Below are 288,358 nucleotides of genomic sequence, written 5' to 3' on the forward strand. Positions count from 1 at the left end.
TGCACGGCAATGAAGGTTCCTGCATTTGTAAATCTGTAATAATACACATTCCCTGCCATTATTGCAGATTGCCTTGCTTCTTCATAAATTAGGTGAATATCAGCTAATTCTACAGTAGAGAATACCTACCTTATGCCAAAACTGAATTTGAATGCTTTCTGCAAGGCTAATGGCACTAGACAACCTGGGCAGTAGATCAGGTATTGAAGTGCTGTCATGCAGAAACAAAGCAGTACTGACAGTAGTAGTCCACTCTGCAGTGCAGGTATGAGTGTACAGAAAACATTGGGTAGTAAATTATGTGATGTTTTTGTAGGGAGAGAAAAAAAAAAACCACTGAAATGTACAATATATGTACCAATACCTCTTACAACCTGCATGACTGAATGATGGAGATATTTATTTGCCAACTAGGTTTCTGGTTACTTTCTTTGACTTCTTGAAAACACAATTTGCTGCTCTACAACTTTTCTCCTACAAAATTTTGCATAAAATTTTAATCAAATAGTGTAGTTTTGGCACTCAGTGGAGAATTTAATGCTCTACTTTTTTAGTAACCTTCACTTTTTCAATTAAATGCTTCATTTTGGAGAGGGAGGGAAATAAAAAGTCCGAAATTTTGGTGGTCTTTTCATGGTGGGTGAATCTCCTTTGAGTAACTGGGGCAAACTCGGATTGTTTATATCAGAGACCTGCTTGAGTGATTACAAGTTTCCAGACTTCCACAATTTTTGGAAGGCAGCCCTTGTTTCCTTGTTCTGTCTTATTTGTACAAAATCTCTCATTGTCTTCTGCAAACTTAGGAAATTAAACTAAACAAAATAAAATACAATTATTAAGAAATCTCAAGGCCACAAAGAAGTCACTGTTTCCCATTTCTCAATCAATAATTATTCCCATTTTCACATGTACTAAAGTCTACTGAAGTAAGTACAGATCTTATGAAATTAAAGAATGTATATTGCTAACCGGTGACAGCTAAGGGAACTGAATTTGGTCAATACTGGCTGGGCATGGGTCTATCCATCTTTCTTGGCTATTAATCATAGCAAAATTTTGTAAAATATTGTACCAGCCATACTGTGAGTGCTGTCTTGAGCATGAGATGAGTTTACTTGCTTTTTTTAAACAGCTGGAAATCGCCGTGACTACTACCAAGCAATTGGAACCTGCATGGGTGTTTTGGGAAGACTACAGTACTGAGAGTGGTGTACCCGAGATACAAAAGTACCTTAAGTATTATTCTCTCCTGTGAGTGCTGTCTCCTCTACAGAAAGTACAGGATCTATCACTACTCATGCACTTGATTGAGTGGCACATGAAACTCACTTTTCCTATTGGGAAATATACTATGTTCTGTGTCAAGAAGAGACAGACACAAAAAGGTAGGGGTCTGAAACATCAGCAGTTCAGACTGCAGCAAATAATGGTACCCCATAGAGAAATAGCAGCAAGACACAGGAAGGAATGCCGTTTGTGTTCAGTGTGTATGCCTTTGAGCCTGATTCAACATGTTGAAGAGACTATTCTGGCAGCCATTGAGGAAACAGGGTGAACATTGTGGCAAATTATGCCTGTCACATGGTCTCTGAGCTCATACTTTGATTATTCCAGTGACAGCCAGAGAAGGTTGAGAACGTGAGTTTTCTTCACAGAACTCCAAAAAATTTAAAAAATAAGCAGCACTATCCTCAGAACTGATTGTGGTCATCTGGTTCTGAGTCAGAGGGAAGGTTCAAACCAAAGACCGGTTCTGTGGAAAGCTAAGCTGCAACTTTATGGACTTGGGCCGTGGATTTGAGAACTGTAGGATCCCCTTAAATGGGTCAGGCTACGCATTAGAGGCTGCTACGCAGGTAGCTGAGTGTGTCAAATGCACCCAAGGGGGCTCTGGAATATTTTATGAGGCATAGAATGTATATGAGAAAGACAGATTAGATGCCTGACAAAAAATATTGTGTCTATCAAGGTCAAAATTAAGTCCGATTGTAAAGCTATCTGGAGGCGAGTAATTATGTGAACTCCGTTTAACCATTGGATGTTTTTACTAACCCAACAATTACACTGTAACAGTTGCAGAATCATTCAAAGTCTATGCTCAGTAGCATGAAAGTAACACAATCGTGCAATATGAGTTGGACTGAACTAACCTACCAAGTATACACTGGGATATCTATGGATTCATTGCAGATTGTACAGCAGACAATCTTGTGAAGAGTTTCTGAACACATTTTCCAAAAACTGTCCTGATTAACTAGTTTGAGAACCCCCACACGATGCAAATATTTTAGAACCTGCATCTACAAACAACAGGACTGATGTTATTAAGAGTCCCAGTATAGAGACAAGGATTAATGATCATGATAATAGAGTGAAAATGGTTACTAAAGTTGATAAATCCTTCAAGAAGGCTAGGAGAGTTTTTATACTAGAAAGAGTGCATATAAGCAGTTGTTAGCAACATATTTAGACAATGAATGGACAGCACTGAGTTCCAATATGATACAGATAAATTATGGTCAAAGTTTAAACTCACTGTAAATTGCACTCTGGAGAATTATGTGCAGAGCAAATGGATTTAAGAAGGAAAAGACCCACCAGGCTTCAACCTCTTAACACAAAGTTCTGAGTTGCCTCAGTATTATTAATTTGGGCACTTATAATCGCAAGTACACTAAGGCAACTTAAGAACAGAGCTTTTGGAAAAATAAAACCTCCCTTACATCCATTTCAGCACTGATAGCTAAAGTGTACAGCAGGTAAGGAGCATTCAGTCCTACATTTGTAGCCAGGCTGTCTAGTATTGGTTGAAGTGGTTGCCACTAGATTTTGTCTTTACTGTCTGCAGATTTGGGTACTTAACAACAAAAAGCATTTCTTCAGCATCTGTTCTGTGTTACTGTTAAGGTTTTGCTTCAGAAAATGGATGACTGTAGTGACTGTACATTTGACATAGAAATTATCGGCTCAGAAAGTGAAGAAAGGTGTGATGTTACTGCAATACAGATGAAGTAACAACTGTGTCAGATGACTGATAGGTTCTTGGCAGCTGTACGAGATAAACACATCTACTCTGATTCAGCCAGCTCCATGACTTCTATTCATGGGAAACTATTGTGAAATAGATGATTTGAGTTCATATCTTTATAGCAGCTAGTAAATGGCCAAGTTTCAACTTATTTTAGTCAAAGACCAGTGCACAAGTATACTAACCACTTTATTAATGGTGATGTCCGAAGCTATAAATATATATCTGTATCTAACATTAGTAATTGAACAATGTTTCATTTCAAAAATCCTAGTTTTTGGAACAAGTTTTAAAATGAAGTAAAGAACACAGAAATGGCGACAGGCAGAAGTTGGCACAAATTCATGCATGTATGAAAAGACTTATGTGTGAAAGCATATTACAACTTCATATATTAGTGAAGGGTCTTTCCCAGAACTCAAGAAAATTCTGGACCTACGTAAATCGCTGATGGGTCAAAGACTTGTATGCAATCACTCATCAACCAGTCTGATGTGGCAATAGAAGACTTTGAATTTAAAAAATCATTCACACTGGAGGATCATACAGACATGCCAGCATTAGACCGCTGCACATAGTCCCTTATAGCAGACATAGAAATAGGCATTCCTAGTATTGAGATTTAAAAACAAATAAGTCACCAGGTCTAAATTGAATCGTAGGTTGATTTTACAGAGAATACTCTTCAGCATAGGCATCTTAGCTTGTACTTATTTACATGCTGTCCAGCACAGAGTCTCAAGTGACTGGAAGAAAATGCAGGTGACTTCCGTATACAAGGAAGGTAAAAGAACGGACCCACAAAATAACACACCAGTATCCCTAGCATCAGTATTCAACAGAAGTCTTGAGCATATTCTATATTAAAATAAATTTCCTGAAGATAGAAAATTTTCTGTCAGACAAATAAGAATAGATTTCGAAAGCACGAGTCGGGTGAAACTCAGCTTGACCTTTTCTTGCACGACAGCCTATGAACCATGGATGAAGAGCAACAAGCAGATTCTATATTGCTAGATTTCTTTAAAGTATTTGACACAGTGCCTCATTGCAGATTTAACAAATGTGTGAACATATGAAATAGGTTCTCTTAGGTATGTGAGTGGCTCAAAGATTTAAGTACTAGAACCCCATTACATTGTTTTTTATGGTGAGTGTTCATCACAGACAAGGGTAACGTCATGAGTACCACAGGGAACTGTGATACGACTATTTATGTACTCTATACATGTAAACAGTCTGCAACTGTTTCCTTAAGACACTGTAGTTTGCGTCAAAGTGTTGTCACTGAGTAACTGCAGGAGGATGCAGGATGACAGACAGAATTTCTATTTGGTGTGATGAATGACAGCTTGCTCTAAATTCAGAAAAATGTAAGTTGATGCACATGAGTAGAGAAAACAATCCTATAATGTCTGAATACAGCTTTAGTAGTGTACTGCTCGAGACAGTCACATCAATTAAATATCCAGGCATGACACTGCAAAATGGTATGAAATAGAACAAGCATACAAGGTCAGTAATAAGAAAGAAGACCATATAAAGAACACTGATGCAACCAAAAAAATAGTGAAAACCTCACTTTGTTAATACATAAGTTCCCACTGTAATCATCGGAAGAGATTTTAATCACCTGCTAATCAATGCAAATAACTGTAGTTTTGATAGTGGTATGTGTGGCAAGATATCTTGCAAAACATTACTAAATGCCTGCTCTGAAAGCTAACTAGAATAGGTAGTTCGGAACCCTACTCAGGATGAAAATAAAACTGGATATGATGGCAACTAATACAGCTGACCTCTCTGAGGACGTCACATTGAAACTGGTATCAGTGACCATAATGATCAAAGTGCAAATGATAACTAGAACAAGTAGAAAGGTTTGTACATTTAGAAAACTATAGAAAGGTGGTGCTGTCATGTCTCAATGCAGAACATTAAACTTTCAGCTTAGGCCTGGAGTATGCTCAGGAACTACAGTTCAAGTTTAAAATAACTGTTGACCATGCACTAGATAGATATGTACCTAGTAAAACAGTTCATGACAGGAGGGATCCTCCATGGAATACGGGCAATGTAAAGGAACTTCTAAAGAAAACAAACTGCTCCATAATAAGAGTAGGGGAAAAACAGAGGCATATACTGAATGAATAAAAAAGTTTGGTTGTTAAGAGAGGAAGGTGTGAAGCCTTCAACAACTACTGCAGCAGAGTAGCATCTAAAGAGTTCTCGCATAACCCAAAGAAATTCTGGTTGTATGTAAAAGCTGTTAGTAGCACAAGATAGGAACTGAAATAGAGGATGGCAAAGCAAAAGCAGAAATACTTAACTCCATTTTCAGAAGTTCCTTTACAAAGGAAAATGTAGGACAATAACCCCACTTGAATCCTCACATCACAGCAAAGATGCGCGATTTAGATATTAAACAATGTAAAGCCCAAATTGGAATATCAACAATATCAGGAAAAGGACAGACTGATACTCACCGTACAAAGATAACATAATGACTTGCAGACAGGCACAATGAAGAGACTGTTGCACATTTAGCTTACGGCCAAAGCCTTCTTCACAAAAGAAAACACAAACAAGCATACCTCACACACACATCACCACTATTTCTGGTAGTACTGACCATAATGCAACTGTCGTGTCAAATGAATGCAGCAGTCCGGGAGTGAGCCTAGGGAAGGGGAAGGGACAGTAGGGTACGGGTGGAGGGAGAAATGAGTGTTGTCTGGCAGAGCATGCAGAGGCTAGATAGCAGCATGACATGACTGCCACCAGACACAGCACTGGGAAGCTGTGGAGGAGGGAGAGGGGTGGAAAAATAGAGGAGCAGAGAAGGTGAAAAGATGGCCGAGTGCATTGGCAGAGCACGGCACACAATGTGGGTGAGGGATATGTTAATAGGGAGGAAGTGATAGGACAGAGGGGGGGGGGGGGGGGGGCAGAAACTGTTGGGTGGAGGTTGCTGTAGGTTGAGGCTGGGATAATTTCAGGAGCAGAGAATGTGTTGTAAGAGGGAACTCCCATCTGTGCAGTTCAGAGAAGCTGGTGGTGGAAGGGCGGATGCAGATGGCTCTGGTAGTGAAAAAGTCATTGAAATAAAGTGTGTTATGTTAAGCTGCACATAATGCCACAGGGTGGTCTACTTTCTTGGCCACAGTTTGGTAGTCACTGTGCATCCTGGTGGAAAGCTGTCTGGTAGTCATACAATATAAAAAGTCGTGCAATGGTTGCAGCAGAGCTGGTATACAACATGCCTGCTTTCAAAGGTGACCTGGCCTTTGATGCGGTAGGACAAGCTTGTGGACTGGGTTAGGAAGTGCTGGGTGGATTGGGCAGGTCTTGCACCTGGGTCTTCCACAGGGATATGATTGCTGTGGAAAGGAGTTGGGATTGGGCATGGCATAAGGATGGACTAGGATGTTGTGGAAGTTGGGTGTGCACAGGAACACCTGTTTAGGAGGGGTGGGAAGGATCTTTGGTACAATGTGCCTCATTTCAGGATATGATGATAACTGATAGGCAACCAAAGCCCTGACAAAGATATTAGAGTTATTGCCATCACGGAACATCTCAAATTTTTGAAACTGAACAAAGCTCTGGGGCTAGACGTAATACCTAACATATTCCACTGTATATTGAATTTGCAGCCAAGTTAGCCCCTCTATTAACTATAATAACTGATGATTCCTCCGAAAAAAAGCTGTTGCCAGTGGTTCTAAGGAAGCACAATGGTCACACCCTTCTACAAAAGAGCAGAGAAGTGATCCATAAAACTCCCATCCAATATCCTTGACATCTATTTGTTGTAGAATCTTAGAACATAGTCTTAGCTCAAATGTATAGGCCAGTAGCGTAAAACCAAAAAATTATACAAATCAAAAATAAGTGCTACAAAAGTTTTATTGTTTTAATGGTTTCAGTTGTGGTCCAATATGCCTGTCCTAGGTTTTGCCCCTTCGCAAAGTTGTGCTTAAGTGGTGTGTTGCTCAAAAGGGTCATTTTTGTGGTTTGCGGCTAACTCTCATAAAGGTCTCACAATATTGAAAATATGGCCCTATCAAAAGTTGTAGGGCATTAAACTCTGCATGGAATACAACCAGTCACAAATTTTTTGGACCACCCGATCCCACAGTAGTGCTCATCAAAGTTTGACCAATATTATATACTCATGAAAAGTTTGCATTTTAACCTCTGCTTTTTGGTAATATTATTTAAACTAGCCCGTCTATTAATAAAATGGTCCATATAAAAGTTATAGAGAATTAAATTCACCAAAAGTGAATTTTTTGGACCATCCATTCTGTACAGCTCCACCTTAAAGTTGGATCATTTCTCAGAATGAATGAAGATTGTTTAAACTGCAGTTCTCCAATGAGTGTTATTTACACTAATATAATATGACATAATTACACTAACATAAATGTAGTACTATAGCATTCCATTGCACTAATATTGTACTTAGTAAATATAGAAATACAATAAAATATCAGAATTGTAGAATATATAAAAAGATTATAATTAAGAAATGGTTTCATAAGGAATATGAAGAGATCCATTCCACTGATTTGAAGATGGAGGCAAGATAAGAAACACAATTATTGAAATCAATTAGTGAAGATTACATTTTATACTAACAAACAGAGTAGTTAAAGGTATGACGATAAAAAGGAGAGAAAAATAAGTAGGTACATAAATTTCACAGATGTCGACGTTTGACTGTCGCTGGGCCACTCGGCTCCCCAAAGTCTGTAATTTCCAATTCAGAGTCCATTGCCCCATCACTAGGCTCCTCAAAGTCTGTAATGTTTGCCATCCCATATATGCAGTCTATGTCTTTGCCAACATCTGGTTCGTTTGTTTCATCCCATAGGAGAGAGTTAGTGCAGTAGTTCCCCTTGCAATTGGAACAAATCAATGACCACTTAATCCAGCCTTCCAACAACCACAACAGAAAACTGTCGAGAGAAGAGACTGTGGAGCTGTTTTCTAGGAGACAAGTTTTCAAGCAGTTTTGGCGAGCTGCTTTGAATGTTGGTGGTAGGGATGCCAGGATGAATCTGGATGTCAAGAGGGCTTTGGAAAACAGGTTCAATTGCAATTTATCAAAAGTATCTCCTGCCCTAACTCTGTAATGGAGTGTTAAAAACCATAGGCCAGCTTCGCCAATAGCTTCCGCTTGATTGTCAAGCTAAAAGAAAAAACACCACAACAACAGTTTCACTACCACATTCTTGCTCTGCTTGAAGAGTGTTGAAGTTGTGTCACATCCTCTTATTGTGTGGATGAATATGAGTGGCTTTCTGATGATGTCTGCCTATCTGAAGCTGTTGGGACCAAATATTTTTGATAGGGTCATTCCTCTTCTAGGTTTTGAGAAATATATGTTTGCTCATGATTTGGCTAGGGCATTCAGCATGCTGAAGAGGCCCGTATCCTCAACTACCACAACCTACTCACGCTCCCGTGATACCTCAAGGCTATGGCAACAATCAGGTGGGCTGCATTTTCCTTAGCTTGCTTTACTGTGAATCCTTCACCTTCAAATCTCTCAGTAAGCAATATTTTGAGACTGATTTATTTATATTGAGACTGATTTATTTCTGTGGATGGAAAGGAACTGACCCTGAGTCATGGTCCCCACCATTAACTTGATAAATATGACCTCAGGGGTAGTGTGTCTTTTGCTTTATAAGAGGTGCTCAGCATATTTTGGTGTGCTGGGCTTCTGGGCAGCCATCAAACACCACACTTGTAGCTCTTTGGTTGTAGAGTCTTTTCAGGTAATCAATATATTTGGTTAGGATTAATTGGAATGTTTCACCATTCTTCCACACAATCCAGTGGAGAAGAAACCCGCCATTGATGACAAAAGCTGCTACTTACATATTTATCTCATTCTGTGGTGCGAACAAGTCACATAATACTGACTTGGGAGTCTTCCTGATTCCAACTGCATCGAACAGAGAAGGGAGATATGGTGGCAGCTCATACTGGAAGAAGATCAAACTGATGATGCCTTAGAACAAGAAAAAGGCGAAACATATCTGGGACATATAAATTAAGTGGCACCAGGAAAAGGCAGTTTTATTTACAAAACAAGTATTCTTCAAGTTGTTCATCTGAAGCTACCTGGTGGAAGATGGTTTCAGGGTTCACTGGTATATCCCCATCAATGGTAATCTTCATTTGAATCCTTGTATTTTCACCTCTCTCTCTCTCTCTCTCTCTCTCTCTCAAACCTGACGTTGTCAAGGTTTGACCAACCAGGGTTAGCATTGAGGAATTGCCAATTTCAAAGACTCTGTGGGCTGTGGCAGCTGATTGAGTCACCTTCGACGATTCTTGTGCCGATGGACACAACAAATTAGTAACGCAGAAAGAATCGTGGAATAAACTTCTGAATTCTCATGCTGCACTCTAACATCCATCGCATCAACATGTTCCACCCCACAGAACTCTTCAACCCACAGGGTAACTGTAATAACAGCTGGCATGGTCAGAATCCATCCACTCACAGTACTGCCTGAGCATGACAGAGCCCTCCAGTACTTTTTAACAAATGCATTACAGTCTGCTCAACTCTCAAGTCAGACCATAAACCACTCCAAAACTTGTCATATATTCTGATAGTTAACTACCCACGGAGTCAAATTTTAGTGAAATAACATATTACTATATTTACTAGGCACAAGACTAGTACCATGGTGTGCTACAGTACTATGTTTTACCCTTTATCTAACTTCAATACAAAACAGGCTGCAACAAAGATATTCCCTGCTCTTCCTCACAGCCCATACAATCAATGTAAGTTGGTCCAGCTTTAAGGTGGAGCTGTATGGGAGCGAGTCGTTCAAAAAAAATTTCACTTTTTGTCTCGCTCAATGCAGAATGTGTTCCTCTGTGACTTTTGTATGGACCATTTTTATTGATAGATGGGTTACTTTGGGTGATATTACCAATAAGTAGAAGTTATAATGAAAATTTTTATAAATATGTAAAATTTTTCCAACTTTGATGAGCACTAGAATGGGAAGGGGTGGTCCAAAAAAATGTGTGTTTGGTCTCGTTCAACACAGAATTTAATGCCCTACAATTTTTAATAGGGTCATCTTTTCGATATTGTGAGTTCTTTACAAGGTATAACTGTAAAAATACCCCTTTTGGGGTTACATTTTTATACCCCACTCCCACCACCACCACCACCACCACATCATCATCATCCACCATTTAAGCACAACTCCGCCGAGGGGTAAAGCCTAGAACAGTTATACGAGCCACAAATGAAGCCATTAAAACAATAGAACCTTTCGTAGAAATTATTTCTGATTTCGATTCCAAGCCCACTGGCCTAATTATGAGGTATCTTCAACAGGATGACCTCATTCACACCAACCAGCATGGATTCTGAAAACATAGATCATGTGAAACCCAATTCACAGTTTTTTCACATAAAATCCTGAAAGCCATGGATCAAGGCAGAAAGATAGATGCTGTATTTCTTGATTTCAAAAAGGCATTTGACTCAGTATCAGACCTATGCTTATTATTGAAACTATGACTGTATGGGGTATCAGGCAAAATCTGTGACTGGATTGAGGATTTCTCAGGGGGGAGGATATAGGTTGTTATTTTGGATGGAGCGATGTAGAAGAAACATCAGCTGTCCCTCAAGGAAGTGTGTTGGGACCTTTGTTGTTCATGTCGTATGTTGGTGAGCTTGCAGATGACATCAGTAGTAACATCAGACTTTCAAGTAGATGACACAGTTATCTATAATGAAATACTGAGAAAAGCTGCACAAATCTTCAAAATGGTGTATAAATTGGCAACTTGCTTTAAATGTTCAGAAATGTAAACATTTACACTTCACAGAAAACATAGTATCCTATGACTACAATATCAATGAGTCATAATTAGATGTGGTCAACTCGTACAAATACCTGGGAGTAACATTAGTGAAATACGGGGCAGGCAGTGACTCATTGGTAGAATACCAGGGAAATGCAGTCAGTTGACAACAGAAACTTTATACAGAACACATGTGATCCACCTTAGATCATGTTCTATTCCATGGGGATGATTGTGCCCTATGACCATGATGTCATCCAGGACAGAAAGAAGGTCAGCATCAGTTGTAATGTCATCTGTCTTTTTTATTGCATTGCAGATCTAGATTTCAACTGACAGTGCAGCTATCATCAGTGCTGTAGGTAAAAATAATACAAGAAACAGCACACTGATCAGTCATGTACACTGGAGTAATTATAACAACATATATTCCAATGTAACTCAGGCATTGTACAAGTATTCATTCAAATGCTGCTGCTGTTTATAGATACATACAGCTAGCCTCGATTTACATCATACTAGACAGCCCTCTATTTATTGCCTGTACGTAAAAGATTGGATTAAGATAAAAAAAGTTATATACATAAAACTGCAGGGAATTCAAACAGTAATAATAATAAATTATAATTTTGTCTGAAGGCATAAAACAGTATGACAAGTGTTACACTATATCTTGCTGGACAGCCAACACCCTCTATTTTTATTGCCTAGGTGCAAAAGACTGGGTTAAGATAAAACATTTATGTGCATAAAAAGACAGTAAAATTAAATAGTAATCACAATAAAATACAGTTTTACACAGAAGCATATACATTCGAAAAATCATTACAATAATGTTACAGGATGCTTAATCATGAAGTACTTTGTAATATTAAATTTTATTCTCATAAAACATTGAACCAGAATTAACAAGTTGGTGTACAAATTATAATTTACCATTCTAATAAATGAAGAGCACCAGTTTGCTTTTGTTCTACAATATTACTTTTAAAACTTTTATCCATTCTGGAGATTTCAAAAACTGCGACTGTCTTGTTCAAGGTTTCAGGAATTACTGCAACCATGTGGGAGTCGCCATCGGTGGAAAAGTGCCTGTTTCACTCGATACACGACCCCCACAATACTCCAATTCGAAACCAGTCATGAATAAATAAAAATGGAAGAAAAAATGGCGATTGGTTGCGGTAATTCCTGCAACTTTTAAATATTACTTTTATTGTGTCAACCCGTTTTTGGCTTACATTTAAATGTCTAATGATGGCCTTGTAAGCCAAAAACCAGTTAACACAATAAAAGTAATACTGTAGAACAAAAGCAAACTGGTGCTTTCCATTTATTATAAAGTTGTTCTACCAAGAACCGACTGAAGATTCTAACATAATTTACCACTCTTTACTTAATTTTATAGCCTAAATGTAAATGTATTAGGAAATGTGACATTGGCAGATAAATTTACACTTACAGATCTTATCATGGATTTAGCTTTTGGTGGAGGAGGAGATTAGCGTTAACATCCCGTCGACAACGAGGTCATTAGATATGGAACACCAGCTCGGATTAGGGAAGGATGGGGAAGGAAATCAGTCGTGCCCTTTCAAAGGAACCATCCAGGCATTTGCCTGAAGCAATTTAGGGAAATCATGGAAAACCTAAATCTGGATGGCCGAACGCAGGTTTGAACCGTCGTCCTCCCGAATGCGAGTCCAATGTGCTAACCACTATGCCATCTTGTTCAGTTTAGCTTTTGGTGTTATTAAGTTGTACATGTATGTAGAAACTATGTGATGAAATTTTGAAACAGGTGTCTTAGCTGCGCAGCTAATGTAACACACAGTAAAATGTTTATAAACCAATTTCAAGCAACATAAATGGCATACATTGATGTTAAAAAACTATATTACGAAATGTACAATGTATAAATGCCAGAAAGATGGCTTAGATATTTGGTTACACCATTTGTACTCATTTGGTACACTGTCAGAATGTTACTCCATAGGAATGGATCCACTAGATTGAAAGCATTCCTCCTGGGTCATAACATGCCATCTACCAAGAAGGCAGTTTTTAAAAAGCTTCCAAAAATGGGTGTTACTCATTCGCATTTGGTCATTCAGCAAGTAAAAGAGAGATTTCTGATGACAAGAAATCTCAATCTCCTCCAGCAAATCCAAAAAGGTACCCTTCTTCCCACTACAAAGAAGTTTTAATTGTGAGGTCAGATCCAGAACCTTGTCTCAGCTGTGGGCAGCAAAATTACATTTACAAGCCACTTCTTTTCAGCACCACATGTTCACGAAATCTGGCATTGAGTAATCTTCCAGTTTGATCCACATGTAATTGTTATTTCTTTCGATATGGGCAATAAGAACAGAGGGGCTTGGCTGTCCAGTATGATGTAATGCAACACTTATTCAGACAAAATTGTATTTTCTTATAATTACGATCTGAATTCCCTGTATATTTACACCTATTAATATTGTTTTACCTTAACCCAATCTATTACATATGGGCAATAAACAAAGACGCAATGGCTATACAGTATGGCATAAACCAATGTTAGTTTTATGGATCTGTAAACAGCCACCTCAGTTGGACTAATGCTTTTACATGCCCGAGTTAGACTGGAATATGTGTCATTATAATTATGTTCGGACTACATGACTACCTGTAACAGCAAGTAATTGTAATTGTTTACAACTGTGACATGGTGTTTGCTCAATGAGCTGATTATTGTATTATTTGTATTTGTAATACTGATGATAGCTGCACTGTCAGTTGAAATCTAGATCTGCAGTGCAATAAAAGAGAGACAGACGACATTGCAACCAATGCTGACTTCCTTTCTATCCTCCATCTCAAAATATGGCTGAAACGTGTGGGGCCTATACCAAATAGGTTGGCTGCACAAAAGGTCAGAGGTTCGTTTGACCCATGGGATAGTGTCACGGTGATGGTGAAGTAACTTTTACTGGCAGATGCTTGATGAGAGACAAACTGTACTTGATGAGAGACAGAAACTGTAGTGAGAAAGCCTACTTACAAAGTCTCAAGAACCAGCTTTAAATAATGAATCTAGGAATATACTACAACCCCCGCATATTGTTCCCAGAGGGGTTGTGAAGACAAGATTAGACTAATCACAGCACACACAGAGGCACTCAGGCAGTCATTCTTCCTGCACTACATATATGAACAGAAATGGAAAATTCCCTAATGACTGGTAAAATGGAAGTACCCTTTGCCATGTCCTTCAGAGTGGTTTGCAGAGTATAGGTCAGGCATGACTTTTAGTTAAACACTCTGAGGCAGAGCTGTCCCAAAATATATTTCTCAGTAATGTATCGCAGAATTTAAATTATCAAATGCGTTTCAAATATCTCCCTCATGAATAATGAGTTAACTTATTTTATTTTTTAAATTGTTGATACTGACAGACTTTTTTTTAACAGGTAATAGCCAGTCTTAAGGCAGCACTTTGAAATACCTGTGATCTCTATGTAGCAGACATTTGGAGTCACAGCTTCTACAGATAACAGCTCTTATGGATCTCCCAAAGGGTAAACTAGCACAGCCTAAGTGTGTCTTACCAACTTCCACGCAATTTTCATGTTCCACTGCTTACATCAACAAAAGGGAATGAACGGAGTGGCTGAAACTATTGTACCCCTGTCTCTCTATCTCTTTTAATATGCTTTGATGCATTGTTAACTGAAATTTAATATTAATGTTTTGATAGTGTTTTAGATAGGTTTTGTTTCTGTTATTGGCCATTTGATCTGCAGTAGGAATAAGTCTCTAAATATATGGTTGGAGAGACCTAGAATGTGGTAATATTAAGTGTCACCACCTAGCAGGAGTTTCACAGATGAAAAGAGGAAATTTGTGGCTGCAAAATGCCCTGTTACCGGCATTAGCACATTTCTTTTTGTGAACATGCTGTGCCAGAGTTCCAGAGACTTATTTTCTTTCAAATACGTACAGCATTACCACAAGTCTAAAAACAGCACAACAGGAATTCATTGTGCAATTTTGTTAGCCAAAAGCCTGGAACATGAGCTTGAAACCGAATTGCCCAGATTTTAAAGAAATGGTTATAAACCATTTCGGAGCTGAAAAGGGAAGATGAGCCAATTTCATCTATAAATAAATTATTTATGGTAAGGAAAATGTGGATTAGTAGGTGATAAGAGGCAATTAATTACTAAAAAATGTGTTTTAACATGTTTAGGCACCAACATCAGCTTTTCTGATACTTTAGCACAATAAACCATACTAAGAAATAAGAATTTGGCGAGATCTTAAATGGAGTTTATTGTTTGAACTACATATTTTCATAACACAATATGAAAAACAAGAAATACAATATGCTAGCTTCACGAACATATCCCTATGGTTGCTGCTCAGTTTTCTCCTTTCAACCAATCACACATATTTTAGTACGATTTGTTGTGATAAAAGTATCGGGAAATGTGACACAGGCAGATGAATATATTACCCATAGATCTTATCAAGGATTTAGCTTTTGGTGTTATTTAGTTGTTGAGAATGGAAAGGAAAGAAGACACAATATTAAACCTGTGAGGAACGTCAAGATTTCCCATCAACAGCTGCTGATAAAATTTCTTTATTGAACAACCAGTTTTAGTCCATGGACCTAGGTCAGGTTAATAAAAGCATATACATCATACTAGGCGATATAAAATCAGTGCATCAGATAATAAAATCCATGCATTTGTTACTCTTGTCACATCATCATGATGGACAGTTTCCAGCCTCTGGCCGGGTCTATATGGAACATAGGCCTCTCCATCGTCTTCTGTCTTGCCACCATCTCTCTATATTCACCTTGGTCCAGTCTTCTCCTTTCTTCTGGACGCAGTCCTATACTCCTTTCAGACATCTGTCTCTCGGTCTTCCTCTTGGTCTCTTTCCTTCCAGTTTCTTCTCGTGTATCCTCCTGGGTATCCTCTTCTCCTCCATTCTCTTAATGTGTCCATACCATCTCAGCCTTGATTTCACTATCTCCTCTTGTAATGGTTTCACCTTCATTAACACTCTGATCCTATCGTTTCTTAACCTTTCTATCTTTGTCACTCCAATACAGTTTCTCAAGAATTTCATCTCACTAGTTTGTACTTTGCTTTTCTCTCTTCCTTTCATAACCCAGGTTTCTGAAGCATGTCAGGATCAGGAAATAGTATGACTGGTATATAACCTTTTTAGTGATTTGGGGTACATCTTTGCTCCATATCAGGCTTCACACTTTCTGAAATACTTCTGCTTTTCTCCCCTGCTTATTTATTTCTCTGTCATTTTTTCCATCTTCCTGTATCAGGCTTCCTAGGTACTTTAAACTCTCCACTCTCCTCAATTGTACCCCATCAATTGTTATTCCCATTGTCTCGCACAAGTCCAACCCCTTGTCCAAGTCGTGGGAGATGGGCAAAAGCATGAAGTAGGGGATTGCATGTAGCAGCGAGGTACAGTGGGGACTGTGTATGCCCTGGGACCACTACGGTAGCTGTGAAGGTCCAGGAACCGTGAAAAGTGACAGCTAATGGGGCTCTGGTGAAGCTATGATAGACCCAGCAAGCCAGTAGTGGATTACGATTTCTTCTTTCAAAAATAGGGAAGGCATCAGAAAGGACAGATTTAATCAACAAGGAACTGGCTATAAACAATGACTAAGATTTGGACCATTAAATATACAAACACTGATTGGAAAGGTGGAGGAGATGGTAGACATGATGGAAAGGAGGAAGTTAGACCTATTGGGGTTAGCTGAAACGAGATGGAAAGGAGGACGGACGGAGAGAACTGAGGGAAGGCTAAGGACTGTACTGGAGTGGAAATGAGGAGGGAAGGAGAAATGGAGTCAGAATAGTAGTAAGAGATGCATTAAAACAGAAAGTGAAGAGACTAAGTGATAGGATGATGAAGACCTAAATATCATTCAAGGGGACCATAGAGGTAATACAATGCAGGTGGGTTGCACTTCTGAGGAGAAGCAAAAGTTTGAAGAGGAAATGCAGAAGCAGATAGGAAGGAAGAATATGATAGTAATGGGAGATTTAAATGCATACTTTGGAAGAGAAAGACAAGGGTGCTAAAGTGTGCTTGGACCAGAGGGTTGGGGCTGCCGAAATGAGGAAGGTGAAAGACTATTGGAGTTCTGTCAAAGGAATGGCTTGCTGGTTTGGAACTCTTGGTTCAGGAAAAGAGAGCCACAAGATTACCTGGTACAGTCAACACTTAAAGAGAAAGTCTATAGTTGACTACTTCCTGTAGACAGTGAGATGAATAGTAACATCATTGACATTAAGGTAATACCATCAGAGGCCTAGGATAGCGACTACCGCTTACTGGTTATGAACCTGCAAGGGACTAAGGATAATAAAGGGACAGAAAACTAGGAAAGACGTTTATGGGTATGGAAGTTGGAGGAGGAAGAAAGCAGGCTACAGTACCTACAAATAGTAAAAGAAAGCATTCCAAAGGATGAACCAAAACGGTAGAAGAGGAATGGGGTAGATTCAAGGGAAAATTAGTAAGTGCGGTGGAAGCAATATGTGGGAGGACAAGCAACACAAAGAGATGGAAAAAAAACAACCTGGTGGAATGATAAAACAAAGGATATAGTACAGAAGAAGAATACAGCCTTTAGGGGATAGTTCCAGAAGAGAACAGTAGAGACAAGAGAAGAGTATCAAGCAAGCAAGAAATAAGCATAAAGAGTTGTGGCAGAGGAAATAAGAAAGTGGATGGAACAGTGGACCAGAATGATGGAGGAGGATAGCGAAGGTTCAAAAATGGTGTTATATGGGATGATTAAAAGTAAGAGGAAGAACGGTACGACAGATTATGCTCGAATGGTGAACAAAAGTGGACAAGATGTAAAGAATAAGGAGGAACTCAAAAATATGTGGAAGGAGTATTCTGAAGAACTTTTGAACCCGAATGGAGACCTGGATGAGGAGGAAAAAGCTGAGGAGAAAAAAATAGGAGGAACAGCAAACAGAAAAAGCCTTACATGGGGAGAAGTGGAAGAGGCGTTGGGCAAGATGAAGGGAGGGAAGTCACCAGATCTGGAGGAGCTAAGTGTAGAGATGGTGAGAGCAGCAGGAGAGGTGGGGATACAATGCCTATATCAAGTAATGAAAATTGTGTGAGACAGAAGATGATCCCACAAGACTGGAAAAAGGGAATAATTGTCCCAATCTTTAAGAAGGGAAATAGAAAAGGGTGCAAGAACTATTGGGGGATAACATTGTGCAAAAACTTTTGAGAAAATTTTGGAAGCACGAATTTGGCCAAAATTAGAAGGAAGAATGAGACAAGAGCAACATGGCTTCAGAACAGGAAGGTCCATGGTGGATCTAATTTTTGCTGTAAGACAACTGTAGGAACAGCACTATGAATATGGAATAGATCTACTAATGAACTTCCTGGACATTGAAAAAGTGTATGATAGTGTACGTAGAAGCAAAGTGTGGAAAGCCTTGGAGAACAGAGGAGTGGCAAAACATATTATTTGGAAAATAAGGGAAATGTACCATGGAAGTGTGAGCTGTGTGAAAGTTGGAGTAGAGAGATCAGCTTGGATTGAACAGAGGAATGGCTTGAGGCAGGGAAGCGCACTTTTACCATTACTCTTCATTGTAGTGATGGATGATATAATGAGTACAGTAGCACAAGTAATTGGTGAAAGGAATATGAAAGCTATGGTGTTTGTAGATGATCTGATGATTTGGGGAAATAAGTAGGAGGAAGTACAAGAGCAGTTGGAGGACATATGGGAACGAACAGTACAAGAATATGGGATGACATTTAGTGTAAGTAAGAGTGAGATGATTATCACAACAAGAAAGAGGGAGAGAGGAACAATGGGAATAACTCTTATCACATAGTAATACAAATTACACTGCCAATCATAAAATGTGCCAGACATTGTATTCGTTCATGCCTTATTAACAACCAGCACCAACACTACAAATGGTGGCATTAAACACACTGCTGATTGCACAGCTGATCACATTTCAACAGTCATCAGCTGAGTAGTCAGCCACAGCCTCAACTCATAGTGTTAATGCTGAAAGTTGATCCCTGTTAAGACTGTGATCAGCAGTGCAGTCAGCACTTTTTAAAATGCAATTTGTAGCATTAATGCTGCCTGTTGATACAGCACCAATGTGTCTGGCACATTTTATGATTGGTGATGTAGTTTATATCACTACATGGCAACAGAGATGAATTCATGGATTTTATTATGTGATGCCTTCAATTTTATATTTCATGGTATAATGGTGTAGATGCTTCTATGAACCTGATGATGATCAGAGGAAAAATTGGTTGTTCAATAAGGAATTTTTATCAGCAGATCACCTGACACCTGAAACTGGTAATGTAACCAACTCCTCAAATCTATATCCTATAATGTGGTACTAAGCACACTGCAATCAATTTAAATTCATGTAGAATAGCTTCAGTAATATGGCAGCATATGAAGGAAAGAAGATTTAAGCTTGAACAAGATTTTATACTTTTATCTACCACTACATTTGGGACTGTGGATTTCTGGATAATAACCATACCGTTATCTTTAAATACTTTTATTAATTTCTTAAACAGTTATTTAAAAATCTGAACATTCTTATAACTGAAGCAAACATCTTTGGCTGTGAGTATTTACATATTTAGGAGAAACTTCCTACGTCATCAAGGAAGCAGTAATAATAACACAGCAGCAACACAAATACCTATGATTGTGCTGAAGTTTAACATTCTCTAAAATGAGAAAGAAACAAGTATTACATTTCACTTAGCAGCACTACTATTATGTAATGCATAAAAACATTAAGGAAATATGCTGACAAAGAAAACTGCCAGAAGTAAGACTTGATATAAAGGTAACTTAGTTAAGAATAAAGAATTAAGTAAATGCATTATGAAGTACATAATTTTCTGTCTTTTTATAGTGCTAACACTATCATCAGACTTGCAGGTGATCAGCACATGAACACAAAAGATGTCTAATGATATATCAACCAAAATTAAAATAAATGCATTTTAGAGAGTTATTTATGAAAAGCTCTCAATATAATTACTACAACAATGATTGCAAGTAATATTTAAAATATAAATTTTGGCAGCATCGATACTTTACTAAATTAATTGGTAATGTAACACATTCAATGGGTGCCATACAGCTCTGAATTTACAAATAAAAATTTAAAAAAAGGAAGAACACTTTGTACTGGTATGGCAAGACATCTCCAGTGGAACAATGTTACACCAGTCTTTGATCAAGTTGTCATGATATGCTTTATAAAAAATTTCTGAATCCCATTAATGAGGGGGGGAAACAATGAGAGAGATGTACAAAATTACGCAGGATTTATTCACAACACAAATCAAAACTACATGATAAACCTGGCGGAGATTTTACATAGGGAGAAACTGCGGTATTCCTGCACAAAAAGACAAAATTGTTTCATTTTATACTTACAGAAATCATTTTCTGAGATTACCTCCCTTTCAGTTCCCCAAAATAAAAAAAAAAAGCTTTTAAAAACACAGTTTTCTTCTTAACTAACTGCAATACAATGTGTTACCACTGTATACTTCATCACATCCATGTCAGAACAGAATTTTTTGTAACTATCTGACAAACTACATTAGGTGTCTATTTTCTTCAATGTGGTCCATAAATTACCACATCATATCTTTGCACAAATGGAAATGGGCATCTAAACAACAAATGCGATGGTGACTACATGTAGTTTAATACAAACTGTTCAGGTTTCAAATTATTCATGAGCCATACAACTCTAGTACTACTCTGTGCCTCCCAAGTAAAATTTCATTTTGTTTCGGGAGACAGACATGTACAGAAAGAAGAAAGGTGATTACATGTACTGATAGTCTTCTCTTCTGGTGCATCAACTTTTACCCACAGGAACATATAAACATAAAATGTTTAAAGAAAACCTGTTGCTGCACAACGCTACTGTGATAACTAAGGAACAAATTAGCATTACCATGCACATTCCCATCCGTTACTCAGTCTTTTTGGTATCTCCCTTAGAAGGTTTATCTTTACCATAAGATGATGATTTGCTAATTTTTGTGATTCCAATCATCTTGTAAAGAACCACGAAAACTGCAAAATAAATAAATAATCAAACAAACAAATTATTATTGTTTTTGCTATAAGAAACATTTACTTTCTAATCAATCACTGTAATGATTGAATTCTCATACTTACAAATGGCAATGATTGTTGTACCAATCATAAAGTAGACAGTAGAGCCAGAGGTGAGGAGTTTAAGTAAGCCATAGCCAATCGGTACCAACACAACAACTGCCCAGGACAGAGTATTCAACAAACTGCAGTATCGTCGAGGGAGACGAAATGGTTCAACGCGCTGAACATCACTTTGCGTGAAATAATCACCAGTGTTGAAAAAGCTATCCATCATTCGATCCTGTTGACAATGATACACAGCTTATCCTCTTGCACATATCAATCCAATCAAGTTTCCATGTAGTTATTCAAAGTTTGAATTTGTTATAATCATGAACAGACAAAGGATACCAACACAGACCTGGAGGAGGCACAACTCCCAGAACCAACAACAGACACACACCAAAACAAATTACATCTCAAAATCACCTCAATTTCAGAACATAAGGTTCATCCTCCTTAGGGAGAAAGAGGAACTCTGTATGTTGAACCAGACAGGGCAAAACTCGAGCAAAAAAGTGTCCATCTGTAATAATAATGAAGGAAGAGGATACGAAGACCCGCTGTGCCAGCTTGAGAGAGAGAGAGAGAGAGAGAGAGAGAGAGAGAGTGTGTGTGTGTGTGTGTGTGTGTGTGTGTGTGTGTGTGTGTGTGTGTGTGTGTGTTGGACGGGAGTGAGGGAGGGGGTACCAATAAACAGATAGTAATGACTGCAAAGTGTATAACAGATACCAATATCTAAATGAAGTCAGTGGTATTAGGCTAACTGACATCCAGAAGTGCGGTGAACTGTAGTGTTGGGCAGGACAATTCAAATTGCTTGCCATGTCATAGCACGAATTCTGCTCTCTTAATGCCGTCTGTTCCAGCTTAAGCATCCACATGCAGGTAACGGAGCACCTGTGGGCAGCAATGAGCAGGCGTGGACAAACAGCCAGGCCATAGCTTTGCAATTGTATGCCTTAACTGACCGTGCACAGTCTGCAGTGGGTAAGTGGCTTGCGCATGCACAGGACAAGGCTTGAACATGGTTAAATAGGAGCTCCTGGTGGGTGGCCTATACCAGCTGCACCTACCCAAAGGGAAGCGACAGCTGCCTGTGCCCCTAGGGTAGGGTGCCAATCAATGTTGCGTGACAAGTGACATGATGCCTGGCATGACAGATATATTGATGATGTCACAGCACACATGTGACTCGATATCAAGAGAAGTAATATAGCACCGTGTCTTCTTCAGACAATAAGGTGTTCTGGCTTTAACGAGCCTAATGTTCCATGTAAATGATGCGTAAGTACAGCTATCACTGTAGTCAGTTTCTCAGTAAAACTATTAATTTTTGCAGAAAATTAAGAACCACTGTTGGGATTCGCATGTTTTCTGCTATACCATCTTTCTCACTTTATTTTTAAGAAACCATCTGCTAAAAAAATTGACTCTTTCACACATTATAGTCTCTCGTTAATGATAGTGAACTGGCTTTCTTTTTGTTATTGATCAAAGTTATTATATAGTAAGTTAATATTTCAGTAAACTGCTTTCACTAATTTCAAAAATAAGTCCTGCATTGGCCCCAAAAAAATGTGGTAGTATGTCCTGAGATGGATCCATAAAAAAAAAATTGGTACGGCAATCTTTAAAAAAACAATAGTATATTAGACTTTTTTCCAGTATCCAACCCTTGATCAATCATGTTGGGAATGTTTCAGAAATCACATCATCTTGAATTTTCATGGTTATTTGATCTACCTTCTCCTCAGATGCATGTTAAAAGGCTCATTATCAAATTTCATCATAAGTGCAATTGAATTTATTTATTTATTTGGTAGATTGTGTAAGAAAAAGCATGATGCAACATGTCAACAGGAAGATAAATGAAGAAATTTATGAAACCTTAAATTTATGAAACCTTAAATGAAGGAGTACCTCAAAACTTTACCGTGTACCTGACGTCCGACAAAAATTCCTCTCATTTGAACTCAGATTTAAGGTGTTTACAGTGTTGAATATGTATTCTGCTTTGTTCTGTTGTTATAGGTATTCTACTTTCCTTTTATTTTTCAGAGGACACACTGCCATACAAAGAATTGTGGCTAAAACATCAAGGCCACTATAAGAACATTGCAGACTGAATATTTACCAACAACAGCCTAATATTTCTGGAAGGAAACAACTAATCATTACTGGGAAACATGGAGTCTACCAAACTGTATTGGTAGCTTCAGGAGAAAGCACATCTGGGTTAAAGCTCCTGTTAACTCAACATTTTATAATTCCCATCCTTTCTTGTTAGCAGTTTTTTCATGCAGATGGATTATGCTGATCAGTTGACATTGGGAGAATATTAAAATGAAGTTGTTTCAATGAAGCATTTTTTGGAGGCATGCTCCCACTTCTGGAACCCAAACCTTTGTCAGAAGAATGCTGCAACTTTCAATATTGCTTTGCTGTGGATGAAACTTTTCCTGGCCATATCAAAAAGAAACAATAAGTTAATCAAAGGCATATATTTAATAACAAATTACTCGGGAGAAGGGGGTCGGTAGAATGTTCTTTTGGTATGTTAGTGTCGAAGATGAAGGTGTCCAACAATTCAGTAAACTGTGATATGGATGAAATCAATATGAGAACTGACACTATTTGTTTGTTTCATAGATTTAAACAGTCTCATGGTGGTGTATATCATAAGCCATCTGTGCAGCACATTGCAGAGCACCCTATTTAGAGCTCACATCAAAAACCAGGAGACTAACAGTGACCTACAAACAATGCTATTGGGTTCGGTAAGCTGCTCTGTAGTTCCTTTCTTAGCCAAGTGGAGAACTGTCTTTTTAGAAGAAAGAATGTATGTGGCTACATACTGAAAGGGTCTGATATTATATTAGATCCATAAATAGATTTGCAGACGTGTAATTCTATTCAGTTCTATATCTTCATTCTCTTCCAGAAACAAATTAAATGAATTTCAATAACATATAGGTGACATCTATCTACATCTACATCATACTCCGCAAGCCACCTAATGGTGTGTGGTGGAGGGTACTTTCGGTACCACTATCTGATCCCTCCAACCCTGTTCCACTCAAGAATAGTACGTGGAAAGAATGATTGTCGGTAAGCCTCTGTATTGGCTCTAATATCTCGAATTTTCTCCTCATGGTCAATACACAAGATGTCTGTGGGAGAAATAATATGTTGTCCAACTCCTCCTGAAAAGTGCTGGTACGGAATTTCAATATTAAATCTCTCCATGATGCACAATGTCTCTCTTGTAACATCTGCCATTGGAGTTTGTTTAGCATCTCCATAACGCTCTCACACCAACTAAACAATCCTGTGATGAAACGCACCACTCTTTGTTGGATCTTCTCTATCTCCTCTATCAGTCCTACCTGATAGGGATCCAAGATATATGAACAATACTCAAGAATCGTGTGAACAAGCGCCTTATAAGTCACTTCTTTCTTTAAGATTCTTCTGATGAAGCCGAGTCTTGTGTCTGCTTTTCCTACTATCTGTTTTATATGGTCATTCCACTTAAGGTCGCTCTGGATAGTTACGCCTAGACATTTTATGGCAGACGCTGTCTCCAGCTGTTTGTCATCAGTAGTGTAGCTGTACAGTAGTGGATTTCTTTTCCTATGTATGTGCAATATGTTACATTTATGAACATTAAGGGTCAACAGCCAGAGTCTGCACCATTCATCAATTCTCTGCAGGTCGTTCTGCAAATTCTTACTGTCTTCTGGCATTGCTACTTCAGTGTAAACAACTGCATTATCTGTGAATAGCCTTAAAGAGCATCCGACGCTTTCTACCAGATCATTTATATATATTGTGAACAGTAACGGTCCTATCACACTTCCCTGTGGTATTCTGGATATTACCTTTATTTCTGTTGATTTAGTTCCGTTAAGAGCAACGAGTTCTATCTGAAAGAAAGTCTTGAATCCAATCGCAAGTCTGCTCCAATACTCCATAAGTTCGTATTTTTTTCATTAAACGGCAATGTAGGACACTGTCAAATGCCTTACTGAAGTCCAGGAACACGGCATCAGCCTGAGCGCCATTGTCCACTGCGTTGTGGATCTCATGGAGGAACATAGCGAGTGGAGTTTTGCTATAGAGAAGCTGTTCATTTTCCAAAAACATCATAATTCTTGAACATAAAACATGTTCCATAATTCTACAACAGATTGACAAGTCATGGGATACCTCCTAATATCATGTCGGGCCTCCTTTTGCCCAGCATAGTGCAACAACACTATGTGGCATGGACACAAGAAGTAGTTGGAAGTCCCCTGCAGAAATATTGAGCCATGCTGCCTCTATAGCCATCCATAACTGCAAAAGTGTTACCGGTGCAGGATTTTGTGCATGAACTGATCTCTCAAATATGTCGTATAAATGTTCGATGGGATTCCCGTCAAGTGATGTGTGTGACCAAATCGTTCACTCATTGTCCAAAATGTTCATCAAACCAATCATGAGCAATTGTGGCCCGGTGACTCTTTTCTAGAAGATGCTGTTCATCGCCACGTATATGGATATTACAAAAGAAAAGAACACCGAACAATTAAAAAATTGTGCATTATTCTTCATAAGGCAGAGTTATTCAGTGGTAGCAAAAAGTCTTTGTTAAGTTGTCAGAGCCCTCAGATAAAAAAATTAATGGATGGAACATTATAATGGAGAGAGGCAACATTGTTACACGGCATTGTTGATTTTTTAAGAACTATCGTTAAAGTGCCATTTGAAGACAGTCTGTGGCTCGACGAAATGTCAATAAATGTTGGTCATTCTATCAGAAAAGACTGGACAGATGATAACTTATGTGGAAGTCCTCATATTCTGTTAGGAAAGGACACAAGAATTATTGTCTTGCATGCTGTAACTGCATCTGGTTTCATATCTAACTATCTCCTCATTTACAAATTGGGGGAAACAAATGACTACCACAAGGAGATATGAACCACAATAGTTTTCTGAAGTGGTTCGAGGGCAACTACTCACAAGCTTAAATCGGCCATCAGTCACTGTAATCGATAATGCCCCATACCATTCAATCATTAAAAATAAAGCTCTAACAATGGCAATGAAAAAAGCTAACATTGTTGAATGGTTGAAATGCCACAATGTGAAAATTCAGGATGATTTATGTAAGGCAGAGCTCATGGAAATACTAAAGAAAAATAAGCCACAATATCAACAGTGTGTTGTGGATGAGGTAGCAAAAGAACATGGCCACAGTGTTCTTAAGCTTCCACCATACTACTGCCACTTTAACACCATCAAAATGGTTTGGGCACAGATTAAAAATTATGTGGCAACAAATAAAAGGTTCACTGTGGCAGAAATTCAACAACTGTTAGATGAAGCAGTGGCACCAATAACACCTGAGAATTGGAGAAATGTTCTGTGCCACACAGAAACAGTTGTTAACGAAGTGTGGAAAAGTGAAGCGAGAGTCAAGAGTAATATATAAAATATAATTATCTCGTTGGGCAATTCCAGTGGATCGTCCATGGACCAGAACTCAGACAATGACAGTGTAGAGGTAAAAGGTGAGTCTGAACTAAGTGGCATTTACCCTGTGCCTTAATTCATCTTTATTCTTGTGTTCGTATTTTGTATTTTTCACTGAATGGTGGGTACTCCAGACATGGTGGAATGTGGCAAGTCTTCTTGTAGATATGTGAACTGCATTCACTCCAGTTATTGCTCATTCCACATTTTGGGCAAGACTTATACTTTCCTTGGTTAGGGTTCCTATCTTTTGATGAACTTCCTGAATGTTGCCTTCTGAAGCTGTAGTGCAAGTCGAAAAATTTCGAGTGAATCTCCTGTATTTTCAAGCTTGACTGTTTCAATTTGTTCAGCAGCTTCATATGTTTCAACAATCTTTAAAACTTCTTCCAGAGAAAGATAACTTTGTTACACGGATGAATTCCACATGTATCATGAGGGCTATGCAGTACAATGACATCTCCGATCAGTCTGTCAATAAAAGCAATCTCTTGACCGTCATGTTCAAAAATGAAATTGCAATCTCTTGCAACACCACGTGAATCAGCCACCCATTCTGAAAATGTCTACCCAGGCTTCTTTTTTCTACTCAGAAATTTGTAAGTGGCCACCAGCACATAAGTTTTTGCTTTAAAACTTATTGCTATTTCCTTAACCAGCTTGGAATAGTTTTACTTGCTGACGTCCTTCTGTCCAAAGAGTTCAGTCAGAAGGTCAAACATGTCTGTCCCGACCCAAGACAGAAAACAGTCCTTTTCTTTTCCCAGGTGTGCCTTGAAACACCGATTTTGGTGGCACAGGTACATGTCCCATTGCTTCTTTACTCTACCTTTCAAGCGCGGTAAATGCTGGTACATTTGATTTTTTATCCAGAGCAATAGCACTGTATTTTGTCAGCAACTGTAACAAATCACATTGTTCTTTTGATGCTTCCTGTTGTTCCATAAACTGACACTGTTCGAGTGTCAACATCTTATAAGCTCACAGTTCTGCTGTTACCATTTTGGATCATCTTTATAATTCTCTGAACACTCGTCACCAGATAGTATGTAATTTTGTTACTTGCCACATTAACTATAGTTCTTCAAATAGCTGGTATATTAACAACCATGATTATTATTACAAAACAAAAAGCAGTAATTGTGTACATTCACAGTAATTTAACAACAGATGAATACAAAACATAGTCATGCCACTTTGAAATTCCTATTAAAACGTACAAAAATTCAGATACAAATGGATCATTTCTCATTTTCAGGTACAGGGAAACTCGCATAACCAAGGCAGCCATGTTCGTTAGCTGTCAATAGCACAGACATGGTGTGTGGCAAAAGCAGAACACACCACTTCCATCTAGCAGTGACATGGTGTGCCATACGCACACCAGGTGGTATTGCCCCCATTGGATTGTGTATAACCATTTGAAGTTGGCTCTCAAGACTAGTCAACCAACTTTATTGGTCACCATTTGACAAGATCTACAGACTGTAGCTCAAGTTACAAGAATGACAGAGCTGCAAGTTTACATTCACACACAGTTTTCTCCAGTATATCGTGTGCACCCCACATCCATCCCCTTTTACACCTGAACACAATTCCAGAACAGTTTTACTCAAAAATATGTTTCTGTAACACCAGGTTCCTTCAATATTTACATAATTATGGAAAAATTAACAAGAGGCTTAGCAACATAAAAAAGGGCTTAGTTTAGTGACCCTAAGAAGTGTACTATAAACATGATTAAATACATGTTGGCAGAGACCATTGATGGAACCACAATCACCAGTCATTAATTCTAAGTTAAATTTTGTGAATTTAACAATTTTCTGCTTCCAGTCTAATGTCTGACAACATCAAACATGTTGGTATCATTTTTTTTATCTTCTCTGCTGTCCAAGGTAGTCTATATTTTCTCATGTAGTAGCAGCTCTATTTCACTTCACGTCATCATCCTTGACGTGTGTACTCAGGGCGTATAACGCAGACAAGTAAAAAAAATTCCCAGATTTCCCGGTTAAAAGTACACTTTCTCCCAGTGTATTCATGTTAAGTGACAGTATACTTTCCATCGGAACTGTAAAACTTATCAATCCTTTGAATGGTTATGGTTTTATACACTGGTGTAGAATTTCCCACCACTTTAGAAAATGAAACTCAGGGATAAAAGACACGTTTTTGAAATATCTTTGATGTGCAGGAACATGTAAGGTGCGTATTTTCGTATTACGTAAGTTTAAATTCGAATTCCACAAAACACCGCATAGATTGTGATGTGCTTTTGTAAGCCAATTATCGCTCATGTCACGTGATCTCACCAGCCAAATAACAGCAGATATTCAGAGCATAGGACATGTGATGTAGTCAGCCAATAGCAACATCACTGCCGAGTAAAGCGAACACACAAATAGGAAAAGTTAATGGTTTAAATTAATATACATAGTGTTTCTACAAAAAAAGCAAAGCTTTCACACATAATATCGGTCTTGAATATTAATAGGCTGCAAGAGAAGCTAAGTATTCACATATGATGATGATCTTTTTTGCACGTGTTATGCTTTACAATACATCACACAAATTTTTAATAATGATGTAAATGTCTGATCTGGACTCTAAATTCTTCTAAATGGCTCGATAGTTCATATTGTGTAAAAGGAAATTTACTTTGAAAGTAATGCTTTTCAAACCACCATTCGCAATATTTTACCACGACCTGTTAGAAACAGGTTTGTTCCAGCAGATGCCAGAGCGCACCAGATAACAGGTGTCACTGCGCTTGCGCAGGTACGATGACGTACAAAGCCTGTATGTTTGCACATGTAAAACATTAAAATATCTTATGTGAGGTCATAAAAGAAACAAGAGATCAGAGGATACTCCAAGAGCATCGGAATTTTTCTGAACCATACTAAAATGCATAATTTGGCTTGAAGTGCACATTCGTATGTCCAGATTCTCAATGAAGTAGGCCTCGACCTGATATTAAGCTTTTCAGTTTGGTTTTTGGGATGTAAATTTTCTTGGTGTACCAGTACTGCATTATGTTTGGTTCTTTATTATGGTATAATGCCATACATGCTAGAAGACAAACATGCACTTGAAATGCAGTGAACAATTGAAACTAGCCAACAGTGTGGAATTAAACATTTCACTTCAAATAAATTGACTGCCTCAGCAGAAAACATTAACCATTGTTCTGCAAGGTGATTAACACTAATAACACATTTGAACCTTCCGTTATTATGTGAATGTGTTCCGATTCACTCGACAGCTCCCGGCCACAGAAATCCGTTCTGTTTTTATTTGACATAAGAGCAGTAAACGAAGAGGAAGCACCAAAATCAAAATATGGGTCACATGGAGACTACTGCACCTCCCCACAATTCAAGATTGCTCTGCACATTAGCCCTGGATTAAGACATTTCCGAACCGAGGCAATACTAGATAGTACCCCTTGGCTCATCTGGGTGGTGAGTTGCTCAACAATTGTACTTATATTTGCTCATACAAATCTCCACAGTCATCCTTCATCCCCATTAACTTCGGCACGATGTGCACCACAGTTGCCTCAGTGCCAGTTTTGGGCAGCATCGTTTTGCCATGCATGGTATACTTTATACTTAGCCATTTCAGATGTGCTTTCACTCTTGGCCCGGAAGCAAATGACTGTCTTTTGGATGTCAGATAAATCACTTGTTTCTGCATTATGGCAATGAGTGCACTGTTTCCCCACGGCCCCTTTATATACTCTCCTCTTCTAGTGCTGCCACCTACAGTCTGTAAGGGGTTACTGCTTGTTGGTGTCAAACATGGGCACTGGTCACACAAATGTAAATGGACCAAGTAGTGGTAGAACATTGACTGGGATAAAGTAACAAAAGGGAAAGTTACCCAACAGACTTTTCCACACAGCCAATTTAGTCACTGCTAGCACTAGGTTTAAAATCATTAAAGAACGATGTACAGGTAGGAATATCGAGACACCAGCAGTTCTCAGATTATATAATGGTAAGATAAATATTTCAAAATCACGTTTTAAACACCAAAACCACATCCAGGAGCAAATATGGTTATGAACACAACTCACTGGTCTTAAATTGTAGATTAAATCTGATTAAACTACACAGGCAGAGAGGTAGGAAGTTAAGGAGAATAGAACAGGGTTACATTTCAAAAACCAGAGATGCAAAGTGAGTATTATGGTACAATTTACTGAACTACATGAAATAAACACAGTCTAGGGTGTATGGTTAGCTCTGAGAGGTGAAATATGAGGGCAACAGAGGATCAACAGGCAAAGAGAAAAATTCTAGTAGGAATCCTTGGATTACACATGTGATAGTTTTGATTGATGAAAGGACAAAATGTAAAAATGCACCAAATGAAGCAGAAAACAGGGAATACTGACTTAGCTGCTAGTTGTGCTTTGCAATAATAGTTATGTAACAATATTACAGGACAAAATGGATTTTCCACATGAAACATAGCAAGGGTCCCAGACTATCTTCATTAGTATTTCTCTGGAATGTAGCCTTATATGGAAACGAAATGTGGACCAGTGCAGGCAAGAAGAGAATGCAAGCTTTCAAAACACTGTGTTCCAGAAAAACACTGAAGATTAGATGGGTAGATTAACTACAGAAGAGGTACTGGATCTAACTGGAGAGAAGAGAGCTTCATGTCGCAACTTGCCTCAAGAAAGGGATGTGTTATATTGAAGCAGCAAGAAATAGTTAAATTAGAGAGACAGAGAGACAGAGAGACAGAGAGAGAGAGAGAGAGAGAGTATAGGTTCCAGTAGTTATGCAGAGATGAAGAGATTTGCAGAGGATCTACTAGAATTGAGAGGAACATCAAACCCATTTTTGTAGTGAAGACTACTATGACAACGACGATCACTATAAGGCTGTGGTACAAGGCATAATTATCTGCGTAACATTTCGTCTTCCACTGCTGTAGATTTCACAGGTTTTAATGACTCAGGAAGCTGTCACAGACTCAAACAAGCTCAGCAAGTGGTCAAATGTACACAGGAACTACAAAAGTAAGCATTAACACCCACCTCAAGGAACACGAGCAATTGATGCCTGAGCAAGATGGATAAATCGGCAGTAACAGATAATGCACTAGGACCATGAAACCACCAAATTCATTTCTCTAACACTGACATTTTAGCATGCTCTATTAATTGCTACCCTAGGATATACAAAGAGGCCACATAAATTCAAAATCCAAAAACAATTTCAACAGAAAAGGAGAAGGATTGAAATTAGACAAGTTATGGGTCCTAGTGATAAAACAGTCAGCGTCAACTGTTCCCTACTGTTAAGTCCACAGTATACGTCAGCATGACTCCGTGATCTTAGGCAGTGGTCTGATGATGTCATGAACTGACCGTTAAATGGATACATATACACAGGTTGACTTGCTGAGCTTGTCTTAGTCTGCAACAGCTTCCTGAGTTGTTAAAACCTCTGATGAAGTCTCCAGTAGTCAAAGACAAAACATTAAGCAGATAACTATGTCTAACTGTTGCCTTAGGCCCAGAAATCAAATATCAGCAGTTTTTATAATATTCACCTTAGTGTACATTTTAAAAATGTATATCACCAAATAAATAATGTAATTGTATTCAAAATTAATGCCTACTACACGATAACAAGTGTTTGTTATATTACTTGTGAGTGGTAAATACCTTTTTCTGGTACAATTGATGCAACCATGCAGCACATTCTTCTTCTTTTGTAGGTACTTCTTCTACAGGAATACGATCAATGTAGAGGTGAGCTTCCACACTTTTGCCTTGTAGAAAGTTATTGATAGTAGGAGTTTCTGTTCTGGAGGAATGATGAATAGGGCATTATTAATCTCAAAAGTGAAATATAAAACACACACACACACACACACACACACACACACACACACACACACACACACAGAGAGAGAGAGAGAGAGAGAGAGAGAGAGGAATGATATTCTTCTCTTTTTTTCCTGGTCTTATTCTATATCTGCGCAGAGTCGGTATGTTAACCTGGTCTTGGCAAAGTTAATGGTAAAGGGCAGAATCCCATTCCTGTTGCCAGATGACAAGAAGGATATTTCCATTAAATCATGCCCAATTTGAATTAACAACTTATGATTTATTTAGCCACAAATGCAACGCAGGTACAAAAGTATTATCATCATGGATAATTTAACAGGAAAAACTGAAAACAGTCATTTTGACTGCACTTTCCGTTCCTACAGAGGCAAACATATGACACAAGTACACAGAAAATTAAAGAATGAGACCAGAATCTGGAGGGGGGAAAAAAGAGAAAAAAAAATCTTTGGAGAGAATAACTTTTGGAAGTAGAGGTTCCATCAACTAGAAAAACGGAGGACTCTAAGAACGTAACTACTCCACGGATTCAATAGCAAAGTTACCGTGTACATTAGGTGAAGACAGATGTTACTAATAGTTTTCTGTTGAGGACTGGAAAAGACAAAAGGACAATTGTTTAGCTCTATCATTATGTCGATGCTAACACCTGGCTTACTCCTAATACATGTATAGTCTTGTTTCCTTAAACATTTTCCCCTTTTCTGTTAAACAAGCTCAGTTTCTGTTTATTTGGTCATTAGCTATCAAATGATAACAAGAAAGTTCCTATCTTTATTCAATGAAAGTACCAAATACATAACACAACATATGAGGGGTGTGAGAAAAGTAATGAGACTGGCAACATTGTGAGTGATCTGGCAATGCCATGTTGTTCTACTTAATTTATGTAGATGGGAGTGTTCATCGATTCCAGAGGTTCAGTCCAAGTTTCAGCTCCGTATAGGCATCATGTGATTTTTGGGTGCACCATCAATGAAGCTGTTTTTTGTTGTGTATTATGAAAATGGAACAGCAGAATTTAGAGCAACATTATGCAATAAAGTTTTCTGTTACACCTGGGGAATCAGTGATCTCTGAAAAGGTGAAACAGGCCTATGGGAAACATTCCTCATTAAGAGCACACGTTTTTGCTGCCTCAAATCACTTTTGGAAGGCCGAGAACACGCTGAAGGTGAACCTCACTCAGGGAGACCTGCAACTTCCAAAACCAATGAAAATGTTGAACGTATGCATGCTCTAATGAGATCAGGCCAACATTTAATAATAAGGTTGATGATTGACTTGTTAACTTAAACACACTCACCGTACATTAAAAGTTGTCCAAATATTTGCATATGCGAAAGGTTTGCACCAAAACAGTGCCAAAAGAACCTCACAACTGACCAGAAGGACAATCTAAGGAATATGTGCATTGATCATCTTGAGATGATTGTCCATGACCACAAATGGTTCAGTCATATGATAACAGGTGATGAATCCTGGATTTCTGAGTATGGTCCTGAGACGATGTGCTAAAGTGAGGAGTCACACACTGAGACATCTTGACTGAATGAGCAAATCAAAAATGAAAACAATGCCGACTGACTTTGACCATACGGATATCATGCATAAGGAATTTGTCCCTCCAGGAAAAAAACTGTCAACAAAGTTTTTTACAAAGATGTCCTTGAAAGGCTCAGGAAAAGGGCACTGCAGACAAGTGGAAGATATATCACGACAATGCCCCATGTCACACGGCCACTTCCATCTGGAATTTACCTCAAAAGGCATTCCTGTTGTTCCACAGCCCCATGTTTATCTGATCTGAGTCCTCGTGGCATCCTTTCCTTTCTCAAAATTCAAAACATCTGAAAAGGATGTCATTTTGGGACTCAACAGAACATTCGAGTGAAAGTGACCACCATGTTAAAGGACCTACCAGATGAAGCCTTTCAGATGCTACCAAGACGGAGAATGACAACTCCGCCAGTATGTAGCTTGTAATGTATCATATTAATAATAATAATTTTTTTTTACAATATTGGCATAGAAACAAAAAAAGTATAGATACATTCTACAACTGATGAATTTTTATATATTCACCTGTTTGTCTCAATAAGTCATAGCAGGCGGACATATTACGATTTCCGTCGAGTTAACATTGTTAAAAAATGTGTATTCCAATCGTACATTAAAAATTATTATAGAAAGTAATCAGGATAGCAAAGTTTATTTGCACAGTAATATTCTGTTCAATATTTCGTGACGCACCGAGAATCCTGCATCAGGAGAATGAAGCTAACAAGAATAATTTGCGTGAGCAGAGGAGTGGCGATCCGGAACCAGTATTGTCATATTGTCGTACCAATCTCTACACAGAATAGTGCTAAAAAGAAAATGATGAACATAATTTACAAATGTTAATCTAATAATGTATTGAATATTGAAGGTCTTTGATATTAATGCCAGCTAAAGTTCACTCAGGATATGAGTACTTCCCAAATTTTTTTCAATTATGCTTTCAAATGTTCTATTTTTAATCATTTAAGCAGCAATTTTTAATCAGTTTCCATTATATGTTATATTTTATGCAGGACCCCCTATTCTCCTATTCCATCAGCAACTATTCAATGGCGACGGTTCAAAGGACAGTGCCGAGTGGAATATGAACAGACCATTCAATTGTTGAGATAAAAAATTTTTGAGATAAGGGATCCATTTTATCGTTACAAGAAACTAATGAGGCCTTTGCTGCATGTGTTATATGTCTGTAAGATTGGAACTATTAACAACCTGAAGAACCAAATTAAAATTAAATACTGCCTACAAACGAGGCACACCAGGAATGCTGATTTCAGCGGTAAAGGTAGGATGCTGCTTTGCTGTATGTAAGGCTGCACATGGCGCCGTCTCTCTCACAGTACATAATCTCTTTTCCTTCCAATTAATGTCTTTAATGGAAAGAGCATTTCTATACGAAGCTTTGTGTAACGTCAACATTAAAGTGCAAAATAATTCATTCAAATTCTGTAAGACTATATCAGAGAATAATCAGGTCTATTAGTGATGAATACACATATAAATCAGCTTTAATTTAAAAGTACTGATACAAACAAAATTTCATGTTTAAAATTTATTCTTTCTTTTCATAATTTTGTCAAACATTGTACACAATGGAGTCAACGGAAATGGCCATTGTTGAAAACTCATTACAAAATGCAATACGCCAAGATGGCAGAAATCTAAGCTTGGCAACAGTTGAAAGTAATGGGCCAACTTGTGAACTGGCTGATGGCTACCAAAACAACCAGGTTGGTGTCCCACCATTAAAAATTGATGACAGTGGTGATATAACTTATCATGATGACACTTTTATGATGCCCAATGACACACTTTCTCAGTTCTCACTGGGATACATTTTTCCAAATAGTGAAACTGAAGTGCGCGACAGTGAAACTTCCTCTGACTATTTGCTCACTGTGTCACAAACACAAGAGCAGAAAACAGTTTGAAAAAGCAATGAAAATACTAGTGACACCCACAATTTGACACAAGTCGTGCAACTAATAATACAATAGCTGATATCAATATAATAGAGGGAAACATTCCACGTGGGAAAAATATATGTAAAAACAAAGATGATGTGACTTACCGAACGAAAGCGCTGGCAGGTCGATAGACACACAAATAAACACAAACACACACACAATATTCAATCTTTCGCAACAAACTGTTGCCTCATCAGGAAAGAGGGGAAGGAGAGGGAAAGACGAAAGGATGTGGGTTTTAAGGGAGAGGGTAAGGAGTCATTCCAATCCCGGGAGCGGAAAGACTTACCTTATGGGGAAAAAAGGACAGGTATACACTCGCACACACACACACACACACACACACACACACACACACACACATATATCCATCCACACATATACAGACACAAGCAGACATATTTATTTAAATATATTTATTTAAATATGTCTGCTTGTGTCTGTATATGTGTGGATGGATATGTGTGTGTGCGCGAGTGTATACCTGTCCTTTTTTCCCCCTAAGGTAAGTCTTACCGCTCCTGGGATTGGAATGACTCCTTACCCTCTCCCTTAAAACCCACATCCTTTCGTCTTTCCCTCTCCTTCCCCTCTTTCCTGATGAGGCAACAGTTTGTTGCGAAAGCTTGAATATTGTGTGTGTGTTTGTGTTTGTTTGTGTGTCTATCGACCTGCCAGCGCTTTCGTTCGGTAAGTCACATCATCTTTGTTTTTACATATAATAATACAATAGTTTACACAGCAGTTCACAAGACATCAGGAAAATATAGGACAACAGTTTACACAGCAAAATCAGGCACTTAATGATTTTAACAATAGTATTAGTCAACAGTTCAGTGGTGTGAGGTGAGCTAAACTATACTCACTGAATTATCCGTTAAGTTCACAGGGCCCGCTAAAGCACTAAAACAAGAAATAATTACCGACATGTCCCGCAATATATAAGGGTTGGAACTTAGGTCAACTATTTATTCAGAACGATACAAAAGAGTTACATTTTTGCACCTGTTACTATCCTTCAAAGTAGTCATCAGCGTTGTGTAGAACCCGTTGCCAGGAATGTGGAAGGCGTAGCATACCATTAGCAGAGCCTGTTCTGTTGATGGTGCGAATGGAGCGGTCTACTGCCTGTAAAATCTCTGGAACAGTCCTGAAGCGAATGCCACGAAACCAAAACTGAAACGCCAATCCAACGAATGGCGTCATTATGGGTCACCAAGAAAGTCAAAAGTGCACAACAGCCTAAGTATGATGAAAGTTGTGGTGATTCTCGTGTACGACTGTGATGGTATTATCCTAAGGCATTACATTCCTCCACAGCAGTCTATCAATACACAGTACTCCTGTTCGTTTTTGAAGCATCACCTGTGGCCAGCTTTGCGAAAGAAGCAGCGACCTTCTCTGCGCAACCCACTCATCATTTTGCACAACAATGCGCAGACGCATACAGCGCAAGCTGTGGCTGCTCTGTCTGGTCGATGGGACTGGGAAGTACTGTTCCATCCACCATACTCCCTGGACTAAGTCCTTGTGACTTTGATTTGATTCCGAAGGTGAAGGAACCACTTCGTGGCATTTGCTTCCGAACTGTTCCAGAGATTCGACAGGCAGTAGACCACTCCATTCGCACCATCAACAGAACAGGCTCTGCTAATGGTATACTACACCTTTCACATTCCTGACAACGGGTTCTACACAACGCTGATGACTACTTTGAAGGATAGTAACAGATGCAAACATGTAACTCTTTTGTATCGGTTGTGAATAAATAGTTGCCACTATTTAAGTTCCAACGCTCATAAATACATTAACAGACAAGGTAACATCCATAGATTGTAAACAGGACCAACTTGCAGGCGAGCTGCAAAACCTTAGTGAAGCATATTCTCAAATTCAGGAGACTTAATCCCAAGTGCATGCATCTGTAAAAAATATGATGAATGCAGTCAGAAAGCTGCAAGACATATGCCAAAACCTCCCTACAGAATTACACAAGTTCAGTCTAAGAGTAGATCAGTTAAGTTTAGAGTCAGAATTAACCAAAAAACAGATCGATAAGTTAACTGCAGATGTAAGGGAAATAACTGAAAAAGATGAAGCCGGGATGCTGGATAAGGGCAGCACCTTTGCTGAAAAGGTAGTGTCAGAATGCAAAATTTATGTACATACTGTAGAAGAAGCTCTAAAAGAGAAAGGAAGTCAACTTCTAGCTAAAATAGACTCGGGTTTAAAGTAAGCAGAGGAAAGGTTACAAGGCAGTGTTGCCAAGACTACTGACATTACAAAACAATATAGGAGAGAAAACAAACCTATGCTTTTAGAGATATTAGATACCTTCATTCGTTACCCACAATATGGGGTTAGTCCGTTTAAGGGAAATAGCGAAGGTTGCACAATGCAACAACACTTGCCAGCAGTTGCACCTGTCGAGCAAGTGCAACTGCCATGCACTACCCCACAAGCGAACATAAACATGCCTGTCACTGACAGCGTGGCATGTTTGTCAACATTACTTGCAGATGAGTGACTACTTAGGCATCGACAATTTCCAATATTTACTTCTGAAGGGAAAAGAACACACACTGTGGTCTTTATCAGAGCACTTAGAAATGTTTTACCTCATACGTGGACCAAAGCCCAGAAAATTAGATTTGTTGTTGGATACACACCGGGTGATATTCTGCTATGGACTATGGACATGGCGGGATGTTGCCACCATTATGAACAGTTTGAGAGAGCATTTGTGGATAATTATTGGTCTGAGGCCATACAAGACAGGCTCAGACGTGAAGTATTCAACCCAGTTCCATTCAATAGCAAGTATGGAAGCTTAATGGGCTATTTTGAAAAATATTTGAATAAAACCAGATACTAAAAGAACCCAGTGTCTTAAGTACACGTGCTGAAAATTTTGAAGGGCCGTCTTCCTGCCCACATTAGGGACATCTCATTGCCATCCTGGAACACAACACCGAATACTTTCTATCTGTACTGGACTCAATAGATTTAATATATGAAGAGAGACCAGTACAACCCAAGCCTGTTAATACGCCGATAGTGTCACAGATATTTGCGGACCAACAAGTAAACAACGGATTCATAGTACAACACGGATGACAACCTTACCCCACACCGGCATATGGTAATGGTAACCACAATGGCAATGGAGAAAGCCATAAATACAAAAGTGGATGTAAAAGAAATTGGCAGAGATTTAGCGAAAACAACTACAATGGATGAATAGCATATGACCGGCCTGTACAATATATACAGACACAAGCTACCAGCAATAATCAGCCGATCGCTTGGCAAATGCAAAACAATAACATACAACCGAATAACCCGCACACAGCGGAATTTGGCCAGCAAAGTAACACACATATGATGAATAACACGCAGAGGCAAAGAGAATTTCAGTTGAGAGCCTCTTAGGACACTAGTTGGCGTAACCAAACACCAAGGGTCAACATAGTGGAAGTTGTGCCCAACCCAGAGATCAATGCCACCACGACGCCAGAAAACTTGAACCGGTCATGGTAGGCCCCCATTCTGTGACCTTGGAGGGGAGAGGGGGGCACGAGCTTGATCGACACTTGCTGTATCAGATACAATCAATGTATGTATACCCCCAAAGTTGTAAATATGCATAATAATTTTACAATTAGGATGCTGGAATATCACATTCCAAAATTTGTGTTGTTAGTTGATAAGGAAAATTTTTGTTTGTGTTTTTTCTAATACGTCAAATGTGTAAATGATAAGGTGAGTGGATGTAAAAAGGAAAATTTTACTTTTATATGTCTAGATGTGATGATACTTTAAAAACACAATGCTTCACCTTGCGTGTAGCCGAGTTGTAAATGAATAAACGGACTTGTGAAATGCACGGTAGTGTGCAAAACACTACACAACTCTCTGTGACGTTAGTGGTAACAGAGCAACACAGCGCATGCACATTGGGGAGAAAGCTAGTCAACCAACCGCAAGCATGTGCACGCCCGACAGACAGCTGAAAGTGTTGGAGCACCCAAAACAAACCAAATTACTCAAAATTTCTGTAGTGTCCTTTCCAAATACTATACACATAACAAAAAATTAAAACTACAACTACAAAAATAAATTTATCCCATTCACTTGCTGACATGCCATTATCATTGCTTATAGACATTACAGTCTAATTGTCATATTGTCTAGCACATTTTGTTAAATCAAAATTTCGTTACATTATCAATTCCAATTAGGTGAGTACACATTTTTCTCTCGTATGGTTTTACATTCTTTACATAACATTCATACAATAATGGATTAATTTTCCTTTTATGGCATAAATTAACTTACAGTGACTTCTTGTTGGAGCATATTTATCAATTTCAAAGAATTGAAGAAGTAAACAATAGATACAACAACAATTCTACATGCTGCTTAAATAACTGTGTGTGGCCTCACCTCTCTAGCATTCTCCAGGATAGATCTACACACTACAGGGTTGAGGAAATTTAATGGAAAGGCAGTTATATGCTCAGTTACGCCTCATTACTAGACCTAACTGTGATCCCCAGAACAAAATAGCTTGTTGTTTATAAACATAATGCAAACCTGACGATACCAATAGTACTGAATACTTATTCAGTGTTTAAAGTGCACCTCAATATTTACTTGTTATGTTCATTGTATAAAGGATAAACGTTTCATATGCTGAGGTATACAGAGTTGTATCATCAATACTACATGTTATGTACAATGAGCATAAAATAGTGTATAATAAGTAGCAAACATATATAAAAATTTCAATGAAAATAAGGTGTTGGGACACTTATATGGATAGTCAACGCTCATAGTAGTTAGGTTTCGACCCCTTGATTATTTGGTAGTGCTCCACCTTAGTTCAGCATCGTGATATGCGACGTACTGGAACTGTATTCTTCTACACACATTTTCGCATTATCACATCCATACATATCATAAACTTACAACTATATTTACTTGCAGTGCAGTCCTTTCTTAAGTTTATATGGTACCCAACACTCGACAAGCATTTATCTTTCTTCACTTTAAGATGTGCCGATGCATCGTTCCCCGGAAGAAAAAAAACTTAACAGTAACTTAAAACTAAATCTTCATAGATAAGCGCACAGTGACTTAATGGTCACTAATACCTCTTTCATATATTTCACCATGTATTCACTTATTTCAGTGTGCAGTCGTGCTGCCACAAATTTAGTATCATGTGTGTGTCGGTACTTGCCTTGTAAATCTAAAAGATAAAGTGTATTATAAGTGTGGTGTGACCTCCTATTCCATTTGACACTTATATTGCACTCGCCCGTTTATCTGCAACAAGGGTTTTCTGGTCCCTCAATTATAATTAATGTGTGTACTTTCAACACTTAAATTTGTAACTATATAGATATAATGTACATAGTAGTGCAACTTTAGTAAATATTTCATAGTTTAGGATCCCTTTCCATGTATATAATCCCTTAGCTTATCTCTCTGTGTGTATTGTGTGGATAGTCATAGTTGTAGAATAGGCTCTCCATTAATTTTCTATTTCCCTTTGTATGCAACAGGCTTTATAAATGTCAGTGCAGGCTGAAGCTCATAGGGTTGTTTTGTTTTGGGTGCTCCAACACTTCCAGCTGTGTCTGTTGTGTGCGCATGCACTTGCTGTTGGTTGCCTAGCTTTCTCCCCAATGTGAATGTGCTGTGTCGCTCTGTAACCACTAATGTAATGGCGAGTTGTGTAGTGCATTGCGCGCTATCGTGCATTTCACAAGTTCGTTTATTCATTTACAACTGGGCTACATGCAAGGCAAAACTTTGTGTTTAAAGTATCATCGTATCTAGACATACAAAAGTAAAATTCTTCCTTGTTACATCAACTTACATCATTTACACATCTGACGTATAAGAAAAAACAAACAAAAATTTTCCTTATCAACTAACAACATAAATTCTGGAATGTGATTTTCCAGCATCCTAAGTCTAATATTATTATTCATGTATGCAACTTATAGGGTACACAGCCCTTCTTCAATATATAAACATTCGCAAGTCTTTGTGTGGGTAAAGGCCCTTGTCTTTACCAGTGTTCATGTGTGCGCCAATCTGAATGCTCCAGGGTATGGGACTTTGGTAATTATGTATTGTCCAGTATTATAGTAATTGCCACTTACGGTTCAGTTTTCAAATTCTTGTGGGTTTGGGATGTGTTCTATGTAACACCTTTTGTCCTATGTTAAACTGTGTTGTACGTTTCATCTTTCTGTCGTAAATTCCTTTCCTATATTTAGCCCACATTTCAAAGTTGATTACTGCTTGTCATATTTTGTCATCCAGTGATAATTCCGGTATCGTTATCTTGGGCAAAGGTTTTTCCCATTCCTCATTTGGTGTAAATCCAGTTGATGTATGGGGAAGGTTGTTAACAACTTGTAAGAAAGGAGTGGCATATTCTATCCACTTTGTATGTTTATGAGGTATATAGGTCCTCACAAACCTGCTGAATTCCTTAAACACCCTTTCTATGTGGGACACCTTGGGATGAAATTTGGATACTAAAATGTGTTTGATTTGGTTGGAATCTACAAACTCTTTCCATTTACATCCCACAAAATATTAGGCATCTGTTAACATGACTTTTGGTTTTCCTACACTTGCAAAATAATCCTCTTTAATTCGTCTTATAATTGAACTAGCTGTAACTTTCTGTACAGCATACAGTTTTACGTATTTAGTAAAAATATCATACAGGCCTACTATATATTTTACTCCCCCTTTACCTCTGGGATAAGGTCCAGCCACATCTAACGATACCTTTTGTAGAGGTTTCTTAGCCACAATGTGATGTAGTTCTATCTGTTTGGAGATGTTAGAATGTTTTGCTGTCTGGCAAACAAAACGCTTTCTTACCACCTGTAGTACTCTTCGACTAAGGTTAGCTATTTTATCAGTGCATTTTGCAGTGACATAATGGCCCCAAGTATTGTGTGTGTATAAGATAAAATCATCCACATATTCCTCTGGCAAACACACATGCCATTGTTCTAGTTCGGGAGGGTTCCTATGGAACAGAACACCTTTGTGAATAGTGAAGAACCTTTTTATTTTTCATCACCATTATGTGTAAGTTTTGCTCTTACATTACTCCAGCGTGTGTCTAACTGCTGTAATTGCTCCATATGTTTGCACATGTGAATACAGTATGGTCTGAGTGTTTTGTCCTCCATCAACATAGCTCTTATTTCACCCTCCTGCTCTAAAAGATTGTTGAATTCCTCTAAGCCTTTTGGTAGTTGAGAAAGAGCATCAGCTATAATGTTTTGATTTCCTTTTATGTATACTATTTCAAAATCAAATTCTTGAAGACACACACACCACCTGGCTATCAATCGGTGTAGCAATTTACAAGTTAACAAAAACGAGAGGGACTGATGGTCACAGTACACTTTTGTGTGCTTACCCCAAATGAAATATTCAAACTTTTTAAAGGACCAAATCACAGCCAAACCCTCCAACTCTGTGGCTGAATATGAACATTCAGATTCGGATAAGGTGCAACTGGCGAAGCTAATCGCTTAAGGGATGAGATATCCCTCTTCTTCTACCATTTGAAAAAGGCATGCATCCAAACTGTGAGAAGACGCATCGGTGCATAAACAAAAATCTCTCTTCATGTCTGGTTGAGATAAAATATTTAATAAGGCTCGCTTGATGTTTTCGAAGTCTGTTTGATATTGCTTGTCGCATAAGCAAGGTCTGTTTTTCCAGAGAAGATTGAGTAAAGCATCACTGTTCATAAGTTGATTGGGGATGAATTTCCTGGAAAAAAAAATGACACTAGGCCTAAATATGGCTTTAATTGCCTCTTGTTTTGAGGAACAGGACAGTTCCTTATGGCATCAAGTTTTTTAGGATCTGGCGTATGCCTTCCAAAAAGATTGTCTCTCCTGAAAATTTTACCTTTTCTTGTCCGAAATAAGATTTCTTGAGATTTGCTGTTACTCCATATTCAGAAAAATGGCTCAATATTTGTTCAATTAATCGTAATTGTTCTACCCAAGTGGGTGTGGCGACTAAAAGTTTACCTTACTCAAAAGTTCGGACCCTAGCACTCTGTCAAGTGCAGAGATAAATACACCTGCACTGTATGTGTTGACAAACATAACTACGGGACTTCAAAGTTGTGAGTAACTTCAGTTTTACATCTATTAGTACTTCCCCTGATTAGGTCTATTACCAATAATTGGTTATTTACAGTGAAATAACATTGGCCTTTTCCTATATCAGTTTACACTTGGTACGTCCTAAATGTATCCATACCAATTAAACAATCAACTATTAATTTCTCTACTATCAAAAAATTGCATTGTGCAGAAAACTGTCCTAATTGTATGGGAATTATGTCTTGTATCTTGACTCCTTTCTAGTTCTGACCAGTGTCAGTTTGTACCTTGCAATTTTGCACTGACAGTGTGGGTATAAGTCCACGTTTCTTCAATTCTTTAAACAATCCTCGTAACATCAAATTAGTCGTAGCACCTGTGTCAGTCACAATAGATACATCAAGGTCGAATATTTTGGCTCTCTGTCAAGGTTTTTTTTTTTTTTGTGTACCCTCATTACCTTGATACAGATCATCTCTCACATCATTATCATGTTCTTATCTGATAAAGCAAGTCTCCACCAACCTTGTGCCCCCACTCCCCTCCAAGGTCACAGAATGGGGGCCTACCATGACCGGTTGAAGTTTTCTGGCATCGCGGTGGCATTGATCTCTGGGTTAGGTGTAACTTCCACTATGTTGACCATTGATGTTTGGTTACGCCAAATAGTGTCTTAAGAGGCTCTCGACTGAAATTCTCTTTGCCTTTGCATGTCATTCAGCATATGTGTGTGCTACTTTGCTGACTGAATTCAGCTGTCTGTGGGTTATTCGGTTATGTGTTATTGTTTCGCGTTTGCCAAGAGATTGGCTGATTATTGCCAGCAGCTTGTGTCTGTACGTATTGTACAGGCCGGCCATTCGCTGCTCACCTGTTGTAGTTGTTTTTGCCAAATCTTTGCCCATTTATTTTATATCCACCTTTGTATTTACGGCTTTCTCCATTGCTGTTGTGATTACCGTTACAATTACCATAGGCTGTGTGGGGGAAGGTTGCCATCAGTGTTGTGCTACGAATCACTAGTTTACTTGTTGGTTCACAAATCTATGTGTTTCTATCAGTGTATTAAAAGGCTTTGGTTGTACTGGTCTCTCTTCATATATTAAATCTATTGAGTCCAGTACAGATAGAAAGTATTCGGTGTTGTGTTGGGGTTGGCAATGAGTTTTTACCTAATGGGGGCAGGAAGATGGCTCTTAAATTTTCAGCACATATACTTGAGACACCGGGTTTGTCCAGTATCTGGTTTTATCAAATATAGCAGCTTAAGCTTCTATACTTGCTACTGAACGCAGCTGGGTTGAATACTTCATGTCTGAGCTTCTCTTGTCTGGCCTCAAACCAATACTTATCCACAAATGCTCTCTCAAACTGTTCATAATAGTGGCAACATCCCACCATGTCCGTAGCCCATAGCAGAATATCACCCAGTGTGTTGTTGTTGTTGTTGTTGTTGTTGTCTTCAGTCCTGAGACTGGTTTGATGCAGCTCTCCATGCTACTCTATCCTGTGCAAGATTCTTCATCTCCCAGTACCTACTGCAACCTACATCCTTCTGAATCTGCTTAGTGTATTGATCTCTTTGTCTCCCTCTATGATTTTTACCCTCCACACTGCCCTCCAATGCTAAATTTGTGATCCCTTGACGCCTCAAAACATGTCCTACCAACCAATCCCTTCTTCTAGTCAAGTTGTGCCACAAACTTCTCTTCTCCTCAATCCTATTCAATACCTCCTCATTAGTTACGTGATCTACCCACCTTATCTTCAGCATTCTTCTGTGGCACCACATTTCGAAAGCTTCTATTCTCTTCTTGTCCAAACTGGTTATCGTCCATGTTTCCCTTCCATACATGGCTACACTCCATACAAATACTTTCAGAAACGCCTTCCTGACACTTAAATCTATACTCTATGTTAACAAATTTCTCTTCTTCAGAAACGATTTCCTTGCCATTGCCAGTCTACATTTTATATCCTCTCTACTTCGACCATCATCAGTTATTTTGCTCCCTAAATAGCAAAACTCCTTTACTACTTTAAGTGCCTCATTTCCTAATCTAATCCCCTCAGCATCACCCGATTTAATTTGACTACATTCCATTATCCTCGTTTTGCTTTTGTTGATGTTCATCTTATATCCTCCTTTCAAGACACTGTCCATTCCGTTCAACTGCTCTTCCAAGTCCTTTGCTGTCTCTGACAGAATTACAATGTCATCGGCGAACCTCAAAGTTTTTACTTCTTCTCCATGAATTTTAATACCTACTCCGAATTTTTCTTTTGTTTCCTTTACTGCTTGCTCAATATACAGATTGAATAACATCGGGGAGAGGCGACAACCCTGTCTCGCTCCTTTCCCAACCACTGCTTCCCTTTCATGCCCCTCTACTCTCATAACTGCCATCTGGTTTCTGTACAAATTGTAAATAGCCTTTCGCTCCCTGTATTTTATCCCTGCCACCTTCATAATTTGAAAGAGAGTATTCCAGTTAACGTTGTCAAAAGCTTTCTCTAAGTCTACAAATGCTAGAAACGTAGGTTTGCCTTTTCTTGATCTTTCTTCTAAGATAAGTCGTAAGGTTAGTATTGCCTCACGTGTTCCAACATTTCTACGGAATCCAAACTGATCTTCCCCGAGGTCCGCTTCTACCAGTTTTTCCATTCGTCTGTAAAGAATTCGCGTTAGTATTTTGCAGCTGTGACTTATTAAACTGATAGTTCGGTAATTTTCACATCTGTCAACACCTGCTTTCTTTGGGATTGGAATTATTATATTCTTCTTGAAGTCTGAGGGTATTTCGCCTGTCTCATACATCTTGCTCACCAGATGGTAGAGTTTTGTCATGACTGGCTCTCCCAAGGCCATCAGTAGTTCTAATGGAATGTTGTCTACTCCCGGGGCCTTGTTTCGACTCAGGTCTTTCAGTGCTCTGTCAAACTCTTCGCGCAGTATCTTATCTCCCATTTCATCTTCATCTACATCCTCTTCCATTTCCATAATATTGTCCTCAAGTACATCGCCCTTGTGTAAACCCTCTATATACTCCTTCCACCTTTCTGCTTTCCCTTCTTTGCTTAGAACTGGGTTGCCATCTGAGCTCTTGATATTCATACAAGTGGTTCTCTTCTCTCCAAAGGTCTCTTTAATTTTCCTGTAGGCAGTATCTATCTTACCCCTAGTGAGACAAGCCTCTACATCCTTACATTTGTCCTCTAGCCATCCCTGCTTAGCCATTTTGCACTTCCTGTCGACCTCATTTTTGAGACGTTTGTATTCCTTTTTGCCTGCTTGATTTACTGCATTTTTATATTTTCTCCTTTCATCAATTAAATTCAATATTTCTTCTGTTACCCAAGGATTTCTATTAGTCCTCGTCTTTTTACCTACTTGTTCCTCTGCTGCCTTCACTACTTCATCCCTCAGAGCTACCCATTCTTCTTCTACTGTATTTCTTTCCCCCATTGCTGTCAATTGTTCCCTTATGCTCTCCCTGAAACTCTCTACAACCTCTGATTCTTTCAGTTTATCCAGGTCCCATCTCCTTAAATTCCCACCTTTCTGCAGTTTCTTCAGTTTCAATCTGCAGTTCATAACCAATAGATTGTGGTCAGAATCCACATCTGCCCCTGGAAATGTCTTACAATTTAAAACCTGGTTCCTAAATCACTGTCTTACCATTATATAATCTATCTGATACCTTTTAGTATCTCCAGGATTCTTCCAGGTATACAACCTTCTTTTATGAATCTTGAACCAAGTGTTGGCTATGATTAAGTTATGCTCTGTGCAAAATTCTACAAGGCGGCTTCCTCTTTCATTTCTTCCCCCCAATCCATATTCACCAACTATGTTTCCTTCTCTCCCTTTTCCTACTGACGAATTCCAGTTACCCATGACTTAAATTTTCGTCTCCCTTCACTACCTGAATAATTTCTTTTATCTCGTCATACATTTCATCAATTTCTTCATCATCTGCAGAGCTAGTTGGCATATAAACTTGTACTACTGTAGTAGGCATGGGCTTTGTGTCTATCTTGGCCACAATAATGCGTTCACTATGCTGTTTGTAGTAACTAACCCGCACTCCTATTTTTTTATTCATTATTAAACCTACTCCTGCATTACCGCTATTTGATTTTGTATTTATAACCCTGTAATCACCTGACCAAAAGTCTTGTTCCTCCTGCCACCGAACTTCACTAATTTCCACTATATCTAACTTTAACCTATCCATTTCCCTTTTTAAATTTTCTAACCTACCTGCCCGATTAATGGATCTGACATTCCACGCTCCGATCCGTAGAATGCCAGTTTTCTTTCTCCTGATAACGACGTCCTCTTGAGTAGTCCCCACCCGGAGATCCGAATGGGGGACTATTTTAGCTCCGGAATATTTTACCCAAGAGGACGCCATCATCATTTAATCATACAGTAAAGCTGCATGTCCTCGAGAAAAATTACAGCTGTAGTTTCCCCTTGCTTTCAGCCGTTCGCAGTACCAGCACAGCAAGGCCGTTTTGGTTAATGTTACAAGGCCAGATCAGTCAATCATCCAGACTGTTGCCCCTGCAACTACTGAAAAGGCTGCTGCCCCTCTTCAGGAACCACATGTTTGTCTGGCCTCTCAACAGATACCCCTCCATTGTGGTTGCACCTACGGTACGGCCATCTGTATCGCTGAGGCACGCAAGCCTCCCCACCAACGGCAAGGTCCATGGTTCATGGTTGTGTATCCAACAACAAATCTAATCTTCTGGGCTGCAATCCAGGTACAAGGTAAAACATTTCAAAATGCTCTGATAAAGACCACAGGGTGTGTTCTTCTCCCTTCAGAAGTAACTATCGGAAATTGTCGATGCCTAAGTAATCAATCATCTACAAGTAATACTGACAAACACGCTGCGCTGTCAGTGACAGGCATGTTTATGTTTGCTTATGGGGTAGCACATGGCAACTGCGCTTGCTAGACAGGTGCAACTGCGGGCAAGTGTTGTTGCATTGTGGGTAGCCAGTGAAGGTATCTAACTTCTCTAAAATCATAGATTTGTTTACAGTCTTAAGTTGTTTTGGAATGTCAGTAGTTTTGGCAACACTGCCCGTAACCTTTCCTCAGCTTCCTTTAAACCAGAGTCTATTTTAGCTAGAAGTTGACATTCTTTTTCTTTTAGAGCTTCTTCTACAGTATGCACATAAATTCTGCATTCTGACACTACCTTTTCAGCAAGGGAGCTGCCCGTATCCAGCATCCCCTCTTCAGCTTTTTCAGTTATTGCCTTTACAACTGCACATAACTTATCAATCTGTTTTTTTACTAATTCTGACTCTAAATTTAACTGTCCTACTCTTAGACTCAACTTTTATTTGTGTAGGTAGGTTTTTGTGTATGTCTTGCAGCTCGCTGACTGCATTTGTGACTTTTTTACCAATGCATCCACTTGGGATTGCGTCTGCTGAATTGAATATGAGAATATGCTTCGCAAAGGTTTTGCAACTCACCTGCAAGTTGTTCCTTTTTACAATCTACAGATGTTACCTTTTAGATTAACATATATATAATGCAGGACGTATCTACAATTATTTCTTGTTTTAGTAATTTAGCGAGCTCCATGAACTTACTGGATAATTCATCAGATAATTCAGTGTGTATAGTTTTGCTCACCTCACTGAACTGTTGACTAATACTATTGTTAAAATCCTGAAGTGGCTGATTTTGCTGTGCAAACTGTTGTCCTATATTTTCCTGATGTCTTGTGAACTGCTGTGTAAACTATTGTATTATTAGTTGCATGACTTGTGTCAAATTGTGGGTGTCACTAGTATTTACATTGCTTTTTCAAACTGTTTTCTGCTCTTGTGTTTGTGACATAGTGAGCAAATAGTCAGAGGAAGTTTCACTGTCGCGCAATTCAGTTTCACTATTTGGAAAAATGTATCCCAGTGAGAACTGAGAAAGTGTGTCATTGGGCATCATAAAAGTGTCATCATGATAAGTTATATCACCACTGTCATCAATTTTTAATGGTGGGACACCAACCTGGTTGTTTTGGTAGCCATCGGCCAGTTCACAAGTTGGCCCATTACTTTCAACTGTTGCCAAGCTTAGATTTCTGCCATCTTGGCGTATTGCATTTTGTAATGAGTTTTCAACAATGGCCATTTCCGTTGACTCCATTGTGTACAATGTTTGACAAAATTATGAAAAGAAAGAATAAATTTTAAACATGAAATTTTGTTTGTATCAGTACTTTTAAATTAAAGCTGATTTATATGTGTATTCATCACTAATAGACCTGATTATTCTCTGATATAGTCTTACAGAATTTGAATGAATTATTTTGCACTTTAATGTTGACGTTACACAAAGCTTCGTATAGAAATGCTCTTTCCGTTAAGGACATTAATTGGAAGGAAAAGAGATTATTTACTGTGAGAAGGACGGCGCCATGTGCAGCCTTACATACAGCAAAGCAGCATCCTACCTTTACCGCTGAAGTCAGCATTCCTGGTGTGCCTCGTTTGTAGGCAGTATTTAATTTTAATTTGGTTCTTCACGTTGTTAATAGTTCCAGTCTTACGGACATGTAACACATGCAGCAAAGGCCTCATTAGTTTCTTGTAACGATAAAATGGATCCCTTATCTCAAAATTTTTTTATCTCAACAATTGAATGGTCTACAAAATTGTTGAGGCTTTCGTGGCCACTTGTTGACAAACTGCCTATTGGCTTCTCTTCATATTCCACTCGGCACTGTCCTTTGAATCGTCGCCATTGAATAGTTGCTGATGGAATAGGAGAATAGGGGGTCCTGCATAAAATATAACATATAATGGAAACTGATTAAAAATTGCTGATTAAATGATTAAAAATAGAATATTTGAAAGCATAATTGAAAAAAATTTGGGAAGTACTCATATCCTGAGTGAACTTTAGCTGGCATTAATATCAAAGACCTTCAATATTCAATACATTATTAGATTAACATTTGTAAATTATGTTCATCATTTTCTTTTTAGCACTATTCTGTGTAGAGATTGGTACGACAATATGACAATACTGGTTCCGGATCGCCACTCTTCTGCTCACGCAAATTATTCTTGTTAGCTTCATTCTCCTGATGCAGGATTCTCGGTGCGTCACGAAATAATGAACAGAATATTACTGTGCAAATAAACTTTGCTATCCTGATTACTTTCTATAATTCTTTTTAATGTACAATTGGAATACAAGGGAACTACTTTGAAAGGGACAATATCATTTTTTTTTTTAAAAATGAGAACTCTGGTAGATAAAAAATCAGTCATTACTTTTCTCTCACACCTCATGCAAGACAATACATAATATTTATCAGGTCTATGTATGCTTTGCCTGTAAAGGTTTTAAATTCTACTGCAAGCCTTATTTCCAGAGAATATCCTCCAGCCGAAATACACACTTATCTATTAGACTCAATGCATTCAGCAGCTGAGAAAGAAATTTACAGTATTACTGTTACACAGAAAGTGGTTGAAAACATTCGCATTGCAATATTTTAGTAATGTCTGATATGTATAATATCTGTTAACTATATGAAATTCTACTGATAGATAGTTATTGGCACATTTTATCATAACAACGTCTGAAAGAGGTATCGGTAAAAATAGAAGACTGGATGAACATATTTGCTGTCTTACTGGCAGAGAGCATTAGCAAGCACATTACTTTTAACTATGAAGTTTATTTTAGCAAATGTTCACATACTTTCCTTAATTATTACACCAGTTTCCATCGACTAGTCATTACTAATAGCCTATAAATACTTCCTGGCTGATGGCTTTGTCAAAGTGTGCTACGAGTCAACATTTCTACAAGTCTTCTACTGGAGGACTCTAGAACAAGTCTCATGGAACTTCTGACTCCTCGCATGCTTTGACGCAGCCACTGGCCAAGAAATATTTATGGGCTATTGATAATGACTAATTGGGCCAAAACTGATATAGATATTAAACAATTTATGTGAGCACTTACTGAATAAACTTCATTGTTACTACCTGCTGCTGCTGCTGCTGCTGCTGCTGCTGACATGCCAGCACGAACTTGATCCATTGTCTTTACTCAAGAACAACATTATTTCTTATTTTTGCAGCTCACCGATGTACAGAAGACACGCCATCATTTCCTAGTATGGCAACATTTTTTGCCTATAGCACATTTTCAACAATAGTTGATTCTATACTACTTCAGTAACCTCCTCCACCTCTTCCTAAATATACACGTCTAAAGCTTTACATTCTTTCTCCATTATCCTATTGAGAGATGATATCACAGAAAAATAGGACAGTGACAAATTATGTATGAAATCAGTTTCTTAAAAATATGAAAGTTCCCAATAAAATGGGTGACTGTGTAACAATTGGCATTAACAAATTGATACTACTACTTTTTACTTAGCAAGAGAAATATTGCAATATGTTATTAAAAACCATCATGTTAAGAAATCCAAAGAACAGATTCTTCACTTGAAGGACTAAAAGTATGGGGAGCTAAATGCTACAGAATTTAATGACTAATGAACTTAAACTTAATTACTTATTGTGTATTTCTGAATCATACATACTACACTGCAGGACATGTTGGCTACATTGTTCTTGTTAATATACCCTGGTCATTTAATACTTACAGTACATTTTAATTACAGAGGGTGTCCGTAAATTATGAAGCACTTACTTTTTGAAAGCAAATTGTACATCATATATTGCTCCAACTTTTCCCTTTAAGTAGGGTATACTTGCTGTAAAACCCTTGGTGCGTGGTGTCAAATGATGCTTTAATTCAGGCAAGCCTTTTTCCCTTGCAAATTTGAGGCTATTTACATGCTTTTCTGGTGTAAAACGTGTCCCTTCAGCAGTCAGCAATAGCTAAAAAAAACAAATAATAAACATGCTCAAAATCCTAATTCTGAACGAGCCAAACACAATGCCGCCGGGATAAGAATCTACAACAGAACATTTTCTATTGCAATACAACTGCACACCTGCTAAAACAATCCAGCTGTACATTCAATAAATTTCCACGCATGATATAAACCATGTAAAGTTCACAAAGCACATCTGCTGCCTGTAAAAAATGGAGATATACAGTACCATGAAGAAATGTGACAAGCTGTGCTCAGTACTCTCACTTCCGATTCGAGGTGGTGTGCCAAATTTCATAAACATCAAGCATCACGACAAACACATTCATGTATCAGTCTGAGAGTGAGTATGGCATCAATTCAAGGTAGGATATGTTATACTACTCACAAACTTAGATTTGATCTCATCCGCCCTGTGGAAAAGGTTTTTGCTAAACTTCCTTCTGAAGCAGTTTAGGATGTTAGAAGGGAAACATGATGTGCTTTAAAATATGCCAAAGCAATGAAACAGAACATCTTAAAACAAGAGGCAGTGGTCATGCAAAACTGAGGATTGATGATAATGTAATCTTTCCAGTAGACAAAGGCAATGCAGGAAAAGATGCAGTATCTACCTATAGAAGATACATATACTAGAGAATGGTGATATTTCTCGGACATGTTTATCGGTAGGGTGAAGTTACAAAGGCTAAGAGGTATTGGAGATGCTGGAAAAAATTACAGAGAGCCATGTACCATGCAAATGAAAGAGTGCCTGATCCAATACAATGGCTTATGGAATGAGCCTTGGGTGACCACACAGTCTTCAGGAATCAGTCCATCAGTGTTTCTGATGAAGAAAATTAAGGCTGTTAACAAAATATTGTGTTTGCCCACTATAACGCTGTAGCTATTCCCCAGAGAACTCTAATATACGATACACACCTGGAAAAGCTGAAGAATCAAGTAAAGATGTAAACCGTATTATACTCAAGAACAACAGAATTATGAGATATATGCCTAATAGCATATAGTACTCCCCATCACTCCAATACCAGAGTCAACACACTGTGGTACTAACTCCATGAAAAGCTGAAAGCATTCGAAAGGTATTTGATCCATGACCTCAACTGGCACCCACAAATTGTGGAGACTGATCGGAGTTGGGTCCTATACTCGAATCAATGTAACAACATCCGTTACAGTTGCAGTGGGTTGGCCACAGCAGCTTCACACACCTACACCAACAACTCATGTAACGCAATTCTTTAAACATTTCTTATAGTAATGTCACAGCTAGTATTTTCACCTACAACCATTATCGCTGTGCATCGGAAAACTTGCAACAATACTGCTACTTGTTAGGGATCTTCTTATGCTGACATGACTATAGGCTTGCACACCTTGCTGGATAAGACTGAGTGGAGTCGAGTCCTACCTTGCATATCTCGCCGAATATGCTGTTGAGAGTTTCTCCAACTGTTTTGACTCAGTTTGGGAAAATGGTATGTTGCATTGTTTTGTTAAAGGAGCACCTAATCATCATGGTATTGTAACAGATGCACATGATCTGACAGTAGATTCTTGTTTCATTTGCTAATAAGAGAAATTTCCAAATTTATCAGAAGCCCTATTTCAAAACAAGTAAATACATCCCATGAAAGAATACATCCACCACCTACCTGATTGGAAGCCCTTTTGGCAATCAGAATACATATCTTGCCTAGTTTATACACTTGCATGTTGCAACAAGCAAATACCAACATCACAGAGCCCACCCACTTTTTCCTATGCCTTGAAGACTGAATGATAGTTGTTCCAGTGCCCTGTATTGCACAGTAAGCAGAGGTACATGTGAGGGACAATTATTTCTGTGCTCCATAGAAAGGTAGTGATTCTGAATGGTACAGTGCTTGCAATGATCTGGGCTCCCATCAATGTATGTGGTGCACATCTCTTGTTATACCTTGCCATCAAGAGATAGTCAATGTGGAGTCAACAAAATAAGTGAGAAAGTCAATCTGAATTCTGTAAAGTATGAATGTTCTTATTTTTTCATCCATATTTCCAGGGCACTTAAGGATGACATGTCTTCCATGGTTAGCAAACATTACATCTACTGGGATGGCACACCAAAGTAATATTGGCTGCTTTTCTGTGGGTATAGAAGCTCTGGACTGTGACATTCTGGTGTGGAAGAGCACTGAATTTGTTGGCATCTGCCAGCAATTAAAATGTTTTTCTTTTTTAAATATAAGAAAGAAAAGAAAAAGTAAGAATGGGATATAGAGACAGTTCAGGTTTGGATCTGCAGTAAAGACAGCTGGTAGTTGTTTTGTGATAAATAATGAAAACTAACAGGAAATATTTCCTGAATGGTTACAGCAATTTTATTTTAAATGCAACACTGCAATCTTCACCGAAGGTTCTTGGGCACTATCGAAATGCCAAGTGATATGTTGTATTGTAGCCTATCTATTCCCTATTTCAAACTGTGAAATCTATGACTTGTTTCCCCAACAGTTGCCTCAGGCAATGCTGGTGTTTTCCAACCAATGTGCACTGGCTGCAACAAGCAACCATCATTTATTGGAATACCAAAATAGCAAGCCATGCACTGACCAGTGGACATGCCCTCAATATTCTGCAACTGTTTTCCATGAAGTGCAGCTTCAAGCAGCATATATTCTGTATAGTGAAAAACCCAAGTCTCTCACATGCACAGACAATCAGTAACTATTAAGTCCGACAGAAGCACAGACTATCAGAAATGCAATTCCAATTGTTCTGTTTTTATTATTTTACCAGGCAGAGTGTTTTTTTTTTTTTTCTAAATCTGTATTGTGTGTGTGTGTGTGTGTGTGTGTGTGTGTGTGTGTGTGGGTGGGTGGGTGGGTGGGTGGGTGGGTGGGTGGGTGTGTGGAAAAGGGGGGGGGGGGGGGTGCTCGCTCCCAGTGTTCAGTAACATACATACTGTGTTGAACCCCACCACAAAAGCTAAATAAGATCATGTGACCAAAAAGAGAAGTAATTTGAAATGCAATCAATATAACTGATAACTAAGAGAACCAACACCACTAAGAACTTGCTTTAAGTGTGTGAATAGAATAGAAGATTTCATGGTGTTCAGTGGCACTGTTGTCAGTGTCCTTTTACAATATGAACTAAATGCTCAGTGAGACTCAAGTCTTCCCTATTTCTAATCTTCCTGGGTAAAGACACATAATTGAGACTTAAGAGGTTGGCAATGATAATGCAGTGATTGTTTAGCTTCAGCATAAAGAGGGTAACCAACTCTATTGCATTAAGCATACATGATAAATCTGTGGACTGTGTAACAAATACCTATAATTTTTTTTTTAAGGAATGAACACTGATTGTTAGTTAACATGGAATAAGCACAGAATGATACTGGCAAAAAGAATGTCTTCAGTATGTTATGTGCTTAGGGGTGTTAATATCACTTTAACAGTCAGTGTCTTGTGGTCACATTTTACATCTACATACACTAAATTCTTACATAAGGGATTCCTTTCTGGGGACTGAAGACACAAAACATGGACACAGTTTTTAAACTGCAGACAATAGTTATAAGAATAATAACTGTAACTATTACTCAGACTCAGTGTAAGGAGCTAATTAAAAACTTGGGCATCCTTCCTGCACAAAGTAAGTACATCTACCAATCTGTGGTGTGTTTCAGAGTAGCAAAAGAGCCAGTTTGGAATTACAGCAGAGTCCCGCTAATCCGAACCCCAATAATCCGAACGTTCAGATTCCCACTAATCTGAACCCCCAGTAATCCGAACGTTCAGTCAATCTGAACAATCAGTTTTAATGTTTGCAGTATGCCCTGGTTCATCGGCTGTAGAAGTGGTGTAACATTCGGCGGCAAAAACTTCGCCACAATTTCTGCATCCCATAATTCCTCAGTGCTGGGGTGAGATGGCGCGTTATCAATCAAAAGGATTGCACAGGAAGACAAATGATTTTCCTTAGAAAACCTTCGAATAAAGGGAACAAACTGGCCGTGAAACCATTCTCTGAACAGCTTACATCCATCCATGCTTTTTTCTGGTTGTGATAATATATGGGCATGGACTCCATGTTGCAGTTTTTAAAACATCTGGGCCTAAGCAGATTTGCCAATCAGCTTAAAGGCAGATTAAAACTGTGTGCGCGACCGAGACTCGAACTCGGGACCTTTGCCTTTCGCGGGCAAGTGCTCTACCATCTGAGCTACCGAAGCATGACTCACGCCCGGTACTCACAGCTTTACTTCTGCCAGTATCTTGTCTCCTACCTTCCAAACTTTACAGAAGCTCTCCTGTCTCCGCAATATCCTTTCTTTCAGGAGTGCTAGTTCTGCATGGTTCGCAGGAGAGCTTCTGTAAAGTTTGGAAGGTAGGAGACAAGATACTGGCAGAAGTAAAGCTGTGAGTACCGGGCGTGAGTCGTGCTTCGGTAGCTCAGATGGTAGAGCACTTGCCCGCGAAAGGCAAAGGTCCCGAGTTCGAGTCTCAGTCGGGCACACAGTTTTAATCTGCCAGGAAGTTTCATATCAGCGTACACTCTGCTGCAGAGTGAAAATCGCATTCCAGCTTAAAGGCAGCTTGTGATTATCAGCAGCATTGCTGCACACTAATCAAGTCACACAATCTTTGCACATTTTAAAACTAGGAGCATGGTCATCTGCCTTTAATGTCAGGCTTTTTGCTGGCAATGCCCTAAAATTAAGACCAGTCTCATTAGAGTTATAAATTTGTTGGGGAGAATACTTTCCCTCTCTCATTATTTTTTCAAACTCACCCAAGTATTCCTTCACTGTACCACAGTCAGAAGAAAACTCATCTCCAGTAATTGTTGCCTGACTGATTCCATGACGCTATTTTGAATCTGTCCAACCAACCTGTACTCGCACTAAAAGACTCATCACCATTTATTAACTCGTTCAGATAAACAGCCTAACATAACCAAGCACTTTGTGAGCCAACTGGCAGTGAACTGACCGCAGACACTACAAAGGCCTCAACAATGTACAACAACATGGGCAGGGAGTGAGAGTGAGCCATTGTTCCCACACTTGTACCCATGGTGTACATACTTATCTGCTTGGTATACTTCATTCTAGGAACTCGTCACCATCATTTCGGCTAATCCGAACAAATCGGTAATGCGAACAAGGTCTGGTCCCAATTAGTTTGGATTAACCGGACTCTACTGTACTTTTACCCACGAAAAACAAACAAAAAACTCAAATCAGCATTTTACATGAGGGGATAAAATCTTACGATAAATTGCTAGGGGGGGGGGGGGGGGGGGAATAGATTACTTCGAGTAAACCACCACCTTGTCACATATCAATACGTGATCATGGTTCACTGCTTTCACAAGGAAGTGACGTGTCAAGTTGTAAAATGCGTGACAAAGTCTGTTGACTCAGTTTTTCAGGTGGACTGAGAAGCATAGCTGAATATGGTGGGAATGGAGTCTAGAGTTGGTGAAAGAGAGACAGAAACAGCCTCTAAGTCCAGGAGTCACCCGTGGGTGTCCTTATTGTGTGCAGCATTGAAGAATGAAACTATGTTTTATGTTACTAGTTACCTGAAACAAATAGTGTGGGTTCAAGGAATGTTATAAAATAGGGACTCTCCAAATGAGGCGGTGCACCTGTTAAGACACTGACCTCACATGTGGGAGTATATAGTTGCTCTGTCAAACCACCCTGATTTGGGTATCTCATGGGTTTCCTGGCTCACTGAGGCAAATGCCACGATAGTTCCTTAATCAAGATCATGTGACGATCAGCTGTTCTACCCTCTCGCGTACTACATGTCCTATGAGTGCTGTATATATACTGTATGTTGTATACTTTGACCTATTCGTTTTCATTGTATTACCTTGACAAATCCTACATTATAAAACTGTATGTATGCATGTATGTCCCACATCTTCAACACTGGACCGATTTCATCCAAACTTTGCACACATGTCACTTTCTGTCTGGAAAGAACCACTGTGAAGTTAAAAACCACCTACCTCTCAAATGGGTGGGTGGGAAAAAGAAGCATGGCTCACGAGATGCTAACAGCCAGACTATATTCAACCAGTATTTGAGAATCGGAACACTTAATGACTGGCAAACAACTTTACACACAATTTCAAACCATTGCCAGACTTTTTCTCGCTGACATCCCATGAAGTAGCGAAAGAAAAAAGTTTACTGAATGTACCCCCAAAATTATACCGTTGTACGACAGATAGTTGAGGAGATATGAGGTCATAAACAATGAGCTGCGTGAAAAGTAATTTGCTAGACACAGGTGAAGTATGAAAATATATATGTGTGAAATATGTTAAATACAAATGAAATATATGTGACGTGTAATACGAAGGGTAAAAAAGCTCCTCCTAACCTCTGGATCGATTTCAACCAAATTTGATACGTGCCTGTGTTTGATGTGTAACTGCCAGAAGTTTCAGCATTGTACGTCAGTTAGTTATTATTCAGTGCTGTAATGAATAGTACATTGTGCCACACAGTTTGCAAATTTCGAGATGGCAGAATCAGAGGAGCAACATGTCTGCATTAAATTTTGCGTGAAACACTTTGCAGAGCTATACCAAATGATGTACGAAGCCTACGGTGATGAGTGCTTAACCCGTACTCAGTGTTAAAAATGGTTCATATGGTTTAAAAAAAGGCTGGACGGAAGTTAAAGAGGACCCTAATTCGAACGCCCTTTGACATCTACTGACAATGCTCATGTCAGGGATGCCAACAAAATTGTGTGTGACAATTGAAAACTGACTGTCCGAGAGATTGTAGAAGAATGTAGCATATCTGTTGGATCATGTCATGAGATCTTGACACAGCATCTTGGAATGCATTGTGTTGCCGCCAACTTCGTGCCGCAGCTCACGACTCAAGACCAGAAGGACCTTCAATTCCCAATCCATAAAGAGCTTTTGAACTGCACAAATGAGAACAAAACTTTCCTTAAGAGAATCACAACTGCTGATGAGACATGAGCCTATGGTTATGATGTGGAGACCAAGGTTCAATCTTCCCAATGCATCGGGAAAGTTTCTCGAAGACAAAAAAAAGCTCTTCAGGCCAGGTCAAACATTAAAGCCACGTTGACAGTTTTTACTGACTATGAAAGAATAGTTCATCATGCATTCATGCCACAACGACAAACTGTTAATCGATGGTACTATCGGGATGTGCTGAGAAGTCTGCAAGAAAATGTAAAGAGGAAACGGCCTGAAATGTGGCAAGATAATGCATGGCTCTTGTATCACAATAATGGATCTGTACATTCATGCATGCTGGTGCGTGATACTACACAAGAAACAAGATCACTGTTCAGCCTCACCCTCCATACTCTGCAGATATGGCCCCTACAGACTTTTTTCATTTTCCAAAGAGGAAAACCCTGAACAATAGATGATATAAAACAAAATTTGCAGATGGCTATATCAACTGTGGAGGAGCATATTTTGAAGAAGACCAAGCACAATAAGTGAAAGGTAAGAATAAAAACAAATTGGTGGATGAAGTTCCAGAATATTTTTAACAGACTTCATCTATTATTTGTCTATTACATACTATTTGGAAAAAATACTGTCGTAATAAGAAACAGCAACCTTATATTTGGGGGGGGGGGGGGGGGGGGGTTAATAGGTTAATAACACGGAGAGAGAAAGGGGAAGAAGGAGATGAACAGGAGAAGGGGCGGGTGCGGGGGCGGGCAGAGCACGAGCGCGGGGGCGGGCAGAGCACGAGCGCGGGGGCGGGCAGAGCACGAGCGCGGGGGCGGGCAGAGACAGGTGGAGTAGGAGACGGGCAATCCCTTATCACCAGTGGTAGCCAACCTTTTCATGGAAAGGTACAAAAAGGAGGCACTTGCATCAGCCGCTTACAAACCCAAGTGCTTTCTCAGGTATGTTGATGACACGTTTGTCATTTGGCCCCATGGCAGGGAGAAGCTAAATGACTTTTTGGAACATCTAAATTCACGCCACCCAAGTACAAAATTTACTATGGAGCGAGAGAAGGATGGACAGCTCCCATTCTTGGATGTCCTGGCCAAGAGGAAGGCAGATGGCACTCTGGGGCACATTGTGTATAGTAAGCCCACCCACACTGACTTACACCTTCAAGCCAGTAGCTGCCACCACCCAGCACAGAAGAATGGAGTCTTGAAAACATTAGTTACATTAGATACGGAAAGTCTGGCCACAGAGATAGAACATCTACAGCTAGTGTTCAGCAGAAATGGATACTCCTCCACAGACATTAAAAGAGCACTTCGTGCTACCAGCCAACCACAGGGTACAGAAGAGGAGGCGAAGGAGGTGGCATACCTGCCATATGCTGGACCTATTTCGGCAAAGATCAGCAGAATTCTTTCAAAATATGATATAAAGAGTATCTTCTGTCCACCTTCAAAAATTGGGACAATGCTATGGAGTGTGAAGGATGACCTGGGGCTACGTAAACCAGCCATTTACAACATCCCGTGCCAGTGTGGAAAGTCATACATTGGCCAGACATCCAGGACAGTGGACGTCAGGTGCAAAGAACACCAGAGGCACACCAGACTCGGACAGGCAACCAAATCTGCCATAGCGGAGCACTGTCTGGAGCTCGGTTTCTCAATGGACTACAACAACACCAAAATTGTGACACAGACGCCAAGATTTTGGGACAGTGTCATAAAGGAGGACATCGAGATCAAGGTCACAGACAACCAAATAAACCGAGACAGTGGTTACCAGCTCAGCTTGGCATGGAGTCCGGCTCTGGAGCTTATCAGGGCCCAACGAAAGGAACTAAGAAACTCCTCAAGAAGTTGTGACACTGCAGGAGCAGCGCCAGGTGGGTGTGGACCGCAAACGCAACTCCCGATGCAGGCTGGGCCTCTGACAGCTGCCAGGACCACAGATGGTGGACAAGTCGGGCGCGGACGTCCGTGGGAGCACCAGGTAAGGGCCAAAACCTCAGGAGCAGCACCAGGTAGGCGCGGACCGCGAATGGAGCCTCCGACACTGGACGGGCCTCAGAGAGCTGCCACAGATGATGACCAAGTCGGGCGCAGACGTCTGAGGGAGCACCGGGCAAGAGACAACACCTTACAAGCAGCGCCAGGCAGGTGCGGATGGCAAAGAGAGCGCCCAGCACCCTCTGGACATAAATACTGGACAAAATCCTCCAATACGGCAGTCTCAGGTAGCACCTGAAGAAGGCAACGAGTTACATGGCCAAAATATTGTGCCAGAGCGACACAAACATCCGGCAGTAGACCCGATTATTCTACATGTCAAGAGCTCGCCGGGAAAGCCTGAAGAGTTACACAAACAATCCTGTTGGAAGAACATCCGCAACTGAGCTTTATAGCACCACTTCAGTTGCAAATTACTCTATTTTCACATGACCGGTTTCGGACTGTTATAAGCCCATCCTCAGATATTGTAGCTGTGCTGTGGTCCCCAAGTGCCACGTGTACCAGTTTATATCTGAGGGGAATTACATTGAAGGGGACAAAGCTGATGCTGATGATAAGTAAAGATTCTTTCAGATAAACAAAAATTCCCATTGCTACACTCCTTGTATTACTATGATTCAGGGAACAACTCATCACAGTTTTGGTACCGAGTCATCAATAGGCACATAAACAAGACTGAAAACAGTGGATAAATTGTTATCAAGAAAAACTGCTTCCCGCTCATCAGAATGTAAAATGCAGTGCACATGCGTACTTGTGCATGTTTGCATGCTTTTGGAGCCTGCAGGCACTCAGTACAGCAGTTATCAGCACCCTTACACACTTTAAAAGAAACGAATGTGGAAAAATATGAAAATGTTATCATGGAGTGAGGAGGAAACCAATAAAATGACACTCATGCACTCACATGCAGCTCATTCGAGTTGATCCTACAATCACCATCCCACAAGCCCTAGGACAACGGAGAAAGGAGAAAAGCTGCAATACATGGAATTAAAACATAAATAAAACAACAGTGGACCTAAAAGAAAGGCACAGGGAAATGTGACTGGTTGATCACTTATAAAAAATGCAGGTGAGCCAGTCACACTTAACACATTAAAAATACACCCCTAAAATTTTTGGAAACATGTTGGCCAAATTGCAAAATGTTAAAACCCTTATCATATTTGTTTGAATGTCACCTAAAATTGAGGGCAGATCCATTGGCAAATCCTCCACAGCCTACTGGTTGGAAAATAGAACACAATCTAATAAAATCTGGCATACAGTGAGTGATCTGGAGGGTCCTCTCACCGGAGCAAGAAACCATGCGTCATGGGACTGTGCCCTATGCAAAGACACGTAAGGAGGACCTTGTCCTGTCAGACAGGCTGGAAGGAGGTATGCCATGGTCACACTGTGGGATTTACTAGATGGAGCTTATTGTCTGTCACTTCCAACCACTCATCCTCCCACTGACGCACTACTCTGTATCTCAACAGCGAGGTGATAGCATGGCATGGAGATGGCACACAAAGCTAATAATGCATCATCTCCCCACAACACTCGTGCCCTGGCACCCGGCAGGAAGATACTTCCTTTCCCAGCTGTTTTAGTTGGAGGAGGGCATCTTGGATATTCTGGCTACTACATTTGCTGGGTACAAATGTTGTGCAGAGTGAAGGACACTAACAGAATTGAAACAAACAAGGATTTTAGCCCTCCATACCCGCATCCAATGATGCCTGTGGGCTGAGCATGACACAGCAGCTAGTCTGTACTGGTGGGCCTTCATGGCCTGTTTGGGCAGAGTTTAATTTTTTAAAGGATTTTAGCACTGGAAGAACATCCAACCTGCCCCAGTGCCCACAAGATTGCATATAATTATTCAGCAAAGATATTACAGTCTTGAGGCAGTTGGACCTTGAGGGCACAATCTGGGAAAACAATTGAGCAACCAACAGAGTCCCACTGCTTCAACTGTCCATAAAGATAGCCACATAGTTGTGGTGCTTATTTAAAATGTCATAAAATATCACTTTAAAGGCGGCAGCAGCAGGAGCACAACTTCTCCTGTACTGCACCAAATCTAAGACTACACTGGGCCTCTGCAGTAACCAGGTGGACCAAGTTATCCACCATAGAGCGGCCACAGCAAAAACGACTCTGAGTCGATGACAAAAGTTTGCAGGATTCAAGGATCCAAAACAGCCTCCGACTCACCATGCGTTCAAGGAGCTTGCAGAGGGTGTTAATAAGGCTAACTGGACAGTAGCTATCCAACTGAAGAGGTGGCTTCCCTGGCTTCAACACCGGAACAACAATGCTTTCCTGCCACTGGGTAGGAAAGACTCCTCACTCCACAGACGGTTGAAGAGGGTCAGTATACGATGGAAGCCAGTCACCAATAAGTGTTAAGAGTATTTGGTTATGTACCTGATACAGTCCAGGAGCTGTGCCGGAACAAAGGGCGAGGGCACTGGCAAATTCCCACTCGCTGAATGGGGCATTATATGGTTCCGAGCAGCGAGAAACAAAAGACAAAGCAGTCGTTCTGAGCGCTCTTTCAGGAGAAGGAACATGGGCGGTTACTGAGCCGATGCCAAAGCTTGAGCATAGTGTTGAGTGAAATTTTCTGCTACAAAGTCCGGACTGGTAAAGACAACGCCATGCACAGAAATTCGTGCAACCCCAATGGGAGGATGGTGGCCAAAAATTCGCTTGAGTTTTGCCCAGAATAACGGTGGTTAGGGCAAGAGATGTGGGCAGCCTGTCAGTTGGGAGGTAGAGATTGCAGATTGTGATTGGAGTGGCCAGATGGACCCTGACAGCAATGGCTTCCAGAGTGGTATGAAGGGGAACCCATTTACTAACAATGTCCTTGCAGACCAAGGTGCAAACACCACCAGAAAATACAAGCGACAGAGTAGAAGGCAAGAAGGGCTGAAAATCTGTAAGGTGACGCCAATATCCATTACAAGTCCACTGGAAGATTCTCAATCTGGAGTCCAAATGGGAAGCAAACAGACCGGAGTCAATCATGCTGCCAAGTCAACATCCGTCACTGATAAAAATGGGGTAATATCCATATACGTGGGGTCAGACTCAGTTGGTTCATTGACTGGAGGAGGGCAAGGCTGCACCTCAGGGGGTACCAGAGGGGCCTTGCCCTTGTTCTTGGGTTTCTGCTGCTTCCCTTGGGAAGGAAGAGAATGGCAGACTTCAGCGAGGGCAGGCACAGAATTACACCAGGCAATCTTGGCACCCACCGGCCGCGGATCGCGCTGCCAATGTGGAACAGCAGATCGCCTTTCAGGGGGGGCGCCGGGAAGAGAAGTCCCGGGAGGAAGCTCCAGTACCGGCGGCCGCCGAAGGAGGGAAGCATTTCTCCGGCAGGGGAGGGGGAGAAGCACCCGAAGGGGTGGGTATGGGTACTGATGGGGAGGGGAGGCTGAAGGCATGGGACGAATGGGGTGGGGCTGGGAAGAGGAGGGGGTAGGAGGAGGAATGGATGTAACTGAAGCAAAAGTAGAAGTCATAGGCACAGGATGGAGCCAGTCATACTTTTGTCGAGCCTCAGTGTAGGTGAGCGATCTAAGGTTTTGTACTCTTGGATCCTTTTTTCTTTCACAAACACCAGGCATGCAGGCGAGAGTGGAGAATACTGTCCATGACAATTTACACACACTGGCGGGGAAGCACAGTCACTCCCCTCATGGAGGGGGCACCCACAGTCACCGCAGAGGGGATCAGTGGTGCAGTGGGAACACATGTGTCCAAACCGTAAGCATTTAAAGCATCTCATCGGTGGGGGAATATAAGGTTTTACCTCACACTGATACACCATGACCTTGACCTTCTCTGGGAGGACATCCCCCTCGAAGGTCAGGATGAAGGCGCTCATAGCGGTGATATTGTTTGGAGGGCCTTGCTGCACATGGTGAATAAAACGAACCCCTCACCGCTCGCGGTTAGCATGGAGCTCCTTGTCAGTTTGGAGAATAAGATCTTGGTGGAAAATAATGCCCTGTACAGAGTTCAAAGGTTGGTGGGGTGTGACAGAGACTGGGACGTCACCAAGACGGTCACAAGCATGCAGGGCATCAGACTGGGCAACAGAAGAGGTCTTTATGAGCAAAGCACCGGACCGCATTTTATTCATCAATTCCACTTTGCCATACTTATCTTCAATCATCTCCACAAAAAACAAAGGCTTGGTCGTGGCAAAACTTCCACCATCTGTCCTGGTACAAACCAGGTACCAAGGGAAAGATTTCAACCCAAGTTGGCGAGCTTGACCCTCCTCCCAGGCGGTGGCCAGGGGAGGAAGGCTGAAGGATCAGAAGGAGTGTCACACAGAATGGTCAGGATGGTGAAGTTTTTGTTGTTTCATGCGCAAGGCATCTGCCCTAGTACCACCCACTCCGATCAGGGGCTTGACCCGTGGGCGCCACCCAGCCACAGCAAGGTCCATCTAGCACAGCAGCCATTGCCGGCAGTTCTGGAGCCCCAAAGTGATGAGCATCGACTCCTGGGTATACACGAGGCGTTAACAGCTCAGGTACTAGTGTGATCCCTGTGGTTTCAGGGGGCTCAGCCAAGTGGGTACTTAACAGCCCCACCACACAGATTGGCTACCATGCTGGTGACCTAGCAGGAAGAAGGGCCAGGGTGAAAAGGGTAAGGGGAGGGGAGGGGGGGGGTAGGAACTTGCACCATGGAAACTAGGTAGGGAGTTCATCCCCAAATGGCTCACAATGAATGGAAAATTTTGGAAATCGCCGAAAAGGAGATGGAAACAGCAAACCAAACAATAGCACATACCAAAACAAAGCCAGGAGGATAGCCAGGTCGACAAAGAAGTCCATTAAAAGGGAAAAGAGTGGGCAGAGACAAAGGAGCAAGGACAGGGAGGGATAGGAACAGGGATGGTAATGCAGCCTGGAAAGGAAAGGAGACTGCAATAGCTCGGGGCCCCGTGCATGCCACACACATACCCATAAAAGGACTGTGGGCCCCCTGGGAGGCTTATGTCAAGAGGACTGTGCCCTATTCTCAATTGTATTAAAGCCAGTTCTTTCCAAGTGTGTAGCTGCAACAATGTTTACTATGGCAAAACTGTAGGCATCTAGCCTTAATTTGTTATTTTGTACCTCTAGTCAGACATTCTCACACAACTCTCCCTTTTAGAAAAGAGGCAGTAACATTCATGGGGATAGCACAGAGCAATATGTGCATGTGTCCCTTGCAACTGCTTGCTCATTTTCCATAACATGGTACCCAGCAGAATGGTATTTCCTTCCCCTCAACATTTTAACGTGCAAGATGTGTGTTCTATGCTTTTGACTATTTTTGCTTCTGGGTACATTTAATGAACTGTCTGTAAGGTACTTATGGAATTAGCGAGACTGAAAAAGATATTCTGCTAATTGTGACTTATCTGCTACAGAGTCTTTAGGATGAAATTTTAAATCAAATAATTATGAACATACAGATTCCATAAACTTACCCACATGGGATCAGGATACTCTACAAGTTCTCTTAGCTGTCTGCCAATGGTTTCCTTATCTTTTTCCCAGTTTCTATCAAGAAACACACATTCACCAAATTTGAATGCCCACCCCATAGTTGGAACATACTGGATTGATTTCTTGGCAAAAGTTTTACAATTCTGAAAACAAAATAAAACAAAACTCATGAAACTTCAGCTAGGAAACTATGACCTAATATGCCATGAACAAACCTTTACAATTTCTCACCGCCAGCATATGTATTCGATCACAGAACAGCAGGCCCATAAGCCAATCAATTTCATATCGATGGTTCATGCATAAATAGCCATGCTCTTTTCCATAATACTTCTCAAAGTCATCTTTATTTATGTAAATTATCAGATCAGTACTGCCCCACCACTCCGCAACAAACAATAACTCTGCAACACAAAATTATTACAGGAATAACCATGTAAAATTATAACAATAAATAACAAATTATGTTCATTTTGAAACATCTTAAATATGTGAAATAACATAGGCCAACGTTTAATGAACTGTCTGTAAGGTACTTATGGAATTAGGGAGACTGAAAAAGATATTCTGCTGATTGTGACTTATCTGCTACAGAGCCTTTAGGATGAAATGATAGCTGATCTTTATAGATTTTTATGAGCTGAATCCAAATTTAGCCTTTTTTTTGTATCATCCACAGTTTTCAAGCAATATGCTTGTTATTCTATAGTATACAAATCCTATGCTATAACAGTACATGGGGAAATTAATGAAACACTTTGTTACAACATAAGCATGGTTTGTATTTACAGTAAGCTACTTAAAACAATGTGTGTTAAAAGAGGTTTCACTTGTCAGCTAGAATTGGTTTGTATTCTCTCTCTCTCTCTCTCTCTCTCTCTCTCTCTCTCTCTCTCTCTCTCTAAGCTTCTTGTGTAGTTTTTTCTACGATGAGTCGCTTGCTGGACTTCTCGGTGAAGTGACCAACAGCAGTCCCCCCCATCATGTTGGTGTTCCAGCAGCCTTGGTAGTGTTTTTCCATCACTTTAATGTCCTGGTGGTACCACTCTCCTTGCTCCTCACTAACATCTCCCATACTGTCCAGGAAGTAATCAAGGTGACTGTTCAAAAAGTTAATTTCTTTAACATTGTAGCTATAATAGCAACATATTCGGGGTCTTTTCCATGTCCTAAGAACTTTTTAACAATTTGCTTGAATGATACCCATGCTTCTTGCTCATTTAAGGTCATTTTGGATTCAAAGTTAACATCAAACATCAATTTTCTAATGTCAGGTCCGACAAAGACTCCTTCTTTTAGCTTAGCGTATGAAAGGTGTGGAAACTTTTGGCAGAGATACTTAAAACATGGTCCATCTTTAGGCAAAGCCTTTACAAACTGTTCCATTAGGCCTAACTTTATAAGTAGAGGTGGTAGGAGTACGTTTTTTGGATCTACAAGGTTTTTGTGTAGAATGTTTTTCTCACCAGGTTTTGAAGACTCCCTCACAGGCCTGTTCTTTCTGTACCTGTGTTGATCCCTAGCCCTACTCTCCAATTCACACAAGAAACACGGAAATTTGGTAAAGCCACCTTACTGACAAAGGAGCATGGATGTTACTTAATTAGACTGCCACATATCATCCACCCATGAGCAGAATAGCCTATTTTATTTAGCACTATTTCTAGGTTTTCATAGCTTTCTTTCATATGTACAGAATGTCCAATAGGTATAGAAACATACATGTTACCATTGTGTAATAAAACAGCCTTTAAACTAATTTTGGATGAATCAATAAACAGCCTCCAGTCTTCCTTTTTGTATTCAATAGCAAACTCATTCATCAGACTGGAAATGTCTGAGCAGTACACAAAATCACCTTCTTGTTGAAAAAACTTGGAAAATTGCTGTTCTTTCTTTCTATACATATATGTGCTGGTCTACTGCCAATAGTTCTTTTCTTTTAATCTAGTGCCAAGCAATTCAGCTTTTTCTTTTGTTACGCCCAGATCCCTAACCAAAGCGTTAAGCTCAGTCTGAGTAAACAATCTGGGCTCTAGACTTCCTGTGTTACAATGGAATTCATCATCACCTGGTTCATCTAAATCAGATCGTACATCAGAAAATACTTCTGTTGGGGCAAAATTTAAATCGTCTAGTGGTTCAGGAACTGGTAAATCTACACTATGCTCTACTGGTCAGATGGCAGGTGGGAGGTTTGGGTAGCTTATTACCTTCTTGTTTTTTGAATTATGACCAGTAATATCAACACTGCAAAAGTAGCAATCATCAGAATGATTTCTTGGCTCCCTCCATATCATAGTAAGAGCAAATCCAAAGGTTTTTTCCCTCCTTTTTGGACCATTTTCTCAAATCTTCAACACACATAACATACCTTATGCAGTGCCCAAGATTTATCTTGATCACCAAGTTTAGATCCAAAGTATGATAGATAAACCTTGTTCACAAAGTCTGTAACGTTTCTCTGGTGTTTTTTAATCACAAATATAACAAGAACTGTCAGCATAGTTTTTACAACCACGATTAGACATTGTACTGAGCACATGTACAGGAAACGAGAAAGTGAGGATAGGTTGACAGTAAACAAAACACCATCTGTTAACACAAAAATAGAATCGAACTTTTTCTGCCAGCAAATGTTTTTTCAGCGGTGCTACCAACATCATCTACATTCATTACACCTCCTTTTCAAATTATTTTAGCTATATAAAAGCTGTTAAATTATTTAAAAATCGCTTAATTTAATAAATTTAACTGAAAATGTGAAGAAATGGTTGGTGATACAGTTTTTTAAGTATCATATTTGGATTTTCTGCCCTAAAAACATAATAAGGTATTTTCAGCAAAAAAGTTTTTCCACTGTTCGCCTGTGTAATTAAGGTATGTGCCAATGCAGGCAGCTCCAGCATATTCTTTTCAGTAATGGCCAAACATGTTGCTATCAAACAAGTAATACCTCTTTATTGATCACAATAAAATGTATCTAAGATGTGGTTCCTACTCAGTGATAGATACAAAGAATATTTAATGACACACTTTCGTTAAGCGAAATCAATATAAAAGCTTTATATATAGAGTTTGGAAATCTATGAAAAATTAATTATAGCTCTACAGCAGCAGATGTTTGTTGAGGTGGATCAGAGTTCAATTTAATATTAAAACAATTACTTCTTAGTTATTTTATAGGGTGAAGCAACTAACTTTTTGACTTCAAATAAATTTTAACACAATGATATTTGTAAGTGTTTTCACCAAGAGAAACAGCCTCAAGGAAATCATAAAATAATTGCCTGCTGTTGCTTTAACCACACTTATCACCAAATTAAAGATTTTTTCCAAATCATAAAATACTGTTTTTGGCTCCAGAAGATGAGCTCTTCATGAGGCAAATATTTCACAGAACCGAAGAAACAAAAATGGTCAAAAAATGTATTTAAAATTACGTTTCCTCTGCTTGGTTGGTTAACTGGGAGGTCAGAGGACTTAACAGCCAGGTCATCAGTCCCTCACTCCAGTGTTAGTTCATCCACAAATAGTGATATCCATGGAGTTTGTGTTCTGATGGAAGTACATAGGAGTGGTAATACTGAGGCACTGAAGCAGTACTGAGGGCAGAGCTTAGAAAGAATCAGACCAGCACATACATCAGAGCAGACAAGGGATCTCTCATGGTTCATCCAAATGTCAAGAGAAACCTCACCCCGCATCCAACCCCCACCATCCCGATGAAAGGTAAAGACAGTTACAGAGCAAAGAATGTCTTCAAGTCAGCAGATTTGGAACAGTAAAAGTGAGAAAGCTAAAGATGTAATGGATATCAACTGGACTGTCAATAATAAAAACAACAGAAGACAAATAGGTAAAGCACACATGGGACTCTGTATGTGGCAGGTATCACCCTGCCCATGGCTGTCCCACCCTTGCTCCGGTGCAGTCAAGACGTTAAGGAGCACTCACCATTCAACAGAGTCCTACATCTAAAATAGAAAATACAATGCAAGACAAAAGGAGGCAAACCACGTCTAACAGCTACGAAAACAGAGTAAGAGAGGGATGAAACAGCAAGGTGATCAAGAAAGTAAGGTCGGCAGCTCCCAGACCCAATACACAGCAGGGGACGCCCCAAACCAACCACTCCGCCTGACTCAAAGGTAGCTTAAAATCTTATACCTGAAAATAAAAGTCACCTTCACAGAGAAAACAGAGACCCAGTTACACCATCTGTAAATAATCTGCAAGTATTTGAAGCACAGAATGGAGGGCACAAAGGGGGCATTTCACCACATTAAGAGCTAATGACTAAGCCTCTACATCTACGAAATGGGGATGGCTCATTAAGTAAAATAAAACTATGGGTTAGCCTGGTATGACCAATGCGGAGTCAACATAGGGCAGTGGATTCCTTCTGGGAGGGACAGAAGGAAGAGTGCCTTGCAGCAGCAGTAATCCTCTTGATAGTGCGGAGTTTATTAGAGAGGGCAGCAGCCAATCAGATGTTGCTATCTCTCCAAGTGAGCAGAGGTCTTAGTTCCACCTGCACATCCACACCTGGAACTGATAAAACGAATGGGAGGCAAGTAATTTCTTCTCTAGCCAAATGGTACAGATGACGAAGAAACTGAAGAAATGTATGATGAAATAAAAGAAATTATTCAGATAGTGAAGGGAGACGAAAATTTCATAGTCATGGGTGACTGGAATTCGAGTGTAGGAAAAGGGAGAGAAGGAAACGTAGTAGGTGAATATGGATTAGGGCTACGAAATGAAAGAGGAAGCCGCCTGGTAGAATTTTGCACAGAGCACAACATAATCATAGCTTACACTTGGTTTAAGAATAATGAAAGAAGGTTGTATACATGGAAGAACCCTGGAGATACTAAAAGGTATCAGATAGATTATATAATGGTAAGACAGAGATTTAGGAACCAGGTTTTAAATTGTAAGACATTTCCAGGGGCAAATGTGGACTCTGACCACAATCTATTGGTTATGACCTGTAGATTAAAACTGAAGAAACTGCAAAAAGGTGGGAATTTAAGGAGATGGGACCTGGATAAACTGAAAGAACCAGAGGTTGTAGAGAGTTTCAGGGAGAGCATAAGGGAACAATTGACAGCAATGGGGGAAAGAAATACAGTAGAAGAAGAATGGGTAGCTTTGAGGGATGAAGTAGTGAAGGCAGCAGAGGATCAAGTAGGTAAAAAGACTAGGGCTAGTAGAAATCCTTGGGTAACAGAAGAAATATTGAATTTAATTGATGAAAGGAGAAAATATAAAAATGCAGTAAATGAAGCAGGCAAAAAGGAATACAAACGTCTCAAAAATGAGATCGACAGGAAGTGCAAAATGGCTAAGCAGGGATGGCTAGAGGGCAAATGTAAGGATGTAGAGGCTTATCTCACTAGGGGTAAGATAGATACTGCCTACAGGAAAATTAAAGAGACCTTTGGAGAGAAGAGAACCACTTGTATGAACATCAAGAGCTCAGATGGAAACCCAGTTCTAAGCAAAGAAGGGAAATCAGAAAGGTGGAAGGAGTATATGGAGGGTCTATACAAGGGCGATGTACTTGAGGACAATATTATGGAAATGGAAGAGGATGTAGATGAAGATGAAATGGGAGATACGATACTGCGTGAAGAGTTTGATAGAGCACTGAAAGACCTGAGTCGAAACAAAGCCCCCGGAGTAGACAACATTCCATTGGAACTACTGACGGCCTTGGGAGAGCCAGTCCTGACAAAACTCTACCATCTGGTGAGCAAGATGTATGAAACAGGTGAAATACACTCAGACTTCAAGAAGAATATAATAATTCCAATCCCAAAGAAAGCAGGTGTTGACAGTTGTGAGAATTACCGAACTATCAGTTTAATGAGCCACAGCTGCAAAATATTAACACGAATTCTTTACAGACGAATGGAAAAACTAGTAGAAGCCGACCTCGGGGAAGATCAGTTTGGATTCCGTAGAAATACTGGAACACGTGAGGCAATACTGACCTTACGACTTATCTTAGAAGAAAGATTAAGGAAAGGCAAACCTACGTTTCTAGCATTTGTAGACTTAGAGAAAGCTTTTGACAACGTTAACTGGAATACTCTCTTTCAAATTATGAAGGTGGCAGGGGTAAAATACAGGGAGCGAAAGGCTATTTACAATTTGTACAGAAACCAGATGGCAGTTATAAGAGTCGAGGGACATGAAAGGGAAGCAGCGGTTGGGAAGGGAGTGAGACAGGGTTGTAGCCTCTCCCCGATGCTATTCAATCTGTATATCGAGCATGCAGTAAAAGAAACGAAAGAAAAGTTCGGAGTAGGTATTAAAATCCATGGAGAAGAAATAAAAACTTTGAGGTTCGCCGATGACATTGTAATTCTGTCAGAGACAGCAAAGGACTTGGATGAGCAGTTGAACGGAATGGATGGTGTCTTGAAGGGAGGATATAAGATGAACATCAACAAAAGCAAAACGAGGATAATGGAATGTAGTCGAATTAAGTCGGGTGATGTTGAGGGTATTAGATTAGGAAATGAGACACTTAAAGTAGTAAAGGAGTTTTGCTATTTGGGGAGCAAAATAACTGATGATGGTTGAAGTAGAGAGGATATAAAATGTAGACTGGCAATGGCAAGGAAATCGTTTCTGAAGAAGAGAAATTTGTTAACATCGAGTATAGATTTAAGTGTCAGGAAGGCGTTTCTGAAAGTATTTGTATTGAGTGTAGCCATGTATGGAAGTGAAACATGGACGGTAAATAGTTTGGACAAGAAGAGAATAGAAGCTTTCGAAATGTGGTGCTACAGAAGAATGCTGAAGATTAGATGGGTAGATCACATAACTAATGAGGAGGTACTGAATAGGATTGGGGAGAAGAGGAGTTTGTGGCACAACTTGACCAGAAGAAGGGATCGGTTGATAGGACATGTTCTGAGGCATCAAGGGATCACCAAATTAGTATTGGAGGGCAGCGTGGAGGGTAAAAATCGTAGGGGAGACCAAGAGATGAATACACTAAGCAGATTCAGAAGGATGTAGGTTGCAGTAGGTACTGGGAGATGAAGAAGCTTGCACAGGATAGAGTAGCATGGAGAGCTGCATCAAACCAGTCTCAGGACTGAAGACCACAACAACAACAACAGCCAAATGGTCAGCCAGTTCATTCCCCAGGATACCTACAGCCTTGGGACCCAGAGAAGGACAACCAAGCAGTCAGTATGGCTAAATTCAGTGACCACAGGGCGACAAGAGCAACAGTGTTCAGTGATCTGAAGATTGCGCACTAAGTCATTATATATTAAAAAGTGGTCAACACAGGCCTGTTAATGGCTACCAGCTCTGCTGTAAAAACACTGCATGTTCCTGGCAATGAATTGCAGGGGATGCAAAAGCATTTCCCATCTTACCTAGAGTTTTTGATCCATCTGTATAAGACATGGTAGAGCCCTGACACTCCTGAAGAGCTCAACGAAACAGATGCTGAAAGATCATGGGGATGGACTTTCGGACCCTGAAATTAGATCGGTCCTAACTTGTGGTCTGGGCACCAACAAATAGGGGGACAGTGGGGGGCAAGAGGAAACACAAGAAGCATATTCCAGGAAGGTGAGGCAGATATAATGGCAGAGAAATGCGACGCATTACAACTGGCAATCTCAACCAAGTGTAGGTATCACTAGCTCAATGCCTCTTGTATGCAAAAAGAATGTGATTCGTTGAATAATCAGGGAACTGTCGAATGGCAACTGCATAGGAGACTGTGAGTTAGTACATTTTGAACTGAGGCAGTAAGATCCCGACTTTAGCAAGGAGACTACCTGAAGGACGAGTCTGGAAGGCACCAGTCACCACTCAAACTCCATGACAGACTAGGTCTAACAGTTAACAAAGCCAAAGCTGTTGCCAAGCCATAAAGCTGGCAACTCTAGTCCTGTCTGGATGAGACCTGGGCCCTGTAATTATAGAGAAGAGCAACATGATCTGCACCCCAAGAGATGGGGCAAGGAAGCTTCCACATACAGTCTTTAGTTGACAAAAATGGGAGAACAAATCAGCTAATTATCAAAACGAAGGCCCATAAACTGGAATTGTGCAATAACTTCCAAGTGGTGGGTACCCAAGTCAAGTTCCAGGCCAGGATGGGCCGTGTAATAAATACATGGACCACATTTTTGCAGGAGAGAACTGGAAACTGAGAAAGGGTCCATGCACAGCCCCATTAGATGGCACCTTAAAGCTAGCGTCCAACCAAGGCTATTGAGTGGAAGCTGTACCAAATGGGAAAGTTTTCAATATACAGTGGTCTCTCAGAGGTCACTAGCCCACTAATGGTGATGAGGACGAGAACAACAAACAGGACAGGTCAATGCCATTCTCCTTGTCCCGTGGAGAGCTGAGTGAAGCATCCCACGGAACACTAAACAACTAGCTGATAAAAACTAATTAATAAAAATCAACTGGGAGTCTCATAAGCCACAGTTATGGAGGTTAAGTAAAAGGTTACGGTGCCAAGCAGTTTCTTATGAGTTTTATAGGTCAAAAAGCTTGCAACGAGGTGTCGGCGTTTAAAAAGAGCCTCTCAGATTTCTTTTTCAAACTGGATCAGATGGCTGGTTGTGGATCGTCCCTCATGGAAACCACATTATAGTCGGACAAAAGGCTAAAAGACTTGAGAACACTGCATAATCTGTGTGCAACCATCCTTTCAAGCTGTTTGCGGAGCACGTTGGTGAGACTAATAGGTTGGCAGCTGTCGAGAGACATTGGGTTTTTGCCTGGATTACGAACTGGGACGACGATACTAGGAAGCAAATGCAAAAGGAAGACACCTTCGAGCCAAACATGGTGAAAAACCCTGAGTAGATGCAGCTTTGAATAACATTCAAGTGTTCGTACATCCCATTATGAATTGAATCAGGGCCAGGAGTCATATTGTGAGATGAGATGCACCTGAAGCAGTTCCCTGTCAATCCAAGTCTCATTATACGATTCAGATTGGCGAAGGTTGAAACATATCAGAACATTATCAACTTCTCTTTTTCATAGCAGAAGGGTAGCTGGATAAGAGAGGACAATGATTGTGTTGCAAAGTGGATTGCAAGGCATTCAGCAAGAACTGATGCATCAGTATAAAAATCACCCTAAAGGACAAGACCTGGAACAGTTGATGCTCAGAGGTGTCCAGGAGACTATGGAGCTTGGCCCACACCTGGAATGAAGAGGCTTATGTTCTCAGGGAGGAGACAATGTGCCCACCATTCCTCCTTACTGCATTCAATTAGATAGCAAGTCTTCACACGAAGTCACTGAATAGTGATAAGGTTGCCAATACAATTGATGGGGCAAAGGAAACAGCAGAGGCATACAACTGCCAGTTGCCACTTCAAAGCACTCAGTGCAGCAAGATCACTGGAAAGTGGTCGCTGTCACGAAGATCATCATGCAGTGAAGCCACGAGACTGAAGGAACAGATCATTAGATTGATAGCTGAAAAGATACCATGGATTATACTAAAGTGGTATGAGTACCATCTTGAGAAGACACAGATCATGGTTGGTAAGAAGCTGGTCAAGCAGAAGGCCCCTACAACATGCCAAAGGTAGTGGTAGGGATGGGGGGAGTTGTTGAATTAAAGTGGTCAACTAGAGGTAAGTAAGGGCCTACCTGGAAGTATGTAAACATTGCAAATTGTGGTCCTTGAAGATGTTTGCACTCACACCTCTATTGCTTCCAAAGTGTTATGAAGTGGAATCCACTGGCTGAGCACATCTCTGTCATTGAAGAGACCCTGCAGATGCCCTCTCAGAGCCAGTGCAATTCTGACAGAAGGCATGATAACCACAGAAGATTGGAAAATGGTCAGCAGAGAAGTGTGTTTCTTTTAGAACAACACACATTGCAGAAGAAGAGGAAATACAGTATTGTAGTTCCGGCAGGTGACGTTAGTATGCATTACAGTTCCACTGAATGATAACATTACAGGTGTCCATGTTAGGCGTGAAGGGGCCAGGAGAACTAGTCACACTCCTCGTTCACCGCCTGTCACCAATGACAATGGAACCACATCAATGAGCATTGGTTCAGAAACCGTAGGCATGGCGGGACCAGTCTTTCGCATAACTGGGCATTATATCAACAGGATGTAAGTGTTCATGTTTTTTACATTGCTTAGTATATGACAAGCAGTCAACAGATTGTTTTCCTGTATTTGCAGTTCTTTCTTGAAGAGCAGGCAAACTGGTGCATGTGTAGGATGGTGTTCTGAGCAATCGACACACAAAGGTGGTTGTCCACAAGGACTACCTTCATGGAGTGATCGTCTGCGGTTACCACATTTTGAATGTGCTGTGGAGTGGGATGACATGAGCAAAGCACAAGCTTTGATGCACCTACTGGGTTGTGGGACATAAGGCTTCATGACACACCTGTACATCATGCTCCCTTCACTCCCTTCAAAGGCTAAGATAAAGGAGCTAGTACCTATCCTATTATCTTTGGGACCTTTCTGAAAGCGTCATAGACAAATGGGGTTGTAAATATGTGCAGTAAAGTTTCCATTCCTGTCTGAAGAGACAGCCAGATCAGAACGGACAATATTCTGGTGAAACTTAAAACCATTTCATGTGCATAAACATCCACCATGATGCCACCTACTCCTATCAAGGGCTCTCCCCATGGGTGCTACCCAGCTACAGCTAAGACCATCTAGCATGATAGCTATTGCCGGGAGTCTTGATGCATCTACTCTTTGGCATGCATGGGGAGTTAGCAGTTCAGGCATCTGCTCAGGGGCTGATAACTGTAGATGCAAAGCTGCAATCCAGTAGCAATAATTATTCGAAGCAGGCCACATTACTACGAGAAAGTTTCGTGAACTACTCTCTTGAAGATGGATCTGTACTGTGACAACATTCCACAGTACTAACATTTGTGAATGGGGAGCACTGCTGTGACATTTTAAACAAATGAATATTGAATAAAGAATTCAGTTTTCAATATTTGTGTAGCATTCTCTCCTGTCAACAATTTTACTTATACAAAATCAGTCAACTCAAGCTATAGGATTTTGATCTTATAGGCATGAGGTGTTCCACAGTAAGATGTTTGCTTGCGGATACTTTCTTAATTCATTTGTATATGTACTCCCAATTTAATTAATTTTGCCCTTCAAGCTCAAATGTTATTAATCCATCATGTTCAGATTGCATATGACAGTCTACAGCACAGCAACATGTCACTGCTTCTTTTTGTAATCAACATCATTGAAACTCCACCAACACCTATGCAATGCATAGATATTCAAAAGGTGAACAATATCCTCCATTCCCAACTTCATATTTCAGTTTGTTTACACTCTACTAACACACCTAACATCCAGACTCACGCAACTACTGTCGCCGAAGTTTTAAAAAGCTGATAGTTCACCAAAGAGTTGCGCAAGTGCGCGACATGCATGCGCAGTGGCCAGTTGCATAGTTGCATGCAACCTAGTGTCATCATGTAAGCTAGGATTAAATCAATTACACAGTCAAATCATTACTAATTAGTATGCCTTTTCTAAGCACACAATAATTTTTAAAAACAAAATTATTAACACAATACTAATTTTATGGAAACAGTGATCACACTACATCCAGATGAACAGATTTTATGTATAAAACTTCCAGATGCACTATTCCCATATCTGCACACCGTCACAGCAATACTGTTAAAATTCTAGACAAGACAAAGTTTTGATCCCAGGAAACATACATAAGCTAAGAATGTTTTACATTGAACAGTAGAAGCATCAGTTATTTAAACTAGTGCTGTAATGTCAGAATAGTTAAATACTAATCAAATAAATTTCCTGGATATTTATTTTTCTTAGGCATAAATATTTCCCACAGCATGTCATTACAACAAGAATGTTGTGGCAACAATTTCCAAGATTGTTTAAGATACTGTCAATGCTATAGTTTGAGAAAAATGTACTGTAATGAATTACAGCATAATTCACAACAATTATCATTTGTATTGACAATGGTTCGACAGCTATTCATTCTAATTCTGTGAAAACTAACAGGTAACTCAATGTATCTCTTCAGTGGTGCACATTTCCATTGACAGTAAGATAAACTTTCAGGTAGACTGCTATTGAATCAGCTGAAAGAACAGAAAATAAATAATTCTAGACACATATTTAGTACAAAATAATTAAAGTAATTATAGTATTTCTTATTGAGAGCTAGTGTTTCACAATTAAGAAACCGCAGGATTCCAGAGCTGATGTCCATCTGCTTGATAAACTTGGTTATGAAAATCATTGACCATTATTTAACAGCCCCTTATGCTATCTATCTACATGAAAACAGACTCCAATATTATTAATTCAGAAAAAAATAGTCCCCTATGTGTTGTACAGACTACACCTTATGTGTCTGCTGGTCCTGAAAGATAATCTGGAATCCACCTTATAATGTAGAATTCCAAATCACTACTCCCTTCATCTGAACAGCTCTGATTATTTACTATGTTTTCCGCATAGCTCTGATTTCAGACAAAAGGAAGTATATGTTATGAGGGAATGCAGTATGTGACATGCATTCAATTCTCCATTTAGATAAATGTTGAGTAGGCCTATCACTGTTTATAACATGACACTTTTTATAGTCTTGTCAAGCAACTCAGCGCAGACAGACTTCTGTTTGAAAATTATGATACAATGTTGCTTAATAAGATCTTATTTTACGATATCTGTTGACAGCATACACACTAAGGGCGATAGACGGAAGTTCCAGCAGAGGATCTCAAGCCATACACCACCTGGGAGGAACAGTGGATTAACAAGCCCCTCTATGGGGAAAAAAAAAGAATTTGTTACAGCAGATGATTAGGAAATAATCATATGGTGATTTCATATGTGAGGAAGAGTTAGTTTGTCAGAACTGGAATGCTAAGATCCTCAAGCGAGGAGACTGTCATGTGAGTTAGTCTGTAAGGTACCCTATAGTGTACTGGGTCCAATAATTTCAAAGCTGAAGATGCCACTGAGTCATAAACCTGGCAACTACAGTCCAGCCAGGACAAGACTAGGGCCCAGTAAGTACAGAGTAGAGTAACACAATATAGAGAGATGTAGGAGAGGACGCAAATAGCATTAAGCATCTGCACATGGCTAGTCTTAAGATGATGTATGCAGGGCTCCGAAGTCAGCTTTTCATCGAAGAGAAGCCCCAAAAATTGGGACTGCACAATGAGATCAAAGCACTGTGAGTCCAACCAGAATTCTGTTTAGTGGTGAACTACAAAGTGGGAGCAACACCAGGTGCAGAAGTCTTTGATATACTGTGAGGAAGTAACCGTGGGTCCAATGGAGGCCACTAGCCTATTAATGACAATAATAAGGAGGAGAGTAAGAGTCGGCATGGATCCCTGAGGGATGCCGATCTCTTGTATCCACAGGGAGCTGAGTGATGTGTAAACTCTTAACCTGAAATGATGGGAGGAATAAAAACTGATGAGTAACAGTGATAGGGAGCATCAAAATCCCCAATTGTTGAGGGGTAAGTACAATGGGGTCATGTGCCTTAAGTGGGTCAAGAAAGACTGCAAATGAGATGTCCGTCTCTAGAAACAGCCTGTGAGACTGCTGTTTTGAAGCTAACCATATGGTAGGTCGTAGACTGCCCCTCCAAGAAAAGCACTGATATGAGGATGCCAAACGGCTCCAAATTTGAGAGCGCAGCATAATTGCTGAGCTTTCAACCTTCCAAGCAGTTTGCAAGGTGTGTGTGTGTGTGTGTGTGTGTGTGTGTGTGTGTGTGTGTGTGTGTGTGTGAGAGAGAGAGAGAGAGAGAGAGAGAGAGAGAGAGAGAGAGACAATCAACTGGTACTATCAATGGACTTTGTGTTTTTGCCTGGTTTAAGGATTGGGATGATAACACTATCTCTCTACTGCTAAAATTAATTATATCATTTATGGTTATAAAGAGTAAAAGGTAGGAGGATTCTTCAATATGTCTTTTATGCATTGGGAAGGTATCTAGGTAAGAAGAGGACATCAATACCGTCACAAAGTGGGTTGTGACATGTTCAGGAAGAACCACAATGCAGACCGAGAAAAGCTGTTTATCTTTGGTGCCCCACTATTCTATGGAGATTAACCTACACCTGGGCTACAGAGGCACATGTTCCCAAAGAGGAGATATAGCACTTCAAGCATTCCTTCTTAATGTGTGGGTGAGTCTTTGTATGGAGATGCTTAAAAGTAATGACAGCAGTCTGACCACAACACAAGCCACTGGTGGATGGAGCTCAAAGAAAGGGTGACACCATTTTCAGTGGCATGGGTGACTGTGGCAGAGAGGTCTCTGACAACTTTGTCAATACAATCTCATGAAAAGGGGATGAAAGAGATAGCACAGGTATACAACTGTGCACTGGCCTGTTGAAGAGCCCAACTTGGCAATGGTCTATAGCCGATGACAAGATTGTAACTGGATCACTGGAAAATTAACACTGTAATGAAGACCATCACATAGCAAGCACCATAGCACCACGTAGCAAAGTTATGAGACTGGGCTAGGAGGTCGTAACATCGACAGTCGAAAAGGTGCCACTGATGATTCTCAAGACTGGCCAGAATGAATGTTTAATGTTGTGCTTTTTGAAACTTCCTGGTAGATTAAAACTGTGTGTGACACCAGGACCCTAACATGGAACCTTGCCTTTCACAGGCAATACTCTTGCCAAATGAACTATATGGGTATAATTCGTGACTTGTTCTCACAGCTGCACTTCTGTCAATACATGCCAGTACAGTACCACTCTCCTACTTCTCAAACTGCAGTCACTCTTCCAAGAATGCTAGTCCCACAAGGAATTCAAGAGAACGTCTGTGAAATTTTTCTCCAATTGCTTTACTTTAAATATGTAAATATTCTGGATTTGCCCTTCCGGAACTAACAAACAGAGATTGTCTTTTACCTACTAAGGATTTTTATGAGGGGCATTCAATAAGTAATGCAACTCATCTTTTTCTTGGCCATTTTCAGTTGAAAAAATTGCGGAATTTGTTGTGAGACATCATGGAATATTTCTACTTCAGCTCCTACAGTCTAATTGGCTGATTGATTAATTGAGCCTTGCAATGCAAAGTTACACCCTGCCCCTGCTCCAGGAGTAAAGCAAAACCATACAACTGAAAATAAAAACCACTTTCACTGAACTGAGGAATATTTAAACTATATGTGAATCATCTGGTAAGATTATTAAAGACAAGGATTCTGGAAAACTATACTTAGTATGAAGGGCTAAAAGAAGGGGATATTCCATCAATATATGGGGTACCGTCAGTATGGCTCCACAGCCACATTGTGTGGGTGGAGAGAGAGAGAGAGAGAGAGAGAGAGAGAGAGAGAGAGAGAGAGAGAGAGGTATGACTGATGCATAGGTGGCGTAAGACAGTGGACTCTTTCTGAGAGCAGCGGAAGAAAGAGTGCCAAACTGCAGTAGTCTCCATTATGCAGAGTTTATTACGGAGAGCAGTAGTATACCAGATGTCATTCCACTGTTGAGCAAAGAAAGATTTGATGTGTATCTGCATATCTGTACCTGGGATCATGAAAGAGAATGGTGAAAGTATCTGCCTCTCTAGCCAAACAGTCAACCAGTTAATTCCCTCGGATGCCCACATGACTTGGGACCCACAGGAAGACAACAGAGCAGGTAGCACAGCCAAGGGCAGAGAGAAGGTCATGGCTAGCAGAGACCAAAGCACGAGAGTAGCTTTGATCTATAGTCTGCAAGCTACTCATTAAGTCAGTACATATTAAAACACTGTGGAGTGAGGCCTGAGAAACAAAATGGAGGGCCCTGGTAACAGCTAGCAGCTCTGCTGTGAACACACTACATGAACCAGCAGTACATGGTGTTCCAGGCCAGTAGTAGATGTAAAAAGCAAATCCCACCTTATCTATCATTTTGGAACTATCAGTGGAGAAAATGGTAGCACGCTGGAATTCTTCAAGGACAGAACATACAAGATGCCGGAAATGTCATAGCGGTGACAGAGACCTTAAGACCCTGGAATAGTTTGGTCCTGATCCATTGGTTGGTTAGTTTAAAAGAGGGAGGAGGGGTCCAAACTGCTACGTCTTAGGTCCCTCATTCCAATTAAAATAATTCCACAAGGATGGGAATAAAACAATCGAGACTACAAAACACAGCTGGAAGAAAAGAAAAAACCACAAAAATGACGAAGGGCGACAAACACAGAAATGGACAAAATAGGACAAGAAAACCACAGAGAGACGCTAGAAACATATAGAAAAGATCAAAACAAGAGAGCAGATTACCATGGCTGGTTGACCAAGAGAATAAAAAGCAGAAGCCAGCCACACTGCAACACATTAAAACCTCCACCCTAAAAGCACTAGGGTGGAGGACACTAAAACTTAGATCAAATAATAAAGCTCACCCTCACGAATAAAATGTAAAACTAAAGCTGTTGTTGAGGCATTTTCGCCCAACGCCGAAGGTAGGGTGCTGGGAAAATTAAAAGCCTGCCGCAGAGCGGCTAGAAGTGGACAGTCCAGTAAGAGATGGACGGCCGTCATTTGTGAGCCACAGCGATACTGAGATGGGTCCTCACGATGGAGAGGGTAACCATGCGTTAGCCACATATGGCCAATGCGGAGCTGGCAGAGGACAACTGAATCCCTGCAAGAGGATTGCATAGAAAACTTCCACACATTCATAGTCTCCTTAATCACAGGCAGTTTGTTGTGCGTACGGTTACGCCATTCCATCTCCCAAAGCTGAAAAATCCTGCGGCGTAAGACAGAATGCAAGGTAGTTTCGGAGATGCCCATCTCCAGAAGCAGTTTCCGTGTAGCCTGTCTGGCCAGCCTGTCGGCAAGTTCATTGCCTGGGATTTTGACGTGTCTTGGGGTCCACAGAAACACCACTGAACAACGGGAATGTTCGAGGGTATAGATGGGACTCCTGAATGGATACTACTAAAGGATGGTGAGGGTAGCGCTGGTTGATAGCTTGTAGGCTGCTCAAGGGGTCAGTACACAGGAGAAATAACTCACCAGGGCATGAGCGGATGTGCTCAAGAGCACGAGATATGGCCGCCAGCTCTGCAGTGAAAACACTGCAGCCATATGGCAAGGAGTGCTGTTCAATACATCCTCCATGAACATACACAAAGCCTACATGACCATCAATCATCAAGCCGCCAGTGTAAACCACTTCACGGCCCTGGTACATGTCGAGAATCAAGAGGAAGTGATAGCAGAGAGCCGTATGGTTAACGGAGTCCTTAGGGCTATGCGAAAGGTCCAGAAGAATCTGCAGCTTAGGTGTACACCATGGAGGTGTACGTGAATGGACCTCGAGGAGAGATGGTAACAGGAAGGACTCCAGTTCAGAGAGAAGGGACCGGATGTGAACTGCAATCTTAAGCCATGACCTAGGGGCTGATGCAGGAAATGAACTGCCATGGTTGGGAAAAGGTGATGGAAAATCGATTGCACAGGAGAAACTACGAATGTGCGCAACATAACTGGCAAGCAGTTGTGCATGCCTAACCTTCAATGGAGGGACTCCGGCCTCCACCAGGATACTGGTCACCGGACTCGTTCTAAAAGCTCCCGCCGCTAGGCGAATGCCACAGTGGTGCACTGGGTTGAGTAAACACAACACAGAGGGCCTAACTGAACTGTAAACCAGACTCCCCTAGTCAAGGTGGGATTCAACAAGGGCTCTGTAGAACTGCAGCACCATGGAGCGATCTACACCCTAGTTGATGTTGCTCAGGCAGCGGAGGGCATTGAAGTGCTGCCAGCACTTCCACTTAATGTGATGAAGGTGAGGTAGCCAAGTCAATCGGGTGTCGAAAAACAGTCCTAAGAATTGATACGTCTCCACTACAGTGAGTGGATCATCATTAAGGTTAAGTTCTGGTTCTGGATGAATGGTGTGATGCAGACAGAAATGCATGACACAGAACTTCCCAGCTGAAAACTGGAAAGCGTGGGCTAGAGCCAATGACTACACCTCGTGAATGGCTCCATGTAGGCGCCGCTCAGCAACACCAGTACTGGAGGAGCAGTACGAAATGCAGAAGTCATCCACATACAGAGAAGATGAGACCGACAGTCCGGAAATACGGAAGCGTCCGATCCCACCCGTCTGCTTTGACCCATGACATCACAAATATGGCGGAAACAAAAAACACACACACACACACACACACACACACACACACACACACACACACACACACACACACACTTTCCACAAGAAGCCTAATGACACTAACGGGACAAGCGCGGGAAATGGGGTGTTTTGGGTGGGGGGCAAATGAAATATAAACAAATTTAGACGCCTTGTGTAGCTACAACGTGTAAGTGAAGACAGCCATGCATGAACACCCACCCACCTCCCCAGGGGTCGTAACCCCTGCAACCCATAGAAGATAAAGATGCTTCAGTAGCTGATTAGCGTTTTTTGTCTTTTAAAAAAAAAAAAATCTCACGGGATAGAACGAACATATCAGAAAGATAAATATAATAAACTAAAACAGAAATTGGAGGAAACAGATAATTAAAATAAGTAATAAGTGTTTTTAAATTTAAAAAAAAATCTCACGAGATAGAACGAACAGATCAGAAAAGTAAATAAAATAAGATAAAACAGAACTGGAGACAGCCACACTCAAACCAAACTCTGCGCCGTCATGACGCCACACACGACAAAACCCTTACATCACGGGTCAAAGCCGACGCGTGGGATCGGACGCTTCTGTCAACCCGACAGTCCCACAGCTGCTGCTAGACCGTTAATAGCCACTAAAAATAGAGACACACTCAATATGGAGCCCTGTGGAACACCATTCTCCTGAATACGGGAGGGGGGGGGGGGGGGGGGACGTGGCAACTTGGACACGGAAAGTACAAAGCAACAGGGAGTTTTGGATAAATATCGGAAGTGGGCCCCAGAGACACCACTCATGCAATGTGTCAAGGATATGATGATGATGATGATGCAAGTCAAATAAAGACAGCAACAAGATGTTGGCGTCTGGAAAAGGCTGTCTGGATGGCAGACTCAAGGGGCACAAGATTATCAGTTGTAGAGCGACCATGGCGGAGGCCGCCCTGACATGGAGCCAGTAGACCACGTGGCTCCAGGACCCAACACAACCGCCGACACGCCATACGTTCAAGCAGCTTACAGAGAAATTTCGTGAGGATGATGGGCCAGTAGCTATCAACATCAAGTGGGTTTTGACTGGGTTTGAGCACCAGAATGATGGTGCTCTCCCGCTATTGCGATGGAAAGACACCATCGCACCAGATCCTGTTGAAGATGACGAGGAGCTGTCACTTTTAGTCAGATGAGAGATGTTTAATCATCTGACTGTGGATCCGATCCAGCCCAGGAGCTGTCTCGGGGCAATGTGCAAGGGCACTGAGGAACTCCCACTCTGTAAATGGGACGTTATAAGGTTCACTGTGGCGTGTAGTGAACAAGAGGACTTTCCTCTCCATCTGCTGTTTGAGGGTGCAAAAGGCTGGGGGGGGGGGGGGAGGGGGGTAGTAGTTTTCAACACAGAGGCTCAAGCATAGTGCTCAGCAACGTGCTCGACAATCGCGTTTGTGTTGTTAGATAACAAGCCATTGATGTTAATGCGAGAGACACCTGTTGGGGTGAGATACCCACAAAGACGTCTGATCTTCGTCCAGACTTGGCAAGGTGACGTATGGCACCCAATGGTCGACAAGTACCTCTCCCAACACTCCTGTTTCCGTCACTTTATAAGCCGGCGAACGCGGGCACAGAGCCACTTAAAGACTGTTAGGTGCTCCAGGGAAGGGTGCCACTTATGATCTAGAGCTTGCCGACGCTCTTTAATTGCCTCAGGGACTTCCGGCGACCACCAAGGGACTGTCTTTTGCCGGGGGCACCCTCTAGAGTGAGGGATCGCATTTTCTGCCGCAGAAACGATCATTGTAGTGACCTGCTCAACAACATCATTGATGGCACCATGTGGGGGAGATTCAGTGGTGACATCAGAGGCGAAGGCTTCCCTGTCTGCCTTGTTTAAAGCCCATCTGGGTAGGCGTTTGTGGGCATAACGCCAGGGTAATGACAGGAAGATGGGGAAGTGGTCACTATAACACAGGTCATCAAGTGCTCACCAGTGGATAGATGAGAGAAGGGCAGGACTGCAAACCGAGAGATCAATAGCCGAATATGTGTCATGTGCCACACTGAAGTTTGTAGGGGCACCTGTATTTACGAGGCAGAAGTGGGGGTACTGCCCCACCTAGAGGGAGATATACGTTACAGACGGTTATTTCCTATGTTGTCCTTATCCTGACAGCCACAGCTTCAAAAGGGGTTTGAAGGGGGCACAGGTTCACTATATACTGAGTTCAGGACATAAATGCAAACTCCACCTGACACTATACTTTAGTCACTATGGTTCCTGTAATATGTTTTATAGGCGCGGAGGGCAGGGGGTCCGCATTGCCGGGAACCAGGTTTCCTGGATGGCAATGCAGAAAGCAGGTGTAAAACTTAATAGCTACCATAGCTCAGCCAGGTGGTGGATAAAACCTCCGCAATTCCACTGCCGCTCCGTACTTTCTGTGTCCAAGTTGGCGCTTCCCACAGTTCCCCAAATTCAGGAGAATGGTGTTCTGCAGGGCTCCGTATTGAGTGTCGTGAGACTGGGAAGGCATGAAACACTAAATGAGGCAGTCTAAGCCTCAGGGTCACCTGCTGCAGGGACTGGCTACCGTGCTGGATATCAGGTGCAAATGAGCAGAAGTCCATTACTGCAGACAGCGCAGAAAGCGATACTGCACAGAGGATGGAGGAAAACGCACCCAGGAGGGTGACCTCACCCAACAGCCGGAGAATGAGCAGAAGTGCAGATCCACATCGGCGAAGGACGTGAGAGGTCTCAGCACATGATGGACACTATGCATCATGTAAGGTGCCCTTGCCCTATTGGCTTGCTCTTCAGGAAAATTTTGAAAAATGGAGATCAAACCCTACGGGGGTTCATCACATAAAGGCCAAAACATGTGAGACTCCTTTTAGTCGCCTTTTACAACAGGCAGAGATACCTCTGGCCTATTCTAACCCCTGGACCTGCAGGGAGAGGGGGGGGGGGGTCCTAATCCATGGTCAAGGTACCATCCAAGGAGGGGTGCAGGAGGAAATACACGGGGCACATTCCAGTGTGAGTGAAGATTGAGAACCTGACGGTGGGAAGTGAGGTGCATTCCAACTGGCAATCCCACCCTTGATAACAAAAAGGACGGGATACACGGGATGGTTAGGGGATCATTGAACGGCTACTGCATAAGAAACCAGGAGTTGGCTCCATCGTATTTGTAGAGGTGGAATCCCCGCTTCTGCGAGGAGACTGTCGACAGGACTAGTGCAAAAGGCACAGATAGCCAGATGCACCCCATATTAATGAACAGGGTCCAATAGTTTCGGAGTGGAAGGAGCTGCTGAGCCATAAACTAGACAACCATAATCTAATGTGGACAAAACCAGAGAGCAATAAAAATGAAAAAGAGTAGCATGGTCTGCACCCCAAGATGTGTGGGCCAGGGGGCGGAGAGATCAAGCTTCTGCATGGAGGTAGTCTTCAAGTGGTGAACATAGGCAGCCACATCAGCTTTTTATCAAAATTAAGGCCCAAGAAACAGGACTTTGCTACAAACAATGGTCCCCTAAATAAAGTTCTGGATTGGGATGTAATATGGGTTGATAGCAAAAATGTGTTTTGGAAGGAAAAAACTGGAGGCTAGGGGAGAGGGTCCATTCAGAGGCCTGTCAGAAAGCGCCTTAGAGCTGGCGTTCAACAGATGCTACTGAGTGGGGGCTGCACCAAATGCAAAAAATCAGCATACAACACTGGGGTATCCAGAGGCCTAACAGAGGTCACAAGCCCATTGACAGCGATGAGGAAAAGCATGACACTGAACACAGAACCTTGGGGGATACTGTTGTCCTGGACCCAAGGGGCATTGAGTGAAGTGCCAATGCGAACACAGAGGGGCCCGTGAGATAAAAACTCATGGATAAAAATCGTGAGGGGGAAACTAAAGCCCATCATGGTGGGTAACTAAAATGTGATGGCTCCAAGCCATGTCGTATGCCTTATGTAGGTCAAAGAAAAAGCCTGTTGGATTGCTGTTTCCGATCTGAGTAAATGGTCAGTTGTAGAGCATCCTTCCTGGAAGCCACACTGATACAGGTACAAAAGGCCCCAAGATTCGAGCACCCACCATAACTGGAAACTAACCATTGTATCGAGCAGTTTACAAAGTACTTTTGTCAGGCTAATCGGGCAGTAGCTGTTGAGAGATGTTGCATTTTTCCTGGGCTTAAGGACAAGGATAACTATGCTGTCTTGCGTTTGCGAGGGGAATGCACCTGTGAGCCAAATTCGGTTGAAGATCCAGAGGAGATGTTGCCTCTGAGTAACTTCCAAGTGTTGGGTTATATGTTTGTGGATGGAATCCACACATGGGGCTGTCATGTGAAGAAATAAAGAGCCAGCAAGAATTCCCATTCACTGAAGGGTTCATTGTAGAATTTGGTTTGGTGGGGGTTGAAACAGAGGGGGGTTTGTTCAACTCATTCTTTTTGCCAGAGAAAGGTAGCAGGATTGGAAGAGAATGCCAATGGTGTCGCAAAGTGTGTCACAAGACGTTCTTCAAGGACTAATGAATCAGTACACAGAGCACCATGTACAAGCAGACCCAGGGCACTTGACTGTTGCTGAGAGCCCAGAAGGCTTTGACAAAACATGCAATGAAGAGGCATACATCTCCACGGAGGAAACATAGCGCTCCCAGCATTCCTTTTTACTCTGCTTAATAAGGTAACGGGCCTTAGCATGGTGACACTTAAAAGTGTCAAGGCTGGTCTCTGAAGGGTGTCGTTTAATCATTGCAGTGCCCATCGGCAGTCCTGGGTAGCGAGTGCTTTGTCCTCGGTCCACAATGGTACCGATCAATGATGAGGGAGACCTATGGATAGGGGGATAGAATTGCCAGTGGCATGAAGAAGAATGGTAGAGACTTCTTGCGTGACTGCATCAATGGAATCCGAGGGAGAGGTGTCACAGTGCACAGCAGATGTATATCAAGACCAACTGGCCCTGCGAAATGTCCAACGTGGTGACCTGGTGATGGCAGGGGAATGACAGAATCTCCGGAAAGTAGTCACTGTCACAAAGATCATCATGAGGTGACCAACATAGGGAAATCACAAGAACAGGAGGGGGGGGGGGAGGGGGAGATTGTGAGATTGATAACAGAAAAAGAGCCATCAGCAGCACTGAGGTGGGTAGGGGAACTTTCATTGAGGAGATACAAATCAAAGTCTAAGAAGCTGGTCAATAAGAACACCCTTACCCATCAAAGTGGCACTCCCCCACAGGGTGAGGTGTGCACTGAAGACCCCAAGTAGGAGGTATGGGAGTGGGAGTTGCTGTATTAAGTCAGGCAGGTCAACAGAAGCAAGTAGCCTACCGGGAGGGAGGTAGACATTGCAAATAATGATTGCTGGGGTCATTCGCACTCTTAGTGCTATTGCTTCCAGGTTGATATGAAGGGATATCCAGTCACTAATGACATCTGTGCGAACCAAAGTGCAGACCCCTCCAGATGATGGCCTGGGGCTAGCAAGGTTCCCACAGAATGCCCGATAACCACGAAACATTGGCAAGTGGTTGTCATAGAATGCGTTTCTTGTAGAGCAAGACTGAACGCAGAATACGAGCAAACAAGTTGTTGTACTTCCGATAGGTGATTGTAGTATCCATTTCCACTGGGTTATCGTGTGTCTAGAGTGCAGGGTAGACATATAGAAGCTGAGGGGAGGTCATGTCACCAGGCCAGTGGTCGTCACTGATGAGGATGGGGTGGCATATATAGAAACTGGGTCTGATTCGGGATGCTTTCTCTGGCTGAGGAGGAGGAGGAGTGGTTCCTTGAAGGAAAGGGACAGGAGGGGAAGGGAGGAAAGTGAAGAGGACAAGATGGCAATGGGGAGGAGAGGGGGGGGGGGGGGGGAGGAAGGGAAGATGGAACTGAGGCAAAGGTAGAGGAGAGATGCACAGAGTGTGGTCTGTCAAACTTCTTCTGGGCCTCAAAGTAGCTGAGACAGTCAAGGATCTTTATTTTCTAAAGTTTTTTTTTTTTTTTTTTTTTTTCCTTTCTATACACTGAACACTCAGGTGAGTGAGGAGAATGGAGACCAGAGCACTTCATACAGTCAGGCGGTGAGGTGCTAGAGTTCCCCAAATGAAGAGTCACCAAAGATTGGAGTGGCATTGCATCCCAAGAACATGTGGTAGAACTAGAAGCAACACTTGGGAGGTGGAATGTATGGTTTGACTTCACATCTATGAACCATTACCTTGACCTTCTCGGGCAGGGTATCCCCCTCACATGCCAGGATGAAAGTGCCAGTGTCTACAGGATGGTCCTTAGGGTATCTCTGGATGTGCCAGATGAAATGAATGCCACATCATTCCAGATTAGCCCTAAGTTCATCATCTGACTAGAGGAGCAGGTCCCTATAGGAAATTACACCCTATGTCATATTGAGTGACTTGTGAGCATTGATATTCTCTGGGACGTCTCCTAAAGAGTCACAGGTGCAAAGAGAGGCCGACTGACTGGCAGAAGTTGTCCCGATAATGAGGGAGCCAAGTCTCATCTTGCTCAATGACTCAACTTCACCGAACTTCTCATCAACGTGTTCCAGAAAGAATAGGGGTTTGGCGGTGGCAGAAGTCTCCCTGACAGTCCAGGTACAGACCAGGAACCACAAAAAGGGTTTTGCCCCATGCTGGCGAACCTGGCCCTCCTCCCAGGAGGTAACCAAGGAGGGCAAGTCAGAAACATGAACTGAGACAGAACGATTTCTAGGGCGAGACACGGCCACAGAAGAGTGTCCAGAGAATTTAACACTCACTCCGAACAAGGGCTCTCACCTCATGGATGTCACCCAGCCACAGCAACTGCTGCCTGCCAGTACAGCCATTGCTGGGAGTTCCGATGCTCCGAAAAGATGGCTGGTTGACTAGGGGGAGGTGACAGAGATCATCGGTCCCATCGGATTAGGAATGGATAGGGAAGGAAGTCAGCCGTGCCCTTCAAACGAACCATCTCGGAATTTGCCTTAAGTGATTTAGGGAAATCACGGAAAACCTAAATCACAATGGCCAAACAAGGGTTACCGTTGTCGTCCCAAATGCAAATTTACTGTGCTAACTACTGCGCCACCTTGCTCGGTGAAAAGATGGGCACCCACTCCTGGTCTTGCACGAGATGTTCACAGCACAGGTACCAACATTGTACATAAATAAGAACATCAAAAGAGGCAAACGGAGGGGCAAAGGGAAAGGAATAAGGACAGGGAAGGAGAAGGAAGGGGAAAGTAAAGGACCCCGGAAAAGAAGAAAGACTCCAATAACTCAGGGACCTGTGTACGCCACACGTGGCCCCCTAAAAGAGCTGTGAGGCCCCCTGGGGGACCCCTATAGTTTCATGAAGTTCCAATAGGCGGCAGTGCTATACACAGCCTTCAAAACGGCTTCTGCAATGGAGGTGCATTCCAAGCAGGGAACTGCCATAGAGTTTCCTTGGGGAGAAAACTAGAGCATCACAGATCTTCATAGGCACTTGGAGAATGTCTACAAAGACTTGGCAGTGAAAAAAGCACAGAAAGTCATTGGGTGATGCGCCTGTCATCACCATAAGTAGGTCACGTGACCTCTCCGATCTCCTGCATGCCGACCAGTCACAAACAGCTGCGACTCCTGCAATGTTGGTATGGACACATTCATTCGATGTGGCAATGGATCACAAACACCTCACTGCTCAACTGGATGTTTCTGTTGGTAGTGTTGACACACTCATCCACCAGTTGGGGTACTCAAAAGGTGTGTGCCTGATGTATTTCTCGCCGCCTAGCAGCAACCAATAAACAGCAATGAAGGACCCTCTGTATGGAACTGCTTGCGTGTTATGAGGCTGATTGTGACAATATTTTGCCGATCATCATCACATGCAACGGACACACAGGTTCATCACTTCGAATTGGAAACAAAACAGCTAGCCATGGAGTGGCATCACACCATCTCTCCTACGAAGAAAAAGTTCAAAACTGCACCCTCTGCCGGTGAAGCCATGGCAATGGTCATCTGGGACTCTGACAGGGATATTCTATTTGACATCCGACCTCATGATCGAACAATCAATTGTGATGTATACTGTACTACCCTCAGTAAACTGAAGAAATGACTGCAGTGTGTTTGCGCCACAAAAATGCAAACAAACTTCTTCTTCTTCTTCTCCATGATAACACAGTGCCTCACACAAATCTGCACACTGGAGAAAACCTCACAAAACTTCACTGGACTGTTCTTCCTCATCCATCCTATACTACCGCTATTTCATCTTCTGATTTCCATCTGTTTGGCCCAATGAAGAATGCACTCCACTGGAAGCAGTTGTGGGTGATGGGAGGTTATTGTTGCAGCAAGCTGTCTGCTCTGACGTCAACCAGTATAGTGGTACCTTGTGGGCATATAGGCCATTCCAGTAAGGTAGGGTAAGACCATCGCAGTGAGCAGAGATTATGTTGGTTTTGTAGCCACAAGAGTGGAGGAAAATATGGAGTATTGGAATTACAAATAAAACCAACCTGCTTTGAGAAAAAAAGTGTTGTATTACTTATTGATCACCTCATAATTCAACACTGCTCACTTTTTGCTAATATTCGGTTGTCAATTTCACTACATTACTCATAAGTGCTTTACTCACTACTTTCTACCAATCTGAATTTGTTCTTATGTTTATACTCCCAATTCCTCCTTTCTTACTTCAGGTTCATATGTTCTGCACAATGTCATTGCATTTTAACCAGTCATGCTTTTGGGCATTACTAACATACATCTATGGAACCTCTTTCGAAAAGTGAGTGCTGCTCTCCCACTTAGGCCAAAGGCCTAAGTTACATTGGAATGTGACAATCTGGTTGTAAACTGGTAAAACCACCAAATCTCAACACAAAAATTAAATTTCTATAACAGATTGATGTGTAGTGTAGTCCAAGATTTAATGTTTGTCACTGCAGTAACCTACTTTTATATCTTATTTCTGATTTTACCAAACATTCAAATTTCATTCCAACATGTAATTAGTTTTGGCTTTTAATGGTTTAAATGAAACAGTAACCCATGCATATGAGATCGATAAAAACCATAAATAATATGCAAAATATTGTTTAACAGTAGGTACATGTAAATAATGAGTCGGAGCAAAATTTTGCCAATCAATTTTGATGCTTCACAAACACAGGTTAATCTCAATTTTTCAATAAATGGAACTATTAGTCCCTAAGGTTATATGCTACTGGGTTTCAAATTATTGTTTCACGTGTATCTGGAAATACTGAAAAGTCAGTGTAACAAATATTTACAGAAAGTAAAATGACTAATATCGTTTTATGATTATACAACAAATGTTGAAATCAAATTGAAAATTCAGTACATCGGCTGGTTTGATAACCAGTTTGTCAACTTATGGCAAAGTTTGACTTACTATAGTTTAAGTTAACAACAATGCTGTGGTAAAAAAAGATAAAATGCTGAATACTTACGGCAATAAAGTGAGTATGCCACATAATAGTTCAGTTTGCGAAAATAATATTTGCTGAAAGGGCGGACTCCGAAATACAGTATCAACTGAGCCAAATTAACTACCAACCCAGATACCAGAAATGTTATGACAAGAAGTAAATGTGAAACTGGTGAGGCTTTAATTTTTGAAACCAAACTATAGAGGAGTGAGCCCATCGCTGGTGACAACCTGGAAAAAAGAGATTTGTTTTTCATTGTCATACAGGTTAACAAACAACGACAAATCAGAGTAAAAGGTAATCCTTTGAAGAGGAGTAATTATATTAAAATGCCCTGCACGCCCACCCTTGTCTTTAAAACAACCAAAATAATACATTTAACAATCTCCTGGAAGCCAGATAATCACATTACAAACAAGTACAAAGTGAGGTGAAATCACAAAGACTAACTGCAAGTAGCTGTGGGGAAATTTAAATATGTCATCATATGGGAATCACTAGACATATTCTTCCCTGTAAAATCACGAGTATTAGAGAAGAAAAGGGCAAGATACATTGTTCGTAGGCTACAAAGCACTACAGTATTGTGAAAAACTGTGACAGTATATTAGAGATAAGGAGAACATGTTATCTAAATTAATAGGCTGTAAGGTGAAATGTTGGAGCAGCATTATTCGTAAGGAATTACTGAAATTGGGACAATTGTAAATGATTGGGAACAATCACAAAACATCACATACTCCAATTTACATTCCCTAATAAAACCGAGATTGCGTCTCGATTTATGAATTAACACGAATACTTATGTACGACCTAATACCGAAAGTAAGCTGTACGAGGAATACTGCGCACTGAATTCTCTGCAAATTTACAGGGTCTAAAAGTCAATGCTATCTAATCAAGCGCTTCAGTAACCGTCGTACTTTGGACTCTCACATCAATTCCGCTCTTAGCCATTCAAGCTTATAACTTTTCGCGTTACCTGTTGCTCTAAATGCATAACTGATGCTATCAATGAATTCCGAAAAACAGGTAAAGCGCCCCTCTGCAGAATCTGAACGGAGTCTAGTGAAAGATCAATTACAACATTTCTCGTAAAACGTCATGGTATCACAAAAAATTGTAAAGTAACTTATCGTATGGTATTTGTACAGAAGTCAGAATTACGGGATATAACATACTTGCTCACTTAAAACCACACTACCGCCGCTTCTTGAGAACTGCTTACTCAGTTTACAAGACTCACGTATCCCACAAGACCCACAACATGCAAATGAAGTAAACACCAGGCCTCACAGTGTTACCACCTTCCGTCACACCGTTCTTGGAAACAAAACAGATTCGCATACTGTTGGAGGAAGCACGTGTATTACTTTCCGAAAGGGAAACACAAAAAGTGGTAACGTAAATGAAAATGAATAATGCATGGAAATTACTTTTGTATAGATTGAGTACTATGTGCAGAAACTGTAACTTCGTTAGAAAGCTACCCTTGAAGAGTAACCTTTACAAAACATCTGTTACAAGGGATGCGTTGCCAGTGGATCATATGAGTTACCGCAGCTTTTAAACTAAATTCAGTGGATAAATTAGTTGAAGCTTCCTCCGTCTACCTCATAGATACGATTAGCTTTTAACGGACACCCATTTAGAACGTTGTCAATGTATGTGTATAACATTTATATCGTGTAGCATGCTGTATAAAGCGCTTGTCAGTCTAGGGTGTTAACTGTGCTTCATTTTTTTCTCTTCCAGTGTTGGTGACGGGCATGGTAGATTTTGGTGATGGATGATGCTTTAAGATTACTTGACTCGCATCTGTCTCTGTACAGCTATATATGCGGCTATTCACCGACTCAGACTGATCTTCAAATTTTCGAACGTGTATCCTCACTCCCACATAATTTAGATCATGTAACTCGTTGGTACAATCACATTAAAAGCTTCACTTCAGCGGAAAGGAAACTTTTTCCAAGTAAAAACTGGTGTGACGTTAGCTTGCCTTACATTGGACATCTTCAACAGGTTAGAAAAAACAGATGTCAAACAATGGTGCTTATATCATTGGCGCCCACATTAACAGTTTCCTGTTGGTCGTTGTAGCAACCTGTGCTTGGTAGTATAACTGTTTTAGAAAATATTTTATCAGTTACAATTATGACCTGTCTCAGGTATGTTTATCATGCATAAATGTGACATACAAAGTGGTTGTCTAGTATACTAACTTTATTATGGTGTGTGTGTGTGTGTGTGTGTGTGTGTGTGTGTGTGTGTGTGTGTGTTTAGGCAGAAAAGCTAAAGCAGCAAAGTAAATTTAGAAAACTTATATTAGCTAATGGACAAGTCTGAGTATTTTGATTCATATTATATGCTTACACATAAACTATATAAAATCGAAGGGGATCCACCATGTAACTTTCATTAAATCTGAGATTTCTTTTAACCTCAGCATGTAATTTCTGAAAAACTGATGTTCTCATATATCAGAAATTGTTCATTTACATATTTAATGAATGGACTAGTTAAGGTTGATTTGGCAGTCCCAGAAATTGTCATGTATGTTCTTCTCTTCCGTGTCATCCATAAGGCAAAATTTAATGCACAGTTTATTTCTGTCTTGTTCTGAGAGGAGCCCTACATTTAATTACTGTATACCACAACTTAAGACACATTTCACCATGGTTGCAGTTGCACCTGGCTGCAGACAAGAGAGTTTCACTTTATGTTGGACACAAGTTTACAAATCATTTGTTTGGTGAGACACAAATTCAAGATGTTTCCATCACTTGTGTCATTGTCTGAAAGGAACCAATGATGGTTCTGAGTCATAAATGATAGTATTGTTTTTGTAAGGTGTGTGTCCCCTAACACCACCACCACGAGATTGGCATCCTGACACATAGTAAGGACACTGATGACTGTGCTGTTGAGTGCCTCACATTCATCATCACTGTCATCGTCGCCACCACCGTCATCGTCATCATCATCCTTTGAAAGGGGAAAACTAAGCAGCTAACTGTCTCTTGAGTGTTCTGTTGCTCTCGGAAACCATCTCTCACTTCTTGATGATTGTTCCCATGTTACACAAAGTGTACAGAATGGCTTTCCTTACTTCTGATTAGGAGAAGACCATTGCGGTGCTTACTGTTAACAGGTATAAGTAGCCTTGCTTGCCCAGAAAAGGCATTTTGTTCACTCTGGCCCAAATCCTTCAGCCGAAAATGCTTGAGACATTTGATTCTTGTACATGGGTATCCTGCTGTCGCAAAGTAACATCAAGTTCTGGTAAGCAATTAGTAGCAAGCTGTTGTAGAATGTATGCTGCAGCTTGCTGCTTCAGCCGTTGTTTTGTTTGTGTGTTTGGTTCTTAAACTTGAAAACTTTTATCTTTTTCACATTTTATTTATATATTTCTTATCCAACAGTTTATCCTCAGACTTCAAAGGCACTGTCACCTTGGTGAAGCCATTTGTATTAGTTTATAATCATATACATTACTTGATTATGTGACAAGTTCACTCCTCTGATCATATTACAGAATGGTAAAGTACGAAGTCCATCACTTTTGTTGGATGATAATGGTGATAAGGGCATAAAATAATACTTAACAAGTAAAATGAACAATGAGACTATTTTGAAGGTTCTTAATTTTGTAGATCTTCTCAGCTGCATTGGCATCAATCAGCCAAAATTAAGCAAAAATTAAATAGCTGAACATTGTTGTAGTAGTCTTCAGTCCAGAGACTGGTTTGATGCAGCTCTCCATACTACTCAGTCCTGTGCGAGCTTCTTCATCTCAAAGTAACTAATGCAACCTACATCTTCTGAATGTGCTTAGTGTATTCATCTCTTGGTCTCCCTCTACAATTTTTACCCTCCACGCTGTCCTCCAATACTAAATTGGTGATCCCTTGATGCCTCAGAACATGTCCTACCAACCGATCCCTTCTTCTAGTCAAGTTGTGCCACAAACTTCTCTTCTCCCCGATTCTATTCAGTACCTCCTCATTAATTACATGATCTACTCATCTAATCGTCAGCATTCTTCTGGAGCGCCGCATTTCAAAAGCTTCTGTTCTATTCTTGTCAAAACTATTTACCGTCCATGTTTCACTTCCATACACGGCTACACTCGATACAAATTAAAGACTTCCTGACACTTAAATCTATACTCAATGTTAACAGATTTCTCTTCTTCAGAAACACTTTCCTTGCCATTGCCAGTCTACATTTTATATCCTCTCTACTTCAACCATCATCAGTTATTGTGCTTCCCAAATAGCAAAACTCCTTTACTACTTTGTGTCTCATTTCCTAATCTAATTCCCTCAGCATCACCTGATTTAATTTGACTGCTATCCATTATCTTCATTTTGCTTTTGTTCATCTTATATCCTCCTTTCAAGACACTGTCCATTCCATTCAACTGCTCTTCCAACTCCTGTGCTCTTTCTGAGAGAATTACGTCATCAGCAAACCTCAAAGTTTTTATTTATTCTCCTTTAACTTTAATACCCACTCTACAATTTTATTCGTTTTCCGTTAGCGTTTGTTCACTGTACAGATTGAATAACATAAAGGATAGAATCCAACCCTGCCTCACTCCTTTCTCAACCACTGTTTCCCTTTCATGTTCTTCAACTCTTAAAACTGCCATGACATTTCTGCACAAGATGTAAGTAACCTTTCCATCCCTGTAGTTTTATTTCTGCTAACTTCAGAAATTTAAAGATTGTATTTCAGGTAACATTGTCAAAAGCTTTCTCCAAATCTGTAGTGTTATAAATATAGTTTGCATTTCCCCAACTTATCTTCTGAGACGAGTCCAAGAATCAGCATTGCCTTGCGTGTTCCAAAATGCGTGTAGAGCAGTGTAAGAAATTACACCATTGCTCCAGACGAAGGGACCTTCTGGAAGGTGCATCGAGTTATGAGCTCCCACTCCGCCTGCTTATAGTGTGGGTAGGCACCTATCACACCCAAAAATTGTAGGTGCCAGTGCGGCCTCGTTTTTGAAATATTGGCTGTTAAAGTTTGGGCGGGTCTTTATATACAGAAAAGTTTCACTATTGTGGCAAGTGGGCGAGTAGCTGAGTAATAAGCGAGCGAGACTCCCATCCAGGTGACCCTGGTTCGAGACCCATCTATGCTACTTTTGTTTTCTTTTTGTTTTTTCAAATGCTTGTTTTAATTTATAATTAATCATGAAAATTTTGCAAGGAATTGATTAAAAAGAATTACAAGCCTCTATAAACCAAAATTACAAATTGAATGTCACATTTTGTTTCAGTCTTTTGCGTTATAAACAAAGATGATGTAACTTACCAAACGAAATCGTTGGTATGTCGATAAACACACAAACACACACACAAAATTCAAGCTTTCGCAACCAACGGTTACTTCATCGGGAAAGTGGGTTTTAAGGGAGAGGGTAAGGAGTCATTCCAATCCCGGGAGCGGAAAGATTTACCTTAGGGGGGAAAAAAGGACAGGTATATATATATATATATATATATATATATATATATATATATATATATATATATATATATAGACACACACACACACACACACACACACACACAAAAAAGGGGGGGGGGCAGAACATGTTACGAGGCCTGCTCTATGGTCTCTTGTCTCGATAAACCGGTCGTAAACATACGACTTGAGTACTTCCAGTTTATCATTTTGTGTCCATCATACTGCGATTTGGAATCTCCACTTTCAAAATGCTTTTCAATAATCTCGTTGAATGTTTTGGTAATGTATTCAATGACCATGTTGGCCTAAGTTTTGCCATCTCCACGGCCTTGACTTTCACAGCATACGGGATTCTGGTCCGCTCATCTCCATCATCTTCTTCATTAGAATCCAAAGAAATGGGTATTATTTATATTTTTTCCGTGCATCACTTTCGTCGTAGCTTGCTTCGGAAGGACTCGCAACCCCTTTCATTGTCGGAAAATACTACTTCTTGGTCCGTGAATGTCATAGTCCCGTACATGTCTAGAAATCGTTTGAACATTTCTCTGCCGATTAATGAAGATCGTTCGCTGATGTTGGAGCTCACTGATTCCAGTGTAAAATTATTTTTGATAAGTAACTGCCATAGACAATGCATTGCATCTGTTAACTCCTGCCGTTCTTCATTGTTAAGTGGAGCCCACAAAAGACCTCCTTGGTCTTCCACCAAATGTTCAATATTGTCAGAATTGCACTCACTGACCACTCGTGAACAACTTGCACTTTGCTCCATTTTAAAGAATAAAACGTCTGCACACTTCAAAGCCAAGCTTTCAGCTAACGAAAAACATTTATTCGGCAGTTATAACCGTCGCTACTCATGTACACAGACAGTAGAGTCCCTTTATTCATGGAACGGCAGGTACAAATAGGGGAACGCCAACGGTCACAGACCATAAACAGGATTAGGCGTGACGACGTGTCAACGATCTGACAGGTATAACATTTTATAGGACCCTGTCCCAACAATTGTATGACGGGTTTATGACTATTTTTGAAGAAATATTTTAACAACTTCTCTCAATTCTCAGGTAAATAGGCAAATTTAAGTATGCCAACATTTTAATTACGGTTAATTTCCTGTTAAAATAAAAAAAAAATGCAAAAGATTGAAACAAAATATGACATACAATTTGTAATTTTGATTTATAGAGGCTTGTAACTCTTTTTAATCGATTCCTTGCAAAAATTTTCATGAGTAATTATAGATTAAAACAAGCATTTGAAAAAAAAACAAAAAGAAAACAGAAGTAGCATAGGTGGGTCTCGAACCAGGGTCGCCTGGATGGGAGTCTCACTCGCTTGCTACTCGGCTCCTTGCTCACTTGCGACAATAGTGAAACGTTTCTTTATATAAAGAGCTGCCCAAACTTTAACAGGCAATATTTCGAAAACGAGGCCGCTTCGGCACCTACAATTTTGGGGTGTGATAGGCGCCTACCCACACCATAAGCAGACGAAGTATAAGCTCATAACTCGCACCTCCCAGGAGGTCCCCTCATGAGTGCAATCAGATATTAGCTATTTCCCTTCCCCCCCCCTTCTCCCAATCCACTTGCCATTATCAGTACAAGTGGCTAATTAAACTTTAGAATGGAAAAGAATATTCTTTGGATGCTTTAATTTTTAAAATGATTAAAAATAAATGATATTTAGTTTTGTGGGTGCTTCATTTAACTACAAACTAATGAGTTAGTAAGACAGTTAGTACTGCCTATTTCTGACTTTTTTAGTAGAATGATGAACCAATCCTCAATGCATTGCTAGTGCTGCCTACAGCTCTTCCCCAGAAAAGAAGTCTAACTTATCCATATTGGGGGTAGACACTTGTTACAAAACATGCTTCCTCTACACCATTCCTCTCCCTAGCAACAGTTGCTTCACCCATATCCCTATGTGAAATCAACCAAGGTAAAATGTGTGCACTATATTTAGGCCTACAGTTAATAAATCACTTGATTGCAGGTCTCTTTACTTCTGAACTGACAGAAGTTCGAAGGCTGCAAGCTGTCAGTGCTTCATGTCTGCCCCTAGTAGTAATTAGAATAACAACACAGTTTACGCCCTACAGCACTGTAGTTGTTATTACATAGTTACTGTTGTGCTGTCGGTTAATTCTTTAATTGTTGAGAAGTGAATAATAAACCAGTTTATGGTCTTTTGCTACCCATAACTTGGAAAAGGCATTTTCATGATATATTTAAGCATATGTGATGTATGTGTCTCAACTTTGTTGTAAATGCGTAATACAAAATGTGTGTGTAGTGGGCTTATACATTTCTTTCTCTGCCTGTAACCTGTACCACATTCTCATGCTCTGATGCTACTATTTGAAAGAAAGTAATTATTTTTATCATAAGTAAACAGTAGTCAGCCTTATGAAATAGTGATAATAGTAATGCTCCTTTAAAAATAACTTATATTCGCATCCAAAACACAACTGGACTTAGTTTTTACCCACTCCTGAGTGGGAAAACTGGTGCAGGCTTTTGATACTGTGTTGTCTTTACAAATGGTAAATACAGCTGGATAATGAAGGAAATTGGAACTTTTGGAAAAAAAGGGGGGGGGGGGAGAGAGAGAGAGAGAGAGAGAGAGCACTGCACCAAATTTGCAAGGAAAAGATCACAGTAGAGAGAGAGAGAGAGAGAGAGAGAGAGAGAGCACTGCACCAAATCTGCAAGGAAAAGATCACAGTAAATATGCCCACTGGCTATAAAAAATTTACAAAACTTTTATAATAGTCATTAAACAAGCTAGAAGAATCCACAATAATGTATAAATAAAAAAATTGTGTTAATAAAGTTCAAGGGAACTACAAAAGTTACTTATTATATCAGACCAAGTAACTGTCCTTGAATGCCACTCTGCGCTTCAAAATGACACAAATACACCACACTATTTTCCAACATACTCACCAAGTACTTTTAAACAGCAATCAGAACATTCTACCAAGAGTTCAGTTTCTCGATGATAGCAATCCATTCCTTGGTTGCAAAGCCATTTGAGAACCATTCTATGAACATCCTTATCCTTGGTAAATCTCTTTTCCTCGCAGATGTTCTTTCAGCTTACCGAGAAGATAATCACCTACATTGTGCTGTCTTTGTCAAATTGTTTGCACCATTTCACTAAGGTTGGATACGACATGGCATTTGGTCTGTACACTGCCAGAAATTCCCGGTGAATCTGTGTGCAGTTTAGACTTGCCCACGAGACTCACACTGTCCTGTGTATGCAAACTTTGGTGTATGTTTCATGTTGCCACGTATTAACATAGCACACTGAGATATACCTGTTACTTGTACTGCAGCAGAACTGTGTCCACAGAAAACTCTTGTTTTATGACAGAGTGCCTTTCTTGTGCACAATGATCTTAGTGTGGAATGCCATGTGTAACTTACTTTCAGAGTCCCTATATAAAAACTGTGGGGACATCATAAGAAATAAAATGGCCAAAAATAAATAAAGGAGTGAGAATATTGTCTTGTTTGTTGTGACTCGCCAATCTTTCAAAGTGCCGCCGCGCAGTTACACGCGTCCTCTACATGCGGCATTGTCTGCCAGCCATGCAGCAGCAGCACCACCTAAGCGGCCAGCCAGCCAGTGGCCGCTAGACTCGGACTCAGTTATGATTTAACTGTTAAAGTGTACTCACGTCTTACTCTGTTTACTTGATCTGTGACTTTTATGTATTGCGTCTTCCTTGAAATATATTTGTTCAACTTGAAGTTATAACAATTGGCGACGAGGATGGAATTTTTCTTTTCCATCATTGACCCACATGTTTCCATGGCTACTTTAGAGCAACTATTGCAAGGTCTCATAGAACAGAAAAACGCTTCTCACGAATGCGATTCGTGATTTCATTGCGGCATCAAATGCGGGGCGTCTCTCGTCGTCGTCCCTACCTCCTCTTCCTCCTTACGGCGAGACGGCGGAAGACTGGTCTGATTATGAAAAACGTCTTTGACATCACTTCTTGGCATTTCATGTTGCGGACGAACAAACATGTAAGTCTTTCATGGATTTCACCTCAAATGTATCGGTTGTTGTCGGAATTGGCTCCTTTGAAATATCCTGCATCTTTGTCCTTTGCTGAAATGTGCTCACTTCTGTCCGTCTATTTTCAAAAGCAAATGCATGTTGCCTTTTATCGTTGTCAAAAACAACCGAATCAATCGTATCGCGCTTGGGCTGCTGAACTTCATGGCCTCAGTAGAAAGTGTCAATTTGTTACTGAAGTTCACAAAGAATCCTACGCCGTTTCCATGTTACGGTATGCTATTATCCGATCAGCGCCCAACAAAGAAGTTAGGCAATGTGTCCTTCAGTTGGCAAATCAGACTCTAGATGAAGTCCTATCCATCGCTCAGTCTTTTGAAATTTCTTGCGCCACTGGAGCGCAAATAGAGGCATGAGGCAACGTCGGGGAAATACAACCTCTGTGCGATGTTGATGAAGCGTGTGGCGTGTCCCCGCCGGCCGACGTGGCCACAGTACGCTCCCAAGTGCAGCCTCAGCCTAATCATAAACAAACCTCTAAGAAACTGCAGCAAAACCCACGGAAACTTCCTTCATGTCCGCGGTGTTTTACGAAACATTCACGAGAAGATTGTCCACAACGTTGGGCCGTGTGCAAAAAAAAAAAAAAAAAAAAAGGGGGGGGGGTCATGTGTCATCCGTTTTCAAATCCGACCGCATACATGATGTTCATGAACATGACGCTGATTGATTCTGTGTTGTCTGTCAGTTGTACTTCTTCCCTTTCAGGAAGTTATTCCTCACTGTCCAAATACTTGGTCGAGATGTTCGCATGCAGGTGGATACTGGTTCTGCTGCCACTATCATCAATTCTCAGACGTATCTTCAGTTGGGTTCTCCAATCCTGTCACCTGCCACTAGGTGATTATGGACTTACAATAAACAGAAGATTTCTCTCTTGGGACAATTTGATGCTGAGGTATCTTACAAATCTGTCATTTGCACTGTTCCCGTATTTGTGGTCGACCATAGTAACACGGAGAATCTTTTTGGCTTCGATGCCTTTCGCGTTTTTGGGTTCTCCATAGATGACTCTGTCAATATTGCCTTTGATGCTATTCCTTATGCTCAATTGGACTCCTTGTCAACGACATTTTCATCCCTTTTTTCTCATGGGTTAGGCCGTGCAAACGACTTTGAAGCTCATATCACGCACAAACCCACTGCTCGGCCTAAGTTTTTTCGGGCTCGACCCATTCCTGTGGCCCTTCGTGATCAGGTCAAACGGGAGATGGATCGTCTCACTGCTTCAGGGGTCTTGCTTCCTGTCACTTCCAGTGACTGGTCCTCTCCTGTCGTTGCTAAGCCAAATGGTGATATTCATCTCTGTGGCGATTTCAAAGCCACTGTAAATGCTCAGTGCCTTATCGACACTTACCCTATGCCTCGACGTGAAGAATTGTTCACTAAACTTGCTGGAGGCCAGTATTTTTCTAAACTTGACCTGTCAGAAGCTTATCATAAACTTCCTCTCGACGCTGCTTTCCGGGAGTTTCTGGTCCTTAACATGCCTTTCGGCCTCTATCAATACCAACGATTGCCATTCGGGGTTGCCAGCGCTCCTGCTCTCTTTCAACGATTCTTGGAACAATTATTGCTCACTGTCCCTGGGTGTATAAATTACCAGGACGACATTGTTGTCACTGGCTCCACTACTGAAGAACATCTTCAAAATCTCTGCACACTTTTTCATGTCTTGCAGACTGCCGGTCTTAAGTGTAATCTTCAGAAATCAAAATTTTTTCAGGCATCTATAATGTACTTGGGATTTCAACTCTCTCGGGATGGTATTCGTCTGCTTCAGCAAACTGTCGCTGCGATTGATGCCCTTCCTCACCCTACATCTGTTAAGGAACTGCAGGCCTTCTTGGGGAAAATAGCATACTATCACAAGCTTTTAGTGTCTGCTGCTTCAGTGGCTCAGCCCTTGCATCACCTGCTGCATAAAAACGTGCCTTTTCACTGGTCCACGTAATGCGATGCGGCTTTCCAGAAATTGAAGACTATGCTGAAACAGGCCTGGCTACTTATCGACCTGGCCAACATCTTGTTCTTGCCATGGACGCCTCTCAATACGGGGTCGGTACAGTCCTTGTGCACCGTTTTTCTGACAGTTCTGAACAACCCATTGCTTTTGCCTCCAAAACGCTCACGGATGCCCAACGAAAATATTCTCAAATTGAAAAAGAAGCTTTGGCCATTATTTATGCTCTTCATAAGTTTAGTGTTTTTCTCTATGGATCCAAATTTCATCTTGTTACGGATCACAAACCACTTGTTTCATTGTTTCATCCATCAACGTCACTTCCCGACAAGGCTGCACACCGCCTCCAGCGTTGGACTCTTTACTTGTCTCGTTTCAATTATGAGGTTCATTTCTGGCCGACGGCTCAACATGCGAATGCTGATGCACTGTCTCGCCTTCCCATGGGTCCTGATCTGGCATTCAATTGGGACGAACTTTTGTGTTTCCACCTGGATGTTGCCGAGCAGCGGGTTGTGGAAAGGTTCCCCATCACCGGGGACCGGCTGGCGGCTGCTACGGGTTCTGACCCTACCCTCTCCCTGGTATTACGCTGTATTCAGAAGGGTTGGCCTGATCGTCCATCCACTAAGGCTTCTGATCTGTTGCGGAACTACTACGCTTTGCATTTCCACCTCACGGCTAGGGATGGTGTTATCCTCTTTTCCACCGAAAATGCTTCGCCGCGTGTTGTGGTACCTGTGTCTTTGCGTGCTTCGGTCTTGCGCCTCCTTCACCAAGGGCACTGGGGTGTCTCTTGCACAAAATCTCTGGTGCGCCGTCATGTGTACTGGCCCAGTATCGACTGAAATTGCACACATGGTCGCTGTCTGCGGCCCTTGTGCGTCACAGGCCGCCGCCCCGAAGTCATCTTTGTCACTGTGGCCTTCGCCTGAGAAGCCCTGGGAGCATATTCATGCTGACTTCGCGGGACCTTTTTAGGTACTTATTGGCTTCTCGTTATTGACGCCTACTCTAACTTTCCTTTCATTGTCCGTTGCACGTCGCCTACCACCGTGGCAACCACCAATGCTCTAGCTCGCATTTTATCTTTGGAAGGCCTTCCCTCTACTCTTGTTACTGATAATGGTCCGCAATTTGCCTCTTCCAATTTTGCGGATGTTTCTGCATGTCACGGCCCCTCCGTTCCATCCACAATCAAACGGTGAGACTGAACGACTGGTCCGCACATTTAAGACTCAGACGAGGAAACTTCTTCTGCTGCTGATGATGCACTTCTCCAATTTCTGGCTTCTTACCGTTTCACCTCCATGGGCGACCACAACCCCGCTGAGCTCTTACATGGCCGACAGCCCCACACGCTACTTCATCTTCTGCGGCCTTCCACCTCATGACCGCGGGTGCCTTTGCTTGGCCGGTTCACCGCCAACGACTTTTTATGGGTGCGGGGATATGGCAGGCGGCCAAAATGGAGTCCTGGCCGCATCTTACGACACCATGGCCAACGCCTGTATGAAATCCAGACGGATACGGGTGTTGCAGTGCGTCATTTGGACCAGCTTCGGCCTCGTGTGCCGGCAACGCCTGTTCTGGATGCCGCTACACCACCTTCGGCTCTACCTGACGTTCGGGATACTGGAATCTCTCATTACTCACAACGCAGTCCTCTCACCATAATATCGGTGCCAGCACAAGAACTGACGCCACCAGGAGACGTGCCCATGCAGGAACCAGATGACCATCATCTGTCGGAGCAACTCTACTCGCCTCCTCCTCCTATGGACGCGGCCACATCGCCCATGTCTCCTGTTATAACAACCGGACTTGCTGCAACGGGGAGATTGGTGCACGGGGCCCCAGCAGATTCGACCCCCACGTCTCCTGTCATCTCAACCCATTATCATCGGGGACACTTCCATCCGTACGGGAAGCCTCCTCCTCGAGACTTTACGGCCAGTCAAACAACACCTATGGATGTTAGCAATCTACAGGCAACCTCCATCAAGACCTGTGCAAAAACTTCAAAGGGGGAAAAGTGTTGTGACTCGCCGATCTTTCAAAGTGCCACCGCACAGTTACGCGCGTCCTCTACATGCGGCACTGTCTGCCAGCCATGCAGCAGCAGCGCAACCTAAGCGGCCAGCCAGCCAAACAGTAGCCGCTAGACTCGGACTCAGTTTTGATTTGACTGTTAAAGTGTACACACGTCTTACTCTGTTTACTTGATCTGTTACTTTCCTGTATTGCGTCTTCCTTGAAATATATTTGTTCAACTTGAAGTTATAACATTGTTCACAATATCGACCCAGATGAAACATCAAATATATTCAACAGTTTCATCACTGGAATAGCTGAAAGTTTAATACAAAGGAATTTCAGTGGAAATCAGCAGCCAGTAGAAAATAAAGGAAAAACTTGTAAATTATTTTTCTTTGATAAATTATGTGAGATAATTGCGCACCAGGAGGTAAAATGTTTAGTACTGTCAATGACACACGTAAAAGTGACATTTTAACTAGCTTCTTGGAAACTGAGTAAGTGAGTGAGTTTGAGTTAGGTTGAGAAGGGAAGACTGGTCACTCAGACCCATGGTGAAAGAGACTCTCCTTTAGTGAGGATGAGGGCATACAAAGATCTTACCAATTCAAAAGCAAATTAAAAATATATTTCATCAGCCATTCTTTTGACAAATTATTTGAGTATCTAGATTTAGGAACCAAAAATTTCTGTTAACTGCACTGAAACCCCTATTTTACATTTTTGTGCGGCCCAGGCTTAAAAAAAAAAAAGGCAAAATTTGGGAAATTGTGGAATTGAGGAAAATGTTAACCCCCCGCGAAATATGGGTAAAAGAACATGTAACTTGCATATATGATTAAATCACAGTATTCTCCAATACTATGTATAAAATCTGTCTAAGTGAAGGAAATTAAATGTACAATATAATGTTTATACAATAATTTGTGCTAATGAATTTCGTAAGTTCTTAAAAAAATCACTGATGTGTATGTCAATTGACATTACAAGCTTATTAGAAGTCAACTCGGTGAATTTCTGTACACTGCAAAACGTAAATTTGAAAGAAAGCTTAGGTGCTACAGTTTCACGTCATGCCCCCTGTCAGTGCTGCCAATCTTTAAAACCTACAGTGTGTGGTGTGCATGGTGCAAAGTATATACATCAGTAGTGCATGTAGTTGTTGCAACTGTATCATGTCAGATCTGAACACAAAAGTCTTTACAATGTGCTATTGCAAAACCCCTGTTCTATTTCCATATGACATCTTTGCCATAGCACATCATCTGCATGAAAGGAATATTTTCAGCACGTCACACAATGCTTTCACCCCTACCTACATTCCTGTCACTGAGGGCCACTCCCCCTCTCCACACATGCAGTAGGTGAGCTCATTTTACGTGTTTTAGTGTGGTGTGGTGGTTGCACTGGCTGTTGGATGACTTAACAGGTCGCCAGCCAATAAGAGTTCATTAGCCAGAAATGAGTGACATTTCCTCAATTATGACTGAGCATATTCTTGACGACTCAGTGTTTGAATTTAAAAGGTTGATAATTGATATTATTGCTGAATAAGTGCATCATAAATACGTGCAAAAAGGAGAGACGGTGTTATAAGTGGCACAAGGAAAGGTGGTGGCTGGGTCCCCTTCATTGTATATTGGCTCGGTACTGAACACATCACATTAATTGTGTTGTCTTTCCGCTGCGACCTAGTAGTATTTGCATCATAATTGTGCAGTGAAGCTAAATGCTGCAAGTTGTGTTGGCAACACCGATCACGGATTACATCAGCATTTCCTCTATCACATCTCCCCTCTCCACAGTGGCCTAAAATATCTAATATATTCTCTTAATTCTGTCACCACCCATGGTGCAAACCATCTGCCTTTTGAGCCACGTATAATTTGTCTAGTAACATCAAATATCAATAGGAAGAAAGTGGGACGAATTCAAGCAAGACGTCGAGTAAGAACTTGGAATCGAGGTAAACCTTAATAGGAAGAAATCGAAAATTGTGCAATTTTTAACATTGACCATATCGGTTTTTCACAGGGACTACAAATTTATGGTGTAGAATGGCGAAAAACATAAAATCGGAGAATGTAAAATCGAAGTACCACTGTACATGGCAAGTAATAGTACATAAAATAAGGGACGGGCAACTACTCACCTATAGTGGACTGATGTGTAGAGTATCAGTCCACTACAGGTGAGTGATTGCCTTTCTTTTATTTTATCTACTGTTGTGCCCAGGAATTTCCAATATTGGCAAGTAGTAGTGTTTATTATAAAGCTTTATGACAATTAAAAATGTGCATTGATCGACTGTTTTGTCAGTTCTTATAGAATATTGTATACATAATAAATGAAAACACACACAATAGTGGTGTAATATTCTACAATATTACAGTGTTTTGTGGTTTTCATTCATAAGTAAAAATGTACTATAAAGAGGACTTGGTATTTAAGGATATGAAAAAAAAAATTTTTTTTTTTAAAATAACACAGTAATCAATAAATAATTACAGATAAACATCAGCTATATAACAAAACTCTGAAGGTGGCAGCTTTTTTCCAATTACCAGCCTTCTTACTAATTTATGCAATTAAATTTGTATGGTATAAACATGAATATAATTAAGCAGTGTAGTGATAGCTAATTGACAATTCAGTATACAGATTGAGTTTTTATGATGTCTTTGTGTCAAGTTAAAATTCCTGAAAATTCTCCTTTATTTTGTGATCTACGGAATGCCATGAACAAATAAGTGAATAGTTTGGAAACCACATACAAAATACTAATGTGAGCTATTCTATAGTGCTGTTTCACTATTCTCAGCCTTTGTCAATTAAGACTGACTGCAAATGTCAAAACAGCTCAGAGACGTGCTGCTACTGTATTCTCAGAAAGCTGATGAATTGTTCCTGAGTGAAAACTTTTTTTTTTCCTATTACAGTGATCTGGTTTCATCAAAGATATAGAGAGGTGACACACACACAGCATGATGGACGAATTATGCCATCTACTCCCAGTGCTTATGACTTACAGGTATCTTTGACTGATGAGCGCTGAGGGCATTCATGTATACCTTTTAAATCAGAAATTGCCACACACTGCAAGATTTAAATCTTAGTAGTAAAATTAAATTCACATGGAAATAAACCATGTGTCTAGGTGCTTTTCTTAACACCTTATGTGTAGATGAAATGCATTTCCCGGTGAAAATACATTGTCAACTGAGCCTACTGGGTCATATGACAGTGAACTGAGGTGTCTGTGCTGTAATAACCTGTGTACTCACAGTGTGTGTGACTGTGTTCCAGTAGTGTCACTTGACAGACAATAGTTTATGCAGGTTACAAGTGTAGTGTATTCATAGTCAACAAGGACAGTAATAAACATACTTTAAATGCACTGAAATCCATAAGTAAATAAATGCCTTAGTGTTGTCTAGTTTTTGAATATGTATGCTGCAGAGAAACAATGCTCTACCATCCACAAGTTCCTGCTCTGCCTATAAGGCAGGAGAAGAGGATATCTTCTAGCAAGGTTGTGTAGGCACGTAACCCTTTAATTTAAAAGTCTGAAAATAGTCTGGATTTTAATTTTTACAGAAACTTAATAGCCTGAGAGCACTTGTCTATCATGACAGTATTCTGTTTAGAAATTCAAACCCGAGAGAAAATCTTTGTGTCTAGTTAGTTACAAATGTGGCCACAAGAGGACACAATAGTGGTACTTCGCTTGGATTCACAGCTACTTGAAGCCCTCTGTTGGCCAGCTGCAGTCAAAATTAGAGGGGAAGAGATTATAGTTGCCACTTGCTTGTGCTGTGTGAAGCTATTATAAGGTAGTTGGTTTTTTATGGAGTGTGATGAAGAGTTTGATAATATTTTAGCAGATCAGAAAATGACACTTCGGACACTGACAGTATCAGTGAAAGGACAGCTGATCAAGAAAGTGATTCAAATGGTATTAGTTCTTCTAGCATCAGAAAATGACTGCAGAATTGTCTCCCACACCTCCAAAATTTCCTTTACTGGAACACTTTCAGACTTCACACAAATATGTAACTAAAGTAATTGATGATGAATTAGTGAATATTGTAGTTACTGAGACTAATAGATCAGCTTCAGATAAGAACATTACTAATTGGAGGGACACAAACTGTGATGAACTAAGAATCTTCTATAGTATAATATTGTTACAAAGTATTATAAAGAAACCAAGCTACTAGGTGTGTTAGTCCTAAACTTCCACTTCTTGCAACTCCAGTATTTCACCAATTACTTTAGCTGCAAACAATTTTTGATACTAAAGAAATGCCTTCATTTTTCAGAAAACTCATGAGATGACACTGCTGGCTATTCATAACCATGTTAAACAAAATCTGGTCCATATTAGAACACTTAAATAATAAATTCAAAATTCTTTGTACTACAGAGAGGGATGTCACCATAGACAAGTATCTTATGTTATTTAAAGGGAGATTAGGTTGGGTTCGGTACCTACCACTAAAGACGGTAAAATTTGGAATAAAGGCCTACATGTTGTGTAAGTCCAAGTCTGGCTATGTATGGTCTATAATTTTTTGATGGTGAATATAAAGATCTGCCCTGGTGATCTCAAATAGTACCAACCCTCTCAACAAAGGCTACCGCCTTACAGTTGATAGTTGCTACACCTCTCCGCAACTAGCAGATCTCCTTATTAATAAGAAATTTGACATATATTGCAGTATGCAACCTTCTAGGAAACATATGCCACCAAACTTTCTCAGTAAGAAACTGAAGAAGAGAGATATTGTTGCTTTTCAGAGAGGTAAATTTTCAGCAGTGAGATGGAAAAACAAATGTGATCTGTTTTCTTGAGCACTGTCCAAAATGCATAAATGAAAAATGTAAATAGATGAGGTGAACAGTTACTAAAACCAGCAGCAGACATATCATATAATGACACAATGGAAGGAGAGAGTTGACCAGCTTATATCAAACAATCCAGAACACAGAAAAAGAGGGGAAAATGCTAAAAAAGTGGTTTTTTATCAATTTGAACTGGTTCTCTGGAATTCAAAAAATGGGTCTGAGCACTATGGGACTCAACTTCTGAGGTCATCAGTCCTCTCTCTGGAATTCATTCAGCTTCTACAAGAAATCTGGAGGAACAAGAAACTATCTTGATTTGCGAGTGGCAGTAATTTAGATGGTGACAACTGAACATCGCAGAAAGGAAGTGACTTCGAAAGCTTGTTGTCCATCCACAAGCACCAATCTTATTCATTTAACTGACTGTCATTTCCCATTGTTCATCACAGCTATTGAAAAGAAGCAGAATCCTTCCAGAATATGTAGGATGTGTAGCCAAGTTTGGGATGGGAACGGGAAGAAAAAGTGGAGGAATCGAGATATACGTGTGGAGATCGTGATGTAGATCTATGTGTTGTACTGTGCTTCAGAGCCTTTCACATTGCCACAAACATGTGGAGACAAATGTTGTGTGAAAGTGTATTAATGTAATTTTTAAAAAAGTATGAACTGTTTTGAAAGAGATTCAACAAAAGTATTCTCCCCTAAGGCATTTTATTTTATGTGGAGTTATTTTTTGAAAGCAACCAGTGTACTTGATGTTTTAATATGCAATCCCTAACTACCCTTTAAGTGAATAATTTGTCAAACTACTATTTGGAATAACCTGTAATCATAATAAAGTTTAAAATTCAGCAATAAGAAAATGGAATTTTGTACACACTTTTCCATAAAAATTGTTTAGTTGAGGGGGAAACATTTCAGGGAAACTTGTTTGCAGCTGCAGTTTCCACATCTTGAGATACAGGTTCGTGTGAGCATGAGAGAATAAGTAGTTGGAAATGAACAACGAGGCGTATTTGGTGAAATCTATTGTACGATGTATATTTACAACCTGCTCTTGAAAAGGACATTGCCTGACAATGGATGGGTGCTACCTTTGGAGGGTCCACCGATATGGCATATAGCTGGAACACAGATTTTGGTCAACGCGTTTGAAATTTTGTTGCTTGTGTTTTAAAAGGATACCAGTTGGCAGTTTACGTATTGACCAGTCACCTTTCTTTTAGCTTGCACCACTATGAATGTGATAGGAGTTCTGAAATTCCAAGTAATATCTGAATTCCTTCTCAAATTCAGCAAGAAGTAAAGATACTTACAGACTAATAACAATATTTTTGTTTCTTTCTTTTCCTTTATAGATCCAGTTGTTGGAGAAACAGAATAACAAAATGGCTGGTAATGAAACTCTGACATGGGAGAATAAACGTGATCTCATAGTGAGAAATACCCAAGAGATCCTGGGTGAAGACAAATTAATAGCAGTACTTAAGGAGCGAGACTGCCGTATTTACTGGGGAACTGCAACAACAGGCAAGCCACATGTTGCATACTTTGTGCCCATGTCTAAAATTGCAGACTTCTTGAAAGCTGGTTGTGAGGTAAAGAGCATTCTCACGTTACTTTTAATTGAACTGGAAGAATGGAAACAATGAGGAGTATTATTGTAGGCTGCCATATATGTAAATTCACTTACATGTTAGAATTTATGTAATTCACATTTTGTTTGAAGTTGTTATTCATAAGGTAAATACAGTGATCTTTACACAGAGAATACTCTCATGGAACTAACATGCCAACTGTTCAACCTTACTCATAGATACTCTACTGGCAGCGCACATACTTGAAAATTCTGGAACCTGCTTCATACTAGAACCTTCTTAACATTTGATCATTCTCAATATTATGTACTATATTCCAGCTCGTATTCTTGCTTTTATATCATGATTAAATAATAATAATCAAATTAGAATAATGAAGCTTAAGTAATTACATGCAGCATTTCTTGAAATTTTGCAAATTCATCCATGCTCAAAGATTTAGCAAAAATGCCAGCTACATTGCTTACTGAATCTACTTGACAAATGTCTATAATTCCATTAAAGTAACATTCATTCACAGAATGGTACTTTACTTCGATATACTTTGAATTTGTAGTAAGATTACTATACCTAGCAATACCAATTGCCCTTGAGTTGTGTTTGTATACTTTGTTAGGCCCCTTAGACTTTACATAAAGAATGTTAAATATATCTAGGATTAACTTAATCGCAGTGAAGGCTTCTGGCAAAGCTTTATACTCAGCAAAAGCAGAAGATTTCAAAACACTTCCTTGTTTCATAGATTTCCAAAATATTAAGTTCTAAATAATCCCATTCACATAACTTGATGTTGACTTATGATCTATGTGGTCAGCAGCTCAGTCCACACCTACAAAAAATATGAGATATCAGTTTTTTCATTTCACACATACATTAACGTCAAACCTTTTTGAAATACAAATATTTCAGTACTTGCAAAGCATACTTATACTGAATATCATTGTATTAGTTTTGAAATCCACTTAAGTAGTTTTACACTGTCACTTATATCTGGCTGTGCTCCTGAATTAACGTGTAAGAGAGCACCTATCAGGTCCCTGTAGCCAATATCATGACTTATATCTTGCACTGTTTCTAAATTCGTATTAACTTCCATCAGTATACTGTAAAACGTCTAATGTTCAATCTGATATTTCTTAGCTGAAGACTCAATATAGCTATCGTTGTAGGAGTTGGACGATTTCAACTGTGACTCATTGATATTGTAGTCATTGGATACAAGTACTTTTTTTGTAAAGTGGGCAATTTGATATTTCTGAACATTTAAAGCAAGTTGCTTTGCGCCAATTTGAAATCTTATTAGGATTTGATTTAATATTTATGCAGCTTCTTTCAAACAGTACTTTTTATAGATAACTGCATTATCTGCTAAAAGTATGAGGCTCTTATTAATATTGTGTACAAGGTCATTAATATACAACATTAACAGCAACGGTCCCAACACACTTCCATGGGGCACATCCAAAGTTACTTCTACTTCTGATGATGACTCTCCATACCGGACAACATGCTGTGTCCTACCCACCTCAGTCCTGTCACAAATTTTGCTTGATACTCCATATGATTCTACTTTTGATAGTAAGCCTAGGTATGTTACGTCTATCAAAAATTTTTGAGATATTGTCTACAGAAACAGTTTTATATTTTTCCGTAATTTTAGATAAATAATCGAATTTCTACCCATACCTTCAACATAAAATACATTTTTTATTTCAATTAGAGTTCTTTTTCTTATTTATGTTAACATCCAAAACTGTACTATCCACAATTTTTACATTTACACACTCTTTTAGAGTTAAAAAAATCAGAAAAATAATTTTGATTATTAACAGCTTATTAGTATGTGACACAAATTATTGAACACTTGGCTTAGGTTCTTTGAAGGGTAGTACATGAGATATGTTACGGATCCACATTATGTTAAAAATGTTATGTAGATATCTCACATCCAGTGTGTAGATATTTTGCATCCAATGTTGTATGTACTCAGTCTATGCTTTACAGATCTGAAGATGGCAACATAGTTTGCTGAAACTAGTAGTCTGAATAAATGCTGTATTAAAGTGATCGTGGGCATTTTGAAGTTTGTTATTTCTGTTTTCATATCATTCTAGATCGCGCCCAGAGTGCAATAATGTCAAGCATATACACTATTGTACACCATTGTATGTTGTACCTCTGTCACAAAGCTGCTCATGATGATTCTATTATGTTGGTAACCTCGGCCTCCTCGATACTAACTACCTTTTGGACCATAGTGCTCTCCTTGGCCACATGGCCAGTTTTTAGCTCTACAGTGATTGTTTTGTCCATGATGCCATGCACCTTGAGTGCCTCCTTGGTGATTTCCGCTTCATGTCCATTAATCTGACTGGAAACATTTCCACTTGAAATCTCCTTATTTGCCACATCAGTAACACAACTGCTCATGGTAGCTAGTACTGGTTTTCTTTTCAGTGTGAAATGAATTGGATTTTAAACTTCACTTACAAACTTGAATTTGAATTTTAGTTTAATATATTCAGCTGTTTGATCTTCTTCTTTCCAAACATCAACCAAGTCCCCAATATAGCTCCAAGATTCTCTACTAAGCAGACTAGTATTGTGGAATGGATTATAAAATCCCAGATTTACACTGCAACCTACAGACAACATAGATATTCCTGGCATTATTGACAGTTCGATCGCTGCTCAGAAAAATGGACATTTCAAGAATGGAGAACAACACGCTGGTATGTTTCCCCTGTGGCCAGTATTTGAGATGACTACAGTCTACTCACAGGATGAAGCCTATCACATTATCCTGTTTGAGGTTGCTTTCCAACAAGTTTCTGTCACCATATACAGGCTTCAGCAGGTTTGCCCGCCCATGGAAATCATGAAAACTGACCAAGATTACTGTCAGTGAAGGTGATTCCACTGCAGATGAGTCTTCCATGGATGACAGCTGCCAATATGTCAGGACCACTTTGACAACCAACCTATCCAGGCATAAGTCAGTTCAGAATTGTAATTTTCTATGATGTCAAATGCTTATCATCACCAGTTGAAGAAGATCATGCCCCAAGATTCAAAGAAAAGTGTGCTGAACTTTGCAAACAAAAACTATATTGAGCTGACAGGAACCTGTGTTGTGAGAATAATTATCAGTAACCTACAAAGCCCTTTGAATTTGTCATTTTATGAGACTGTAGCCATAATAATCTGCTTGAATGGGCCTCCATGCATACATCATATAAAGTGTCATGGAATGCGTGTGGAAAACTGGAGTTTAAGATTGAAAAAGCTATGTTAACAAGTTCATGCAGCAACAGTTGCTCTGGACAGTTGCCTACCATTGATGACATACGACATACTTATCCCATAACAACAACTAGTTCTAGTCAACACTTTAACTGTGAGGCTCTAGTCACATGCAAAAAAGTACTTTGCCTTACAAAAGAAATCTATAGGCCAGCAACTATCAGGATCATCAAAATTGGACGAGGAGAGCTCTGAGTCACCAACTGCCATGAGCAGCCACAACTCATGACTAAACATATATGCCTAAGGACAACCAAACCACTCAGCTCAATTCAGACACTTGAGAATCATTGTATGCTACCATTACAGAATACCCACTGGAGGAATCTACCGTCCACCTGCCAATTGCTCCTGATTTGATAACCTTGGCAAGTGTTAACCATTTTATGTCAATTTTCGGACGTACTCTAGTCTAGAGGGGAGACAAAGCGGAGCAGATTATTTGTTGTGAAATGCTATACCAAGACTGGGGATTATCCTCCCATCAGTCAGTGCTTACTCAGGGTGTATCCATCTGAATGACAGTTCATTCAGAAGGAATTGGGAAATATTCTGTGAGGTGTCATTTAGCTGTCAGTGGACCTAGGATGCCTCCTGTTGTCTTTGTAAAGAAGAAAAATGATGCACTGGGTTTCTGTGTAGATTATCATCAGCTGATCAGAACCATAGAAAAGCATGTACAAGGTCTGTCTGAATAGTTCAGTGAATGGTGTCAGAAAATAAAGGAAAAAGAGCCACAAACAAAATACTTTAACTGGCTTTCAAAGTAATCATCCTTAACTACAATACACATCTAACATTGGTTGTAAAGCAGTTGGAAACGGTCAGCAAACGCTTCTTGTGGAATCGCTGAAAGCACAGTGGTCACATATTGTTGGCTGTCTGCAACATCTGCAAAGCGTAAGCCTCTCCGGACTAATTTAAGGCTATGAAAGAAAACTAAGTCTGGTGGCACCAAACCTGATTAATGAGGAGTGGTTTAAAGAACAGTCACCTTGCATTGAGCAAGAAAGTTGAGCACGCAGATAACAGGGCACAGGCAGGCATTGTCGTAGAGGAAGTTCCATGGACCCTTTCAGTACAGGTCTGTCTGAACCCACAGGATGCATTGCAGCAGCCATTGCAAGATGGTCATCATATTAATCTTGGATTTTGTCAGCTGACTTTTTTTTGGGAGGTGGGGAAAACGATGAACTCTATGCCAATGACTGTCGCTTGATCTCCAGATCTTATTGTTAGCACCAGATCTCACAACCCGTACTGATGGTTTCCAAAAACTGTGGATTTCAATCAGACAAGTCAATGAAATCTCCAGGCATTTCCATAAGAGTTGGCTTCTGCTTGTCTGTCAGTGTGTGCAGTGCAAACTGGAAGCAAATCTTCTACCTTTTCAAATTTTTTTAAACAACAATACTTACAATGTTGCTACTCACCATATAGCGGAGATGCTGAGCTGCGATAGGCACAATAAAAAGATTCACACAATCATAGCTTTCGGCCATTAAGGCCTTTGTCAGCAGTGGACACACACACACACACACACACACACACACACACACACACATCTGCAGTCTCAGAGAGCTGAAACTACACTGCAATCAGCAGCAGCACCAGTGCATGAGACTGCAGATGTGTGAGCAAGTTGCGCTTTTGTGTGTGTGTGTGTGTGTGTGTGTGTGTGTGTGTGTGTGTGTGTGTGTACTGCTGACAAAGGCCTTAATGGCCGAAAGCTATGATTGAGTGAATCTTTTTATTGTGCCTATCGCGGCTCAGCATCTCCGCGATATGGTGAGTAGCAACTTTCCTTCTCTCTTATTGTTACATTCCATCCAGGATTTTCCATTGTTTGATACTTACAATGTTCTTGCTTATCTTTAGCTCTTCTGCCATCATTCTCAAAGTCAGCTGCTGGTCATCTTCAAGGATTCATCACACTCATTTGATGTTTCAGTTTGTGCTCGTTCATGGCTGACCCGAACTCAGCTCATCTACGACATTTCTTTCCATCTCTAAAAGATTTAAACCACTAGAATACACACTTTTTGCCCACCTATACAACACCATACACTAGCACTAACTTTCCCCGAGTCTCCATTGTTGTTTTCTCTAATTTGAAGCTATACTTCATGTTAATGTGTGACTCCATTTTGCAGTTACATGAATTCTCACATTGACTCCGTTAGCTTCATATCAGCATGCACCACTGCTTTACTTATGTGATTTTTATAATAGGGGGCACTTGTTGACATGTCTCTCAATTTGTATGCAAAGGTACCCCATCCTAACCAGTGTGGTTTTTAACATACGGGACAACTTTTCAGATACATGTTGTATGTCCATTGCCATGATTTGATGATACCTTGGACTGTTTCACAGGAGTGAATTATTTATCCCTTACAGATATGCGGACTGGCTGGAGGTTGATGAGGAAATCACTGCCTTAGTAGCACTTGCTTGTTTTTATGAGATCAAAGTTGTGCAGTGCTCCAGCTAAAATCTGAACCCTTGATGTACAACCTGTTGCGACCTCCTAAATAGATGAAATGTCTTTGCTATGTGGATGACATTGTTGGTTTTCTTGAAAAGCCCTCCTATAGACTGAACTGTTTCCATGGTGCAGTCGCTTGAATGAGAGAAAGCACCTTGAGGCACCTAGTTTACAGAAATAAAGTCCTGATGCATCAAAAGTAAGAGCTGTAATGTTTCTTCCAATTCCTCATTGCATTTATGATGTTAAAAACTTCTTTGGATTGTGCTACACTGGCGGTACTTCATGAAGGACTTAAGTTGCAAAGCATGTCCCTTACAAGAACTACTGCAGCGAGTGAGGCGTGTGGAACTTATTTCTATATGCTTAAGAAGACACTGTCATTTTCACCAGATGTGGCACTTTTTTTTACAGGAAATGAACTACATACTGATGCAAGTGGCTATGGAATGAATGTAGTTCTAGTACAAATCCAGGAAGACACTGGTCATTGAACTGATGCCTTGCAGTCATTTGGGCAACAAGTTACTTCTATTCTTACTTTTAAAGCAGTACATTCACTGTTTCAAGTGACCACCATTAGTTATACTGGCTGACAAGCTTTGAAGGATCATGAGCCTAATTGGCAAGATGTGCACTGAAGCTTTTGAAATATGTCATCATGTTAGTGTACAGAAATGCACACAAAACAAGAATCCCAACTGCCTATTGCAGAATTCATTGGTGCAACAGTACAGCATGATGCTTTCCAGTCATCACAGCAGTAGCAAAAATTGCAGCCAAAGAAAGGAAAAATCCAACATTACTGAATTTTTAAGAGAAGGGACAAACTGTCACAGGAGACTTACAATCAAACACTGTAAAGAATTTCTGACCTTATGGGACAGAAATGGTTGCTTATTTACAGTCAGGTATATTAAAGTATTTTCATGATGTTCCGACCTCAGGTCATTTTGGATTTGTGAACTCCTTTGGTTGAATCACGAGCTCATCCTGCAATTGCTCCATTTCACCAGACTGGATTGATCTCCTGGGGAGAGCCCCCAAACTGACAAATGGCAATAAATTGATAATAGTGTGCAGTGACTACCTCACTCGTCACCAAGGCTGTATAAAGGCTAAAGCTTTAGAAAGTGCCAGCTTTCTTTTTAAAGACATAATTTTGAAGCAAAGAGCCGCTCTTGTAATGATATCTAATTTTGGGAAAGGATTCAGTCAAAATTACTGTCAGAAGCAATTTCATAATGCATCATTGCTCACAGGATGGCAACAGCTGTCTACCAGTCACAGATGAATAGCCTGAAAGAACATTTTAATCAGGTGTTAGCAGATATGCTCTTGATGTACATTGATGTTGAACAGAGAGCATGAGAAGCAATATGCGGGCTTTCGAAATAACTACGCGCTCTCCGACTCTGTGTTGCAGTATCAAAAGTTTTGGCTGGTTTCATTGTCTAGGGGCTGGGATATGTAGTTGCCACATTACAAGCCAAATACTGCTGAGTCTACAGTATACAATATGAATACACACATGAATTGAATAGTCGAAGATTCCTACCACTCGGCTATTGCGAATTAATATAGAAATTTATAAATGAAAGATTGCAATTAAATAAAATCTGTGGGTACTATTTTAATGACTTTAAATGATGAGTATAATAGTAGAAGTAATTTTGAGAATGCTGTATATTTCTGCAAAACACTTATTGGTGTCGATGGTCCAGCAATTAAATAAAATATAATTTGAATAACACGGAAACAGTAGGTTCCTATTGCATGTAATTAGCTATGAACAACAATATAGCTCACGAGATATTCACTTCTAAACCCACACTATTCTTCACTGTAGAAACCTCGGAAATCTCACAAGTTCACAAGTCCACACTGTGAAGTATTTCTATCTTTCGCGACCATGCGCAAACCGCTCCACACTCCAAGTCTCTCTCGTGACCGTGCGCGTCCCTCACACCGTACCGTCCTGGAACTTCCATGTCCTCTCCCGTACTCTCCAGGACTGCCGTACTCTCCCAAACTGCCTCGTGTTCTCTCCGGAAACTCACTTGCATCCAGTCTTCCCATTCACAAATGCTGTGATTGGCTAGAGCGCTCGCGCCATGTCTTCATGCCAGTGCACAGCCACGATCATAATGAAACATATTTAAGCACATACAATATACTGGATTTACATTGAACTGCTTGAAATTAAATGAATATTCCTACGGCTGGACCATAAACACGCTATAACACACATTATTAAATACATAAACATTAAGTAAACATATATCAAAAGAAAAGAAGCGAAAGGTGGGCCAGGAGCCTAATGTCTCTGTGCTTTCTAAAACACAGTAAATAATTGACCAGTTTCTTCATCAATAGCATATATTGGATATGAACAAAGACAACCATACTGCTACCGTTTTTTCGTGTAACTGTGGAGTGCTTATGGCCTGACGCGATCAATAGTAATCTGCCACTTTGACCTCCAATAACTCGTGTGCTATTCAAGTTACATGCCTGTAATTCATACCAATTTAGGTTTACACTAATAACTTTCTACAGACATGGCGATCGACAAAATCGGATGAAGCGTTTTTATTTTGTAAATTCATTGCTGGGTGTTACTTGTATAATTTACCATCAGATACTAAACTTTAAACTAATAAAGATATTGAAAATCTGATTACACCATCAGAATTGTCCTGCAAATAATAGTAATGTATATGTTTCTTTTAGAGGTATCGTGATTCCTCTGGCTATTATTAATTTCTTTGTGAACTGCGAAATGTCTGCCATTATGGTTTCACGAAGTCCGTCATCTTTTGTGCTCTCGGCATACAGCGTCACCAAGGAATTCCCAGCCACGTGGCTGGACTGCCCGTTGTGCGGCATCAAGCGGTTGCTAAGCTAACGTCCGGGACCACATGGTTGCTGCCAAGCCGCCAACGCCCGCCGACTGGCCCGTGCGGCCACTGCTTCCTCAGAACTTACAATATTTCCAGGGCACCGCAACTCACACGTTACCTCACACACCTGCACTTATTAACATTCTGGCTTGCCAGAATGTTCAGAATTAGGACCCTTCAGTTTACACAAGCACATATAAAACAAATTTCAAAGAACAGAATTAAATGATTAAAACACCAGGTCAATAGCGTTTACAAGATTTTTGTAGTGGTGGGGGAGCAGCATGAATTTTGAAATAAACTTAAACTAACACAAATTATGAACGAAATGGAATATTAAATAAATGCATGCATGTAATTTCCTTTTGGACAAGATATGTTGTTATTGTTGTTGTGGTCTTCAGTCCTGAGACTGGTTTCATGTAGCTCTCCATGCTACTCTATCCTGTGCAAGCTTCTTCATCTCCCAGTACCTACTGCAACCTACATCCTTCTGAATCTGCTTAGTGTATTCATCTCTTGGTCTCCCTCTATGATTTTTACCCTCCATGCTGCCCTCCAGTACTAAATTGGTGATCCCTTGATGCCTCAGAACATGTCCTACCAACCGATCCCTTCTTCTAGTCAAGTTGTGCCACAGACTCCTCTTCTCTCCAATTCTATTCAATACCACCTCATTATTTATGTGATCTACCCATCTAATCTTCAGCATTCTTCTGTAGCACCACATTTCAAAAGCTTCTATTCTCTTCTTGTCCAAAATATTTATCGTCCATGTTTCACTTCCATACATGGCTACACTCCATACAAATACACTCCTGGAAATGGAAAAAAGAACACATTGACACCGGTGTGTCAGACCCACCATACTTGCTCCGGACACTGCGAGAGGGCTGTACAAGCAATGATCACACGCACGGCACAGCGGACACACCAGGAACCGCGGTGTTGGCCGTCGAATGGCGCTAGCTGCGCAGCATTTGTGCACCGCCGCCGTCAGTGTCAGCCAGTTTGCCGTGGCATACGGAGCTCCATCGCAGTCTTTAACACTGGTAGCATGCCGCGACAGCGTGGACGTGAACCGTATGTGCAGTTGACGGACTTTGAGCGAGGGCGTATAGTGGGCATGCGGGAGGCCGGGTGGACGTACCGCCGAATTGCTCAACACGTGGGGCGTGAGGTCTCCACAGTACATCGATGTTGTCGCCAGTGGTTGGCGGAAGGTGCACGTGCCCGTCGACCTGGGACCGGACCGCAGCGACGCACGGATGCACGCCAAGACCGTAGGATCCTACGCAGTGCCGCGCCGCCACTTCCCAGCAAATTAGGGACACTGTTGCTCCTGGGGTATCGGCGAGGACCATTCGCAACCGTCTCCATGAAGCTGGGCTACGGTCCCGCACACCGTTAGGCCGTCTTCCGCTCACGCCCCAACATCGTGCAGCCCGCCTCCAGTGGTGTCGCGACAGGCGTGAATGGAGGGACGAATGGAGACGTGTCGTCTTCAGCGATGAGAGTCGCTTCTGCCTTGGTGCCAATGATGGTCGTATGCGTGTTTGGCGCCGTGCAGGTGAGCGCCACAATCAGGACTGCATATGACCGAGGCACACAGGGCCAACACCCGGCATCACGGTGTGGGGAGCGATCTCCTACACTGGCCGTACACCACTGGTGATCGTCGAGGGGACACTGAATAGTGCACGGTACATCCAAACCGTCATCGAACCCATCGTTCTACCATTCCTAGACCGGCAAGGCAACTTGCTGTTCCAACAGGACAATGCACGTCCGCATGTATCCCGTGCCACCCAACGTGCTCTAGAAGGTGTAAGTCAACTACCCTGGCCAGCAAGATCTCCGGATCTGTCCCCCATCGAGTATGTTTGGGACTGGATGAAGCGTCGTCTCACGCGGTCTGCACGTCCAGCACGAACGCTGGTCCAACTGAGGCGCCAGGTGGAAATGGCATGGCAAGCCGTTCCACAGGACTACATCCAGCATCTCTATGATCGTCTCCATGGGAGAATAGCAGCCTGCATTGCTGCGAAAGGTGGATATACACTGTACTAGTGCCGACATTGTGCATGCTCTGTTGCCTGTGTCTGTGCCTGTGGTTCTGTCAGTGTGATCATGTGATGTATCTGACCCCAGGAATGTGTCAATAAAGTTTCCCCTTCCTGGGACAATGAATTCACGGTGTTCTTATTTCAATTTCCAGGAGTGTACTTTCAGAACCAACTTCCTTACACTATATCTATACTCGATGTTAACAGATTTCTCTTCTTCAGAAACGCTTTCTTTGCCATTGCCGGACGAGATATAAATTTTTTAAATGCACTTTCCCTTATGTGCAGTTTTGTAAGCATTTCTTGTGCCACTCACTCGGCACTAAGGCGCCTTCTTCCACAATTTTTTTTTTTTCCCTCTCCCATCACACTACACACACTCAAACGGATTTTAGCACAAACTATTGATCAACTCGCATCAATCTTTTGATCAAGTGCCTCGCAGAAATTGTGTCTGCCTCTGAATTCCAAGCTCCACCGTTTATCGCGACAAATCTGTCTAAAATGAAAACCAAAAGTAGAAACCCATCAACAAACCATTTCCCAAACCAGCCAGGATCCTCGCTAAAGATTCCCTCCAGTGGAAAACAATATTGTAGAACAAAGTCACAAGGCAAATGACTGTATCACAATAAGCTCAGATTTCTTAAGTTCTATTTAATTGACTTTAATCAATCATTTCTACCTCCACGCACCAAAAATTACCATGCACATACAATTACAATTTTAATACCCTTCAAATTGACCACTAAATTCTTTGCCACACTCTTATACAAAGCATAAATCAATACATATTTAATTAAATCCACAAGGTCACTGACCTCCACACGCCCTCAGTGCCTAAACATCCCCCTTTTGCACACATACAGTGCCGCAATAAACCAACGAATTGCTAATGAATCCCTGAGTAAACATACAAATTATCCCTCCTAATTTACTACCACTAATTACAGATTAGAACAGCTTTTCACTTGTGCGCTTTCTCTATATACCCTTAGCAATTTTAAACCTCTCTCGTTGCCACATATGCAGCAGCAATGACCGTAACGTTCTACCGTACCAACGCCAACCAGTCTCACTAGAATTACACTCCTCCTTCATATACCAATTTGTACAAACATCATTACACAAATTATCGCCATCCACACTATTTACTTCAGCCCTCTCTAAACTTTCTGTTAGTGCTTCCACACATTTCACCGATTCACTACCCACAGCATGCACAACTTTACTGTTTTTCTCCTCCAAAATATTGCCACTTGCAGCTTCAACAAAATTACACATCAAGTCACTGTTAAACACTTTATCTTTCTGAAACAATACATTGATACCTAAGCCATTATCACCATAAATATTCATCTCAGCAACCTTATCTGCTGATTCACCATTTAAATCACTAGATAAATTCACGTCAGAAACCTTACTTTGCCCCGTCGACAAATTAACTTTACGTGAATCGCACTCAACTTTATCCTCTGCCGCTACATTACACAAATTGCTGCTACCTTGTCGTGCAATTTTGGGACTTCCAGCCTTGCTACATTCCGCCGTGATTGGACAAGAATCAGCACACTTTGCCATTTCTACACACTTTTCATACAGATTAACCACCGATCGTACTTTATGTACTTTCTCCCGACCACACTCTGACAAACGTTTTAGTTCCACACATTCATCAATAAGTTTCGTTTCACCTTCATTCGTGCCTAGAAACGTGTAAATTCCTTCCTTCGAAGTATCAATACCAGTAGCTTTTACATTATTACATAGATTACCATTACTCTGTTCCTTTAAACAGAAATAAACTACCTCCGCCGATACATTTTTAACTTCAACTACTGGCGACCAATGCTAAGCCTCCCTCAGTAACATTGACGCTTTCCGTTGAAACACAATCACCCTCACTTGCACCTGGTGAAACCAAAGCTACGCTGCCTTCACTAACATCAACGCTTTTCACTGACTCACAAGTACTTGCTACTACAACACCCTCCTTACTGCAATTGCTACTATTTGCTAATACCTCTTCAGAACTCTCCACACATTTTGGTTTCACAAAATCCATCTCCTCTTTAACTTCTTTTTGAACCACTGAATCTTTCCATTCATCGCCATTCACACACTCATTCATTACACATTCATAACTTACATCATTCCCCGCAAATTTATTCCCATTACTTTTACTGAAATCTCTCTCAAATCAATGCTTCCACCGTTAGCACGTGCTTTTATTGAAAGAGCCACCTATATAGCCTTTCTCTTTAACATTCTCCATATTACATTTTGGTTGCCTTTCTCCAAACCTATCAACATTCCTCCCATTACCATTATCTCCAGTCCTTTTCATCGCCTGTTCAGATCGCCATCCCCGGACCTGAGATTGGTGAACATCAGTTTCCCAACCAGTTGTTATGCGATTGAACTTCGCGCGATTTTCTCCCATCAAATCTGCGTTCTTTACTCAGATCCCGTTCACAGAAGTTACCACTCCTGTTCGTTTTTCGACCATTCTCCTCATTCCAGCTACTATCTCCCTGAGGATTCCTTTGATTTCTCTCACGATTATTATTTTGGTGGTGGTTATTTGGATTACCATTTTGATAACTACCACCCAATTTTCTCTGAGGTTTGAACTTCAAAGCCCTCTCTAATTTTTCAACAAACTCTAGAAATTCATCCACGGAATCACATGGACTGTGGACAAGCTCCCATTGCAAATCTTCGGGTAATTGCCTTTTTAAGGTGGTGATTTCCATTAAAACCCCCAATGGATTTTTCACATGCATAAGTTTGCCATGTTTGCACTTGAAAAAATCTCTCATCGTCCCATTATCATACCTGTAACTCGGCCCGTTTAAGAATTCATTTTGGATCTGCGTCTGTTTTGCCTTGCTCCAAAATTTATTCAAAAAGCACTTTTCAAACTCTTTGCATGATTTTCACGAACTACATCTAACATTTGCCCAAGACTGTGGGTCTCCCTCCAAATGCTGTTTAACGTATTTTATTTTCGCTTTGTCTGGCATGCCGTGTACAAGTGTCCCTACACACAGCCAAGAAATTTACTGGGTGATATCTTTTGTCATCTGTGGAACATTTCACAGATCCGGTATTTGCCCAAGGGATATTTATAACCAGTGTGGCCTGTTGGGAGGCTAATGAATTTAAATCACTTTTTTATCTGCTGCATTTGTTTTTTAAATTCATTTTCACTAGTGATACTGGACTCTATTTTATCTTTAATTTTGCTCACTTCTTTCTCCCTGTCATCTACACGATTGGCAATGTCACTAATTGCCAAATTTATATCGCTTTTATGAGCATCTTGCGCTTCTATACAGTTGATCACCTCGCCCCAAAGTTCCGTCTGCATCTTATTCATTTTTTCCCCAAGATCTATTTCCACTGATTCGATTTTAGATTTTACTATTACAACTCCGTCTGTAATTTTCCCCATATCCACTTGAACACATTTTAATTTATCATCAGTTGCTTTTTCAAGATTACCCCCAATTTTTTTCAACTTTCTCTTTCATAGTGGACAGTATTTCAGTTCGCATTGTACCCATATCAGTCCAAATTTTATCCGTAACTGTTTGAATTGTACTGATATTATTTGCCATTCCCTGGATCATTTGCATTAGCTGATACATCATCTCTCTCCCATATTCATTCCCCTTGCCTAAATTCCTACTAGTTACACTTTCGCACTCTGATTTCAGACTAACCAGCTCACATGCGTTATCAGAATTACATGTACTAGGTGACTGTTTTATATTCGCAAGATCTATTAGTGGAGCTTGAACTTGAGAGTCGGACTCAATATTTGCGCAGGCACATATCTGATCTGAGATGGTTCCCTCTGCCATGGTGATGCCATCGGTTGTAGTGGAAGACAACACTGAAGATGGCCCTGGAGTACTCAAAGATGCTGCTATCATACTCCTGCTGGACTGCGTCCACCTCTGAAAAAGTCGCCTTATGTACGAGGGTAATCCCAAAAGTACATAGACCTGTTTATTTCTACAATGGTTTACATCAGTTTACAGCTTGAACATTTAGCTATTTTTGGACATAATTACTATTACTGTCAATGCATTTTTGGCAGTTTTTGTATGCCCATGTCATACCAGCTCGCTGCCATGCTGTTCAGAAAATTATCGAAGTTTCATCTCGTTGTTGGAGCTGAATCACTGGGACCATAATTAACGTAGACAGGTACTGTGAGGCTATGTAAAAACTCAAATGAGCAATTCAGAAGCGGAGAAGAGGAATGTTGAGCAAGGGCATACACATTCTCCATGACAACGCTCGCCCACACATCGCTCGGCAAACAGTTGCTCTCCTGCAACAATTTCAGTGGAACATAATTACCCACGCACCCTATAGACCTGACTTGGTGCCCAGTGACTATCACCTGATCCCAAGGTTAAAAGAACATTTGGCCGGAAAGCGATTCAGCTCTGACGACAAGGTGAAAGAAGAGGTTCATAACTTTCTGAACAGCATGGCAGCGAGCTGGTATGACATGGGCATACAAAAAATGCCACAGCGTCTACAAAAAATGCATCGACATAAATGGTGATTATTTCAAAAAATGTTCAAGCTGTAAACTGATGTAAACCATTGTAGAAATAAACAGGTCTATACTTATAAAAAATAGGAGACCTTCCTTTTGGGATTACCCTCGTAATTGTAGCTGCTGTCCGTTAAGCGCGCTAACCACTAGTGTTCCCTGCACTCAACTTATTTAGACTCTGAGCTCCCACGCAAATTGCCTTTAATGTGACGGATTAGGACCTCTGTCGATAGCATGTGTTAGTTGTGAAAATTACTGCGTAACTTCACTATTTCCAATGACCTACTTGCGGAAGAAAAAATCGATCTCATACTGTGTTTTGTGAGAGGTTCACCCTACAGAAATCTCTACTGATTTTGCAAAGGTTTTCAAACTTCACATAGTATGCTGAATAACATAGACCAAAGGAATTACCACTTTGCAGTGCACAATTTCGGACGAGCCCCCAATTACAGGCTTTTGAAATAACTACGCACCCTCCGACTCCGTGTTGCAATATCAAAAGTTTTGGCTGGTTTCATTGTCTAGGGGCTGGGATATGTAGTTGCCACATTACAAGCCAAATACTGCCAAGTCTACAGTATACAATATGAATACACACATGAATCGAATGGTCGAAGGTTCCTATCACTCGGCAATTGCGAATTAATATAGAAATTTATAAATGAAAGATTGCAATTAAATAAACTCTGCGGGTGCTATTTTAACGACTTTAAATGATGAGTACGATAGCAGAAGTACTTTTGAGAATGCCGTATATTTCTGCAAAACACTTATTGGTGTCGATGGTCCAGCAGTTAAATAAAATATAATTTGAATAACACGGAAACAGTAGGTTCCTATTGCATGTAATTAGCTATGAACAACAACATAGCTCACGAGATATTCACTTCTAAACACACACTACGTCTTCACTGTAGACACCTCGGAAATCTCACAAGTTCACAAGTCCGCACTCTGAAGTATTTCTATCTCTCGCAACCATGCGCAAATCGCTCCACTCTCGAAGTCTCTCTTACTCTCGGCATACAGTGTCACCAAGGAATTCCCAGCTACGCGACTGGACCAGCATTGTGCAGCTTCATACAGTTGCTAAGCTAACGTCCAGGACCACATGGTCGCTGCCGAGCGGCCTGAGCCCGCCAACTGGCCTGTGCGGCCACTACTTCCTCAGGACTTAGAATATTTCCAGGGTGCCGCAACTCAACCGTTACCTCACTAATACTACCTGTCATGGCAAGACACCACATCTGTGGTCAAGAGGCTGAAACAACACTGGATACTTCGTCTTCATTTAAAGCTCATAATGGTCTAGATGATTACATCAAACATCTTGTAACCAAAACTGCAAAAAACAATGCAGCTGGAATATATATTGACCTTGGATGTGAAATATAAGAGTCATGAATGTTATAACACAAAACACCAACTTGTAAGCTTACAAGTAAGGATTTTCTCACCTGTATGGATTTTTTTATCTATGTGGAAGATTGGGCTATCCAAAAAATTATTAACTCACTACTTGGGCTTGTACCATATCCTACATTGCTTATTGGAAGCAAAGATGATAATCCTACATTGAGGAGACAGAGTACACATACACCATCCATATCCTCCACATGACGCCTTGTAATAAATAGTCTTGTGTTGCAGATTGATTGTAAGTAACAATATTATGAAAAAGATAGTTGCTACTCACCATATAGTGGAGATGCTTCCTTGCAGATAGGTACAACACACACACACACACACACACACACACACACACACACACACACACACACATATGACCACAGTCTCTGTTAGCTGAAGCCAGAAGTAAAAGGAACATTAAGATCTGTCCAACAGTCAAGACGTCTGGATGGAAGCACCTCCAGCTGAATGTCATTGTCATCACAAGGAAGTGGCGACACAAGTGGAATGTTAGGATTGACCAACATTGCCTTGTTAAGCAATGCTGACTGGGTCCAGATCCAGGAAGTTAGTCAACTTTTAACAGAGGGCTCCATTTTTGCAAGAAGGGGGGAACAAGCCAGCATGCTGTGCATCAGCAATTGTGGTGCTGGGGCTATAATTACTGAATTGTGAAATGCGGGTCATGAAGTCTTGTTTCACATCGTCAAATGTAATGATCCATTAGCATATACTGACAAATGTGACATAATTCTTCCACTTGTTGACCAGTGCAATGCATGTATTTTGAATGGAATTGACCACAGATGTGTTGCCTAATGTATTGGACAAAATTTGTTTAATGCCATCATAGAGCAGACGTATAAAGAGACGTGAATTTAAATAGATTATCTATAACAGTGATTTTGTAGATACTTTTTTATTATTTGAAATACAGACAATTGTCAGTCTCCAAGAGCCCCGCTATTTCAATTGGTTGTTGTTGTTGTTGTTGTTGTTGTTGTTGTTGTCGTCCTCATCGTCTTCAGTCCAGAGACTGGTTTGATGCAGCTCTCCATGCTACTCTATCCTGAGCTAGCTTCTTCATCTCCAAGTAACTACTGCATCCTACATCCTTCTGAATCTGCGTAGTGTATTCATCTCTTGGTCTCCCGCTACAATTGTCACCCTCCACGCAGCCCTCCAACACTAAATTGGTGATCCCTTGATGCCTCAGAACATGTCCAAACAACCGATCCCTTCTTCTAGTCAAGTTGTGCCACAAATTCCTCTTCTCCCTAATTCTGTTCAGTACTTTCTCATTAGTTAGTTCTTGTCTAAACTATTTATCGTCCATGTTTCACATGCATACATGGCTACACTCCATACAGATACTTTGAGAAAAAAACTTCCTGACACTCAGTTGCTTACAGATGTAAAATTGTTAACCTGTATAGCAAGTATCTTGATCTGAATTTCAGTAGGGTTTAATTTCTCAGTTATAGTTTACTGGTGCAATATTAATTAGAAGGAATGAGACTTCTAACAATTTTGAACTTTATGAAACTTCTTACATTTGGATGTCACAAATGCCTTCATATTTTTTCCCTGCCTACCTTAAAATGTGGTATCTGATATGCCCCGAGGGACCAAAGATGTGTAGTCAGTATAAATTGCAGTTTATTATGACCTTTGGATCCCACAATTATTAACCTTAAAATTGTCGAGTGGTAATTGCCAATTGTAACTCAGTTCTCACTCATTCTTTTATTATTTCATTGATAAGATATGCCGGGTGCAGTGCATTCTTGTATTAACAAATGTAGTCAAAGCTGTACCATAGTGGCTTAAACATCTTAGTATCATAGAATCAAACAATGGATAATCTAGGATGGAATGTAGCAATATTATGAGAAGGAAAGTTGTTATTCACCATACAGCAGAGATACTGAGTCGCAGATAGGCACAGCAAAAAGAGTTTCGCTCTTAAAGCATTCGGCCAATAGATACACACACACTTGCAAATGCAACTCACACACACACATGGCTGCAGTCTCAGACAACCGCAGTCACACTCCGAGCAGCAGCACCAGTACATGACTGGAATGACAACTGTGTGGAGATGAGGAGGCTGGGGCAGGGAGGGGGATGGATAGTATGGTGGGGATGGCGCACAGTGAAATGCTGCAGGTTAGGCAGGTGAGAGATGGGGGGGGGGGGGGGGGCGAAGTAGTGGAAAAGAAGAGAAATAGACAGAAAAAGAGAGGGAGGGAGGAAAAAAAAATATTGGGTGTGGTGGTGGAATGACAGCTGTGTAATACTGGAATAAGAGCAGGGAAGGGACTGGATGGGTGAGGACAGCGAGTAATGAAGGTTGAGCCCAGGAGGGTTACAGGAACATAGGATGTACTGCAGCAAAAGTTCCCAATAGCCCAATTCAGAAAAGCTGATGTTGGTGGGAAGGATCCATATGGCACAGGTTGTGAAGCAGTCATTGAGAAGAGGGATATCATGTTTGGCAGCGTGTTGGGCAACAGGGTGGTGCACTTGTTTCTTGGCCACAGTTTGTCGGTGACCATTCATATGGACAGACAGCTTTTTGGTTGTCATGCCTACATAGAATACAGCACAGTGGTTGCAGCTTAGCTTGTAGACCACAAGACTGGTTTCACATGTAGCCCTGCCTTTGATGGGATAGGTGATGTCAGTGACTGGACTGGAGTAGATGGTGGTGGTGGGAGGATGTATGGGATAGGTCTTGCATCTAGGTCTATTACAGGGGTATGAGCCATGAGGCAAGGGATTGGGAGCAGGGGTTGTGTAAGGATGGATGAGTATATTGTGTAGGTTCGGTGCATGGCGGAATACCACTGTGGGAGGGGTGGGATGGATAGTGGGCAGGACATTTCTCATTTCAGGACAAGATGAGAGGTAATTGAAACCCTGGCAGAGAATGTAATTCAGTTGCTCCAGTCCTGGGTGATAGTGAGTTACAAGGGGAATGCTTCTCTGTAGCCGGATGGTGGGACTTTGGGAGGTGGTGGGAGACTGGAAAGATAATGCATGCATTTTTGTACAAGGTTGGGAGAATACTTACTGGTCAGTGAAGGCTTCAGTGAGATCCTCAGTATATTTTGACAGCGACTGCTCGTCACTGCAGATGCGACGACCCCGGGCGGCTAGGCTGTACAGAAGGGACTTCTTGGTATGGAATGGGTGTCATCTGTCAAAGTGGAGGTATTGCTTCTGGTTAGTGGGTTTGATATCTTTGAGGTGGAGGTCAATATCTGTGAAGATGGCTTGTTGGGTTGAGTAGGACCAGGTGAAGCAAATGGGGGAGAAGTTGTTGAGGTTCTGGAGGAATGTCGATAGGGTGTCCTTACCTTCGATCCAGACAGCAAAGATGTCATCAGTGAATCTGAACCAGGTGAGGAGGTTTAGAATTCTAGTTTTTTAGGAAAGATTGCTCTAGATGGCTCATGAATAGGTTGGTCGTAGCTGTACCCTGGATCTGTTTGTAGGTAATGCCTTCAAAGGAGAAATAATTGTGGGTAAGGATATAGTTGGTCATGGCAACTAGGAAAGAAGTTGTTGGTTTGGAATCCATAGGACATTGGGAAAGGTAGTGTTCAGTAGTGGCAAGGCCATGGGCATTAGGAATGTTAGTATACAGGGTGGTGGCATCAATAGTGACGAGCAGGGCACCGTGTGGTAAATGGTCAGGAACTGTGGAGAGTTGGTGGAGGAAATGGTTGGTATTCTTTTATATAAGTGGGTAGGTTCCGGGTAATAGGTTGAAGGTGTTGGTGTACGAGAATAGAGATTCTCTCAGTGGGGGCATAGTAACCGGCTACAATGGAGCGTCCTCTGTGGTAAGGTCTGTGGACTTTAGGAAGCACGGAGAAGGTAAGAGTGCAAGGAGTGGTAGAGGTGAGTAGAGAGATGGACTACAGGGAGAAGTTCCGGGATTGGCTAAGGATTTGAGTAGTGACTGGAGATCCTGCCGGATTACTGGAATGGTGTCACTGTGGCAAGGTTTGTAGGTGGAAGTATCCGACAGCTGGTGGAGTCCTTCTGACAGGTAATCCTTGCAGTTCAGAACAACAGTGGTGGAACGTCTGTCCGCAGGTAGGATTATAAGGTTGGGATCAGTTTTTAGATGGTGGACTGCGGTTCTTTCTATGAATGTAAGGTGAATCTGCATGTTGAGGTATTTGGGGACTTATGGTGAGGCAAAGTTTGAGGTTAAGAAATTCTGGAAAGTTAACGGGGTGGTTTGGGGGCAGTGAGGGTGGATCACAGTTAGATGGATGAGTGAACTGAGTTAGGCAAGGTTCAATATTGGTCTTTGGTTGTGTCTGATTGGGGTTTGTGGTGAAAAAGTGCTTCCACTGTAGGGACCAGTAGAAGGACAGAAGGCCTTTAACTAGTCCTGCATGGTTGAATTTGGGAGTGGGGCAAAAGGTGAGGCCTTTGGAAAGGGCTGATATTCCTGAGAGACTAAGGCTTCTGGAGAAAAGGTTCATAACAGTGTTGCGGGTCTTTTTAGGTTCTGGATTCTGTTTGGTGGTGGGAGGGAATTTAGGAGGGTGGGATAAGTGTAGTAGGTCTGCGAGACAGGGTTTGTCAGCTGTGAGGGGGCATGGGAGAGGTTTGGAGGTTGTTGTTGAGATGGTGGACAGTGGTATTTATTCCGAGGCAGGAGTAGGAAGTGAGCAGGATGGAAAGCTTTTTGAGGTGGCGTTGTGCATGTTGCTCAAATTCCTGCAGGGCAAGAGTTTCAGTGTGTGTTATGAGTTCCAGGAATTTGGGATTGCATAGCAGGAGAATCTTGCGGATGGAGAGAAGGTATTGCCAGGAGGTTTGGGCTTGGTTGTTGAACACACTGCCAAACATGATGTCCTTCATTTCAGCGGCTGCTTCGCAGCCTGTGCCAAATGGATCCTTCCCTCAAACACGAGCTTTTCTGAATTGCATTGGTGGGAACTATCCCTGTAATACATCCTATTTTCCTGTAACACTCTCGGCCTCAACCTTCATTAGTCACTGTCCTCATCCATCCAGCCTCTTCCTTGTTTCCATTCCAGCACTACACAGCCGTCATTCCACCATTTCTCCATTATTTCTCTCTTTCTGCACTACTTCCCCCTTCCCACCCCCTTCCACACCTCTCCCCTGCCCTCTGTCTAACCTGAAGCACTTATCTGTCCACCACCCCCACCATACTATCCCCCCCCTCCCCACCCCAGCCTCCTTCTTACTGCCACCCATTTGCCTGAGACTGCACCTGTGTGTGTGAGCGCGCGCGCGCGCGTGTGTGTGTGTGTGTGTGTGTGTGTGTGTGTGTGTGTGTGTGTGGTCTATTGTTGATGAAGGTCTTAATGGCAGAAAGCTTTAATTGCGAGAGTCTTTTTGTTGCGCCTATCTGCGACTCAGCATCTCCACTATATGGTGAGTAGCAACTTTCTTTTTCATAATGTTGTTATACTCCATCCTGGTTTTTCCGTTGTTAGTATATGCGATATAACACATAACAACATACAACAACATTTTAACAACATACATTTGAAAACCCTGTCATGAAATTTAGATTGTTTCTCACAGGAAAATGTCTCTAATAAACAACTTGACTTTTGAAATGTGGTGATATGCAATGAAAGACTCAGTAAGATCAGTAGATTGAAATAGTATCTCACAAGTTCGTCTCCCTACCTTTTATACACCGATTTATTTTGTGGTGCTAATGATCTCAGCCTTTGCAAGATGTTGAATGTTTATTGTGATAATATTTTTATCTTATTTAGAATGATTTTTGATGTCTGCTATGAAAATTTGAGTACTTGGTTTTGTAATTTATTGAAAGAATCCAAAATCTAATCTCAGTAATAGAAAGAATTCAATCCTATCAGCATTTAGTTCACTTCTGTGTTTGTAATTTTTCCTAAACCTTTTAGGAAGATGTACTATATTTATATTCCTTCCATGTTGTGAAATTTATGTACAGCACATGCACGTTTTGTTGGTTCATTTTACAATTGTACTCAGTGGGGAAAAGGGAAGCAAGTCTCACTCACATTCTCATATTTTGTGTTTGTCACTGACAAGGTCACCTTAGGGACGGAGTCTGTCCAATTTTATTCATACTTACAGGATTTGAAGTTCAGTGCCCAAATATCAGTTTTATAAAGCAGTACAGTGCTGCTAGAAATAAACTTTGAAAATTAGATTTCCAAGTGATGTAAAGTACAAATCATCTACTACTGTAATTAACATACTTGTTAGTAACTGATTGACCACTGTAAAAATCTTGCAATCATAAAGCTATTTTCCCGGCGGGGTCAGGGATTTTCTCTGCCTCGTGATGACTGGGTGTTGTGTGATGTCCTTAGGTTAGTTAGGTTTAAGTAGTTCTAAGCTCTAGGGGACTGATGACCATAGATGTTAAGTCCCATAGTGCTCAGAGCCATTTGAACCATAAAGCTATTGGTTTGAATCTGTATAGTTGTAACTTTCATTCTGTATTTATTATCAAATGGAAATGTTAAGTGACAAATATTTAATCATATTTTTAAAAATAAAAGTAACATTTTTAAAAAAGTTACTGTTCATAACAAAATAAATTAAACTTTGGTACTTCCTATATGCTTTACTTTTAAATGAAAAAAATTGTATACGTCAGTAATACAGTTCAATCTTTAGAAATAAAAATGTATTTCATTCTATATTTAATGTTTCAAACAATTTAAAATCCAGGCTGGAATGTAACAATATTATGAGAAGGAAAGTTGCTACTCACCATGTAGCGGAGATGCTGAGTCGCAGATAGATACAACAAAAAGACACTCACAATTAAAGCTTTCGGCCATGGGCCTTTGTCAACACACACACACAGACACTCTCTCTCTCTCTCTCTCTCTCTCTCTCTCTCTCTCTCTCTCTCTCTCCAGTGCGCACGCAACTGCAGTTGCAGGCAACTGAAGCCATTTAATGTTTTGCATGTTTGTACCAAATTTTTATTTATTTCAGTAATTGCATTTTTATATGATTAGTAATTAAAAATAGAAATGATGTTATTTTTATTTTAAAAATGTGATTCAGTATATGTTAATTTACATTTACATATTTAACAAATATGAAATTGAAAGAAAAATTTTAAAAGTAGTTGCTACTAGTGAGATTTAAACATTGACATTATGATTAAAAGTTTTCTGCTCTACGCACTCAGCTACCAGTGACTATGTTAATTAGTTCAAAACATTTGATACACAACAGCACTTGGAAACCTTCTGTTCTTCAAAGATCGTTTTTTAAAGAATTTCATTGTACACTTACGAGATTTATACCCAGGTACTGAACTTCACACCTTACACTGAAGAGCTAAAGAAACTGGTACACCTGCCTAATATTGTGTAGGGACCCAGCAAGCACTCAGAAGTACCGCAACAGGACACGGTGTGGACTTGACTAATGTCAGAAGTAGTGCTAGAGGGAATTGACACCATGAATCCTACAGGGCTGTCATATATCATATGATATGAAGGGTCGGAGATCTCTTCTGACAAGGGAACCTCCCCATCGCACCCCCCTCAGATTTAGTTATAAATTGACACAGTGGATAGGCCTTGAAAAACTGAACACAGATCAATCGCGAAAACAGGAAGAAGTTGTGTGGAACTATGAAAAAAATAAGCAAAATATACAAACTGAGTAGTCCATGCGAAAGATAGGCAACATCAAGGACATTATGCGCTGAGGAGCGCCGTGGTTAGAGTGAGCAACTGCTGAACGAGAGGTCCTTGGTTCGAGTCTTCCCTCGAGTGAAAATTTTACTTTCTTTATTTTCACAAACTTACGATCTGTCCGTTCATTCATTGACATCTCTGTTCACTGTAATAAGTTTAGTGTCTGTGTTTGGGACCGCACCGCAAAACCATGTGATTAGTAGACGAAAGGACGTGCCTCTCCAATAGGAACCGAAAACATTTGATCGCAAAGTCATAGGTCAACCGATTCCTCCACAGGAAAACGCGTCTGATATATTCTATACGACACTGGTGACGGCATGTGCGTCACATGACAGGAATATGTTGTCGACGCACCTAACTTGCACACTTGGTGAATGGGTAAAAATATTCTTCTACCTTGCCCGATTTAGGTTTTCTTGGGGATGTGATAATCACTCCCAAAAAAGTGATGGAAACATAAGAGTTTCTCAGATAAACTGCAACAAATGAATGCAGCAGTTTCACAGTCGCACAGTTTTCCCTGTGCTCTGTCAAAACATATGTTTTTTATGTTTTCAAATGTTTCTGTGTGTAGACCGTCAAATCCTGCATATGTCCAAGCAAATCTGAACATGGCTTGGACTTTTGGAGAGCGAAGTTGACTATGTGTGAGTGCCTGAACTTTGACAATTGTCTGAAAATAAAAAATTAAACTTTTCACTCAAGAGAAGACTTGAACCAAGGACCTCTCATTCCGCAGCTTCTCACGCTAACCACGGGACCAAGGCGCTCGTAAGCTCACACTTTCCTTGATGTTGCTTACCTTGCGCATGGACTACTCAGTTTGTATATTTTGCTTATTTTTTTCATAGTTCCACACAACTTCTTCCTGTTTTCTCGATTGATCTGTGTTCAGTTTTTCAAGGCCTGTCCCTGTGCCAAATTATAACTAAATCTGAGGGGGGTGCAATGGGGAGGTTCCCTTGTGAGCAGTATGTCTGGAGACCTTGGTGGCCAACGGAAGTGTTTAAACTCTGAAAAGTGTTCCTGGAGCCACTCTGTAGCAATACTGGATTTGCGGGGTGTCGCATTGTCTTGCTGGAATTGCCGAAGTACATCAGAATGCAAAATGGTCATGAATGGATACAGGTCATCAGACAGGATGCTTATGTACAAGTCACCTGTCAGAGTCATATCTAGACGTATCAGGGGTCCCATATCAGTCCAACTGCACATGCCCCACACCATTTCAGAGCCTCCACCTGCTTAACCAGTCCCCTGCTAACATGCAGGGTCCATGGATTCATGAGGTTGTCTCCATACCTGTACACGTACATCCACTTGATACAATTTGAAATGAGACTCGTTTGACCAGGCAACATGTTTCCAGTCATCAACAGTTCAATGTCAGTGTTGGTGGGCCCAGGTGAGGCGCAAAGCTTTGTGTCATGCGGTCATCAAGAGTATATGAGTGGGCCTTCAGCTCCAAAAGCCCATATCGATGACGTTTCATTCAATGAGTCACACACTGACATTTGTTGATGGCCCAGCACTGAAATCTGCAGCAGTTCATGGAAGTGGTGCACTTCTGTCACGTTGAACGATTCTCTTCAGTCATTGTTGGTTCCGTTCTTGCAGGATCTTTTTCCGGCTGCAGCGATGTTGGAGATTTGGTGTTTTATCAGATTTCTGATATTCATGGTACACTCGTGAAATAGTCAGATGGGAAAATCCCCACTTCATTGCTACCTCCCAGATGCTGTGACTCAAATCACTAGAGCGATGACTGTAACACGACCTTCAAACTCACTTCAATCTTGAAAACCAGCCATTGTAGCAGCAGTAACCGATCTCACAACTGTGCCAGATACTTGTTGTCTCATATAGGCGTTGCTGACTGCAGTGCCGTTTTCTGCCTGTTTACATGTGTCTGTATTTGAATACGCATGCCTATACCAGTTCCTTTGGCTCTTCAGTGTATAAGTATGATGAAAATTGAAGAGGGTCAGTTGCTAAGGTCACATTGTGAGTGTGTAGGGCAGTAAGCTACATTGTGAATAGTGAGATTTGTTTTCCCAAGAATGAATTCTGCATAGTGCTTACAATGGTCCAGCAAACTACTTTTTCATTTTTTACCACAAATAAACAGTACACAGTAAATCAAAATGAACCACACCATTTAGCAGTAGGCTGTACAGTGCTGATTCACATACTATTTTTTTTTTTCATTACTAAGATTAGAACACAAAACCATAGAGGCTGTAAGTCTTCTTCTAATTAAGAACTAGATCCCAAGAAGCCTGGAAAAAGATGCTCACACTGTAATACGGTTTGCATTAGATCATTTAATAATGTATTGGCTGTTATCCTGTTTGCACAATATCTGGTCAGTTTAACTAGTTGAGTCATTTGATATTATTATTATTTTTGTGTGTGTGTGTGTGTGTGTGTGTGTGTGTGTGTGTGTGTGTGTGTGTGTATTAGTAATCTCTGATATCCTGGAAATATCAGTGACTTTAAAGATCCTGAGTGACATTCTTTACTGCAGGTAACAATTCTTTTTGCGGATTTGCATGCATATCTTGATAATATGAAAGCACCATGGGAGCTTCTTTCTCTCAGAGCCCAATATTATGAACATGTTATCAAAGCAATGCTGAGTTCTATAGGAGTACCACTGGATAAGCTAAAATTTATCAAGGGCACTGACTATCAGCTGTCAAGGTAAATGTCTACATTTCTTTATTAGCTTTAGGTCTGTATGTATGTATGTATATATCACTTTAGTATAAAAATATCAATATTACATTCTAAGGTCAAAACTGTTCTCAGTTTTATAAGGATGTTGGTAATGAGGTATGAGCATTAGTAGTAGTAGTAGTAGTAGTAGCAGTAGTAGTAACAGTAGGTCGAAAAAGATTATATTTAAATTTCACACTGCTGCCCAGAAGTGTATTAAAATTATTACTCTGTTTTCAATTCAAACTATCTCATAATATAGAAGGAAGACAGTTACATTGTTCGCAGTGAGCTGCCAGATGTAACAAATATATCTCACCCCACACTTACACATTACGTATAGGTATATCATTGTTACAACATACAAAAATATCTTGGTCTGTTACAGAATTAACTGTTGAAAGATATGCTTCAATACTTTAGAAATATTCTGGATGCACGAAGCTGTGCCTGTCTTATTTACATGGCCACAGGTTAGGGTGAGTTGAGCATATCAGTAAAGGTTGTCATCCTTTACATGCCATCCTTAATATGTACAAACAGAGATCTAACACAACACTGACAATATCTACCACATTTCTGTGTTGTTTTTTGGAATGTGGGTAGTGGTAAAAGACTATTTGTAATGTAGCCTGAACTTGTTTTAATTGAACAGTTTGTTTGTGAGTTGGTGAAACCAATGAATGTGATACCATAAGAATAAATGCAGTTCATGTCGTGGCATATATTTAAGGTATATTGTAAGCAGATGTGCGGCATTGTTAGATTCAGTATTTTTTTTAAGTTTGAGTGTAGAAAGTACACTTATAAGTCACTTCAACTTACCGGTATTAGAATTCCCATATAGATGAAACATAAGGACTGTAACTCACACACACATCAGTTTTTCTCCTTGGAGGCTATTTATTTTCCTATAAACTGATGTCCTGCGGCATAGTTGAAAGGGTGTTATAATGCTTCAGAGTTTCTATTTCATGATCCAGTTCATACCTTCAAGCTTCAATCTGTGGTTGGTTGTAGGAACTTTTCGTGCTGTCAACATTACTTTTTCATCTGACAGTGTTCCTTGTGTAGGAAGGGAGTAGTGACTTCTTGGCTATGGTTCTACGTTGCACTCACAAAGACATTGCGCAGTTATAGGGGTACAACCCCTATGATTATTGGTACCTTACAAGATATGCATATTATACACCAATTCTGATCAAATTTGTTGTTATAGTTCTGAATGAAATAGCATGGATAATTAACTATATAACAGTAAATTAGATTTATTTGCCATAACATTATCATGATTTGTAGAGTGTGTATGTGACATCAATTATCCACCTAAGAAGATTTTGCCTACCCTACAAGATGGTAACTAATGCCAATATTGAAAATTGTCAGTTCAGTTGCAGCTGCAAAACTGTAAAAATGTTAAAAATTTTATCCACTGTCTTAGACAATTATGTTCTCTTTCTAGGGAATACACCCTTGATGTATACAGATTAAGTTCAGTCATCACTGAACATGATGCAAAAAAGGCTGGAGCTGAAGTTGTAAAACAAGTTGACCATCCTCTTTTGTCAGGTCTTTTGTATCCAGGTAATTTTTGAATTAGTTTAAAGTTCACTTGTTAATGTTATTGCACTTACCTCACATGTTGCAAAGTTTTAGTTTGCTTTTTAACTTTGTAGAGAGAAATAATTATTAATAAAATTTCCAAAGGAAGCAACAAGATTAAAACCAATTTAATGAGATCACTACTGGTATTCAGTAGCAAATTTTTTGGAGCTTGTTAAATATAAGAAACTTGAAACTAGAAGCTGTGAGAATTATAAATACAAGTATTAAAAGTTAGAGTTCATTTATTGTACTTATTGTGATAACAATGCTTAACTTTCTCTGCTTTGTATAATGTTGGCTTGAAAGGCATGTCTACCGTAGTGGAACCAAAATGAAACTCAACTCAGAAAGAAAATTCACCAGAAAACCTAAAACAATGATGTGGATCCCCTAAATGATTTAAAGGGGGCTTGTATACTAAAACTGTGTATTTAGAGCAGAAGTGGCACATGACATTATAGTTTATACTGCCAATATTTTCCAAATAAATTAAAGAAACTTTTTCAGCATAGTCACAGAATCTCTACAATTCAAAGTTTTAGTAAAGGAAGTTGCAAAACCTAACAGATTTATCTGTACATAGTGATTTTTTATACTTTTTTACAAACTTTTGCATGCCTGTGTGAATGTAGATACACTTTCCTTCATAAGCAAGATAGGTTCTTCAAAGAAACTTGCAAAATAGACATAATGTAGTCGTAAGTATTTATCTATTTGATGTAAAACTAAAATTAAAAATTTGTAGTGCAGTGTTTCAGTTTCAGTCTCACATTTGTTTTAGAGTATTGCATTAAGAATGTGATGGTTTCCAGACCCTTCAGATCTGGAGGCAGTAGGACTTAGTCCAAGGTGGTCTAGAAATGGAAATAAATACAAGAATTACGATGTGCAAGACCAAGACAAATTGCAAACAATTCCATTATACACTGGAAAGGTGTAATTTGAGTTTAATTATTATATTGGTGATAGTGCTGCCACAGACAGTATTTGGTTTCAAGATCTTTAGTTGCTGTTCTCACATCTTATGAACTCATAATTCTTAAGATAAATAAAATAGTCAGATGTCTGACATAACATGAGCAATCAAAAATGAAGCTCCAAACTAGAGTGGCTGATGTAAGGGTTATAAACACTCAGAATACCACATACCTCTAATTTTGAAATTATCACTTTATTCTTATTGCCCAATAGTTAGTGAAAAAGGGAGGGAGTTTAATGAAAGGTACTGACCACACAGATATGCCTTAATAGATACAAGCATATCACACATTGAAACTCTTGCCCTCCAGGAACTACAGCAACATGCACAACGCCACCTCAAAAAACTCTCCACTCTGCTCACTTCCTACTACCACTATTCACCTCCAATCCTCCCCCACATCACACTGACAAACCCTGTCTTACAGACATACTACATTTAGCCCACCCTCAAAAACTCCCTCCCACCACCACTCGAAACTCGGAATTGGAAACTAAACAAACCCTAAAAACAGTCGTGAACCTTTCCTCCAAAAGCCTTGCCCCCCCCCCCCCCCCTCCCCTCCAGAAGTATCAGTCCTTTCCAAAGGCCTCACCATCTGCCCCACTCCCAAATTCAATCATGCAGGACTTCTTAAAGACATTTTCTCCTCCTCCCAGTCCTTACAATGGGAACACTTTTCCGCCATCAACCCTACCAATCGCACTCAACCAAAGACCAGTGTTAAACACTGCCTGACTCACTTCGCTCCTCCTTCCATCCGTGATCCACCTGCACTGCCCCAAAATCACTCCCCTGTTAACTTTCCAGAATTTCTTGATCTTGTACCTTGCCTCACCATCATTCCTCAGCTTCATCAACATGCAAACTAACCTTACATTTTCAGAAAGAACTGCAGTCCACCACCTAAAAGCTGATCCTGACCTTATAATCCTACCTGCCGAGGAAGGCTCCACCACTGTTGTTTTGAATTGCGAGGATTGTCTAGCAGAAGGACTTCCCCAGCTGTCAGATTCGTCCACCTATAAATCCTGCCACAGTGACCCCATTCCAGGAATCCAGCGGGATCTCCAGTCTCCCCTCAAATCCTTAGGCCCAGCCAAGAACCTCTCCTCAGAGTCTCTCTCTCTCTCTCTCTCTCTCTCTCTCTCTCTCTCTCTCTCTCTCTCTCTCTCTCTCTCCCTCACCCTCACCACTCCCCGCACTCCTACCTTTAATTGCTCCTTAAAGTCCATAAACCCAACCCTCCAGGACACCACATTGTGGCCAGTTACTGTGCCACCACTGAGAGAATCCCTGCTTTTATAGACCAACATCTTCAGCCTGTTACCTGCAACCAACCCTCTTATACAAAAAATACCAACCATTTCCTCCATCAACTCTCCACAGTCCCTATTCTATTACCACATGATGCCCTGCACATCACTATTGATGCCACCTCCCTTTCTACTGACATCCCTATTTAATGCCCATGGCCTTAACACTATTGAACACTAACTCTCCCAAAACATGACAGATTCCAAACCCACAATCTCCTTTCTGGTCATCATGACCAGCTATATCCACACCCACAATTACTTCTCCTTTGAAGGCACCACCTACAAACAGGTACAAGGTAATGGCACCCGCATGGCACTGTCCTGTGCCAACACATTCATGGGCCATCTAGAGGAATCCTTCCTAACCACCCAAAATCAAACACCTTATCTGGTCCAGATTCACTGATGACATCTTCACAATCTGGAGTGGGAGAGAGGACACCCTAATGACACTCCTGCAGAACTCAACACCTTCTCAGCCATTTGCATCACCTGGTCCTACCCAACCCAACAAGCCACCTTCTTCAACGTTGACCTCCACCTCAAAGATGGCTGCATCAGTACTTCTGTCCGTATAAAATCTACCAACCACCAGCAAACGTCCACTTCGACAGTTGTGACTCATTCGTTACCAAGAAGTCCCTTCCATACAACCTAGCAACCTGTGGCCATCGCATCTGTAGTGACGAGTCCCTCTTGAAATATACCTAGGGCCTTACTGAACCCTTTACAACCCGTAATTACCCTCCCAACCTTGTACAAAAACCGATCTCCTCTGCCTTCTCTCTCCAGTCACCCACCACCTCCCAAAGTCCCACCGTTCAGCCACAGAGGAGCATTCCCCTCGTGACTTAGTACCACCCAGGACTGAGCAACTGAATCGTGTTCCCTACCAGGGTTTCAACTACTTCATGTCATGCCCTGACATGAGAGAGAGAGAGAGAGAGAGAGAGAGAGAGAGAGTGAGTGAGTGAGTGTGTGTGTGTGTGTGTGTGTGTGTGTTGTCTATTTTCGATAAAGGCCTTGTTGGCTGAAAGCTCACTGTCTGACAGTCTTTTTTTATTTGTTGTGCCTATCTGCAACTCAGCATCTCCACTATATGGTGTGTAGCAACTTTCCTTTTCATAATATTGTTACAAGCTACAATTAGGAATTTGCGTGGTGTGAAACCAATTGAAATTCATCGACAGTTGAAGGAGACATGTGGTGATGGAGTTATGGATGTGTCGAAAGTGCGTTCATGGGTGCGACAGTTTAATGAAGGCAGAACAGTCCAGTTAAACTGGAGAATAAGAATAAGAAGATGAAGGATGGAAAAAGTGCTTTTTCTCTTTTAGTTGCGTGCTACTTTATGCATATATCATGCATGTATCGTAATTTTCACTATTTCCCGACTTTCTGTAATGAAGATTTGGGTCTTATTTGAAGTCACATTCTGATGTTGACTCTCTTATTAACTAAGCCGTAGGATTTTTTCACATCAGCCATCACCTATTTTACAGTATGCAGATTTTGGGTTCATGGAGGATCAAATCCTTGTCCAGCCATCCAGATTTCCCAAAAATGTGTGAGGAGAATGCTAGGACGTTTCCTTTGAAAAGGATGTGGCCAGGCTCCTTCTATATCCTTGTCCAATTCGAACTCTGCCTTACTCTAATGACCTCATCTTTGAGGGAACATTAGATGTTAATCTTCCTTTGTTTGTGTGGAACAATATTATGAAAAAGATAGTTGCTACTCACCATATACGAGGTGCATTCAAGTTCTAAGGCCTCCGATTTTTTTTCTCTGGACTGGAAAGAGATAGAAACATGCACATTGTTTTAAAATGAGGCCGCGTTCATTGTCAATACGTCCCAGAGATGGCAGCACCGTACGGCAGATGGAATTTTACCGCCAGCGGCGAGAATGAGAACTGTTTTAAATACTTAAAATGGCGACGTTTTCCTTACTTGAACAGCGTGCAATCATTCGTTTTCTGAATTTGCGTGGTGTGAAACCAATTGAAATTCATCGACAGTTGAAGGAGACATGTGGTGATGGAGTTATGGATGTGTCGAAAGTGCGTTCATGGGTGCGACAGTTTAATGAAGGCAGAACATCATGTGACAACAAACCGAAACAACCTCGGGCTCGCTCAAGCCGGTCTGACGACATGATCGAGAAAGTGGAGAGAATTGTTTTGGGGGATCGCCGAATGACTGTTGAACATATCGCCTCCAGAGTTGGCATTTCTGTGGGTTCTGTGCACACAATCCTGCATGACGACCTGAAAATGTGAAAAGTGTCATCCAGGTGGGTGCCACAAATGCTGACGGACAACCACATGGCTGCCCGTGTGGCATGTTGCCAAGCAATGTTGACGCGCAATGACAGCATGAATGGGACTTTCTTTTCGTCAGTTGTGACAATGGATGAGACGTGGATGCCATTTTTCAATCCAGAAACAAAGGGCCAGTCAGCTCAATGGAAGCACACAGATTGACCGCCACCAAAAAAATTTCGGGTAACCGCCAGTGCTGAAAAAATGATGGTGTCCATGTTCTGGGACAGCGAGGGCGTAATCCTTACCCATTGCGTTCCAAAGGGCACTACGGTAACAGGTGCATCCTACGAAAATGTTTTGAAGAACAAATTCCTTCCTGCACTGCAACAAAAACGTCCAGTAAGGGCTGCGCGTGTGATGTTTCACCAAGACAACGCACCCACACATCGAGCTAATGTTACGCAACAGTTTCTTCGTGATAACAACTTTGAAGTCATTCCTCATGCTCCCTACTCACCTGACCTGGCTCCTAGTGACTTTTGGCTTTTTCCAACAATGAAAGACACTCTCCGTGGCCGCACATTTACCAGCCGTGCTGCTATTGCCTCAGCAATTTTCCAATGGTCAAAACAGACTCCTAAAGAAGCCTTCGCCGCTGCCATGGAATCATGGCGTCAGCGTTGTGAAAAATGTGTACGTCTGTAGGGTGATTACGTCGAGAAGTAATGCCAGTTTCATCAATTTCGGGTGAGTAGTTAATTAGAAAAAAAATTGGAGGCCTTAGAACTTGAATGCACCTCGTAGCAGAGACCAACAAGGCCATCATCAGAAATAGGCAGCAGACACAAACACACCCAAGGAAATGCAACTCACACACACATGACCACAGTCTCTGACAACTGAGTCAAACTGTGAACAGCAGCACATGACGGGAGAAGCAACCGGGTGGTGGGGGTAAGGAAGAGGCTGGGGCGGGGAGGGGGAGGGATAGCAGGGTAGGGTTGGGGGATGGTAAAGCGCTGCTTGTGGGAGCGTATAGGGATGACGTGGAGAGAGGGTAGGGCAGCTAGGTGCAGTCGGGAGGTGTGACGAAAGGCTGGAGGCTGGAAGGGGGGGGGGGGGGTAGGGGGGAGGTTAGCAGAAAAGGAGATAAGTGGAAAGACTGTGGTTGCATTGGTGGAATAGAGGGTTGTGTGTTACTGGAATGGGAACAGGGAAGGGACGAGATGGGTAAAGAAGTGACTAATGAAGGTTGAGGCCCAAAGGGTTACAGGAACATAAGATATATTGCAAGGAGAGTTCCCACCTGCTCAGTTCAGAAAAGATAGTGTTGATGGGAAGGATCGAGATGACACAGGCTGTGAGGCAGCGATTGAAATGAAGCCATTGAAAAAGTTGACAGTATGGGTGGTGCCTAAGACCGGACTGTGTGTGGCAGACTTACTGAAATCACTTTCACACTGGTCCCAGTGTAAACCACTAACCCACCCAATTACTATAAAATGCCTGTCTTCCTTCCCCTGTGGCTGCATTCTAGTGGTGGTTCCAGATTGAAGCCACTGAAACAGTGCTCTGATTATTTATCAGAAACTTCAGCCTTGCTGTTCGGTCTGCTTTGATTGATCGTTGTAGCATCTGGATAATAAATTGTGATCCTTGGCATGATGTTGCTTTGTTTTGCCCAAGTTATTTTTTGTTATTCATTAAACAGAATTATTCACAACTGTTTAACACTCCAAAATTAGATCTGCATAGGAGACGCTGCAAAAAAAATTAATAAACTGTTAATGTGTAATGTGAGAATTATTGTTTTCCTTAGGACTTCAAGCACTAGATGAAGAATATCTGCATGTTGATGCACAATTTGGTGGTGTGGATCAGCGTAAAATTTTTACGTTTGCCGAAAAGTACTTGCCCCAGTTGGGATATTCTAAGAGAATCCACATAATGAATCCTATGGGTAAGGAGTTAAACTGTGTGGAGAAAAAAATAGATTGTAATATATTATACTTGTCAATACTTGCAGCATTGCCAAACAATCATGATATGGAGAAAGAAAGTATTTTTTAGTTCCAGGGCTTGCTGGAGGTAAAATGTCCTCATCTGAAGAAGACAGTAAGATTGATCTTTTGGATTCACCAGCAGCGGTGAAGAAGAAACTGAAAAAAGCATTTTGTGAGCCTGGAAATGTCCAAGACAATGGGGTTCTTGCATTTGCTAAACATGTCCTCTTTCCATTGTTCAAGGAAGGTGAAGGTCAGTACTTACATGAAGAAATGATTATTTGTGAAGATTAACTTTTCATATTTTCATTTTTGTTGGGTATAGATGGTAGACATCTCATTCTTGACAAACAGATTCTGTATGGGTAATAGAAAAAGAAGAGGAAAATTTCATCATAAGAATTCAGTCAAATGGGTGATTGACAGATAAATTTATCACTTCATTCCATGAACTTATTTTGCACTGTATAATTTATTTTACCTGTACTTCATGATCCAGTAACATTCAACCAAAAGCAATGTAAGCTGCATGTTCTGTGATTGTGCATATCTGTCCTAGATTTAACAGTTGATATAACTCTAATTAGAAGTTGCTTTCCACTTCCTATTAACTGGGTACTTTGTTCTGGTGCACCACGTACATCCCACCATTGTTTGAATGAATTGCTCAGATCATAATGCCTTGAAGACCTGATTGTTCAGATGGGAAGTTTAAGTTGAAGGCATTTATTTTAAAAAATGATGAATCTTGTGATGAGTTAAAAGTAATGAAGATTTCTAGGTGGAATACCCTATGAACAAAATGCATTCAGTGACACATAAAACATAATGAACATAAAATATGACGACTTGGGAAAGAACTTTCGTGAATAATGGAAGCTACACTTGCCATATAAGGCTGGTGTGACTAATACATAAAAAGCACCATATTGTTTATGTTTTACAGGGTTAATTTACTAGTTCACCAGTTTTCAACTTACAAGGCCATTATCAGACTTGGCATTCCATTGTAGATAGATAGCATTGCTAAGCCAAAGCTGTCAAAAATATCAAGGTCACTCAAGCAAAAAGTAAACATATAAATTATGTGATCATACCATAATAAAAAGACAACTGACATTTACGCTCTGAGATGCCATAAGGGCCACATCATACCAGCTAAGATGTAAGAATGAGATGCCATATTTAGATGTAGACTAACATAGACATAAAGAATAATATTGTACCTATTATACCATCTTCACAGGTACACTCATAATGGCAAAACACCGAGACAGGGTCATCGTGTAACTTGTATCAGTACAAGTAAGTAAGTAAATAGTGCAGCCAAAAACTTGTACATAAAATAAAATGTGTCACTTTTCAACTTTGGGAAAGAAGTTACTCATATAGATTGAGGCTCTAACACATAATACATGCCACCTTTGACAGTGTGGTGGTAATGCAATTTAAAATATGTAAAGTTGAACAACAAATAACTATAAAGAGAGGAACAGACGGTGTGGAAAGTAATCGAAACAGAGAGGATTATGTGAAGTGTAGAAGAGGAGAAATATTAAGCTGTGTTTGGTTATTTAAGATTAAATTGGAACTGTGGGCTAAACATTTGTTGATTTTCAGGCCTTCAAACTGATTGAGGTTTTGGCCTTTGTTTGCTAAGTGAAGAATGTGTGACTGTGGCTTGTAGTTTTGTGGCCCTCACTCAGTACTGAGTGATGGCCACAACTGCCAGCCAGTGACATGTCCTTCACTTAGCAAACAAAGACCAAAAACTCAAATCATTTGGTAGTTGTGGAAACTAACAAACATCTAGCCCACAGTTGTGATTTAATGTTAAATAACCAAACGCAGCTCAATACTTCCTCTCTTCTAAACTTCACATAATCCTCTCATTTTCCACTTTCCACACTGTGTGTTCCATTATAATCCTCCATTTTCCTGTCTGTATTCATTTCTTTTTATTTTATTATGATTACCTCTGTACTCCATATATTCAGATGTTACAATTGTTAATTTCTTTTAATTCACTCTTATATTATTTTCCATGTTCAATACCTCCGGAAGTATCTTGTCAAGTACTAATTTTGCTTTATTTATTTAGTTTGTTTACTTAATATAAATTATTACATAGGCACACTTTTTTAGTAGTGTCAATGTTTTTCCTGTTTGCTCCCCTTTATACTGCATTAATTTATTGTACAACCTTTTACCTTTTAAACTGTATTACCACCACACTATCAAAGATGACATTCACTGTACGTATGTGGCTCAGTCTAAATGAGTTACATCTTTGCCACTGTTGTTTACAAACATTGCAACTTCATTGACGACATAAGTCAGTTAAAGTTTGGTGATGGCCTTGTAATCTATAAAATGGGTAATTCAATAAATTAATCCTGTAGATCATAAGCAATATAGCGCTTTTCATTTATTGTAATGTTGTTGTACAAAGACCTAAGAAAGAGTCAGTTAAAATGCTACTGTGACTAATAGGAGTATGAAAAAATAACAATAGCATAAAATGAAACAGTGTGGAGGTGGATAGAGGGTTTATAATGCGTGAAAATGTCCGAGAGGACAGTGAGATACAAACATATCTAAACTGCATGGCGAGTGTAGTGTGGACAAGCAGGAATGGAATGGAGTGGAGGTGCAGAAATGGAGTGGCAAAAGATGGAGAGATTAAGAAGAGGTCTGTGGTAAGTATGAAGGGAGAAAGTTCTATAGTTTGTTGTCAGAAGCATTACGATTATAAAGGACACGTTGGAGAGACAGTTCTAATCCTCATTCAAAGAATCTGATGCTCATTGAGCAGAATGTGTACTAATTCAGTAAAACTGCTGCTCTCCTGTCCAGAACCCAGCCCACATTGGTTTTAAATGTTGCTTAGCTCTCCTTTGTCCCTCCATATTCACCACCAACCACTGTTGAGCTTACAATAAAAATTCCCTTTTCGCAACTTGATGCCCCCTTCCTTCCACAAAATACCTCCAGATTTTAATAAGATGCCAGTCTTTTTTCCTCACTAGCCTAGTAGAAAAATGTTATGACACAGCAGCCCTAAACCACTTTTGTTCCCTCCTCAAGAGTGCCAGATTTATTGTGTCGTGACACAGCAATCCTAAACCACTTCTGTTCCCTCCTCAATTATACCAGATTTACTGTATCATTACTCCACACTTATGTTTTCTTTTGTGTTGACTTTATGTGAGAGTACAGTATCATTTATGTATTAATTTTTCTCCTGCCTTTCCTAAGGGTTTACAGTGCAGCGTGCTGCAGAACATGGAGGAAATGTCACTTATTCAACTTATGATTCCCTGGAGGAGGCCTTTCGAAAAGAGGAGGTGCATCCAGGAGACCTCAAAGCAGGTGTTGAAATATACATGAATAGGCTTTTAGACCCAATTAGAAAGAAATTTGAGGAAAAAGAGTTGAAGCTCTTAGTGGAGAAGGCTTATCCTCCTCCTGGAAAACAGAGTAAGTTGCCTATAATTCTGTCAGTCTGATCTTCTTTTCTGCTCTATATTATTGACTCTACGTATTTGATATATATAATATTTGACTGCAACATCATATTTTGAGTGTAAGATTTATTCTTATGTTTCACAGACAGGGAATAGATATGAATCTATCTAGAGTGCTGTGAAGTGGGGGGAGGGTATACCACATGGTTATATTCTGCATCCATTGCTTTTCTTAATATATTTATTTAATCTGTCACTAAATATGGTAGGTTTGCAGATGACACAAGTGTCGTCGTGAATGACTTGGAATGTAATATAAATGATGCAGAAAACACAGCAGTCAGTAACATTAGGTTGTGGCTTCCAGATAATAGATTACTGTAAAAATGCAACAAAATGCTATTCACACTGTCCTCAAGCTATGAAAAGGCTGAAAATATCACAGTAGTTACAGAAGTGCTGCCCTGGCAATTTGTGTAGGAAAGACCTTGGAGTGAATGGTCAACTATCATCTAGTCTGATATTAGAGACCAGGTAACTTCTTAGCTGCCCTCAGTGTCGATTCCAGGGCTATTAATCCACTGTCGACAACCTGACACTGCTAGAAATAGCTGTCCAGCAGGCTTTTCTAAGGGCATTGTAAAGGGATAATTTGTGGCATCATTAAGGTGCAAGGCACTACTTATAGGACCCCAGTATTGTAGGACAGTTCTACAAGTGGGATTTCCAACTTCACCTTCCCATAGTCATTCAGTTCTTCTTATCCAAACACTTTCATAAGTGAAAATGAAATGATTGTGTGGCATTGTTGGCTGGGAGGCCCCATACAGGAAAGTTCACCCACTGGGTTGCAAGTCTTATTTCAAGTGATGCCACATTGGGCGACTTGCATGTTAGTGATGATGATGAAAAGATGATGAGGGCAACACAACACCCAATCCACGGGCGGAGAAAATCTCTGACCTGGCCAGGTAGCTAACCCGGGCCCGCTGCATGGTTGGTAAACACAGTACCACTCAGCTAAGCAGGTAGCCACTTTCATAGGTACTGAGACATGAAGACATGATGTGCTGTCGGATAGTTTTGACCAGGGGAATGGCATTTTCAAGGAAGGGTTTTAAGTGTTAACCACTTTGCCATAACTGTAAATGGTGTAGCACCTATGGTAAGGAGTCCTGTTTAATGCTCTGTATCTGTGGACCATTTTCTAGTTTTTTTGTTTCTCCTCTAACACTACAACAGTAACTTGTCAGTCACAATTAGAGTGAAGATATTGCCAGAGTGGGTTGTGTAGACAGAGTTCAAATTTTCTGCAGATAAGTGTGTTTGTGTTTATTTCAGTCATTGTTCCCATATTTTTTAATTTACCTCACTTGCATATGAGGGACACTGTTCTACATTTTAAAGCCTTGCTGATCATTCTGCACTTCATTTTCTTTATTAAAAACTGTTGTTGTTACCACACCTAAAGGACCTAAACATAAATACCCAAAAATCACTGAATATCTTAAATTTCTTAGAGTCACGTCTTGCGGAGCAGGCAGGGCTTTCATGAGATCGCAGCTAGACTATGAGTGAACACTGTACAGATCAGTGATCCCTCCTTACCTGAAGATCGTTTATGCTATCTGATATGTTTCACACTGGTGGAGGTGCAGTGGGAACACACACCAGGTAAACAATGCAGAACAAATTTATTAAAGAACATATAAATAAAAATCTACTCCTTAGAGTGAGTTTTTACAAGAACCATCCATGGTAAACTTGTTGTTATCACTGGATCAGCACAAGTTTGTAATTGGGCAGATAGCCCCAAAAAATGACAAAGTTAAATCCTGAGTACACTTTGGAGTTGAAAAGTTACAATACAAAGCAACGGCGATGGCCAGTACCACAGTCCACTGCAGCCTCTGGCGTAGAGACCGCTTCCTGGCAACGTCCAAGGTAGTCACTGACTGCTCCATACTGTTGTGGCGATGTGGTGATACCATTAGTGAGATCTCTAATTATGGACCGTTACTGAAGTCTATGCCTAGTCCAGAGGACTTGAAGGTATCCACTGGCCTGGCATAACTTAGCACCAGCCTAAATACCCTAGCAGTGCCAGGATAGAGCTGAATCCATTTTTGGCCATGTGGGCCGATAGAAACAAGCGGGTAGCAAGTCCATGGGGCCAGCAATCTCTGGTGACACTCATGCTCCCAGCTGTCAGCCTAGTGGAGGCATGAGATCTTCTGGCTGTCATTTGCAGATGTGACCCCTTTGGCTTCACCGGGTAGGCCACTCGCATGATGCAGGTGTGAAAGGTGTTGCTGGTAGAGAGGGTAAAATGGCTCATACACAGCACTATTCACTATTGAAGGGATCAGGTTTGACATGGGAGCTTAGAGGACCAGCCCCATACCCAGTCTCTATGCTGAGGCTAGGGATCCACTGCTCACTATCTGGTACCAACTCCTCATTGTGCGTCAGGCACATAAGATCCTTAGTGTTCCCAATTCACCATCATACCATAATGTTGCTCATGGAACACTTTTCCTTGAATCATTTACGAGCATCAAGGCAGTTTGGGATCTGTGTAAAGTATGAGCAGCACTCACTCAGTATAAGTACAAACCCAAATCCAGGACTGAAACAGACCGCCACCCTGGTTATTGCAGAGGCCCAGAGTAATTTTAGATTTAGTGAGATACAGGAGAAGCACCACTTCTGCATCCGTTTAAAAGAAAACAGTATTTTATAACATTTTAAAGGGGCTGCACAACTATATTGTTGTATTCACAGGGGGGTTTAAACAAGGGGATTCCCTTGACTGCTCCATGCCGCCGTTGGAGTGTGCTCCCTGCCGCCGTTGGATAAGCAGCTGCAGCAGCAAGTTGTATACTCCTAGCTCACTCATTTGTTACATAGTTTAATTCTTAATTTCTTTGCGTGTTTTTGGTACTTGCATTGTTTGATACATAAATTTCGGGCCTATTATAGTATTTGACAGTTGTAGCATCGCGTTTTAGTACCTGAATAGTGTAAATTCGCGTAGTCGTTTGTCTTCTGTTTTTGTTTTGAACGGCCAGTGTCGGTTGGTCACAGTCAGTGTGCTCCCTGCCGCCGTTGGATAAGCAGCTGCAGCAGCAAGTCGTATACTCCTAGCTCACTCATTTGTTACATAGTTTAATTATTAATTTCTTTGCGTGTTTTTGGTACTTGCATTGTTTAATTCATAAATTTCGGGCGTATTATAGTATTTGAGAGTTGTAGCATCGCGTTTTAGTACCTGAATAGTGTAAAATCGCGTAGTCTCCTTCCGCCGTCGAGCAGTGTGTCAGCAGTGCGCAAGTAGCAGCATTACTGCATTTACTAGGCAATCTTGTATTTTAATAACCGTTTAAATTTTGTCGGTTTGTTTGCGCTCTCTGTAGATTAGTTCAGACGTTCTTTGCACAACAGTTTTTATCATGGATAGGGACTGCAACTGCTGTGTTCGGATGCAGGCTGAGTTGGCATCCCTTCGCTCCCAGCTTCAGGCAGTGTTGGCTTCGGTCACACAGCTTGAGGCTGTTGCCAATGGGCATCACTGTGGGGGTCCGGATGGGGGTTTGTCGGGGACGGCCAGCTCGTCCCACGCATCCCCCAATCGGACTAGGACTGTGGTTGCCCGGGATACTGCCCGCATTGAGGCTGATCCCTCACCTGTGGTAGAGTGGGAGGTCGTCTCAAGGTGTGGCAGGGGGCGAAAGACATTCCGGAGGGCTGAACCGAAGGCCTCTCCAGTTTGTCTGACGAACTGGTTTCAGGCTCTGTCTCAGGCTGATACTGATCTTCGGCCTGACATGGCTGCTTGTCCTGTTCCAGAGGTTGCCCCTCAGTCTGCAAGATCCGGGTGGTCGCAGAGAGTGGGCTTACTGGTAGTTGGGAGCTCCAACGTCAGGCGCGTAATGGGGCCTCTTAGGGAAATGGCAGCAAGAGAGGGGAAGAAAACCAATGTGCACTCCGTGTGCATACCGGGGGGAGTCATTCCAGATGTGGAAAGGGTTCTTCCGGATGCCATGAAGGGTACAGGGTGCACCCATCTGCAGGTGGTCGCTCATGTCGGCACCAATGATGTGTGTCGCTATGGATCGGAGGAAATCCTCTCTGGCTTCCGGCGGCTATCTGATTTGGTGAAGACTGCCAGTCTCGCTAGCGGGATGAAAGCAGAGCTCACCATCTGCAGCATCGTCGACAGGACTGACTGCGGACCTTTGGTACAGAGCCGAGTGGAGGGTCTGAATCAGAGGCTGAGACGGTTCTGCGACCATGTGGGCGGCAGATTCCTCGACTTGCGCCATAGGGTGGTGGGGTTTCGGGTTCCGCTGGATAGGTCAGGAGTCCACTACACGCAACAAGCGGCTACACGGGTAGCAGGGGTTGTGTGGCGTGGGCTGGGCGGTTTTTTTAGGTTAGATGGCCTTGGGCAAGTACAGGAAGGGCAACAGCCTCAACGGGTGCGGGGCGAAGTCAGGACATGCGGGGACCAAGCAGCAATCGGTATTGTAATTGTCAACTGTCGAAGCTGCGTTGGTAAAGTACCGGAACTTCAAGCGCTGATAGAAAGCACCGAAGCTGAAATCGTTATAGGTACAGAAAGCTGGCTTAAGCCAGAGATAAATTCTGCCGAAATTTTTACCAAGGTACAGACGGTGTTTAGGAAGGATAGATTGCATGCAACCGGTGGTGGAGTGTTCGTCGCTGTTAGTAGTAGTTTATCCTGTAGTGAAGTAGAAGTGGATAGTTCCTGTGAATTATTATGGGTGGAGGTTACACTCAACAACCGAGCTAGGTTAATAATTGGCTCCTTTTACCGACCTCCCGACTCAGCAGCGTTAGTGGCAGAACAACTGAGAGAAAATTTGGAATACATTTCACATAAATTTCCTCAGCATGTTATAGTCTTAGGTGGAGATTTCAATTTACCAGATATAGACTGGGACACTCAGATGTTTAGGACGGGTGGTAGGGACAGAGCATCGAGTGACATTATACTGAGTGCACTATCCGAAAATTACCTCGAGCAATTAAACAGAGAACCGACTCGTGGAGATAACATCTTGGACCTACTGATAACAAACAGACCCGAACTTTTCGACTCTGTAAGTGCAGAACAGGGAATCAGTGATCATAAGGCCGTTGCAGCATCCCTGAATATGGAAGTTAATAGGAATATAAAAAAAGGGAGGAAGGTTTATCTGTTTAGCAAGAGTAATAGAAGGCAGATTTCAGACTACCTAACAGATCAAAACGAAAATTTCTGTTCCGACACTGATAATGTTGAGTGTTTATGGAAAAAGTTCAAGGCAATCGTAAAATGCGTTTTAGACAGGCACGTGCCGAGTAAAACTGTGAGGGACGGGAAAAACCCACCGTGGTACAACAACGAAGTTAGGAAACTACTGCGAAAGCAAAGAGAGCTTCACTGCAAGTTTAAACGCAGCCAAAACCTCTCAGACAAACAGAAGCTAAGCGATGTCAAAGTTGGCGTAAGGAGGGCTATGCGAGAAGCGTTCAGTGAATTCGAAAGTAAAATTCTATGTACCGACTTGACAGAAAATCCTAGGAAGTTCTGGTCTTATGTTAAATCAGTAAGTGGCTCGAAACAGCATATCCAGACACTCCGGGATGATGATGGCATTGAAACAGAGGATGACACGCGTAAGGCTGAAATACTAAACACCTTTTTCCAAAGCTGTTTCACAGAGGAAGACCGCACTGCAGTTCCTTCTCTAAATCCTCGCACAAACGAAAAAATGGCTGACATCGAAATAAGTGTCCAAGGAATAGAAAAGCAACTGGAATCACTCAACAGAGGAAAGTCCACTGGACCTGACGGGATACCAATTTGACTATACACAGAGTACGCGAAAGAACTTGCCCCCCTTCTAACAGCCGTGTACCGCAAGTCTCTAGAGGAACGGAGGGTTCCAAATGATTGGAAAAGAGCACAGGTAGTCCCAGTCTTCAAGAAGGGTCGTCGAGCAGATGCGCAAAACTATAGACCTATATCTCTGACGTCGATCTGTTGTAGAATTTTAGAACATGTTTTTTGCTCGAGTATCATGTCGTTTTTGGAAACCCAGAATCTACTATGTAGGAATCAACATGGATTCCGGAAACAGCGATCGTGTGAGACCCAACTCGCGTTATTTGTTCATGAGACCCAGAAAATATTAGATACAGGCTCCCAGGTAGATGCTATTTTTCTTGACTTCCGGAAGGCGTTCGATACAGTTCCACACTGTCGCCTGATCAACAAAGTAAGAGCCTACGGAATATCAGACCAGCTGTGTGGCTGGATTGAAGAGTTTTTAGCAAACAGAACACAGCATGTTGTTATCAATGGAGGGACGTCTACAGACGTTAAAGTAACCTCTGGCGTGCCACAGGGGAGTGTTATGGGACCATTGCTTTTCACAATATATATAAATGACCTAGTAGATAGTGTCGGAAGTTCCATGCGGCTTTTCGCGGATGATGCTGTAGTATACAGAGAAGTTGCAGCATTAGAAAATTGTAGCGAAATGCAGGAAGATCTGCAGCGGATAGGCACTTGGTGCAGGGAGTGGCAACTGTCCCTTAACATAGACAAATGTAATGTATTGCGAATACATAGAAAGAAGGATCCTTTATTGTATGATTATATGATAGCGGAACAAACACTGGTAGCAGTTACTTCTGTAAAATATCTGGGAGTATGCGTGCGGAACGATTTGAAGTGGAATGATCATATAAAATTAATTGTTGGTAAGGCGGGTACCAGGTTGAGATTCATTGGGAGAGTGCTTAGAAAATGTAGTCCATCAACAAAGGAGGTGGCTTACAAAACACTCGTTCGACCTATACTTGAGTATTGCTCATCAGTGTGGGATCCGTACCAGATTGGGTTGACGGAGGAGATAGAGAAGATCCAAAGAAGAGCGGCGCGTTTCATCACAGGGTTATTTGGTAACCGTGATAGCGTTACGGAGATGTTTAATAAACTCAAGTGGCAGACTCTGCAAGAGAGGCGCTCTGCATCGCGGTGTAGATTGCTCGCCAGGTTTCGAGAGGGTGTGTTTCTGGATGAGGTATCGAATATATTGCTTCCCCCTACTTATACCTCCCGAGGAGATCACGAATGTAAAATTAGAGAGATTCGAGCGCGCACGGAGGCTTTCAGACAGTCGTTCTTCCCGCGAACCATACGCGACTGGAACAGGAAAGGGAGGTAATGACAGTGGCACGTAAAGTGCCCTCCGCCACACACCGTTGGGTGGCTTGCGGACTATAAATGTAGATGTAGATGTAGACTGCTCTGCCGTTTTCTCTGATTGTGTCCTCAGTATCAGATTACCTCAAGAATTCACTGTGTTTGATCAAGAATTATACAAGATCTTGAGGACACTGGAGCAGATAAGGTGTGTTGCAACTACTGAATTTCTCATCTGCTCATATTGACTGAGTGCCTTTCGCTCACTGTAACACTTGTGCCCAGCAGGTAAAGTAGTCCAAGAATAACCAGAACACCCTTCTCCACCAGGAAAGGCTGGGGAAGGCAGTGTCTTTTTGCTGGGTACCGGAGCACACAATTGTTAATGGAAACTAAATGCAGTTGGCAGATGTAGCAACAAAGGAAACATGTTGCAGTAACAAAGTGTAGTTCAGTGTACCATTCGCCTAGAGGCTATCATCTTACTATTGAGGTACAGTGTCATACATAAATAGGAAGAAGAGTGGCTTGAAGTAAAGGACAAATAGCTGCACGTGGTAAATTCAACTCCTCAGCTATGGCACAGCTCCTTTGAGCCGCACACACAGGATGAGGTCCTTCTCACTCACCTTTTCATAGGGAACAGTCTTGTGACACATGGATTCTCAATTCAGTGAGAGACTTCAGTTCATGGTGCTTGAGGTATGGTGTACAGATCACAGTAAGCCACATTTTAGTTGACTGTTTCATATTCAGACAGGAAGGCAGCAGCTAATTTACGTATATATTTGCCCTTTGTTTCAGCTGATAATGACATGAATGTCATACGACTTTTAAGGTTCTGTGACATGTCTAACTTGTTCTCTAAAATATATCTAAAAACAAAGATGATGTGACTTACCAAACGAAAGCGCTGGCAGGTCGATAGACGCACAAACAAACACAAACATACACACAAAATTCAAGCTTTCGCAACAAACTGTTGCCTCATCAGGAAAGAGGGAAGGAGAGGGAAAGACGAAAGGATGTGGGTTTTAAGGGAGAGGGTAAGGAGTCATTCCAATCCCGGGATGAGATTTTAGAGAAATGCTTTTAATGTGCGCCAAACCTTTTTTTTTTTTTTTTTTAGCTAGCCATATATCCCAGTGCAATTATTTAAGTTTTCCTCTTGTATTGTCATAATTGATAGTTTTAGAATATATGACAATATTTATGCTGTCTTAAAGGAGGTGAGCATAGTGTAATTGTGCGGATGAGTGTCTGTGTGGTTGGGAGAGAATGAGTGCACATTTATGTAAAATTAACTCAGACTTGTTTTACAACGTTTACATGTTCTAACCAGTTTGTTTCTACTAATTTTCATGAGGCCACTGATAACCTCACATTTGATTACCCCCCCCCCCCCCACACACACACACACGTTTTCCATCCTTATGATGGCCTGGTAAATCTCAATCTTCTCTGTATCATGATTGAAACTGGTTCAAAACTCTCATATAGCTCTGCCTTTCTGTCTTTAAGCATGCATACATACTTCACTTGGTGTTTTTTGTCTCCACATGTCTCTCAAGATCTTTTGTTCTTCCTCCTCCAGTTGGATACAGGTTCTCATGCCCAAGGTAGTCGTGTCCATGAGGTCCGTTGCGGTATTTTTTATGTATGATGTCTCAGTTTGGTATTCCTAGACAGGCTTTTCTTTCAATAGATTGTCTGTGCCTCATGCTGTACTTCCTGCAGCATTTGGGATTGTATTATGCTCTTGTTCTTCTGTAACTTTCCTGTTATGTAGTTCCCCAGGTAACAGAAGTTCACATTCTCCACTATTTAGCCTTCAATCTTTCAGTTGGTATCTACGTTCAGGACTTCGGTCAACACTGTTTTGAGGTCAGCTTTTGCTGCAACTACATCAAAATTTTCCAGCACCATTTTTTAATCTTCTTCATTCTCATGCTCATCTAATAATGCATATCACTGGCAAAGGCTAGGCATTCTACTATTGTGGTATATTTTATTTTGTACCCAATTTGTACATCTTCAGTAACCATGGTTTTGTTCACTTGTCTCCAGTATTGGACCATTTCATTCTGCAATAAATTGAACAAAATTGGTGACAACTCACCTTCTTTACGAACTTCTGTCTTGAATAATTTGAAGCTTTCCGATAGCTTCAGTACCTGATCCTAGCAGTCGCACATTTCAAAATGTCCCATACTAATTTGTGTGTTATTGTGTCCAGGCCTCTGGCGTGAAGGTCATTCAACAATACGTTCTTGACTACAGAATCGTAAGATTTGGTAAAGTCCTTGAAAATCATTACAGTGTTTGTATATTTCCTGTAATGTTGTTCAAATATTAAGTTGAGTCCAAAAATTTGTTTGATATAGTTCCTTCCTTTTTGAAAGCCAGCCTGATAGTCCCCAATTCTCAACTCAAGCTGCTCTTCCAGCCTACTTAACAATAATCTAGAGAGTATCTTGTACCTGGTGTTAAGTGGTGAGATCCTTCTGTAGTCATACAGCATCCTCTTGTCAACTTCCTTATGTACTGGAATGATGATGACTTCTTTCTTGTCTTTTGGTATATTTCCATTCATCCAGATGTCCATTATTATTTTGTAAATACTGTCTTCTGTCGCCAGATCACTCCATTTAATTTCCTGAGTGCAAATGCCATCACTACCTGCCGCCTTATTTTTAATGAGAGCTTGAATTGCTTTTACTGCTTCCATTCTGGTGGGTGTACGGCCTCTGTTGTTTTCCCTATTGTGCTATAGTCTTAGCCTCTCTGTAGGTATTTCAGTGTTCAGCAGATTGTTGAAGTACCTTGCCAATTCCTCAGATACATCTTTCTCTTGTGTTTGCTGTTTACCTTCATGCTTCTGCACAATTGGCTCTCTTGCTTCATAGCTCTTTATCCTATTCATCATCTCAATAAAGAAGACTTTTGTTCTGTTTTTCTTGAATGCATCATCCACTTCATCCAACTTTTCATTCCACTAGATCCATATGGCATTTCTTATTATTTTAGCCATTGTTCTCATTTTCTCATAAATCTTAAAGTCCTTTTCTTTCATAATTGTCTGTCAAACCCTCCATCCTTCCCCCTTTTTTTGCCCCCCCCCCTCCCACACACACACACACACACACACACACACACACACACAACGCATCTTCACACTCATCTGGCCACCACTTGTTTTTTACTTCATGTTGCTTGCGGCAAGTCATTCTGATTCAGCTTCTGTCCCTCAGTTTTTCCCCATGTGTTTTTAACTATGGGGTTCCATGCAGATTCACCCTTGTGTCTGTTCAAAAGTTGTTTGTCCATACTGTGTGTGTTCATCTTTATCATTTTATTTCTGTTTGGTCACCATTTGCATTTAATTTCGGTAAGATAATGGTCAGGTTCCATCCTACTGTTTTCTCTGACTCTAATGTTCTAATCTCCCTGTGGTTCTTGTCTCAGATCACTACATGATCTAGTTATCTTCCTCCAATTCTGTTATCTTGACTCACCCATGTTGTCTCCTTAGATGCCTTAGCTTTATGACTTTATAGTGAATGGCTGTGAGTCTCATCTCATCTCCTTATCCAGTTTGTTCCAGAATTGTCCCACTTCTGTATTGTTGATTCCGTTTTAATCATTCATGGGTGCATGTGCATTTATCAGGATGTAGGTTTTGGTTCCTATTTTTATTGCTAGCTACAACAGCCTTTCATTCATACACTTTTCCCTCCAGGGGGCTCACACTTCTATCGTGAGTACGTGCGTGTCGAGCATGGGGCCCCGAGCTATTGCAGCGTTCCTTCTTTCCAGGGCTGCATTTCCTTGCCCTTCCCCTCCTTTCCTCTTCTCGCTCCCTCCCCTTCGCCCTCTCCTCTCTCTCTCTCTCTCTCTCTCTCTCTCTCTCTCTCTCTCTCCTTCGTGGTGTCCTTGCTTATGTTGCCCCTGCTATCCTCCTGGTTATGTTGGTTTTGCGATTTAGTTTTGTTGTGTAATCACCTCATCCTTTTGGCATTCCCTGCTCCTCCTCTGGGGTTTTCCCTCCATTACTAAACTTCTCTTCCATAGTGTGAGCCATTTGGGGAAGAGCGCTTTACCTAGTGTCTCCGACATGTGCCCTCCTAGTTCATTCCACCTTTTCTTTCACGTCGTTGTCTGATGCTCGGGTGCATAGGCGGCACGGTAGCCAGCCCGTGTGGTGGGGTCGCTATGTACCCTTTTGGTTGAGCCCCCTGAACACACAGGGATCACACTTCTGATACCTGAGCTGTGACCTCCTCATGTAATCCTAGGAGTGGTTGCTTGTCATCCTGGAGCATCATAACTCCCGGCAATGGCCGCCATGCCAGACGGCCCTTGTTGTGGCTGGGTGGCATCCGTGAGGAGAGTCCCTGATCGGAGTGGGTGATATCAGGTTATATCTTCTGGTAAACCTTTCGGGATGTAAGGTCGTGGTCCATGAAACTCTTCGGCTCCTAACGTTTCGTCCAGAGCTGCGCTGGACATCTTCAGAGGGGTGTTTCTCCTCCGGTGAGTCTCACCGGAGGAGAAACACCCCTCTGAAGATGTCCAGCGCAGCTCTGGACGAAACGTTAGGAGCCGAAGAGTTTCATGGACCACGACCTTACATCCCGGAAGGTTTACCAGAAGATATGTCATCCGGTCGTGAAAGCCTTCATACTATGATATCAGGTTAGACGCTATGCAAATGAAATGCATACAGGTTTAGAATTCTGGTCGTTCTTCTGCGGCCGTCTCTCCGCGTCGAACTGATTCTTTTAGTGCTGCTTCTCCTGCCCCTTTGGCCTTCCCTTCCATGGCTGCCCCCTGGTAGGAGGGTCAGACCCGTCGGCTAGGGGCTAAACCTTTCCCCCGCTATCTGGTTTGCACCAGGACTGATGGGGATACTTTTACCAATACCAGACCTTTATTCTTTGTGGAACACATTGAAAACAAATTTGGCAAAGTGGACTTCCTGAGCAAGATGCGGTCGGGTTCGTTGTTGATCAAAACTGCTTCAGCTGCCCAGTCTGTGGCCCTTACAGCGGGGTGTTCACTTTGTTCGGCGTGTTCAGGAGGGTCCGAAGGACAATCGCATTGATACTGGTGCCTTTACCCTGGCCTTTGAAGGGGATACCCTCCCTCAGAAAGTAAAGATTATGGTTTATCAATGTGATGTGAAGCCGTACATCCCACCTTCTGTGAGGTGTTTTAAGTGCTTGCATTTTGAACACGTCTTCCCGCTGTTCACAGGCCCCTCTCTGTGGTGACTGGGGACGTCCACTCCATGAGGGGAGTTCCTGTGTTCCCCCTCCTGTGTGTGTTAATTGTCATGGCAATCATTGTCCACATTCACCAGATTTCCCAGTATATAAGAAGCAAAAGAAGATACAGGAGTGTATGTCCCTTGATTGTTTAACCTACACTGAGGCTCGTAAGAAGTATGCACGTCTTCACCCTGTGTCCATGACGTCTAGTTATGCTTGAGTTACATCTTCACCCCTTTGTCCCCCTTCCTTACCCGAGTCCCGGACCCCCCTCCTCCCCCCTTCCCCTGCAGCTCCCACACCTTCTCCTCCGAGCGCTGCTCCCCCTCCCCAGCTGGAGAAGTGTCCCACTTCTTCGGCGTCTGCCAGTCAAAGGCGACCCTCCCGGGATACCCTTTCCCGGCACCTTCCAGGCCAAAGATCACCTGCCACACGACGATCGCGAGAACCACGGTCTGTCGGCCCCCAGGTTGCCCGGTCATTTTCTGTTCTCGATCTTGCTTTATGCCACACAGCCCTCCTCGATCTCAAACAGAACAAAAGAAGAAACGTAAGTCCCGGGACAAGGAGCCTCTGGAGTGACCAGAGGTCCCATCCCCGGCTTCACAACCAGATTCTGACCTTTTGTTCATGGATGTCGCCCCCTCCTTGTCGGTGACGGGTGGTGACCCGGCAGCATGACTGGCTTTAGCCTGTTCAACCCCTATTTGAATCATCATTCTGTTGTTATCCAACAGAATAATGGATATTACCATCACCTTCCGGAGTTGAAATCCCTTATTTCGTCTTACTCTGCAGCTTGTGTGGTTCTACAGGAATCTCATTTTACTGATGCTCACTCACCGACTCTCTGTGGGTTCCGTGTTTTCTGTCGAAATTGGGTCGGCCCCCTACGGGCTTCTGGTGACGTTTGTACGTTACTCCGTACAAACGTTGCTAGCATGTGGATTCCTCTTCAAACTACATTGAAAGTGGTTGCTGTTAGGGTCCACCTGGACTCAGAGGTCACAGTTTGCAATCTTTATCTCGCTCCTGACCGGACTCTTACACCTGCTGCCTTAACTGCCCTTCTTCAGCAATTTCCTCCTCCCTTCCTCCTTCTCGGGGATTTTAATGCTCACCAGCCTTTGTGGAGCAGTGCATTTCCATCTATACGAGGTCTTCTCATAGACCAGTTTCTTGCAGACCAGGACTTGTGCCTTCTTAATGATGGCTCCCCTACTCATTTCAGTGCCAGTCATGGTACCATTTCTGCCATTGATCTTTCTCTTTCTTCTCCCTCCCTCCTCTCTTCATTACACTGGTGGCCACACGACGACCTATGTGATAGTGACCATTTCCCATTGATTCTCTCGCTCCCTTCCCACTCCACGATGGACAGGTTACCTCGTTGGTCTTTCCAACACGCTGATTGGCCTCTATACACTGAACAGGTCATGTTTTGTCCCTCTTTGTCAGGTTGTATTGATGACGTCCTACGTGATGTGCCTGACGCGATTGTTCACACTGCTAGCCTTGCTGTACCGCGCTCATCTGGACCATTTCGCCACCAGCAAGTCCCGTGGTGGAGTACAGCCATTGCCATTGCCATCCGTGATTGCCATTGAGCTTTGCAACACCTTAAGAGGCACCCATCCATTGACAACCTTATTACCTTTAAACGCCTTCGCGCTGAAGCCCGTTATTTAATCAAACAGAGCAAATGGATATGTTGGGAATGCTTTGTTTCTTCCCTCGGTTCTACTGTCCCTATGTCACGGGTATGGGCTACACTTCACTCTCTCCAGGGTTGCCATCGGCAGTCCACCCTGAAAGGGCTTCACCTCCCAGATGGCCTTTGTATGGACCCGTTGAGTCTTGCGGAACATCTTGCGACCCATTTTGCAACGAAATCAGCATCAGACTCGTATCCGGCTGCTTTCCTTCACCGGAAACAGTGGGTTGAAGCTTCCACCTTAAGTTTTACCCCTTGTCAGTCAGAATCTTACAACGAACCTTTTACTGAATGGGAATTTCTTTCCGGTCATTCTTCTTCTCATGATACGGCCCTTGACCCAGACTCCATTCATAACCAACTGCTTCAACATCTCAGGGCTCCACAATGGCAGCATTTTCTCCAAGTGTTAAACCGTATTTGGCTCCAGGGTAACTTCCCTTCTCAGTGGAGGGATAGCATCCTGGTTCCTGTCCTTAAACCTGGTAAGAACCCACTGTTTGTCGAAAGCTATCGGCCAATTAGTGTGACAAATGTTGGTTGCTAGTTACTTGAATGGATGGTAGCCTGTCGGCTCAATTGGGTCCTCGAATCTCGGGATCTATTGTCCCCTTACCAGTGTGGCTTCCGAGAGGGACGGTCTCCGATCAATCATTTACTTCACTTGGAATCCGGAGTTCGGCAGGCTTTTTCCCAGCGCCGCCATTTGATTTCAGTACTTTTCAACCTTCGCAAGGCTTATGACACAGCTTGGCATCATCACATCTTACTTACACTTCATCAGTGGGGTCTTCGGGGCCTACTCCTGATTTTTATCCACCAGTTCCTGTTCCATCGGTCGTTCAGGGTTCAGGTTGGTACTGTTTTTAGTTCTCCACGGACCCAGGAGACTGGCATCCCACAGGGTTTTTTATTGAGTGTACTGCTTTTCCTCATTGCTATCGATGGACTTGTGGCCTCTGTCGATCCCTTGGTCGCCACTGCCCTGTATGTGGATGATTTCTGCATTTGGGTTAGTTCCTTTTCGATGGCCTCTGCAGAGCGGCAGCTCCAGTGAGCTATACGGCGTGCCTCTGCATGGACCCTCTCACACGGGTTGCAGTTCTGTCCTTTGAAATCATGGGTGGTCCACTTCTGTCACTGTACTATGGTCCACCCCAATCCAGAGCTCTATCTCGATGCACGATTGCCTGTGGTCCCACAGTTTTGTTTCCTGGGTCTTCTTTTCAACAATAAGCTCACTTGGCTGCCCCATATCAGGCTTCTGAAGGTAGGATGTTTCCGTAAACTCAATGTCCTTCACTTCCTTGCCCACACCTCTTGGGGTGCGGACTGCTCCATCCTTTTCCGCCTTTATTGTGCTTTAGTTCTGTCTCGCTTGGACTATGGTTGTCAAGTTTATGGTTCAGCTGCTCCTTCCATACTGCATGTGCTGGATCCAGTCCACCATTGTGATATCCGTTTGGCCACCGGTGCCTTCCCGACTAGCCCTGTTGATAGTCTCCTGGTTGAAGCTGCGATTTTCCCCTTTCAGTTCGGCGGTCCCAGCTTCTGGTGTCTTATGCAATCGCAGTCCAGTCCTCCCCCACTCATCCTTCGTATTCAATCCTGTTCCCAGACCATGGACGTTGCCCACCTGATTCCCGCCCGGTTGGGCTCTGCCTTGTGTCTCTATGCCACGAATTTCAGCTTCCTTCTTTGTCCTGTCTTCCAGCCCCCCCCCCCCCCCCCCCCGACCCCTCCCCCTTACCCCTCCCTTGGTTAGTTCCTCGGCCCCGAATTCAGATGGATCTCTGCTGAGGTCCGAAAGATTCCATCCTCCCGATGGTGTTCCGTTCCTGTTTCTGCCGAATTTTATGGGCGTTTCGGGATGCTATTGTTTTTCACACCGATGGCTCTAAATCTGCTGATCGTGTGGGATATGCCCTCACATCCTCTGTTGGCATCGAAAAATCATCTGCTGCCACCTACATGTGGGGTGTTTACTGCTGAATTGATGGCAATTTCCCAGGCCCTTACCTTTATTAAACAGTCCCAACACAACCGTGTTTTGTTATGTATGGACTCAATGAGTGGCCTTCTGGCTACTGACTGGTATTTTTCGCACCTTCCCTTGGTCTCTGCCATCCATGACCATCTCGCTGATCTTCACCGTGATGCTTGTTCTGTTGACTTTCTTTGGGTCCCCGGCCATGTGGGTATACCGGGTAATGAGCTCGCTGATCGTTTGACTGGGGGAGCAGTCACTTAGCCCCCGTTCTCTGTAACCCCTCCTGCAGCGGATTTACAGCTTCGCATCAAATCCCACTTAGCACAATCATGGGCCAACTCTTGGGAGGCTGCCTCCCTGTCTAATAAACTTTGTGCGATTAAGGTGACACCAGGCCCTTGGTGTTCTTCCTTTCGCCTCTCCCGAAAGGACTCGACCACACTATGACGTCTCCTCATCGGCCATACCAGGCTGACCCATGGTTTTCTTTTGTATAATGAGCAACCTCCACTTTGTGGTTGTGGAGCCTTTCAGTCACTAGCCCACATTTTGGTGGAATCCCCCCTTCTTTTTGCTCTGCGTACTAAGTACAAACTTACCCGCATTTACCATTAATGTTGGCTGACGATTCCTGGATAGTCGAACTGGATTAGATTAGATTATATTGGTTCTCAGTTTCCTCCGGGAAAGTGGTTTTTATTCTCAGTTTTAAGGTTTTTAACCTCACTCTGGTGTTGGGGTGGGGCAGTGAGCGTTGGGGTGTCTCCCACTGTAAGCTGTGTTTGGAGATTTCTGACTCTCCTACCTGGCTAAGATCCTCTTTTCTTCCCCTTTTACTCTGTTTTTATCAATTTTTAGGATTGGTTAGTCTCCTTTTCCGATACGCACTTCTACATTCTAGTGGCTGATTGCTTTTAAGTCGCAGGTGGTCTTGCCACTACTGCTTCAGAGGTGGGATATTTCCTGCCTCTAGCATAGCGTTCGGGTCGCTCTCTTGCTGACTTACCTCATTTTGTTTTTACCATTGATGACATGACTGCACTTCTACGTTTTTTAGCCTTTTCCCTTTTATTGTTGTGACTTTTCTGAGGTGTCACACTATCTTAATGGACTTCATTTGAAACATGGGACTGATGACCTTGCTGTTTGGTCCCTTCAACACCAACCAACCAACCAACCAACCAACCATCATACACTTTTATTCAGTAACACTGGCCAAATAGTGCCTGCCTGTGTCAAACGTAAAAGGCTGTTGTGTAACCCTGTGACCTGGTCTTCTCTTAATATGATATACCGTTCTTATTCTGTTGTGTTCTAATCCTTCTCATCCTTGAATTTCATTTCTTGCAGTGACAAGATAGCAATCCCATATTCCTTTATACTGTCGAGGACTTATTTTAGTTCAGCATCTTCGATCTTGGTCTGTATGTTAATGGTGTCCAATTTAAAGGTCATTTATGGTCTTATCTTTGATGTTCGATTCATTATGGATGCTGAGGTATTCAGAAGTCTGACTCCCTTCACATGCATTGCAGGCTTCCCAGAATCTGGTAGCCTGCTTGCATTGGTACACTCAAGGTAAATTGGTTTTTATGATATGCTCCTTGGCTATTTGCCAAGTCAAGGTATTAGTTGAGGTAATGAGTCTCAGAGGAGTTTTTAATATGGAGGACCAATGTCTTTTGGAGCCAGTTCTTTGGAGTATAGACACTGCACGTTGGCTTCTGTCACAACCTTGATACCATAGGTTTTAAGTTTAGGTTCAGACTGAAGAAAAATTCATCTGCCTTCTCGGCTGTTGAGATTCTCACCTTCTTGTGCCAACAAGGCCATTGATTTCCTTCATGTCACCCTGGACAGGTGCCCTTAAAAACCTAAAACGGTTGGTCTGGGTCTCTCAGAGCCAGGCGGATTTTGTTTTAAAAATATCTACAAGAGTACACTGCTTATGACTAAGCCAATCATTGTACATCTAAATCTACATGGATACTCTGCAAATTACACTTAAGTGCCTGGCAGAGGTTTCATCAAACCACCCTCATGATAATTCTCTATTATTCCAATCTCCAACAGCATGCGGAAAAAACAGACACCTGTACATTTCTGTGCAAGATCTGATTTCCGTTATTTATTTGGATGACATTTCTCCCTATGTAGATTGGCATCAACTAAATATTTTTGCATTCAGAGGAGAAAGTTGGTGGCTGAAATTTCATGAGAAGATTACGCCGCAATGAAAAAGACTTTGTTTTAGTGATGTCCACCCCAAATTCTGTCTCATGTCAGTGACACTCTTTCCCCTATTTCGCGATAATACAAAATGTGCTGCTTTGCTTTGAACTTTCTTGATGTACTCCATTAATCCTATCTGATAAGGATCCCAGACTGCACAACAGTACTCCAAAAGAGGACAGACAAGTGTAGGCAGTCTTGTAGCTTTCAGTTCACATTCCTTGAACCCACTACTTGTTTCATCATTCCTCTTTGTTCACCAGTTAATTGTTGGCGTGGGAAGAAACACATTCTGAGTCTGAGAGCCCCAGCCCATCTATTTATGTTAACTCTTTCTGCTTTCACACTTTGCTTTTTATATGCCCTGAGAGCAATAAAACTGCATGAAAATCGCTTGGCACTGTCCACTAACTGAGGAAGAAATTAAAAACCATAGTAGAAAGTGATAATGACAATTTGATTGTAGATTCTAATTTTGTTCCTGAAAGTAATGACAACATGGAAAGTGAAGTGAGTGACAAACAGCTGAACAGTGAAGATAACACTGTTACTTCTATCAGAAACATGGGTACACTCACTAAGACTTATCTAGATTCTCTGTCAACTAGTTTGGTTGGTTCCAGTGAGTCTTCACTTTTTGCTATTTGTCGAGAAATGGATGAATTAAATGGCTGAAAAATGTTTCCACCCAAAATGTCTGTACCAGCTCTCACAGTATTAACTACGCATTTGCCTGATGTCAGTGAAGAAGTCAGAAATGCTACCACCATTGTCAAAGCCTGGGAATTGTTCATTGGCAAAGATTTTCTCAATTTGATAATAAAGAGCACAAATAATTACATAGCTCACTTATATCTCTTTATAAAAGTGACTCAAATACTGAAATAAACTTAGAAAAAGAGAAGCTGAAGACATTTGTGAGACTTTTGTACGTTTCTGGCTGTCTTTGTGGATGCAAAATGAATATGGAAGAATTTTGGGACACTTGTGGCACAGGGAAAGAAATATTCCCTCCATGTATGTAACTGCAAGATTTTGTTTTCTTTTGAGATGGGTTAAATTAGGTAATATTCACACAAGAGAGAACATAAAAGTGATAAATTGGCCCATTTAAGTGATGTAGGGACTCACAAAACACCCTGCAAGGCATTACACAACAAGTGAATACCTTACAGTGGATGAAATTTTACTATCTTTGCTTAATGTTGTTAGTTCCTTCAAAATCAGGAAAGTATGAGATCAAAGTATTTATCATGGCAGAAACAAAAACATACTGTGTACAAAACTTGGAAGTACGTGTGGGACAACAACCTGCAGGTATCTTCCAAGTGAGTAACGCAGCTGATGATGATGTGCTCAGACTTACAGAGCCAGTGAAGGGAACAGAAGGGACTATATTATCTTTGATAATTGGTTCACAAGCACACTTATGCTAGAAAACTTTTTACAGATTGTAAGCTTACACTTGTTGGAACATTGTGCAAAAATAAAATAAAAAAATCCTTTGGAATTCTTGCCTCGCAAGAAAAGAGAAATACATTAATGCATATTCGGATATAGCAACAATTTCATGTTTGTGTCATATCATATGAGCCAAAGAACTATTAATGTGTAATTCAGTTGTCATCAATACATACAAACAATAAAATCAACAAAGAAATGGTTAATCTGAAGAAGCCAGAGACTGTTATGTTCAATAACTCAACAAAGAGCAGAGTGGATGTGGTTGTTGCCATGTGTTCAGAATATGTGCATGTTTTTTAAGATGGCTGGTATGAATGCATTTGTGGTGCACAAACCACACTCAGGACTAGATATTTCAGTAAGGCTTGTTCTCAAGCAACTGAGTTTGAAACAGATAAAACTACACATGGCACAGAGAGTTAACCAGAAGAATTTCCCATGGAACATTTGTCAGCTGGCAGCACAGCTAGCTTGGATTGCCATTGAGAAGGAAGATGCTCCAGAAGGCATTGTTCTAAATGAAAAGACAATAAAACAAAATATATTTGGAAAAATTATGGAAAGTGGCTGCTTCTGTCCCAGTCTTTTGTTATATGAAGATTGTGCAGAAAATACAGATCACTAACATGAATAGCATAATGAGTGACAATCAGTTTTTATTAGCTCATGTTACACATTAAAATGTGTAATACTGTCAAACTGCCTATTGGCTTCTGTCTCGGGTTCTTCGGCCGACGTTCATCTAATGATTTTTCTGACGTTTCGCCAGCACGAGTGGCTGGCATTGTCAAAGCTTCACCCTCCATTGCCGGTGGTGAACTGGAGCCGAGCTCGCGGGCGCAGGCTATATGTACCTGGCGCGCCAACGTCCGAGGGCTTCTCCGCGGTCATTTCCGGTGCGGTTCTCCTCTTGCTACCTGCGACGGTCGTTCGCTGCAGTACGGGAAGCCAGGATCCGTTGACCTTAAGGCTTTCCTCTTTCTTGTTCAAACTGTTCGCGTGTTTTTGTATTTCTACAGCTTCTCTGAACAAGCGCGTGTGATAGTGCTTCTCTACAGCCAGAACTTCCGTGTCGGCGAATTTTATTACATGGTCGGTCTCATTCAGTGCGTGCTCTGCCACGGCCGATTTCTCCACCTGCCCCAACCTGCAATGTCGCTTATGCTCTTTGATCCTGGTGTTAATGGATCGTCCAGTCATTCCGACATAAACTTTTCCGCATGTGCATGGTATGCGGTATATTCCCGACATTGCAAGTGGGTCTCTTTTCTCCTTCGCCGATCTAAGACACTCTTTGATCTTCCTTGTCGGTTTGAAAATCGTCTTTACGCCATGTTTGCGCAATATACGGCCGATTCTGTCCGTCACTCTGGGAATGTATGGCAGAAAGGCCGTACCCGACAATTCTTTTTCCGGTTCCTTGCTTCGCCGAGGGTTGGGCTCTGTTACACTTCTAATATAATTTGTGGAGTAACCATTGCTCCTCAGGACAGTTTCCAGGTGTTGCATTTCTTGTTTGAGGTGTTGCGGCTCACATATTCGTCCTGCTCTCGTTACGAGCGTACTAATCATGCCTCTTTTCTGGCTCGGGTGGTGGTTTGACAGTTTGTGCAGGTATCGGTCCGTGTGAGTCGGTTTCCGATACACGCTGTGTCCCAGATCTTCGCCGTCCCTTGTGACCAGAACATCTAGAAATGGCAGTTTCTTGTCCTTTTCTACTTCCATGGTAAATGTTATGTTGGCATGGAGGCTGTTCAAGTGTCTTAGGAAGTCACTGAGCTGTTCTTCACCATGGCTCCACACCACGAAAGTATCATCGACGTACCTGTACCACACCTTAGGTTTGCAAGTGGCCGAGTCCAGTGCCTGTGCTTCGAATTGTTCCATGAAGAAGTTGGCCACCACTGGACTGAGAGGACTACCCATGGCGACGCCTTCCAGCTGTTCGTAGAAATCGCCATTCCACGTGAAATAGCTCGTGGTGAGACATGCATGGAAGAGCTTTCTGATGTCTAGCGGAAAAATGGAACCGATGTGCTCCAGAGCGTCACTGAGTGGCACTTTCGTAAATAACGAAACAACATCAAAGCTGACCAGGATGTCGTTTGGTGCAAGTTTCAGTTTCTTCAGCTTCTCAATGAAATGTCCTGAGTCCTTAATGTATGTGTCGGTCTTCCCCACGTGTGGCTGGAGCAGAGAGGCCAAGTGTTTTGCCAGTTTATATGTCGGTGATCCAGGAGCGCTAACGATCGGTCTCAGTGGAACGTTGTTCCTATGGATCTTGGGTAATCCATACAGCCGAGGTGGTAGGGCTTCTGTGTTGCGCAGGTTTCTCTGTATGTCCGCCGGCAGAGAAGACGCCTTGATTAATCGATTCGTATTCCGTGTGATACGTTGCGTCGGATCTGCGCTTAGTTTTCGGTACGTCGTCGGATCTAATAGGTCTCGGATCTTTTGCTCATAATCTTCGGTCTTCATTACGACGGTCGCATTCCCCTTATCGGCAGGCAGTACCAATATACTCTTGTCGGCGTTGAGATTCTTAATGGCTTGTACCTCTTCTTTCTTCAGGTTGCAAGCTGGTGGTTTTGCTCGGCGCAGTATCCTGGCTGTTTCCGTGCGTATTTCCTCTGCCCTTTCACAAGGAAGGGTACGAATGGCTGCTTCGGTGTTGGCAATGATGTCCTCCATAGATATAGTTCTCGGGATGATAGCGAAATTCCCTCCTTTTTGAAGAACAGACACTTCCTCTTCGGTCAATTGTCGTTCAGTGAGGTTGACCACTGTGTGTGACATGTCGGGAGTCGCCTTGTCGGTGTGCTTCCGGCATCTTTCAAACTTTTTCTTCTGTCGATCGGTGCAGCGCTCGAGTTCGTTCTGCATACTCCTGTGAGTGATGCTGTCAATCTTGTCCCAGTCGTCTCGATGCATTCTGCTACTTAGTTGATAGAAAAGGTCCAGAAGTTCCTGATCCGCTCTTGCCAAGTCTCTCCGTGTTGTATGTATTCGCTCACGAAGAAAAGCTCGTTCCATTCTGTCGTAGATACGATGTGCTTGGGCGGTGGTGAATAGGCGCTTACATCTCAAGAACTTCGGTGTAGCACATTCATCTCGGCAACGTGACAGAAAGGCGAGAGAGGACATCAGTCGCGCTTTCTTCTTCCGTCGTTGGTCAAGGCGTCGGTACAATCTGCAAATCTCCTCCCCGTAGAGGCGTAATACAAAATTGTTGAGGCTTTCGTGGCCACTTGTTGACAAACTGCCTATTGGCTTCTGTCTCGGGTTCTTCGGCCGACGTTCATCTAATGATTTTTCTGACGTTTCGCCAGCACGAGTGGCTGGCATTGTCAAAGCTTCACCCTCCATTGCCGGTGGTGAACTGGAGCCGAGCTCGCGGGCGCAGGCTATATGTACCTGGCGCGCCAACGTCCGAGGGCTTCTCCGCGGTCATTTCCGGTGCGGTTCTCCTCTTGCTACCTGCGACGGTCGTTCGCTGCAGTACGGGAAGCCAGGATCCGTTGACCTTAAGGCTTTCCTCTTTCTTGTTCAAACTGTTCGCGTGTTTTTGTATTTCTACAGCTTCTCTGAACAAGCGCGTGTGATAGTGCTTCTCTACAGCCAGAACTTCCGTGTCGGCGAATTTTATTACATGGTCGGTCTCATTCAGTGCGTGCTCTGCCACGGCCGATTTCTCCACCTGCCCCAACCTGCAATGTCGCTTATGCTCTTTGATCCTGGTGTTAATGGATCGTCCAGTCATTCCGACATAAACTTTTCCGCATGTGCATGGTATGCGGTATATTCCCGACATTGCAAGTGGGTCTCTTTTCTCCTTCGCCGATCTAAGACACTCTTTGATCTTCCTTGTCGGTTTGAAAATCGTCTTTACGCCATGTTTGCGCAATATACGGCCGATTCTGTCCGTCACTCTGGGAATGTATGGCAGAAAGGCCGTACCCGACAATTCTTTTTCCGGTTCCTTGCTTCGCCGAGGGTTGGGCTCTGTTACACTTCTAATATAATTTGTGGAGTAACCATTGCTCCTCAGGACAGTTTCCAGGTGTTGCATTTCTTGTTTGAGGTGTTGCGGCTCACATATTCGTCCTGCTCTCGTTACGAGCGTACTAATCATGCCTCTTTTCTGGCTCGGGTGGTGGTTTGACAGTTTGTGCAGGTATCGGTCCGTGTGAGTCGGTTTCCGATACACGCTGTGTCCCAGATCTTCGCCGTCCCTTGTGACCAGAACATCTAGAAATGGCAGTTTCTTGTCCTTTTCTACTTCCATGGTAAATGTTATGTTGGCATGGAGGCTGTTCAAGTGTCTTAGGAAGTCACTGAGCTGTTCTTCACCATGGCTCCACACCACGAAAGTATCATCGACGTACCTGTACCACACCTTAGGTTTGCAAGTGGCCGAGTCCAGTGCCTGTGCTTCGAATTGTTCCATGAAGAAGTTGGCCACCACTGGACTGAGAGGACTACCCATGGCGACGCCTTCCAGCTGTTCGTAGAAATCGCCATTCCACGTGAAATAGCTCGTGGTGAGACATGCATGGAAGAGCTTTCTGATGTCTAGCGGAAAAATGGAACCGATGTGCTCCAGAGCGATTTCTACGAACAGCTGGAAGGCGTCGCCATGGGTAGTCCTCTCAGTCCAGTGGTGGCCAACTTCTTCATGGAACAATTCGAAGCACAGGCACTGGACTCGGCCACTTGCAAACCTAAGGTGTGGTACAGGTACGTCGATGATACTTTCGTGGTGTGGAGCCATGGTGAAGAACAGCTCAGTGACTTCCTAAGACACTTGAACAGCCTCCATGCCAACATAACATTTACCATGGAAGTAGAAAAGGACAAGAAACTGCCATTTCTAGATGTTCTGGTCACAAGGGACGGCGAAGATCTGGGACACAGCGTGTATCGGAAACCGACTCACACGGACCGATACCTGCACAAACTGTCAAACCACCACCCGAGCCAGAAAAGAGGCATGATTAGTACGCTCGTAACGAGAGCAGGACGAATATGTGAGCCGCAACACCTCAAATAAGAAATGCAACACCTGGAAACTGTCCTGAGGAGCAATGGTTACTCCACAAATTATATTAGAAGTGTAACAGAGCCCAACCCTCGGCGAAGCAAGGAACCGGAAAAAGAATTGTCGGGTACGGCCTTTCTGCCATACATTCCCAGAGTGACGGACAGAATCGGCCGTATATTGCGCAAACATGGCGTAAAGACGATTTTCAAACCGACAAGGAAGATCAAAGAGTGTCTTAGATCGGCGAAGGAGAAAAGAGACCCACTTGCAATGTCGGGAATATACCGCATACCATGCACATGCGGAAAAGTTTATGTCGGAATGACTGGACGATCCATTAACACCAGGATCAAAGAGCATAAGCGACATTGCAGGTTGGGGCAGGTGGAGAAATCGGCCGTGGCAGAGCACGCACTGAATGAGACCGACCATGTAATAAAATTCGCCGACACGGAAGTTCTGGCTGTAGAGAAGCACTATCACACGCGCTTGTTCAGAGAAGCTGTAGAAATACAAAAACACGCGAACAGTTTGAACAAGAAAGAGGAAAGCCTTAAGGTCAACGGATCCTGGCTTCCCGTACTGCAGCGAACGACCGTCGCAGGTAGCAAGAGGAGAACCGCACCGGAAATGACCGCGGAGAAGCCCTCGGACGTTGGCGCGCCAGGTACATAGAGCCTGCGCCCGCGAGCTCGGCTCCAGTTCACCACCGGCAATGGAGGGTGAAGCTTTGACAATGCCAGCCACTCGTGCTGGCGAAACGTCAGAAAAATCATTAGATGAACGTCGGCCGAAGAACCCGAGACAGAAGCCAATAGGCAGTTTGTCAACAAGTGGCCACGAAAGCCTCAACAATTTTGTAATACTGTGTCTGACAATCCTAAATTCATAACTTATTACGGCATTAAATTTCAAAAACCCTAAAAAGTGGTTTTAAATGTTGAAGAATGTTTTCAAATACTGAATAATTTGATTTTCAGAGGCATACCACCTTATTTTTTTAATTAATGTATGAGAAATTTAAATATTAATAAACACTAAATAAGTGTTCTCAGCAGTGCTGTTGAAAGTTTGTCTTTTTATTCTGGGATGTAATTAAAATGTTGGGCCCATCAGATGTTGCCTGTACATATCTGATCTAATCAGCAAAGCAATCTTTTTCAGATTTTTTAAAAAGTTGTTTCACTTGCAATCACTTCTAGCACAGCTCATGGAAATCTGTGTAAGTTTAGTTAAGTAATTAACATGTGATCTTTATTCCCAGCAACTTGCAGTAATTTGCTGTCTCTCTAATGTTTTCTATGAAAATTATGTTGTGTAATGTTTCCCAAATATTGACAATATTATGAAGAGGACAAATTGCTACTCACCATATAGTGGTGATGTTGAGTCACAGACAGGCACAACAAAAAAACTGTTAAACAAGTAAGCTAGCAGCCAAAAGGCCTGCTTCTGCAGTAGAAAACACACACACACACACACACACACACACACACACACACACACAAAATCACTGTCTCTGGCTGCTGAGCCCAGGTCGCTCGCCCACATGGCAGGAAGGAATTCTGCTGCAGAGCCATTCAAAAAATCATCCTTACTTTAGGGTATTAAAGGCAAGGGAAAAACTTGAACGTCAGTTTTCTCAACAATTTTTTGAAAGTACATCAAACTGCTTTGAAACATTGATATTTGGTTTTTGAACTTCATGTGCCATAAATATAACAAAATTAGAAACATCCAATTGCCGCTTGTTCTCCTTGTTAGTAAAAAAAATATATTCATTGATAACCTTCATGTATGTGCTTTAGATGTCATAGTATCAATAGTCTCTTTTATCTCATTGTAAACATGTTCTGTTTATGAAAATATGATTTATAATTTATATGTTTTGTTTCAACTTAAATTATTTTTTTCTTTCTTTGTTTACAGAGTCTCCTGTTGATGATATATCGCCACAGCGCCTTGATATCTGTGTTGGAAAAATAGTTGAAGTTGAGAAGCACCCTGATGCTGATGCCCTTTATGTTGAAAAAATAGATGTTGGTAAGGATATTATCTAAATTTCCTTCTATAACTACAAGATCATTCTACATTCAAGGGAAACTGCCACACAGAAAGAAACATCTGAAATAAGCAGAAACAAAAGATAGCACAATCAGTGCCTTACAGAAGCAGCGGTTTGCTCATCCAGCAAGAGAAAAAAATGGGTTGATGGGAACAGTCGTTCTTGAATGAAGTATAAAAGTCACTGTTTGACTTTGGTCAATGGGCACACAGTAGGACAAATGGTGAGGGGAAGTAAATTTGCGACTACCCTTTTGTTCCAGGTTGCTGTGTCTTAAGTTCTTGTTACATATGTTTGGTTTTATGACCAGGCACAGTTGAATGAAACAACACATCCTCATATAATTTTCTCCTCTTTCATCACTATTAGTTTTAACTAAAGTAATTAATGAGTTAGTTCTTCATATTCAAAAGAAAATTCACTTGAGAAAACTATAAAATAAAATGAGAATGACTGATCAGAACTTACCTTCAGGAGTTGAAATTCTAAATACTTTGAATAGCTGCACATAAAAGTGCAAGAAACTTGACTTGTTTCACATTCCTGATGACTCTCCTTCATCGTGGGATTTGCAAAATGTGTGAATGAAAGCAGGAACCTAAAAACATTGTATTAACATACAGGGTGTACATAAAGTCCGGGAACATTTTCAATTATTTATTGCACAAGAACTAAACATTGTACAAATGTCATACATATTGCCTTATGAAGAGAAACTCTGAAATTTTTACATATATTGGATATGCAAACCATGAGTGACCCAGCAGATGTCAGTACAGTAATAGAATTCTTGCCATACCCGTCGCAGAATGGCATCATTGGCTGTGGCAGTCACTTCCCATATTTTCTCCCAGAGCTCTGCTGCATCATGTGGTAGAGGCGGTACATACATCAGATCTTTAATGTGTCCCCACATGCACGACACTTCGATTTATTTGGACTCCTTGTGAATGTCTATCATATGCGCTCCACATTCACTTCACTCACACTGGGACATTCGCTTCTCTTTGCCGGGCATAAGCAATCAGTCGTAACAAATTTGTTGTGCCAGTGGTAAATGACCTTACTTGTTGGTGGCTTCTTACTATACTTGGTGGTTCTGAACATCCGTTGAACAGCTGTAGAACACTTGTTTTTGTCGAACTCCAGCACACAGAAAGCTCGCTCCACACCTAAAATTGCCTTGTTTGCAAGTAGCGCTGACTGTCAGCAAACTAGCAAACTATGCCATGGCGGTATACATGAAAAAAAAAAAAAAAAACTTTCAGGGTTTCTCTTAAAAATGACATATGTATGATATCTGTACAATGTTTGGTTATTCTGCAATAAATAATTGGAAGTGTTCCCAGACTTTATGTACTCCCTGTGTATGAGAGACCTAGAATTTTAAGTAATTTATTGTTTCCACTGTATCCAGAATGCTACATAACTTGAATTATAAATTTCTGCCATGAACTATGGTTTAGCAGAGGCAATTGTGTGACAGCTGAGAAATTGGACATCCATTCATAACTGTCAGAAACATCTATCTAAATACATTTTATTGATTTTGCGTACACTATTTAGTATGCTGAATTTATGTTGAATGGTAGTAAGTCCAAAATGAGCTGTTCTGGTTTACCTTTCCTGCAGTTTTCTTAAACTACTATGGATAAGTGTTATAATGGTCCCTTAAATATGCCTTGGTTGCTTCCTTATTCCATTCTCTACAGCTGAGGCACTATTCCATCTCTAATGATATCAAAATCAACAAAACTTTAAACCCTCTCCTTTCCTTTTGATATAAATTCTCTCCTTTCTTTTGTTTCATAGGTCACAGAATAAGCTGAATGTTTCATTAAATGCACATTTGCTTTACTGACATTTGACCATCTGTATCAACTCATTGGAAGTGTCATCATGACATTAAGGTTTCTACACCCGCTTGGCAGGGGGGAGGGGGTTATAGTCAGGATTGGAAAGCGGTATGGGCTTGTAATTAATGTAAAGTACTCGGCCGTGGAAAAAGAAACTCTATCAGTTCATTCACTCATGGGGATTACATGATGAAAATTGTCAGGGGAATGACAGAAGATAACTCCAGTAGCCCTAGAACCGTTTCGAAGAAGAACGGAAAAATCGAAGATAAAGGAAATAAGCTACTTAGCATAAGCTCTAAGCAGCCATTTGGAACAGAAGAGATACACTTTTTTTGTCACAGCTCCGAGAGCCCTCAGTCTGACAAGTCAGGTGATTTTGCCACGTGATTTGATTGGCAAGGCAGCCTTACCAACAACAATTCGGCCTATTCCAGCGTCAACCAGTCGATAGTTGTCGCATCAGCCGAAAGGCAATAGATAAAAAAAATGGCCCTTTGTAAAATTTAAATAATAAAAATAACTGGCATTCGTGGCCTAGGCAGGGACAGGAGGGGGGGGGGGGCACTTTATACATCTCCTCCCTCTCCCTGAAAGAATTCACTGTGGGTGAATTTGACAATCTCAGTGGTATCTTAAATCCAAGGGTAATAATATTTTAATTTCATTTCATAATTCAAGTCTTTAAATTTGAGTATAACTATTACATCACCATGCAGTGACCACAGTTGTCAACAAAGGCTTGTAACACTGGTGGCATTAAAAAGGTAGCTGAAGCTGGTTTCAGAGATAGCTTTAAGGAATACAAACAACTGAAACAGTTGTATGACAAGGATTAGGATAAATGATCGACTTCTGCCATTATTAGAAGAAGTAACGGACCTGGTGTGATTTGTAATAGAATAGGGATCATGTGACATTGAAAGTCTCCTCGTCAGACTGCAGTGGCTTTTTATCCCCCTCTCTTCTTTTCTTCATAGTTGCAAATTCGGCTAGAAAAGGGTACAATGCTTCTATTACACAGGTGTAGATTTTGTGTAAAATTTATTTCAGGTTGTTCATTTTCGTGTTATGCTGTTATTTCATCAGTATTTACTTCTTGCACTTTGGTGAGTGTGGTATCTCAGGGAATTGTAACATCTCTGCTTCCAAAATTATCTACACTCACTGGCAGAAGCACTGTGCTTCACATGCATCTGTCTACTCTAAAACTTCATTTCTTGTCAATGAATCCACTAAGACAATATCACCCCCCCCCCCACCACCACCACCACCCAAAAAAAAAAAAAATCTTTACTTCCATCCAAATTATTTTGCCTATACCACCCAACATTTTCTTGATTGTGTTTAACTTCAACACTGAGAAATGAGGTTCAGTGGCCATTCATTCTAGACTCCTTCGCATCCTTATTGTGGGAACACTGCCAAACTGGTAGATATTTCCTCAATTTGGACTTCTTGTATTGGGAAACCAACAGTGCGTTGAAAATGGTGCAGAGAATAGTTGCCTAAAGTGGCATTGAAATTGTGATCATGGTTTCAAACCACTTTGAATGTGAACTGCTACTTCCTTCCGTTGGTTTCCAGTTCCACATTTTGTGAGCCTTTGGGTAAATTTTCTTTTTTTCCCCAATCCACTCAGTCTGCAATATGGTGTGATTAATTCTCGATCATATGTAGGTTTAATGAATAAAACATTCACTTACACACAGGTATCAGTGAATATGTTAGACAATATACTATTGATTGTGCCTTGCAAAGTTGAATTTGCCACTTGAACAAGTCCTATCTCGCTTACTGGATTCACGTCGCCGAAGAAGAGCAAGGGGGGGTGGCAGGACCACTCCCGTACACGTTTCCCATATTCACATTCCGTTGACAATCTTGATAATATATTTTAGTAGCTGAGTAATGCTGTAGAGACTGAAAGTTAGCTCTCTTGTGTCCAATCTAAATACAGTAGGTACTTGCTGGTGCTAAACACTCAGAGCTTTGTGACCTGGGCATTTTTAACTAGTGGAGTGTGCTTTGGTAAAGAATGCTTATCTAGAAGGGTGTGGATCAGTCCTGTGAACAATTATATCTACAAAGCAGGTTCTTGCTTCACTGAATAATACTTCATCCCTTTCATCATTTTCCTTGGTACATATATATGATGCGCTACAACTCTTATTTGATCAGCAAAATGTTTTAAATACTCTGTGGAATTTTGGTGTAGGGCAGAAACTTTGTCCCTATAGTAGCTAACACTGTGCCTATTTCCATATCAATCCACTAGCCTTTTTGCAAGAACATCAAATGTCTTGGTATTTTTGAGACCTCCCATGGAATTTACATAAGTTGTGGCTCTCCTTGCAACTTAATCTTACCAACTCCTACCAACATTTTGTTACTCCATGCGGACATTTTCTCTACATCTATTCAATTTTGTATGAAAATGTGGATATTTTCCCCTGGTTTACCTGAAAAGGTGGGAACCAGCAAGCCCATTGCAACATCAACTATAGGCCAGGAAGGGACTGACTGTGTGAACCCAGGAAATGGGGAAGCATGGCTAGCTCTGGGCACAGTGCTGCTCTGTAGTGTTGCATTTACTAATGCCTCATTAAAATGCCCATGCTTTCATTCTCCCCAGTAATTGATCCAGCCTTGCTTGCATGTCAGGATCCATCTCCAGTCATCCCTGTGACATGATGTTGTGCATCACTTTAAACTACACAAATCAGAACACACAAAATGTCTTCAGCAGCAGCTCTTGGGAATGTCTCCAGCAGGCATTGGACCATGCCAGCATCTTCTCCCTAAAAATGAAGCTTGTGACTTACATTTGTCGATGGACAAATGGCAGCAATACGGTGGCGGAGTAGTGCTCATTCATCGTAACTATGACATGGCCTTGCGCAAAGGTAGTAGAGGCAGACGGCTTCACACAGCTGCTGCAGCATTGGCAGCTATGGGTAGACTGGGCCAGACAGCCCAAACTGAACGCACTAAGCAGTTGTCTGTTGTCACAGCGTGGAGCCGAACAACCTGCACAATGTTTTCATACATCTGCTCATGTCTTAGTAAGACGTATGCAGCACCTTATGGCCAAAAGAAGGTGAGTTTGACGTCAGCCTCCTGATTCCTGTTGGTACACCTCCTCAGGTGCATTGTAAGGTTCTAAAAGTCGTGTGGGCTTGTAGTTAATATATGGCAATCAAATATATATACCGTATCATCAGTTTGTTTTCTCGTGGAAATTGTGCAGTAGGAATTGCCAGGGGGGCAAGAGAAAATAACTGCAGTGGCTACAGACCCGTCTTGGAGGAGGAGGAAAATTCAAAGATAAAGGAACTAAGCCATTTAGTGTCTGGTGTAGGTGGTGGCTCAGAACAGAAGAGAGAAGTGTTTTTTGGTCGCAGCTCAGAGAGCCCTCATTCTTACTAATCTGGTGAAGCTGCGATGCGATTTGATTGGCAGAGTGGCTTTGCTGATGATTCGGCCTATTCCAGCATGAACCAGTGGATCACTGTTGCATCGGCTGAAAGGCAATGGACAAAAAACTTAAATAACAAAAATTTACTCTTATTCAGAGCCTGGAGACATCTTGTACAGAGTACTTACCATTTGAATTGCACTGGAAACATAACAACTTTCTTCAAGAAGTATGATTTTGCTGTCTACAATGGTATAAATATGTCTGGTAATGGGAAGTCGTGGTGGAATATAAATATTGTAAGGAGTAAATTTGAAAACTTGCCAAATAGTTGAGGCATACAATTGATGAAAGCCACACAAACAAGACTAAAAACTTTGCTAGCTTTTAATTTACAGTGTTTTTGTTTTCCCGCTGTGGCCACTGTCATGCAATGAAGATTGAATTCCTAAAAAATTACAAATTAAAAATATAATGTTTTCTGGTCCGGACTTAGCTAACCAAAATGAATCTGAACCCAAGAGAAACTGAGTCTTTCTAGGTTGGTGTGATTTATTCCTCTTAGTGCCACTTACACCAATTATTGTTGTGTGTCCCTGCTAGTACCACATGTTACAGTTTTCACATGTCCCTGTTAGTATCATGGGCACATATCAGTGCCAAGGATGCAACGTAATGGTGAAAGCTCAGAGTCCATTTGTCTTGCTCATTTTAAATTAGCATTCTGATCCTCACATTCATATCTCAGTTAACATTCTCCTGTCTTTTGAAATTATATTTTACTTTTGAGATTGCAACAAAAAATTATGCAAAAATGCTTAAGCTTCCAGAATATCTAACGCATAGCTTATCCTTGTCATGTTATTGTTTCCAAAAAATAATTAAATATAGTTCGGAACCTGAAAATTGTAGAGTAATGATGTAATCAGAGGTTGTTCTATTTTCTAATTGGGACAGCTCAATCCCATATGGAAAGCTACTTCTGATGTCATTGAATGTGAAAGCCGTCAATGATTCTTGCATATTTAACAGAATATCTGCTGATATGTTGTGAACAGAACTTGCTTAAGATTTTTAGAAATTTAAAAGCCCTACTGCATGTCATTTGCAGCTGAGAATTGAAATATATCACATCTCAAATGGAGGATAGTTATATTCTGCGACTTAAATTCATTGCAGTAAGCTATCTGAACTCATTTCTTAAGTTTGGTAACAAGTTTCATTACCTTTTTGCATTCTTAATGACATTTCTACTTTGATGAAAGTTTTTTAGGTTTTAACTTGCATAGTAACATATCTCTAAGTCTTCATAAAAGCACAGACCCATTCGTAAACTTTAAGGCACTCATAGATTCATAGAGGGAATTGTGAATGCCGTTGTTTGCCTGTCTGTGGGTGTTACTTAGATGTTATTATAAGATTGTAAATGGCTTTAAGTTTCTTAATTTATATAAAACTTTATGAAAAAAAGCACTGATGGATATGCCTGATGCTAGTAAGTGGTTGTCGTGTTGCGTATTTGGTATTTCAGTGCTTTGGAACTTGAGGTTGTAAGTTTTGATTGCTACATACTCTACTACATGTCTAGAAAATCCATGATTTTACAGCAATATTGTCACACTGAAAGTACATTTATTACTGACACCAATGTACAGTCAGAACATACCTGATTTCCTGATCGGAGAGCGCAGCTTTTTTTACACACATATAATATTCCAGAATGCTGGTAATTATGCAAACATAGAATAGATAAACAATAAAAATAACAAGTATTTCAAAAATGATCCAGAAATGATATACTAAATAACAAATAATTGCTGGTAGTTGGGTTTGAACTGGTCACAGGTCACATCAATATGGTTACTGTATTACATTGGTCCAGCAGTTGCAGTGATATCAGACTGATATCAGGGAAGACCTTTGCTTTGTTAGATACATAGTCACTCTCTTTGTGTAAAATGGTAAACCAGTTATTTCACTTCAGAGTTCATTCAACTAACAAAACTGTAAATATCTTTACTAGGCTGGTAGGTAGGCACGCATTCCCTCATTAAGGAAACAAAAATAAGTCTAGAATGGAGACAGACAGTGTTGTGCAATTTATGTTTGCACATTTACTTTATAGTTGTAGCTACACTCCAATCATGTGAGGTGGACTAAAATGTCCATCACCTTAAAAGTCACCCTTTTTGTTTGCTAATATTTTTTTCTTTGTTCTCTTTCAATCTAGGTGAAAGTTCTCCTCGTGTAATAGTAAGTGGCCTAGTAAATTTTGTTCCAATAGAAGAGATGCGAGAACGTATGGTGGTTGTTCTATGCAACCTAAAACCTGCAAAGATGCGTGGTGTTGAATCTTGTGGCATGGTACTATGTGCCTCCATGTAAGTATGTAACTCTGCATTGTATTTGATTTTGGAACAATGAAAATATTATACAAGCAGGAAACATTTTACATATGAAAGTAATTTAGGAGTAATGGCAATGATGCACTGAATAGTAGAGGCATTGAGATGCACATAAACAAGACCGAAAACATCCGTTGTAGGTGCTGAGAACATGTGTTGATACATTGTGCCAGCTGAGTACACTGTGCTGGGACTGAAATTCTCTGGATTGATTGGGTTGAGGGATTGATACAGTGTGCCAGCTGAGTACACTGTGCTGGGACTGAAATTCTTTGGATTGATTGGGTTGAGGGATTATCAGCTGAAGTGGGTGAGAGCATAAAAGGAGCTGTGGAATGGGAAAGAGGGCTGAGGAAGGGTGGTTAATGGCTGGAGGGGAAGTATCAGGTGCACAAGACAGGAATTGATGGAGAGAGGCACCAGGTGCGCACGACATAGTAATGGGGGGGGGGGGGGCAGGCAGGCGGCCAATGGAAGGCAACGGGTTCGATGGGAGGCACCACCGAGTGAAGTTAGGGTCCTGGGGCAGGGTGGATCTAGACATAAGGCAGGAGGCTATTAAAGTTGGGGCTAAGAGGATTATGGGAAGGTAGGATGTGTAGTGACAACTTCCATCTATGTAGTTCAGAGAGGCTGATGTTGGAGCGAAAGATCCAGATGGGACTGGTTGTGAAGCAACCATCAAAACTGAGCACATTGTCCTCAGCAGTGTGTTCTGCTGTTTGGTGGTCAACTCTGTTCATTGTCACAATTTCATGGTGACCTTTCTTTCAGACAGACAGCTGATTGGTGTTCATAACCACCTAAAATTCTGTGCATCTGATGAAGGATTTGGTTTAGTTGTTTTATGCCAGGATAATATTGGGGGACAAGGGTGCAAATCCTCTTGTAGCTCTAGGTTGGAGGATTTGGGGTGTGTTGTGATAAGCCACAGGTATGTGGGATAGTGCATGTTTGTGAAGACTGATTAAGGGAAATCTCGTCCCTGCAGATGAACCATTTACAGATAGGTAGATTTTACAGGAAGATTTCTTGGAGTGAAAAATTTAACAGCTGTCTGTCTTCTCTTTTTAATCCACTCCTCTAGAAGTCATTGTAATCATACACTGCACACACTTGTGTGCATATTCCTATGCTGTGCACCTACTGCCTCCCTCCCAGTCATAAGTAACCCTCCCTCCCACAACTTGAGTACTCCCCCCCCCCCCCCCCCCCCGCCCCCACTCCACCCATCACAACTGTTACCTGAGTCAGTCCATAGAATTGCATTCCTAGCAAAGTGGCATTCAGTGGGCACAGTGCGTCTGCATGTGCATGTGGGAGCTTTGTGTGTGTGTGTGTGTGTGTGTGTGTGTGTGTGTGTGTAGCGTATTCAAGCACAAATAGGATTCATCCAAAAATTAGCAGAGTTTACAGTCGTGCTCATGTACCTCTTGAAAGGCACAACACCCCTCCTATTCACAGAGATGTTACCATTACTCCAAATTATTTATGATCCATCATGACTTTACATTACCATATTTACATAGAAAATATTTTTATGTATGTCTCTTTGTGACCAAATTAGATATCTTAATGTCCATTATGTGTGATTTATGCATCTCGCAGTGGTTGTAATGGCCATAATTATTGTTTTAATAGATATCCTGTGTAATCAACATCCTTGTATTTTCTGTTGGAAAGTAAAAAATGGGAAATGAAGATCAAGAAACAGTTATTCACATAAAAAATTAACTTAATATATATTCTGAACTTTAAACTTTTTGCTTCTTTATTGTTTAATGCATAATTATTAAGGAAAATATAACTTTTTCTTTGCTCATTCATTTCCTTTATTACTTACAAAAGTCACTGTAGAATGTATACTACTGTGACAGAAATACAGTAGAAGTCGAGATGACTAGGTATGTTTCTCTCCATAAACACTCCACTATTATCCTTTTTTACTACTAACAGAGTAACGGCTGTGATTTGTAACCTTTATTGATTGCTACAATTTACTTTTCGTACAGCACTAGCATTATTAGCAAACTGAATGGCGACAATACATTGTCCTCTGTGGAACTTAACACTGAAATGGCAGAAATTATACCACTTCAAATTAACGCTTGGTCTACTTTTAATTATTTAGTGTTGATAAATGTAGACCTCAGAGTTCATGGTTCACGCAGCCAATATGATTCTGATTTCAAGTTAGCGGTCATTCAAGAAACAAAAGTGACAAACAGTGGAGCAGCAGGAAAAAAATTTACTATCAGAAATGAAGAATAAATTAAAGAACACTAGTTCTGTACACCAAACTTTCAGGGGAGCAAAACAGGGAAGCTCTTGAATTGTAGCAGCAGGTTGCTCAGTACATGCTAGAGAAATGGGTTCTGTATTACTTTAAAAATTATCCCAATGAAAGTGGTGGAGATAAATAGGAATTTTCAATTGCACACATTGTGAGGACTATGAAGAGGAGGACAGGGCTTATGTTACGATGCAGAATCATGCTAGCTCTGTGACTTCTTGCAGCATTTGATAAAAAACTACTTGCTTATCAGAATAATATAACCAACAGAAAACTGCCCCCGTTAGAGAGCAAAAAGTGAGTATGTTCCTCTTTAAAAGACTCTGATACAAAAGTGGAGTGCCAGCTGTGTCAGTCCTCATTGTGCCTTCCCCACCAAAAAGTTTGGCATGTGCAGACATATTCGCACTCTTTTTAACACAGAAATTCTAAATCCTTTTACCCAGTTTCTCTTTGTAGTCAAACCTTCGTAATCAGCATCTCTCTATCACTACCAATGCCTATATATGTCTCTCTCCCACTGCCTCCTTTTCCCCCCATTGATTTACAGAATATCCCACTGCTACTATCTACTCTCTCACATATGTTTCCTTTTGTCTTTCTTTCCCACTGCCACTGTGTGCACCATATCTCAGCAACTCAAAAATTCTGGCGGGTCAAACTTACCTTTTCCCTTCTACCCATCCTTTGAAAATTTTAGTCCCAAATGTGCCCTCTAACATACCTGCATGATAAAGTTCACCAATCTGGAAGGGTCCAGACCCCCCCCCCCCCCCAACCCTTTGTATGATCAACACTCATATATTTTTTCATGTGTAGTGTATGTTCTCTCTTTTGCTCCCCATTGTTTCTACACACCCCAGTCACATTAATGTGACATGGTGGTGATTTTTATGAAAAACCTGGCATTCTCTCAGAATTACGAGGGTAAGTCAATTAATGTCTGCAAAATAGTTATAAAATTTTATTGTAATCAAATAAGAAACTGACAAGAACACCATTTTTCAACATAGTCTCCTTGTGTGGTGCCCTCATAAAAGGTTCTTGGTTGAGCTGCAAGCCAGGAATGCACCACTTTTTTCAGTGCTTCATCCAAGGCAAATCGACAGCCCCTTAATACCTGTTTGAGTGGACCAAACAAGTGATAGTCACAAGGGGCAAGATCGGGACTATATGGAGGATGATCCAGTACTTAAATTTTAGTTTCTGGAGCGTTTCAGCAGTGTGGGCAGCAGTATGCGGACGGGCATTGTTGTGCAACAACACAACACCTTTTGACAGCAATCCTCGGCGTTTGCTTCAAATCGCAGGCTTTAGCCTGGCACTAAGCATCTCACTGTAACATGTGCGTCCCAAAAAACCGTAAGCATCAGTTTTCCTGCAGACGGTTGGGTCTTGAACTTTTTCTTGCACGGTGAATTTGGATGTTTCCATTCCATACTCTGCCATTTACTCTTTGGCTCATAATGATGGATCCATGTTTTGTCACCAAAGAAGTTGTACCCTTCGTTACCATAGCGATCCAGATGTTTTTTGCAGATGTCCAAGCACATTTGTTTATGCAACCATGTGAGTTGTTTTGGGAACTACCTTGCACAAACTTTATGAAACCTAAGTCTGTTGTGGATGATTTCGTAGGCAGAACTGTGACTAATTTGCAGATGATGTGCCACTTCGTCAATAGTTAATTATCTGTCTAAGAGAATTATTTCATGTGGGCACTCAATGGTTTCTTCATTTGTGGCAGTAAACGGTCATCCAGCTCCTTCATTGTGCGTAAAACTTGGGCAACCATTTCGGAATTTTTCAATCCATTCATAGACATTCCACTGTGGCAAAATACTTTACCTGTACCGCACCAAAAGCCTTAGATGAATTTCGGCCCCTGACCCACCTTCCCACCCACCACAAAAAAACGGATCACTGAACATTGAAAAACGGATCACTGAACATTGCTCCTCTTTTGTACAATTAGACAGCAGAGCAGCCATGATTAACAGCACAGCATCAATAACGAAACTAATGTAGCAGCAAATAAGCAAAGCTTGTGTCATCAACATAAAATGACAATACTTCCAAAGTAAACAAAAATATAACTTAATTGTGGATAATAATTGACATACCCTCGTAAATTTTACCAGAAAAAAAAAATCGGGTAAATCTCAAGGAATTTCAAGAATATTGTAAAATCTCGGGGGATTCTGTGTTTTGAACCGAACATTGGAATTTAATTTTATTGAGCTTTATTAGTCTCAAATTTTAAAATACTTAGTATTTCAAAGTGTGTTGATTATTTGAATATTAGTCCATATAAATTATTTAACTGCCATTAAATTACAGCTGAGAGGAAACAAAAGTCACGCCACACACACACACACACACACACACACACACACACACACACCCCTCCCACGGCCCCCTTTTCTGCTCATTGCTAATTTCTCAGGAGCTTCTTATGACATTGTCTTTATTCCCACACCTGGAATTCTCAGAGATTCTTTTTCCCAAGTCTGAGTAGCCACCATGAGTGACCACCACCACGTTCAACGTCAACATGCAATAACTACTCACAGGCAGCAGGTGGCAGCACCAGCAGATTAGCTGAAACTGTTTTATTATTAGCAAACAAAAAACATTAAGGTGTATATGTATGAATGTAAAAATTCTAAGATTCTTAAAACGGCTTCTGCAAAATGTATGGTTATCTACTTCACACAATATTCTCAATGTTCTCTGTGACATGGAAAACAATGCAGTTATTATTATAATATGGAAATGGAGTGATTTATCTGACGTCCAAAAACGCATGATCGTTGGCTTTTGGGCCAAGGGTGGAAGCATTTCTGGAATGGCTAAGTTTGTAAACTGTTTGCATGCTGCCATGGTTAACGGACACAGGGCTTGGCAAATGGCAGTACCCAAAAACCAGCACCAAGGCAACTGTGGTGTATCACAGGCCAAGATGACAGGAGCAAACGATGGCCGTATTGATGTGTTCGGGCAAATTGACATGCAACTGCCTGCCCTGATGAACCAAGGAGCTACTAACGGTGTCCTCTCAACAGCAATTGAGGCAAACATTGCTGCTTATGGGTGCAGCAGGTGCCTGGTTCGTGCACCCATGCTGACTGCTGTTTGTCACCGACAAAGGCTGGAATTTGAGTGCCAATACCACTGAGTGGTGACAGATGGACTATTCAGATGAATCACGTTTTATGCTCCATCGTACAGATGGACGTTGGCACATAGTGTGTGAAATGTCTGGAAGCAAACACCCCATAACAATCATCAGAAGTGTCCAGGCCGGTGGATGGAGTGTTGTGGTCTGGGGAATGTTTTTGTAGCATTCCCTGGGTGATCTTGTGAATGCATCTACCCTTGGGGAATATGTCTACCAGTCCAGTTTGTTTTTCCTGAGCACAAAGGCTTCTACCAGCAGGAAAATGCAACACGTCACGCAGCTCGTAGTGTACATGTGTGGTTCCAAGAGCACTATGATGAGTTTTGCATACTCCCTTGGCCAGCACACCCCCAATTTAAAAGCAATCGAGAATCTGTGGTCCACCTCAGTCTCAGTTGGGCTGTACATCCTCGACTAAGAAATGTAGCACAGCTGGTCATGGCACTAGTCAGCATGGCTCCACACCCCTGTTGGTACCTTCCAGAACCTCACCGACACTTTTGCTGCACTTCTTGCAGTGGTCTGTGCTGCAAAGGTGGTTATTCAGGCTGTTGACAGGTGGCCACATTAATGTGCCTGAACAGTATTTCTGTCCCTCTCTCTTTTTTACTGCTACTGCCTCTCACTAACCATCAGTGTATCTTCTCTCTTTGGCTCCCACTGCTATTGTCTTCGTCCCTCTCTCTTTCTCTTCACTGCCAGTTTTTCTCTCCCACCAACGCTAGTCTTCTCTCTTTCTGTCCCAGTGGCACTGTTTCTTTTCTCTTCCACAGTCACTGTCTATCTGCTTCTATCTTTCACCACAAAAAATTGTGAATATGTTGGCACACCAAAATTTGGTGAGGGAGGTGGAATGAGAATTGAGGCAGCTGGTTCCTCACTTTCCTGCCAGAGTCTTCTAAAGTGGAGCATGCATTTTTTGTTCTGAGGCAGGAGAGTTTTCTGTTGGTTCCCTTCTTTTCCCTGCTACAGTTGGTGTTCTGCTTACATAAAACAAATTCTGCAGGTCAGTAAAGTTTTGACAGTTTATGTATATAGTTCAACACATTGATATACTTTGACACATACAAACAACAAAAAATATGCAGAATAGAATGGAATCTTAATAATCTAGTGTGCTTGGGGATGTATAAGTGCCGAATTATAAAAACCTGGTTTTAAACAAGGAATATAAACAAAACCTATAATATTAAGGTGCAAAACAAGTTTCCGTTACTTATTAACAGCAGTCTGAGACTGCGGTCGTGTGTGTGTGTGTGTGTGTGTGTGTGTGTGTGTGTGTTGTCTATTTCTGACAGACGCCTTGTTGGCCAAAAGCTCACTTTCTGATAGTTCCTTTGGTTGTGCCTGTCATGACTCAACATCTCCTCTAAATGGTGAGTTGCAACTATCCTTTCATAAATTAAAATGTAATCAACACACGGATAAACTAATCAAAAAGCTCAGTTCAGTGTGTTATGCCCTTAGAAGTTTATCTCAGTGTGTTGAGCTAAAAACAAGCGTGTTGTCTGAGTTTACATAGCTTCACACCCTGTTGTCTGACTGAATTAATTTCTGATGCACTGCACCTAAAGCAAATAAGGCGTTTATACAGAAGAAGATAACAGTGAGAATATGGTGTGAAGTAGATAACCGTACATTTTGCAGAAGCCATTTTAAGAATCTTAGAATTTTTACATACATACATATCCTCCTTCGTGTTTTTTGTTTGCTAATAATACAACTATTTCAAGTAATCTGTGATACACTGATTCACAGCACAAGACACAAAAATAATTTCATGTAGACTTTGTAAAATCAAGGATGAAATAAGCCAGAGACAGTGGTCATGTGTGTATGTGTTGCATTTGTGTGTGTGTGTGGGGGGGGGGGGGGGGGAAGTGGGTGTATGTATGGGAGGAGGGGGGTGCCTGCATGTGTATAATAGTTGCAAATGGCCTTCCTCAGGGTGTTTTTGTTAACCTGAGGAAGGCCATTTGCAACAGTGACTGAAACGTTGGAGAATTTTACTCACTGACCTTGCAGTCACATACTCAGAAGAATTTTATTGAAAGTACATCCTGTCTGAAAAATACAATTTATGCAAATAAAAGGCTCTATTATGACTAAATAATACACACACATACAAATGAAGATATGTGTAGGGTTATTCAGCTGCCCATACTAGTCAGTTTTGTGCAACCCACAACACCAAAAACCACACTTAAGATTTTCGTATTTTCTCACTCACTATCCGTAAACTATTAGTCCTTCAGAAAAAATGAACAGGACCTTTTTGTAGAAAACTTAATGTAGTTGAATTTTGTACTGGGATATGTTTTCGTTGGAGGCCAGTTTTCGAGTTATTCAAGTAAAACTCATTTGGAGGTAAATTTGTACATTTTTCTTTAATAATTCTAAAATAATGACCTCTACCAAGAATGTATCCCAGGGAAAAATGTAGCTATATTAAATTTTCTACTGTTCATTTTTTCTGGAGGGCTAATAGCTTGCACATAGCAGGAAAGAGAATAAGAAAATCTTGCACATGGTATTAGAAGGCATTGTGGATTGCATAAAACCTGGCAGTGGTGGCAGCTAAATTGCCATATATACACACATGGCGTTCATTTTAACTTGAGACAATTAAATAATAATAGTGCATCATGCGAAAAAAATATTCTTGGTGAATAGTTAATATTAGTAAAGGGGACATTTGTCTGTGCTACAACTGGCCATGTCGTAACTGTGGTGTCACCGCCAGACACCACACTTGCTAGGTGGTAGCTTAAATCAGCCGCGGTCCATTAGTACATGTCGGGCCCGCGTGTCGCCACTGTCAGGATCGCAGACCGAGCGCCACCACAAGGCAGGTCTCGAGAGACGTACTAGCACTCGCCCCAGTTGTACGACGACGTTGCTAGCGACTACACTGACGAAGCCTTTCTCTCATTTGCCGAGAGACAGTTAGAATAGCCTTCAGCTAAGTTAATGGCTACGACCTAGCAAGGCGCCATTAACCATTTGTAACGTTGCATGTACCTCAAGATAGAGTCTCACTTGTATCATCAAGAATGCTGTATACCAAAGGACGATATAAAAGTTAAGTGTTCTAGTAGCTATGTTCTTTTCTTTATCACATTCATTACGAATCCTGTTCCAGACTTCGCGCCAGTCGGCGTGTGTGTACATGTGCCCTTTCGGCTACCCGTCTCTGTGGACTGGCTGCCTTGTCAGTCCACTACAGTAACCACACCCTGCTCACCCTCCATGTGGGCAGCATCAAGTTTGTATTTTCAAATGGGAACCCCCCCCCCCTATTTTTATTGCTTATTCAGTTTCTATGCCAAAAAATACGTATGGTTTACTCAAACCATTGTTTTCCATTCATGGTGGATACCGCTGTAATCAACAAATATCGAGTGTGACTGTTTTTGCAATAAAGAACTGATACATTTCATTTTACCATATCATTTACATTGTAAAAGTAAACTTTTCTCTTCTGAGAATTGATTTTTATGTTCAAAATTTAATTTGGCGTTGCAAAGTTGATGATACAGTACAGCACGGTTCACTGGTCCAATTTTTATCGTGATCCAGGAACTGTAACATTAACATAATACTTTTCAGTTCCTATAAAGATGCTTGATAACAGTGCATTCCCTTGCCTCTAATGATTTGGGAGCTTCATTTCAGCGACTCCTGTTGCCTCTCACTATGGGGAGCTACTTGCATCCTCGCCATAAATTAAAATTATTTTGATCATCTCTGCAATAGGTACAACATACATTACATCAGCTGTGTTGAATAGCCTCTAGAGAGGAGTGGCGCTGAGACATTCAGTGTTTATGCTTATAAAGGCCCCGGAGCTGCAATTGGGCATGCCATGTTCTGAGCGATGGGGCGAGAATGTGAATATATACACGATTGTGTGTATCCATCGCAGGTGTTTCTCTCTTTATCACCTCATGGATGTTTTACCTTATCACAATGCCAGCACTTGAGTTACAGCAGTTGGATGGAAAGAGACACTGAAACCAGTCACTCTGAAGGAGGGGTTCAAGAGCAGCCACTAAAATCATGATTTCAGATTGTCTGGGGACTCGCCTCAGTCTGGCGACTCGCCATAGGAAACAGGAAACTACATTACCATACAACTAACTTATTTGCCAGAAATATCAATTTCTAGCCATATTATTTGTACTGTGCAATCACATTTGCAACACTAAAGTAATATTTGAACATCAATGGCTAGAACCGAAAGGTTTAAATTTACGTCACAAATGAAATGTACAATCAAATGTGTTGGTTCTTAAGTGCAAAAGTTTGGCACACTTCATATGTGATATTTATCAATTGCAGCTCCATCTACCACAAATAGAAAAAACAATGGTTTGAGTAAACCATATGTATTTTTTAGCATATGATCTGAATATGCAATAAAGATGGGAGGTGTTCGCATTTGAAAATACAAAGTTGACCCCACACAGGAGGGGTGGTTAGGAGGTAGCTAGTTGTAGCACAGACAGATGTCCCTTTTACTAATATTCACTTTTCATCTAAAACATTTTTTTCATGCGATGTGTTGTCTTCAAGATATTTATTTGTCTCAAGTTAAAATGAACAACCAACATATATAATATTTTAGGTGGCACCTGAAAATATAAATTATGTAAAATGTCATTACTTTACTATAAATATTTCATTATATAATAATTTCTTGCTCCCTAAAAACAAGAAATCCAAGATGGTCGACAATTTTTTCGAGTATTATTGTGCTCTAAATATTCCCTTTTCCGTTAGTGGTTTCATATGGAATGTAATGAGCTCTTGTCCTAAAATTGTGCCAGTGAACATCACCATACACATGGAAAGTAGACTCATCAGTATAAACAATCATTACTAACAATTATAAATAATTCGAGAGTAAAGGAGATTACTCACCAAAAATTATAAACTTTGAATCACCATCAGGTGCACAAAAAAGAACTTTGTGAGCTCTCAGACAGATCCTTTAATGGGCTACACACACACACACACACACACACACACACACTCTCTCTCTCTCTCTCTCTCTCTCTCTCTCTCTCTCCCCCCCCTCCCCCGTCTCTCCCTCCCCCTCCCTCCCTGTCTCTGTCTGTCTGTGCCACAGATTTGTGTGTGGGATTTTTTTTTTTTTTTTGGGGGGGGGGGGGGGCGCTCCATGGTTACAACCAATTCAGTGGCAACCTCAACATTTAGAGTCGAATACATTGCAATCAAGAACACCAAGGGCAAATATTGCATTTGCATGTCCAGAGTCTTCATGGTGTGTGTAACAATATGAACAACATATGTGTCTCATAAATTTGAACTTTGCAAGCCCAGGAACATAAAGAACGTTCCTCTGCAGCCTGCACTGCACACCATCACAGTGAAAAATGGAACACCATGATAGTGAAGAATGGAGCAGTCATTAAAGTAACACTATCCTGAAATAAATAAGAACATGCACACTATGAAGCTTCTCATATTTCGAAAACTGTTAGAGGTGCTCTTTTTTGTAGCAAAGTATGATAACTGTATTGTGTTTTGTTTGGAAACTATAAGAATCAGCAATCTTACCATGACTTTACACACACACACACACACACACACACACACTACTTCTTGAAGTTTTCAGTGTGATCGACTTTCAGCAACATTCACCTGTAAAACATTCCTACTGTTTTTTATTCATGAGCTTGTCCAACCACATTAAACTACAATATGTAGTGACTGATTGATCTGTGAACATCTCTGACCTATGAAAAATGTCTCACACAAATTACTGGTATATATAAATTTTGTAACATTAGCAATATGAAATAGTACACTACAACAAACTGTGCCCAGATTTTATAAGAGAGTAAATATTTCTTGAAGTGATGCTATTAGAGCTGCTAATGATATGTAGGAAAAAGGAATAAGTTTGCAAATTCAAGAAGCTATATTAAAAACAGAATTCTGGCCAGATAAAATGGCAAAGAAACAAGGGTATTCAAATTTCATCTAGATACAAAGCAGCAGTTTTGCTTCTTGCATTTTCCCTGAGGGCACTTGTCCACAGAACTGAAGAGAGTACAAAGTGTCGCCAAAATAATGTGCAGTGAAATGAAGGTGAATTATAAAGTCCTGAAGGTAGTAAACATACTGATACAAGCAAAAGAAATGTACCATGACATCATTTCTCATTGCCAAAAGCAGCTAAGAGTGCATTACTAACAACATTGCCATGTGGACATACTGTGTAGCCTATGTGGTTTGAAAGGATGGTCAAGTCCATAAAACTAAACCCACATCCTTTCGTCTTTCCCTCTCCTTCCCTCTTTCCTGATGAAGCAACCGTTGGTTGCGAAAGCTTGAAATTTCTGTGTGTGTTTGTGTGTTTTTTTATTGTCTCCTATCAACATACCAACGCTTTCGTTTGGTAAGTAACAGCATCTTTATTTTTAGATAAACTTGATAGTACAATACTTCAGTAAAAAAAGTTAAGTTTCCTGAAAAGCAGGAATGTCCATTCCTTTTTCAAAACTTGCAAAGTGGTCGTCATTAACAGTACTTACTTTGCACTCCAGATGTGTGAGGTAATGAGTGCAGAACATTTACACTGTTGAGTGTTCTCTGTTGCACAGATCACATAAAACATGTTACAAACATACAGTGTTAATTTTCATATTATGAAATACAGTCATGGTGTTGGGCACTACACTTGTCATGTGATATTAAATATTATAGAGGCTGGGTTGAAAATAATGGAGCAGTTGCTTCATACTGATCCTGATCAGGGGTATGGGGGACAATTGCATGTACACAGTGTGTGTTAGGAGGGGGGGGGGGGGAGGGGGGTGAGGGTCAGTCCAATATTCTTTGTCAAGTGATAAAATGATTTCCTATGCTTCAATTAATGAAAGAATACTGCCTTGTAGTTCTTGTTTAACAGATTTTGTTAAAGAACTACTGAAAAATGAAAAAGAAACTTTCTGAAATTCTGCTCGCACTGATTGTATAAGAACTCTGACTTTTTAGAAATAATAATAATTTGAAGTATTGCCTGCACAGCTGATTTGCTATTCACAGATTCATTTCTTCTCATGCTTAAGAGTGTATCTCAGAAATTAGGTTATCAAAGGACTATAATAACATGGCTGTCATGTAGTTGGGAAAAAGAAGGTAACCGAGTGAAGTGATACAATAGAAAAAGTTTGTGGCTAGTCAATCTGCAGTTGTAACATTGCTTTTCTAAAAATTGCTGTTTTGCATGTACTGAGACAATTGCTTTGAAGAAAGTCATGGTTAATTTGTCCCTGACCCCATTATTTGGAACATGTGCAGGTAGACACTGTGGCCATGGTGATTGCACTTCCTTGTGGTATATGTGGTAAATCATTCTGATGATGTACATTTTGTAAGTTACATACACGGTACTTGGCAACACTTGTTTTCAAAGTAATATAAATGTTATCAAGATTACATAGATGGAATGCATAACTAAGTCTGCTTGTATGGCTCTGCATATTGTTGAAAAGTATTATTTTCATGTCAGTTTTCAACTTGTTAGTACAATGTAATAAGAGAGTGGTGGAAGCACTGTAACAGGTACATGTGGATAAATGGAAGGATTAGTAGTAAATGACTTCTGCAGACTATCTGCTGTGTGCTCCCAGCAATGCAGTTCTTCATACGTATTTCTGTATTTACGTGAATTTTAGTTTTAAGGTACTCTTTTGTGGACCACTAATATTGAACATATAACATTTTTCTTTCAGTGAGGATCCAAAATGTGTAGAACCACTTATACCACCAAATGGATCAGTTCCAGGAGAAAGAATTTTCATTGAAGGATATGAATCTGGAACACCTGATGACGTTCTGAATCCTAAGAAGAAAGTGTGGGAAAAGTTACAGGTATGCAAGTTCTAGTGGCAATGTTTCTGTGGAAAGAAAAAATCACATAATGGAGCAGATTGATGAAAAACTAGGAACAAGAAATGTTGCCATGATTCTAAATTTGTAAACCTAAGAGTAGTCAAACTTAAATACATTTTTCCATTTATTATATTGATATGAATATAATGTACACTACAAATCCTCAGTAAAATGTCCATAGTCCACATCCTACACACACTCACAGTAGGTTTGTCAAACAATATCTACTCTCACCACCATTACATATAAAGGTAAATATTTGTTATGTGACAAATAATCAAAACTAAATAACTAAGAGTGATTTATGCAATGATAATGGTAATAAAACATCCAGATTTGCACATTACCAGATAATAAATTAAAATAATACAAGTAATTTAAAAAATTACCCAAGGAAAATTACTGAAGACAGCGAATGTTACAAATAGAACTTTGAATTGATAGCAGTCTACAATGTTTGACAAACAGATATGTTTTTAAATTACGAAGCTGTGGTCTGAGTAATGGTAGAACGCAGTCAACTAAAATTGTGAAAGCTACAAAAATTACACAGGTTATTCACAAATTATGTCTTGTAAACATTTTAGAGAGAGCTGCTTTGGACTAAGAATAATTCTTGGTAGTGGCCAGTTATTTTGAAATGAAATACCAAATAATTCTAACGTTATGCAGGTGTTTTTAATCATTCATGGCCAGTTATTTTTTAAATTATCTTAGGGCGCTTATTGTATATGAAAGATAAGCTTTATTGCTACTCCCTATCAAAAATAAAAGCACAGACTACACGTGCATAGATACAAAAGTGCAGGTGTAAATAAATGGTGCATAGAAATGAAATTAACATTATGTATTTCTGGAGAGTTGCAGCACACTTGCCTACTCTCGTGCCTCTGATAAAATTGAGGTACTTGTCAGATCACTGAAAAGCTGGAAGAGATGCAATGTTGCTAATATTACATGTTGATACCACTAACATCTTACTCTGGAAAATACAGGATGGAATGTAACAATACCATAGAAGGAAAGTTGCTACTCACCATATAGCAGAGATGCTGAGTTGCGATAGGCACACCAAAAAGATTCACACAATTAAAGCTTTTGGCCATTAAGGCCTTTGTCAGCAGTAGACCTGGCAGAAAATCCAGAGAGATTCTGGTCGTATGTGAAGTATGTTAGCGGCAAGAAACAATCAATGCCTTCTCTGCGTAATAACAATGGAGATACTATCGAAGACAGTGCTGCCAAAGCAGAATTACTAAACACAGCCTTCCGAAATGCCTTCACAAAAGAAGACGAAGTAAATATTCCAAAATTTGAATCAAGAACAGCTGCCAACATGAGTAACGTAGAAGTGAATATCCTCAGAGTAGTGAAGCAACTCAAATCACTTAATAAAAGCAAGTCTTCTGGTCCAGACTGTATACCAATTAGGTTCCTTTCTGAGTATGCTGATGCATTAGCTCCATACTTAATCATATACAACTATTTGCTCGACGAAAGATCCGTACCCAAAGACTGGAAAGTTGCACAGGTCACACTAATATTCAAGAAAGGTAGTAGCAGCAATCCACTAAATTACAGGCCCATATCGTTGACATTGATATGCAGCAGGATTTTAGAACATGTTTTGTGTTCGAACATTATGAATTACCTCGAAGGAAACGGTCTATTGACACACAGTCAACATGGGTTTAGAAACATCCTTCTTGTGAAACACAACTAGCTCTTTATTCACATGAAGTGCTGAGTGCTATTGACAAGGGATTTCAGATCTATTCCATATTCCTGGATTTCTGGAAGGCTTTTGACACTGTACCCACAAGTGACTCATAGTGAAATTGCGTGCTTATGGAATATCGTCTCAGTTACGTGACTGGATTTGCGATTTCCTGTCAGAGAGGTCACAGTTCGTAGTAATTGATGGAAAGTCATCGAGTAAAACAGAAGTGATATCAGGTGTTCCCCAAGGTAGTGTTATAGGCCCTTTGCTGTTCCTTATCTATATAAATGATTTGGGAGACAATCTGAGCATCCGTCTTTGGTTGTTTGCAGATGACGCTGTCATTTATTGACTAATAAAGTCATCAGAAGATCAAAACAAACTGCAAAACTATTTAGATAAAATGTCTAAATGGGGCGAAAAGTGGCAGTTGACCCTAAATAACGAAAAGTGTGAGGTCATCGACATGAGTGCTAAAAGGAACTCGTTAAACTTCGGTTACACGATAAATCAGTCTAATCTAAAAGCCGTAAATTCAGCTAAATACCTAGGTATTATAATTACAAACAACTAAAGTTGGAAAGAACACAGAAAATGTTGTGGGGAAGGCTAACCAAAGGCTGCGTTTTATTGGCAGGACACTTAGAAAATGTAACAGACCTACTAAGGAGGCTGCCTACACTATGCTTGTCTGTCCTCTTTTAGAATACTGCTGGTGGTGTGGGATCCTTAAAAAAGAGAGGACTGACAGAGTACATCGAAAAAGTTCAAAGAAAGGCGGCATGTTTTGTATTATCAAGAAATATGGGAGAGAGTGTCACAGAAATGATACAGGATTTGGGCTGGAAATCATTAAAAGAAAGGCGTTTTTCGTTGTGACGGAATTTTCTCACAAATATTCCAATCACCAACTTTCTCCTCCGAATGTGAAAATATTTTGTTGACACCGACAGGGAGGAACGATCACCACGATAAAATAAGGGAAATCAGAGCTCGTACGGAAAGATATAGGTGTTCATTCTTTCTGCGCACTATACGAGATTGGAATAATAGAGAATTATGAAGGTGGTTTGATTAACCCTCTGCCAGGCACTTAAATGTGATTTGCAGAGTATCCATATAGATGTAGCTGTAGACACACACACACACACACACACACACACACACACACACACACACGTAAACGCAACTTGCACACTCATTTGCAGTCTCAGAGAGCTGAAACCACACTGCGAACAGCAGCACCAGTGCATGATGGGAGTGGCGACTGGGGGGGGGGGGGGGGTAAGGAGGAGGCTGGGGCGGGGAGGGGGAGGGGGAGGTGGGAGTGGCGGGCAGTGAACTGTTGCAGTTTAGACAGAGGGCAGGAGAGAAGGTGCGGAGGGGGGAGGGGATAAGTAGTGGAAAGGAGAGAAATAAAAAGAAATTAAAAGACTGGATGTGACGGTGGAATGACAGCTGTGTAGTACTGGATGGGTGAGGACAGCGACTAATGAAGGTTGAGGCCAGGAGGGTTACAGGAACATAGGATGTACTGCAGCAAAAGTTCCCACTTGCCCAATTCAGAAAAGCTGGTGTTGGTGGGAAGGATCCATATGGCACAGGCTGTGAAGCAGTAATTGAGATGAGGGATATGACGTTTGGCAGCGTGTTCAACAACAGGGTGATCCACTTGTTTTTTTGGCCACAGTTTGTCGGTGGCTGTTCATGCGGACAGACAGCTTGTTGGTTGTCATGCCTACATAGAATGCAGCACAGAGGTTGCACCATAGCTTGTAAATCACATAACTGGTTTCAGAGGTAGCCCTGCCTTTGATGAGATAGGTGATGTTAGTGACCGGACTGGAGTATATTGTGGTAAGAGGATGTATGGGACAGGTCTTGCATCTAGGTCTATTACAGGGGTATGAGCCATGAAGTAAGGGATTGGGAGCAGGGGTTGTGTAAGGATGGACGAGTATGTTGTGTAGGTTTGGTGGACAGCGGAATACCACAGTAGGAGGGGTGGGAAGGATAGTGGGCAGGACATTTCTCATTTCAGAGCACGATGAGAGGTAATCAAAACCCTGGTGGAGAATGTAATTCAGTTGCTCCAGTCCTGGATGGTACTGAGTCACGAGGGGAATGCTCCTCTGTGGCCGGACTGTGGGACTTTGGGAGGTGGTGGGAGACTGGAAAGATAAGGCACAGGAGATTTGTTTTTGTACAAAAATGAATGAGTTGAAGGAAACAGAAACTCTGGTACATTACATAGTGTTAAAATGAACCGACTGTAATTAAATCTCTTTGAAAAATATCATATAGTGCAGTCCTCCTTTCTGTGTATATTTCAGTTAAATTAAATTTTAAGAAACAACTTATGAAATTTGATGCCCCCCCCCCCCCCCCCAAATCAGTACTGTTTCGTGTTATCTGACATGTTAAGTTATTTCCATATTTCACATTCATATTGGCTTCCTATTTTTTACTTACGCTTAATATATGGAAGTTTGCAATGAGATTTTTAATGCTCATAACTACAGAAATGTAATCTGACATCAAAACACTCGTGAGTAAGTTTATGTTGTTTGTGTGTCTTGCACAAATACAAGTACATTATGTGCTTCAGTACCTAATTCATTGCAGGTCTCTTGAGCTAGAATTTGGATCAACGTAGTATGTACTCTCGTTTCTCCTGTACAAATTGCAGATGAAGCACTATGGTTTGTTCCCCCTTGTCTATTTCCCTCGAGTCTCTAAAATGATATTTCATTGTCAGTTTTAATTACTTTGTGACCAATCTAAAATTATCAACAGTTGCCTTTCAGTGCATTGTGGGTACATTTGCTGGTTAAATCAGTTTTGTAGTGTTTATATACCCATGCTTTCATAATCGTAACATCCTATGTACCATCCCAAAATGTTCTTGAACCACAAAAACTGCCTTGACAGATAAGCTCACTAACACTTGTACTCTGCATAATTTGATATATGTCAGTAAAAGTTCTGCCAATTTTAAAAGCAAAGCTTTTTGACAGACATATATTCCAAAGTTTTATTATTATTATTGTTGTTGTAGTTGTAGTTGTATCCTTAGAAAACATTCAGCCTTGTTTCTTTAGTGCTCAGCCTGAAAATTTATTGGAAAGAGACTGGTTGGTACCAGATTCCAATCTTCATCTTTCTGCTGTCTTCTTCATTTCTGTGTAGGAGTTAACAGTCAATATCTTTTACATTTTGATGTATGCATTTCAGTCGTGTCTTCCTCTAGTAATTTTTCCATTGAAATATTCTGTATTACAGTGAAACCTCTTTATAACGTTCCTCCATATAATGTTTTTTCTATGTTACATCCGCTTTTTTCGGTCCCGACTAAAAGCCCAAATAAACAATGTTAAATTTTCCTCTTTACTGCATTTCCTCTATATTACAATTTCCTCCATGTAACTCTCATATTCTTGGAACCCTGTTCAATTATTTACCTCTTTATAACGTTTAAGTGACTGGATGTAGACGCATTGTTTTCCATTCTGTGGATTCACAGTTTGCATCGGCTCGGAAAGCCCGCACTCAGCGTGTTTCATATGTCAGCGGCAGAACCGGGTCACGTGACATGTGACACACATTCTAGTTGCGATCTTTTTGGCACTATTTCAGTCGATGCTTTGTATTTGTAGCATGTTGTGTGAGCTGAGCAGCAAACAGTTTGTGTGTCTAGTGAGTGTGTGTCTTCAATATAATGAAAGCTTTTTTTTTTATAAAAAAAAAAGCTTTCATCAGTGGACATGAGTGAAAAGCGGAAGAACATTTCTCTGGAAGAGAAGGTTTCTGTTATTAAAAAAGTAGAGGCATCTCCTGGTGTGAATCGTGTGGAGCTAGCGAAGCAATTTGAACTGGCCCCCTCAACACTATTATGAAAAACAGATCATCGATAATAGAAGGGTTTGAGAATTGTGGAAATTCGAAACATATGCATTTGAAACCATTTACTAATGATGAAATGGAGGAAGTTTTATTAACTTGGTTTCAGCAAGCACGTCTCAGAGAATTTGATGCCAAAATGGGGAGTGCTGCAAGAAAAGTGCTGCTGTTTGTGGATAGATGTGCGGCACATCCACCAGATGCATCCTATCTGAGAAATGTGAAAGTAATTTTCCTGCCATCCAAATGCACCAGCCATCTGCAACCTTTGGACTTGGGAGTAATACATGCCTTTAAGGTTAAATAGAGGGCAGCCCTTGTAAAAAAGGCCTTGAATTTGATGGACCAAAGAAAACCAGGAAGCCAGCAGAGCTCACAACTGAAGCTGAATATTTTACAGGCAATGAATTTAATTACGTACTCATGGAGGGAAGTCAGTGCTGAAACTATTAAAAACTGTTTCACAAAAGCGGGATTCTGTGAGAATGAGATGGCAGCTCCTGTGGAAAATGTTGCAAGTGATTTGCAAGAGTTTCAGGAATTAATAGGCAGTGATTCTGTCATTTTTGAGGACTTTGTGTCTGTGGATGACAACGTGGCAACCACAGGAGTGCAAAGCATTGAGGAGCTGACTGCTGAAAGAAGGTTGGAGAATAATAGTGGTAGTGAAAGTGACAGTGAGAAGGTAGATGACCCTGTGCCCTCATATACTAAGGCAGCTGAAGCCTTTGAAACATTCAGGAGATATATGATGGCCCATAGACTTGAGGACAGAACAGTAGTTCAACTTGCTCATTTGGAGCAATAAATGATTGCCTTAGAGTCTAGGAGAAATAGAAAACAAACATGCTTGCTTGAATATTTAAATAAATCATAGGTATATGATTTTCAGATAACACAGGTTCATAGAGTTTTGTGCAAATTTAAGTTCTGTTTCAGAATTTAATTATTAAAGTAATTTTTTTGTAACTAATTATTTTTTAATCTGTACAATTTACTGTGTTTTTATGTAATATGATCAGTATATTATAAACAAAATTTGGCTCATATTCTGTAATTGGGTCAGCTGAAGAATGGGATACCACTTGTCAGCTTTGGACAATGATGTCATATCTTAAGAACCTGTTATAACTTTTTACAGTATGAACTGATCCATTTACTTTCATCCATTCACCTACCGGGCCCTATGTTTTAATTACAAAACACTAATCATTTGATACATTGATCATTTGCAATGAATATCACATTATAGTGTTGTGAAAATTTAAAGTGTCATCTATGGCACCATTTGTCAAAGCTGATTAGTGGTATCCTGATCTTCAGTAATGCCCTATAATTATTATTTGGAAGCCTTCCTCTTTATAGTGTTTTCCTCTATACAGTGTTCAGAACTTGTGGTCCCTTGAAAAATGTTATATAGAGGTTTCACTGTATTGCTTTTGAGTTCCTTACAGTATTTTGCCATAAACCTTTTAGCATCAAAATTTTATTATTCAGTCTTATCAGTACATTTGATTTTAAGGTTGCACCTGCAACACCACATCTGAAAAAAATTCTTTTTCCTTTCATCAATCCCTGTCCAGATCTCACAGCCATACAGTGCGACACTCCTGACATATATACTTTCAGACACCTTTTCCTTGTTTGTACAATGTAACCTCTTGAGGTTAATGTTCTTTCCTGTGAAGCCATTTTCTGCTTGAGCTGTTCTTCACCCTCTTCTTCTTTGATAAATAGACAGCATGCAAAATATTACACTATGTGATCAAAAGTATCCAGACACCCCAATTTTCATATTAGGTGCAATTTGCTGCCAGGTACTTCATATCAGCAAACTCAGTAGTCATCAGACATAATGAGAGAGCATAATGGGGCACTCTGCAGAACTCACGGACTTCGAACGTGGTCAGGTGATTGCGTGTTACTTGTGTCATACGTCTGAACGTGAGATTTCCACATTCCTAAACATTCCTAGGTCCACTGTTTCCAATGTGATAGTGAAGTGGAAATGTGAAGGGACACATGCAGCACAAAAGCATACAGGCCGACCTTGTGTGTTGACTGACAGAGACCACATACAGTTGAAGAGGGTCGTAATGTGTAACAGGCAGACATCTATCCATACCATCACACCAGAATTCCAAACTGGATCAGGATCCACTGCAAGTACTACGACAGTTAGGCAGGAGGTGAGAAAAATTGGATTTCATGGTCTAGAAAACTTATATTTTATGGTCTAGCGGCTGCTCATAAGACACACATCACGCTGGTAAATGCCAAACGACGCCTTGGTGTAAGGAGCGTAAACATTGGACAATTGAACAGTGGAACGTTGGGTGTGGAGACGAATCACGGTACACAATGTGGCGATCCAATGGCAGGGTGTGGGTATGATGAATGCTCGGTGAACGTCATCTGTCAGTGAGTGTAGTGCCAACAGTAAAATTCAGAGGCAGTGGTGTTATGGTGTGGTCATGTTGTTTATGAAGGGGGCTTGCACCCCTTGTTTTGTGTGGCACTATCACAGCACTGGTCTACATTGGTGTTTTAAGCACCTTCTCGCTTCCCACTGTTGAAAAGCAATTCCAGGATGGCTCAACACAACCGAGCACCTGTTCATAATGCATGGCCTGTGGCGAGTGGTTACACAACAATAGCATCCCTGTAATGGACTGGCCTGCACAGAGTCTTTACCTGAATCCTATAGAACACCTTTAGGATGTTTGGAACGCTGACTTCATGCCTGGCCTCACCAACTGACATAGATACCATTCCTCACTGCAGCACTCTGTGAAGAATGGGTTGCCATTCCCCAGGAAACCTTCCAGCATATGACTGAACATATGCCTGTGAGAGTGGAAGCTGTCATTAAGGCTAAGGGTGGGCCAACACCATATTGAATTCCAGGCATTACTGATGGAGGGCACCATGAACTTGTAAGTCATTTCCTGCCAGGTGACCGGATACTTTTGATCACATAGTGTATATCCTTAAAAACTCCTCAGCAACAGATTCAATGTAAAAGCTGATTTAGACTACTCATTGTTGCCATCATCATAAAATGCCACAATATATGCATTAACGTAACATTTCACCACACTACATATCTGATAGAAGAAGTTGCTGAAAATGTTTTTGGGGCCATCTGCTTGTCCAAAATGTGCTGATATATTTTCCTCCAAGTTATCCTCTTTCATGTTTTATCTTCACGAGAAATCCTTGTACATTTTTATTTGTAACATTTTCTTTCCCTTATTAATAATAAAAATGTTGTTTAGCATCTACTTCTTTGTGGCTTTATTTACAATTAGATTTGTCAGTTCACTGTTTTGTATGCAAGAGTACTAAGAATATCTGAAAACACTGCACCTTTTTAAAATGGGATAAATTGCTGGAGTATTGCTGTCACAGTAGATGTAGTTACTAAAAGCTTGAAATTTAGTAGACCGATGTGTGCTGCACACACTTCTATTTTATCAGGCTACTGAAAACTGTGAAACTAAAATTTCAATCTATATGTTGCTGTTAAAAATAAAATCATAGTTTTCTCATGCACATGAATTGTTTGCTTCAGCTACACATTTCACACTATGAAATAAAAACATGCAAGTGGTATAACAAAACAGATTAATCCATTTAGGTAGCATCAAAAGTGTGAATAAATTTTAGGTTTGCATTCTTATGTGAATTTGTAATAGCAAATGTTCTTTTCTTGCTCTTATTTTACAGGTTGACTTGAAGACTAATGTGGAATGTGAGGCAGAGTGGCAAGGAAATGCCCTTTGCACAAAAAATGGAAAAGTCAAATCGAAAACCTTGAAGAATGCTCCTGTTAAATGATGATGATCTAAATATTAAGGAATGTGTGCTTTCACCTGTGTTCTCAATATTAAATGATGGCACTGTTTGGATTGAGATAAAGACCTGTCATGCGCTTTACATTACATTCTTCATATTTTTATTGAAGCATAATTTATTTATGTATTAAAAGATTTTAGGATTTTCTTATGTGGAGTTAGAGATTTTTTTCAGAACACCTATTCCTTCAGTCTCTTTATCACAAAGGCAGAATTAGAAAATAAAGAATTCAAATATATCAGTTGAAATAACCAGAAAATAAATAAGGAAAATGAGACTATTTACCATCACAATGCAATGGTAAATTTTCAGAAGATGAAATGTTACCAAAAGTAGAAGAGAAGAGCTACACATATATGTAAGGGACTTTAGGGCACAGCAAAGTGATAACGGGGATACTAAAGTGACATTGGGAGCCAATAGAAAAATAGGAGTTCTACTACTGGATAACAGTCATGAGAGAAATTCAGGTCAGTAACTCTAGAAATTAGTTTTATGTATCGTGTAGCAAATTTGTATAACTGATTGCTAGATTTGACAAATAAGAGAGAATATAGGACAACTACATAAGAATTTTAACATACAATATTAGGTTTTCATAGTTCAGGAAGGTAGAAGTGCCAAGGCTGAAAATATGTAACACTTCAGATTGACCAGGATGAAATAGGAACAGTTACCAGATACACAAATATTTATTGTGTAGAGATCAGCCTGGGTGTTAATTGTGCTGAGCAGTACTTGAATATAGAGCTGACTCTGGGTCCCTCTATAAAATAAAGATGTCATTACTGCTGTTCCAGGCATACTTTTGAGCAGTGGAGATATAACATGGCTACACTTTAACAAAGGTAGATATTATGAACATAGGAGTCAAGCAGGAAAAATTTTGATATTAAAAACAGAACACCCAATGATTGAGAGCAATGAAATGAATTTGATATGTTAGAGAAATAAGAGATGAAAAAAATTAGCAGGCAAATCATATGTTGATATAGAAAACTTTACTAGGTGGTAGGAAGTGGCTGCAACGTGTTTGTGCATACAGCATTCAAGCAAAGAAGTAAAAAATCTTAAAACCTTTATCAATTAACATCATATACATATAGATCCAGTCTGGTGCAGTCCCCAACAATCAGTTTTTTCTTCTCACCCCATCTGGTAAGTCTCCCCGGACCTGGGGTTCTGGGTGACTTTTCTGAACTGTACCCCTTTCCCCAAACCTCTCGTCCTTCTCCTTCACCCCTCTTCCTTCCTCTTCGACTCTTCTGCCAGGAGGAGGAGACACTAGCTCCGAAAGCTTGTAAAAATGAAATCCTTGTGTGTGTGTGTGTGTGTGTGTGTGTGTGTGTGTGTGTGTGTGTGTGTTCCCCTGCCACTGCTTGGTGTGCAGATTTTTTATCTATCCATTTACGAGGTATTTAATTTAATTGATGAAAGGAAGTGTAAAATAGCAAAGCAGGAATGGTTAGATGAGAAATGCGAAGCTGTAGACTATGGGAATGGCAGATGCCGCATATAGGAGTATTAAAGACATCTTTGAAGAAAAGGAAAGCAGCCGCATGAAGATCAAGAGTTCAAATGGCAACAAAGAAAGGAAAGCTCAAATGTAGAAGGAATATATGGAAAAGCTGTACAAAAGAAAGAAATCTGAAGAAAACATTCTGTAAATGGACAAGGAAGGGAGGGGGAGGTGTGTGTGTGTGTGTGTGTGTGTGTGTGTGTGTGAGAGAGAGAGAGAGAGAGAGAGAGAGAGAGAGAGTGCTGGGAGGAGGGGGGTGGGGGCATCAGTCTCAAGATAACCAATGACAAAAAACTGACTTATTTGCTACGTAGGCTATATGAGACAGGGAAAATACCAACAGACTCAAAAAATAATGTAACTATTCCAAATCTAAAGAAGGCAGGTGCTGACAGGTGTAAAAAATTCAGATTGGTGGAAGATGACCTCAAGGAACATTAGTGTAAGTTCTGTGGAAATGAAGAAACATGCAAGGAGAGAGCAATGCCTGTGGGAGCAGTTGTGTGTATTTGTACAGATCATTTGGTTTTTCTCATCGAGTTTCTGTTAATTTTACTAGTAGGATGTGTGTGGACAAAGGAGTAGCTGGCCACAGTTCGCTAACAGCTGAAGACCCTGTCCGCCATCTACAGGCTGCTGCCTTGGGATATAAAATTGGCGCATCACACAGGACGATGTAGATGTTGCTTCTTTTGTTCATTTGTACTGTTGCCAAGGCATCTCCCAGTGTACCTAATGTGGGAACTGTCCTCACCTCGGGGTGAATGGCAGGTGGTAGCACACTCCCATAGCTCAAGGTGGAGGGTGAATGTGGGGACTGGCCACCCGGCTTCACCCATTCGCTTGACAAATGATTACTCCTTCAGCAGCATGCACAAAGGGAGAGGAGGTTGCTAGTTATTGGAGCTCCAATGTTAGAAGGGTATGGAGTCCCTTATGGAAAAAGCATCCAGGGTAGGAAAGAAGCCTAGTGTGTGCTCAGTATGTATGCTGGGGGGGGTCTCATCTGAGATGTAGAGACGGCCTTGTCTGCAGCTGTCAAGGGTGTAAGGTACAGTCCTCTTCAAGTTGTGGCTTGTATCGGCACAAATGACACCTGTCGCTTTGGTTCTCAGCCATCTTCAGTTCATATGGACAGCTGCCGTAATTGAAGACTGCTGGCCTCGCTCGCAGGGCCCATAAGTTTTGTGTTGAGTGGAGCATCTCACATAAGTACCATCAGCTTCTCGGCCTGCATTATGAGATGGAGAATTGTAGGATTTCCCTTGATAGGTCAGGGGTGCACTAACAGAGGAGGCAGCCACTTGTGGAATGCAACTTCACTATAATGCGACTGGACTAAGCTGTGAAGCATTTTAAGGCTCTGGTTATGGGTTTCTAACTGAACCAACAACTTCTCTAATGACCTTTCACCCTGATGTTTATGAGTACTTATACCTTATTTAAAATTTATGGTTACCATCTTGCGTTTTCTTGATGCTGTGCAATGCCATTGCTTGTACTGTGTTCACACATGATCTTTGTGATGAGAGTGCCTCTCCTTACCCCTCTACATAAAAGAAACAGTACAGGTCATTCCTTCCAGGGATTCACCTCACCATGAGTAGACCATGCCTTCACGGGTTTCCTATCCTTTTTCTTTCTCAGACGTACATAGAATTGAGTCCACACCACCTTAAAAATTTGGAATTGTATGCACAGCTTATGACCCTTACTTTTACAACTGTCAAATGACTTTACCTGTCAAATGACTTTACCTTGCTATTTCATCCAGATGTTTCCTGACTTTTTCATAATGTTGTTACACACCTTGTCTAAGGGTTATCACCCCTGGTTTATTTATTGTAGTTTGATTATTACATTCATATGTTTGGCTCATCGAAGCAGTCACATTAGGCCCTGATGGTGGACAAATAATAGCTACAAGAAAGAGAGGCCTTAAGCCTTGGAATGTACTCTCTTCTTCACTTCTCTGCCTGTCTGTGAAAACCCTTAATTCCAGTAACCAGTCATTCCCTTATCAAAGAGAGATTTTAAAGTGCATGAATTTCTCTAATATGTTAATAATTAGGCTTCTGCTGTACGGTTACACAGGTGTCTGCATCACTTTATGTATTTTTTTAAAAACCATTTTTGCTTCTCCTGTAAAATTTAGTATAATGAGTTACAAAGTTTTCAATGCCTACCATTGATAAACATATTAAAATAAGGTAGCATTTCACTTTCTGCTGAGAATACTTCTACATTCGCTCTTAATCTCTGTTTTGTAATTCTTATAATTACAATATATGAATTCTTTACTTAATAGCTCTTTAATATAATGTTAGCACATCACAATCCCCAACAGGTAAGAGCATTACCTACTTACCTTCCTTTACTCCCCCCCCACCATTTATGTACATTGCTAACATAAATGTAAGATCGCATCATCAATGATTATTTAGCTTCACTGTGAAATGTATGTATATCCTTGATGCATTAAAGTACTTCTGTACTTAATGATTTATAGTACACACTTAACATCATAGAGTACCTAACCTGCAACAATGTAGGAAAAGAGAAAAACACAAACCATTAATTCACACAAGCAAGCACACCTCACAAACAAATGAGCGTCAAGTCCAGCAGCTGAGAGCAGAATGCAATTATCACTGGGAATGGAAGCAAGTTGCCCCATTGTAGCTGGTTATTGTGCCACTACTAATGGAATTTTGGCCCTCATTGACCAAAACCTCCAACCAATTGACTGTAATCTAGCCTCCCATGTCAAAGATACCAACCACTTCCTTCACTGACTCCCCACCATAGCAGTGTAGAGATGGGGGGAGAGAGGAGCACTGTTTGACGGAGTGTGCAGGGACTAGACTGCCAACACGTACAGCATCAGGAGGTGGGGAAAACGGAGCAGGGATGTGTTAGCAGACTGCAGCAAACAGAGGGTGGAACACAAGAATGGGGAGGGGGTGATAGGAAAGAGGGGGTGGAAATTGATGGGTGGATTGTATGGAGACAGTATGTTACTGTAGGTTGAGGCCAGGATAATTACACGAGAGGAGAATGTGTTGTAAGGATGAATTCCATCTGCGCAGTTCAGAAAAGCTCATGGTGGAAGGGAGGCCACAGATGGCTTGGGTAGTGAACCAGCCATTGAAATCAAGCATATTATGTTCAGCTGCACATTGTCACAGGGTGGTCTACTTTGCTCTTGGTCAGTTTGATGGTGGCCATCATCTTGGTGGACAGTTGGTTGGCAGTCATACCAATATAAAAAGCAATGCACAGAGTGCAGCAGAGCTCATATATGACACGACTAGTTTCACAGGTGGCCCAGTCACTGATGGGATGGGATAAATCTCTAACAGAACTGGAATAGGAAGTGCTGGGTGGATGGATTGGGCAAGTCTTGCTCGTGGGTCTGTCACAGGGATATGATCCTTGTGGCAAGGGGTTAGGATTAGGAGTGGCATAGGAATGACTAGGATGTTAGGTGGGCAATGATACACCACTTTAGGCAGGGGTAGAAAGGATCTCAGGTAGGATGTCCTTCATTTCAGTGCACAATGATTCTTAATCAAAGCCCTGGTGATGTGGTTCAGTTGTTCCAGTCCAGGATGTTATTGGGTGATGAAGGGGGCCCTCCTTTGTGGCTTGTTCTTGGGGGTGGTGGGATGTGAGGGGAAATGGCATGGGAGATCTGTTTGGGATTATGTATGGGGGATAATGCCTGTCTATGAAGACCTTGGTGATGCCCTCAATATACTGGGCAAGGGAGTTCTTGTTATTGCGGGTAGCTGTCCGCAGATGGCGAAACTATGAAAGGGACTTTTTGGTGTGAAAGAGATGGTAGCTGTCAAAATGCAAGTGCTGTTGATGATTGGTGTGTTTAATGTTGACAGAGCTGCAGATGGAGCCATCAGATATGTGGTCAATTTCTAGGAATGTGGTATGTTGGGTTGAGGAGGACCAGATTAAGAGGATGGGAGAAAAGGTGTTGAGGTAGTGAAGGAATGAAGATAGTGTGTCTTGGTCATGAATCCAGATCATGAAGATATCACAATGTACCTGAACCAGACTAGGGGTTTGACGTTTTGGAAGGCTAGGAAGGTCTCCTCTAGATGGCCCATAAACAGGTTGGTACAGTAGGGTGCTGTGCTGGTGCTGATGACTATGCCATGAGTTTGTATACCCTCCATTCGAAGGAGAAGTAGTTGGGAGTTAGAATAGAGGTAGTAAGATGTAGGAGGAATGAGGTTGTGGGTTTGGAGTCTGAAGGACATTGGGAAAAATAGTGTTCCATAGTGGTAAGATCATGTGAATGAGGGATTTTAGTGTATAGAGAGGTCGGATCAATAGTGACAAGTAGGAATCCAGGAGGTAAAAGGACAGAGATGGTGGGGAGGCAGTGAAGGAAGTGGTTGGTATCTTTGACATGGGAGGCTAGATTACAAATTGGAGGTTTTGGTCAGTAAGGGCCAATATTCCGTTAGTGGTGGCACAATAACCAGCTACAATGGGGCATCTTGGATTGTTGGGGTTGTGGATTTTGCGAAGCATGTAGAAGGTGGGTGTGCGGGGTGTCATAGGAGTGAGGAAGCAAACTGATTCAGGAGAGAGGTTGTGAGAAGGGCTCCTAACCTCCCCAACCATTGCTCATAAGAGAAATAGGAAAGGCAGAAAATTCGTCATACAAAACATCCAACATTACTTTTTCATTTAATCAGGTAGAGCTCATAATCGTTATGTTATAAAGCATGTTCTTTGTGTTCAAATAACAGACATTCTGCGATAGTACTTTTATGATACGATCTAGTAAGAAAAGGATGTTATTTATAGTCAATAGGATAGTTGAAAAGGAAGAAATTGCTTCATGAAAAATTAAAAATGAAGCAAGGAAGCAATTAAATTGGAACCTGGCAGTCATTAATCTGCAAAGATAGCAGATTCTCCAGACAGTATAATTTCTTTAACATATGAATGTTGTACAAGTCCTTCTCCTGCCTGACCAGTCTTTGGGTCTGCTAAGCCTTGGTTCTGCTTCAATAGATATTGAAGGTGGCAAGTTAAACAACTTTAACCGTGGTTCACCAATAAAAGTAATGTCTACTGGTGACAAACCTGTAGACATACAAGGTAAATCATTCTGTATAGTCTGGAACTCAGGAATCAATTGAGCCTATGTAGTATTGTTGTTTGTTAGAACAAAGTCCTACATACACGTCCAATTTCCTTCATTACACGTTCACAAGGGCTCAACTGCAGCTGATATTTCAAGATAGCAACTTGGTTTATACCTCCCCATGCTAAAAAATTCTTTAAGTTATTTCTTGTAAACTGTAATGCTTTACAAGGCTTACCCTCATCTTTAAAGCAAACTCTCAAATGTTTTATTACTGTAACTTACCTGTGTTGGCTTGTTTAATAAAGACGAGTTTTATGTACTTTGACCAACGTACTACAGGATGTATCAAAAAAAGAATCATCTGATTTGGCACGTCTATATTTCTGAAAGTAATAAACATATAAAATGAATTTTGTTTTTTGAGGAACGGGGCACTCAAAAAGTTTTTTTCATACCTTTTCGCCGGCCTGGGTGGCCGAGCGGTTCTAGGCGCTACAGTCTGGAACCGCGCTACCGATGTCCTTAGGTTAGTTAGGTTTAAGTAGTTCTAAGTTCTAGGGGACTAATGACCTCGGAAGTTAAGTCCCATAGTGCTCAGGGCCATTTTCATACTTTTTCATAATTGTTCAATATGCTCCTTTCGGATGCATATCTTAATGTAGTATTCAAAATTTTCCTCCACTGCAGCGAGCATGTCTTGAGTAACAGCTTCCACAGTTGCTGTTATGCTGTCTCCGTTCATTCATTGTTGTTGGTAACGGAGGCACATACACAGTGTTTTATAAACCCGCACAAGAAATAATCACAACCAGTGACGTCCGGTGACCTTGGAGGCCAGTAATGTAAGGATGGGTGATTTGGTACAGTGCAATCGACCCATCATTCAGTAATCCTTTGTTTTAAAAATACCCGCACTACCAGATGTCAGTGTGACAATTAAAACCCAACCATGTAAAACTCGAGAGTCTGCTCTTCCCAACAGCGCATTGTTCACGCACTTATCTGGAATAACATAATAGTGACGATTTATTTTTAAATCGGTTGATTCTTTTCGATGCACGCTCTATTATTACAAAGATGTAAGTTATCCCACCTCGAGCTCTAGGTAACTGACCAAAAAGACCAGCAGCAACTGAATCATGTAATTCTTTTGGTATTATTGGATAGAAGTTATATTGTTAACAGCTAGTACCATCGTTAACCTTTTAATGTACCTCACAGGAGTGCATTTTCCTGCCTAAGTTCTTAAAGTAATAAAATTTATTCCTGTGTTTAACACGTATGCGGACACCAACCTTCTTCTAAACATCACAGTATGCATAACTTTCGACTACACACGGCTTTGTTTAGTCTCCAGAACAAAATATCATCGATAATTGTCTATAATTCCTGGATCCCTAATAATTTTCTGGCCGTGTGCATTGCTGATGCTAAAGTATTCATCTCCCTTTATTTCTTGTTATGTTCAGGGTGCATGCGCTCTAGAAGTCTGGGAAAAACACGGGAATCTTTCCATCGGAGAACAACCCAAGAATTTTTTTTACAATTCCGGTAATTTTTCATTGTTTCAGTTTGTAGTCAAATTATAGTAATTCTGACGTAAAAACTCACGCTCAAAGAAACATTTTTTCTTTAGCCGGCAACTGCAGCAATAACGAGAAAATAACACCAAAATAAAACTTCAGTTGCAAGTAAAATGCGCCAATTACAACAACAAAACACAGTGCACTAGACTTGGCCACTGTTTCTATATTTCGATACGGTGTATCGATACGTGGAACAGTGTGTGTTACGAAAAGTCTGTTTCAATGTTTCGAAACAGTGGTGTTTCATTCCGCTCTGTCTCGGATAATGGGACCAGATTCGATCACGAGCCAGACACAGAAACAGTATCGTTGCTTCAGAGTAACGCTCTTTCAGTCTACTTGTGCTTGGAACGGACTAATTGTATCGAAACAGTGTAGGTTCATTCTGCTCTGTCTCGGACAAGATCCGGGCACGACACAGATACTGAAACACGTTTAACGTACTACTTTCAAGAGTGTCGAAATCTCTTTGACACACAACAGCATGAAGCTTAAGATTTCCGAAAATAAAGCTTCGTTTCTAATTGACTGCCCTATTCCGAAATGGCGTGATATCTGCTGTATAAACACTAACAAACAATAAAATAATGCACACTATTCGCATTCAAAATAATAAAAGTGTGAAAAACATTCAGTTAAATTACACATCTCTTATAACATGTTTATGTACAGTAATCATAAGAAAACGCAAGGTTTCTACAACATTTTGAATAAAAAAAAGTAGCGTGTCAGTTTTTAGACTTATATATATATATATATATATATATATATATATATATATATATATATATATATGTGCTTGCAAGAAGTCTAGTTGACGGATCATTGATGGTGTAATGATGAAGGGGAAGGGCTGGGAAGCATGGTGGACTTACAGTAATGGTTCGAAACTTGTTAGGAGACAAAAGTTTTTTCTCTTACGTTTTGTTATGTTTTCGAGTTACGTGGCGTTATTTGTAAGTCTATAGTCAATCTTCTTATTCACCACAATGATTGCTTTTGCGTGCATGGAAATTAGCAGGACGGGTTTATTATCCATACCAACGGAATGTGGAATTTTAGTAGCATATCCACCGTTTCTGCAGTTTGCTCCCGTCTCCACTTCCGTTCGTATTGGTTCTTTTGTCTTTTAGCTATGGCGTTACGAAGCCCGGTGTGGGATTATTTTATAAAGATGAGTCCTGAGAAAATTAAATGTAACTTGTGCTCGGCAGTGTTGTCGTTTAAAAGTAGTTCAACTTCTTACTTAAACAGACATTTGCGGCATAGGCATCCAACAGTTACCTAATTTAAGTGAAACCCATTCGAAACCAGTTTTATGAATCAGGGCAGTGACGAAGTCATTTCAGCTTCCACAGCAACTGTTCAGTTCTGGGTAGGTGTTAGAGACAAACAAAGATTACTGGATTTGCATCAAGACCAGTGCCTTCATCCAAACCAGCCAAAATAGACGAACAGTTAAATGTTAAAGAATATCTTCCATTTAATGTAGTCGAGAGTGCAGAGTTTAGAAAAATTACTTTTTTATGAAATGAAAACTATGTACCTCCCAGTAGATAAACACTCTTCAAGAATTTACGCTCTCAAGTGTTCGAAAACACACTAGTGCGAGTAAGATCTGCAGTGCAAGGTGCACTGCAGTGACTGCTAACTTCATTGAAGAAAACTGCAATCTGAAGTAATATTTGTTATCTAGTTTTAAATTCCACGACAAGCGTTCAGCCGAAAACATTTCCAGTGAATTATAAGATGTGACTTCAACGTTTGGTATTACCAATAAAATTGTAGCTTGTACTACAGATAATGGACCTAATATGGTGAAGGCAGTGACGATGTGCAAATGCTGCCATGTACCTTGTTTTGCGCCTACGCTGAATTTAATTGTGCAAGCAAGCCTTGGACCAATTACAGACACAAGGACAAAAGTGAAGTCAATAGTGGATTTTTTCAAAAGAAGTCCTTAGGCACTTGAGACATTACACAATATTCAGAAGCAAATGGGCTTCCCCATTTTAACACCAAAACAAGATTGCCCTACGAGATGGAATTCCACGATGTAGGAGGCTTCATCCAAAGTGTAGACAATCCACATGCTGCAAGTATAGTTGAGACTGATAAATATATGAAGATGCCACTGATACACAAATCCCAAGATCCATTCCTGTGGTGGAAAGCAAATCATGTGTTGTTTCCTACGCTGTTTGAAATAATGAAATGACATCTGTGTATTATGGTCACCTCTGTTCCATGTGAGTACATATTTTCAAAGCAGGGGCAAACAATAACAGACACGCGATTTCACCTTTCAAGTATCAAAAATATGACGATTCCAAATTTTTATATAAAATTTCGTACTTCTACTACTCTTCGAGCTCTGACAAACTGGAGCATTTGAATGAAATGTGAAAATATTCCCTAGCATAAAACTTTTTTGCTTGTAATAGGCCTAACAGGCATTTGATATCGATATTTCATGAATTATATTTTGTCGCGTTATTTATGTAAATGAAGTAGATAAAAATAACCATTTGAGCAAAAAAGGTCTCGCTTATTTGGCGTGTGTTACAACTTGTGAAATATTAGAAAGGCCTGTTTCTTTTTATCTGCCAGACAGTAACAAAATAGACCTAATCAAATCGAGAAGCCACACCACTCTTGGATACTATTTGTATTAACAGGTTGTTCAGTATTAGACAATGACATTTTGATTTTTCGTATAGCAAAACGTTTGATGAACTTTGATGAGGTAACAGATTCTTTCGCAGAAAGGAAAGCACACCATGTAAAGTTGTAGTAAGATTAGAGAGAAGAAATGCTGGGACCTAAGGATTGAAGAAATGTGTACTGTCTTGCTTGTCTCTAGCCTTTATTGGTTTTATGTTTCCCATATTTAATTTTATGTCACACAAAACAGAAAGTTATTACCTAACAGGCAATAAAGAGTGCACATTTTCTGAAGAGCTCCTATTCTTCCAGTCACAAATAATTCCACCTAGTATTAATTGCGAGTTTTTTTTAAAGGGGGTAGGATGTCAAACTGGCCGGCTGGGAGTAAGAGAGGCACTCAGGACATTTTAATTTCCACTTTCCTGAATATAGGTTTGATGGCATCCATTACAAAAAAATACACTTTTTATTTCTACAGAGCGAATCACAGTGACGTGTGATGGAGGAATGCTGTTTGAAGAGATGAGGCACTGCACTTTGGCACACTTAAGACCAAATGACAAGTCTTACATTTTCTGGAACATGTGTGTTTTATATATCAAACTCTTCAGAAAGATGTGCGCTAAAAATGAACTTATTTTTGAAAAAAATAGATTTTTAAACATTTTTGACATCCTATCTGAAATGCTCAAGTGGGGGAGGGGGGTATCACTACTATAAATTTTTTGACCCACTTCGGAAATATCGTAGATCAGGGATGCAGTATTTAAAATTTTACTGGTACATTTGTGTTTGGTAACACACACACACACACACACACACACACACACACACAGTATAGTTCATGTAACATGAGCCATGACTGGCTGACAAAAGCGCGTCACAATCTCGATTTAAGTGCTTTGAAAGCAAGGAGGTTCCTTGTTCGGAAGTTACTGTGGTATAATTGGTGGAATTCGTATTTGTACTTTCGTAATACAGAAATATACAGTGTACATGATGCCACAAGTCAAAGATCTCTGCAAAACACGTTGTTTTTCGTTGGGTTACGTTTTGAGAGCTCCGAGGAAAAGTATACTCTCACTTAACTCGCAAAAAATGAATTTTCGCTCAGGAGAAAGTGTATTTTCATCGGGGGAAAAAGTGTATTTTTAATTGGGAAATCCGGGAAAAATCCAGGATTTTTTTTACCATCAGCAGATACACCCAGTTAATTCTTGAGGCTACTGTCCTTACCTCAATATTGGTGTAACTGGAAGCTAAAAGATTAACTGTAGAACTGACACCAGCTACCTCTGTACATTTCATGTCACTGATAGCCACAGGTAATCTTGATAGTGCATCAGGAGCTTGTTCCGAAAACCCTTCATATAATTTATCTTGATTTGAAATTCTTGTAGATGCAATGACAACTTGGTTACACTTTTATGCAATAATCTACTTTCTATCAAGAACGCTAGGACTTGACTGTCAGTGTAGATAATTATTTTTTATGTCTAAATTAGTGTCTTGAATTTTTGTTGCTGTAACCTTATATATTTTGGCCATGAAATATGTTAATGTGCTACAATATGAAACTACATAAACGTATAAAGAATAAAATAAAAGTATATCGATGAGAACACGTTACTATTGCAATAGTATATGGATATCTGTTTTGATTTTCGTTTATGAAATACTTCAAGCAATTACAACCAACATTATGATGTTCGGCCAGAGACTTTCGCTAAAGAGGCCAAATGGAAAAAGAACACCGTGTATCTTTATCCGTAAAAGAAACGAATGGCCAAAACTTGCTAAGAGATTGGAATTGTGTGCCGGACGGATACTTGAAGTCGGGACCTTTGCCTTTCGCAGGCAAGTGCTCTTCCGGCACAGCTATCCAGGCATGAATCACGACCCGTCTTCACAGCTGTACTTCCGCCAATACATCTCCTACCTTACAAACTTGGTAGAGCACTTGCCCATGAAAGGCAAACGTCTCGAGTTCGAGTCGCAGTCAGGCACACAGTTTTAATCTGCCAGAAAGTTTCATATAAGAGCACACTCTGCTGCATCCTGGAAACGAAAGTTCCATACTTAGCCATCTGTTGTCGTCTGGCTGTTGTGCGTCCAGCGTCAAGGTCCGTTGTCCAAGGTGCGACGACAACACGAACCACCTGCCTGCTCGCGCATGCGCAGTTTGAGTTTGGGCTGCGATGCAAGGATGCTGCGGATGCCATCGCAGCACTGCGCCAGTGATCAGTGCTGTGACGGAAGCCGTCTGACAAGTATTCTACCTAGTGTTATAGCATAATGTCTACGCAAGGAAAATTACAATGAAAAACCCACAGAAAGTATACTCGGTGAAGCCGAGGTTTTCCTGAGTAAAGTTCAACAGGGAAGACAAAAAATACATTTCTTGATTTTAGTGTACTACTTTATTATGTGTACTGCTTTCCTCTGACAGTAGTCTCCACTTCTTTGCCTTCGGGGAAAAATAAATGTGGGCTGTTAAAGCGCTTGTAGGAAATTTATGGACAGATCTAAATTTCGTTGAATTCCCACATGTTCCAAGAGTAATAGCATTTCAATGTTTAAAATTATATTGTTAGACATGTTAATTACTGATTTTAATTTAAATTTCACTGCTGTAGCTCTAATAATGTAATGTTTTACCGTTTTGTGAACAGACCTAAAAAATCATGTTTTTCTGACTGAAATGTTTCCTTTCTCGAAAACTGCTTCTCCTACACCAATGAAATTTTTGTTGCTGTTTTATTACAACATAGAAATCATACGAATATAAACTACCCCTTTCGTCTACCCTCAAACATAATTTTACCCCTGTAAATTCGGTAGCAGAATCAATCAGTTTCGTTCAGTGATAGTTCCCGATTGCCAACAGTTAGACCCATTTTGACTGCTAATCAATTACAAACAAACGGAGAAACAAATGCGTGATTAGTATTCGTCTATGTGTTGCCAGTCGGTAACTGACCAAATTTGCCACTGAATTCACCGGGGAAATATAATCTTATTATTTTACCCATTTTGATTGGAGAACACCGCAGTTGTTTGCGTAAATTACACTGTAGGAAATACTGCAACCAGCAACAGGTTACCCAGAAACGATTTTATTATATCATTACCAGATTCGGGCCCGAGCCCATCGTCAGATGGTGGCGTTGACTTCTTTTACATTTGTGTCATCCTGAAAAGCCCTCCTTTTTAGGATTACACAAATGTAAAAGAAGTCAGATATACCATCTGACGATAGACTCAGACCTGAAACTAGTAATGGTGCAATAAAAACATTTCAAGAAAGCATGTGGCTGGTTGCAGTATTTCCAATATTATAATTTAAAAATAATTTTGTTTGAGAGGTAACCAAATGAAAAGAAAATTTTTCCCCATGTTGTATTGTTATTTTTGTGGTTGCTATGGAGTGATGCAGCGGCATGTGAAATATAATAGCAGTAGAACTAGCAGTTTTACAGAAAGGATACATTTCAGTCGGAAAAATATAATTTTTAGCTGAACTAGAGAAGTGAAATTTCAACTATAAACTCATAATTCACATCTATAATAACGTTGTGTTGACTGAAATACTATTACTTATGTGGCACATGTGGATTCAACGAAATTTAGATGTGTCCTTAATGTTTCTGCAAGCACTCTGTTGATATGTTTGCGAACCAAAACAGGAAATATTTTGTTGGAGATCTGTCGCCAATATTTGACTCTTTCAGTCGGAAGAAAAGGAGGACAGTATTGTTTCGAACATCGTTACTTATTCCAGAGAAAATACGGAAGTTCTATCCATATTACTTAACCTGGGAGAGCCAGAGATGAGACGGAGACACAAGCTCCATTAACTGTTTCAGATAGACACACAACTTCCGTGCAGGTAAACAAAGATCTTGATCTCAGAGACACAAGTTTTGAAGTTTACATGTGTGTTGCGGACAAGATGTACCTCTTGCTCGGAAAAAAAAAACAGACTGAAAGGGAAAAAGCATCCGCAGAACTGAAAATAAAATACTTAGAGGCACCTACAAAGGGATGTACCGGGTGATCAAAAAGTCAGTATAAATTTGAAAACTTAATAAACCACGGAATAATGTAGATAGAGCGGTACAAATTGACACACATGCTTGGAATGACATGGGGTTTTATTAGAACCAAAAAAATACAAACGTTCAAAAAATGTCTGACAGATGGCGCTTCATCTGATCAAAATAGCAATAATTAGCATAACAAATTAAGACAAAGCAAAGTTCTTTACAGGAAATGCTCAATATGTACACCATCATTCCTCAACAATAGTCGAGGAAGAATGTTGTGAACAGCACTGTAAACCATGTCTGGAGTTATGGTGAGGCATTGGCATCAGATGCTGTCATTCAGCATCCCTAGAGATGTCGGTCGTCCACGATACACTTGCGACTTCAGGTAACCCCAAAGCCAATAATCGCACGGACTGAGGTCTGGGGACCTGGGAGGCCAAGCATGACGAAAGTGGCGGCTGGGCACACGATCATCACCAAACGATGTGCGCATGAGATCTTTCACGCGTCTAGCAATACTTCGTTTTTTTTTTGTTCTAATAAAACCCCATGTTATTCCAAGCATGTATGTCAATTTTTACTTCTCTATCTACATTATTCCGTGGTTTATTAAGTTTTCAAATTTATACTGAGGTTTTGATCACCGGGTATAAATTTATTACTACTGAGCATGGGTGTAGCTATGAGAACACCCAACCCCACTATTTTATTTGAGTCAAAAAAGCATAAGGAATTCAGGAATTAAGTAATGGATATAAAACTAAAAAATGAAAATTTTAAAAGACTGACATTGTTCGAGAATCGTGATCTTAGGATCATGATGTATTTCCTTTTAAAATAAAATTAAGGCTGGCTCTGAGCACTATGGGACTCAACTGCTGAGGTCATTAGTCCCCTAGAACTTAGAACTAGTTAAACCTAACTAACCTAAGGACATCACAAACATCCATGCCCGAGGCAGGATTCGAACCTGCGACCGTAGCGGTCTTGCGGTTCCAGACTGCAGCGCCTTTAACCGCACGGCCACTTCGGCCGGCTAAAATTAAGGCTTTTCTTAATTATTTACTACATTTTTACATTTCTTAAAAGCAGCTTGCCATTTTTATGAATACAGTATATATTAAGTCCTTTCTCTTTCTCTCTGTTGCTGTAACCCTATAACCCTTCCTTTTTCCACAGTGATTCAGCGCTATGCAGAAGTTATTACCGGAATGATATGCAAGAGTGTTAATAAACATTTATTTTCCAAACGTTTCACTGTTTTCACCTTAAAGGAGAAATGTGACAGTGTGTAATAGGAAGGAGTTCAATTGCCATCATCCGTTTTTAATAATAAATGAAGAATTACTTAACGTTCCATGGTGTGTTAAAAGGTACGAGTTGTTAAACCGTTAGAGTTGTGACGAAAAGAAGCGTCATTTTAATAATTTTAGCCAAAAAATTGTGTATTACAGAAGAAAATAAGCGTCGCTGCGAGTTTTCAGCTGAACTGATGGGTTTCTTGACAGGTTGTTCTTTTTTTCCTGTAAGGTGCAAAATATGTGCAAACTAGCCTAAAATAAAGTCTGAATTTCGTGTCGTCTTTTACAAGGTGCCTGTTAATCTAAATATTATAACAACGTTCATTGTAATGTGCCGCAAAATACTATTAATCTTCCTTGTCAAAGACGTGTCATTTTCTTCTTGCAGTAAAATATCTAAGTTATTTAAAAGTCGGGTTCAATTCGACTACCCTTCTCTCCCTCCCGTTGCCGCTGGTGTCGTGCCTTTGGAAACAGCGGCGACAGCGGATGAAATTCTGTCGCGTAGCTGTATACCTGAGCAAGCAGGCATCCATTTCGCTGTGATGGGTCTATCGCTGCCGCAAACCCTATTGGGCCTTGAACAACGCATCCTACGCAGCTATGTTACTATGCACCTTAATTTTGACCTTTTTTTTTTTTCCTTTATTGAATTTCAATTCCCCCCGAAGGGGGCAGGCTGGTAGCAGCTTAGTATGCCGCCCTTCAGCCTACAGACTTTGTTAGAAAGATGAAGAGAATAAATAATAAAAACAGGCGATAAAATCGGAGACTTAAAGAGTAACATGGCGAAAAGAAATTGTGGAACTTAAAACAAAGAACAGAGGGATGATGACGCTAAGAAAATACATACAAAGCAGACAGGTAAAACAATAGACAGACAATTAAAAAAACACGGTGACAGTCTGGTGTCTGTTCGCAAAAGACATAAAATTCACACCCAGCAACAGCATGGTTTCTGTTCGCAACATGAGAAAGACGAACAACACTGAACAGTCACTGGAACACTGCACTAAAAAGTTGTCAAATGTGACAGACCACAGCCAAGAGCAGGTGGGGGGAAACTGGACAGATGATGGGAAAATAAAAAAAGGGGGGGAGCCGGGAAAGGAGCTGATGGAGGATGAGGACCCATATGAGGGGTGGGGGGTGCTGGGCAGACGCGACAGGGAGTGGGGTAGGCAGAGGAGGGGAATACAAAAGGACTCGGGGGGGGGGGGGGACGACAAGGGAGGTAGGGAGAGGTTTAGTGGGGAGAAAACAGGACGGAAGGAGGGAAGAGGGAGTCCAGGTAAAGGACAGAGGAAAGGAGGGGGAGTGAGGATCAGAGTTGATAGGAGGGATAAATGGAGGGAGAGAGGGCATCATCCGGGAGGGGGAGTTGATGGAAGCCGCCTTGGGAAAGGAGATGTAGGGTGTAGAGATGGAGGGTAGGGGGGACAACGGTGAAGACGTGGCAGGGGGCGGGGATCGAAGAGGAGAGGAGCAACCAGGTGGTGAGGGGGTTCAAGACGGCGGGAGGTGTAGAGGATGCGGATATGTTCAAGGAATAGGAGCAGATGGGTTAAAGGAATGAGATCATAGAGGATCCGCGTGGGGGACGGGAGGCGTATACGGAAGGCGAGGCGGAGTGCATGACGCTCAAGGATCTGGAGGGACTTATAGAATTTGGGGGGGGGGGCAGATATCCAGGCAGGACTGGCATAACAGAGGATGGGACAGATTAAGGATTTCTAGGTGTGGAGGATGGTAGAGGGGTGCAACCCCCAAGTCCGGCCGGAGAGGAGTTTGAGAAGTCGGAGGCAGTTGTGGGCTTTGGATTGGATGGAGTGGAGATGAGGGATCCAGGTGAGGTGACGGTCAATGGTGAGGCCAAGGTAGGTGATGGTCGGGGGTGAGGCGGACAGGACGGGCGCAGACAGTAAGGGAGAAATCCAGGAGCTGGAAGGACCGAGTGGTACGACCTACGATGATTGCCTGGGTCTTGGAAGGGTTGAGTTTCAGTAGCCACTGGTTACACCATGCAGCAAAAAGGTCAAGGTGATTCTGGAGAAGGCGTTGGGACCGTTGGAGGGTAGGAGCGAGGGCAAGGAATGCGGTGTCATCAGCATATTGCAAGAGGTGTACTGGTTGGGGGGGGGGGGCATATCTGCCGTGTACAGGAGGTAGAGGAGAGGGGAGAGGACAGAGCCCTGGGGCACACCTGCAGAGGGGTAGAAGGTGTAGGAAGTGGCATTATGGATGGTAACAGAGGAGGGGCGGTGGGAGAGGAAGGAGGCCACCAGACGGATGTAGTTGATAGGAAGGGCGTAGGTTTGGAGTTTAAACAGGAGACCGGGATGCCAGACACGGTCGTAGGCCTTTTCGAGGTCAAGGGAGACAAAAATGGCGGAGCGACGGGAGTTAAGCTGGAGGGAGAGTAGATGAGTGAGGCGGAGGAGTTGGTCATCAGCAGAGAAGGAAGGTCGAAAGCCACATTGGGTGTTTGGGAGGAGGTGGTGTTGGCGGAGGTGGTGATGGATGCGCCGGGAAAGGATGGATTCCAAGAGCTTGCTGAACACCGATGTGAGACTGATAGGACGATAGGAAGAGGCATCAGATGGAGGCTTGTTGGGTTTGGAGAACATCAGGATATGGGAGGTTTTCCACAGGTCGGGATAGAAGCCAGTGGCAAGGATGACATTGTAGAGGGTGGCAAGGATTGAAAGGAACGAGGGAGGGCAGTGTTTGAGGTGGCGGTAGGTAATGCAGTCGTGGCCGGGAGCAGTGTTGCGTTTGGTGCGGAGTGTGAAGCTGATGTCCTGGGTAGTGATGGGAGTGTTAAGTTCAGATGGTGGTGTGTGGCCCAAGTACTGGAAGCTAGGAGCAAGGGGAGTAACAGAGGTATTCGTACGGGCCATGACATCAGGGAAGAGGGAATAATCAAAGTGGGGATCATCTGGGATGGAAAAAACATCAGAGAGGTGGGAGGCAAAGTGGTTGGCCTTACTGAGGTTGTCAGGAAAGGGACGGTCATTAAGGAGGAGAGGATACTGGGGGGTGGGGTGTTTCCCAGTAAGGCGGTGGAAAGAAGACCAATACTTGGAAGAGTTTATGGGGAGTGTGGTGTTGAGCTGTGTACATGTCTGGCGCCAGGCACGGCGTTTCTTCGCAGTAAGCAGGTTGCGGATGTGACGTTGTAATTGCCGGTGGCAGGTAAGTGTATCCCGGTCACGAGTGCGAAGAAAAGAGCGGTAGAGGCAGCGGGACTCTCGAAGGAGAAGGATGGCCTGTGGAGGCAGGGTGGGGCGGTGAGGTTGGATGGCTTTGGTGGGGATAATTTTGACCTAAATGGAGTGTGCTGTTATAACTATGTTTCACTCATTTAAAATTTTAGACCTGATTATCTCCCATGTTAATAACCATAAGTTTGTACAAATTTTTGGATTTCTTACAGTGGTCATGAAGGAAGGATTGGTGACGAATTGTTCATGGGTATAACGATCAAACACATTGTGTGTTCTTTTGTTATTTATTCAGTATCGCCACAGTCTAACATAACAGTCGCGACACTTCGCCCCAATTTTGTTGCCTTCAGCGCCAGCAGCGCTCCAAGCGGCCGGTAGGTTGAACTGTGAGTTTGGCGCGATCGTGAAAGCGAATAGTGATTGTTTATTTTGATTTATACAATGGTTTTTACCATCGGGAGCGTTTGTAGCACAATAAATTGCAGCAGCAATAGGCAGAAGACACCGCAGCTGTCTTTTTTTAGGTTTCCTAAGGATCCTGAGAGGTTACTAAACTGTATCGTCAGGATTCACTTGCAAATGTATGTGTATAAATGATGAATGTTTCGTTTTAGGTGCAAAAAAATGGCTAGTTAATAGCAGACGAGAAGATCTTATGAAGAAAGACCCGGTTTACCTGTATAATAATACTAGGTTTTGTTCGCTACATTTCGAACAAAACCAGTTCATGAACGCAGACAATAACAAACTCGTGTGGAATGCAGTACCCACACTGTTTGACATTCCTAATAAGCCACCTCAACTGACGATGAAAAGGAAACTGCCACAAACATTTGACAGTCAATCTAAAGCTGTAAAACAGTCCAATGACACAGAAGCAGCCAGTTCAACTCTCCATGTATTAGTGCCAGATTCGTGAGAATAGTCAACACAGACCTACACTGACGATGAACTGGGTAGATTAAGTGCAGCTGTTCGTGTCTTACAAAAGCGTGTGAAGTGTCAGAATGTGCAGATCGCTAGACTTCGAGCGAAACTATTATGGGACAAGGAAAGTGCCTACAGACAGATTGTTTGCAAATTATTCAAATATTTGGTTTTTCGTGAAATGTAATGTAATCAGCTCATTATAATGTTTTCAGCATATTTCTCCCACTATTTGTCAGTTGCTTGTCACACTTAGAATAATACAAAGATGAAGGTCGTACTTGTGGCAACAGGCGACAATGACAAACACAGTAGGCTTACAGAACGATAAACGAGCTGTTCATCGCTTTTGCATGTAGAGGTACATGTCTGTGTTTCTTACATGTGAATCTGTGTATTTATATTCTTTTGATATCAACGTGGTAAGCTGCAATTCTGTCCAATGTCACAAGTGTTTCTTCACGAATGTGTTGTAGCTTGCCACTCTATTCATGATTTTTGTCCATACTTGCGCTTGTTTTAGAATCATTTTTAGAAACATATATGCCTTCTGATACTATACAAACTCTTGGATGCAAGAAAATAACCCGAATAATTCGGAAATTACGTAGGAAATGGATGCAAACAAACATTATGCTTACGACGCGTCTGACGTTCACCTTACCTGCCGCTTGGAGCGCTAGTGTCGCTCCATCTGTCAAACGGCAACAACTTTTACAGCAGTGAGTGTCGCGACTGTTATGTTAGACTGTGGTATCGCCAAGCAAAACCTCCCTGAGATTAATTTGCTGATCATTTCTTTTAGCTCCTTGCGTATATTTGCACGCAAGAATCTTGTTAGGTTGATTGGTCCCTGTCTTCGAACAATGGCGTCAGCAATCGCTTCTCTGGCTTGATGTATCATGCCTCACCAAAATCGACAAGCGACGACCTGAAATATTATGTGAAGACATAATTATCATCGTTTAGCAGCAGTCACTAATTCCATTCATATGGAATTTAGGATCAGGTTTACTATCTTTGGACATTTCTCTTGCTCATCATAGTATTTCATTATAATCAGTACTTCAATAATGATGAGCTCTTGCAGTGACTTACTGTGAAAATTTCCATTCAAAATATCTCACGCTTTTTCTTGCAGTAAATTCAAGAGGGGAACACTACAATGTTGCAAAAAATAGCTAACTGATGTTCGCCAATTACTTAGTTTCATTCTCCTTGAAATAATTCTGCTGTGACACCATATTTTGGAGCATCTGTTGCTAACATAAAAGGTTCATGCATCACAGGGTAATTCAGTGTAGGTGCCTATACTAGTGTCTCTTTAGTATTCTCAAAAGCTTCTGTTGCCCCTTCATTCCATATCCATTTAGATCTTTGTTTTAATAATTGTCATGTCCTAGGTCTTGGCCCCTGTGTGACCTTGCCGTTGGTGGGGAGGCTTGCGTGCCTCAGCGATACAGATAGCCGTTCTGTAGGTGCAACCACAACGGAGGGGTATCTGTTGAGAGGCGAGACAAACGTATAGTTCCTGAAGAGGGGCAGCAGCCTTTTCAGTAGTTGCAGGGGCAACAGTCTGGATGATTGACTGATCTGGCTTTGTAACACTAACCAAAATGGCCTTGCTGTGCTGGTACTGCGAACGGCTGAAAGCAAGGGGAAACTACGGCCATAATTTTTCACGAGGGCATGCAGCTTTACTGTATGGATAAATGAAGATGGCGTCCTCTTGGGTAAAATATTCTGGAGGTAAAATAGTCCCCCATTCGGATCTCCGGGCGGGGACTACTCAGGAGGACGTCGTTATCAGCAGAAAGAAAACTGGCGTTCTAAGGATCGGAGCGTGGAATGTCAGATCCCTTAATCGGGCAGGTAGGTTAGAAAATTTAAAAACGGAACTGGATAGGTTAAAGTTGGATATAGTGGGAATTAGTGAAGTTTGGTGGCAGGAGGAACAAGACTTTTGGTCAAGTGAATACAGGGTTATAAATACAAAATCAAATAGGGGTAATGCAGGAGTAGTTTTAATAATGAATAAAACAATAGGAATGCGGGTAAGCTACTACAAACAGCACAGCGAACGCATTGTAGTGGCCAAGATAGACACGAAGCCCACGCCTATGACAGTAGTACAAGTCTATATGCCAACTATCTCTGCAGATGACGAAGAAATGTATGATGAAATAAAAGAAATTATTCAGGTAGTGAAGGGAGACGAAACTTTAATAGTCATGGCTGACTGGAATTTGGTAGTAGGAAAAGGGAGAGAAGGAAACGTAGTAGGTTGGGGGTAAGAAATGAAAGGGGAAGCCGCCTGGTGGAATTTTGCACAGAGCACAACTTAATCATAGCTAACACTTGGTTCAAGAATCATAAAAGAAGGTTGTATACATGGAAGAAGCCTGGAGATACTGACAGGTTTCAGATAGATTATGTAATGGTAAGACAGAGATTTAGGAACCAGGTATTAAATTGTAAGACATTTCCAGGGGCAGATGTGGACTCTGACCACAATCTATTGGTTATGAGCTGTAGATTAAAACTGAAGAAACCGCAAAAAGGTGGGAATTTAAGGAGATGGGATCTGGATAAGCTGAAAGAACCAGAGGTTGTACAGAGATTCAGGGAGAGCATAAGGGAACAATTGTCACAAATGGGGAAAAGAAATACAGTAGAAGAAGAATGCGTGGCTCTGAGGGATGATGTAGTGAAGGCAGCAGAGGATCAAGTAGGTAAAAAGATGAGGGCTAGTAGAAATCCTTGGGTGACAGAAGAAATATTGAATTTAATTGATGAAAGGAGAAAATATAAAAATGCAGTAAATGAAGCAGGCAAAAAGGAATACAAATGTCTCAAAAATGAGATCGACAGGAAGTGCAAAATGGCGAAACAGGCATGGCTAGACAACAAGTGTAAGGAAGTAGATGCTTATCTCACTAGAGGTAAGATAGATACTGCCTATAGGAAAATTAAAGATACCTGTGGAGAAAAGAGAACGACTTGTACGAATATCGAGAGCTCAGATGGAAACACAGTTCTAAGCAAAGAAGGGAAAGCAGAAAGGTGGAAGGAGTATATAGAGGGTCTATACAAGGGCGATTTACTTGAGGACAATATTATGGAAATGGAAGAGGATGTAGTAGAAGATGAAATGGGAGATGTGATACTGCGTGAAGAGTTTGACGGAGCACTGAAAGACCTGAGTTGAAACAAGGCCCCGGGAGTAGACAACATTCCATTAGAACTGCTGACAGCCTTGGGAGAGCGGGTCCTGACAAAACTCTACCATCTGGGGAGAAAAATGTATGAGACAGGCGAAATACCCTCAGACTTCAAGAAGAATATAATAATTCCAATCCCATAGAAAGCAGGCATTGACAGATGTGAAAATTACTGAACTATCAGTTTAATAAGTCACGGCTGCAAAATACTGACACGAATTCTTTACAGACGAATGGAAAAACTGGTAGAAGCCGACCTTAGGGAAGTTCAGTTTGGATTCCGTAGAAATATGGGAACATGTGAGGCAATACTGACCCTACGACTTATTTTAGAAGCTAGATTAAGAAAAGTCAAACCTACGTTTCTAGCATTTGTAGACTTAGAGAAAGCTTTTGACAATGTTGACTGGAATACTCTCTTTCAAATTCTGAAGGTGGCAGGGGTAAAATACAGGAAGCGAAAGGCTATTTGCAATTGGTACAAAAACCAGATGGCAGTTATAAGAGTCGAGGGGCATGAAAGGAAAGCAGTGGTTGGGAAGGGAGTGAGACAGGGTTGTAGCCTCTTTCCGATGTTGTTCAATCTGTATATTGAGCAAGCAGTAAAGGAAACAAAAGAAAAATTCGGAGTAGGTATTAAAATCCATGGAGAAGAAATAAAAACTCTGAGGTTCGTCGATGACATTGTAATTCTGTCAGAGACAGCAAAGGACTTGGAAGAGCAGTTGAATGGAATGGACAGTGTCTTGAAAGGAGGATATAAGATGAACATCAACAAAAGCAAAACGAGGATAATGGAGTGTAGTCCAATTAAATCGGGTGATGTTGAGGGAATTAGATTAGGAAATGAGACACTTAAAGTAGTAAAGGAGTTTTGCTATTTGGGGAGCAAAATAACTGATGATGGTTGAAGTAGAGAAGATATAAAATGTAGACTGGCAATGGCAAGGAAAGCGTTTCTGAAGAAGAGAAATTTGTTAACATCGAGTATAGATTTAAATGTCAGGAAGTCGTTTCTGAAAGTATATGTGTGGAGTGTAGCCATGTATGGAATTGAAACATGGACGATAACTAGTTTGGACAAGAAGAGAATAGAAGGTTTCGAAATGTGGTGCTACAGAAGAATGCTGAAGATTAGATGGGTGGACCACATAACTAATGAGGAGGTACTGAATAGGATTGGGGAGAAGAGGAGTTTTGTGGCACAACTTGACTAGAAGAAGATATCAGTTGGTAGGACATGTTCTGAGGCATCAAGGGATCACCAATTTAGTATTGGAGGGCAGTGTGAAGGGTAAAAATCTTAGAGGGAGACCAAGAGATGAATACACTAAGCAGATTCAGATGGATGTAGGTTGCAGTAGGTACTGGGAGATGAAGAAGCTTGCGCAGGATAGAGTAGCGTGGAGAGCTGCATCAAACCAGTCTCAGGACTGAAGACCACAACAACAACAACACATTAGCAGCATCATTATCAGTTGCATTTTGTAGAAACATTTGCGACTGTGTGTTATTCCTTGTCTGCTCACGTGAATGCTTTGACTATTGCTTCAGTTACTTACACAACATAAATTAGTTTCCCCCTTTCTTGCAAAATTGTTGGGAAAACTTTTACCTTGTTGATTATTATTACTCTGGTTCTCTCCATGGATATATGCATAATATTCTTTATTTAATATGTCTAAACCTTCAATGCACGTCAACCAATCACTAATGGTTGTCCTTCCTCTCAACTTTGTTTTCTTGAGTAATGTGGTAATCTGCGTACTAATATCTGAATGAGACATGCTTTTTTATTGTGTTATCCATATATTTAGATCTACACTCATGCTCATAAATTAAGGATAATTGCAGAATGTGGTGCCACACATCGTGGCACTATACAAAACTGGTGCTAATAGCATAGGCACATAGGGAACACACACGACACAGATCTGTAAGTCCACGGTATTGGTGATAAGTTGGGAAAACCGTCCCAAAACACATGTGCTACAAAACGCCACTGTTCCCTGTGCATATACCCAGATATCAATACGGAATATGATCACCATGCACATGTACACATGCCGCACAACAGGTTGGCATACTCTGGATCATGTTCAAGTAGCTGCTGGGGTATAGCCTCCCATTCTTGCACCAGAGCATATTGGAATTCCTGAAGTGTCATAGGGGTTTGAAGACATGCAGTGATATGTCGACCAAGAGCATCCCAGACGTGCTCGATGGGGTTTAGGTCTAGAACAGGCAGGCCACTTTCAAGGCACTCCTCCACGATGGCAGCTCGATGGGGCCTGCGTTATCATCCATCAGGAGGAAGGTGGGGCCCACTGCACCCCTGAAAAGGCAGACATACTGGTGCAAAATGACGTCCCGATACACCTGACCTATCACAGTTCCTCTCTCAAAGACACGCGGGGGTGTTTGTGCACCAATCATAATCCCACCCCACACCATCAAACCACGACCTCTATACAGGTCCCTTTCAAGGACATTAGGGGGTTGGTATCTGGTTCCTGGTTCATGCCAGATGAAAACCTGGCGAGAATCACTGTTCAGATTGTACCTGGACTCGCCTGTGAACATAACCTGGGATCACTGTTCCAACGACCATGTACTGTGATCTTGACACTTGGCTTTACGGGCTCTCCTATGACCAGGGGTCAGCGTAATGCACCTTGCAGGTCTCCGGGCAAATAAACCATGTCTGTTCTGTTGTCTGTACACTGAGTGTCTGGAGACAACTGTTCCAGTGGTTGCGGAAAGGTCCCGAGCAAGGCTACCTGCAGTACTCCGTGGCCGTCTGCGGGCACTGATGGTGAGATATTGGTCTTCTTGTGTTTTATGCTGTGGGCGTCCCATACTGTAGCGCCTCGACATGTCCTGTCTGCTGGAATCATTGCCATAATCTTGAGGTCACAATTTGTGGCACACGGAGGGCCCGTGCTACGACTGGTGTGTTTGACCAGCCTCCAGTCGCCCTAGTATTCTACCCCTCATAACGTCATCAATACATGTTGTTTGAGCCATTTTCAACACACAGTCACCAATAGCACATCTGAAAATGTCTACACACTTACTCGCTGCACCGTACTCTGAGATGCACCAACACACCTCTGCATATGTGGACTGCTACCAGTGCCACCGTGCGACGACCGCAGTTCAAATGCACCACATGGCCATACCCCGAGGTGATTTAAACCCGCAAACCGCCCACCAGAGTGTTGTTTCACCATGATTCAGCAGTATCCTTAATTTATGAGCATGAGTGTAGTTACCGATAAATGCCGGTCAATACATTTCTTGTAACTACTCCAAGAACTAGTATTTTGGGTCTAACAATTCTAAAGTCAATTTTTCCATTGTACCAGAGAACCAACATTTATTCTTATATTCTTCCTGAAAACCATACCAGAATTTAAAATCCTCTGAATGAGCTCTTCCCCATTTGGCTGCATCCCCTATCGTATAACTAAGCGCAAAGTCAATTTTCTTCTGGTCTTCTCACTTATTAGGCAGTGATCTAGAAAATACTCACAGAAAATAAGTAGGATTCATTTTCAAGCTAGGTTTAAACCTTGGAAAATGTTTTGATAAACCTATTCTGCTTCAAAGTCAGAATTCTTTAACTGCATCATTTAATAATCCAGTATTATTGATAGCTGTTTTCTTGCAAAGTAAGTTCCCTCTGGGTATTTTCTAATGCGTCCCACAACTTCTGGATTTCCTCCTGATCTGCTACTGTATTATCCAAAGAATTACTGGTAGCAGTATTTAATTCAGCTTTTTCTTGTATCTTGTAACTCTTGTAGACACTCCTCCAAATTATTCAAAGCATCTGGTGCACTAATTACTTCGCCAAAATCTTTACTTTGTTCTAAGGCTTCTACGCGGCTTTGTGGTTCTGAAATTTGACTATGTACAGCTTTGATTTCCCAGGCTGACAATTCCTTTATACAGGGTGTTACAAAAAGGTACGGCCAGACTTTCAGGAAACATTCCTCACACACAAAGAAATAAAATATGTTATGTGGACATGTGTCCAGAAACGCCTACTTCCCATGTTAGAGCTCATTTTATTACTTCTCTTCAAATCACATTATTCATGAAATGGAAACACACAGCAACAGAACGTACCAGTGTGACTTCAAACACTTTGTTACAGGAAATGTTCAAAATGTCCTCCGTTAGCGAGGATACATGCATCCACCCTCCGTCGCATGGAATCCCTGATGCGCTGATGCAGCCCTGGAGAATGGCGTATTGTATCACAGCCGTCCTCAATACGAGCACGAAGAGTCTCTACATTTAGTACAGGGGTTGCATAGACAAGAGCTTTCAAATGCCCCCATAAATGAAAGTCAAGAGGGTTGAGGTCAGGAGAGCGTGGAATTGGTCCGCCTCTACCAATCCATCGGTCACCGAATCTGTTGTTGAGAAGCGTACGAACACTTCGACTGAAATGTGCAGGAGCTCCATCGTGCATGAACCACATGTTGTGTCGTACTTGTAAAGGCACATGTTCTAGCAGCACAGGTAGAGTATTCTGTATGAAATCATGGCGGTGAATCGAGGAAGTACAGTACATACTGACGAAACTAAAATGAGCTCCAACATGGAAATTAAGCGTTTCCGGACACATGTCCAATAACATCTTTTCTTTATTTGTGTGTGAGGAATGTTTCCTGAAAGTTTGGCGTACCTTTTTGTAACACCCTGTGTGTAGTAGCTTATCATTCAGTCCTTTAAACTGTTCTAATGGCTTGGATGACCATTTAAGTGTGAAGTAGATATACTAACTTCCACTGCTTTTACCTGAATACTTACTTGAAATGCTCGGCCAAACTCCTTTGCTGGTCAGCCAGCTGATGCAAACTCTCTTTTGTCTTCTTCTCTGAAGTATGTTGCTAGGTACAGGAATTTCTTAAGACACTTTCTCCTTATAAAAATAAGTAGACATACAAATTTTCATTTCCTTCAATTAATGGCATATATTAAACTTCAGACATATTACAAACCTCACTCTTCACATAAACATATACTGTTTCGTAAGTCTCTCATATCTCTGAACATCAGAAACAAACTAATATACATATAAGAGAAAGTTGGCTTAACACCCTGTCCATTCTCAACATGAACCATAATACACGTGTTCCCTTCAACAAGACTAGGACAAAAGTTTTTCTCAAGAGTACTTTCTCAACTGTTCTTGTTATTATAACAATGGTCACTGACACAGTTAGCACAGAATAACATAGAAGCTTTATGGTTCTTCCGTACACTTTCACTAAAACTTCCATGGATCGCCTGACAACTACTTGTCGTTGCTGTTCGACCACCGCATCTACGTTCTTCTTGTGACTGAATTTCAAACCTGTGCACACAAACGTGACGTGCAGTAGGTAGGATTCTATCATCCCACACTCACTTCTAAAGTATCATGTGTTCAAGACAATAGAAGGCTGAGTGGTTCTAGAATTTACACCAAAATTCTCGAATCACTACACTGTCCCGACTGAGACTCATTGTTTTTGTATTTCAGTTTGTAACTCCTCCAGCAACTTGGCTAGGGTCGCACCTATATTGGAAATTTTACTATTTGAAGAGTCTACTTTTGTCGATACTTCTTCTAAGGCCTGTCCTTGTGCATTAACATTACTAGATAATTCTTCTTTATTGGTTTTAAAACTACTTTTTTAATTCCTCCCCTTGAGTTTGAAGCATAGTAACACTACTTTTGAATTCTTCCAATCTCCCATATCTACATAAAACGTTGTCCATACATCTTGAAATTTTGGAACTGTATGTGTAGCATCTGACTCTCAATTTAAACTTCAAATGAAGAAGTTTCTCTGTAGCCTATTTATTACACCCAGTCATTTCAGATGTGTGTTCCCTAACTCTTTCTTTTGTATCCTTCCTCTATGCTTCTTACAGTGCCATAGCTCATGTAGATTCTATCAAACTACGTATTGAAGAGCCTTCTCTCATGTTACTCATTCTGCCTTCGTTATCCTTTTTATTTTCATATTATTAACACATTTGTTGAATCTATTTATTGTTACCAGACTACTGTGTTTATATCTCTTGATCACTGAAGTGGTCACGTTTCTCTCCCCGTACAGAAACGAAGAAAAAGTGCAGTTTGGGATGACTGGGACCCAATACTTCTATCCGACTTGTTCTTCATATCTTTATATCAATACTTGCTATATATATGATAAGGTAGCTTCTCACCTGCTGCCGAGAATACTGCTACATTTGTTGTTAATCTCTACTTCTTCTCTTTTAATAAATACAATATATAAAATTAGATTGTGTAATAGCTCTTTAATTCCTCTATTTCATGTTAATAGACAAAATATATTAATACCTATCACATTTTTCATACATGTGTGTAAATCTTTTATGCACTAGTGCACTGTAATCGGAGGTAACATGAGTCCTTTAGACTGATTTTGCTGCTCATTTGTTAAACAAGTGCTTAGTGCTCAGCACTCTCTTGCTAGTGACAGTACTGACTCTATCTGCCACAGACCAACATATGTTAGCATGTGAGCTTCTCCTTTAGGGAGCATAGAGGAAGGATTACTTCCTTTACCCCCCACACCCACCCCATTTATTTGATGTCACTATATACCTGAGATCACAATATCTATGATCCTTTAGCTTACCATGTGTCATTAAAAAATGTTGTCTACATCATACGGTTGTTACCCTGGATTACGTGAATAATCTCTCAGCTTTACCTGTGAAAACATACTATAATTACATAATTACCACAACATAGCATGGATAAAAGAAGGGTCTCAGGGATAGAAACATTTGAATCCAGACTGAGGGAAGACAGTGTTGGTAATCCTGTTGGAAAAGCAAGAAACAACAGATAAGAAAAAGTATGTTAGGACCAAAGAAATAAAAAAGATGGACTCCCAAAGACAGATTCCCATACTACCCCCAGGAGCAGCCAGAAGAGAATGGATAACACCATGTCGGTCATTAGTAATAATTAGCCTTATAGTCATCAGTCTGTAAGTCAATGGTTGTTCACAGTATCTCGCCTCTGTGAAACATATGTATTTTGTTATAAGAACTTCTGTACTTAACAGCTTACAACACATACTTAACATCTTTTATTACCAGCAGTATCTCATGAACAGCTCTGGGCATGCTGTTCTCTTGATCATCAACTTAAAGAGCAAAAGGAGAGGGGGGTTGGGGGGGGGGGGGGAGGAGGGTGTGAGAGGAGGGGAACAGTTGCAGCTGTACTGACAGTGTGCGACTTGTGATGGTCATCTGTTGTGGTAAAAAGTTCATGTGAAAGTCAAGCTTTTCCCAGGGATCACATCCTATAATGAGTAGAACAAAGTGTAAAAAATTGACTCACTTAACAAAAGAAGTTTTGGACGAGTCACAATCTCTACTATGACCTACTGCTTTGTAAGGTAGATGCTCCAACAATTCCATATCAACTGACTGGTCACGACACACCTCGCACCTAAATAACTGTCTCCAGCACAATTGCTGTTGGCCTCTTCAACAATGTTTTATTAATTGCTTGCTATTTTGTGCATTAGCAGTAATGTTAACAAAAATGATTTTCAAAGAAAGTCTAGTTTTTCCCCGATTTCTTACTCAAATTGTGTAATTACATTTTTATAGCAAACTTTCTTCTAAGTAAGTTTTTTAAACTCTGAAAACATTTTCAGTTCATTTAGTCAATAAGAGTACTGAATGGTGAATTCATTTAGCAAATAACACTTTTTTTAAACTGCAAAACACACCCCATCAAGAATTAGATCTGCTTTAAAATCAGTGATTTATGTACTGAGAGTTGCAATAATATTTCCAAAAATAGTGTTTAAACATTTGATAATATTTTCCATGTCCATAAAACATAATGGGCAACAAAAATTAGGTACAGACACATTTGTGATTTGTTAAAAGAGACACATATATATTAAAAGCAATTACGAGCTTTTGAACATCATTGTAGTAGTTTGCAGAGTTCCTGAGGTCTTCACAATAATTGTTTCAATGTTTGACAGTGAAGGAATACAACTTTTCTCGAAAGTACAGGCAGACATTGAAAAAACTACATTCTTAGGCATTTCAAATCTCAGCACCATTTCGGCAACCATTCTTTTAACTTTCAAAATTGTTGGAGCTACCAAAAATAGAACCTAGTCTCCAGAGTAGTGTTAACCAAAGAGCAGGTGTGGACACAAGAAACAACTGAAACTGAAAATGATAATCCCACTACTGGGGAAGCCAGGCATAATGTAAAATAATACACAAGTTTTGAATCATAACATCAATTTTTGGAATGCTCTCCACAGAAATGGCACATTTTCCACTCTCGTTTTGGCAACAGTTTTCAACTACAAAAGTAATTTTTAGAAAAAATTGTAAATCTGCAGATATCCTGGGACAAGCACAATAATTTCTCTGTGACAATGTTGTAAAATTGGGAGTTGCTCTTCAGAGTCATAATAGTTTGCTTTTCTACGGAAAGTAGTCTTAAGTCCCTTAGTCTTTCCAGTAACTATGTGCTTGTTTCATATGTTTTGATTGTTTTAAGAGCCAAGAAAGATTATTCCACAGAAGATGTAGTACATGGAATTGTCAGCATTGAAGCTGGTAATTTATATACACTACTGAACCCCAAAATCAGATCTGGTTGTTTGTTAATGAAACTGCCTCATAATAATTGTGCAAATTGAGTTGACATTCAGCGTGGTTGCTGATGGGAGCAATCATAAAGGCATTTCCCATTGACATGGGATGCAGGCAATGATATATGTCCATTTCTGTTTCATATGAATGCAGTCTTTTCACTTTCTCTTTACAATTTGTATCACATTTTTGAGTCAAAGACAATTTCCAAAAAATATCTGAATTGTGTACCCTCTCAGATTGTAGCTGTTCTGAAATCTCCTTAATCTTCTCACTGCAATACATGACACCATAGTTTATCATTTGCAGTATGTTATACATCTGTGTAACTGAGACTTCACCATTGCATTGCTGTCACAGTCATCACCATTATCCAGAATACTGATAAATAATTGTAACAGTTCTACTCTGTGAGGACTGATCTGGATGAGAATTTCCATGTAGTTGGCACAAGTGAAGGCAGCTTTCATTGGACAAATTCCTGAATGTTGCAAGTTCTTTTAGAAGAGTTAGAAAAAGATGAAACAAGACCACCTATGGCTTGGAAGAATGTTTTACATTCTTTTATATTACAAATGCTTTGTTGCTAAACCACATTTTATAATGGTCTTAGCAGTGCAGTGTGTGGAGAGAGCTTTTGGATATCTTGACAAAATCTTACTGTGCAGGCCATTAATTATGCAAAACACCAATGGTCGTCACATTCCCAACACCTCAAAAATAATTGAGGGCAGGCCACTTCTTCAATATCTACCCTCTGAATTTAAATTGTTCCCAAAGTTAAGTGGATAATGGGAAATTAAAATGTTCAGCATAGACCTCAAAGTGGGGAATTTGCATAAATCTGAATGTGATTAGCACTATCTCACTGGAAAAATATTTCATTGCATATGATTTACTGTGATTGAAGATATCTCCCTGAACACTGGTTGATTGTATCTGACTTAATATACAGAAAGTACCAGACAGGAACACTGAGTAGTTAAATACTCTAGTTTATTCACAGTGACATTTATTAAACAACATATAAATTCTACTGCAAAAACCATAACAAGTACAACAGTAGTTTCAATCTATACAGGGTGTTACAAAAAGGTACGGCCAAACTTTCAGGAAACATTCCTCACACACAAATAAAGAAAAGATGTTATGTGGACATGTGTCCAGAAACGCTTAATTTCCATGTTAGAGCTCATTTTAGTTTCTTGAATATGTACTGTACTTCCTCGAATCACTGCCTGTTGGCCCAATTGAAGGAAGGTAATGTTGACTTTGGTGCTTGTGTTGACATGCGACTCATTGCTCTACAGTAGTAGCATCAAGCACATCAGTACATAGCATCAACAGGTTAGTGTTCATCACGAACATGATTTTGCAGTCAGTGCAATGTTTACAAATGCGGAGTTGGCAGATGCCCATTTGATGTATCTGACTTAATATACAGAAAGTACCAGACAGGAACACTGAGTGCTACGGGGCAATAGCTGTAGCGCGGTACGTTTGTATCGAGACAGACTTCCAGAACGAAGGTGTCCCGCCAGGGAGACGTTCGAAGCAATTGATCTGCGTCTTAGGGAGCACGGAACATTCCAGCCTATGACTCGCGACTGGGGAAGACCTAGAACGAGGCAATTCTTCGTGCAGTTGACGATAACCCTAATGTCAGCGTCAGAGAAGTTGCTGCTGTACAAGGTAACATTGACAACATCACTGTATGGAGAGTGCTACGGGAGAACCAGTTGTTTCCGTACCATGTACAGCGTGTGCAGGCACTATCAGCAGCTGATTGGCCTCCATGGGTACACTTCTGTGAATGGTTCATCCAACAATGTGTCAATCCTCATTTCAGTGCAAATGTTCTGTTTACGGATGAGGCTTCATTCCAACGTAATCAAATTGTAAATTTTCACAATCAACATGTGTGGACTGACGAGAATCCGCACGCAATTGTGCAATCACATCATCAACACAGATTTTCTGTGAACGTTTGGGCAGGCATTGTTGGTGATGTCTTGATTGGGCTCCATGTTCTTCCACCTACACTCAATGGAGCATGTTATCATGATTTCATATGGGATACTCTACCTGTGCAGCTAGAACATGTGCCTTTACGACACAACATGTGGTTCATGCACGATGCAGTTCCTGCACATTTCAGTCGAAGTGTTCGTATGCTTCTCAACAACAGATTCGGTGACTGATGGATTGGTAGAGGTGGACCAATTCCATGGCCTCCATGCTCTCCTGACCTCAACCCTCTTGACTTTCATTTATGGGGGCATTTGAAAGCTCTTGTCTTTGCAACCCCAGTACCAAATGTAGAGACTCTTCGTGCTCGTATTGTGGACAGCTGTGATTCAATACGCCATTCTCCAGGGCTGCATCAGTGCATCAGGGATTCAATGTGACGGAGGGTGGATGCATGTATTCTCGCTAACAGAGGACATTTTGAACATTTCCTGTAACAAAGTGTTTGAAGTCACGCTGGTACGTTCTGTTGCTGTGTGTTTCCATTCCATGATTAATTTGATTTGAAGAGAAGTAATAAAACGAGCTCTAACATGCAAAGTAAGCATTTCTGGACACATGTCCACATAACATATTTTCTTTCTTTGTGTGTGAGGAATGTTTCCTGAAAGTTTGGCCGTACCTTTTTGTAACACCCTGTGTAATCCTGCAAATTCCCCCCAGGTGTTCACACATTCAGTACAAGGGTGATGAACTTGAGACTAGTGAGCATCCTGCATTCAACAATTGTGAAACTGAACTGAACTACTCTGCCAGTACTGCACACCATAAATAGGATTGTGTTGCACAAGGCTATAAGCTGTAGAAGTGCTGGTCCCTGTGAGAAGAGGATATCATTCACATACTGTCACACCTTGAAGATGTTGTGTGTTCAACCATGATATAATGCAAAGTCGATCTGCCCTCTATTGCTATCATCCCCGGACTCATTCTAGACATATTCATGGCCAAAGTGCAAGATCCTGTGGGCAACTCTTGTGAACAAACTGCAAGCTGATGCAGACACTTCCATGACCAAACCTTAAGTGCCTCTTTTATGGCACTCATTTATACTCTACTAATTTCTTTCCTTCAAACAGTACTAGCTGCCAATTGCAAAATTAAGAAGCACTGCTGCCTAATCACAAGGATTCCTTCCAACTAGAGAATCTTGCCAAAATAGTGCATCTCCTTCAGATGCCAATCACAATATGAATTTCTCCCCTGCTGCCAAAAACAATTACTTCAGTGCTGTGCTATTGACATCACACATTATTATGCCAGTTGTGCATTCTCCCACCTATGCTGTTAGCCTCACAACTGAGAACTTGAGAAATAAAGAAAGATCTGTTATGAGGCTATACTTTGTTTCCTGTAGCCCATACTTTCTACAAGAGGTAGATGCTTATTATAGTACTTCCAGTAATTTACTTTGTTAATAGAAGCACCTGACTGAATATCTCCTCGAAATGGGAGCTCTTGTTTAGCTAAATAACACAGTACATCAATGAGTCTTTTCAAAATATCCCTGTTCTTTTTAACTTGTTCATTGTGTTGGTTAATATTGCTTCAGTGTTCCTTGTTTAATAAGATGTCAATTCTGTGCTTCACAAACATTTTCAACTGCAAAACTGACTGAATGGGTTTCTGAATGTCTTTCTTGCCTGATTAACAAATTATTTAAACCTGAAAAACTGTGTTTGTTCTTTAATAGTTTTGCTTTGGAAAACAGCAAACATGACCAACAGATAAGTTTTGTTTGAATTGGGACAACCAGTCAACTAGTCATACCGGGAAACAGAAAGATGTCTAGTGTGGCATTCTTTTTTGTTCTTATGCTGTGATACTAGATTAGGTAAAGGTGACTTTCTCATAACTTTTCTAACTATTTAACAGTTTTTCTTGAAGAGATCTATGGAAAACGGCTTTTCTAGCAAGTGTTTCACAGTATTTGAAAGAAAACACTACACGGCATTTTAGATGATTACAAATGTCTACAGTTAAAAGAAACCTATTAATGGATGTGTTTAGAATATGCAATACCCATGTGTGAAAGCTTTCACTATGCTGGTCCAACCAAGTGGTGCAGTTCTTTCACCACATGCAATCAGTGACATCAAATTGCATCCCAATAATGAAAACTGAATGAACACACCCTTCTGTCTTCCCCCTCCCACCCACATTTTCTCATAAATGCATCCCCCTCCACAGAATGCATCCCCCTCCACAAGGCACAGCTTTCATTCTGGTGGGTAGTATTTCTCCAACTCTCCTCTAACAGTGAGTCTGACAACAAGAGGGTTGATGCCCCACAGCACATAGAGTGCATGTCTGGAAAGTTCATTTTCAGTCATAGCTTGCAGTTAGCCATACCCATGACCAAAAATGGTGCAGAAAGCACTGCTGTTCCCTGTCCATTCATTATTTTCTACAGATTTCAAAAATAGAAAAATTCGTAAAAAGGACAAAATCTAACAGGACACACAGTACACACCTAGCGCACATTGAATATATGCCCCTTTATATTACCTAACCTCCTCTATAAAAGATATATGAATTTCAAGTATTATTTGTAAGAGGAAAGGAAATCATACATATAAAACATACAAAACATCTTTGTCTCATTCAAATAACTGATAATCATTATTAAGTATGTTCCTTATACTCAAATAACTGGCTTCCCTTGTTTTGTGCTTTAGGACATGAGAATAAGAAATGGGATGCAGATTACAGATAACAGGATAGTGGAAGAGAATTGGCTTTCAGGTCAAGCATTTCCAAAACAGCTAAGTTTGTAATCTATTTGTATGCAGCTGTGGTTAAAGTATACTGTGCATGTAGTTAAAGTGTATCGTGCATAGCAAAATGGCACTATCCAAAACGTGCTGAGGCAACAGTGATGCACCATGGGCCACAGATGACATATTTCAATGATGGCTATGGATTTATTTGTATGCAGCTGTGGTTAAAGTATACTGTGCATGTAGTTAAAGTATACCGTGCATGGTGCTATCCAAAACGCGCTGAGGCAACAGTGGTGCACCATGGGCCACAGATGACATATTTGAATGATGGCTGTGGAGATATGGAACTGTTGAGCAACTGACTGCCCAGATGAACCAAGGGGCTTTTCTGTCTCCTCAACAACCATTCAACATTGCTGCTTATAGGGCTCTACAGGACGCATATGGTTCACGTACCCATGCTGTTCATCAGCAACAAAAGATGGCATTTGCACATTAGTGCTGAAACTGGATGTCCAGTAAGTTGTGACAGGTGACCTTTTCAGATGAACCACATTTTATGCTCCAGCAGACAGGTGTCTGGTTGCATGTATGGTGTGAAACGTCTGAAAGCAAATACCCTGCAACAACATTGGAAGGGTCCAGGCTGAAGGGCATGGATTGAAACAAGTATACATCTATCCTTGAGGACTATGTCAACATCTACATGCAGTTTGTTTTTCCTTGACATAACGGAATCGATCAGGAGGACAGTGCAGCATCTCACACAGCTTGCAGTGTACATGGATGGTTTGAAGAGTATGAGGATGAGTTTACCATAGTCCCCAGCCCACCAAAGTCCCTGGATTTAAATTCAGTTGAGAAGCTGTGGGATCACCTTGTTCAGGCTGTTCATGCCATGGATCCTCAACTTCAAACCTAGTGCAGCTGGCCATGGCACTAGAATTAGTATGACCCAATGTCTCTGTCAGTACCTCCAGAACCTCATTTACTGTCTTCATATATGTTTCACTGTGGTCGGCGCTGTATTAGGTTGTTGTCAGGCTTTTGACAGGTGGTCACATTCATGTGACTGGACAGTGTAATATCCATTTAATGTTCAATTCTAATAAAGTGAATACTAAACGTTATGCAGCAACACTTAGCACCTGTGAAAGAATTTGTTCAGCTTTAATCTTATGCTTTGTTGCCGAACCAGTAATTGTATTAGGACTAACTTTCTGCAACAGTGATGAAAAGAAATGCACGCAGAATAATATTCCTTTATGCTTCCCTTAGATGGTCAATATCATTTTACAAATCTCATTGAAGTGCAATAACACTGAACATTAGGTGTGGGACTAAGAGGTTGCACAATGATATTGGCAACATCAAAAATGTTTGAGAAATTATGCCACCTGGAAATATTGTGCCATCTGTGTGCAATACGGTCAATATCCTTGAAAATGTCTTGCATGCTACAGTCTCTAGGGACACTCATAGTTGCAGTTTGGTGGTGTTGCCGTAGACATTGGGTATGGGACATTTGAAATGACTGCAGAACAAGAAGATAGAGCATTTTAGTTACAGTGTATAGAGCTCTACAAATCGATTCCTGCAGTGTGGGATGTAAAAGGAGAAAGCTGCAAAAACAGAAATGTGAAGAATGAGTGCTATGATGTTTTGAAGTGGTGTTGGCTCAGATGAAGTATTAGAAAAGGATAAAAAAAACTTCAACTGTGCTAATGAATGTAAAGATATAAATAAAGGTATGCACATAGATATTTACATGTTGTAATGCTTCGAGAATTTCTGCAAAAATTCTAGAATCACTTGGCCTTCTACATTCTCAAACATACGATATTTTATATATAATTGTGAGAGAGCTTATCTACTGTGAGTCGCCTGTCTGTGTGTGCAGGTCCGAAGTGTGTAATAAGAAGACCGTAGACATGGTGGTCGAATGGCACTGACAAGTGTTAGCCGGTCGCACCATGGAAGCCATAGTGAAAGAACAAGGAGTGTTTATTTATTCTGTGCTGTTTTATAACTTTGACTATTGTAGTGGAAAAAAAAGAACAGTTGAAATATTGTTAATTATTGTTCATTTTGGACATGGAGAGGATAAGACATGTGTTCAGATTCAGAATGAGAATGGACTTGGGTTTTAAGCCAACCTTTTCTTATGTGTAAATGAACTCTGTTTTTAACCTTTGGACACATGAGGAGACTTACCTGATAGTGTTTGTTTATGTGGAGAATGAGTTTTGTAAGAGTTTGATGTTCAAATATATGTTGTGAAGTTAAGCAAAAGAAACTGCATGAATCTATTTATTTTTAAAAGTAGAAAGAGTCTTTAGAAATTCCTGTTCCTAACAGATATACTTCAGAGAATAAGAGAAAAAGAGTTTGCAGGAGCAAGCTAATCAGCAAGAAAAGTTGGCTGACCATCTCAAGTAAGACTATCGTTGGGATTTTGCACACATACTTCGCCACTTTAAGTTGTCCAAAGCATTAGAGTGTGTATGTACATTACTTACCTGAATATCAACTTTCAGTGCACATGTAGATCTCCAGTGCGGATATGAACAAATGTAATAACTTGGTCAACACGTTGGGAGTTAAAAATATTTTATTGTGAGAGAGAAACATACAACATGTATATTTGATACAAAGCTCTGAACCAACCTGTCTCTTACTCTCTGTCCCACAGATATCACATACTGGGGCTGCACCTCTTTGGTATGCTATATCAATGGAACTGTCGGCCCCATATATGTCCCCCTTCCCCTGGTAGTGCAGGGCACTAAAGGAACACCTGCATCTGCTCCAGTGTGGTGCAGGTGCAGGTGCATGTGACCGGCCATGCCATGGTTGGCTACTGGGCAGGACATGGCTGGACCATTTCTTGGTGTCTGAGATATGGTTGGAAACATGTTTTTGATATGGAGCCAGATGTGCTGATGGTTGTAGTGGGGACTCAAACCATGACTGAGGTTGAGCAGGTGATGTCGATGGGTGTTGCTTTACAAAACATATAAAAACAATAGCAAATGTTGCACAGAACAAAAGGTACTTATTATAAAGACTACCTGAAATGTAAAAAACGTTACAAAGCCAACCTTAAACTTGCCAAACAAGCTGACTATGAAAATTACATAGAAGGAGCCCCAGAGAAATGCATGGCTGCTTGGGATATTATAAAACAAGAGCATACTTCTACCCAAACACAAGATGTTCTACTTGAGCCAAAAGAGTTCAATAAATATTTTAAAACTACAGTAAATGAATTAAAATCAAAAATTAAACAGTCGACATACCAGAAATTGATATACTTTCTGATCAGCTACCTAAAGGGCATGAATTTCACTGGGGCCTTGTCACATCCCCAGATATAATATATATTCTTAGAAAATTTTCAAACTCGAAAAGCATGTACTACTACTGGCTGTATAACTACACAATAAAAAGGACAATACACCTCATTTGCAATCCACTTGCTTTTATTATCAAGTTATACCTATATACAAAAAGGGGGAAAACACCTCCCTGAAAACAATAGACCAGTGTCTATTGTACCAAACTTTTCCAAAATATTTGAAGCAATTTTCCACAAACAGCTAAGCAACTGTTTTGTAAAGTATGGCCTTCTCTGTAATAGACAGCATGGTTTTCGACAAGGAAAAAATACCACCTCTGCAGTCCTTAAAATAGTTAATCAGACATTAACTGCATTTGAGAATAAACAAACAGTCTCACTTGAACTTTGTGATCTAAGTAAGGCATTTGACTGTATCCCCTTTGACATCCTACTAGCCAAACTAAAGTATTATGGTATAAATAATACAGTTAGAAATAATCAACTCTTGTCTAAAAAAACAGGAGACAGTTTGTGCCAATTCAAAACAGACACTCTTCTATGAATAACATCACATCTGGTGTACCTCAGGGCTCTGTCCTTGGTCCTTTCTTCTTCATTGTTGCAAGTAATGATTAGCCATCTTTTGTTGGGCCTGATCAATTATCTGCTATGCAGATATACAACCTTAATCAGCACAGATTGAGATTTATCAAGCTACACCAGAAATCACAGGACACACTCACCTTAACATTAAACTGGTTCTCAGCTAACAAACTTCTATGTAACCCAGAGAAAACTCAGCATCTGCAGTTGGGACTGGCTAACAAGGTAGAACCAAAATCCGTAAAACTGCTTGGAATACACCTTGATTCCAAACTTAACTGGTAACCCCATATCAACCCGGCCTGCAAAAAGTTATCAAGGGTGTCCTATCTCATCTAGAAACTGTCTGATCTAGTGAGTAACAAATATCTCAGAACAGCTTACTTTGAACTTTTTCAGTCTCATATATGTTATGGACTACTACTATGGGGCCACTCATGTTAGTGATGTACTACTGATACAGAAAAAGGTGCTACGAATAATGTGCAAGGTAGCTCCAAGGGAACATTGCTGTCCCCTATTCATCAAAATGGAAATAATGACAATGATAAATCTTTATATTTATGCATCACTGATATATGCTAAAAATAACAGAACAAAATTTAACCCCAGAGAGAAAATACACTTTCATGACACCAGAAACAAAGAGAGTATTGACATTCCTAGACGTATGCTGACAAAAACAGGCATCTCTCACAAAGTGAACTATTTGAAATTATTTAATTCAATAATTTTAAAAGTAAACTGCACAAATGGTTAATAGACAATCAATACTACAGTCTTACAGAATTCTTTGGTACTTGTAACATAGGAATTGAGTTTTAAGTCTATGACTGCAGTACTGTACAATTGATTAATGTAGCATAAATAATTTGTACTTATAATGTAAACACTAACTGATATAGTAACATCTCCAACATCCACTGAATCATCAGCTTCAGAAACACCTCCAGCATCCACTGAAACAGCAGCTACAACTACAGATACAACAAGTATGGTGGCACGTCCAGGGGTAAGAAATACAAGGAGCAGGAAACGTGTAATTCTAAAGGATTTTTGGTACCCAGCCTCAGCAAGGAACAGCCGGTAACATTGGGAAGCATGAGTACAAACTCCTCTCAATCTAATTTCAATAATTTAAAAATAATGAGCCTTAACATACAATGCATTAAAAATAAAATATTAGAACTTGAGATTGCAGATAGTGAAGCTAGTATAGATTGTATTTGCATTCAAGAACATTGGTGCATGAGTTATGAACCAGAAAATATTTGCATTTCCCCATACAAATTAGTAAGCCATTTTTTGCAGGAAAGAAACAAGACATGGTGGTGTTTGCATTTATGTAAAACCTGGAGTAAAGGTTAAAAATATGACTGTAACTGAATCCTTGAATGCAGAAAAACATTTTGAGGCTGCAGCAATACAGTTGAATATGCAAAAGAGTAAATTAATAATAATGTCAGTGTACAGATCACCATGTGGTGATCCTGAAATTTTTAGAAATAAGTTAGAGGCATTGCTCAAAATATTACATCATAAAAAATCAACAATAATTATAAGTGGAGATTTTAATGTCAACTTATTGACTGAAGGTGCATCCAAAGATCAGTTCTTGAATGTTTTACATAGCTCCAATTTGTATCCACATTAACTGACCCTACAAGAATAACAAACTCTTCAAAAAGTCTCATAGATAATATCTTCACAAATATAGATGCCATAGATATAGATGTAACAAATGTTGACCTAGGAATATCTGATCACAATGCACTTATCCTTAAATTTCCCATAGCCCCTGTGACCAAAAATAGTTCATACCAAATGTACAAAAGAACCTTCTCCACAAATAGTTGCAGTCACTTCATAAATACACTGACTAACCAATCATGGGCAGAAGTACTGTTACAAACTAGCACAAACACTGCATATAATGTTTTTTCTTCCCTGTTTATGTTGAATTTTGAAATGTGTTTTCCTAAGAAACTTGTCAAAACAAACACATATGGGCATACATATGCTAACTCCTGGATCACAACAGGTATTAGAAACTCCTCCAGGACCATGAAAATGCTTAACTATAGACTGAAAAGTTGGACTGACCCCAAGTTTAAAGAATATGTAACAAATTACAAAAAAATATATAGAAAAGTAATTACAAAAGCAAAATTACTAAGTAATGATAAATTAATAAGAAAATCAGACAATAAATCAAAAACTATTTGGGAAATTGTGAAAAGGGAAACAGGTAAGGGCCTCAAGGATCAGGAAATAGTACTCAAAAATAGTGAAAATATTGAATTAAAAGATGAATCTCTGGCAAATTACATTAATAATTACTTTTTAAGTGTACCAGTGTCATTAAGTAAAAACTTCACTAAACATGAGAAATTAACAGCCCCAAAAGTAGACAGTAGTATGTTGTTAACTCCCACAAATGATAATGAAATATTAAAGGTAATAAAGAGTCTAAAATCAAAAATGTCTGCAGGTGTTGATGAAGTGCCTGTGTCAATAATAAAAAAAGTTGCCCAACAAATTATAAAGCCCCTGGTACATATTGCCAATTTGTCTTTCAGCGAAGGTGTGTTTCCTGAGAGGTTGAAAATCTCTAAGGTTAGACCTCTGTTTAAAAAAGGAGATCCATACAAGGTAGAAAATTATAGACCAATATCCCTTCTCCAATCATTTTCAAAAATTCTAGAGAAATTAATGAAAACCAGACTCATAAATTACTTAGATGCTCACAAACTTCTAAACTGCAATCAACATGGCTTTCGCTCGGGCCACAGCACAGAATCAGCTATCCATGCCTATACCAAAGAGATTGTCAGGAGTCTCGACACTAAAAAATGTGTAGTGGGAATTAACTTAGATTTATCTAAAGCTTTTGATACAGTAAATCACAAAATTCTGTTAAACAAGATGGAGGCAATAGGTGTAAGGGGAGTTGTGAAGCAGTGGTTTGAATCTTACCTTCAAGATAGAACTCAGGTAGTAGAAATCATCGCAGAACATAAAAATCAGAAAATCAAGTGGGTCTCAGATGCAAAGAAATTGGAAATAGGTGTCCCACAGGGCAGTGTTCTTGGTCCCTTATTATTCTTGCTTTATATAAATGACATAAAAAATCCTAATATTTCTACCAAAATAATGTTGTTTGCAGATGACACTAGCATAATTATAAGTGATGATAAAAAATCATTAACCACCACAACTGATATAGTCCTGAAATATATTCAACATTGGTTTAATGCTAATGAGTTAACACTTAATCTAAGTAAAACAAATTATATACAGTATGGCAAAGCAACTCAAGATATGGACCTCCAGTTAAAACTAATGGATAAGAAGATAGAGAGTGTACAATCCACAAAGTTTTTGGGCATGCACATTGATCAAAACTTAAGCTGGAAAGACCATCTCAAGTACTTATCCCAAAGGCTCAATTCGGCATGTTTTGCATTGAGGATATTATCTAGAGTATGCAGCACAGACTGTACTAGACTAGTGTATTTTGCTTACTTTCAGTCCATCGTGTCTTACGGCATAGTGTTCTGGGGTAAAACTAAATCAAGCTTAACAGATACCTTCAAATTTCAGAAAAGAGCTATACGAATCATAACACATAACTCTCCAAGAACTCACTGTAGGCCCCTTTTCAAAGAATTGCAAATACTCACAATACCATCACTGTATATTTTTAAAAGCATTCTGTGTACAAGAGCACATATGAAAAATCTACGTACAAATGAGGACTGCCTTAATTATAATACTAGAACTCGTAAGAATTTGTATGTAGAAAGGGTAAGGACAACACAAACCCAAAAGAATGTAAGTTATTTTGGAATAAAACTCTACAATGCTCTGCCAGTGTACATGAAGGCAATAACAGATGAAGTAAAATTTAAGACTGAGCTTAAAAATTACCTTTTAAGCAAAACTTTCTATGATGTAGATGAGTACTTTGATTGTGTGTAAATTTATTGCCAAAAATTTTAATTTATATGTCTAAATTTGTACTTTTAAAAGATGCCTTGAAAGTAATGTTCCATTATTATGTCTGTAGTACTTGTACTAGTATGATAATTTTGTTGTGACAATTCCTACATCATGTAAATGATATACAGGCAGATAATAAAATGAAATGATATGAAATGAAATATGTATCTTGACATCATTATAAAGCCTATTTCACTGCATGTGGTCAATGGCAAATAAAGAATCTGAAGCTGTGGTGTTGATGCTGCTGCAGGTGAAGTGAGTGGGGTTGATGACTGGCACGGAGGTCTGATTGTGAGTCAGTGCAGTGATGGTGAAGATACCATCTGAAGGCAGATGCAATGATAGGGGCATGCAACCAATGTGGTAGAGTAATTGATTGGTGAGTGTGAGTAGTTGGATTAGTTGGCTGTATGAAGAGGTATGTGTGCCTGGAAGGTCATGCTGTGTATCAATAATGAAGTCATTGTTCACAATTTTAACACGTAAGTCCTCAGGCTGGAAGTTGTGAATGTCAATAATAATGAAAGCTGGTGTGTGAAGGGATCTCGTAGTTGTGTTGTGTGATGTTCGCCGTCATTGTTGAGTGAAGATTTATCTGCATTCTCCTCATCTGCATCAACAGGATCCTGGAGTATCCACATTGGCTTACATCTGTGGTGAGATACCATGAACACTTCGCCTTTGAGGATGATATCAAAGGGCAGTGGTTCGTGTCTGATGACCCGGAATGATTCCATATAAGGAGGTTGTAATAATGGTCAAACTGTGTCATCATGAAGCATCACATATCCACACTCCAAGAGTGATTTGTGAACTAATGTTTTTGGTGTAGTGTGTGCCATTGGAATGTAATTTGTTAATTGTGATTGCATTGTTTCATTGCTGCACTAGAGCTGGGAGTTCAGTCAGAACAAGTGCAGTTGTTAGTGGACTGTCTGCCAGAAGTAAAGGGTTTTCCATACTGTACATCCAGTACAGAAGCTGTGCGAGTGCCATGCTGTGCCATGCAGTGTTGTGCAAGACCCATGGTATTGCCTCTGTCCATCTGCTTGTGTGGCACGTGAGTGCAGTCTTAAGAGTTTAGTGCCAGCATGCTACCATAACTTTACTTTGTGGATGGTATGCCATTGTCTGATTTCATTATTGCTGCAGAGCTGACAAAGGGTGACAAAGAAGGCCAACTCAAATTGATGTCCTTGGTTGGTGGCGATTGTCTCAGGACAACTGAAGTGTGACACCCATGCATCGATGAAGGCCTGAGCAATAGATTCTATGATGGCTCCTGACTTGACCAAGAAAGACACAGTCAGTGATTGACAATATATAGCTGAAGCCTTCTGATTCATAAATGGAGCTGACTAGATCTAAATGTACATGCTATAAATGTGCACATGATGTCTTGGAGCAACCAAGGGGCAGTTGTGCATGATGTCCAACTTGTGTTGGCACGGCAAGCAGGTGTGTGTTCAGGTCTGACAGTCCCATTTTATATTAGGCCATACAAATAATTCAGTCATCAATTGTGCCATCGGTTGTACACCCAGGTGAGCCAGGTTGTGAATTTGCTCCAATAGCACATGGCACTTGGATGCTGGGATGAGGAGTCTCACCCTATTTTGTGACACATTGCACAGTAAGCAGAAGTCTGTGCCTGGCATGGTACACTGCTTGATGCATTGGTTTTGACTTAAGTCTGTGATTGATGGGTTCAGCAATGGATCATGAGCGAGGGTGGCACAGTCAATGTGGAAGGAGATGGTGTGAATGCACAAGAGGTAGTCTGCAACAACACTATTAGCTCGACTATTATCAGCTCCAAATGGAGTCGTTGGAGTCATCACAAATGATGATACATTTGTGTAGGTTGCAGCTGCCAGATGCATTCATTGCATTCTAGTGTGGGTTTAAAAGTCATTGGTGTTCAGAGCATGTCTGAAGAAGGTTACTTCTGTTTTTCACGACTGATATTTTTCTTCATTTATGACAACTTCCGCATCTCAGACAGCAAGAACTAGTTCAAGATCATTCTCATGGTCTTGATTGTTGTGGAATAAGATCAAGATGTCATCAAGATATGCATAACAACAGTCTACTTTAAAGAGGAATATCTGCCAAGTCTGGCAGCACGTATCAGACCATCCATGAACAGGAATTTGAATGGAGGGGGTGGGGGTAAATGATCCCTATGTTAGCAGCATCCCCTGGGAGCATCAGTATGTGCAGATATGCCATTTTGCAGTCCAACACTCTGAAGGCAACTGCACCCACAAGTGAGTGTAAAATCCTGAATGTTGAGGATGGAGTAACTATCATATGTAGTTGGAGAACTGAGCACTCTGTGGTCCCCAAAAAGTTGGGGAGAGACATCCTTTTTCAAAGCAATGCCCAGAAGCTGTTAGAGGGGTGAACTTCACTTGACTGAAGGAGGTCTTTGATCAATGTCTCAGCTGCTTGCAGCAGAGCAGGAGCTAAGTGGGTGCCATGTGGTGCACTGGCAAGCCAGGCCTAGTAAGAATGCGATGTGTTGTGCTGTTGTGAATAGCACATTGTCAACATGGAGAGAGTGGGATGTGGGGTCACTGGAGTGTTAAGCAAGGATGAAGGTGCCAGACTAATGTGTGTTTGCAATGTTGAGTTCAGCTGCTTGGGTGGCATGTCTGCCTGGCAGCAGTCCAGCAAGCTAGAGCTGTTATATCGGTGGCCAGCTATAAACATCTTGCGTTGCTGGAGCATGTGCTCAAGTTCTTGTGAAGCATCGTGAAAATGGAGTTGTAGGTTTTCATTATCTATGCAAAGAATTTCTGCTTGTTGATGACTGTCAATGTACTGCTGATGTGTTGTTGTGATTGCATTAAATAGAGTGCACATTCTTGAATGATAGCTATGAGTTCATCATTGACATTGTTTTAACCAGGAGACCCAAAAGAGATATGTGCTAGTGGAAGTGATACCAGCTGCTTGTTCAAGATGAAGGAGAGAAAAAAATTCCAGAGAAAGTTCATGCCTAACACCAGTTCATTTATGTCAGTAGTGAGGAAGATCTGTGTGCAATGGAGATTTTTGCTGAGTTGTAACACATGATCGATCATTCCATGTACTGACATTGCAGTGTCGGTGTCGACTTGGAATTGAATTGATGATGTATCTTTAAACTTTGTAAACATGCCTTAGAGACTGTACCAAAATTGCAACTAGTGTCCACATGAAAGTATGTGCCCAAGTTTGATTGAGGTATATAGCTGGCTATGTGACGTGGGTCAAGTTGGTACATGCAGAGGCAGCTTGTCTTCTGTGTGGAGACCAATGTACCTACTTCAGTCTGTGCTTGTCGTTTGGGAATGAGCAAGAAAGCCAGCAGTTGCACACATTGCTACTGTGCGTTAGTGGCAACAGAGTCGGAAGTTGTAGTGCTGTGAGCTGCACGGGGTGCCGTGTGCAGTCAGTGGACCATATGCAAGGGCGCAGCAGTGACACCTCCATTGACTGTTCTTGCTTCTGTTTGAAGTGGTTTGGTGTGTGTTGAGGGTTGCAGTGCTCTGATGTGCTGTGATAGTATGGTGTCTTTGAAATTTATATGGTGGAAATGTAGGGCAATAAACAATATACCTGTTAGGGTGAGTTTTCAGTCAGCGGCTCTGCTTTGTATAGAATCAGGGCTAGTTGCAGCTGCTGAGGAAGTTTGACTATCCAAAGAGTCCAAAGCATATTGTCCAGCATCAGGTTTGTATCTAGCAAAGTTTGCAGTCAGTGCAACAACTGTGATGGAGTTTTATCTTCCAATTGTTCATCGTATATGGCCTGTAGCAACTGTTGTACTAGGGTACATGCCAGTCGATGTAGTAAAGTAGTCTTTGCTGTAGCATATTTATCATGCAAAGGGGGCTTGAGGATGACATGGCTAATGATGCCAGCATGTTCAACCAGATGGCAAATCAGTGTGACAAATTTGGAATCGTCCAGTATTCCCAGTGATGCGAACACACATTCCATTCATGCAAACTATAGGGCTGATTGTTCAGGGCAGAACGGTGGCAGTTTAGCTTGGTTAGATAGTCTGTAGAGGGCAGGTACGTTGTCTGGTTCTGATTTTCCATGAAACATGGAAAGCGGAACGATTGCGGAAGTGGTATGGAGCACTCACAGTGCAGACAGAGAATACCTGAGGGTGTCTGGAAGATGAGAACACTGATGTTGCAGATTGCCCAGTGCAGCAGTATGTGAGGCAGTAATTTGCTTCATGACTGGTCCAGCTGACACAGTCAGCTCAGAATCAATTGGAATGTTGGAAATTGAAAATCAAGTCCTGGAAGCAATATATGGAGTTCAATAATGATGGCAGCCATTGTTGTGGCTTTGCAATTGTGAGAGCTTGGGCCTACACCATAGGCACACATGAACACAGTTTCAGTTTAATCACTGTCTGTTGATTGAAGCAGTCTGTGCACTGACAGTGCACTTATTGAGGTGGAATCCATACAGTGTCCTCATGTGGTGTAGTTGACGTGTACGGCATATCAGAAGAGGGCTGCATTGTTAGTTCATAGTAGAACATCTGGTATCACTGTTGTGTTAATTACAGGTCAACCTATGTGGTAGAGCTCCATTATGGATACAGGGAGATGTACTAATAACTTTGTCAACATTGTTACGGGATGACAATACTTTATTGCGAGAGAGAAACATACAGCACGTCTACTGAATACAAAGCTCTCAACCAAACTGTCAGTCCCACAGATATCACACACCAGGGCTGTGGCTCTTTGGTCTGTGATATCGATGACGCTGTCATCCCCACACATGTTATTGCATGACGTGTTTCCACACCTATGTCTCCAACACACTGAAGTGAAACTGCACTTCTAATTTCATGCCTTTGAATGAGTTGCCACTAGCAAGGTGCTGTAGCATAATGAATTAGTGCTGACTTTGTGGAATTGCGTCTCTCATTGTAGTGTTATGCTTTTTGATGATGGGGCCAACAGTTTCAGTAATGCATGAAATGCTGAGCCATCAACATGTAAAAGTTTTGATAATCTTGTTTTTCATTCATACTCAGTTCTCTCAATGAGTTTTGTAAATGAATCTTTCTTGTTCCTTGTACCTATTTTTCATCCATCTTCTTTTATTTTTGGTTTGCAACTAAATATAGCAATTATCACACCAGCAACATTTCTGTCATCCATCATGCTAAATGTGCCATGTTTTGATAATATTGTACAATATTATTGCTCAACTTCATTTTGCAGTCTAGGGATAACTTCAGTAAAACTGTGCAATATAATTGTAAAATATTGTTGCCCATCTAGGGACTTCTTTAAGTTAAGTAAATATGTAAACTTCTGTATATAAATTCCCCTTGTTTATGAACCACAAAATTTTAATACTGTCTGATGTCATGTACTCAGTTTTCTTCAAATTAAGGCGCAAACTGTGCTGCACCAACCGGTCACTCCATTCTTGAGTTAGGCTCTGCACGTCAAGCTTGTTTTTTGCTGCCAGTGTTGTGGATTGGCAAGACAGCCAACCCACTATGAGAGGAAGCCGAAAGGCCCGCGTTTTAGCTCACGCAGGCTGGCGTGAGGTCTGGAACAGGTCAAGGAAATGAGACTAACAAAAAACGTACGTAGCTGCTGGAATACTTAACTTTAATCCATAATTGGTGAACATCGCTCTTGACGTTACATGTTTTACAGCATCAGTAGTAACTGGTAATGGCGCCTTGCTAGGTCGTAGCAAATGACGTAGCTGAAGGCTATGCTAACTATCGTCTCGGCAAATGAGAGCGTAATTTGTCAGTGAACCATCGCTAGCAAAGTCGGCTTTACAACTGGAGCGACTGCTAGGAAGTCTCTCTAGACCTGCCGTGTGGCGGCGCTCGGTCTGCAATCACTGATAGTGGCGACACGCGGGTCCGATGTATACTAACGGACCGCGGCCGATTTAAAGGCTACCACCTAGCAAGTGTGGTGTCTGGCGGTGACACAACAGCCAGCATCACATCATCAGCATACAGTAGGGTCCATTGTACTGGCTGGTGCAGGTCAGCTGTCACAGTGTCCGTTACAAGAATGAACAGAAGTGGTGATAATGCAAAACCTTGATGGACGCAGACTGTGATTGGGAAGTCCTTGGATAGTCCTGAGGTTGTACGGACATAACTTCTTAAGTACCTGCACCCAGTTAATAAGCTACTTTGGCACATCATGCTGTCGAAGTGCTAGCCAGGTGAGACTGTGTGGCACCCAATCAAAGGCCTTTCCAAGAACAAGGAACGCTAGATGCAGTGGCTTGCCTTTCTCGTGATGTTTCTTGACTAAGAGTCTTGCAACATGAATTATATCAGTTGTGCCATAGGTATTCACAAATCCAGCTTGGTTTCTGGAAATCTGTGTGATCTCACGGATCATTAGGTCCAGAACACGCTCAGAGATTTTCATGGCGTGGCAGAGAAGTCAAATTGGATGGCAGTTTGTGCACTCAGCAGGATTTCCCCTCTTCTTAAAGATAGGCACGGTGATGCTCTGCTGCCAATCAGTTGGTGTTTGTCCCTTGTCAATGATCTTGTTGAAGAGTTCTGTTAACCATAAGGGTGCCTTCCAATGATGGGAACACCATAACTCTGCTCACAGGTCATCTGGGCCAGTGGCTTTCCCAGGCTTCATTACCTGCAAAGCAGCCTTGACCTCTTCAGCTGCAATTTCTCTTATGGGCCCTTCAACATCATGACCGGTGGGTATTGGTGGATGGGGGAACTCTTTTGTTGAGACCTTCTTGAAGTAGCTGCGCCATTGTTCTCTGCCCTTCTTCTAGTCAACTAGCAGATTACCGGTCTCATCATTGACTCTGCAGAACCGATGAACATCTTCTGAATTGCGATGTCTTGCTTTAGCGAGTTGATATAAGTCCTGCTCTCCTCCACGTGTGTCAAGTTTTGTGTATAGATCAGCATAACGTGAGGATTTGGTTGCTGCTATAGCCTGTTTTGCATCTTTTCGAGCTGTTCTGTACGCATTCCATTGCTCCGGTGTTTTATCGGCAAGAAACTCATGATACACTCATTTCTTTGTGTGTACCACATCTTTGACGGTGTCATTCCAAAGCCATGTATCTCTATCAATCTTCTGTCGTTCTTGGTTTTGTTGTCCCTAGAATTGCATGTGCAGCTTCGTGATCAGACTCTTTCGGTTTCTCTCAGCTTTCTTCAACTGTGGTAATTGGTGGCAAAGTAATTTGGGCTATGATGTCGGATTCCTTATCTTTGAATTTCCACCATTTGATTCTCGCAGGTCCTGTGTGATCTACGTGCTTGTTTGCTGGCAGTTTGATTCATAGCTTACAGATCAATGGATGGTGTTGTGTCACAACTGTTTCATAGGGGATGACCTTTGTATCAAGCACATGTTTGAGATCACAGCGCCTCATGAGGATGTATTCGATCTGTGTGGTGTTAGTGCTGCTGTAATATGTGATTAGATGTGAGTCATGCTTTTTGAACCATGTGTTCACAATTGTCAGGTTATGAGCTTCTGAGAAATCGAGGATATACTTGTTTTCTACAAATCCATGCCCACTGATGAGCAGTATGTTCTTACTTTTTGCACCCTACATGCCCATTCATATCACCATTGATGATGATGTAATCTTCTGGGGGCACTTCAGCAGTCTTTGTATCAAGCATCCTCGAAAAGGCGTCCTTGATGGAAGTTGCTTGGCCAGTTTGTGGAGCACAGGCACTGAAAAAGTGGATTTTTGTGCCATCTGTGATGTACACAATCTTCATCAGGCGACTATCGCCTCAGAGATACTGTCAAACTTGGATGATACTATAATGCCAATGCCACTAGGTGTTCTGCGTGTGCCCTTACACATCAGCTTGTAACTGCATCCAATGACATATAATTTGCTTCCAATCCACCGTATTTCTTGCACTGCACAGATGTCTATGCGCCAGGTTTCAAGGGCTTTAAATAGTTTGTTGTACCATCCAGTCATGGTGCCAACATTGAGTGTTGCAAGAGGGGATGTGAGGGCTAGCTGCCCATATTTCTCATGCTGACCAGGCTGTGCCAATGTGCGTCACCTACGGGGGATGCCTAGCCTTTGTACCAGATCCAGAAGACAACATTTCCACAAACATGTGACAGAATTTTTAGGGTCAGCTTGTCACATAGCCTGCACCAAGCATTTTAGAGCTACTGCCACCACGAGGAAAGGTCACTCCTGACATGGAAAACAGATTCTTGATGCAGCCGCTCCTAACAGGAGTACAGACACTGCTGAAGTTGGTTCTTCCACTTTCTTCACCACTGGGTCTCCAGACCTCATCCGCCATTGAAGCTGTTGACTAACTTCAAGTTAAATGGAAAGAGAAAGAGCTCTGACAGTCAAAGAATGAGCTATTGGAAGCACAAGGGCAAGGGCCATGAAAGGCAGAAAGAGGGAAATGAAAGACTCCCTAGGCCTCGGATGCCCTAATACCATCGGGGTCGGAAGTGAGCAAGAGTTGACTGAGGATGTTCAATAGGAAAGAAAACAGGAGGGACCTGGCACAAGTGGAATCATTGCCAGGCCCAGCTTGAGGCCCCGTGCTCGCCATGCACGTCACACAAGATGCGTGCCCCTGAGTATAAAACACAATACTTTGCTGCCAAGAACCAGAGAGGCATTTTCCCCACATGGCAGTGATGTTATTAGTCGAACTCCCCACTGACCCCATCCCCCTCAAAATGCGGAGCATGGGAGGAGGTGAGGAGCACTGGGTGTTGTGCTGGAAGCTGCTTATGGCTGGTTTTGACTAGTCATGCAGCAGAGTGCAAGTGATACATTTCAGTTTGTGACGTGTACTGTTGATAAACAAGCTGTAACTAGTAGATGACACTAAGGTGATAATACTGCAGATGTTAGGGTAAATGGCGAGTCATTGTAAGTGAGTGTGCCCATATCAGCTGGTGTCAGGGACAAGACCATAGAAGTTGGGCCTGGGTGGTGACTGGCCCATCAGTAGTCTGAACTGAAGCAAGGAGTGGAAGCAGTAGAATCCTCGATGGCATGATGTGCAGGATCCCCTCGGTAGAGAGGCATGACATGAGTGTGGCCAAATTGACGTCCAAAGGCTGTGATCAACATTTGATGGCTGTGGAGTGGTGCAAGAAAACTGGCACACCATAGATCTGTTGTCATCATAATGGATATTGATGACAATGTTGTTGCCAACTAACTTGATGGAGATATCTTTGAGAAGGAAGCTGTGAATGTAGATGTTGAATTTGAAATTAAAAAAAAAAAATTAAAAAAAAAAATGTTGTGTGGCTAGAGCCTCCTGTCAGGTAGACCGGTTGACTGGTGCAAGTCTTTTGAGTTGATGACACTTTGGTGACTCGCACATCAGTGGGGATGAGATGATGATGATGAGGACTTTGAGTGAGCACGGGGTGGAGGAAGCACATCAGGTGTAAGCTCAGTGATGTCTGTGTCTGACAGCATCCAAGTGGTTCTCAGTCTGTTAGCAGAGATGATGGAGCATTTACCATTAACAATAATGTCAAATGTTCATGCACATAAGATCAGTCTATATGAGCCAGAATATGGGGGAGGAGAGGAGCAGGTCTGATGGTGTTGTCATGCAGCATGATATGGGACCACAAATCTAGCATCATGTGCACGAGCACATGAGGTGTGGAGAGTGGAGCAGTAAGGGGGAATATGCAGGCAGGCTACATGCTGGCGCATGCATATAACTAGTGTTGAGAGGATGGAGTTGTCAGGAGAGAGTGAGTTTGAGTGACAAAATTTGCAGGGAGGAATAAAGGTTTGCTTTAGAGGAGCTCTTCAAGGGAGGCATGAACGTCCTATTTATAGAGTGTGCGTACCCTCATCAGCACCCATGAAAGGGTCCACGATTTATTGTGGGACATCAGAGCGGCCTTGAGGGTCTGGTGCCAGCGTTCGACCAGCCTATTATTCTGTCGGTGGTATGCTGTGGGTGTCACATAGGTTACACAGTTATGTAAATAACATGATCACTCATAACAGAAATTGAGCCACCAAAATGGGAGATCCAGTTATTGACAAATTCTTTGCCAACTGTTTCTGCTGTGATGTCTCTGGTGGGTGTGGCTTCCACACATCACGTAACTCCGTCTGTAATGGAGAAGATATGTCCCGACCTTTCTGACTCTAGGATGGGCATGATGAGGCCTACATGGATGTATTGGAAACGCCATGGGGACTCTTGAATAAACCTATTGGAGGCTGTGCATGGTCCCAACTTTACTCCTTTGCTGGCAGTGTAAGTATCAACCCAGGCCTTTCAGTGTTTTTTTCATATTTGACCACATGAAGCATTCTGTCAAAAGCTTGATCAACAGTTGAATCCTGGAGTATGAAAGATTGTGCTGGCGGTTGAATTTGCTTTTCTGGAAATGGCCAGGTACGACTGGACAGGGTCTGTTCTCTGAAATATCACACAGCACACCTTTACTAAAGCCCAGAAAGCAGTGGTGTTTGAAGTGTAGTCAGTTGTTCAGGTCATGGAGTAGGTCCATGATCTGTTGATAGTGGAACTGAGTGTCTGCGAGTTGGTCATAGTCTGTATGATGTGCTCGTGTATATTCAGGACAAGTAGCCAGCAACAATATTTTGTGCACCCTTAAGGAGTATGACATTGGTAGTAAATTGAGTGATATAGCCAAGGTGGTGGAAGCACTGCGTGGCAGAATCAGTTGACAGGTTTTTGATGGTATCCGCGAGGGGACGGTTATCTGTGTAGATTGTGAGGGGTCAGCCTTCGATGTCATCCTGAAAGTAATGTAGAGCTTTGTACACCATGAGCAGTTCACGATTGAAGGTGGACCACTTTTGTCACAAATTAGACAATTTTCATGAGAAGAAATGCAGTGGTTGGGTAATAATCCCAAGTTCCTTTTGTTTAATGACACTGACAGCGTAGTTGCTTGCATCCCTGGTGATTGAAGGATGAGAATTAGGAGAAGCATGGGTAAGGGTAGCAGCCTGCACAAGGTTGTCTTTCATGCTGTCAAATGCTTGTTGCATGTGTGGAGTCCACACAAACTGAGCTGGTATTTGCTGGTTTTATTTTTGTCTGCCAGTGCCTCAGTTAGAGGTAGCAGGGTGGTGTCTGCATTAGGGAGGTGGCACAGGTAGAAGTTGATAATGCCCAGGAAATGACATAATTCTTGGTAGTCCACAGGTGGTGTCAACAGTTTGATCTGATACATTTTCTCAGGAGTGAAGTGGATACTGTTAACCTCTATGAGGTGGCTGATGAATGTTACCCCTCCTTGCCACAACTGACAATTGGCATTGGTAATGATCACTCCATTCTGTGGTAGCATGTCAAAAGCTAGTTGAGGTTGTGCTCATGCTGTTTTGGTTTGGTGGTGAAAATGATTATATCACTGAGATACAAGGTCTGTTCAAAAAATTTTGGAACTTCGTCCACAAAATTTTTCCAGCTTATTTTTCACTTATTGTGCATGGTCTACTACAAAACACTCTCCTCCACAATTGATACACCACTCCCAACACTGCTTCCACTTCCAGAGGCAGTCTTGGTATGCCTCTTGCTGAATCACATGAAGTGCCATCTGTGACTTTTCTTTTATCTCATCTATTGTTGCAAATCAACGGTGTTTTCAACTTTGAAAACCAGCAGCTATGTCTGGGGAGTACAAAGGATGAGGCAGCATAGTGATTTCGTTTTTCTTGCAATAGTCATGCACCAACAGGGATGAATGTGTCAGTGTGTTATCATGATGCAAGAGCCACAAATTGTCTCATCACATTTCAGCCCATTCCCTTCTCACACTTTCTTGCAGGCATCACAACACATCTTGATAGTACCATCATTTAACAGTTTGTCCCTGCGGCACAAATTAGTGATGAACTAATCTTTCATAGTCAAAGAAAACAATCAGCGTGGGTTTGATGTTTGACCTGATCTGACAAGCTGTTTAGGTCTTTGAGAACCTTTCATGATCCGTGTGAAGATAGAACCTTGGTGTCAACATCATAATCGTAGACCCACATCTCATAAACAGCTGTGATTCTCTTAATGGACATCTCATTTTCATGTGTGCAATCCAAAAGCTCTTTACAGATTGCAAGGTGAAGGTCTTTCTTGTCATGACTCATGAGCCATGGAATGAACTTGGTGGCAACATGATGCATTCCAAGATGCTGTGTCAGGATTTCATGAATGAGCCAACTGATATGTTACATTTTTCTGCAATCTCTTGGATAGTAAATCTTCAGTTGGAATGCACAGTTTTGTTGACATTGCTGGTAGCTGTCAAAGCGCATCCTAAATGAAAGTCATCTTTTAACTTCCATCTGGCCATTTTTAAACCATGTGAACGATTCATAACACTGAGTATGGCTTAAGCAGTCATCACCATAGGCTTCCTGAATCATTTGGTGTGTCTTTGTAAAGATTTCCTTGAGGTTCAGGCAAAATTTAATGCAGATGCATTGCTCCTCTGTCATCTCGAATTTTGCAAACTGTGTGACACAATATTCTACTCAATAAAGCACTGAACAATAACTAACAGATATACAACAATGAAACTTCTGGCACTTGCACATTAAACACAGGTATGTGCTGGGATGCCAATGGCATTTCACTCCAAAGACTGTTGGCACGGAATTACAAATATTCTGGAATTTTTTGAACAGACCTTACATGTATAAAGAAGGACATTTTGAACAGGATATGTTGCTGAATTTGTGCTGCATTTTTAAGTCCATATAGTGTAAACAGAAATTCAAAAAGGTTGAATGGCATAATGATAGCAATCTTTGGAATGCCCTACTCTGTCGTAGGAATTTATAAATATGCTTTCTTGTGGTCTGCCATACTGAAGATTGATTCCCCCTGTAAGAATGTGTAAAGTTTTGCAAGTTGGGGATTGGATAACTGTCACTTATGGTGCATGACTTTATAGCTCTGTAATCACCACACAAATTCCAAGTACTATCTTTCTTTAAGACAAGTTTAATGGGTGGCATCCATTCACTATTGGAGGGGCACACGATCTTAGCAGTTCATCTACAGCAGCCTTTGCTGCATGTGGTTTGTTTGGGAGAAGGCAGTGCAGTTGGCATCAAACAGGTGCATTTGGGGTGGTGAGACTTCAACGTACAGTTCCATTTCAGACAGCACTGAGTGCAACGGGTGTAGGGGCATGTGAGGGTGATGTGTTGATTCCACCGGTGGGTTCATGGACAGTATCTAATAGCACGCTTCACTAACTCTGGGTATGGTATCCAGTGGCTTGATTGAGTCAGTCTGCGAGATGCACCATGACTCTGTAGGAAGCATCAATGCCTCTTAGGTTGAACTCAATATTGATGTTAACTGGCAATATTGTACCATGTGTCCTCCAATGTGATAGTAACTATAGCAATACAATGGCAAATGTCATTATTTTCTCTCATGTATGAGTGTTGGAAAGGCGTATGTTACAATATTGAGTCTGGAGTGATTGAATCTCACTGAGAATGGTGAGGCACTGAGGGAGGTGTTCATCAGGATTGATGGAGAGAGGGCTAGTAGAGATAAACACGATTCTTCAGCAGGATGAGGGGAGTTAGTTACTGATGACACTGATCGTGGGTTGACTGCCATCCTGCAAGCCAGGTCCAGTAGCAGCTGGTAGAACTGTAAGAAGTCTGCATCTAGGGTGGGTTCTGCAACATTGGCAGTGAGGAAGGTCCATGATAATAGGTTACAGGAACCCAGATCAATGACAACGGTAATTGAGTCATACACAGTGATTGCGGTGTCATTCACTGCACGAATTTTAAAGTGCAACACGACAACACACGGAGCCGTACTGGTCGGAGACATGGTGCTGATGTCAGTGCTTGCATCAACAAGTAGGTAGTTTTGTGTTGTGCAGTCAAACACGTAGCAGCGAGAGCCAAAAGGTCACGGTTGAGATGCTTGTATGTGACACATGTTCTGTGTATGGAGGCAGCTTTACTGATGAGAGTGACTCAGTGCACTGATTGCAGGCCACTGTTCAGAAGCACACATGGTGTCCAACAGTTATGTGCTACGTCCTCGAACTGAGAATGAAACCAGCAGTAATGTGTGAGGATGGCAGGGGTAGCAGGCAAATCTGTGTTGGTGAGTGGGCAGGACTTTGTGACAACACACTGAAGGTCATTGTCCCTCATAGTAGCTGGTGCTGGTAGCTCAGGAGGAATCAGGTGGTCAGCCTCAGCAGTGTTGCGGCAGGTTGCACAGTGAGAAGGCCATCAGTCAGCAATTTGTTCATTATTAGCTGGATGACTGATGCTTTGTCAGTGCTGGCTGATGGCATATATTCTACTTGTGGGCCATAATTTCACATCAAGGGGTTCATGCAAAATCACCATGAATTGCACCTGTGACGGCAATTTAATGACCCACAAAGTCCACAGACAGTGGTCAGGGATTAGGCTTCTTATCCACTTTGGGTTTCCAGGTGGTGATATAGCTGTGAAGGACTGCTGTCACCAATGCCTTCCTCGTAAATAACCCATTTGAGCTGTTTTCAGGTGTCTGAGACAAAAGCTGGAGCAGCAGTGACTTGGCCATATTGTACTTGTTTACTGGGGTGGTGTTCTCACCAAGATGGCTCATGAGAGTGACACATTTAGCACTGTCCTCAGTTATCCCATGTGTAGTCATGACGCATTCACTGTTGGTGAATCACACTGCATTGCGGGTTGATTGGTGCAGAACAGTGGAAGCTTGAAATGTTGAACAGAAAGTAGACAAGTAGTCCCAAGGCTGTATATGTAGTGTAGACTGGTGTACGAGTGGAACCAGTGTAGTGAAACCTAGTGCAGCAAGTATAGTTGCTGTGTTGTTAGTTAGTAGTTGACACAGCCATAGCAACTATTGTGATGCATGCAGCAAAATTGTGGATATGCGTGACGTAAATGGGTGAGGAAAATGGATCAGAATGTTGCACAGCCCAAAGTGCATAAACACTGAAAATGTCATGGGTGGCTTGTATACACACTGCACTTCTAGTGAAGTGTATGTTTGACATCATTGCTCAGGTAGAAGGTCAGCATTGTTCACAGTTGGTGCATGGCACTATTGTATCACATTTTTGATTTAGGCATGGTCTGATGACACACACTCAGTTGCATGGTGGTGTAGCACAGCTTGTAACACTGCATAGCGGGAAAGTCTCTGTCTTCTCATGGTAATTGTAAAACTCTGGATTCCAAAAAAGGCTGCATTGTTGCTGCATAGTTACTGGTGTTGTTGTACCATGAGAAACACAGCTAGGTGCGGTTGTTGTGGGTCCCAGTATTGTTCCTTGCTACGTTGGCAGTAAAAGAATGTAAACCATATTCAGTGATTTATTACCAAATATAGGAACTTTTTCGTAAACACAACTGGTGTATTCCAATTCTGAGAAGAGGCTTATTCAAAGAGAGTCCACATACTGCTGCCAGGAACCAGAGAGGTGTTTTTCCCTCACAGCAGCAGTGTTGAGTTGAGTCCCCATACTCCCTTAAATTGCTTCAAAAATGCATCTGGATGTTCAGAGCCATGGGGTTTTAACTTAAGAAATTCCTTCTGGTTGTTGTTGTTGTGGTATTCAGTCCGGAGACTGGTTTGATGCAGCTCTCCATGCTACTCTATCCTGTGCAATCTTCATCTCCCAGTACCTACTGCAACCTACATCCTTCTGAATCTGTTTAGTGTATTCATCTCTTGGTCTCGCTCTACGATTTTTACCCTCCACGCTGCCCTCCAGTACTAAATTGGTGATCCCTTGATGCCTCAGAATATGCCCTACCAACCTATTCCTTCTTCTAGTCAAGTTGTACCACAAATTTCTCTTCTCCCCAATTCTGTTCAATACCTCCTCATTAGTTATTTGATCTACCCAGCTAATCTTCAGCATTCTTCTGTAGCACCACATTTCAAAAGCTTCTATTCTCTTCTTGTCTAAACTATTTATCGTCCACGTTTCACTTCCATACATGGCTACACTCCATACAAATACTTTCAGGAATGGCTTCCTGACACTTAAATCTATACTCGATCTCGATGTTAACAAATTTCTCTTCTTCAGAAACACTTTCCTTGCCGTTGCCAGTCTACATTTTATATCCTCTCTACTTCGACCATCATCAGTTATTTTGCTCCTTCTGGTATGTTGCAATATCACCCAAAAAATTATGTGTAGTGTAAGCAGATCCAACATTCTTTTATATTTTTGATTCAATTAGTTCCTGTACATGCTCCTCCAAACAAATGGAAGCACTTGTCAGTTCTTATGACAACGAATTCCCTGATATGTTCTGACACATCTACTCCATTTCGCTTTTCTGGGATTTGACTGTTTATGCTTTCAAATACCCAAATGGATAGTCCTTTATATAATTTGACAACCAACCTCTTTGAGCTATTCTTGCAGCTCTTTACAGACTAAATCACATTGTTTTACCATTTCAGGCTGCAAATACTTAGATAATTTGGCTGTAAGTCACATCTGTATTGGAAACTTTACGGTCTGAAGAGTCTATTTTTGTAGGTAACTCTTCTCAAGTGGCTTTAATATTAGTAGGTAGTTCGTCAAATTGCTTTAGCTTTTCTGCTTGAACCACTACAAGAGCTAATGATTCTTCCATTTTGTGAGTGGTGAAAGGCATACATTAATAACAACAATATACCTGCTGAATAGTACTGATATGTCATAATGCAGTTTTGACACCAATGTACAACACTAGACAACTGTATGTCTACAATTCATCACAAAAAATCTCTAAAAAAGAAAAACCCTCAGTATGGGAATTTTACAGCTCACCTAATTGGGCACATTGGAAGCTATACTGTACTGCAAATGCATTGTGCATGGACGAAGCAATGTCCCGATGAGCTGCTGCACAGTTGTTATGTAGTCTGCTGACTGGCTGCCATACTGTGAAGTGAAGCAGCACTAACGTTGCACTCATAACTTCAAAATCCACATTCAAAATTATCCCTTATCGTCAGCGTACTGCTACTTGACCTGTGTGCCAAAAGCTTTTACTCAAGCGTGCAAATATACCTTACTGTTGACCTCATTGCTATGGTCAACTATTTCCTTTCATTCAATTCTGCACAACAGAGGAGCAATGACACAGGTGAGAAGTAGTGTGGACATGACAAAGGAGTTTCCAGTAAAAGTAGGGTTACATCAAGGGTCTGCGCGTAGTCCCTACCTCTTTGATCTGATTATGGATGTGCTGGTGAAAGATGTGAAGAAGGAAGCACCGTGGAATATGATGTTTGCGGATGATGTGGTTCTTTGTGAGCAGAGCATCAACAGACTTGAGGAAAAGCTGGAGGATTGGAGGAAGGCACTAGAAGAAAGAGGGATGAAAATTAGCAGGAAAAAGTCAGAATATTTAGCACTGAAGGATGTGCACATGAGGTCTTGCAAGATCCAGGATGATATGCTGAAATTGGTCTGCAAATTTAAATACCTGTGGTCATACATACAGAGGGACGGAGGACTGGAAAGCGAGATACAACACTGAATAAATTGCAGTTGGAACAACTGGAGGAAAATGAGTGGACTGTTGTGTGACAAGAAGGTGAGCATTGGGTTGAAAGGGAAAGTGTACAAGTCGGTGGTAAGGCCTGCTACGATATATGGGGCAGAGACATGGCCAATCACAGTAGCCCAGGAAAGGAAGATGGAAGTGGCGGGAATGAGGATGCTGACGTGGATGTGTGGGGTAACAAGGAAGGACAGGATTAGAAATGAATTTGTTAGAGGAGCTGTGAAAGTGGGACCCATGGGGAAAAAGATACAAGAGAGCAGACTAAGGTGGTACGGACACTTACAGAGAAAAGGGGAAGAGTATATCGGAAACAGAGTTGAAGATATACAGATTGAAGGAGCGAGAAGGAGAGGAAGACTGAAGATGAGGTGGAAGGATAAGATATCTGGGGACATAAGGGAGAAAAGATGGAAGAAGGAAGAGGCAATGGATAGAGTACTAGGGAGGAGAAGGATCCAGAAGAGCAACGCCGACCCTACATGTCGTGGGTCAAGGCGACAATGAAGAAGAAGAAGAAAGAATTCTGCACAACAATTAAAATTTCTTTGTTTTCACAAAATGGAAATCATTTCATCTTCAATATTTTAATTATGTTGAGAGACATTAAAGTATGTGCTTGGTCTATATTCTTAACTGTTTACCTTGGTGGCTCTAGGCAATGTCATATTTTCTTCTGTTACTTTTTGGAAGTTCTTCTTATTTTTGATAACCTCTTATCTATGCCCCTTTTATCCACATCCTACATTTATCGCACTGAAATGGAATATGACTTCACTTTTCTGCAGCAGGACTAAGCCCAGAGGATGTGTTACCTTCCAGCTCCTTGATGCTATACTGGATACTTTTTACTTGAATATTTTTCTTGTATGATCACCTTTCTTGAAGTATCTTGCAATGGACCTGCTATGCAGTGAAACCAGCTATTGCCATCTGTCTTCTTTTCTGTCTGCTGAGGGCAAAGTGTTGAAAGAGAGCTTTGAAGTATTCAAGCTACTAAATGACATAAACATCTGTCAATAGCGCTTCTGTATTTTGTTGCTCCAATATAACAATTACAGCCCTCAGTGAACAGATCTCTTATTAATCAATAGATCTTACCAACATTGCTCAACAGACACTTGGAACAGAAAGGAATAGAATGACATTTTTCTAATCTTCTACTAACTGTTTTCCAGTTATTTTCATTGTCAGCAGTGCCTGTTGTTCTCTGCTTTCCAGGACACTGCAAGCCATGATGCCAAAGTATTAGCAATACCAGCACAGCAGGTAAGGACACTTGATTGGTGTCACACTTTGCCAATGTCCCTCTCATGCTTTTTTCATCATCTTTGCACATGTGTCAAAACAAGGTGCACTCCGTGCAAAGTTGTCTACTTAATGACTATATAAACAATGTTTTTACAGTGTTATCTTTTATCAGCTTGAGAGGAAGAACTGTAACATGCTATTCTTAATGAACAACATGTCACACCACAAAGGCTACACAGCAGTTTGAAATCCTCTAATGAATGCTCATGAGTTAATATGCAGGGAGTGAAATAAAAGAGTAAAGACACCTTGAATGTCAAAATTTTAACAGTTAATTGTTGAAGCATTTATAACAAAGTCACTGAATTTACCATCCTCCAGAAAAGCTGTCATGCTCAAATTATTTCCGATGAGCCATAACAATTGCAAAATCATCCAAAGAAAGTCGACACTCAGTAGTATGGAAGAACCCTGAACATCCAATATTATTTGGAGGCAACTTTAACCTACTGAATAAAGATCAGAACACCTACAGATGTCATGGACAGACAGTCTTGTGAAGTAGTTATTAACATGTTCTCTGAAAACTCTTGAGCAGTGTGTTTGATAAACCACACCCAGTGAAATATTTTAGGCCTTGTAATTACGAACAGGTCTTACCTTATGACACTGCCACTATATAGACAGGGATTAGTGTTCTTGCTATCATATCAGAGACTGGATCAACTTATCCATATCCTTTGCATGGAATTCAGCTACTTATCTTTCTGTCCAGAAATGAGGAACATACTACCCACATTCCTCCCTCTCCTCCCCCTAGCCCCCTCTACCTCCCAACCCCTCTCAAAATGGTATTTGACTTTCACCCAATCTACACAATCATCCTTATGCCACATAGGTCATGCCCCTATTTAAGACCAACATGCAAGACATGTCCAGTACGTCCATACAACGCATCCTACTCCAGTCCCCTCAGAGGCTTATCCTATCATATCAGAAGCTGCCCATCTGTGAAAGTAGTCGTGTCATATAACAACTCTGCTGTAATTTCTGCATAGCGTTTTATGGAGCCATGACCCAAGGTAGGTAGAAATTTAATAGTTAGGCCACTCCTGGCTAATACACTGTCATTGGGCAGCACCCCCTGACATCACTAGGCACACTGAGACTGTGATGCTGTTCCTCAGTTTTATTTTTCATACTGATCACAAGTAGTTATGTCTTTTAGCTGTGATGCATTTTAAAACAACTGCAGTTCTAATTAGCCAACCTGGAAGCATTGTACAACAGGGTTAAAAAATAGAATGGAGTTACTCAATGCAGACAAGTATTGCACATCTGGCTTTATTGCCTCTCACAGTTGTGTACATTTATTGTTTATAGTAATTATCAGATCAACATAAACCCTGCTGTTTAACATCAGGTTGTTGTTGTTGTTGTTGTTGTTGTGGTCTTCAGTCCTGAGACTGGTTTGATGCAGCTCTCCATGCTACTCTATCCTGTGCAAGCTGCTTCATCTCCCAGTACCTACTGCAACATACATCTCTCTGAATCTGCTTAGTGTATTCATCTCTTGGTCTCCCTCTACAGTTTTTACCCTCCACATTGCGCTCCAATACTAAACTGGTGATCCCTTGATGCCTCAGAACATGTCCTACCAACCGATCCCTTCTTCTAGTCAAGTTGTGCCACAAACTTCTCCTCTCCCCAATCCTCTCCAATACCTCCTCATTAGTTATGTGATCTACCCATCTAATCTTCAGCATTCTTCTGTAGCACCACATTTTGAAAGTTTCTATTCCCTTCTTGTCCAAACTATTTATCGTCCATATTTCACTTCCATACATGGCTACACTCCATACAAATACTTTCAGAAACGACTTCCTGACATTTAAATCTATACTCGATGTTAACAAATTTCTCTTCTTCAGAAACGCTTTCCTTGCCATTGCCAGTCTACATTTTATATCCTCTCTACTTCGACCATCATCAGTTATTTTGCTCCCCAAATAGCAAAACTCCTTTGCTGCTTTAAGTGTCTCATTTCCTAATGTAATTCCCTCAGCATCACCAGACTTAATTCGACTACATTCCATTATCCTCATTTTGCTTTTGTTGATGTTCTTCTTATATCCTCCTTTCAAGACACTATCCATTCCGTTCAACTGCTCTTCCAAGTCCTTTGCTGTCTCTGACATAATTACAATGTCATCGGCAAACCTCAAAGTTTTTATTTCTTCTCTATGGATTTTAATAACTACTCCGAATTTTTCTTTTGTTTCCTTCACTGCTTGCTGATATACAGATTGAATAACATCAGGGAGAGGCTACAACCCTATCTCACTCCCTTCCCAACCACTGCTTCTCTTTCATGTCCCTCGACTCTTATAACTGCCATATGGTTTCTGTACAAATTGTAAATAGCCTTTTGCTCCCTGTATTTTACCCCTGCCACTTTCAGAATTTGAAAGAGAGTGTTCCAGTCAACATTGTCAAAAGCTTTATCTAAGTCTACAAATGCTAGAAACATCAGGTATGTTACACAAATTAATAAATAACACCGATGTTATTGTAAAAGGTATTCGTAAAAATATACTTGGTCTCTACCAATGTATTCAGCCTTTAGAAATCACAGTAATTCAATCTTGAACTGCAGTTTCTTTTGAAGCATGTTTACAATTATCTTGTTCGGCCTACTGTTGAAGTACTGTAGTGTACTCTTATACTGGGACATGCTGAACGATTTAACACAATTTTTAGAAGCAAGTTGTCTTTGCTTCTACCTTTGGTCACATTACAAGACAGATTTCTGATCAAACTAGTGCCTCGTTTGATGCTTAACTGAATGGAATAATAGGTTTTGTAATCTGTGTTAGCTTTTATCAAAGCTACAATTATTTGAAGAGGTAGAATTGTCCTTTGCTTGAGGCTCAAACATTGCATCCAGCATTCTCAGCCATGGCAGCAGTAAATTCTTCAACAATTTGTGGTGTAATTGGCCCTAAGCCTCTCTCAGGAGCCATTCCCTAATTGGCAGTTAATTCGAACTTTTGAACATGTTGTTTAAACTCAGTGGGGAAAGAGGGCCTCTATGTATTACTTTAATGCATCGATACTTGTGAATAGCAGCAGCACTATAGCTGTTGTTCTAATAAAACAGCATTACCAGTAAAGCCCACTCACCTTGTTCAGAAGTATATTGACTGTCGGCAGTTGTAATGCTCACTGATGCTTCTGTTTCAACCCTACATTGCCATACCAGTACCAGTCATGACAACTAACAATGCAAATCCTGAGCACACATTCTTAGCAGCATTCCTGTAAAGCTGGATACCTATACAGTAAATTGTTTTCCATCTATACCGGCTCAAGTAGTGAAAGTTTAATTATAACTACCTTGTATAATGAATATGGAAGCTGCTTCAGTTAGCCACAAATAAGATATATTTCTCAGTCAGTGTGGATAGTGATGGGATAGTATCAGTATTTATAATGTACCCATTGTTGAAATTGCCAGGAAACCACTTAAGATTTTTGGAAGTTTGTTTGGCCATGATTGTAGGAAGGTGTTCAAGTCTTCAAGGAGTTTTGTCATCCATGAGCTCAGTTATTGGTTTCTTTAGTGATATAAGAGACATAGGAGTGTCTTATTGACAGCTGTGTTGAACCTAGACTTCCTAGAGAATTATTTTTTCCAGGTTGCGGTCATGGTGCATTCCACAATGTCCGAAGCAAAAACAATATACTCTTTATAATAGTGACGGAAAATTCAAACACTATTCCTTTTAGTCAAATGAAACTGTATCGTTCCAGAGACCTTTTCAAGTTTCAAACATCTATGATGTATATATGCACACTGAAGCGACGAATGAAAATATGTGCCACGCTGGGATTTGAAACTGGGTCTCCTCCACCTAGTGAGCAGGAGTGACGGGTTTTAATTCCAGCCTTGGTACAAATGTTCATTCATCACTTCAGTCTGCATACATACTATTCCTTTTTCTGGTGGTGCTATATTGGTGATGATGTAAGTCAGTCATCTGTCTATACTTCCACTGACATGTTAACAAAGGCAGAAGACTGCTACTGATAACATTCTTTCACTTTCTAAGTAAACATCAAGTCTGCCCAGATGTGAAACTTTGTGACAAAATAGTCTATACATCATTATTAGCAGTCTTATGTTTCACTTAATCAATGGGGAAGAAACTTTGTAAGAAATGAAACTAATTTACAGTTGAAAAATGAATATATTTTGCATGAAATAATTACTAAGCTTTTTGTTAAAACAAAGTACATTATCATTCCATAAATCTGGTGCACAGAGTAACGTGTTGCTCCCGTAGAAATTATGGTTTAATTTTATTTGATTTTTCATTCCATAATGACAAAGTGTCATAATTTCATGCTAAGTAACACTGTCAGTAATTACAAGAGAAAACCCAAGACTTCAATATAACAATCATATTCATTTGACTTGAAACATTATATGTTTACAAATGCAGCAAATCTAATGTATTGCTGTCAGACTGTACTCCAACCAACACGAGCCTCAGTCTTCGCGCAATTTATCTTGAATTCGTTGAATGCTGCGCAAAAGTCTAGTTAGTAGGAATGCAACAGATGTTTCACGTGGCCCAGTTCGTCGACCTTCCTTGCCTGCAGTTGCTAAGCTGGGGTTACTTACACGTTGCATGAGAGCCTTTGTCTGTCGTTTCAGTACTGTCACCTGTAGGCATACATCAACAAACAACAAACTCTACATGAGAAAGACACAAAGGCAAACAATATCACCATTAGCAGAAATTCTTGGACTTTAGAAAAATTGTATTGTTGACACTTTACATGAATGAGAAGATGATGAGATAAAAGAGTAGTAAGACATGGATTATAAATAGGCTAAAAGCACCAAAGGGTAAGTTTCCATTTTCAAAACTGCAATCCTTCGCACTGGGATGAAACACACAAATGGTTCAAATTACAGAACACGGATTCTTGTAGTTTCCATGGCGTAAGACATAAAATGCAGCTTGGCATTTTACATGAGCTTGCTTTATGATTTTCTGAATCAGGTTTTCCTTATTACAACAAAAGAGAGTAAAATATTTAAGGAAATAAGGCCAGTCAGGAATTAAACTAAAATTTTCACCCATAATACTACATATAAGACAATGCAACGGAAGTGTGTACAGAGAGTATCAGCAGTGAAATGCTAACAATAAATGAGATATTGAAAATCAGTAACTAACAAGAAACAGAGAGTACTCAACAAGTCAAAGGTAAGACCAAAAATAGATGCATAAGTAACACAAAAATCAACTTCATCAAAGGGAAAAAGGGAGGGTAGGCAAGAGGATATGAAGCATTAGCAAAAGAATTGGTTAAAGAGCAACAAGAGGTGTAAGAAGGCAGATAGTGCTAATAGAACATTCCCAGTTTGTGGTCAGTTAAAAGTGGGAACGGAAAGCCAATGGTGCAATACAGACATGCCACGCATCCACAGTGAAAATAATGTTCCACAGGGATCCGTGCTGGGCCCTTTCCTTTTCCTAATAATGATAAATGACCTGCCATCATTTATTAAATCCAGAACAGTACTCTATGCTGATGATACAACGTTTCTGAACAGCAGTAATGATCTTAATAGCCTTAAAACACATGTTACAGAGACAATTGAGCAAGCTTCACTCTGGTTTAAAGCAAATGGTTTCTTGCTTAATGAAAGCAAAGCCCAACAGATGGTATTTAGTTTAAAAGACAAGTTTCCATCAGATGATCCAAGCTGTGTTAAATTTTTGGAGGTATATTTGGATGATAAATTTCTTGGAATCCACATATTAAGTATATTTGTGGTAAATTGTCTAGGGTAATCTATTTGTTAAGGTGATTAATGCACTGTGTACCTAAAAATTATGTTAGAGTATCTTACTACTCATTTTTCCAAAGCATCATATTCTATGGCATTATTTTATGGGGAAACTCCACTTGTGTGCATGATATACTATTGCTGCAAAAGAAAGCTATTAGGATAATTACAGGCTCGCCATACAAGGCTCATTGTAAACCTTTGTTTACTCAACAAAAAATCATGACAGTAATAAACCTATATATTTATTATGTTTTAATCTACACAAAAAAGAACTTACCTAAAGTAGCAGGGCAAATATACATTGTTACAGCACTAGGACAAACAGCTCTATCTATACGCCCTACCACAGACTGTCAAAATCAGTTAACAGTTATGAACTTATGGGCCACAAATTATTTAACAAACTTCCACAAGCTATACAAAATTTACCAGAGCAACAATACAAACAAACACTTTATGACTGGTTAATTGTAAACCCATTCTACAATATAAAGTATTTCATGACCTGTGATATTAAACTGTAAAGTTCTTAACAATTCTGTTCTTCTATAGCATGTACTGTACTGTATTGTATTATGTGTATGGCTTTGTCTATTGCTGTAATGGCTTAAAGACAATAAAATTATTATTATTATTATTATTATTATTATTATTATTATTATTATTATTAATGAAATAGCCACAAGATCAAAAACAAAGCACATAATTAGTTATCCTTGTGCATGTTAGTGTTCTGATGAAAAAATCAGGGAGGACAATGACAATATCTTTGCTTCAAAAGAACAACCTCCAAAAATATTAGTGACAGAAAATAAAATGCTGATGGAGTAAGTCATGAACCCAGAGACTGAACTCCACAGAAAAGAAAAACAATCAGTCAATTCTGAAGCTATGCTAAATTTTGAATGTACTACTTCAGAAAGTGTATTTAAAAAAACTGAAAATAAGTACTCCCTCATTGAAAGTTATGAGCAATTGAAAAACAAATCAAATATAATCAAAAATAGATTTACAGTGAAGCTGGATACAGAAAAATACTCAAAACATCAAAATATTGCCAGAGGACAGAGAAATGGAAATTCCATGCCATTGTGTGCAAATAAATTAAAGTGAAGAGCGTTTTTTTTTCATTATGCGACAATTACAGTCATAGAATTGCAGCAAAATTAGCAGAAAAATGCAATGTTAAGGGTTCCATTATGTAAAATAACAAACTTAACAAAATGTGCCAAAGTAATGAGCTTTACTTTTTCCCACTAGTGAAAAAGTGCTTAAACCAGCTAACTGATACAAATGTTCTTACTGTGAACATTTCACATTCTTCTGATTTAACACTTTGGTCATGCATAAGCTGTGAAATCAGTACTGCAAACAAGCATATTACAAAAAAAAAAATATGTACTTACTTTAAAAATAATGAACTTATGGACTTAAGGTGCTTAAAACAATGAAACCATTTCTGCTAATAGACTCCATTTCAATGTGTTAGAAGAGAAGCTCCTAGCCAAAAAATATTTACATGTGTTGGCTAAATGAGTTGCAGACATTAAAACTGACAGGCCAACACAAATTACAAAGTGTTTTAAACTAAAAATAGCTGTGTTGAAGGAAGGTAAGAAACTGAAACTTCATAAAAGCAATTTGTAAATCAAACACACACATATTGTAAACCGGTTAAAACCAAAGAGAACAGAGACAAAGAGGAAAGAGCAATTAAAACATACAAATATCAATGTATCTATCAGGCAATCACAAATTACAAGCTGGTCTCACCTGATAAGAAGAGGCAAAGGAGGCAGTCCAACAAACCTTCACAAGTAAACACTCATGTGAACAACACTGAGGATTTTCTGGTACCTTGTACCATCCAAATGAGTGGAACTACAGATTATGCTTTCAAAGTACAATCCACAATATTAAGTTGTCAACAGGAAAATTTCATATTCAATACACTGATAACAAGAAACAAGAAGCAGAAGTACTCCTAAGCAAAATATTCAGCCAGACATGTTATGCATCAGTGAGCGTAAGCTAAATGAAAGTCAGTTAGGTAATCTGACAAGCATTGAGTTGTCAACAGACACACACAAGAGAAAGAAAACTTGTTAGCTACTGGAGTTTATCCTTTGATGAGCTACAGTAAAATGCACCTACAGTAAAATACACACACACATGCATACATCCACCTGTGCCCCGCGTGGTGCCGGCTGGACTATAAAGGACTATATCTTATACAATTACTTCTGTAGATTCAAACATAAACATGGAAGACTTCTGCATATCGGGTGTGAAAAATCTATACGAAATATTACAATGTTTGGAGGAGGTAAAAAGAAACATTTTTTTCTCAGTGACAAAAATGTTACAGATGAAACATATTCCCACTAGGATCCACGAAAGTTTGATGCTGGAGATGTTCAGAAATGGTCGTATGATGAGTATTGTTTTAGAGAATTTGCTGACTACCTATGGATTTCTTTTGTGTGGAGGCAGATGAAGCATATGGTATACAAAACTCTGATAGATACTGCAGAAGAGCTGGTTCCCCATTTGGCTGAAGCTGCAAACATTATTCATGAAAGACTTTGTTGTTTTGAGCTTGTTAGACAAACATTAGAAAGCAGATGCCAGTTGTGTATTAATGTAAAAGGGTGATATTTTGAGAAACATCTCTAAAACAATGTTTATCACATGGCTGCTTGAACAACACCTCTGAACATCACTATCGTCGAAACCTTCATGGTACTGTACAGGGAAATGTTGCAATTGTGACATTTTTGTCACATAGAAAGAGAGGTTTTTTTTCATCAGGTTTGATTACATGGAATAATTGTCCACCAGGACTGTGATGTTGAATGGTGCAGGAATTTTCAGACTTAAAATCTTGAAATATGTGTGAATTTATCACACTAAAATTCTGCTCCCTTTATGATGTCTACAAATAAGTAAACACATAGAGTCATAGCTTTATTTCTGGTATTGATTCCTATCATATGATGTTATTCTGAAAACTCATGTTTCAGGCATCTATTGTAGATATTTGTCTGTGTGTGGTCTACATACAGTGTTGGAATGCAGAACTGATGTGATGTCAGAGCAAGTGTAGTGAAATCACACCATCAATTGCACCTCCAAGGAATATGTCAGAAGATTCCTTGAACCGGTATGAACAATGCTGTAGAAGAGATCATCAGACTCTGATGTATATTTTTTGGCGTCTCTTGTCTGAAGACTCTGGATAGAGTCTTCTTCTGACAGTCTCAAGAGGCACTTTATGTTGTGTAACTGTGTCTGTAACTAAAGTAATTTGTCAATGAGAACTCCAGTCTCCCAATTTAAGTAGAAAGAGTATGTAATGGCTTTATGTGGTATACTATTGTTTGGAAACTGTATGAGAGTAATGCACAATTGTCATGGTCAGAGTAATGCGTGATTGTCAAGGTCTCAGATTAAATCAATATCACCAACATAAATTCACATGCCACCCCCACTATGTAATGCAGGACAGAAAGAAGGTCTTCAAGGTCATAATATCATCTGTGCTTTATTGCAGACCTAAATTTCAGCTAACAGTGCAGCTATCATCAGTGTGTTACAGGTAGTCATGTAGACTGAGCATAATTATAACAACACATATTACAGTATAACTTTGACATGTACAAGCATCAGTTAAAAGAAATAAATAAATTAAAAAAAAAAAAACTCTTCTGTGAGTTTTTTGACGTGATGCTTGTACATGCCAAAGTTACATTGTAATGTGTGTCTTTATAACCATGATGAGTTTACATGACTGCTTGTAATGTACTGATTACAGCTGTTCTGTTAGCTGAAATCTACATAAAAGACAGGTGATACCGTGATCAGTGCTGACCTGCTTTTTGTACTGAGTTTCTTTTTATCTACGTCTACATCTGTACACTGCAAATCACTGTGAAGTGCATGGCAGAGAGTATGTCCCATTGTACTAGTTACTAGGATTTCTTCCTTTTCCATTCATATAGTGGAGCATGGGAAGAATGATTGTTTGATTGCCCCTTTACATGCTGTAATTATTCTAGTCTTATCCCCATGATCCCTACGCGAGTGATACATAGAAGGTTTTAGTGTATTCCTGATCATTAAAAACCAGTTCTTGAAACTTTGATAGTAGACTTTCCTTGGATAGTTTACATCATCTTTAAGAGTATGACAATTCAGTTCTTTCAACACCTCAGTGACAGTCTCCTATGGGTCAAATAATATTGTGACCATTCGTGCTGTCCTTTTCTGTATACATTCAATATTCCCTGTTAGTCTTATTTGATATGGCCCCCACACACTTGAGAAATATTTTAGAATCAATCACACAAAACATTTGTAGGCACTCTCCTTTTTAGACTGGTTGCACTTCCCCGGTAGTCTACCAATGAACCCCAGTCTGGCAGTTACTTTACCTACAACTGAGAATACATGGTCATTCCACTTCATATGCCTACAAACTGTTACACCCAGGTGTTTGTATCAGTTGGCTGATTTCAACAGCAACTCATTGATATTATAATCATATGATAGTAATTTTTTTTGTTTTGTGAAGGGCACAATTTTACATTTCTGAACATTTAAAGCAAGTTTCCAGTCTTTGGACCACTTTGTAATCTTATTAAGATCTGACTGGATATTTATGCAGCTTCTTTCAGACAATGCTCCATTATAGATGACTGCATCATCTGCAGAAAGTCTGAGGTTACTATTAATACTGTTTACAAGGTCATTAACATACAACATGAACAGCAAGGGGTCCAACACACTTCCCTGGGGCACATCCGAAGTTAATTCTACACCTGACAATGACTCTCCATTCAAGATAACATGCTGTGTCCTCCCTACCAAAAAGTCCTCAATGCAGTCACAAACTTCACTTGATACCCCATATGATCATACTTTTGATCATAAGTGTAGGTATGGTACTGAGTCAAATGCTTTTTGGAAATCAAGAAATGCTGGTTCTATCTAGCTGCCTTGATCCAAAGCTATCAGTACATCATGTGAGAAAAGTTTGAGTTGTGTTTCACATGATTGATGTTTTCGAAATCCATGCTGGTTGGCATGGAATACCTCATGTTTGAGCTCAAAATTTGATCTAAGATTATACAATAAATCAATGTCAAGGCTATTGGACAGTAGTCTTGTGGATCACTTCCACTAACCTTCTCATAGTTGGGTTGACCTGTGATTTTTCCAAGAACTGGACACAGTTTTTTGTTCGAGGGATCTATAATGCATTGTTGTTAGAAGAGAGGCTAACTCAGCTGCAATGTCAGCATAGAATCTGATAGGAATTCCATCAGGCCCTAGAGCTCTGTTCAGTTGTAACAATTTCAGCTTTTCCTCAGCACCGCTGACACTAATATTTATTTCCTTCATCTTTTCAGTGGTATGAGGATCAAATTGGGGCAATTCTTCTGGAGTTTCCTTGAAAATGGAATTAAGAATTTCAGCTTTTCCTTTGCTACCCTCAATTTCAGGTCCTGGGATTAGACACTAACTTTGGTGCCGCTAACAGTCTTTATATATGACTAGAATTTCTTTGGGTTGTGTGAAAGATTATCTGACAATATTCTGCTACGGCAGTCATTGGGGCTTTGCTCTCTTGACAGCCGAACACATTTCATTCAGCATCTCTCTATCTATAGCCCTATGCTTTGTTTTACACTTATTATGCACTAATCTCTGATTCTTTAGAAGTTTCTTTACAGTCACTGTATACAGTGTGGGTTTCCTCCCATTATAAACTGCTCTACTGGGTACACATTTATCCAGTGCATGGTCTTCTATAATTTGATCCAGAGTTCCTCTAAATGCTTCTTCCCTGTGCTCAAAAATTTTAAGTCCCTCATTGAGATATGACACTATTGATTTTTTATTTAGTTTACTAAACATATATATCTTTCTGCTTGTTTTAGTTGTCCTTCGTACTTTGGTAATCATTGTTGCCACAACCATATTATTGTCAGTGAGACCAGGTTTGATGTGGACTTTCTCAAAGAGGTCAGGTCTGTTTTTTGCCATTAGATCCATAATATTTCTAACATGAGTAAGGTTCTCAACTGTCTGTTCTAAGTAGTTTTCAGAGAAGTCATTCAATAATGTTTCACAAGACGTCTTGTCACACCCACCACTGTAACTTTCCCAGTTGATTCTTGGATGATTAAAAGTCTCTACCAATGATTACAATATGATTGGGGAACTGAGGTTTTCTCTGAAGTTTTTAGTTACATCAGGAGATGAGTCTGGTGGGCAACAGAAGGATCTGATTGTCATTTTATGCCCACCCCTGATAGAGAGTCTTGCCCAAACAATCTCACATGCTGCTTCAATTTCTATCTCATTGGCTCTGAGTTTCTTATCTACTGCGACAAATAAATCACTTTCATTTCCCATTTGCCTATCCTTTCTATAAACATTTAAATTTTCCCCAAAAAAACTCGCTGGTATCAATTTCAGGTTTCAACCAGCTTTCTGTATATAGCATCTTCTCTGCTTTTCAGGAGTATTTCAAACTCTGGCACTTTGTTGTGAATGTGTCAGCACTTAACCATTAGAATTTTCATACTCTCACCTGAGGGTGGCATTTGTTTTGATCTTACATTGATACTTCTGGGTTTCCTGCAGCTATTGTTATCTGATTGGCTGGAGATTTGCCTAATCTAAAAAATCCTTGTGTGCAACCCACACACAGTCAGCTATCTGAGTAGCAGTCTCTGATGTGTAGTACACACCTGACCCATTTAGAGGGCCCTACATTTCTCAGTCCTATGGCACAAGTACAGGAAGTCACAGTCTGGCTTGTCTCAGAACCCCCAAAGTCTCTGGTTCAGCCCTTCCACTCGACTCAGAACCAAGGGGCCAAGATCAGTTCTGGGGGAAATGCTGCAAATTGTGAGCTTCGTTGGTACTTCATGTGCAAGGCTGGCCTTC

At 40.8% G+C, this 288,358-nt stretch overlaps 2 protein-coding genes across 7 annotated transcripts; one reads left to right on the forward strand and one right to left on the reverse strand.

Annotated features, from left to right (window-relative positions):
- Window positions 1-20,643: 20,643 nt before the first annotated feature.
- On the reverse strand, window positions 20,644-96,606 carry LOC126203618 (1-acyl-sn-glycerol-3-phosphate acyltransferase gamma-like). 2 transcript variants are annotated; one of them, XM_049937988.1, is made up of 8 exons: window positions 96,476-96,606; window positions 95,316-95,524; window positions 67,851-68,023; window positions 67,601-67,762; window positions 52,933-53,123; window positions 32,344-32,485; window positions 21,150-21,369; window positions 20,644-21,044 (listed from the first exon to the last, which is right to left on the reverse strand). In XM_049937988.1, exons 2-8 carry the CDS (start codon window positions 95,509-95,511, stop codon window positions 20,941-20,943), a joined length of 1,188 nt encoding a protein of 395 aa, XP_049793945.1. In that variant the 5' UTR covers window positions 95,512-95,524; window positions 96,476-96,606; the 3' UTR covers window positions 20,644-20,940. The 2 variants fall into 2 exon arrangements, with proteins under 2 accessions (XP_049793945.1, XP_049793946.1); XM_049937989.1 differs by lacking the exon at window positions 96,476-96,606 and adding an exon at window positions 96,035-96,166.
- LOC126203617 (tyrosine--tRNA ligase, cytoplasmic) lies at window positions 96,540-211,866 on the forward strand. Of its 5 annotated transcripts, none has more exons than XM_049937983.1 (12): window positions 96,569-96,693; window positions 97,050-97,319; window positions 115,092-115,331; window positions 142,335-142,510; window positions 143,988-144,109; window positions 150,514-150,654; window positions 150,765-150,950; window positions 153,956-154,177; window positions 181,024-181,137; window positions 188,664-188,814; window positions 202,079-202,217; window positions 211,588-211,866. In XM_049937983.1, exons 2-12 carry the CDS (start codon window positions 97,080-97,082, stop codon window positions 211,696-211,698), a joined length of 1,842 nt encoding a protein of 613 aa, XP_049793940.1. In that variant the 5' UTR covers window positions 96,569-96,693; window positions 97,050-97,079; the 3' UTR covers window positions 211,699-211,866. The 5 variants fall into 5 exon arrangements, with proteins under 5 accessions (XP_049793942.1, XP_049793943.1, XP_049793940.1 ...); XM_049937984.1 differs by lacking the exon at window positions 96,569-96,693 and adding an exon at window positions 96,802-96,958; XM_049937985.1 differs by lacking the exon at window positions 97,050-97,319 and having other exon boundaries at window positions 96,540-96,693.
- Window positions 211,867-288,358: the final 76,492 nt, after the last annotated feature.

The sequence above is a fragment of the Schistocerca nitens genome, chromosome 9 (genome assembly GCF_023898315.1).
Source record: "Schistocerca nitens isolate TAMUIC-IGC-003100 chromosome 9, iqSchNite1.1, whole genome shotgun sequence".
Lineage (NCBI taxonomy): Eukaryota > Metazoa > Arthropoda > Insecta > Orthoptera > Acrididae > Schistocerca > Schistocerca nitens.

Excerpts from the sequence above, each read along its gene's own strand:
- LOC126203617 (XM_049937983.1), top strand. The coding sequence starts at position 97,080 with ATGGATGATGCTTTAAGATTACTTGACTCGCATCTGTCTCTGTACAGC. Across the intron at positions 150,951-153,955 it reads ATTGTTCAAGGAAGGTGAAG|GGTTTACAGTGCAGCGTGCT; the intron begins GTCAGTACTTAC and ends GCCTTTCCTAAG. Across the intron at positions 202,218-211,587 it reads AAGTGTGGGAAAAGTTACAG|GTTGACTTGAAGACTAATGT; the intron begins GTATGCAAGTTC and ends CTTATTTTACAG.
- LOC126203618 (XM_049937988.1), bottom strand. The coding sequence starts at position 95,511 with ATGGGCTCACTCCTCTATAGTTTGGTTTCAAAAATTAAAGCCTCACCA. Across the intron at positions 32,486-52,932 it reads GTACAATTTGCTTTCAAAAA|AACAGAAACTCCTACTATCA; the intron begins GTAAGTGCTTCA and ends TCATTCCTCCAG. Across the intron at positions 21,370-32,343 it reads ATCAATTGTACCAGAAAAAG|GATCGAATGATGGATAGCTT; the intron begins GTATTTACCACT and ends CATTGTCAACAG.